Genomic DNA, 219,111 nt, shown 5'->3' on the forward strand with positions numbered 1-219,111 from the left:
AATCCCTGATTGGGGAATTAAGATCCTATATGCTACAGGGTGTGGCCAAAAATAAATAAAAATTTTAAAGTGTTTTAAAAAAAGAAATCAATTAGCCATATTCTTGTGGGTCTATTTCTAGACTCTCTGTTCCACTGATCTGATTTATGTTTTGATTATTATAATTTTATAATAAGTCTTGAAATCAGGTAGGATAAGTCTTTCAATTTTGTTCTTTTTAAAAGTTGGTTTGAGTTACTCCAAGTCCTTTGCATTTCCACATGAGACTATCAGTTTGCCAATTTCTACCAAAAAAGCACTCTGGGAATTTAATTGGCATTACACTGAATCTATTGATCAATTTGGGGAGAACTGACATTTTAACAATATGGAGTCCAATCCACGAGGATTGTACTGACGTCTTCCACTCTAATCCAGTACCACAGAGCTCATTTTAGCCTTCCTCCCTACTTCTCTGTAACTTCTCTCTCAGACAAAGAGAAATCCAATATCCATTACTTATTTGCTGAACCCCAGTGTACATTAAGCAGTTTCAAAATTTTTAATCCATAAACCCATGAGAAACAAATGTATCAACTAGAGTACAGTTTTTATGTAGCGTATAGAGCATGCCATTCCGTTTATCATTAGCCTTACAGTTTCCAGTCAAAACACTGTTTCCCAAAGTTACTTAGGCAGCACCTTTTTTCCCCTCACCAGCTTAGTGTGTCACCTTATGTCATACATGTCTAATATAGTTAGATTTACCTGTTACAGTCTGCATCCTATCCTGGAATACCCGACCAGCCTGTTTGATTTTTTTAGGTGTTAAGCATGTGTTGGATGGACAGATATTAATTCTAAGCTCCCTGTTAATACAGTTCCTCCTTAAGTATGTCCATATCATACAGTTACATCCACATAAATAAATGCTCTATCAATCTGTTGATTTTTATTCATGTAATTATCAAAAAGAGCAAACTTCAGATCTGCAGTTATTATTCCTTCTTCAGTAATGATTCCCAGTTCCCAACCATCTGGCTAACTCCAGCCCCGTCTAGAAACTTCTCTGCTCCCTTTCTGGTTTACCTCTCTCTGGCATAACTGGGACACTGGGAATCTAGGCAGAACAAGTCATGCACACACCCGCTACATGACCCTATACTCTCATACCTCTTACACAAAGATGTGCTTTTCTGAGACGGCCTCCACCCTTCCCTCTCTTCAACCTATCTTAACCTATCTTTTCTCCTAAATTCTATTTTAAAGGCCTATTCTCCAGGAAACCCTCTTTGATTTATCCTGGGGCCAGGTTTCCCTCTCTTATTTAACCCTGACCACACTGGGCTTCTCAGTCTCTTTGGCCTTTACTCTGAGAACAACAGGAGGGACAGGGAAAGTGAGAAGGGGGACTGGAGGACTGAGAAAGCCAAGAGCTGCCCTGGGTGGCCTGGGCTAGCTCAGAAGTATAGAGGCACCAGTGGAGCCTCCAGGGAGTTACAGTGTACCCCCCTCACCTTGAGAGGGCCTTGAGAAGCCCTCCCCCAGGACTGCCTTTGTTCACACCCAAAACAACAACCTTTACTTGTATCAGTTCCAAACATGAGCTAGGAGCTGGGGGTCCAGAGATGAAGAAGGTATGGGGCTCTTGTTCTCAAAACACTCATAATCTAATTGGAAAAATAAGACACGAGAAAAGATAAGCAGACATTTAAGACAGCAACACAATAATATGGATGAATTCAGAGAAAGGCAGACCGCTGGCCAAGCAGGTGGGGAAGAGGTGGCAGAATCTGGTCTGTGGTAAGAGGGATGGCAGGGGGGAGTTTCATCCTTATGAGCTGAAGATTTGTAGCCCAGATTACCTCTGAGCATCACACCTTCACTTCCCCTAATCTCAGTTCAGACTCAGAGATGAGAAACTGCCAAGGGGGTCTGGGGAGGGTGATCCCACCAACTGGTTGAACCAGAGTGTGCTTCCAGAGCCAACTGTCCACCAGGCCATGACTGCCATATGGGAGCACAGGTCCTTGGGCAGGGAAGAGGGGCACAGAGTACCACCAAAGACGCTTGAGGAGGAGAGAGCCACAGGAACAAGACCAACTGGGAGGCTGCATGTGGGACAGATGGCAGAAATCAGAGCTGGAGACCAGCTGAGGTTACCACAACAGTTCCCATCAGACCCATACCAGACTCAGGCAACGTCATGATGTGATCATTCAGCCATCTCTTTGGGGCTTTCCATCTGTAGACTGTGCTACCACTTGTCTTTCTGCAGACTCAACGCTCAAAAGGATCCAGGCAGGCCCCCTCCTTTACCTCTGGTTCTCAAAAGGAAGTCAGCACCCGATGGTGCTGTGGGTTTGGAGGGACCGATTTGGGTGAGAGGAGTAAAAGGACAGAGTGTAACCTGCAAGAGGAGGACGTCCTGTCAAGGTTTATTTATAAAAAGCCTAAGTAACAGCCCAAGCTGTCTAGCCTTTTCACAGCCCCAACCAAAGCTTTCTCTCCACAGAGGCCAGACAGGGTCCCAGGGGTCTGTTTTGACCCACGCTCCATCCTGAGCACTTACTGTGACCTTCAGACCTCTGCTCTGGGTGCTGAGGTGAAAGGCATCCCAAAGGGAGGAAAGCGGAGTTTGAGAGTCTCAGTCTGCAAGAAAGAGCCTAGTTAGATCTCAGCCCTGGAATCACACAGCTCTGCACACCTAGGCTGAAGGTATGGGGAAGAGGGAAGAGCAGTGCTGGGGAGGCAGGTGGGACTGGGCTGTTCAGGGCTGTGCTGAGACTACGTGGCAGCACCAAGCTGGCAGTGGAGTATAACCAGGGGAAATCTGTAGAAGTGATGTAGGAGGGTGCATGGGGGAATTTGGGAAGGGAGCAGTGGATGTGAGAGGCTAGCAGAGTATTGGGCTTCTGTGCAATATAACCTGCAAAATCACTTTACCCAAACTTTATTTAAAAGCCACACTGAGATCCTGCAGGGAGCGCGGCCATCTCTTTCCCATCCCAACTTTCCATAGAACTTTCCGTCTTATTCAAGAACAACAAGTGGAGTCAGGAGAAAAGCCCTAGCCAGAGACGTGTGCTGGGCAAAATAAATAGTGATAAGGACAGAGGGACAGGATGGAGCACACTACCCCGGGGTCAGAGCTGGAAGCAGGAGGCCCCAGAGCCTCCTAGAGTAGAGGAGAGCTGCCCCTCCCCACTGCCCCAGCACCCTCCTCCCTGCCTGCCCAATCTGCGTCACTGTCTCTGGGCTACTGGAAGACACTGCTTCCTAAATGTCCTAGGGTCCTGGGGTAGCCCTGCGGGGAGGGGGCTGGGAGTAACTTTTTTTTTTTTCCCTTTTACCGAAAAGTTCAGGAAGCTCTTGCTGACATTCTTGCTTGGGGGCCCAGAATTTAAACTTAGTCACTGCCCAGAGCTCTTGTTTTAGGAAAGAATGAGATGGCCAGTGTTGCATAACCCAGAGCTGTGTGGGTGGGGGTTGCAGAAGGAAACGGTCCTTCTTCCTCCCTCTAGGAAGGAAGGCTCAGCTAGGAGTTCTGGGGATGGGCAGGGCACTGCCTGGGGAAGGGAGGCCACGGGTGGGGGAGGTGGAGTGGACAGACCAATGGAGTGAAAGCCCCAGAGAGCAGGCTGACCCGAAACACTCAGCCCCATCACTGTCCAACCCTCCTTGGCATAGAACAGCTTGAATAATCCAGAAAACCCAGTGGATGATACTGGGTGGGGATGGAGTGGGGGCCAGATTCTGGGAAAGGAGAGGAATGGAGGGGTGGGCTGACTTGGATGAAGGACAGAGGTTGGTTGAGGTCTGCTCTTTGGCCACCGTCCCTTAGAGCAGCCAGAGTGTGAGTTCCTCTACCTCCCCACCCCAACCCCCCATAATTTCAGCTGGTCAGTCACCCATCCCTACCTCCCAGGTGTTCAGCCAGCTCTCCTATTGCCACACAGCCGCCTCGCTGCCTCCCCCACCACGCCCCACAATCCTTCCAGGCTCTTATGGCCCCAATATAGTCCTAGGATTTCTGACAGTTCATTCAAGGCGTGCTCCCCCGCTTTTCCAGCATTCCAACATCCTACCCAAGTCTGGCCCCATCACCTGCCTTCCCCTCAGTCGCGTTTCAGGGAAACTTTCTCTTGCTCCTCCCTCAGCTTTGCTCTTCCTCTCCTCGCCCTCGGTTTACTCTCCCCCATCAGCAGTCGGTTCTCCCAAGACCCGACTTCTCCGTCGTCTCCGCCTTTTCTCTCTTTTCTTCGCCCGCATCCCCCTCCCGACCCCCACACCACCCCTTCTCCATCCACTTAAGTCCGCCATCTTCTCCCTCCCCACCGGAATCCCTGGGTCTCCTTCACCCGCCACACACACCCCCGAACTGGCTTTCAGGTTTCCCCCTCATCCCAACTCCGGTCCTCTCCAGCTTCCACCACTTCCCACCCTCCAGGGCCTCCAGCCAGCTGTCCAGCTCCCAAATTCCGGGCGAGATTCCCGGGAACAAAGCAAGAAAAATCAGAGTAATTTGGGAAGAAAACAGAAACTGGGAAGGGAGGAGGTAGAGAAGAGTGGGGAGGACCCAGGTGGAGGGGGGGCCTCTCCAGTCCCACCCAGTTTAGGGAATGCCCCTGCCTTCTCCACACGCCCCCCCTTCACCTGGCTCTTAAAGGGCCCGGCCCCTGCCGGCGGCTACTTAAGGCAGAGGGGCGGCGGCGGGCAGCAGCTTCGCTACGACTGCTCTGGGAGGAGTGGACGGGGCGAAAATCCTGACCATGACCCCCCACAGGCTGCTGCCGCCACTGCTGCTAACTTTGCTGCTCGCTGCCCGCCCAGGAGGCGCCTTGGCAAGGTGCCCAGGCTGCGGGCAGGGGGTGTCGGCGGGTTGTCCAGGGGGCTGCGCGGAGGAGGAGGATGGGGGGCCGGCGGCAGAAGGCTGTGCGGAAGCTGGGGGCTGTCTCAGGAGGGAGGGGCAGCAGTGCGGGGTCTACACTCCCAACTGCGCCCCAGGACTGCAGTGCCAGCCGCCGGAGAAAGAGGATTTGCCTTTGCGGGCGCTGCTGCAGGGCCGGGGCCGCTGCGGCCGGGCGCGCACGCCCTCGGGTGAGTCCGCCGCGCCCCGCCCCTGCCCCGCCCACGGGAGCCCCGCAATTCTGCAGACTGGGTCCCGAGGGATGAGCTCGGGCAGATGGACGCTTCCTTCTCCCTATCTCTGGCAGATTCCAAGCAGTGCCTGCTCCGCTCCTTGTCTTTTCTTCGCCCTGACACCCTGACTTTCCCTTCCCATCCTGAGCTCCGGGAGGGGGGTGGGAGGGAGGTATATGTTGGGGGGTGAAAGAGCAAGTGCGGGGAGCTCCTACAAGGCTGGAGTGAGGCTGCCGGCCCTAGGGGTGAAGCAGGGAGATGTCTGACCCGGCAACCTTTTTTGCCCCCTCAGCCTATTTTCTCTTGAGGGGAAAGGGAGGGTTGGAAGGGTTTAGGGAGTTGCTGTATGCCACAAAAGCCCAGCTCCTTCAGCCCTAGACGCCCAAGCTGGAGAAAGCACCCAGACATTGTTCCCAGCTCCCACTTAGAAAAAGAGGGAAGAGAACTCCAGACTCCCAAACCCTGAACACACTGAGAAATATCTCCTTTTAATATCAGGGTGACCAAAGCACCTGAACGTAGAGTGAAAAATAGAAGATGGCTCAAATCCAGAGCTGTTTTAGACTAGACTAGGGTCAGGGGGTTGGCGCTGGCCCTCTCCCCCGCCCCCAGGGGGAGGGTTAGAGGTGGGAAAAGAAGGAATCTGCCAAATCAGGGTTATGATTTAAAGCTTTTCAGAACCCTCCACCCACCTCACCGCACCCTAAGCCAGAGAGGAGAATAGAAGGCTGAGTCATTGAGTGGGTGGGACAGAAGTGAGTCAGAACCTGAAAGATGGGGGGCAGCAGGGAGATGCGGAGAGCAGGAAATGTAAACGGTTCCCACCCCAAGGGCATCTGAGCACTTCCATGGGAAGGGATGGGAAATCAACTTTCAGTTTCTTTCAGTCCCAAATGCCTGGGTCCAAGCTGCTTGGGGTTCTCCTGGAAAGTGGTGGTCTGGGTGGGTCAGAGGAGGCAGCTGGGAGCATGGTCATGGTAGGATACTGAATAGAGAGAATGAGAGGCAAGATCTGAGAAGTGTGAAGGAAGAAGGATCAGACTTGGGATTGCAGAAGAAATGGTTCTTGGGTTTTTAGATGGGAGCAACTGTCTAGGCTTGAGGTCTGGGGCTGAGCAGAGCTTGTCTTTGTGCGTGGAGAGGGAGAGACATCACACTTCAGGGCTCATAATATTTCATTTCTAGCTGGGGCAAATTCCAAGCAGCGCCAACTCTCCTCCGTGTCTTTTTTTCACCCCGACACTCTGACTTTCCCTTCTCATCCTGAGCTCTCCCCAAGCCCCCCCAGTACCGTGCGTGAAACTTTTTTCAGAGCAGGGAGCAGCCCGCAGGTTGGAACCTTTCATTTCTGCACCTTTACAGCCTGCCCTCCTTCCACCTCCTGGTTAAGGGCTGAATCGCACAGGTTCATGGGACCGCGGGAGTTGAGCTTGGCAGAGCCTCAGGGGACCAAAAGGCCCCCATTGCAGTGCCCCTAAATTAACTGTGTCTCCGGCCTGGGAGGGCTAGGCTGAGTCACATTAGGGTCACAGGGAGGACACACATTCCACTTGGGTCCCTGCTGACCCCCTCGCATCGCCGTTTCTCTTCGGCCCCATCTCCCTGGTTTGGTGCGCCCCCTGCTGGCCTCCTGTGGAACAACCAGGCCTTTTTACCCGAAGTCCCAAGGCTCTCTATCAATGCATGTACGGTATTGATTTTCGCTTTCCAAAGTACTTGTCTTTTATAAGCCTTAAAACTAGCCTGGGGATATTATCATGAAAGGTAATATCACCATTGTTCAGAGAAGGAAACCTAGGCCTTGAGAAGGTAACAGTGGAGCCAGACTCTAAGCCCCATCACTGCTCTGAAAACCCCGCTCCTTTCCACTTGACTCTGTTTGACATTTGGTTGATTACCGGGCTCTTCTTCCACCATTCCTCTTGCGGCTGTAGGAGAGAATCCCAAGGAGAGTAAGCCTCAAGCAGGGACCGCTCGCTCGCAGGACGTGAACCGCAGAGACCAACAGAGGAACTCGGGGACCTCTACCACTCCTTCCCGGTCCAGTTCTGGGGGCGTACAAGACACTGAGATGGTGAGTTTGGGGCTGGCAGGATGCAGAAGGGGTGGGGAGCCCTGGAGATTCTCCTCTGAGACCACTCCCTTGGGCTTGCCAAAGTCTCCCATCCCAGTCCTGGGAGCCTGGCTGGTGGGCCCAGCAGGCTCTGCAGCGGAGCTGTCCCTCCCCCCAAGGGTCCCTGCCGCAAACATCTGGACTCCGTGCTGCAGCAACTCCAGACCGAGGTTTTCCGCGGGCCTCACACCCTCTACGTGCCTAATTGTGACCATAGGGGCTTCTACCGGAAGCGGCAGGTGAGGCCATTCCTCCCCTCCCTTGGCCCATAGTACAAGATGATTGGGTTTTACAGAGTTGGGGATTTACAGAGTTGTATAAATGAGACGCTGCCCTTCCTTTAGGGCTCTCCCAGCTTTAGGGCCACACATAGAGAATAGCCGACTGCAGCTGTGGGAGGGGTTAGATTATCTAAGTGAAACTGAAAGTCGCTCAGTCCTGTCTGACCCTTTGTGACCCCCATGGACTGTATAGCCTGCCAGGCTCCTCTGTCCATGGGATTCTCCATGCCAGAATACTGGAGTGGGTAGCCGTTCCCTTCTCCTAGGGATCTTCCCAACCCAGGGATCGAACCCAGGTCTTCTGCGCTGCAGGCGGATTCTTTACCATCTGAGCCACCAGGGAAGCTCTTAGATTATCTAAGGAACATCTAACTCTGAGAGAGGTTCACATAAGCATCAAAATCACCCTGCCATGAACATCAGTGGCAGAGCCCCACCCACAGAGCCTGAGAATTTGCATTCTAACGTGGCCCCTAGTGATTCTGTTGGTTCAGAAACCACACTTTGAGAACCATGGCTCTAGCCTAGAAGAACAGGCACGCTCTGGTGGGTGGAGAAGAGAAGCCATGGAAGGGAAGCCAGTGGGGCTCACTGTCCTGAGAACACTCAGATGTTTCCACAGACTCAGACTCAAGAGTCCACAGCCCGTTCCCCACCCCGGGGCCCCTCCCATCTCTCCCGCTGGAGCCTCGAGGCACCTCTGATCCGTGTGCCTCTCTCCCCAGTGCCGCTCCTCCCAGGGGCAGCGCCGAGGTCCCTGCTGGTGTGTGGATCGCATGGGCCAGCCCCTGCCTGGGTCTTCAGAAGGTGGCGATGGAAGCTCCCTCTGCCCCACCGGCAGCAGCGGCTAAGCCTGGGCTGGGGGCTGCAGGGCCACTGGCAGGAGCATGGGGCCGTCCTCTTGGGTTATTTGTTGAGTGATGGGTAACTACATGTTCAGGCCCTGCCCCACTGTCCCCCTCACCCCTGGGACCTCACATGTGGAAAGATTGTTGGTGTCGGCTTGGGGTGTTAATAAAGCTGTGTTGGGGGGATCTCTGGTTTATGTCTCTCTGTTCACCTCTCACATTTATGGAGTCACTGGCCCTTCTTTCTACCTCCGTCCAGCCCCCACATAGAAGCTCTCTTCTCTTGTGGACTGCCCTCAGTCCTTCCTGCCACACGCGGAATGACAGAGACAGCCACTGGTAGAGGTTTCACAGCCTCAAGCCTCACCCAACTGCCCACCAGGGAGTGGGAAGCAGAAGATGGGGCTGGGGAGACGTTGAGGCCTTGGCAGGCCTTGGTCTGAAGTTTTGACCTTGTTTCTACCATTGATCTTTGGACATAAAAGGAGAGGAAGCGTTAATAGTTAATCCCCACCAGGAGCTCAACAAAGAAAAACTCGGGGCACTTACCCTTCTGTTACTTCATATTAAAAAGGGAAGGGAATTAGTATTTATTGTGTTCTTGCCATGGGCCATGCCCTGGACCATGTGCTTTTACCTGGACTACTTCATTTTGTGCTCACCTTGTGAGATAGGGACTTTTGAACCTGTTTTTCAGAGGAGGAAACTTCAGCTTAAACTATTTGGGTCCTTTGCCTGAAATTCCACAGCCAGCAAATGATCGCGGAAGGATTGAAATCTGGTTCTTCCATACGTGATAGTGCTGGGCATCCCCAGGTGCTGAATAAGTCTTTGTTTTGTCTCCTGTCTGCTTACCTGCTAACCCAAGCAGGTGTAGGAAGAGCTGGTGTCCAGAGCCCCAGCCCCCAGCTCCCCGGAGGGGCCACAGCCCCGCAGTTGTCACCGGTGCCCACCTCACAGAATAGTCATCACGTGCACACAAAGCTGTGTTGACAAGGTTCTCTCACACACCTTATGGTCTCAGGGAGCTGAGTGCCCTGATACCTGAAGATGTTGCTGACTCCTCCCCAACCTTCAGCCTACTGAGCAGGTGAAGCAGCCATACCAGGTGATAAGCCTCAGAGGAGCAAAGTCCCCCTCCCCATGACGTGTATGGGTGCAGAACCCCCATTTTTGTGGGAGAGAGCTGGGCATGTGGATGGTGGCTGGGGGTGTTTGTTGGTGGGGTGGGGCAGGGGAATCTCGTGACAGCCAACAAAGCAGAGCCTACAGCTGAGATGGTTCTGCCTTCTGGATGGGGACAGGGGATCAAATAACCTATAACCCCTCCTCCTGAAAGGACTTTAGTCTTTGGTGCTGTCAGAGGTACCGAGATAAGCGCTCAGCCAGGCAAGCTTGCAGGAAGGGAGAAAACACTGATCAGTTGCCACTGCCCGGGCAAGACTCACATCATGGAGCCAAGGGCGGCCCAAGTGCGGAGAAGAGAAAGGCTAGGAAGACAGCAGGAGGACCGGCCCTCCAGAGAAGGGGAACCCCACTCTGGGGGTGCAGAACGCCCAGGTGGCGTTGGAGGTGGGGATGCGCTGGCGAGAGGGTGCTCCTGCTATCTACCTTCTATCCTTCCTGCAGACCCCAGCCTCTGCGTCCTAACTCCCCAGCTGGGGAAATAAGGAGAAACGAGCTATTCAGTGCCTTCCCTTGTCTTTCTGACTCTTTTTCACCCCAGTCGGTGATTAAAGTAGCTTCTTGTTCCCTGGGTACCCTGTTTCCAGTAATGTCCTCAGGCTCCCCGGTTGCCAATGGCCTGCTCAGCCCCTGCAAAAATACCCTCCTTCTGATTACCCCCACCCCTCTCACCCTCCCTACCCCGGCCATGATACTAGATATTGACTGGTTGTGAGGAGGGGAGGCTGCTGAGCACACAGAAAGCAAACTTGCTGGACAGAGAAAGCCTCTGGGTCTGCACTAGACAGCAAAACCCTAACTCCTTTTCCTAGGAAACGCGGAAGTGCACAGAGGCCCAGATTTGGGGCAATGGACCCAGCATATGCAGGTGAGGGATGTCAGAGGTCAAATGGATGGTCCGGGAGTAGAGGGAGGAAGGGGTGAGGACTGGTTTGGTGATAAAGACAATTTGTTCTTGGGTTCAAACCTCTCAGATCAGGGTAGCTATGCTATGTTAAGTCACTTCAGTCATGTCCGACTCTGTGCGACCCCATAGACGGCAGCCCACCAGGCTCCCCCGTCCCTGGGATTCTCCAGGCAAGAACACTGGAGTGGGTTGCCATTTCCTTCTCCAATGCATGAAAGTGAAAAGTGAAAGTGAAGTCGCTCAGTCGTGTCCGACTCTTGGCGACCCCATGGATTGCAGCCTAACAGGCTCCTCCGCCCATGAGATTTTCCAAGCAAGAGTACTGGAGTGGGGTGCCATTGCCTTCTCTGAGATCAGGGTAGAGCTAAGAGTTAAGACGGAGGAGTTTGAAACACAGGTCCTCAGGGGAGGAGCCCAAAGTCTGCCGGTAAACAGTCTTCTGTTAGCAGGACTGGAGGTCAGGAGAGGAAAGGCTGGGGTCAGGGAGGAAAGAGTAGGAGCAGAGATGACGAGGCGGTTGGGGGTCAGATCCAGAGACTGAAATCCTCTTTCCTGCATCCTCACAGCTGCCCTTGGAAACCAGAAGGAGTTAAATTGCGGGAAAGGGGGACCTCTGGGCAGGAGCCATGCTTGTTCTTCTGTCCATCTTGGGCCCTTAGCAGTGTGCCTGGCATGGAGGGAGGCTTGGGAAGTGTTTGGTGAATGGGAGGAAGGCTGACTGGATGAAGGGACTGTGCACCCTGCCCTGCTTTGTCCTGCAGGCTGTAAAGACACAGTTGCTGGAGCAAGCGCAGGGCCAGCTGATGGAGCTGCTGGATCAGGCCATGTGGGAGGCCGTTCAAGCTTACCCACTGCAAGACAGACCAGTACCCTCCGTCCCTTCAGACTCCTTGCACAAGTAAGAGTCTCAGGAGCCGGGGGCTGGGGAGCAGCTGTGTAGCCTCCTCCATCATAAGAACTATGAGCCACAGATGGTATCTCCCGTGCCCTTTTCCAGCATGGATGTAACTTTGACTTCAGTCTTCCCTCATTGCCTCTGTCTTCCTGACAATGACTACTGGGCTTTGCTCTCCATTGGCCATGAGCTTTTCACCTCGTCCTGCCTGCTGGCCCTAACCCTGACCTTCCCCTACTACTGCCCTTGGCTCCCAAGTAGTGACCTCCTGCAAAGCCCTACGCTCTGCTTATAGCCTTCTGCCTTTGGTTCCTAACCCAGAACAACTGTCTCAATTCAGGACCCAGGAGCCGTCCCTGGGGAAACGAAAAGTTTTCATCATCCGCAAGTCCCTGCTTGAGTAAGTCAGGAGTGAGCACAGGGGATGGGGAAAAAACAAAGAGCTTTGTCTGGGGATCCAGGACACCTCATTTGTCATCCTCAGGCTCTAGGTGGTTTGGGAGAGGATGTGGAGATGGTTTCTAAGGTTCTGTTTCTCCTTTTGCCCTGGGCGTAATCATGGAAGAAAGGCCACCAGGATGAGAGTTGTCTGGGCTGGAAAGGGCTTTGGACAGAAGTCCCAGCCGTACCACAGCCTGTCACTTCAAGTTCCCAGTCGCTAGGCCCCATCCCCACTGTGTGCAGTGCCTGCGCAGGTCTGCACCACCTCAAGGACTCTCCCACTGACATTCAGGGCCCTGTCCTTCCAGCGAGCTGATGGAGGTGCCGCACTTCCGCACCATCTACCATATGTTTGTCGCCGGCCTGTGTGTCTTCATCATCAGCACCCTGGCCATCGACCTCATTGATGAGGGCAGGTAGGCACCCCTCCCTCTCATAGGCCCGCAGACCAGATCAGAGCACCCGGACTCCTAGAACTCCACCTGCCACTGGGGCCCCATAGAGCAGATCCATTTGATTATTAGACACACATCAACATTGCTTCCAACCACCTTCCTACCCCCAAAGCCCTCTTAGATTTCCCTGCACAGCCTTGGATGGCCTTTGGTCTGTTTACCCAGGATCAGTCCCCTGGAGACACTAGGCCCCCACTCACGTCCTCTGGAACCCTTGTCCTGAGGCAGACATGCGTGTACATGCACTCGTGAGTGTGGTTCCCACCTCACTGCTCTCACGCACTCTGTTCCAAGACAGTGCTTTCAGTTCAAGCAACCTCCAGTGAGTCTACGAAGTACCAGCCCTGGGGCCAGAGGATGGGCCGTGCCTCTGTCTGTGAGGCATTCCCAGTCTTGTGGGGAAGATGGATGTATGCACACAAGAGCCCAGGTTTCCCTACAAAACCCCTTCCCTCTCTGGGATGAGCCTTAGGGGACTGCGGACCCTTGGGGGTTTGGATTTGCATGATCCTGCCTCACCCTCCAGATAACTTGCTGCTGCTAAGTCGCTTCAGTCGTGTCCGACTCTGTGCAACCCCATAGACGGCAGCCCACCAGGCTCCCCCGTCCCTGGGATTCTCCAGGCAAGAACACTGGAGTGGGTTGCCATTTCCTTCTCCAATGCATGAAAGTGAAAAGTGAAAGTGAAGTCGCTCAGTCTTGTCCGACTCTTCGCTAGATAGCTTAGGAAGCAGTAAAAGGAAAAGGACCAAAGATTTGCAGGTTCAGCAACAGCACTTCCTTTTGATAAAATTGTTGTCAATCCTTATAATTAAGGATCAACTCTCAGTAAATTTTCAAATATATGCAGAGTGACTCCTCCACCATCCCCTCTATCCCAGATCACTCCCCAGAGGTAACATATTTAACAGTTGTTAAGAGTTCCCGTCCAGGGCATTTTCCATGCCTCCACTTCCAGATGTAAGAACCAAGGGGATGTATTGGAGGGGGGAGGGGAGGGGCGTACATTACTAAGATACTTACTGTACCTTTTGCTTCCTTTTCACTCCCTAAAGACCCACCTTAGAGATCTTTCCATGTTGCTCCATTGATTTTAATGGCTGCAAAGTCTGAAAGTGCCAGCTTTTGACCATTTAGTTCTTTACTAATGGGTTTATAAATCGCTTCTAATTTACCATTACAAGCCATGCACCCCTTTTCGGCCATGCTGTGTGGCTTACTGGATCTTAGTTCCCCAACCAGGGATTGAAGCTGAGCCACCGCAGTGAAAGCGCGGAGTTCTAACCACTGGATCTCCAGGGATTTCCCGAACTATATACGATATATATTTTATATATATATATATATAATTTTACACCGATACATAATGTTGATGATTTTATTTATTGGTTTGTGGCCGTGCTGGGTCTTCTTCGCAGCATCCAGTTGCGGGGAGCAGGGGCCACTCTAGCTGTGCTGCAAGGGCTTCTCATTGCGGCGGCTTCTCCCGCTGCAGAGCAGGGGCTCAAGGCCCGAGAGCGTCAGTACTTGCAGCAGGTGGGCTCAGTAGTTTGTCTTCCAAGAGCTCTGGCTGCAGAGGAAGGGGACAAGGATGGGCCTCACGCTTGTCTACTTTGTCGCCTTCCCCACTCCCAGGCTGATGATGGAGTTCGATCTACTGACCTTCAGCTTCGGACAGCTGCCCTTGGCTCTGGTGACGTGGGTCCCCATGTTCCTGTCCACTCTGCTGGTGCCCTACCAGGCCCTGCGGCTGTGGGAGAGGCCCCAGTCTGGAGGGGCCTGGACCCTGCGGGTGGGCCTGGGCTGCTTGCTGCTGGCTGCCCACACCGTGGTGCTTGGCATCCTCCCAGTCCACGTGGCAGTGGAGTATCAGCTCCCGCCAGCCTCCCGCTGTGTCCTAGTCTTTGAGCAGGTAGGTGGTGGGCAGGACCAATGGTGGGGTGGGGCCCCTGGGAGAGAGGGCAGTGGATACTGTATTGGTGGGGGCGGAGCTAATTATCAGGGGCAGAGTCCTTTGGAGAGATTTGAGCCAACCAGCAGTCTCCAAACAAATGTAAACAAATGGACACTGCTATGCAAATATAATCATATAATCGAAGGGAGTTGGCCGGCTAGAGGCTCTGCCCTTTCTGGTACTCCTTTACCCTAGATTCATCCCAGCAGCCGTCTGTGTTAGGCTATAAGACTGTCCAACAAAAAGATAAAAGTATGGGCTTTGACTATACAAAGTTTACAGTCTGCCCCTCTCCCTGTGTAAACATGAACACAGAGAGGTTAAGTGATTTGTGCAAAGTCCCACAGCACCTTAACCTCTTTTCTATTCCACCTCAGGTCAGGCTCCTGATGAAAAGCTACTCCTTCCTGAGAGAGACGGTACCTGGGACACTTTGGGCCAGAGGAGGTGAGGCCTTCAGCGGGCGCTGCTGTGAACTCAGTCCTCTTGGTTGGTTGAATGAAGCCAGCAAGTGCAAGAGCCTCATAAAAGCTCCAACTTTCTAAGCCCATCTTGCCCACAGGGCACACCTCCAGCCGCCAACTGGGCTCTCTGGGCCTTAGTCAATCGGCGTTCTCTTAGGTCCCACTTCTGAGAGGCTGCTCTACTGCCCAGGACTTCTGGCTCATCCTTATTTAGACCCAGGGTATGAGAGCCTTATATGAGAAAGTCAAACCAGAAGGAGAAAGAATCGGGTGGTGGGACTTGTGGGTGCCAAATGAAGCTCTGGCCACAGTAGGTCTTGTGCCAGAAAAGGGGGGAGGATACCTGGAACGGAAGCAAAAGGAGGCTGTTGAAAGGCAGGTTCAACTCCTGCCCAGCTTCACCTCCTCCCCCCACCTTCAGATCCCCTATCCAGGTGCTGACCCACCCTACACCTCTATCCTCTCCAGCTCTATTCACCAGTCGCACTGCCCTTCCCTGGCACCCCGCCCACCTGTGTCCTCTCTCCCTTCCCTCTTCACTGACAGCCCCCTCTTACTCCTCCTCAGGTGAGGGGATCCGGGGCCCCAGTTTCTCCAGCTACCTCTATTTCCTCTTCTGCCCCACACTCATCTATAGGGAAACTTACCCCAGGTAAGAGTCTGCACCCCCTTCCCCACATGCCCAGGCCCACCAGGGACCCAGGCCTTCTACTCTCCTCTCCCTGAGGTGTTTAGTCTCAACCCAGACACTGGCCACTTCCTCAGGAAGCACCTCACAGTAAAGATGGGAATAAGGGACAGATATGTTACCCCTTCTTCTTGCCCCAGCCCATGGTGGTGCAAGGGTGACTGACTGTCCTGGTTTGCCCAGGACTGCCCCAGTTTGCCCAGGATTGCTCCAGTTTTAGCACTGAAATTCCTATGTCCTGGGAAACCCCTCAGTCTGGAGCAAACTTAGGGGGCACTTAAGCTAAAATTCCACTTGTCATCTTTGTTAAGGAAGATCCAAAGTGTTCTAGATCCCCACCTCCCCAGGTAATCCTCGCAGGCCTCAGCAATTGAGGGAGCTGTGGGTAGAGGGCCCTGGACGCTATGCCTGCAGGGCAGGAACAAGACAAAATGATGAGAAACATACTGTCTCCATTCCATTGCTGCAACAGGACACCCAACGTCAGGTGGAATTATGTGGCCAAGAACTTTGCCCAGGTCAGCAGACAGAGCCGAAGCGTGGAGTACCTGTGACTCATGGTGGCTGAGGGGGCATTTTTGGGAGCAAAGTAGGGGAGGCCCGGGAAGAGGTCAAAGGGTTGTGCAAAGAGAAGGGAAGGCAGACGCTGGGCCAGAGTCCAGTTCCAGAGGAAGGGGGCAGTTGCCAGTGACTCCTCTCAAAGTTATGTGTCCTCCGCCCCTCTCCAGGCCCTAGGCTGCGTGCTCTATGCCTGTTTCATCCTGGGCCGCCTCTGTGTTCCTGTCTTTGCCAACATGAGCCAGGAGCCCTTCAGCACCCGTGCCCTGGTGCTCTCCATCATGCATGCCACCTTGCCAGGTATCCCCACTGGAGGCAGAGCTGCAGAAAGCTGCACCCTGGAGAAGGCTTAGCAGGGGGCTCCTCTCTCCTCTCACTCTTAGTTTCAACACCTTCTCCCTCTGATATCTGCCCGCTCCTATGGGTGCTCATTGTCAGAGTCTCACTTCAGACTGGGGCTTCCCTGGTGGCTCAGCGGTAAAGAATCTGCCTGCCAGTGCAGCAGACACAGGTTCGATCCCTGGGTCGAAAAGATCCCCTGGAGAAGGACATAGCAACCTACTCCGGTATTCTTGCCTGGAGAATTCCATGGATAGAGGAGCCTGGCGGGCTACAGTCCATGTGGTCGCAAAGAGTTGAACACAACTTAGCGACTAAACAGCGGCAGCACTTCAGATTGCCGTCCTCTCCCCAGCCTCTCCCAACAGGCAGAGGTTTTAACATTCATCTCTATGTTCCAACATCAGGCATGGGCTTCATAAGCAAATGGACTGAATGAATGAATGCATAAATTAGTGAATGATTAATAAGTGATCGGTAGGTTCCTGGGTGAGGGCTTCCTGGGAGGACCCGGGAGGTTCATGGGGGACCAGGGAGACCAGTCTGACGTGCAGCCCCTTGTCTTCACTCCCCAGGCATTTTTATGCTGCTGCTCATCTTCTTTGCCTTCCTTCACTGTTGGCTCAACGCCTTCGCGGAGATGCTACGATTTGGAGACAGAATGTTCTATCGGGTGGGGCCTGGACCTGGGCCACCTGGGAGCTGGATGCAGGGAGAGCTAGGGAAGGACGTAGGGGAGGATGGTGGCTATGTTGGTTCTCACCTTGATACCAAACCAGGTGCACTGGCCCAATTCTAAGTCAAACACTGAGACACCGAGATTTACAGCAGAGAAACGGTTTCTTCAACAAGTAAGGAGAAGTGAGAACAATCTCAGATTTGCTTCCCCAAAGGCCAAGGGCTTGAGATATTTATAGGATAAAGAAGCAAGGAGACCTTAGGCTTTGGAAAAGTGATTGGAGGTAGAGAAAGGGTGAGGTAATCAGTGTTCTGCACAGGCGTATCTGAGTTACATGCTTCTTCATGGGATGCATGTTAAGAATGGAGGCACTTGGCATGATCTGAGGGTGGAGTTTTTGGCTCTCTGATGTCAAAAGGTCATTCATCCAACAGCTTTACAGGCCCAGTTTTAGGGTCAGTGGTCCTAGCCAGTCTTAGCCCACTTGAACTAGACAGGAGCCAACTTCAAGTTCCTGGAAAATGTATGCCTCCTGTTGCTATAGTGACCCATGCATCAGAGGTGTTCTCTGTATGGGGATGGGTAAGGAGTCAAAAAAAAGAAAAAAATAAGGCTTTGTCAGTGAAGGCAGGTTACAGCAGAAGAATTTTTAACAAACTGTTCCCTTACCTGCTATTCTGTAAGACAAGCTCAAGAATTTCTGTTAGTCACCAGTTTCTGTTAACCCCAAGGGGCACGATTTCAACCTCAGCTGTGCTGTCCATCTCCCACAGTGAGAAATGTGCTCCTCTGGGTATGCTTATAATGTCACCCGTCCACCTCCTGACCAGCCAGGGCTCACTGCTTTTGTGGGGATGGTACTTTGGAATCTTCTTCTCCTGAGAGTAGACAGGGAGGGCAAGGGCCCCAGGGCCTGAGGAAGGAGTTAGGCGGATGCTTGCTGTCTCTCTCCTGCCGGGAGCCAGCCCTTGCAGAGAACACAGCCAGGGAGTGGGAAGCAGGGAGGGGCAGCTGGGAGCTGGGCAGAGACGGGGCCCTGATGATCACCTCCTCCCCCGCCCTGACCCCATCCCACCCCACCCCCAGGACTGGTGGAACTCAACATCCTTCTCCAACTACTACCGCACATGGAACGTGGTGGTCCATGACTGGCTGTACAGCTACGTGTATCAAGATGGGCTTTGGGTACGGGCTCAGCTCCCACAGTTAACAGAACCTCTCTGGGACAGCCGCTCTTTCCCTTTCTCTGCACATTCCATTTTTTCTAGACCTAAGGGCCCCTTTGACTTTCACCTCCCTCATTCTACCCAACCCAGTGGGCAGAAAGAAAGTCCTTCTTATAATCTGACTTCCTTCCTTCCTTGTCCTCAACTACACCTCCTCCACAGGGCATGTCTCCCCTCGTTAGCCTTCTAAGGAACATGCATATAGCAATTTTCAGTTACTAAGAATTTTCCCATACTGTATAATCTGAACTGTAAGCCTGAGAAGTAAGTATTATTATATCCCCCTTTTGAAAGTGGCCTCTAAGGCCCAATAGACTAAATATAATGCTTTTAAGAAAGATATGTCAGCCTTTCTGATCCCAAAGCCCATATTCTTTCCACCATACTACATACCCTCTGGCTTCCTTAAGGAGGGGTTCTTTGCAGAGGGGGCTTAGGGAGACTCACTCTACCCTCCTCCCCCGACCCCTGCCAGCTCCTTGGTGGCCGGGCCCGAGGCGCGGCCATGCTGGGCGTGTTTCTGGTCTCAGCAGTGGTCCACGAGTATATCTTCTGCTTCGTCCTGGGATTCTTCTACCCCGTCATGCTGTTGCTCTTCCTTGTCTTTGGAGGTGAGCTTGGCCTCTGTATGCCCTTGTAGAGACATCCCGAGGGAAGAGTCTTGGAGATTCCAGACTGATGGGAGAGGCCATGTACCCAAGACAGAAGGTGGTGTGCATGCCTCTTGGGGAAAGGCATAGTGCTGTCTGTGAGAGGTGGCGGGGCAGGGGACTTGGAAGCTGGGAAGGAGGTAGCATGCAGAGGCAGCACAGGGGTATCCTGGAGGAGGGTACAGTGGGAAAACACTTCTGGCTGGAGAGGAGCATCTGCGCAGGGCACACATAGAGGGAGACAAAGGGGAGAAAACTGGTGTGGGCTGGGAGGTTCAGTAAGGGAGCCAGGACAGTGAAGTGTAACTGAGGAATCCTGAGGCCTCCGTGGGTGCCTGGAGTTGGGCTCAAGATCTTCCTCAGTCTTTCTGTTCCAACTCTTCCCTGTGCCCTGAGATAAGAAGGCAGCCAGGAAGATAAATTACAGGTGTCTGGAGCTGAGCTGACCACCCTTCCTCCTGCATCAGGGCCACTGAACTTCACAATGCACGACCGGCGCACGGGCCCAGCGTGGAACGTGCTCATGTGGACCTTGCTCTTCCTGGGCCAGGGCATCCAAGTCAGCCTGTACTGCCAGGAGTGGTATGCACGGCGCCACTGCCCCCTGCCCCAGGTAAGCGGCCATGACCGCCCCTACCCTGCCCGCTCAGCTCCTCACCCAGGAGGACACGCCTCCTCTCCCCAACAGCCAGCCCCCTATTGCTGCCCCATTCAACAGCCATGGTCAGGGGCCAGGGCCCGGTTTGGGGACTATGGGTTCCCATGTCTTAGATGCATAGGGTAATCCCTGGGAGGGATCTTATTCAGAACTCACTTTTCTCTGGCACAGACAACCTTCTGGGGGCTGGTGACACCTCGATCTTGGTCCTGCCATACCTAAATGCCAGGGTACTGTCACTGCGCAGATGACACCACCAAGTTCTTCTCTGCCTGCAAAGTCTGAGACCAGGGCTCCTCTCTGCATTCTCAGACCGAGCTCTGAGTCAAGGGGGCCTGCCATGCCTGACCCCACCAGGGAACTCCAGGGACTGAGATCTGTGGACCTGTGAGCATAGACTCAGAATGGTGATGACTCTTGAGCCCCCATCCCTGTGGACTGGGCAGAGGGCCCCCTCTCACTCCATGGCTGTTTAGACTGGCAGAGACATGAAGGATCTTACAGATTTGGTGAATGTGGCTTGACTTAAAGCAAGCTGAGGTATCAAGGTCTGAGAAGGATTTGTTTCTGTGTACTCTTTCCAATACAATAATAAACTGTATGTATCACTTTTTATTCATTCATTCATTTGTTGAAGACCCATTTTTTTGGCCATGCCACACAGCATGTGGGTTCTTAGTTCCCCGACCAGGGATCCAACCCACACTCCTTGCATTGGAAGCACAGAGTCTTAACCACTGGACCACCGAGGAAGTCCCTTGAAGATCCACTTTTAAAAACTTTTTACAATTGAAGTATAAGTTGATTTACAAGGTTAATTTTTGCTGTACAACAAAGTGATTTCTTCTTATATGTGTGTGTGTGTGTATGTGTGTGTGTGTGTGTGTGTGTGTGTGTGTGTGCCCAAAACTCAAATTATATTCTTTTCCATTGGGGTTTATCCCAGGACATTGAGTATAGTTCCCTGTTGTTTATTCATTCTATATATAATATAGCAGTACCTGTTGTTTAATCATTCTATATATAATAGTTCATATCTCCAACTCCCAGTCCATCCCTCCCCAACCCATCCACCTTCTGGGCAATCACAAGTCTGTTCTCTATGTGAAGACCCATTTTTAAAAAAACTTTTATTTTATACTGGAGTATAGCCTATTGTGATAGTTTCAGGTGGACAACAAAGCAGCTCAGCTATACATGTACATGTCTCCAACTTCCCTCCCATCTAAGGTTGCTGTATAGCATTGAGCAGAGTTCTCTGTAATAGGTCCTTGTTGATTATCCATCTTAAATATAGCATTGTGTACATGGTGCCCAAACCAGTCAGTTCTAAAGGAAATCGACCCTGAATATTCATTGGATGGACTGATGCTAAAGCTGAAGCTCCAATACTTTGGTCACCTGATGTGAAGAGTCAACTCACTGGAAAAGACCCTGATGCTGGGAAAGATTGAGGGCAGAAGACGGAGGTAACAGAGGATGAGATGGTTGGATGGCATCACCAACTCAATGGACATGAGTTTGAGCAAACTCCAGGAGATAATGAAGGACAGGGAAGCCTGGAGCGCTGCAGTCCGTGGGGTCAGAGAGTCACACATGACTTAGCAACTGAGCAACATGTGGACGACCCACTTTCGACAGGCATGATTAAAGAGTGTGCCTGCAAGGCAGGACTTTGTGATGGGAGGGGCTGAGGGGCTGAGTGACATCCTCCCTTATCTTTTCTCTGCCACCCCAATCCGCCCCAAACTCAAGTCACTCCTTCTTCTACCTCTACTCCTTCAGATCACATTTCCACAACCCTTTAATCCTTCTAATCCTGGCAACCTCCAGCACGTTTTCAGAGAGCACATAGCTGGCCTCCTTTCCTTCAGAGGACCCAGGAGAAGAACCTCCTATACAGACCTTAGCCAAATCTTTTAACTTAACGAGCTTCAGCTTCCACAACTATAAAATGGACATTTAGGGAGTTCCTTGGTAGTCTAATGGTTAGGGTTTGATGCTTTCACTGCTGTGATTTTCATTGCATTTGACTTTGCAATTGTAGTTCAATTTCTGAACTTTCTGTTGTGTTCCATTTATTTATTTGGTCTTTCTTTACACCAGCACCACACTTTCGTGATTACTGTAGCTTTATAATGTCTTGAAAACAGGTGGTGTAAGTCATTCAACCTTCTTCTTTTTCAGTCATTTTGCCTATTTGAAGTCCTTTGAATTTTCATTATAAACTTTAGAATCGGCTTGTAAGTTTCTTTTAAAAAAAGAAAGAAAAGTCTGCTGGGATTTTGATTAGAATTACACATTATAGCTGTAGACCAATTTGGATAAAATTGACATCTTAACAAAATTAAGTTTTCCCATCCATTGATATACTATATCTCTCCATTTATTGAGGTCTTCTCTAGTTTATGGCAATAACATTTTGTAGTTTATAGTGCACAGGATTTGCACATTTTGTAAGAATCTCCCCTAAGTATTTCATATGTTTTAATGATATTTTTAATTACAATTTCTGATTGTTAATTGCTAGTACAGTGAAGTCAGCTCTTTTTTTGGCTGCCCTGGGTCTTCATTGCCGAGCATGGGCTTTCTCTAGCTGCAGTGAGCAGGGGTGCTCTCTCGTGGTGCACGGGCTTCCCTTGCTGTGGAGCACAGGCTCTGGGGCACGCAGGCTCAGTAGTCATGGCACAGGGCCTTAGTTGCCCCCCACCCAGCTGTGGGAATCTAAACTCCCTGACTAGAGATCAAATCTGTGTCCCCTGCCTTGGCAGGTGGATTCTTAACCAGTGGACCACCAGGGAAGTCCCAATCAACTGATTTTTGTGTATTATCCTTGTATCTTTAAACCTTGTTAAATGTACTAATTATTTTTAGGAGTTGCTTACTTTTGAAGACTCCAAAGGATTTTCTACAGAGATGGTCATGTCATCAGCAAATAAAGATAATTTTATTCCTTCCTTTCCAATGTTATTTCTTTTTCTTGCCTTACTGCACTACCTGGACCCTCCAGTGTTGGAAAGAAGTAGTGATAGTAGATATCTTTGCCTTGATCTCAGGGAGAAGCATTCAGACTCTCACATTAATGTTAGCTGTAGGTTTTTCATGGATGCCCTTTATGAAGTTTAGAAAGTTTCTTTCTGTTTCTAGTTTGCTAAGAATTTTTCTTTTTTTTTTTCTTACCAGAGATGATGTTTAGGAAATTCCCTGGCAGTCCAGTAGTCAGGACTCAGTGCTTTCACTGCTGTGGCCTCGGGTTCAATCCCTCCTGGTCAAGGAACCAGGATTCTGCAAGCCATGTGTCATGGCCAAAATATAAAATAAAAATAAATGGATGTTTAATTTTGTCAAATGCTTTTTTCTGCATCTACTGAGATGATTATATATTTTTTCTTTTTTTAAACTTTCAGTATGTAAATTACATTGAGTTAACATTCTGGAATAAATCCTACTTAGTGATGTTACATTTTTAAATGTGTCATTTGTTTCTATTTACTAAATTTTTAAAAATAATTTTGCATCTCTGTTCTCAGGGACTCAGTTCAGTTCAGTTGCTCAGTTGTGTCCGACTCTTTGCGACCCCATAAACCGCAGCACACCAGGCCTCCCTGTCCATCACCAACTCCTGGGGTCCACCCAAACCCATGTCCATCGAGTAGGTGGTGATGCCATCCAACCATCTCATCCTCTGTCGTCCCCTTCTCCACCTGCCCTCATCAGGCTCTTTTCCAATGAGTCAGCTCTTCGCATTAGGTGGCCAAAGTATTGGAGTTTCAGCTTCAATATCAGTCCTTCCAGTGAACACCCAGGACTAATCTCCTTTAGGATGGACTGGTTGGATCTCCTTGCAGTCCAAGGGACTCTCAAGAGTCTTCTCCAACACCACAGTCCAAAAGCATCAATTCTTCAGCGCTCAGTTTTCTTTATAGTCCAACTTTCATATCCATATATGACCACTGAAAAAACCATAGCCTTGACTAGACGAACCTATGTTGGCAAAGTAATGTCTCTGCTTTTTAATATGCTGTCTAGGTTGGTCATAACTTTCCTTCCAAGGATCAAGTGTCTTTTAACTTCATGGCTGCAAGAATTGATGCTTTTCAACTGTGGTGTTGGAGAAGACTCTTAAGAGTCCCTTGGACTACAAGGAGATACAACCAGTCCGTCCTAAAGGAGATCAGTCCTGGGTGTTCATTGGAAGGACTGATGCTAAAGCTGAAACTCCAATACTTTGGCCAATACTCCAATACTCATGGGAACAGCTGACTCATTGGAAATGACCCTGATGCTGGGAGGGATTGGGGGCAAGAGGAGAAGGGAAAGACAGAGGATGAGATGGCTGGATGGCATCACCGACTTGATGGACATGATTTTGAGTGAACTCCGGGAGTTGGTGATGGACAGGGAGGCCTGGCATGCTGTGATTCATGGGGTCTCAAAGAGTCAGACGCAACTGAGCAACTGAACTGAACTGAACTGAATCGCCATCTGCAGTGATTTTGGAGCCCAGAAAAATAAAGTCTGACACTGTTTCCACTGTTTCCCCATCTATTTGCCATGAAGTGATGGGACCAGATGCCAAGATCTTTGTTTTCAGAATGTTGAGCTTTAAGCCAACTTTTTCACTCTCCACTTTCACCTTCAACAAGTGGCTCTTTAGTTCTTCTTCACTTTCTGCCATAAGGGTGGTGTCATCTGCATATCTGAGGTTATTGACATTTCTCCCGGCAATCTTGATTCCAGCTTGTAGCTTCCTCCAGGCCAGCGTTTCTCATGATGTACTCTGCATAGAAGTTAAATAAGCAGGGTGACAATATACAGCCTTGACGAACTCCTTTTCCTATTTGGAACCAGTCTGTTGTTCCATGTCCAGTTCCAACTGTTGCTTCCTGACCTGCATACAGGTTTCTCAAGAGGCAGGTCAGGTGGTCTGGTATTCCCATCTCTTTCAGAATTTTCCACAGTTTATTGTGATCCACACAGTCAAGGTTTTGGCATAGTCAATAAAGCAGAAATAGATGTTTTTCTGGAACTCTCTTGCTTTTTCCATGATCCAGTGGATGTTGGCAATTTGACCTCTGGTTCCTCTGCCTTTTCTAAAACCAGCTTGAACATCTGGAAGTTCACGGTTCATGTATTGCTGAAGCCTGGCTTGGAGAATTTTGAGCATTACTTTACTAGCGTGTGAGATGAGTGCAATTGTGCGGTATTTTGAGCATTCTTTGGTATTGCCTTTCTTTGGGATTGGAATGAAAACTGACCTTTTCCAGTCCTGTGACCACTGCTGAGTTTTCCAAATTTGCTGGCATATTGAGTGCAGCACTTTCACAGTGTCATCTTTCAGGATTTGAAATAGCTCAACTGTAATCCCATCACCTCCACTAGCTTTTTTCATAGCTATTGATTTGTAATTTTCTCGTAACTCCTTCATTTTGCTGCTGCTGCTGCTGCTAAGTCGCTTCAGTCGTGTCCGACTCTGTGCGACCCCATAGACAGCAGCCCACCAGGCTCCCCCGTCCCTGGGATTCTCCAGGCAAGAACACTGGAGTGGGTTGCCATTTCCTTCTCCAAAGCATGAAAGTGAAACGTGAAGGTGAAGTCGCTCAGTCGTGTCCGACTCTTAGCAACCCCATGGACTGCAGCCTACCAGGCTCTGCCGTCCATGGGACTTTTATGAGCGCAATTCTGGCCTCAGAATTAGTTGGGAAATACTGCCTTCATTGATTTTCTGAGTTTGTGTAGAAGTGCCATTTTAAAAAATTAAATGTATGGTAGAGTTCAGCAGTAAAGCCACCTGAGACCAGAGTTTTCTTTGGAAAAAGGTTTTCAAAATTCAAGTTCTTAAATATACTTAGGGTTTTTCAGGCTACCCATTTCCTCTTACCTGAGCTCTAGAAGTTTGTGACTTCCAAGGAAATTGTCCATTTCATCTGTATTGTCAAATTTATGGGCAAGATTCAGGACTTTCCTGGTGGTCCAGTGGTTAAGAATCTGCCACGCAATTTAGAGGACACCGGTTCGATCCTTGGTCAGGAAACAAGGATCCCAGGTGCTGCAGGGCAACTAAGCCAGTATGCAGAAACTACTGGGCCTGGGTGCTGCCAGCCTGCACGCCACAGCTAGAGAGCCCATGGGCCACAAGGGAGGCCCCCAGTGCTGCAGCCAAGACCTGACACAGCCAAATACATAAGAATCTTTTTTTAATTTATGAGCAAAATTTTATTCATAATATTCCTTCATCCTTTTCCATGTCTGTAACATTTGTGGTTACCTCCATTCTTGCATTTATTGTCTTTTTTTTTTTTTGGCCATGCCAAGGGGCATGCAGGCATGTGGGATCTCTTCACCAGGGATCCAACCCATGCCCCCTGCATTGGGAGTGTGGAGCCTTAACCACTGGACCACCAGGGAAGTTCTTTCATTTCTGATATTGGTAATGGGGTGTTCTCTCTTTTTTTTTTCCTTGATAATGCATGACTTCGGTTTATCAATTTTATTCATCTTCACACAAAAAAAACACTTTTTGGGTGCATTGCGTTTCTCGATTGTTTTTCTATTTCCAACTTCACTGATTTCTGCTATGATCTTTTTAACTCCCTTGTTTCTTACTTTGGGTTTAATTTTCTCTCCTTTCCAATATCTTAAGGCAAAAGCTGAGGTCTTCGAAATCTTTTTTTCTTTATAATATAGGTGTTTGGTGTGTAAATTTCTCTCCAAGCGGTGCTTTAAGTGCCTCCCAAAAATCTGGATATGTTTCATTCAGTTCAAAATATTAATACTTCATATTTTCACTTTTCATCTTTGGTCCGTGGGTGGTTTTGAAGTATGTGCCTTCATTTCCTAATATTTAGGGGACTTTCCCGATATCTGTTTTATTTTTTAAAAATATATCTTAATGTTTATTTATTTTGGCTGTGCTGGTCTTTGTTGCTGCATGCAGGCTGTCTAGCTGTGGCGCAAGGGCTTCTCTTTGCACTGGCTTCTCTTGTTGCGGGGCACAGGCTCTAGGGTGTGCAGGCTTCAGTAGTCGTGCCACATGGGCTCAGTAGCTCTGGTGTACAGGCTTAGTCATTCCGTGGCATGTGGGATCTTCCCGGACCAGGGATCAAACCCATTTCCCCCACATTGCAAGGCAGATTCTTAACCACTGTACCACCAGGGGAGTCCCTCTGTTTTATATTTCTAATTTAAATCATTTTGATCAGAGAACATGCTTTGTTTGATCGGCATTGTTTTAAACTTACTGATGCTAGTAAACTAATGCTCAAAATTCTCCAAGCCAGGCTTCAGCAATACATGAACCGTGAACTTCCAGATGTTCAAGCTGGTTTTAGAAAAGGCAGAGGAACCAGAGATCAAATTGCCAACATCCACTGGATCATGGAAAAAGCAAGAGAGTTCCAGAAAAACATCTATTTCTGCTTTATTGACTATGCCAAAGCCTTTGACTGTGTGGATCACAATAAACTGTGGAAAATTCTGAAAGAGATGGGAATACCAGACCACCTGACCTGCCTCTTGAGAAATCTGTATGCAGGTCAGGAAGCAACAGTTAGAACTGGACATGGAACAACAGACTGGTTCCAAATAGGAAAAGGAGTTCGTCAAGGCTGTATATTGTCACTCTGCTTGTATGCAGAGTACATCATGAGAAACGCTGGACTGGAAGAAACACAAGCTGGAATCAAGATTGCCGGGAGAAATGTCAATAACCTCAGATATGCAGATGACACCACCCTTATGGCAGAAAGTGAAGAGGAACTCAAAAGCCTCTTGATGAAAGTGAAAGTGAAGAGTGAAAAAGTTGGCTTAAAGCTCAACATTCAGAAAACGAAGATCATGGCATCTGGTCCCATCACTTCATGGGAAATAGATGGGGAAACAGTGGAAACAGTTTCAGACTTTATTTTTCTGGGCTCCAAAATCACTGCAGATGGTGACTGCAGCCATGAAATTAAAAGACGCTTACTCCTTGGAAGGAAAGTTATGACCAACCTAGATAGCATATTCAAAAGCAGAGACATTACTTTGCCAACAAAGTTCCGTCTAGTCAAGGCTATGGTTTTTCCTGTGGTCATGTATGGATGTGAGAGTTGGACTGTGAAGAAGGCTGAGCGCCAAAAAACTGATGCTTTTGAACTGTGGTGTTGGAGAAGACTCTTGAGTCCCTTGGACTGCAAGGAGATCCAACCAGTCCATTCTGAAGGAGATCAACCCTGGGATTTCTTTGGAAGGAATGATGCTGAAGCTGAAACTCCAGTACTTTGGCCACCTCCTGCGAAGAGTTGACTCATTGGAAAAGACTCTGATGCTGGGAGGGATTGGGGGCAGGAGGAGAAGGGGACGACAGAGGATGAGATGGCTGGATGGCATCACTGACTTGATAGACGTGAGTCTGAGTGAACTCCGGGAGTTGGTGATGGACAGGGAGGCCTGGCGTGCTGCAATTCATGGGGTCACAAAGAGTCGGACATGACTGAGCGACTGAACTGAACTGAACTGAGACTTGTTTTACTGTCCAGAATGTGGTCTATCTTGTAAATGTCTAGTGGGCACTTGGAAACAATATGTTGTTGGGTGGAGTATCTATAAATATCAATTAGATCAAATTATTTATTGGTATGGTTCAATTTTCTATGTCCTTACTGACTTTTCAAATATTCTATCAATTACTGAAAGAGAGATGATATAATAATTGTGGATTTTTATATTTGGTTTTAGTTTCACATATTTTTGAAGCTCTTTTAAAAGTAATTTTTAAATTGTTACACAATTTTTAAAGGTTAGTTTCCATTTACAGTTATTACAAAACATTGGCTGTACAATCCATCCTCGAGCATACCTTACACCCGAGAGTCTGTGCCTCCCGCTCCCCCACCCCTAGCCTGACCTTCCACCTTCACTGGTAACTGCTATCAACTGTTGTATCTGTGAGTCTGAGAAGCTCTTTTTGAAAGTGCATAAACATTAGGTTATGCCCTTTTAATAAACTGACCTCTTTATCATTATAAAACAGCCGTTTTTATCCCTTGTAAAATACTTGGCTTTGAAATCTATCTCATCTAATATTATAATCACATTGCCTTTCTTCCAATTAGTGTTAGCATGCTATATCTTCTTCCATCATTCTATTTTTTTCATCATTCTATTTAATGTATTTGTTTCTTTAAAACGGGTTTCTTATAAGTAGAATATAGTTGGGCTTGCTTTTTTAATCACATGTAATAATATTTGCCTTTAAATTGCAATGCTTAAACCATTTACACTCATTTTATTATTATCTGCTTATTTATGGTTGCACTGGGTCTTTGCTGCTGCCTGTGGGCTTTCTGCGGTTGCGGCGCACAGGCCTCTCACTGCCGTGGTTTCTCTTGCTGCAGAGCACAGGCTCTGGTGAGCATGAGCTTAGGCGTCGTGGCATACAGGCTTTACTTGCTTCATAGAGTGTGGGATCTTCCCAGACCAGGCACTGAACCTATGGTCCCTGTACTGGCAGGCTAATTCCTACCTACTGTACCCTCAGGGAAGTCCTTAAACAATTTACACTTAATATGATTATTGATGTGGTTTAAATCTACCATCTTTCTATTGTTTTCTATCTGTCCCATCTGTTCTTTGTTCCCTTTTGCCTCTTCTCTGTGTTCTTCTGAATTAAATATGATTCCACAAGTGGAATGAATGGCACATTTGATTTCATCTCTTTTTTCTTTTTTTGGCTACACCTGGCCTCATTCAGGGTCTTCATTCTCCTACCAGTAATCGAACCTGCGCCCCCTGCAGTGCAAGCGCGAAGTTCTGGCCACCGGACCACCAGGGAAGTCCCAGATTTTATTCTATTTTATTGTTCTTCAATCTTTCTATGTTTTTGCTCTTTTGAGCAAGTCTTCATTCCATTTCCCCTCCTTCCTTGCTATTGTGAAAGTTCTATTAATACTATACTTCTCCATTCCTTTGATAGTAATCTTCCTTTCCAGCACTGATAATCAAATATGTATTTCTTTACCATTATTTGAAAATATACCAATTATTTCTTTCATTAATGTGTTTTATTTCCTGTCAGTTTCACCTCAATAAAAGAGACTTTTAGAATTCTTTTACTTACCTCTTTCACTCTGCTTCTGATTCCTAGGTTTTGCTGAAATAGTATATTTATGGTTCTAGATATAATTAGATGCCTATCAATCTCTATAAACATTTAACAGTATAATATTTTACCAGATTTGTTCTTTCTCCTTTTCATCTTCCCCTGTCTTTACTTCTCTGTTCTCTAACCAAAATTTTCTTGAGTATTTTCCTCAGGTGAGAAATGGAATTGATATACCCTCTGAATCCTTTATATCTCCATGTATCTTTCTTTTGCACTAACAGCTGAACGCTTCCTCAGCTGGGTATGAGATTCCGGGGTAGCCATCCTTTTCTCTCAGTATATGCGCACTGTTAAGATTTCAGCGCTGCAGATGAAGAGTTCTGTGTCAATCTGATTCTTTTTGCTTTGTAGATAACTTGTTCTTTCTGTCTAGATACTTGAAAATGTCTTTCTTTAATCTTGGAATTCAGGAGTTCCAAGCATAGATGTCTCCCTTCTCTTTTTGTATCTTCCTGTGTGCCCTTTCAGTCGCAAGGCAGAACTTTCTTCGGGTCAGCAAAATATCCTATTTTTAAATTATTGCCTCTCCTTCTTTTATGCCTTTTTTTTTTTGGAACTAATATATTTGAATGTTAGGATTACTGAGTCTATTCTCCAAGTCTCATATTTTCCTCATTATTTCCATTTCTTTGTATTATTGCTCTGTGCTTTGAAATATTTTTCCACTTGTTCTGCCAAGCCACTAATCGGAGTCCCGGCAGTGAACAGACTTCTTTCTTTCAATAAATATGCTGATTCTTGTTGTTGAAAATAATAGTTTTAGTTTCAGAAAGTAAATTTTTAGTACACTCCTTGAATCTTTTTAGCTGCTCCTAAAGTTTCCTTGAGTTGTCACATACCTCTTCAGTGGTTCCTGTGCTGTCTGGTGGGCAAGACCGGCTGTAATGATCTCATTCCTGTAGGGCCAAGGCCTTCTGAGTCATGCTCTTACAATACGCCCACCGTCCTGACCTCTGCCCCAGGGCTCTCCAGAGCTGCTCTCCAGGCTCCTGCGTGGTGAAAATGAGGAAACTCCTCACCTGTCTCCACACCAGGCCTTCCCCAGACTAATGCCAAGTCCAAGCCTACATTTGCATACTCTGCCCACTGGCCCCAGCAGCAATTTGGCTAAAGAGAGAAAAGTGTTCAGAGATGGGAGTAAAAAATTCCCTTAGAACAGTGGTTCTCAATTTCGAGCATGCATTAGAATCATCTCCAGGGCTTGTAAATATGGATGGTTGAATCTTATCCCAGGAATTTCTGATTCATGTGGTCTGGGGTGGTGCTTAAGAATTTGCATTACTAACCGGTTCCCAGAGAACGCTATTGCTGCTGATCCAGGAACCACAATGTGACAAGCACTGTGTTAGAATATACCAATCCAAGTCCTCCTCCTTCATCTTCTTCAAGATGATACTGTTTTGGGGGGCACGGAAAGTAATCCAGTTCCAGGGAGGTATCATCGCCTCATCTTATGTTGGGTTCTCCCATTTGTTCTTAATACTGACACTTGTACACAGCTGGGCTCTATCCAGGCCACCTCCTCCACCAAGGTTACAAGTACATTTAGTTAATTTCTGCTAACAGTTCCTTCCATCATACTTATGCACCGTATTTTATATGTCTCTTGGACATTTGAAGTGAAATGAAGTGAAGTCGCTCAGTCGTGTCCTACTCTTTGCGACCCCATGGACTGTAGCCTACCAGGCTCCTCCATCCATAGGATTTTCCAGGCAAGAGTACTGGAGTGGGCTGCCATTTCCTTCTCCAGGGGATCTTCCCAATCCAGGGATCGAAACCGGGTCTCCCGCACTGCAGACAGATGCTTTAGCGTCTGAGCCATCAGGGAAGCCCTCCTTGGACACTTAGTAGTGGACATTTATTTTGGAATGTGGACCATTTTAAAGTCTTTATTAAATTTGTTACAATATTGCTTCTGCTCTATGATTTGGTTTTCCAGATGCAAGGCACATGGGATCTTAGCTCCCCAAGCAGGGATCAAACCTACAACCCTTGCAGTGGAAGGCAAAGTCAACCACTGGACCACCAGGGAAGTCCCTGCAGTGATATTTAGTATGGGCCTGAGGAGACTGGGGTTCTCTTTCGGATTTCCTAGGAACTGGTTCTTAAGACATATTTAATTTTACTAAATTTACTAAGACCAGCCAGAAGTTCTCCAGGATAGCTAGACTTGGAGTCATTTACATGTTCACCATCAGTACATGAGATTTTCTCACATATTAAGAGCAGGAGATATTTAACTTAACTTTGTATATAAATAGCCAGTTGTTCCATTTGTTGAAGAAGACTAATTTCTCCACTGTATTGCCTTTGTAACTTTGTCAAAAACCAACTTATCCTATATGTATGGGTCTATTTCTGGACTCTGGTTTGTGTCCCATCGATCTATTATTATGCTAATACCATACCGTCTTTCTGGCTTTCTCTAGTTGCAGCCAGCAGGGGTTACTCTCTAGTTGCAGCGACTCCTCTTGTTGCAGAACACAAGCTCTAGGCATTCAGGCTTCAGTAGGTGCGGCGCGTGGGCTCACTAGTTGCGGTGCACAGGCTTAGCTGCTCCGAAGCATGTGGGATCTTCCTGGATCAAACCCATGTCCTCTGCATTGGCAGGCAGATTCTTAACCACTGGGCCACCAGGCAAGTCCCTCCACATGAATTTTTGAATCAACTGTTAATTTCTACAAAAATTATGCTAGGATTTTGATTGAGATTACACTGACTTCCTAGATCAGTTTAAGGAGAACTGATACCTCAGCAATACTGTCTTTCAATCCATAAACATGGTATGCCTCTCCATTTAATCTTGCTTCATTTCTCTTAGCAATGTTTCTAGTTTTCGGTGTACAGAATTTCCACATCTTTTGTCAGAGTTGTCCCTAAGTATTTCATTTTTGGTGATATTGTAAATGATAGTCTTTTCATTTCAACTTCCAATAGTCTGTTGCTAGTATATAGAAAATTAATTTCTGAATTTTGTATCTTGTGCCTTGTAATCTTGCTAAACTAGGTCTGCTAATAGTAGCATTTTGCAGCTTCATCAGAATATTCTACATAGATGATTCTATCACCTGAAAATAAATACAATTTTTCTTTTTCCTTTCCAATTGCTATGTCCTCTATTTTTCTCACCTAATTGCCTGGGTAGAACCTCTAGCACAACTTTAAATAGAATGAGTGAATGTGGACATCTTTGCCTTGCCCCTGATTTAGAGAGAAGGATATGTGTAGATGAGTTTTTCATCAGCTTTATTCAAATATAATTCACATACCATTTAGTTTATCTACTTTAAAAGGGTAAAAATTAATAATTTTAGTACATTCACAGATTTGTGCACCATCACCAGAATTCATTCATTTTAGTACATTTTCATCACTGTCTCAAAAAATCTTGTACCCATTCCCTTTCTGGGCAGTTGTTTTCTAAAGTGGCTGCACCAGGTTATAATCCCACCAGAAGTGTAGGAGGCTCCAATTTCTCCACATCCTCACCAACACTTGCTATTTCTCTTTTTAATTACAGCCGTCTTACTGGCTATGAAGTGTTATCTTGCTCCCTAATAACTGATGATGTTGAGTGTTTCGTCACGAGCTTATTAGCCATTTATGTATCTTCTTTGGAGAAATGTCTGTTCAGATCCCGCCCCCCCACCCTTTTTTTTTTTGGCTGCACCATGTCTTAGGTGCAGCAAGCAGAATCTTCAGTCTTGGTTGCGGCACGCAGGATCTTCAGTTGCAGCATGTGGGATCTAGTTCCCTGACCAGGGATCTAACCCAGGCTCTTTGCATTGGGAACACAAAGTCTCAGCCACTGGACCACTAGGGAAGTCCCAATTCTTGCCCATTTTTAAAGTGAGTTATTTGTCTTTTATTACTGAGTTGTAAGATTTTTTCGTCTACTCTAGACATAAGTCCCTCTCAGATATATGACTGCAAATGTCTTCTTCCATTCTTTAGGCTGTCTTTTCACCTCCTTGATGCACAAACGCTGAAGTACAAAATTTTTAAATTTTGCTAAGAAAAAGAAAAATTATCTATTTTTTCTTTGGTTGCTTGTGCTTTGGTGTCATACGTAAGAAGTCTTTTCCTACCCCAAGCTCACAAAGATTTACTCCTCTATTTTCTTCCCAGAGTTTCATAGTTTTAGCTCTTACATTTCGTAGCTCAGGTGGTAAAGAATCTGCCCTAAATGCAGGAAATCTCGGTTTGATTTCTAGGTGGGGAAGATCCCCCAGAGAAGGGATAGGCTACCCACTCCAGTATTCTTTGGCTTCTGTGGTGGCTCAGACAGTAAAAGAATCCGCCTGCAATGTGGGAGACGTGGGTTCGATCCCAGGACTGGGAAGATCTCCTGGAGGAGGGCATGGCTCCAGTATTCTTGCCTGGAGAATCCCCAGGGACAGAGGAGCCTGGCGGGCTACAGTCTATGGGGTCACAAAAAGTCAAACACAACTAAGCACAGCACAGCTCTTACATTTAGTTCTATGATCTGAGTTAACTTTTGTGTATAATGTGACAAAGGGATTAAACTCTGCACGTGGATATCCAGTTGTCCCAGCATCATTTATTGAAAAAGACTATTCTTTCCCCTAATGAATTGTCTAGGCATCGTTGTTGAAAATCAATTAAGTGCAAATGCGAGGGTTTATTTCTAGAGTCTCAGTCTATTCCTTTGACCTGCATGTCTATCCTGTAGCCCGCACTGTCTTGATTACTGGAGCTTTGTAGTAATCAAAGCTTCCATTGTAATTGAAGTTCCGTTCACGACATGGCCCTGTCTCAGCACTAATGTGTGACAGTATGTAGCAGAAGGGAGCAGCACCACACACCTCCAGTTGACAGTAAAACACTTAAACCTCTGAGCCGACTCTAAAATGTATGTGGTAATAAGAAGGAGCTAAAAATAACATGCTACAAACTAAGGAAATGTGCAAGCTCATTATGTTGGCACCAGAGAACTTGCTAAAAATGAACTTCAGGAAATTTTCAAAACTAGGCCATCAGACTACCAGATTTTTCTAACAGGCGGAAACTGGATCTCAAGAACTAAAAGAGTATCCAGTGTAGAAAAGAAATCACAGAACTATTGCATTGGGGGGATAAAATTAAAGAGATGGTGGCTTATACAAACAAATTATATTCCTCTTTAGAACTAAATACATCCTCTGCTTAAGAGACACTTTCATGACCTTGTTAAGAATCTGAACTTTGCCCAGCCACAGCTGCCTTATTTGTAAAATAAAGGTTTTAAAAATCTACCTACAGACCGAAGTTGTACCAGACAAGTTCCTGTGCTGGCCTCTCAACTCTAAGATGGAAAATTATATGACACTTGGAATGCTAATGCTAAACCAGGGTCTGTAAGAGAAATGCCACTTTATACAAAACCCAATCGGCAAGGTTCTTCACTTAACATTAAAAAAAAAAAAAAAAACCTCTCTAAAAAAAGAGATGAATCATGGTGAGATGCGGGGAATGGGAGGGAGGCTCAAGAGAGAGGGGATGTATGTATACATATAGCTCATTCACATTGTTGTACAGCAAAACTAACACAACATTGTAAAGCAATTATACTCTAATTTTTGAAAAATGTTTTTAAAGATTTAAAAAATGCAAGGGTCTTCCCTGGTGGTCTGGTGGCTAAGACGCCATGCTCCCAATGCAGGGGGCCTAGGTTCAATCCTTGGTTGGGGAACTAGATCCCATATGCCACAACTAAAGATCCTGAATGCTGCAAATAAGACCTGGTGTAGCCAAATAAATAGATAAATGTATTTTTAAAAATGCAAAAAGAAAAAAAGAGATGAATAAACTAAGCACCCCAACTCTGTACCACCTCCCCCACTACCATCCTCGGTTATCAGTCCATTCTATCTGCTATTCCCGTGCCAGCTCCCAGGGGTACATCATTTCCCCCTTTAAAGCTCTGGTCCTTTGTTTCCCTCAGCACGGTTAAGATGGGTTAGGAGCTCCCAAGGATGTTAGTATACATTTTAAGAGTACATGAATACATCCAGTGTCAATGAACACACCTGTGCCTAGGTTGTAGTTTCTAAATGCCGCTCTTCACTAAAAGGAATCAGGGCTCCTTGCAGATTGCAAGACTGGGCAGAGAAGGGACAAGGTTTTTGCTGTGCCAGAAACAAAAGCTGTGTGTTTTTGTTTTAAGACATGTCTAAAGGACATGGGCGGAGAAGGCAATGGCACCCCACTCCAGTACTCTTGCCTGGAAAATCCCATGGACGGAGGAGCCTGGTGAGTTGCAGTCCATAGGGTAGTATAGAGTTGGACACGACTGAAGCGAGTGAGCATGTGTGCATGCATTGGAGAAGGAAATGGCAACCCACTCCAGTGTTCTTGCCTGGAGAATCCCAGGGACGGGGGAGCCTGGTGAGCTGCTGCCTATGGGGTTGCACAGAGTCGGACACGACTGAAGCGACTTAGCAGCAGCAGTAGCAGCAAAGGACATGGGAGCCAGATAAAAGGAGCTCTCTGTGGTCAAACTGGGACAATTTGAGCATTAAAAAATAAGTAAAGATATAAATGGATTAGAAATTACTGAATAAAACAAGGGTCCATGTTGAAAAAATATAGACGACTAAATGAGTAAGGAGAAGGGAGGGCTCTTCGTTATAGTCCCATACAAATCCCAAACTGTAAAAGTGGAGGGAGTGTTGGAGTTACAAAACTACCATTTGGCAACCATTATACTAAAAGGTGGCTTGGCAAGATATATGAGAGGATGCTAAGTCTAGGTGGGGAAAATATGAAGAGGAACAGGATATTTGCAAAATCTCAGAATGTCTCCTCAGATTATTAGATGCAAAGGGAATAATTGTAACTATGCCATGGAGAAACCAGATACCACCTTGACCACTTTTGACCTTGATGAAAGTTACATCACCAGGAAGGAGCAGATGGACATTATAGACTTGGGATGTGCTTCTCTGAAAGGACACACATGGCAAATCATATTACAGCTTAGAATGCATAACCTGAATCCAGCTGAGGAAGCAGCAGGAAAAAACAAGCTGATGAACGTTCTATAATACAACTGGCCTGTACTTTTTTTTAATGTCAAAGCTAATGACAAAGAAAGGCTGAGGAACTATTTTAATTAATTAATTAATTTAGTCTTTGGCCATGCCACACGGCATGTGGGATCTTAGTTCTCCAGCCAGGAATCAAACTTCTGCGTTAGAAGCTCAGAGTCTTAACTACTGGACCAGCAGGGAAGTCTTGGAGTTATCTTAGAACAAAGGAGACAAAAAGACATGACAACAAAATGTAATACATGATCTTGGACTAGACTCTCATACTGGAAGGGGAAAAAATGCATTGTTGGGACAATCCACAACTTCAGAATATAGACTTCAGACGAAAGTATAGGGTCATGTTAAATTTCCTGAATTTGATCATTATATCATGGTTAAAACAATGTTCTTGGGAAATATACACTATAATATTAAGAGATAAAGAGTTGTATTGTCTATGACTCTCCAATGGTTCTGAAAAAAATAGGTTATAGTACATATATAGTGATAAAGAAAATTTGTGAAAATTATACATTCAGGTAAAGAGTACACTGAAGTACTTGCAGTTTCAAATTATTTCAAAATACAAAGATTTTTTTAAAGTATATAAACAGAAGAGAAATAGCCAACTGAGGACCTAGGATGCATTAGAACAGTTCCAAGTATCCAAATACTAATTTACTGTAGTCTGCTCCCTTTCATCCACTCTCCTAAAAAGCCTCTCACCCCAGTCTCAAGAGCTGCCACATCCCATGTGCCCACCCAGCTTTTAGTTCCCCAGATCTTGGCCTGCCACCCTGTAAAGTCACCATCTTCCTTCTCGAGCCATGGGGAGGCTAGCCTCTTTAATACTTGACCCCTTTAAACAAAAACAAAAAAATACCCATTCCAATATTGTAATTCACCCAGGTGTTCCGAAAAAGTTTATTTCCTGTTTGATAGAAATATTTCTTGAGGCCAAGGGCAAGGTGAGGGACCAAACCTGCACATGCCTTCATCCTTCCCCACAAGCAGTAGATCCATGGCACAGGGTTAAAAAAACAGCCCCGACATGCACACACCTATGAATTACATAAACCTGTCATCGGAAGCAGACTAGACCCATGGTTCAGACCCAGAGGAAGATGGTCTGAATTTAGCTTTGACCCAGCACTTAAAAGTTACGTGACTGGGGACTTCTCTGGTGGTCCAGTAGGTAAGGTCCGAGCTCCCAATGTAGGGGGCCTGGGTTCAATCCCTGGTCAGGGAACTAGATCCCACATGCCACAACTAATACCCCACACAGTCAAATAAATTAAAAAAAAAAAAAGTTATGTAACTGAGAGCAAGTCAACTAGTACCTGGAGTTCATTAAACACTCACTCAACATTACCCACCCAGGAAGTACCAGACTCCAGGTTGGGAGGCAGTGATACAAAATCTCTGCTCCCAGAGCTGACATTCCAGTTGGGTGAGACCCACAGGGACGGAGGTGTTGCTGGGTCAGGGGAGTAAGTAAATAAGTTAATTAATTAGTTAGTGTATGCCAGATGCTTATACATGCTATAGAGAAAAACAGGGGAGATAAAAGAATAGAGGGTGAAAATGTAATTTCAAATAAAGAATTCAAGGAAGGCTTCACTAAGGATATAACATCTGAACAAAAATCTAAAAGCAATGAGGGAGCGAGAACCATGTCGACGGGTGAACACTGAGGCCAAAGGGGACAGCAGCACAAAGGCCCTGGAGTGGGGACAGGCCTCAGTTGAGGAATGACTGCTTCAATCTCAGTAGGGAGCTCTTGGAAGGCAGGGAAAGGAATTACCACACAGCGGGAGCTCAGTAACTGTGGATGGGAGAAGAAGAAAGAAAGAGGTCACCATATTGTATCCAGATTTTGAGGTTGAATTTTGGGAATGGAGGAAATAAGAATCAGTTTCATAAAGCTGGAGAAAAATATGTGATTGATTTTATGTCCTATCTTTCTAGCCTTAAAAGATACTTTGCTGATGGAGGTGAGTCAAGAAATTGGAAGATTTTTTTTTTTTTGCTTTCTGGTTTTGAGTTGAAAAACAGGGATTTTTTTTTTTTTTAGTTTGCTTTTACAGTGTTTAAGACATTTTTCAGATAAATAACTCTTTAAGATTAGGGCTTGGAGCTCAGATTACTAGTACTCTTAAAACAAATTTATTATTTGGAAGAAATTAGATATCGTTTATAACAAAAATAACAAGTTTATAGGGAAATTATTAGTAATTTATGAATAGAAAGTCTTTTTTCCCCCAAATGGTCAAAAGAATTGGGTTTGAGATTTGGATGTTCTTTTACTATGGTTTGTACAGTCTGTATTTGCCTCTTCAAATAATTTTGGATGACTTTTACATGACCACGTTATTGTTTTCATAAATGGTATTTTTAGGAATTGGAAATAACAGAAAGTTCTGGAAGACTTGTCACTTGTCCTGAATAACTTGTGTAGCTAAATGCCGCTTTCCAAAAAAGTGGCTGAGAAGCAACACCAGCCTAGGATTTTAAGTGTTAAATGGATGTCTTTATGTAAGAAAATAGCAATAATAGAAGACATAACAGTGGCTGGTTTCATCGCTGGGCTTTTTTTTTTTCCCAGCTTGGTTTCTGTTGTTTAAATTAGAAAGGGAAGATTCTTACCTTTTTGGTGTATGTGAAGATTTTTTTAAGAGTGATTAGTGGACAAGGTTCTGGTCTCAAGAGACAATCAGTGCCCATTTTATTTTCAGTGTCATTAAAGTGCAATTAACTTCAGAGCAACTCCACTTTGGAGCTTTCTCCTCCCACTCAAGATTTCTGGGAAACTTTTCCCCTATTTTTAGCCTCTAGTATACCTTTTTAATGAATTTGCATTCCCCACTATTTTGTTGAAAGGTAACAAACTTTACAATATATCTAAATAATATGGCTGAAAATTTAACTTTTATTATTTTCCTATTATAAACATAATAGATATTCATTATATCATAAAAGCTGGGAGCACAAAAAGCATAAAGAAGTTTATTTTTAAACTGCTTATAATCCCACCCCAGGTAAAACTATTAATATTTTGGCATATTCCATCTTATCAGTCTTTTCCTATGTATTTTTGAATACAGGTCAGATATTACCATATATACAGTCATATCCAGCTTTCTCAACATAACATTGTATTAAAATTATTTTTCTCCTATCTATAAAAGTCCTCTTTGTAAATACAATTTAAATGGCAGAGTAATATTCTACCATATACATATCATACCATTTATTTAAACATCCTCTTAATATCAAATATTGGGTTGGCCAAAAAGTTCATTTGGGTGTTTCCATTAGAGGTTATGAGGAAAAACCAGAACCAACTTTTTGGCCAGCCCAAAATTTACAGGAGAGCTAGTGGGTCAAAGCACATAAAAATGAAGGCAGCTTTGTTTCCTAGTGAGTTTCTTCTTGAGAAGGTAGGGAGGAGATTCAGGGAGATGGCGAGGCTGGGGGGAGGGGCCCAGGCCAGCAGCGAGATGGATCGACTCAGAGATCCTGGCCCAGCCGTTCCAGCTCGTTCAGTAGGAAGTCCATATCAGCCCGTGTCAGTGCAGGGTTGGCCACGACCATGCGAAAGAAGTTGCTCCGGGTACCATGGGGCTGGTAGCCAATCATCATGGAACCCTTCCTCACCATGCGCTCCTTGAGGATTGGGGCTACCTGCGGGAGGAGAGGAGGGACCCTTTAGCTGCAGCCTGGGGTCAGGGGAAGGGATGGGTTCCCCGACTTGCATCTCTCTCCACCTAGCTGCCTTCCAGAGACAGCAACTCACGGCCTGGATTCTGACCGTGGCCCGTTTATTTACCTTTGCCACCACACCTGGCCCACTGGACCTTCTCTACCTCCTGCATTCTCCTTCATCTCACCATTTTCCAAGTTGTCACATGGGCCATTTTCTGCTAAATCCTGACTTTTCGCTGAATCTCAACCACCGCTTTTTCAGTCTAACTTCAAGCCTTCATCATCCTTGACACCTTCTTCTCCCCTCTCTGAATTCCTATAACATTTTTTATCTGCACCCTGTGATCCAATATATAATTTCCAAGATTGCCTTGAACCCTTCAGTTTCAAATAGGTAATGCTTGTTTTCTAAATGAGTGACTCCTTAAGGGTGAGATTCCCTGGTGGCTCAGATGGTAAAGAGTCTGCCCTCAATGCGGGAGGCCTGAGTTCAATCCCTGGGTCAGGAAGATCCCCTGGAGAGGAAAACAGCAACCCACTCCAGTATTCTGGCCTGGAAAATCCCATGGACGGAGGAGCCTGCAGGGCTACAGTCCATAGGGTCGTAGAGAGTCAGACACGACTGAGCTACTTTACTTTAAGGGTGAGAATATTCTTGTCCTTTTGGATCATCTGCCGCCCCTAGTACCGATCTAACCTTAGGGGCCAGGATATATCTCCTGGCCTGACAAGGTTGTTCTGTACCCAGCATCAGTGAGTAAAACTGAGACCTTTCTGCCTCACTCAGCTCCCAGAACGCCCCAAACAGCCAGTCTATGTACTGCACACTGGTGACTTCTGTGATGTCCCTCTCTGTCTTCTCCTTCCTTTATAGAAGCATACCTTATCCTCCATTCCCAAGGCTCACACAAGTGGGGGCAAGCGGGTGTCATCTTCTGGTTCACTGTCCCCACATCAGAGCAAGAGACTAGCAAAGGTGGCCGCCATGCCGCTTACAGCCAGCAGGGGGCGGAAACGCACCAGCTGCACTGGTTAACCAGAGCAGGCAGAAAGCCTACCTTAGACAGCCTTTCACTGTAATCTGGACTCTCCTTCTTCCCCCGCAGACTGGGGGGCACGAACCAGAAACACACATTGACAAATTCAGGCTGGGAGGAATAAACAGGGGGAAGGTGTAAGCAGAGGAAGAGGGGCCGTTCCCCTCTTACCGCCCCTCTTCTCCCATCAGGGTTTGGCGGGAGACACAGGCTGGGGGCAGGGGGCCGGAGGATGCAGAAGAGCACAGGGTGGGTCATACCTCCATGACCAACTCAAATCCCTCCCGCTTCTTCAGCTCCTCCACCAGGTACCTGTGATCAGAGAGTGAGAAATCATGGGTGGAGGAGAAAAGGCAGAGATACACAAACAGAAGCGACAGAGAGGGTGAACCAAGAGGACACTGAGAGCAGGCAAAGGGTGCAGGGCTGTAGCGCCCACTCCTACCGGGCAAGGGCAAAGGCCTGGTCCACACGGCGCTGCAGCCCCTGCTCGCCCTGTGCCTTCCACATGAGCCACAGCTTCAGACAGTCCACACGCCGGCCACACTGCACCACCTTGTCTCCCGTGTCCAGAGCCACATCGTAGAACTTGTCCTGCTGGAAGAGGTAGCTGGCCTGGGACCCGTGACAGCGCTTGAGCAGGTTCTGCGGAGGGTGGGGGGACAGTCAGACTACCCCCCTACCCCACGAGCTTCCCTCCAGGGCTGCTCTGGGTGACTTCTTAGCTCAGTCCACATGTTTCTTTCCCTGGAACCAGGCAGCACTGATGGGATGGCTGCCGGCTTACTGAAACCCTTTCTCTGGGTTTTCTTCCAACACTTAAAAGAGTTCTTCCCAAATGACCCAGGATCCCTCTGATTATACAACTTCTATTGGAAAGTTTTTCCTTTGCCTGAAGACAGGGGGAGTGAGAGAGCCCACTACCGGGGATTAGGGTGGTCACAGATAATCAGCTTCAAATGGGATGGTAAGGAGACTGTGGTAAGGCCTGACGCTCCCCCCAGGTGAGACAGAAGAGAAAACAGAGGTTCAGGGCGGGAGGGGGGGGCCAGAGCAGGGCGGGAGCAGACCCACCGAGGTGTCCCGGAGAAGAAGAGCTGAGCACTGCAGGCCTGTGGAGAGGAGCTTGTGGGGATTCCAGGCCACGGAGTCAGCCCTGGGGTGGGCAGAGCAAAGCAGGGTCAGCCAGCTCCCAGTCAAGCTGCCCAACTAGAGCCTCCCCACCCTTTCCAGATCTCCAGTAAAAGGGGCTTTGGTCTCACCTCCGCCCACAGGAGAATTCCCAAATCTGATGTCTAATTTCCCAGCCCCAATCAATCATCTCTCCCACTTCCCTCCCATCAGCCTCCTTCCCCTATTTCCATCTGAGCTCCCTGGCCCAAGAATATTCTCTGGATCAAGGATTTGAAGGGTGCAGGTCAGGGTGTGGGGGCCATCCGCACCTCTGGATCCCAGCCAGGAGATGTCTATGTGTCTGTGACAGCAGGACGCTCCCACCCCAGGCAGCCTGTGGAGCGGAAGGAGCAATATGGGCCTTGGCCTTGGCCCAGCCCACCCCATTCTCAGGCCCGTCCCAACTCACGTCCACATGCAGCCACAGCCCGTGACGCTGGCACACGTCCGCGATTGCCTCCAGGGGGTCAAAGGCCCCCAGCACTGTAGTGCCAGAGGTGGCGCTGACCAGGAATGGCACGGCACCCTGTGGCAAGAGTGAAGAGGGAGCCCAAGGCTGAGAACTCATCTGGAGAGCTATCCAGAGCCTGGCGCTGAGCTCTAGAAACTCTTCACAGGCCTGACCTGGGCCCTGGCAACCTTACTATGTGTTACTGCCCCTTTTAATTTGCAAGTGAGGACACTAGGGTTCAGAGATGTTAAGAAACTTGGCCCCGAGCTGCAACTCCAGAGATGGAATTCAAACCTAGGTCTGTCTAATAGTCTATCTCCAAAGCTTATACTCTTTCAAAAAAGTTGAATGTCTTACTGGAAGATCAAAATACTATTTTAAATATTCTAATAGTATAAAATTTATGCAGAAATTGAATTAGTATTAAAAAAACTACTACAAAGAAAAGTGCAGGCCCAGATGGCTTCATTGATGAGTTCTACAAAACATTTAAGAAAGAACTGATACCAGCTCTTCATTAACTTACAAAACAAACAGAAGAGGAGGGGAACACTTCTGAATTCATCCTATGAAATGAGTTTTACCCTGATACCAAAACTGACAAAATATCACAAGAAAAATATAGAATATATCTCTTCTAAATAAAGACATAAAAATCTACAAAACACTGTTGCTGCTGCTGCTGCTGCTGCTAAGTCGCTTCAGTTGTGTCCGACTCTGTGCGACCCCAGAGACGGCAGCCCACCAGGCTCCGCCGTCCCTGGGATTCTCCAGGCAAGAACACTGGAGTGGGTTGCCATTTCCTTCTCCAATGCATGAAAGTGAAAAGTGAAAGGGAAGTCGCTCAGTCGTGTCCGACTCTTAGCGACCCCATGGACTGCAGCCTACCAGGCTCCTCCGTCCATGGGATTTTCCAGGAAAGAGTACAAAACACTAGCAAGCCCAAATCAGCAACACAGAAAAAGAATCATATACCATGACAAAGTGAGATTTGTCCCAAGAGTGCAAGTTTGGTTTAACATCCAAAAATCAATTAATATAATATATCCTATCAATAAAATAAAGGGAAAAAACCCCCACATCTCAATGTGGTATAGTGATCATCTCAGTGGACATTCAAAAACATCTGACAAAATCCTCACGATAAAAACATTCAGGGAAAAAAAAAAAAAAAGGATTTGAAGGGAATGTTCTTAACCTGATAAAGGGCAACTACCAAAAAACCCACAGCTAACATCACACTCAATGGTGAAAGACTGAAAGCCTTCCCCCTAAGACCAGGAACAAGATAAGCATGTTCACTCTCCTCTCCTCATTTCTATTCAACTCGGTGCTGAGGTTCTAGCAGGGCAATTAGGTTAAAAAAAATTAAAATAAAAAATAAGAGGCATCCAGGGACTTTCCTCGTATTCCAGTGGTTAAGAATCCACTTTCCAATGCAGGGGACATGGGTTCAATCCCTGACCCAGGAACAAAGATCCCAGATGCCACAGGCAACGAAGTCAGCGCACTGTGACTACTGAGCCCGCTGAGCCCACATGCTCTACAGCTCCTGTGCCACAGCTAGAGAGGAACCTTGAGCCGCAACAGAGATCTGACACAGCCAAATAAATGAAACAGTGTTAATGCCAATCTTGTCTAGTTTGTGATTAAAGAGAAAATTAAGTTTTCTTTTTAATAAGAGGCATCCATATTAAAAAGGAAAAAAGCAAATTATCTGTATTTACAGATAACATATTATATCTAGAAAATCCTAAGGAACCCATTAAAAAGACTGAGAATTAATAAATGAGTTTAACAAATCTGCAGAGTACAAGATCAATATTCAAAAATCAGTTGTATTTTTACACATTAGAAACGAACAATCAAAAATGGGAACAAGAAAATTTCATTTATAAGAACACTGAAAATAACAAAATACTTAGGAATTAATTCAACAAAAGAAATGCAAAACAGATACTGTGAAAACTACAAAGCATTGTTGAAAAGAAATAAAAGAAGACCTAAATAAACAGAGGCATTCCATGTTCATGGATCCACAAATTGAACACATCCCTATCAAAATCCCAACTGGTTTCTTTGCAGAAATTGACAAGCTGAGCCTAAAATTCAAGTGGAAATTTAAGGGACCTAGAAAGCCAAAACCATTCTGACAAAGAACAAAGTTGGAGGACTCACAAATGCTGATTTCAAAATTTACTACGAAGCCACATTAAGACAGTGTGGTCAATAGGATAGCCATGCAGATCAATGGAATAGACTGAGAGTCTAGAAATAAATCCTCACACTTAAACACTCTTTGGGTTTTAACAAGGATGCCAAGACAATTCTCTGGGGAAAAACAGACATTTTCAAAAACTGGTGCTGCACACTGTTTACAATAGCCAAGACATGGAAGCAACCTAAATGTCCATCGACAGAGGAGTGGATAAAGAAGATGTGGTACGTGTATACAATGGAATATTACTCAGCCATTAAAAGAATGAAATGATGCCACTTGCAACAACATGGGTGGACCCAGAGATCGTCATACTGAATGAAGTAAGTCAGACAGAGAAGAAGAAATACCCTATGACATCCCTTATACGAGGAATCTAAAAAGAGATGATGCAAATAAACTTACAAAACAGAAAGAGACGCACAGACTTAGAGAACAAACTTATGGTTGCTGGGGATGGGGGAAGGAGGATGACAGAGTTTGGGATGGACATGTGCACACAGCTATATTTACAATGGATAACCAACAAGGACCGACTGAACTCTGCTCAATGCTAAGTGGCAGCATGGACAGGAGAGGAGTTTGGGGGAGAATGGATACATGTATCTGTATGGCTAAATCCCTTTGCTATTTACCTGAAACTATCACAGCATTCCAAAGGTTCGTCTAGTCAAGGCTATGGTTTTTCCTGTGGTCATGTATGGATGTGAGAGTTGGACTGTGAAGAAGGCTGAGCGCCGAAGAATTGATGCTTTGGAACTGTGGTGTTGGAGAAGATTCTTGAGAGTCCCTTGGACTGCAAGGAGATCAAACCAGTCCATTCTTAAGATCAGCCCTGGGATTTCTTTGGAAGGAATGATGCTGAAGCTGAAACTCCAGTACTTTGGCCACCTCATGTGAAGAGTTGACTCATTGGAACAGACTCTGATGCTGGAGGGATTGGGGGCAGGAGGAGAAGGGGACGCCAGAGGATGAGATGGCTGGATGGCATCACCGACTCAATGGACGTGAGTCTGAGTGAACTCCAGGAGTTGGTGATGGACAGGGAGGCCTGGCGTGCTTCAATTCATGGGGTCGCAAAGAGTCGGACACGACTGAGCAACTGATCTGATCTGATCTGATCACAGCATTGTTAACTGGCTATATGCTAATATAAAATAAAGTTAAAAAAAAATGGTGCTGCAACTATTTGCATGTGGCGATATAAACATATTTTTAAAATTTATACTTAAAGTACATAGTTGAGGCATTTTCATGTGCTTTACATACCATTAATTTCAGCCTTGTAACAACTCTGTTATCAGTTCTATATCATGCTCATTTTGCAAAGGAAGAAACTGACACAGATACACCGTAATTTATCTACTGATGAATACTGTTTTTTTTTAATTTTATACTTTGCCCCAGTGCACACAATTCTAAGCACTTTGTAATGAACATTTATAGGCTAATCCTAGTAGTAGGACTCTGAGTCAGTGGATCAGATCAGATCAGTCGCTGAGTCGGTCCGACTCTTTGCGACCCCATGAATCGCAGCACGCCAGGCCTCCCTGTCCATCACCAACTCCCGGAGTTCACTCAGACTCACGTCCATCGAGTCAGTGATGCCATCCAGCCATCTCATCTTCTGTCATCCCCTTCTCCTCCTGCCCCCAATCCCTCCCAGCATCAGAGTCTTTTCCAATGAGTCAACTCTTCGCAGGAGGTGACCAAAGTACTGGAGTTTCAGCTTCAGCATCATTCCTTCCAAAGAAATCCCAGGGCTGATGTCCTTCAGAATGGACTGGTTGGATCTCCTTGCAGTCCAAGGGACTCTCACGAGTCTTCTCCAACACCACAGTTCCAAAGCATCAATTCTTCAGCGCTCAGCCTTCTTCACAGTCCAACTCTCACATCCATACATGACCACAGGAAAAACCATAGCCTTGACTAGACGGAACTTTGTTGGCAAAGTAATGTCTCTGCTTTTGAATATGCTATCTAGGTCGGTCATAACTTTCCTTCCAAGGAGTAAGCGTCTTTTAATTTCATGGCTGCAGTCACCATCTGTAGTGATTTTGGAGCCCAGAAAAATAAAGTCTGACACTGTTTCCACTGTTTCCCCATCTATTTCCCATGATAGATACATTTTAAAATGGTACAGACAGTGCTGGAATGCCCTCTAAGATGGCTGCAGTATCTCTGTGTCCCCCAGGTGAAGGGGCCCCACACCTCCCATCACTCCAAGTCCACGCTGCTCGCCCTGCACAGACCCTCCCAGCTCACAGAAACCTTCTGTGCTACCCTCCAGGTCTCCAACATCCTCCCTGCAGTGCTCCTTGGGACTCTACTCAGAGACTCAGTTCTGCCCTTGTCCCAGGGTCTGATCCTGCTTGTGGGTCTCAGCAGGACTGGGATCACTCGGGAGGGAGGGATCACTTCAGCCCACCAGGGAAGACAGGCACAGAGTGCAGGGGGAGGGAGGAGAGGAGCCTTGAGTAGGGCCAGTCAAAGACCCTCCAAGAAAGGAGCAGAGGGGCCCTGCTCCACTGCCCCAACGCCTTTCACTCACTCACCTCGGCCTTGGCCAAGCTAATCTGCCTCTCCAGATCCTCAGGGATCATTTTCCCTCTGGAAGAGAAAACTGAGTATGTAGAGAAGTAATAGACTCTCTAGGCTAGGCCGGCAGAACTTTCAAGAGCAGGGTAACACGTGGTTAGCAATGGGGAGGCCACAATGTTGATTTTTCCCTAAGAGGGGTAAACAGATCTCAGGGGACAGGGTGGAGACTCTAGCAGGCACTGGCAGACAGAAGAGGCAACTCGGAGGGAAGAGAGCGGGGAGAGAAGTCCGCCGGGGTGTGGGCCCAAGGCCAGAGCTTCTGGCAAGGGGAAGACATGTTGTGCCAGGCTGGGTCTGAGCCACACAGACAGAAGGACCTTCACCTCTCATCTGCCTTGACCACTCGGACACTGTCGGTGCCAAGTCCCAGAAAAGCGGCTCCTTTCTTGATGGAGTAATGACACTGTGGGGGAAGGAAGAGGGCAGGGAGGGTGGGGAGGAAAGAGACTGGTTAAATGGTTGAGACCCTGTAGACCAGGGCTTCTCAAACATTCACATGCCTACAAATCACCAGTGTGTCTGGTAAAGATGCAGATTCATATTCAGTAGGTCTGCACAGGGGCCAAAGATTCTGCATTTCTAACAAGCTCCCAAGTGATACTGATCTTCCCTGGTGGCTCAGTGGTAAAGAATATGCCTGCATTGCAGGAGGCACGGGTTTGATCCCTGCGTGGGAAAGATCCCCTGGAGAAGGAAATGGCAACCCACTCCAGTATTCTTGCCTAAAAAATCCCACGGCCAGAGGAGCCTGGCGGGCTACAGTCCACAGGGTTGCAAAGAGTCGGACACGACTTAGTGACTAAACAACAAGAAGTGATAGTGATGCCACTGGCCCATGGACCACACTCTTGGGAGAAAGGGTGTGGACTGTGCACACTGCGCTGGATGCCCCTCCGCTACCCCAGACAGCAGGCAAGGTGACAAGGGCCCTTACACAGCCCCTCTGGTGGAAGGAAGCACATCCACCTATGGGGCAGGCCAGCCTCAGAGGAGAAGGGTCTGGGCAGGCTGAGTCGCAGGTCCCGGACTCAGCTGGCTGGACATTAGAATCGGGAGCCCAGGGTAGGCCTGTGCCTCTTCCCACCTCTTTCGATGTGAAGAGGGCCAGGGGCGGCAGTGCCCGGAGGCCCCTCTGTTTGCAGTCTGGGTATCGCTGATAGCGGGCCAGGTTCACTGCATACATGTTGGAGATGGAGCCACCTGTCACAGGGAAGGAAGGGGTGGTGGCAGTGGGAGCTTGGCAAACTGGAGCTTGGCTCTCCTGATCTCTCCACCCAGAAGCACAAGTGACTGGCTACCTGGCCATGGGTTCCGAGGACTTGACAAATGGCATGCTAGTGACTCAGAAAGGCAGGATCTGCAGATCTCCTGATCACCCCTGCTCCTCACCCTGGACCGATCCAGGAGCCACTCCCACCCCCCGCCAGGACAGCAGGCACCAATCCCATGGACTGTTTGGCAAACACGAGGATACAGGGGACTGGGCAGTTTCTCTCTGCTTTGGCCCAAGCCCAGTTGGAGAAGAAACAAAGGAGAATCACCCCTCCCGGCCAACCCAGAGAAAGAGGATGGCGGGGGAGGAGGAACTGTCGAAAAGGCCCCCTCCTCTTCACATACCAGGGCAGAAGACCCCATCCCCAGAGCTCCAGCCCACCAGGGCCCGGAGTTTCTTCAGCACCTCCTCCTCCATGAGGACAAACACAGGGGCGATTTCGTACGTGTACCTGCCAGGAGAGGGAATGATGAGAGTGGGAGAGACTGGGAGGGACTCTCAGAGGAGGTGGAGAGTGTGAGTGAAAGGAAGGGCTGAAGAGACAGCTGGGCTGGTGACAAAGAGCCAGGAAAGAAAGAATGAGAAAACACTGGAGCCGGGATACAAGAGAAAGTTTGGGAAAGGAAACCCGAATGGGTAGGAGGGGAGAGACTCTGCCAGCAGAGATTCCTCGAAAAGAGAGGGGGGCAGACACCATTCTCCTATCCTGCTCCCGGGGTCTGTCTCCCGCAAACCCAAATCCTTTGTGGGGTGGAGGGCGGGGGTCCTGGGATGGCTCACTGGCTGGTGTTGAGGCTCTCTGTGACAATCCGCCCGGCCAGGGCATGGGGATCCAACCCTGAGAAGAGCTGGTTGAAGAAACGAGGGTGACCTGGAGAAGGGGGACGCAGGCTCAGAGTGGAGCTGGGCACAAATTCCAGACACGCCTCCCCCAAGCCCCACACGCACAGGTCTTCACGCTGTAGCGGATCACGGCCCGGCAGTGCTCCAGGATCTGCTCCTGTGACTCGCCCTCGTGCCGCAGCTCCAAGTCCAGCAGTTGCTTCAGCTCCTCGGGCTCCTTCCACTCACAGACCTAGGAGAGCAGCAGGAGAGTCCGGGGGCACCAAGGCACGCAACCGACTGGCTGCCCAAACCACATCTCAACAGACAATAGACACCACAAACTGGCACTCAACACCAGTTTAGAATGTTTTCCAAGCAGCACGTGAACAGGGTAAATACAGTCTGATCCAGCATGCAATCCCTGAGGCACACAGTGAGGCAGTGATGGGTTCTGGGGAGAAGCCTGGACAGAGGGGGAAAGGTCTGAGTCAGGTTTGATGGACAGGAGGAGGAGGAGGGAGAAAAGACCCACCTTCTCAGAGGCACTGGTCCCTTTTCGAATGACCTCATCCACCACAATCCCAAACACGTCCTGGAGCAAGGCTTCTGCAGCCACAGGGTCCCCATCAAGGGAGAGGAGAGGTTGAGAGTCAGCCATCAGGAGAAAATCTGTGAGCAGAGCAGGAGTTATTCCCTACTCAGCCTGTGGACCCCACCCAGACCTAACCAGTGAGACCTAACCTAACCCATTCCTCAACTCCAGAATGGGCCTAAGGCCCAGCCTTCACTGTACAGATAAGGGCGAGTGAGAGTGTCCAGGGAGAGAGTCGGCAGAGATGGGCAGGAAAGAAAAAGGAGGTTAGTGCTAAGCAGGTAGAATCCAGTGGCCCCTGTTCACCGAAGGCAAAGGTGAGAAGCTTACTTTTCTGCTCCGGTCTCTGTCCAGATAAACTGGAGGCAGGGGACACAGTTGGCTTTTTAGAGTGTTAGGACCAGGGCAGCAGAGGGGGCAAGGTATAGGCAGCAGTCACATGACCGTGACATCACTCTCATGACCCTTGCCCTAAAGATTTGGGACAGGGCCAGCAGGTTGAGATAAGTTTCCTGAATAATCGTTAGCTGACACGATGAAGGGAGGAGAGAAGATATAAGGCCGAAACACGTGCCACCTCCACTTCAGGCTGGAGGGGAGCAGAGAGGAGAACCAGCAGGACATCGGACTTCCCACCGGAACCAAAGGGCCTGGAGAGGGGATGAGAGAGGGCTGCTCGGCTAAGAGATAAGAGCGGGGAGTGGGGCAGAGGCAGGAAACTGCAGCAGCTGACCCTAGAGGCTGAGGCAGGGAGCGACCTGAACAAGACTAGGGAGGTAAAATGGTTTAGGCAGGCCTCAGAGGTGGCTCAACTGGTAAAGAATCCGCCTGCAGTGCTGAAGACCTGGGTTCAATCCCTGGGTTGGGAAGATCCCTTGGAGAAGGGAATGCCTAACCACTCCAATATTTTGGCCTGAAGAATTCCATGGACTCTACAGTCCATGGGGTCGCAAAGAGTTGGACACAACTGAGCAACTTTCACTTTCAGAGACCAATCTCTTTGCATCCCAACCCCTGGAGTCTTCTCAGAACTGTCCTGATTTCTAAAGCCCTTTCCTTTGAAGAGGAGGAAGAAAGACGGTCACACTGAGGGTAGCAGTTCGATAAACAAGTAGAGTCCTGTGCCTTGCAGGCTGAGCCGCTCAAGAAACAGGGAGTGGCTGTCTAAAGTAAGCACCAACTGTGCTCACACCAGGGTGCGGGGGGAGGTGGCACCGTCTAGATGCTGACCCCCAGCGCCACTCAGGAGAAGAGGAGAGGGATGAAGGCTGAAGACAGGGGAAGATCTGCAGGGGAACTGGGGCTGTGTCTTGAAGGAATAGGAGGCATGAAGGGCCAGGGGAGGAAGGCCACGAGCTGACACTGGGGGTGAGCGTGGCTGATTCTCGGGTTCGTGAAGGCACCTGGCTACTGGAAAGATCTGCAAGGACATGATGGGGAGAAAGGCAAGGGGGGCAGGGCCGTACGAGTTATGGACAGCCTTGAGTACCAGCCAGGCCAGGAATCTAGATTTTATCTGCAGAAAATGGAAAGCCATTGAAAGATTTTGTGGCGAGTTAACATGATGAAAATGACGCGCTCAGAAGACCAGCGTATGGCAGCCGGATGCGGAAGAATGAACAGGCCATTGGTGTGAGCCAGGAAAGAGGTGACCCACGTGTGAACAAGGGAGGTGTGGGTAGGAAAGGACAGGCAGAGGAGCATGCAGGCTTAACCACTTGCCGGTTTACGCTCAATTCAACACTTGCGGAATCTACATTGGAGGGGAGGGAAGGGTCAAAGATGACCCGGGGCTTCAAGCCCCAGGAAAAAGAACAGTGCCCCTAAAAAAAACAGGGATGCGCAAAGCGGAAGCTAGATGGAAAGCAAAATTGTTATTTCTTAGAAATACTCATCCAAGTGGAGGAGACTGGGGCTACAAACACTCATATGGGAGGAAGTCAGGTCCAGCGCTCTGATGAGATGTGAGAGAAAAGCACCCTTGGGAGCTGGGGTATAACCAAAGCCTGGTGATGGGCTCCATTCTCCCAGGGGAGAGAATGCTCAGAGTCATGGCCAGGGAGAGAGGGGCAAAACCAAGGCCTAGGGAATCCCCAAATGAGGAGGCAAGAGGATCCAGAAAACATGGAAAGGAGGAATCAACCTCAAAGTGGACTGATCTGACATAATCCATTGTCAGAAGCCACTGGACTCCAAGGAACCAGTGGTCCTACACTTAGACTTCTCCCCAGTAGATTGGGTTTGGGGAAACCAGAGGAGCAGGCCAGCCTTGAGAACGAGACTCGATCCTTCATCAGCACTCACTCTGGCTCCCCTGACGGGGCGTTTCAGGTGCAGAGGCTAGTAAAAATAGGCACCATAGAGGGATTCACCACATGCCTCACTCTGAACTTAACATGCATCAGTCTAACCTTCACAGTCATCGAGGGTAAGTTTATGACCCACATTTAAAGATGAGGAAATGGGGCAGGGGAGGGATAAATTGTGAGGTTGGGACTGACACATACATACTACTATATACAAAATAGATAACCAACAATGACCTTCTGCATAGCACAGAGAACTCTATTCATACTCTCTAACGGCCTACATGGGAAAAAGAATCCTATTTTTTAAAAAAAGAGTGAATACATGTGTATGTATAAGATTCACGTCACGATGCACCTGACACTAGGGCTTCCCTGGTGGCTCAGATGGTAAAGAATCTGCCTGCGATGCAGAAGACCCGGGTTCGATTCCTGGGTGGGGAATATCCCTTGGAGAAGGGAATGGCAACCCACTCCAGTATTCTTGCCTGGAGAACTGGAAGAAAAGCTATGACAAACCTAGAGAGCATATTAAAAAGCAAAGACATTACTTTATCAGCAAAGGTCCATCTAGTTAAAGCTATGATTTTTCCAGGAGTCAAGTATGGATGTGAGAACTGGACCATAAAGAAAGCAGAGTGCTGAAAAATTGGTGCTTTTTAACTGTGGTGTTGGAAAAGACTCTTGAGAGTCCCTTGGATAGCCAGGAGATCCAACCAGTCCATCCTAAAGGAGATCAGTCCTGAATATTCATTGGAAGGACTGATGCTGAAGCTGAAGCTCCAGTACTTTGGCCACCTGATGGGAAGAACTGACTTATTGGAAAAGACCCTGATTCTGGGAAAGATTGAAGGCAGGAGGAGAAGGGGACAACAGAGGATGAGATGACTGGATGGCATCACCAATGGACATGAGCTTGAGCAAGCTCCGGGAGCTGGTGACAGACAGGGAAGCCTGGAATGCTGCAGTCGCAAAGAGTCGGACACGACTGAGAGAGTGAACCGAACACCCGAAACTAACACAACACTATAAACAAACTACACTCCAATACAAAAATTTTATTACAAAATGAGGTAACAGATTTCAGAGACAGTATGGATATAACCTGTCCAGGTCACACAACCAGCATGTGTCTTGAGTTGGCTCTGGACTTTGAAGCCCCCATCCTAATTTGCCATGCTCCACAGCCTCACACAGGGCTCCCTCAGCCAGAGCTTGCTGTGGTGCAAACACCTCTGGGCCAGGAGTGAGGATACCTCAGGGCCTGTTGCTATTAAATAAGGGCTTCAAAGAGAGAACCACCAAGACATCTGCTGGTATTAATCAGCTCAAGCCATTGGATACGGCAAGCAGGCCAGTAGGGCGAAAAACAGGCTGCAAGGAGGGAACGACTGGTGAAGAAAGGGAGACCCCAGCCTGGACGGGGGCTCTTTCCAAAGCTCTGAAGAGAGGTCTGCATGGAAGACGTGGCTGTCCACCCAGCCCCTTCTGTATCCATCTGACCAAAGTTACTGCTCAGAAATGAAAGGTGGGGGCTTCCCTGGTGATTCAGTGGTAAAGAATCTGCCTGCCAAGGCAGGAGACACTGGTTTGATCCCTGATCCAGGAAGATCCCACATGCCTCAGAGCAACGAAGCCCATGTGCCACAGCCACTGAGCCTGGGCTTCAGAGCCCAGGAACCGCAACTGAGGAAGCCGCGCGCGCTACAGCCTGTGCTCTGCAGCAAGCGGAGCCACTGCAGTGAGAAGCCCAAGCGCTGCAACCAGAGAGCAGCCCTCGCTTGCTGCAGCTAGACAAAAGCCTGCACCACAATGAAGACCCAGCACGCTCAAAAATAAAAAATAAATTTAAAAAATAGCTTGTAAAAAAGAAACGAAAGGTAAGGGCCCTCAACGCCCAGTTTCCTCCAGGGGTAATGGGAAGATGAGGCATCCATGCCCTCACACTCCGTACAGAATCCTGTCTTGGGGACGTGAGGAAGGGAACAGCCCTTGCCCACACACAGTCTTCTTTTTAAAAAGCAATGGTGGGGAGAAGTGGTGAAGCAAGAGGGACATTAACCCCTAAAATAGAATAACAAAGCCAAGAAACAAGAATACACTTAGGGAGGGTGCTTTCACCCCTGGCTGAGAAGATGCTGCAAGGGCCAACTAGGGTTCATTTGGAAACTGACAAGTTTTTCTGACTTCACAGGATCTCCAGTTCATAAATTCCTCCAACCATCGACTCGTTTGTATCTTTCTTCCCTTTATTTACACAGCCCGGGCTGCACAGTCTGCTGCTTCAACCACCCTTTGTCCAAAATCCTCAACTCCCTAGCCCTAATGTCCTTCCACCGAACTCACCTGGCAGGATCCCACTCCAGCTGGCCAATCCTTCTCTTACCAAATCCACCGGACTGTGGATTCTGCTAGTGAAAAACCACCTAAACATTCAAATTGGTTTTGCTATAAATTCATGGTCTCTGTGCTCATTCCAATTAAACATGGCAGATTAAACACATATGTTTACCACTACTCCTTCCTGAAACCCCACTAAAATTACATCAGTGGAATTTTAAATCCTGAAGAATAAAACAAATGAGAGACAGGAGGTGAGAGATGTCAATAACTGTAGAGGAGAGAAAGCAGATGAGAAGTGGTAACAGGTTCAGCAAATAGCAGAAAGTCAAAGTCAGTCTATCTGTAGGGGGCTATGCCAGAGGGATATAAACTGATTATTAGGGCAAAGGCCCAGAAAGGCTTAGGAATTTACAACGCTAGGTATCCTGGAAGACAGGACAGAGAAGCACAACTAAAAACATGAAAATTAGATGAAAATTTCTAAAAGGAACATTTAGACCCTCACTCTCCTCCCCTGCCCATTCAGCCAAGTGACTCCCCTCTCCTCCACCTGATTCCAAAGAAGCTGGAAGTAGAGAAACTGAAAGTCTGGGACTTAAGGATGTCAAGCACAGCAGGAGGTGAGGATGAAGCACTGTAAGGAAAAGATTAGGAGGAAGTAACCTATGGAGTCAACTCCTTTCTCCCAACCAATCTTCAGAGTCAGCGGCCAGAGGTAAAGCTTCCAGGAGACTTCAGCGTTCCCTCTCTGGAGACACTGACCTCAATGAGACTCTTCTTTCAGTCCTTGACCAATCACCTAGTCCATGATGCTCACAAACCAATAAATACATCCTACATGCACTTGGGCCTTCAGAATGCCTTAGTGCCTCACTCTTAAATGAAAGCAGACAGTCCGGGACCACAGGACATTTGAGGAAAGCCCCTAATGTGAACCACAGAGGCAAAAACAGATAAACTGGCATTTGGTAGAAGAGGAGAAACACAGGAAGCAGAAGAAAACGGAAGATATTGAATCCACTAAGAAAAAATAGATTGCTGTCATATGTACACAGAGAAGCAGAAGCTCTAGAGTTTTAAAACTATGACAACTGAAATGACAAGGTCAAGAAAATCACACAGAAGATAAAATATAAAAAGATGGGCAGTAAAAGAGAAAAGAACTTTAGAAAAGATCAATCCAAAAGTCTCAAGAGTCAACTAACAGAAGTTACAGAAAGAGAAGGGGCGGGGGGAAAAAGGAAGAAAATAATAAAAATTTTAAAAAAGAAAAACTTTATAGAACCGAAGGATAGACCAAAAAGATCCACTGAATGACCAACAGAAAGACAGATTATAATACTGTTTCAGAACAATGGAGGATCCGAAGACTTCCAGAGACAAGACTAAACAAACACACCAAAGCAGGTCATGGACAAAGGACAGAGAATCAGACCACGTCAAATTTTGCCCAACGCAGGAGAGAGGTGAAGGGAATTCCCAGGACTGTAATGAGGGTAGTGACCATCTTCAGAGGCAAAAAGCAGCAGCAACTCTACTTGACTGAACACACAACACTGCCTGGAACATGACTATTCTGCTATTGACGGCTCTACCTCCAGTCTCTGGAGCTATTATTTCAAAATTTTCCACACCTCTCAAATGACTGACCCATCAATCTTCTCCATTTCCCTCTCACTCCAAATTTCTCATAGCAAATAAAAAGCCATTCAAACTCACTCTTTCTGTCACCTGCACTCTGGAGCCCTTCCTTTCTTTAGCATTTATTCAGTGTCTGGTATATACATTCCAGGCTTCCCTGGTGGCTCAGCAGTAAAGAATCCCCCTGCTAATGCAGGAGCCGCAGGAGATGTGGGTTTGATCCCTGGGTCGGGAAGATCCCCTGGAGAAGGAAACAGCAACTCCCTCCAGTATGCTTCCTTGGGAAAATCCCATGGACAGAGGACCCTGGCAGGCTGAGGTCCATAGGGTCACACAGAGTCAGACGTGACTGAGCGACTGAACATACACACACACACACACACACACACACACTTTACATTTAACTTTTTGAGGAACTGCTGACGTGTCTTCTAAAGTAGCTACAGTATTTTATATTGCCACGAGGGTTTGCATTTCTCCGCAAACTTGCCAGACTTGTTATTGTCTGTCTTTTTGACTACTGCTAAGTCACTTCAGTCGTGTCCGACTCTGTGCGACCCCACAGACAGCAGCCCACCAGTCTCCCCCGTCCCTGGGATTCTCCAGGCAAGAACACTGGAGTGGGTTGCCATTTCCTTCTCCAATGCATGAAAGTGAAAAGTGAAAGTGAAGTCGCTCAGTCATGTCCGACTCTTAGTGACCCCATGGACTGCAGCCTACCAAGCTCCCCCATCCATGGGATTTTCCAGGCAAGAGTACTGGAGTGGGGTGCCATTGCCTTCTCCGCTTTTTGACTACAGCCACCTGCATTTGTAACCTCAGTAAGCATTGCCAACATCCATAGAAGTGATGCCAAATGTATGAAAGAGCCTGTGTTCTCAGCCTCAGTTACGAGTGTGCTGTCAAACTTCTGAATTTTTTAAACTGTAGAAGTAAAAATTACCTTAATATAGTTTTAGTGGAACTCCTGTATTAGTTTCACTGTGATCAATAATGGATTCAGAACTCCACGGCCTTGAGACCTCCTTGGCAGTCCAGGGGTTAAGACTTGGTGCTCCCACTGCAGGGGTGCCCTGGTTGGGGAACTAAAATCCCCCAGGCCTCATGGCACAGCAAAAAGAACAAACAAACACTGCTTTACAACAGAGATTTATTTCTCTTTCATGGCTTACACTGGATTAGCTATAGCTCTGATTCATGTACCTTTATTCCAACACCCAGGCTGAAGGAACAGTCCCTACTGGGGACACAACATTCTCACTGCAGAGAGGAAAAAAGCAAAAGGCAGAGAACACCATGCACCAACTCCCAAAACTTCAGCTCAGACCTAGCACGTGGCACATCTGGTCAAATCCAGTTGACCAAAACAAGCCCCGGGGTGAGTGGGATAAGGATGTGTAATCCTCCCAGTGGTTGACAACTGGATGACAGTCCTCACCACTAGCCATAGGCCCTTAGGATTTTGCATTGTTTCCCCTTAGCCCAGACAGCCCACCTCACTCATCTGCTTTACCAACCTGGCCCTGTAGACGTCTGAGTTGGAACCACTGTAAAGACTTTCTCTCCTCTTCCTTCATGGATACCCTCTTGATTACCCCCTCCCATTTCTTCAACTCTCCTTCCCGCTACCTCTTTATCACAGCATTTTAAATTGTCTAAACCTCTCACGTGTTCCCAACTCCAGCTACCTCCTCTTCTCAACCAACCTTCTTAAAATAGTTAGCTCCACTCCATTCCTTTCCTCTCATACTTTCCTGAGCCCACTACCATGCAGCTTCCACCTTCAAGGCCACCGAGAATGTCCCTGCATCCAAATCTAACGGATACATATCATCTTTATCCTACTTGACCCCTCTGGGGCGATTAGATACCGTTTGCATTCCATCTTGAAATATTTTCTTTCACTGGCTGGCATGTGACTACTCCTGAGCATTCCCTTAGTTCTCTTTGCCCCTTCACCTTCCTCTGGCCCTCCCTTGAGAGCCGCTCAGGGTTCTATTCCAGGGCCTCTTTCATTTGTGTTCTGCACCTCTCCCTGGACACTCATCCACTCCCAGGGCTACAGGCTGGTGACTCCTCCATCCAAGAGCTCTCTCACCAGCCCAGATCCATGATGCCACCTGCCTAATTTGGAAGTCTCACAGGACTTCACACTCAAATGGTCCAAAAGTGGACTCATTATTGGCCTTCTCAAATCTTCTCTTATCCTCGAGTTCCCTGGTTACATGAATGGTATCATCTTCTGAAACCTAAACTCTAACTGAGCGCCTCCCTCCTCCTCCTCGTTGATTTTTTTTCCTTTTTATTTAAAAATCTTCAAAGGTTACCTTGTCTTTCTCTCTTATTCAAAACATCAGCACAACACTAAAACCTGGATAAAGCTTTTTCTTCTGGGTAATGTTGTAAAATTCTTTTCCTTAAAAGCACTTTAAAAAGAAGTGGTAACTTTACAGCAGAGAAACCTGATGAATACCACCTTACCCAAGTAATTGAGGGTAACATCACCAATTGTGGGGCAGACAGTCGTTGTGGGTCTCCTGACATGAGGGATGGAAAAGCTCTCAGCATCACTGCTGCCAAAAATGCACCGTCTGAATTTAACTATGAGGAAACATATCTAAATTGAGGATCATTCTACAAAACAACATAGCCTGTTATCTTCAAAAATGTCAGTATCATGAAAATTAAAGAAAAACTAAGGAGCTGTTCCAGATTGAAGGAAACTAGAGACATTACATGGAGAAGGCAATGGCACCCCACTCCAGTACTCTTGCCTAGAAAAATCCCATGGATGGAGGAGCCTGGTGGGCTGCAGTCCATGGGGTCGCTACGAGTCGGACACCACTGAGCGACTTCACTTTCACTTTTCACTTTCATGCACTGGAGAAGGAAATGGCAACCCACTCCAGTGTTCTTGCCTGGAGAACCCCAGGGACGGGGGAGCCTGGTGGGCTGCCGTCTATGGGGTCGCACAGAGTCGGACACGACTGAAGCGACTTAGCAGCAGCAGCAGCAGAGACATTACAACCAAAAGGAACACATGATCTTAAATGGGTTCCTGGATAAGGAAGAAAAAGAAACTGCTGTAAAGAAAGTCACTGGAAGAACTGGTGGAATCTGTGAATGGCTTGATCTCTGCATTGCAGTTATGGAAGAGAATGTTCTTATTCTTTGGAAACATATGCTGAAACATGTAGCAGCAAAGGAGCATAGTATGTGCACTTTCTCTCAGTTTAAAAACAATACTATGTGTACACACCTACAAGTTTTCTTTTAAACATAAGAGCTTTATTGAGATATGATTCACATACCACAAAGTTCACCCTTTTCAAATGTACAATTCAGTACTTTTTAGTATAGTCACAAAGTTGTGCATGGATCACACTATCAAGAACATTGTCATCATCCCCAAAAGAAACCCCCTATCTATTAGCAGTCACTCCCCATGCATTTTTTTTTTAAAACTGGAGAAGTCTTCAAAATATTAACTGTGGTTATTTCTAGGTATTGGGATTATAGACAATTTTCATTTTCTTATTTATGTACTTCCATATTTTTATAATTTTCTGTGATCATTCCATTGACTTACATAATTAAAATAAAGATTATTTTTAAGCAACATAAAAAAAGGAATGAAGGGGCAACAAAAATTCCAAACTGTATACCAGGCTCAAGCAATGACCCCATTACATCGTGTGGTTTCCTAACTCCTAAAATTCACTCCCATCTAAAAGGTCTACCAGGTGACCAAGGTAGCCAATACCACTCATTTCTACTATGCAGCCCAACTGGCTCTGAGAGAGGAACGGGTTCAGCTAGTTCAACAGCGACTGAATATCTGCTGCCTGGCACTACCCCAGGTGCTGTGTGTCTGCTTTGCTCACTTCAGCTAACAAGTCACGAGAGAGGCCAGTGCGTAAAATTAAGGCACGCTCGCTCCCTAGAGAAAGGGAAGGCTGGTTAACTCCACTCAATTGGCCCAGGGCAGCCTTCAAAGAGAAAACACTCCGACCCTCCTTAAGGTGATAGAGAGCTGGCACAGGAAAAGACTAATCTGAAAAGACCAATCTAATCGGTAATCATTAAAACACAACTTGAAAAAGTGATGGGGTGGGCCTGAAGGGAGGGTGTACCAAGGAAGCTGAGGAAGGCTGCCCAGGAGGAAGCCTGCATGAGGGCAAAGGGATTAGGGCACGTGCTTCTTGAAGCACTTTCAGTCAGGTTTATTTATTGTTAGAAGGTGAAAACACTGACCTCTGTCTACCCATTACTCCACTGACTCCGCCCCCACGTTAATAGTGGTTCCAGTTCCTGTGTGTACCGTGTCTTCTGCCCTTCTGAAAGACTGTCAATTCCTGGGCGGGGACAGGTCTAAGTCTTATGCTTCCTTACGCAAACCATGCGTGCATGCACGCTTAGTCGTGTCCAACTCTGCAACCCCAAGGACTGTAGCCCACCAGGCTCCTCTGTCCATGGTAGTTCTCCAGGCAAGAATATTGGAGGGGGTTGCCATTTCCTTCTCCAGGGGATCTTCCCAACTCAGGGATCAAACCTGTATCTCTTGCATCTCTTGCATTGGCAGGCAAATTCTTTACCACTGCGCCACCTGGGAAGCCCTTTAAATAAAGCACCAAATACAAAATAAGCATTCAGGAAAATATTTGTCTTCATCTTTCCCACTCTTCTCTTCCTTCCGCCAAGTAGGAGTAGTGGGAAAGATGAAAATTAATACTTTTCCTGAATGCCTACTTTCTATTTGGTGCTTTAGTTAAGGATAAGACTTAGACCTCTCTCCCTCAACCAGGAATTTACAATCTAGAAGGGGAGAAAACACTACACACAAGACCTGGAGCCATCACTAACGTGGGTGTTGAGTCGGTGAGGTAATAGGTAGACAGCAGCACAGATGTCTCTTGCACAAACTTGAATAAACTGTTTGCAGGTTCTGAAAAATGATGTTTCACTTCACTTACATATGATGTGTATAAACCAAAAATCACTATTAATGATACTTTAGAAGATATGCAAAGGGTTTTTTCTTTCTTCTTAAAGACTTTTCACCTATGGGCTTCACAGGAGCGCTAGAAATTAGCCTGACTCTAATCTTCAAGTCAAGGACTCTTGCATCAGAGTGAAATTAATTTGTCCAAGATGACAAAGGTGACATCTAGGCTAGGACCTTTCCCGCTACATCACCGGTCCCTTTAAAGTCTGGCATTTCTCACTACTTCTCACCACACACAAAAATAAACTGCAGCTGAGGTAAAGGCGTAAAACAGAAAATATACAACTCTAAGAATACCAGAAGGAAATACGGGGAAATATTTTTATAATATTGAGGTAGCATTTCACAAAAACCCCAAAACCACAGGCAGATTTAACTATATAAAACTTTAAAAATTCTGTTTAAAGAAAGACACATTAAAGTGGTTAAAGATGATTCATGGCTTTACTTCCCCTGCCCCATCATCGTTTTACCTACTCACTGTTTTCCAAAATGGTCTTTGCTCTCTTCCAATTATTCCTTTCCAAGCAAATTTAAAAGTCACTTTAAGTTCCCTGCAAAGTCCTGTTTTAATAAGAATTTAACTTCATCTAAAGCAAAAACTTTGTCTCTATAATATTAAGTCTTCCTATTCACAGACATGATAAAACTCCACCTAATCAAGCATTTGGGGAAGTTCCTGGTGGACTAGTGAGTGCTTAGGATATAGTGCTTTCACTGCCCTGGTCCAGGTTCAATCCCGGGTCAGGTAACTAAGATCCCACAAGCCATGAGGCACAGTCAAAAATCATAATAATCAAGCCCTTTTTGTCTTCCACTAAAATAATCTGATTTTAACACATAACTTGCCAATTTCCTGTTAAATTTATGTCTATAAATGTAAACTTTTTTATTGTGAATGATATCTTTCTACGATATTTTTATGGTTGATTATTGTTCTCATATTTTATTTATATAAGTTGTTTGTTAATTGTACATCTGGCGATGCAGCTGAACTCACTGGCTTTAGTATTTTGTCAATTTGATTCTCTTTGTGAATGGATAGATCATGTGAAAATACTGAATATAAAAATATGAAAATTGGAATTTCCTGGTGGTCCAGCGGTTAAGAATCGCCTGCCAATGCAGGGGGCAGGAGTCCTATCCCTGCTCCAGGAAGACTCCACGTGCTGTGGGGCAACGAAGCCCGTACTGAAGCCCACACGCCCTCGAGTCCACACTCTGAAATGAGAAGCCGTCGCAATGAGAAACCCAGGCACTGCAACTAAAGAAAGCCCACCTGCAGAAACGAAGACCCAGCGCAGCCAAAAATAAATAAATACTAATAATGACTTTTGGGTGGCCAGGAGCTCTAATAGAATATTAGTTTTGATTGTAAACATTCTTTTCTTGTAACTATTTTCATAGAAATGTTTCAAATATTTTCCCACAAAACACAACTTCCACTCTAAAAAAAAGTTCAAAGATAAATGAAAAATAAGAGAAAAAATTTTTAAAAGCATATGACAAATGAAAAATTAGTGTAACATGGAGATTTCTACCAATCAATACAAAGTAGACAAACAATCTACTTTTTCCTTAACAGGCAAGAGATGTGAATAGGCAGTTTACAAAAACAATTAAAATGGTTAAAAAGCAACAAGAGATGCTCAACTTCACTATTAATGATATGCAAATTAATAAAATCACTATTTTTTACCTATCAAGTTGGCAACTGTATAAGAAATTCATAGCATCCAGTATTGCCAAGATTGCAGGAACTGGGGACTTTTACACATGGCTCTGAATGTGTAAACTGTTACAAACCCCTGAAATTCAATTTCACAGGACCTATTAAAATTTTAAATGCCCATTTCCTACCTATAAATCTATCTATAAAAACAGAAGGATCACTATAAGGATGTTCATACAGCATGGTTTATAAAACAAAAAAACTGAAACTAACCTGAATGTTCATTGAGGATGGGCCTAGACAAACTAAAATACAAATTGCTGGAATACTGAAACAATTTTTAAAATGCGAAACTACTTAGAAGATGTGTAAAACACTTTCGTCTGGTCCACTGTGGTGCTCAAAAACAAAGTCTGGATGAAAAAAAAAAAGTTTTTATGAACATAGGAAAAAGCCTGGTGGTATATACAACAAACTGATAAAAAGTGACTATCTTCAGGTGCATGGAGATGGCAAAATTTTTTTTTGCCCTTTAATTTTTTTGTGCTGTGTGGATTTATTAAAATAAGCATGAGCTATTTTTTTAAAGTATTTATTGGCTGCATCAGGTGTTAGTTGCAGCAGCCCGCTAGGGAGTTTCAGCACACGGGCTTAACTGCCCAACGGCATGTGGGGTCTTAGTTCCTGCACCAAGCATGGAACGCCCATCCTACCCCTCCCCATTACAAGGGGGATTCTTAATCAGTGGACCACCAGCGAAGTCCCTGAGCTATTTTTTTTCTTAATTAAAGATTTATTTCTGATAATCTCACTCAATTTTATCTGTTCTATGAGGATCTTAAGACCAAAAAGATTTGCTGTCAATTGGTAAAAAAAAAAAAAAAAAATGGAGTGCTCACAGAAACGAAATCTATGTACATAAAGTGGCTGGAAATTGTCTTCAGTCATAAACAAAGATTTTTTTTTTTATTTAGGCATCTCCGTTAATTCCCCTACACTCACAACCTGACAGCACCTAAATAAAACGGGCATTTCCTTCCATCAAGTGCATTAATGCATAGTCCATCTCCAGCAGAAAGTCAAAGTGTTAGTCCCGCAGTCGCATCCAACTCTCTGCAATCCCATGGACTGTGGCCCGCCAGGCTCCTCCATCCGTGGAACTATCCAGGTAAGAATAATGGAGTGGGTTCCCATTTCCTTCTTCAGGCGATCTTCCCAACCCAGGGACCGAACCCAGGTCTTCTGCATTGCAGGCAGAATTTTTTTACCCTCTGAGTCACTGGGGAAGCCCATCTTTAGCAGGAAAAGTTGGGAACAAAATTTAAAGAAAGGCTGGAGTTTTCCTAATGTAGCTGGGCCAACAGGCCACCCTGCATTGCCAAATCTCCAACGAGACCGCAGTTTCCTACTGAGGAGAGCGCTATGCCTTTTCGGGGAGAAAGCCAAAGTTAGATGCTGGATGGTCTAGAAATAAAGGCGGAAGCACTATGAGGAAATCAAAATCTCAACATTCAAAAAACTAAGATCATGGCATCCGGTCCCATTACTTCATGGCCAACAGATGGGGAAACAATGGAAATAGTGACAGACTTTATTTTCTTGGGCTCCAAAATCACTGCAGATGGTGACTGCAGCCATGAAATTAAAAGACGTTTGCTTCCTGGAAGAAAAGCTATAACCAATCTGGTATTAAAAAGCAGAGACATTACTTTGCCGACAAAGATCCGTCTAGTCAAAGCTATGGTTTTTCCAGTAGTCATGTACGGATGTAAGAGCTGAACCATAAAGGCTGGGCGCTGAAGAATTGATGCTTCTGAACTGTAGTGTTGGAAAAGACTCTTGAGAGTCCCTTGGACTGCAAGGGGATCCAACCAGTCAACTCTAAAGGATATCAAGCCTGAATATTCATTGCAGGGACTGATGCTGAAGCTCCAGTACATGTGAGGCGAAGAGCCGACTCTAGAAAAGACCCTGATGCTGGGAAAAACTGAAGGCAGAAAGGGACGACAGAAGATGAGATGGTTGGACGGTATCACGGACTCAACAGACATGAGTCTGAGCAAGCTCTGCGAGACAGTGAAGGACAGGAAGCCTGGCGTGCTTTAAGTCCATGGGGTCCCAAAGAGTCGGACACGACTGAGCTACTGAACAACAACCGGAGAGTCCTATGCGTTTTCGGAGGTGAGGAAGCCAATATTACATACTGGACGGTCTAGAAATAAAGGCGGAAGTGGTATGAGGAAATCAAAGACTTCGGAGTGCGCTTAATATGCCAGGGAATCCTTTCTCAGACTAGAGTTGAGTGTACTCAGCAAGATAGTGCAAAAAACTTCCCTCCCATGTGTACTCAGCAAGATAGTGCAAAAAACTTCCCTCCCATGTGTACTCAGCAAGATAGTGCAAAAAACTTCCCTCCCAGCTGACGGGCGACCCTCGGAATCTGCAGATCTGCGCCTGATGGAAAGCTCGGGTAAAGATGATCTCGACAGAGCTACGTGAAAGGCCTGGTACGAACTATTCTGGCACTATTTGGGGCTCCAGACTCATAAGCGACAGGGAGAACATCTGCGAGAAAGGGAAAGTGATGACGCTTCTTCAAGGAATCCTAACCAACTCACCTAGCAAAACCCTCAACAAACACTCGGCACACCAACATTTCAGGGCCTTCTTTCCTGCCCTGAATCAAGATGGCCGCGGGGGCGCGTCCGCAACACGGCGCACGCGCCGTAGCGCCGGTCTGCCCTCTTCCCGTCCTTCTGCGCGCCGTCGGCACTGCCCACTCACCAGCTGCACTCCCTCGGTGCGCCCTCAGCCTCACCCCCTTTCTGTCTGCCCCCGCCCGGAAGTGGATAGTGCTGCACAGAGGAGAGGACGGAGGGGGAGGGGAAGTGCTTCCGGGGAAAGGGGCCCCGGGTTGGTGTTTGTAAACTTGCCTCGGTCCCGGCGGGGGCAGCGGCGGCCACGGGGTTGGCACGGAGTGCTGCGGCCTGGAGGAGGCGCCGCGCAGCGGGGGAGACAGCGGGAGGCCGCGCCTGGCAGGTAAGAGCACGCCCCAGGGAGCGCAGCGTTGTGGAGGCAGGCGGCAGCGCTCCAGCAGCTCGCAGGCCGTGGGGCACCGCGCGGGAAGGGGGAGGGGAGGGAAGGAGGGGCCCGGGGCGAAGGGGGGCGCTCCCGAGGAGAGGTAGGGGCTGCGCGCACACCACCGTGCGGTCGCGTCACCGGCCGGACTGAGGGGGCTTGCTCGGAAGGGACGCGGGCGCGAGCACGCACCTTGCGCGCTCCTGGGCTCTCCGGGTGCGTGCGGCGGGCTCAGCGGCTGGCTGGCTGGCTGGCGGGCGGGAGGGAGGGAAGATGGGAGGGAACGCGCAGCGTCGGGCTTCGCCTCCTTGTCTTCCACCTCTGCAGCGAGTTTACGTACCTTGGGGCGGTCTCGGAGAATGCACACGTGTGGGCCGGCCTGGGCTCGTACTGCTGGTCTGGTTTCTGCCTGCTGCTCAAGCGCCCAGCGTTAACCCCTGAGCTTTTCTCTACCCCACTTTGGGTCGCCTTGACAGAGTGCGAGCTTCGTGGGCCAGCCCACTGGACACAAAAGCCCTAGAGAGCCTCCGCCTCCTCCTTCCAGTCCTAAGTTGGCAAATCCTAGCAGTTGGCCTGCTGCAGTGCCTCCACTAGAGGCCGAAGTTACTTTTACTCCTGTCGAGGGCCTGGAGACCAGTTTCTTCTTATGACCTAGAAAGAGAACTCTGATGTTTTCGTTTAGAGTTGCACAGAGAGCACCTGGCAAAATAGTTCAGCCCACTGAAGGTTGTATGGCCTGAGAATGTTGCACCTAACAGCTCCATTTCCCTTTCTGGTTTCAGGTTTCTGAAACAAATCGTGAATTTCATTCAGAGAATTCAGCTGGAAAACTGAGACTGGCAGACTTTCTTCAGACAATAGGCAGGAGCCGAGCAGAGACCAGGGATTCTTGGAACATCTATCTTTACTTTGGAGGACGCTACATTCTGTTTGAAGACAAAGGCATTTCAGTATGGCAGCAGGACTGAAGGGACACGAAAGAGTTGTTACAGTGATTTGGTGACAGTTCTTCAAACAACAGTGTCTTAAGGAAAGGTGGAGCAAGAAACTCGAACTTTTGAGTTGCATTAAGTGAGAAATCAGCATGGCTCAGGTAAAAAGCTCTAGAGTCCTCCTCCTCCTTCAAGATCACTGGGAAGCGTGTTTGCAGTTTCACTCTTGAATGCTGCCTTAGTCAACATATTGACCAACCCAGTGAGCCAAGCTCTGTTTTAAACACCAGGGGGAGATCTAGAGGAAGGAAAGGAGACAGGCCACAGCCCCTGCCTTCAGGGAGCTTCCAGTCAAATGAAGGAGGTAGGCTATACTGCATCACAGGCCTTGATGGGACATTTACAAAGCGACATGTACTCAGTTTACACTTGGTACAGTAACTTTTGAGGGGCATGAGGGAGTAAACAGTCTGGTGAATGCTTCGTTTGTTTTTTTTTTTCAACAGGAATTTATTGAGCTCCTGTTACATGCAAGGCATTGTGCTGGGGATACAAAGATGAATAAAATTGACCCTGGCCCCAGCAGGCTTCCAGGCTAGTTGGGTTGGGGTTGGGGGAGATGAAGAGACAATCTGTTATTTATCTTTATATACACAACACTGCGTGGTGGCTGGCTAGTAGTACAGACTCAATGAGTCTGTTAATTGAAGGAATATGCAGTAATAGAGGTATGTACACCGTAGAGGAGGGAATGAGCCTTTTGCCTGGATGAAAAAAGAAGTTGAAGCTGGAAGGATGCATAGGATTTTGCTAGATAAACAAGTAGAACAGGGCGTTCAGACAAGGACAACTGCCTGGGCAGAGACTTAGAGTCCTGGGAGGATGTGGTGAGCTAGGGAGTACTGTGGGCAGTTTGCTAGTTACGGAGGAAAGGATTGGGGTGCGGGGTGGATGGCTAAAGACAAGAGATAGTGATAGACGGCCACGTTAGGGTGAGGGAGTTGTTTCCTGGAGAAGTAAGCTGAGTGTGACTGAAGGGCTTTTTATCCCTTGCTGAGGAATTAAACTGTATTCCATAAGGAATGGGGACTCTCTGAAGAGTGTTAAGCAGGAGAGTGACGTCAGATCAGTGTATTTGGAAGGCACTTGTCCTTCCAAATCCCCCTTGTGGGGATACAAGATGGCTCAACAGGTTATTGTAGTTATCTGGGGAGAAAAGCTGTCTGTAGCATCCCTGGAGCTTTTGCCAGCTTCCTTCCAGGGACCCTCCCCTACCAGCCTCACCAGGAAGAAATCACTGGCTTTCTTCCAGCTGCATGCATAGCTTCCTTCTTTTCCATGCAGAGGAGGAGCCGTGCAGTTTCTTCTTCCTTTGTTTGCAACCCACTTCACAGCATCCTGTTCACTCTAGCTCTGAGAAGACTGCTTTTCCCTAACTGCTAACTTTGTACTGGGGTGCTGCTTTTGTATGTTAACTCATCAACCCTGTGAGGGTAGATACCATGGTAAACATTTTGCATTTAAGGAAACTGAGGCTTAAAGAGGTGGAGTAATCTGCCTGAGATTGTACAATGCCAACAGCAGAGTTAAGTCTTGCCTCCAGACCTTTCCCTCCGAAGTCCTTGAAGATGAGGGGGGGGTTCCTGGGATGTACTGATCACCTGAAAGGAATTTCTTTTTAAATTACTCATGGAAGTTTGCTGACCAACTGTTTCTTAAAAGTGTTTCTTCAGTAAGAAAAGGATATTGTCTAGTGCTGGCTAAATAAAGTCAGTTGAAGAATGTAGCAATTTTCCTAAATATCCCTTACTTAAGTAATTTTTAAACTATGTAGAGCAAGGACCGTGAGAAATGTGAATATGCACACACGAATGGTGAGGATGGGGAGGAGGAAGAGAAATTGTATATTCAACTCCAAAATCTTCCCAAGTGGTTTAATTGTCATCTTTGTTATAAAATATAACATTTTTATATTTGACAGCACTTAGAGAATTTTAAATTTAAAGGGAGAAATGACCTAATTTTACTGATACACGTTTGTAGAGCTTGATAGACTATACATTTGGCACCAGTGAGATCTGCCAGTCAGAAGCGGGTTCTGTGTAGCTAAGTGTCATCAAGAGAAAGAAGGAAGTTCCCCTAGAAATCTCCCATGTCAGTGGGTCAACAGGACGGACTCTTGGTATTTCTAAGGCTCGTGTAGCTTCAAAGTAATGTATAGACAGACACTTTACCCAGCACAGTGCTAATGACAAAAGCGTCAGTAGCATCTGATTATTCACTTAGTCTGTGTCTGAATGCTGACAGCTGACAAAGTGAATAACTAGTCCTGGTGAGATGAGTTAGGGAGGACTCTCGAAGGAAGCAGGGTTTTGTGGTGAGGAGGGATGCTCCTTGGAGAGAAGCCGCACGTTAGTAGCTGGGTGTTTAAGGTAGTTCTTTGGAAATTGGCAGTCTGTTTTTGCCCTGCCCTGCCAGGTGACCTGACACCTCATCTCCTTTCAACTTAGGCAAGTCTCCTGGCTTGTGAAGGCCTAGCAGGTGTGAGTTTGGTCCCCACTGCAGCCAGCAAGAAGATGATGCTGAGCCAGATTGCCAGCAAGCAGGCCGAGAATGGAGAGCGGGCAGGTAGCCCTGATGTGCTGAGGTGCTCGAGTCAGGTACAGCACTTGAGTCCATTGCGGCACCTGGGGGTCGGGTGGCCCAAGCTCTCTGCCAGGAGATGCCCAGCTTTGAGTCCTCAGTGCTTCTGTTTAGGGAAGTGGGAAAGGGGATACAGCTGGGCCGTGAGTATGGGTGTTTTAGAGGGTACAGGAAAGGAAGGTCTTTCCTGTACAACAGCTTGTTAAAACCAAGGTACTTGGAGAGGAGATGGATGCGTACTTTCTCTAAACCTCTGGGGCAGGTGATTCACAAGTTGTCTCAAAGCACCTTTTTGGCTTCCTGTCTTGTGTTCTGAGATTGACTGTGCATTTAGATTTGATTTGTATTTAAAGGGCCACCGAAAAGACAGTGATAAATCCCGGAGCCGCAAAGACGATGACAGCTTGGCTGAGGCCTCTCATTCAAAAAAGACTGTTAAAAAGGCAGGTAATGGGGAATTCCTTGGCAGTCCAATGATTAGGACTCCACACTTTCATTGTTGAGTGCTTGGGTTCATCCCCTGGTCAGGGAACTGAGATCCCACAAGCCACGCAGAGTGGCCAAAAAAAGAAGAAAAAGGCAGGTAATGGGGAAACGCCTACACTAATTCAGTTTGGGAATAAGGCAGCCCTCTTCTTTCTTCCCTCGCTGGCTCAGCCCTGAGCTCTCCTCACAGCTGGTGAGTGAGTCACCCTGGCTCCATCCAGAGACCACTTTGACAGTTGATCTCTGCCCTCTGTGAAACATCCTTGGTAAGGGGAGGGTCGGGGGAGCATGAGGTCCTGTGGCAGAGGGGCAGGCAGTCTCCCTCTAAGGTCAGTTCAGAGTGTGAGGTTTGACCAAGCAGACAGCTTGCTCGCCCTACCTCCTTCCTCCAAGGGTCTCTCAACTCTGAGGGATGTGGGAGATGACAGCATCAGAGAAGTTACTTTGTCCAGCAGTTGAAAATAAGACCAGGGCAGAATGGAGGCAAGAAGGGGCAGAGGGATAGGGTAGCCTCATGACGCGCCTGACTCTTGCCCCCAGGTGGTGGTAGTGGAACAAAATGGTTCTTTTCAAGTAAAGATTCCCAAAAATTTTGTTTGTGAACACTGCTTTGGAGCCTTTAGGAGCAGTTATCACCTCAAGAGGCACATCCTTATTCATACCGGTAAGTCTCTTGCTCACATTCAGAGGGGGAGCATAGTCCATAGTTTGTGTTACATTTGTGTGTAGCTCCTGTTGGGTTTATTTTAAGGAGTAAGTATTAGAAGTAGGGGAAGAAGGTAAGTGAATAAGGTAGAAGAGATTGATGTATCTGGTGTTGCTGAGACCAGCCGCTTTGGGGACCTTTCCCCATTAGCTGTTTACACATTACTAAAAGATAAAGATTTCTGGGAAAATACCTGGAGTGAGGTCCCTGCCATGTATACCTCCTGATGCTCCCTTCTCTCTGATTGGGCCAGGTGAGAAGCCATTTGAGTGTGACATATGTGATATGCGTTTCATCCAGAAGTACCACCTGGAGCGTCACAAGCGTGTACACAGTGGGGAAAAGCCCTACCAGTGTGAACGGTGTCACCAGGTAAGCTCACGTGTCATGCATTCACACCCACACACAAACTTTCTTCCCCAGTAGCCAGGGCTTGCCCCCACTCCCTGCTTGGCAAGGGCCCACCTCGCATTCCTGGCCATGATGGTGTTAGTACATCGGGGCGAGGTAAATCTTTCTGGCCTTATATAGGTATATCTTTCTGTATATCTTTCTGTGCCTGTATCAGGCACAGTGAGACCATGTATGACGTTACCTTCACATCAACTCTGTGAGGTAGCTGTGTGGCCTTCATTTTGCCCATGGGGAAATTGAGGTTTAGAGAGGTTGAGTTTCCCAAGGACACAGCAGATCAGGGATTAGAGACACATTGAATGGAACTTCAGGACAGGTGCACTTAGGAGGAAGAGAGAGAAATTCCTGCCCTGAGGGAGTGGTCAATATCTGATGTATTGTGACTGTAAAATCCAGGACCAAAACGAGACACAAACAAGAGATGAGAAATGATAACAGGGAGCACTTTCTGGATGCCTTGCTGGGTCTCAAGCTTTGCTCCACGCTCTCAGGTTGTATCTGCAGAACACTAGAATGAAAGCTCTGTGGGGCAGAGACTTTGTCCCGCTGGTTCTCCACTCTGTCCTCAGCCCCAGGAACTGTACCTGCCTTGAGATACTGAATAAATATATGATAAATGAAGCAGCCGCTCTGTGAGTAGGTACCTTTAGCCCCATTTTACAGATGAGTGTACACATTCAGGGCTGAGATAGCTTGCCCAAGGTTGCGTGGCTACTGCATGCTAGGTCAGGATTGAGACTTCAGCAGTGTGTTCCTAACCACTGTGCACTCATGCTGTCTGTGTACATGCCAAGGGAATGTAGAATGGGACGTGCGCCTCTCCAATTTGGAAAGGACAGCTCTAGCCAATAGATAACCAAGTTTCTTCTCTCAGGCACTTAACCCTCCGTTTCTTCTCAGTGTTTTTCTCGGACAGATCGATTACTCAGACACAAACGGATGTGCCAAGGGTGCCAGTCCAAGACTTCCGACGGGCAGTTTTCTCTCTAGGCGCAGGGGCCCCGGGTGGTGGGAGTAATCAGAAGAATCCACCGAAGAGTGCACCCCCTCTGGTCTGATGGTCCCACCGCCACCCCGTCTGTACCTGTCTCCCTCCTGGAGGAGTGGACCCAGGAGACCAGAAGAGTGCATCAGGGGACGGCAGGCCCCAGAGCTTCAGCTCTGTAAATAATCTGAGACTCTGAGTATCTCGGGGAAGTTCCTTCAGCATTCCTGGGTAGGGAAGCTAGTCCCTAGACCCTCGGCTGAGGTCACAGGTGGGGACTCAAGGTGCAGGACCAAGACTGAAGCGTGGCTCCCACAACCCTGGACTCCCGCTGGCAGCTGAAATGGAGGAGACTGGGAAGAGGGGTTTGTTTGTTCTGTTCTTATTTTTGTTTATCCAAAAGCAGTTTCAACAGGCACACTGTGGAAATAGGTAATATGGAGGTATAGAGTCCTGGTCAAAGCAGGGACTATGGCAGGTCCAGCCCTCCCCCAAATTGAGTTTTTAGTTGCAGTTGATCCTTGATGTTCCACAGCCCTGTACCTCACCTCCTCTTTGAAGGAGAGTAGGATCAGGGTGGCGGCTGTGCTTACTGTGGCCTCCTTATACACTGTAGGGACAAGAGGAAGAGCAGTGGGGGGAGCAGACAAGGGCTGGATGAGGAAGAGTGGGCAGGTACCTCTCATTTCCTTCAGGGAAGAGCAGGAGCTGTGGCCCGGGCTGTTGCAGTGGCCGGTGCCACACTGGTACCTAATGGGGTCAGCTCAAGTGCCTTTTGGAGGAAACTTGGGTGAGAGTGGCCCTTGAAGCCCCTTCCCTTTCTCTCCTTGGGTAGTTGATCTTGGAGATCATTTTTGGCTACCTCGCTGATACTGACTGACTCCTAAGCCAGACAGAGGTGTCGAGCAAGGAGTCGCAGATGATACAGTGGGTTCTTTCTCCTTGTGCCCTCTTAGGAACCACCCAAGACTAGCCCCAAGTTCGGTGACAGCTGTTGAAGAAACAGAAATTTGGTGTCCCCTGACGTGACTGTTGAGCAGTGTTGTGCTCTTCTCCTCGCTCACGTCCTATCACTGTATTCAGGTAGAGGAGATAGGGGTCTAGCTTTTGGTCCCAAAGGAAAAGATCTTGGCTTCCTTCTTGATGGCCGTCCCTACACAAAAAGAACTGTGGGGGGTGGGGAGGGTGCTGCGGAGAAAACACCGAAGGAGAAACCTGATGTAGGTTTTACTCTTAACTATATTTTTTGCTCTTCTCTGCCCCGACACCACCACCTTATCTACACCCTCCCCAGAAGCGATCAGGGGTGTGTGAGTGAGTGTGTGTGTGGTATGTGAGTGTTCGTGTTTGTATGCTTGGAGATGGCATATTATTGAGCCAAACCCTTCTCTAGCCCCAGCTTGGGAGGATGAGCATGAAACGCTTCTCCTGACTGCCCCTCCCCCAAAACCTGAAGGCCTGAACCTTTAGGTTCAAGAGGAGCTGAAGAACTCAGCTTGAGGGGACTGGAGGGCTTTGTTTTGGAGGGTTTTTATAAGATTGATTGAACAGACTGCTGGTTAGGATGTTGCTAACCCAAGCCAGGGCTTGTGAATATGAATTTTCTAAAGTGAAATAAAAACCCTCTTTCTTCCTGCTAAGGAAAGGATCCTTATGGGAGGTTCTGGGGGTTTGGTTGACTCCCAGGTTGTGGGCTATCCTGACCTATGGGGGTGTGCTGAGTAATTACAGAAGAATCATGGAGATTTGGTGAACCTGACCAGGCTGTCAGTGGGGGGTCTGAGATGGCAGTCTGCAGGAAGTGATTTCCTTTCTCAGAAAAGGTAGGCAGCAGCACACTCCTGTTACCTGTTCTGAAGGAGATGGGAGGGGGGGCAAGGCGGGGCGGGGGGGTCTCCATACCTCTGAGGTGTGAAGATTTGGGGAAAAGAAAGGAAGCGTGGCACCCTTGAGCTCTTCCCTGACAGCATCTGAGATCCTATGGGGAAACGCTGGGGAACGTGCCTGCAGCCTGTTCTCGCCTAGTTTTGTGTTGGCACGTTTGACATGGTCCAGAAACTAGACGGCGAGTCCTGAAACCAGCCCTTATTGGTCCCTGCAAGTAGGGCCTCTTTCTGCATGTGAACCAGCCCCTCTCAGAGAGCTCCGCTGGGGGCTGGGGTTTGTCTCAAACACATTTAGAAAACTGTCCTTCCAGACGGTGCTTTTGCAAGTGGAAGACTTCGCTCCCTGCCACCTGTAGCTAGTCAGCTTAGGATTGGGGTTGTGTGTGGAGAGAATCACATTAGTGAGGTGTGCCCCTGCATGTGCGAATGTGTTTTTAGGTCTGAATGTGTCCTGGCCCCCTGCAGGCCTCGGCTTCCTGCTTGGGTGTGTGGGGGAGAGGGAACTTCTAAGCATATGTGCAGAGAGCCATACCAGAACCACCCCTGCCGAGGACTGGGTGAGTGGAAACTCAGGAGCAGGTGGTTAGCTCAGTTGCCCAGGTGCTGATGTTCATGAGGCCATGGATTTGTGAGGAGAGGGGAACTGAGAGGCAGAAGGAGTGACTTAGCGCCCAAGAGTCCCACTTACACCCCAGGGAGATCACCAACCGCTGCAAAGGCTCCTGGGCCCAACATTCCACCCCTCTGCTGGGTGGGGTCTAGCACTGGAAAGATGCCTCAGGTGTGTCTGGAGTGATGGGAACGGCGGTGGGGCCAGCTCTTGAGACCAGGACATGGGATTCAGGGACCTGGGGAAGAGTAGCGCCAGTTCCTGGGTGGGCTGCTGGACCAGGCCCCACCAGCCCTGCCCTTCCCAGCACCTCAAGTCTTTTCCGTCCACCCCGCCTCCAACAACCTCTTGTCATCACTTAGCTACTGATTGTGCCCCATGGCTTGATATTGGAGGGTTAAATGAGGTGTGGGGTCCCACCACAACTTTTAACCCTCTCCCCAGATGGTCTCTGCCTCTGTGTGGCCCTGGGGCTTTTATCTTAACCCCTCCCACCCCACCCTTCCTCTCCACCTTTTTTTTTTTTTTTTTTAATATACTTATTTTGCTATTAGGGGAGGGGAATATCAAATGAACAAGATCACTTTTAAATGGTAGTTTTTATAAGATGTTATAAACTTGTATCTTTTTACCATTAAAGTGCAGTGTATGTTCCTTCGTGATATATTTAGGATATTTAAATAAAAAAAAATGGGGCTTTTGTACATACTATCTCCTCTTTGGGAAGAACATCCTTGGGAGACGTTTTTTCACTGGGGCCAAAGTAGTTTTATTTTTTCCCACCAAATGTAACCAACCACCCCACAACTTGCAGCACCTATGAGCTCCCCTTCACAGAGGCACAACAAGCAGAAGTAGAAACAGGCTATCAGTTCTGAATAAGGAAAGAAATGTAGCAGGATAGAATGAGGCTAGACACCAGCCAAGGCAGCGTTTCTCCAAGTGTGGTCTGTCGCGCTCCTTCGTCAGCTTAGCTGAGGGTTCACTCGCCCACCCAGCCCGGTGCTGCCGCTGCTCCCCATGCAGCCTAGGTCATCCTTGCGCACTGTTACCTTGAGAAACTCGCCCTCAGGTGGTAGGGGGAGGACTGCATGTGAGCCTCCTGAGGCCCAGGCTCCACATGTGCTGGCCTGGGGCAAAACAAACTGACTGGTGTGCTCTCAGGTAAGACTTTATTGTAGACCTGGCTGGGAGAGCCCCCACTCCTCATGAGGTAGGGAAGCAAGGTCGCAGCAGCAGGCAGCCCTTTCAGTGCCCCCTGCCCAGCTGTAGCCTGATCCACCCCACGCCTCAACTCCTTTGGTCCCAGAGAAGAGCCCTGCAGTGATTTTCTCTCCCCACTTCAGAGAACGGGGCTGTCTGCCTCTTGAAAGCGGGGGTTGACAGTGGTCGTGATGGCGCTTTGGTAGAGAGGATTGTGGTCCTGCGGAGAGAAGTTGCCAGTGATGAGGAAAAGTCCCAGGACTCCTCTTTTATCTAGTTCTAAGAGGCCAGCCTAGAACTTGAGCAAGAACCCCAGGAACTGATGGGAATGAGCAGAGGAACCAGGGTAAGCCTGCAGAGGAGGCACAGGCCCGGGGTGTGGGGTGTGGAGAAGGAATGGGGTGGAGTTGGGGATGGTGAAGCAGAAAGCAAAACCCCTGTAGCCAGGGGAAGCATGGAAAACCCCACACAGTGGGGGAGGAGGCAGGCTCGTCACCTGCTTCCAGTTGAGATGCTGCCGCTCCTTTTCAAAACGATGGAATTCTCGGCGGTCATAGATCTCCACTGAGAGCCGATAAGCGAGGACCAATCCCAGTCCCACCGCCACGATGCCCCCCACACAGCCCAGCACAATGATTCGGGTGTGGTCTGCTCCGTCTATGGGGAAGAAAAAGTGGACTTCTGGGGGCCAGGGCCTAGGAATTGATCACCCATCACCCACAACGTGTCCAGCCCCATCAGCCTCCCTAGTCCTGCCTGTCATTGAAAACAAAGGGAACTTCCACAGGATCAGGGTTATCCCAGCACTCAGGGCCTCAGCCAGGTCCACTTGATCCAGCATCTGCACTCTGCTTGCTTCACAGCTCTGCTTCAGTCCCCAGCCTGATTGCCTGGCGTTTTCACCTCCAGAGTTCTGGCCCCCTACCCATTAAACTCGCAGGGTTTCATGTGGCATGTCCACAGTATCCCTGCCCGCTTACCCTCTGGAGGTCTCACTGTGAGCACAACTCTGCCTCCAGCTTCATCCTCTGCCAGAAAGAAGAAGAGCTGGTTGTCCTGGGTCCTCTCTTTACACCAGCTGTCCTCCAGGGTAGGGGTCAAAACCAGAGTCACGTTGGCGTGGGCACACGCTGTGCTGCAGTTCTTGGCCAGGGGACCAGTCCCAAAGGCTTTGCACTCTGCGCAGTCCCTGTCCAGTGGGTACCAGTAAGTGACCAGCTGGGCAGTTGTCACCCAGATGACCCACAGAAAGAGCAGGTGGGCAGGAGGGGCTCAGGGAGCCCTGTTCCCGAGGTGCAAGGCCTGAGGGCTCACCTGTGTGTCTCGCATGGTGTCTTGCAGCCTGAGCATTGATCACAAAGGGCACCGTAGTAGCCGTCGTCGCACTGGCAGCGGTTGCAATTGCAGTGTCCGTGCCCATTGCAGAGCCCTCCGTCAGGACTGACACAGTTGTCCGTGTCGCCACTGCATTCACATGCTCTGCCCGTGCGGTTGGCGTGACAGTGACACACTCCACATTGGCAACGGCCAAAGCCTGAGGTAGGGCCACACGGAGGGTGACAACCATCCTCCACAGCCACTGGGCACCACATGCCATCACAGGCTGCCTAGAGCTGATCTGCTCCTGTGCATCCATTGCCCTCTCGAGTGTGTCAGACAACCTCCAACCCCTACATCACAGCCTGATTCCTGCCCTTGGTATCAAGAAGTTCCCAGAGCCTCAACGCCCTTGGGGGGCCACTCTGACCCCACCCTTCTCCCCAAGTCTGCAGGTACCTCCACAGAGGATGCCTTCATGTCGCTCACAGCTGGCATCGTCACACTCGCACAGGCGTCCAGAGCTCTGTCCGCTGCAGGTGCAGCGTCCACACTGGCACTGTCCCCTCCCGCTGCACAGGGGCCCTGTGCCATTGGGGGCCCGGCACCCAGACTCCAGATCTGGGGAGGATAGCTCAGCCTCCGAACACTCACAGAGTCGACCCAGGCGGCCAGGGACACAGCTGGGAGGGGAAGGGAAGAGAGGGAAAGGGGGGATCAGAGAATTTGCCCATGTCTTGACCTGCCTTTCCCCAAACCCTCTAAACCTAAGATCTCAAGATAGCTGGAGAGAGAGCAGAGGCTGAGAGGAGCATGGACTATAATGGAGTTCCGAGGAGTAGAAGAGCAGGGAGAGTTGCAGCGGAGGGAAGAAGCTTCAGGAGGTGCAAGTCAGGGTCGAGTCTTGGAAGGTCTACGAAGAAGATACCTCGAGACAGAGGCGCGGGTGGAGGGATGGCGGACGAGGTGGGAGTACGGGGGAGCCATACGGGTGAAGGGAAGTGGGCGCTCACCTGCACACCCCGCACTGGAGGTGCCCCTGGCCACCGCTGCAGTGAGGAGCCTGGAGCTGGGCATCGCTGCAGTCACAGCCACACACTGTGTGCAGCTCCACAGTCAGCTCCTCGGAGAAGCCACGGGCTCGGAACCTCAGCAGATGAGGCTCTGGGAGGCAGTGGGTAGCTTCGAAAGTAACCCAAAAATTCACCTGAGGACAGGGCAGGGGGGAATCATACTAAGAGCCCGCGCGCACACACACTCCTGTGCACATACACACACCGCAAAGCCATTGGTCATCCAGAACCCTACTTAGCGAATGAAGGGGCAGGGTCATGCTGACACCCATCTCCTAGAAACATTGGAGGAAGCTGCTCATTAGAGTGTCTCAGAAAGGACAGGTGGAGGACACCCCAGGCTTTTCACATTGTTTCCCAGGCCTGTACCCCCCTTCCCCTCCTGCCCGTTCAATTTCCCGCTCCCATCCCCACACCCTTCCTTCTCACCGTCTGATTGATTCGGACTTGGTTGCACTGTACCCAGTCGCCAGCTTCACTCAGTCTCTTCTCAGAATCCCCACACTGAGATTCATAAGAGATGCGGACCCCCGGAGGGAGAAGAGAGTGTTCATGTTCGAGAGTCACAGTGGATGACAGTCTCTGGGGAAAGAGTGAGAGAGAGTGACCATGTGAAGGCCAGTTACAGCTCACACCCTCTCCAGCTGTTCCACATTCTGCCGGAACCCCACCCTCAGCCCACCTGGGGGCTCCTTCTGCTCTGCCCAGTCAGGAGGAGTTTCTGCAGGAAGGACCTGGGATGGCCTTGAGCAAGAACACAGGGTCCAGAGGTTTCCAACACGGCATCTCAGTGCCGCTGTGGCAAAGACCTGGTGGGGCTCAGGGGCTAGCCAGCGCTGTACACATGCAGTAGCTAGGTTTTTCAAACCTCATGTCTGGACATGTCATCTGTGAGCATACAAGGTCTAAAGAACAGATTCTTTCCATTGAGTTTGTCCTGGGAAATTTGATATTGTCTCACATTTTCTCACCATGGGTTTAGAACACAGCCTCTGTTATCAAGAAGCCTACAGTCAAGTTGCAGAGATAAGACCTAACCCCAAGAAACATGAATTTTTATTGTTCTGTCTACCTGTAAAATTCTATGGTTCCTGGAAGAATATCTCTGAATTATTGATAAGCTTATAGTGAAGGCAATCTCCAGATATGACATTCTTTGTGTATAGACAAGTGCCAGCCCTTGCATCTGTTATCTGTGTGATCTTGGGCAAGTCACTTAGCCTCCTCTGTGCGTCTGTATCCCCACGGATAAAACTAGAATAATAGTTTCCAAGCAGGGAGGGGGTTTAGTGGAGTAAATGAGACAGAAAACAGTGTGTACTTGGGATGGTGCTTGGCATGAAATAAAAACTCAATCAATATTAATTCCCTTTCTTGCCCAGAGCAGTGCTTCATGCTCTGTAGAAATCAGGCACTTAAGATTTATGAATGAGTGCAAGACTGAGTGAGCTGTTAATGACAACCACACACACAGACTGTGGGCAGGAGCTGTGGGGTGTGATACCAACAGGTGATTGTCCTCTTGGTTCTGCCTTCCTACCTGGGGGTCCCTTTCCACTTTCCCCAGTGCCCCCCCTCCCCGAGCCCCTCACGTTATAAGCATCCATGATGAGCTGCACCACATTGCTGGAGTCCTCACTCAGCTCCCCCACTGCAGACTTGGGAATCAGCTTACTCAGCTCCTGCGATGGGGGGAGTTGAGGGAAATGGTGGGTCACAACTCTCAGGAAATAAGCTTGCCGTGGGCAGGGGGCGGGGTGGGACTCTGGAAGGAGGGCATCTCGGGAGAGGAAAATGGGCCTTTGAGGGAGCTGAGAAAGGCTGGGCATGGGAGGGTTTGGCATTCACACAGCTCTTACCCGATAGACAGGTAGTGTGGCACTGGTGACGGCAAAGATGGGCTGAATGTTTGCCGCAGACAGGGCCTGGGCTACTTGACCCACGGAAGGGTAGTCCTGGAGCAAGGAGTGGGGACAAGGTGAGTACCCCAGGCCCCCCTCACAGAATGCAAGGTGCCCTGAAAATCCAGGGTTCCACCAGCTAGAGGGAGGGGAGGGGCTGGGGAGTGGAGGGACATGGAGAGGAGGAGCTGCTGGGGAGGATGGCAGGGTGGCCACCATAAGGACAGTGAGGCTACAGGGAGAGGTCCTAGAAGAGGTATGGCTCCCACGGGGAGGGCGGGGAAGGGTGGCAACTCACAAACTCTGGGCTGCGACTGTAGAGGCCATTGCTGTCCAGGTGGCAGTGCCCGTCACTGGGCATGAAGATGCCGCCCAGCTTGCCGTCCCCAGCTGTGTGGAATGTGTCATCTGATGTGAACACCAGCAGGCGGGACACATTTCTCCAGCCAATCTGCTTCTGGAGTGGGGTGGGTGGGAGGCTGTGCACCTGAGCACGGAGGGCCCTTGAGCTACCCCCACCAGCTCTACTAGCCAAGGATGTGGCCAGCCTCATTCTGACTCAGTTTGTCCATCCCCCTGTCTCCAGCTCCTTGCTTCTCCCCGAATAGGGTTGCTGCTAGTGGAGGCCTTGTAAATTAGAAAAGTATGCCTCTTCCTCTAGACATTTCACTCCAATCCACCAGGAAATTGTCGAATGTGCAAACTACAGGGACTATAATACAAAGGGCACCCCCTAGAACTGTGCACTGACTAACCACAGGTGCCCATCTTGGCTCCAACCAGCTCATCCAACTCAAAGACCCTCCCCGCCCCCTCACCTGGCAGAGGGCAGCCTGCAGAATGGCATCAAAGCCACCTTCGGGCAAGTCCAGGTTGCCGGACACGTTCTGGCGTCCCACCTCCCGCTCGAAGGCCTCTGCATCCCCAGTGAGGGACAGCACATGGTGAAAACTGAAGGGTGGCTGGCAGCTCTCCAGCCGGGAGGGGCAGGGGTGACGAAGCTTGGAGGGCACTGTGCTCACAAAGGGCAGCACCGTTTTGTCCACGAAGGAGCCAAAGCCTGGGAGGAGTCATGAAGGTAGTGCCAGACGTCACTTGCGGGGGGGGGGGGGCACTGCTGAGGACTCAGGAAGAGAGTCCCCAAGAACTGGGGTGGGGGACAGTCACAGAGGAGCTAATGGGAGAGGGTGCTCCTAAAGGGCCACCGACCCAGGACCAGCAGGGGCAAAGGGGTGAGTGCACAGGCTCAGGGAAGTGGGGAATGGATATGAGGAGGAGGACATGATGGTGGCAGGCAGCGGTTTGGTGGAAGCTAAAGAAGGCTCAAGTGTGCAGTGTAGTAATGGCAGCAGCAGCAGAAGACGAAGCAGGGATGGTGGACGGAGGGATGCGAGCAGGTGTGGCAGGGATGGTGCATTTAGACCTTGGCCGGGAGAAGAGGCATCAGGGGAGCGTCCAGGTGGCACGTCTAGGGCACGTCTGATGCTGGGAGCTGTCTGAACAGTCTCTCCAGATTCGGGGCCTCAGTTACCCTTCCAGTAAAATTAGGGGTCCTACAGGACCCCTAGCTTTGACCTAGACGATGTCTCTGGGGATAGATATCAGGAACCCGTGGCCTGGCCAGGTCTGTTAGAAACCAGGAGAGGGCACGAGTGTTCTGCCCCTTCATTTCTGCGCCCCAGGTAACCGGCTTGCAGGAAAAAAACCTCAGGGCAGCCTCTCACCTGAGTCTGCCTGCTCTCTCTCCCCTTGAGAGCACACTTTCACTTAAATAAACCCTCGCTTTACTTTCTTGTCCTGTGTTTAGTCACTCAGTGGTGTCCGACTCTTTGGGACCCTATAGACGAGCCCGCCAGGCTCCTCTGTCCATGGGATTCTCCAGGCAAGAATAATAAGTGGGTCGCCATGCCCACCTCCAGGAACCCAGGTCTTCCTCATTGCAGGTGGATTCTTTTTGTATGAGCCACCATGGAAGCCCAGGACTACTGGAGTGGGTAGCCTATCCCTTCTCCAGGGAATCTTCTCGATTATTTTCTTGGAGTGTGGAGAGTGGGCAGGAGAGGGCAGGTGAGGCCCTTGTGAGTCCTAGGCATTGGCAGAGGCTGGGGTGCGGCTGGTTAGAGGCAGAGGGCAGGCAGGAGCGGGCAGGGCTCCACGGGGCTTACCGATGCGCACGGAGTCAGTGACCTCCTGCAACCGCACCAGCAGCGCGTGCCCGAGCTGTCGCACGCGCTCCAGGTCGTCCTTCATGGAGTAGCTCAGGTCCATAAGGTAGTACAGGTCCACGGGGTATCCCTCCGCTCGAAGGAAGCGGACCCGGAGCTGCTGGGGCTCCCCTGCAGGTAGAGGTGGTGGGGAGGTCAGCGGGGCGCGGTGGAATCCCAACCCCCGGCCTCACTGCCCATCACCCCTTAACTCACCCGGCCGCAGCGTGACCCGGACCCGCTGCGGCGCCAGCTGGGTGGCCCCCTCGCCGCGGGTGCCCTGGCTGAGCGGGTCATCCTGCAGCACCTCCTGCCGGCCGCGGGGCTCCTCCAGCTCCCCCGGGAGGCAGCCCCGGGCCAGCAGCTCTTCTCGCCGAGCACAGCGCCGCGCCTCCGCCTCCCCAGATGCTGTGAAGTTCTGCGCGGCAAGGGGAGGCGCGTGGGGAACCCTGATCCCCCGAAACCCTCAGCCCGGCTCCCAGAACCACCCTGCCGTCCTGGCCACTTCCAAGCCCTCCCCTGTCAGGCAACTCCCTGAGCCCCGCACCCACCCCCAATTCCCTCCCCTCCCTTCCTTCCACAGCTACCCTCGAACCTCGTACTTACTTCCTTGTCCAGAGCCTACTTCCTACAGCATCTCCCTTCTCCTACCCTTATCTCGACACCCCCTTTCCGCCAGATACCTACCTCTCACCTCCCCCAGCAGGACAGAGTTCCTGCTGAGATCTTAGGGACCTCACTACCATTAAAAAAGGAAGAACCTGTCCTCCTAGTCCACCCCCGCCCCGCCCCGCCCTTCCCTGCTGCAAACTCAGGCCAAAATGGGAAGGGGGTCAGATTAAGACAGTTTCTGGGAAGGGAAACGATAGGGACAGAAGAGAATACCCCCTTCTCCTCAGTGTGTCTGGTACCCCGGGACTGGCTGGGGAGCCACAGGGGAAGGAAATGGTTAGAGCAGCTTCTCAGCTGCCCCAGGTGCCAGCCAGGCTCTGGTCTGGGGACTGGAGGAGACTGACACGCATCCAGCTGGTCCAAGAGTCCCTGCCTGGCTCCTCTGGCCTGGCACCTCTGCTCTCTGCCTCCCACTGACTCTGTCTTCCCCTTCCAGGCCTCCCAGATTCACTACGTGCCTTTCTCCTGGACCCACTCAGCTCTGGAGCTCTGTCTTCCCATGAGTGTGCCCGCCTTTCTTATCTCATCTAACTCCCCATTTCCTGTGAGACGGTTCTGCCCCATCCCCCCAGCTCAGGCACCCCTTTTGCTCTGCTACACCAGAGCCCTGTCTCTTTAAGGCATGAACAAAGAACAGCTTTGTTTGACCAGCCAGGAAGACACCCTCTCCCCCACCCCCCACATCCTTCTTGCCACTTAGGTAGTTCAAGCCTTTGCCCCAAAGCCCATAGACTTCCAGCTCCTTCCAGCCTACCCTCCCAGTCATAGGCTGCTGCATACCCAGGAACACACCTCCACCCCCAACCCAGATCCAGAAACCCAATCACACACTTTTGCAGTGGACTGACCCCCAACATGATAGTATGTGGAGTTGGGGCCTTAGAGAATAAATTAAGGTTAGATGAGGTCATGTGAGTAGAGCCCTCATGATCTGTTGATTAGATCCCTATAAGAAGAAACACCAGAGAGCTTGTCTGCAGCCCATCAGCAAGCCAGGAAGAGAGGTCTCACTAGGAACTGAATCAGCTACCACCTTGATCTGGGATTTCACACCCTCAATCAATTTGTTTGTAAAATAAATTCCTGTCACTTAAGCACACACACTCCCCCACCCAGTCTATGGTATTTTGACAGCCCCAAGCTGACAAATACACTTTCTCATGGATATACCCACAAAAGATCCCTCTCGCTATACACAAACAAGAGTTCAGTAAGAACATGCATCCTCCAAGTTTAAGGTCACAAGTCTTCTCCATATATACACAGATACACAGATGCAGACAAACATGTATGCAGAGGACTCTTGCATGCATGTGTGTGCCCACACACATGCAATCATAGACAGAAGTCATATGTGCACAAACTCAGTCATATACAGGACTACAGAGCGTACCCAGAAAGTCACACATGTACCCACACAATCATACTTGTATATCCAGGTTGCACACACATTCACACACACACATGGTTCAGAGGTCACAGGCCCATCTTTACCAGTTGCTTGCACCATGCACAGCTCGGGTGTGAGAGGATGCACTTTTGGCAGGAGGGAGCTGGCTGGCAGGACCCTGGCAGGGACAGATTGGGATCCCTCCACTCTGTGGCCTCCTGTGGGGATGAGCTCTTGGCGTCCAACTCACTTTCACCTCTCCTCAGGGCCAGCAGGAAAACAAGGACCATTGACAAAGCCACCATGGTCTGTAATAGGATATAAAGGGGGTCACGTGGGTCGTCAGGAAGGGCCCCCAAACTCTTGGTCCTCTAAACTTAGCCTGTGGTTGTCCCTCTGAAAACTCTACCCCAACTCTTTATCTCCCCCCATAGTTTCACTTCCCCCTGTGGATTCAGCAGTTTCTTCAAAATGGCAGGAAAAGGCACGTCCCAGGCTGGGGTAGGAGCCTTGGAAAAGACCTGTCCCTCCTGTGTGCAGACTTTATGATGCCAGAGTGGGCAAAATGGCCTAAGCAAGAGTCTGGAGAGGGGACATGGATGCAGGAAGGTCTGCACACAGGGCTCTTCACCAATTCCAAGCTATAGTGGAAAGAGAACAAAACAGAGAGGAAATGGACCAGGTCTGGTCCAGTCTCAGTCACTCACTGGCTGGTGTCAAGTCAGACTTTCTCTCTGAGCCCTAGTTTCCATAACTTAAAGTAAGTGAGCTGAAAAAAATAATCTGACAGTCCTTTTAGCTTTCATAACCATGGATTCTAAAGGAAGAGGGCCAGGGGCTCTAAATAAGGGGGGGTGGGAAGTCAGGGATTAGGAATGAGAGGAAAGAATGCTGGAGCAGATGAGGGAGTATGTGAAAAAGGCAGGGAAATCAGCTGTAATTGACCAAAATGACAGCAAGAGGAATAACAATTAGACCTTAAGAAGAGCTGTCTAAAAGTCTGAGATAATGAAGAAAGGAAGGCCAGAGTTGGTAAATTTTTCTCTTTACTGTACATTGCACAAAGGGGATCTAGAGTTTTGGAGAAAGAGCTTGAAGTCAGGGTAATTCCTGGAATGACCTGTATGGAAGACCAGGCAAATTTGAGAATTTTAAAAACTTATTAATTGGGACTTCCCAGGTAGTCCAGTGGTTAAGAATCCGCCTTCCAATGCAGGGGATGCAAGTTTGATCCCTGATTGGAAAACTAAGATCCCACACGCCACAGGGCCACTAAGCCCACACGCTGCAACTAGAGACCCCTAAGATCCCACATGCCACAAGGTCACTAAACCCACATGCTGCAACTAGAGGCCCCTGTGCATCTCAAGTAGAGAAACACCTACTTGCCGCAACAACGAAGAGCCTGCGCACCTCAATGAAAACCTAGCACTGCCACGAAACAAAACAGAAACTTACTAATTAAAATTTGAATAGGCAATTCAATATCACATTTCAAAAATCAAAAAGTTAATCCCAATGGCCATTTTTATAGAAATGCAAAAGGTGATCCTAACATTCATATAGCATTGCACGAATAGCCAAAACAATCTTGAAAAAGAACAAAATTGGAAGACTCACACTTCTTACTTTCAAAACTTACTACAAAGCTGCTGTATTCAAGATAGTGTGGTATTGGCATGCGTGCTCAGTAGCTTCAGTCATGTCCAACTCTTTGTGACCCTATGGACTATAGCCCGCCAGGCTCCTCTGTCCATGGGATTCTCTAGGCAAGAATACTGGAGTATGTTGTCATGCCCTTCTCCAGGGGATCTTCCAACACAGGATCAAACCCACATCTCCTGTATCTCCTGCACTGCAGGCATATTCTTTACCCACTGAACCACCTGAGAAGCCCATAGTATCAGCATCAGTTCAGTTCAGTTGCTCAGTCGTGTCCGACTCTGCAACCCCATGAATCGCAGCACGCCAGGCCTCCCTGTCCATCACCATCTCCCGAAGTTCACGCAAACTCACGTCCATCGAGTCTGTGATGCCATCCAGCCATCTCATCCTCTGTCGTCCCCTTCTCCTCCTGCCCCCAATCCCTCCCAGCATCAGAGTTTTTTCTGATGAGTCAACTCTTTACATGAGGTGGCCAAAGTACTGCAGTTTCAGCTTTAGCATCAGTCCTTCCAAAGAACACCCAGGGCTGATCTCCTTCAGAATGGACTGGTTGGATCTCCTTGCAGTCCAAGGGACTCTCAAGAGTCTTCTCCAACACCAGGGACAAGCAAAGAGATCAATGGAATAGAATTGAGAGTTCAGAAATATACAAATCTAGACTTGCCTGGTGATCCACTGGTTAAGAATCTGGCTGGGGACACAAGTTCGATCCCTGATCCAGGAAGATTCCACATGCCACGGGACAACTAAGCCTGTGTGCCACAACTATGGTGCTTGAGCTCTAGAGCCCACAAGCTGCAACCACCAAGCCACTGCGCTGCAACTCCTGCAGCCCATGTACCTAAAGCCTGTGCCTGCAACGAGAAGCCACCCCAATAAGAAGGCCACGCACTGCAACAGAGTAGCCCCTGCTCGAAGCAACTAGAGAGAGCCCTTGCAAAGCAAGGAAGACCCAGCACAGCCAAAAGCATTAAATAAATAAAAGAAAGAAATATACAAGTCCATCCCTGTATGGCCAATTGATTTTCAACAAAGCTGCCAAACCATTCAAAACAGAAAGAAGTCTTCAGCAAAAGGTGCTAGAATGACTGGATATCCACATTTAAAAGAATAAAGTTGGACTTCTACCTCACAACATACACAAAAATTAACTGAAAATGGACCAAAGACCTAAGTATAAGTTCATAAACTATAAAATCCTAGAAAAAAATATAGGGGTAAATCTTCATAATTTTGGACTTGACAATGGATTCTTAGCTACGACATCAAAAGCACAAGCCACAAAAGGAGCTAGATAAACTGAACTTCAACATTTTAAACTTTTGTGCTTTAAAGGACATTATCAAGAAAGTGAAGAGACAGACCAAAGGATGGGAGAAAATGTTTGCAAATCACGTATCTGTCAAGTATCCAGAATATATAAAGAACTTTTACACCTCAACAAGAAAGAGAAAAACAGCGTACTTTTAAAATAAGCAAGGGACTTAGATGTTTCTTTAAAGAGGATCGATAAGTGAGGAACGACAGAGTAAAAAATGCTAAACATGATTAGCCTTCAGGGAAATGCAAATCAAAACCACAGCTGAGATACCACTTCACACCCACTAAGATGGCTAGACTTAAAAAAAAAACAAACATAGAAAATAAGTGTAGATGAGGATGCAGAGAAGATGGAACCTTCATACATTGCTGGTGGGAATGTAAAATGGTACAGCAACTGTGGAAAACAGTTTGGTGATTCTTTATGAAATTAAAGCACAGAATCACCCTGGTACTTGACAATTCTACCCCTAAGGATATCCCTAAAAGAACTGAAAACGGATGTTTAAGCAAACACAGACTTGTGCAGGACTCTTCATCGCAGTACCATGTACAATAGCTGAAAGGCAGAAACAACCCACCTGATGAGTGCCCACCAGAAATGCCTACCTGATGAATGGATAAAATATGGCATAGCCATACAACAAAATATTATTTGGCCATAAAAAAGAATGAAGTATTGATACATGCTACAACATGGATGAACCTTGAAAACACGATGTTCAATGAAAAAAACTAGTCACGGACAAGCACACATTATACACCTCCATTTATATGAACTAGCCCAACTAGGGAGAAGGCAATGGCACCCCACTCCAGTACTCTTGCCTGGAAAATCCCGTGGACGGAGGAGCCTGGTAGGCTGCAGTCCATGGGGTCACTAAGAGTCAAACACGACTGATCGACTTCCCTTTCACTTTTCACTTTCATGCATTGGAGAAGGAAATGGCAACCCACTCCAGTGCTCTTGCCTGGAGAATCTCAGGGACGGGGGAGCCTGGTGGGCTGCCATCTATGGGGTCTCACAGGGTCGGACATGACTAAAGCGACTTAGCAGCAGCAGCAGCCCAACTAGACAACTCCATAGAGACAGAAAGTAGCTTAGTGATTGCTAACAGTTGGGGAGAAGAGGAGGATGAGAAGTGACTGCTTAATGGGCAGTTTCCTTGTGAAGTGAAGAGAAAGTTCTGGAACTAGATAACAGTGATGGTTACATAGCATTGTGAATGTACCTAATGCCACTGAATTATACACTTAAAATGGTTTAAATGATCAATTTGATGTGTATTTTAGCACAATGTTAAAAATCAAAAAGTTAAGATCATGAGAAATGCCCTCTCCTATTCCCAATCCACCCCAGTTTCCACACTTACACCAAGCAAATAACCATCATTTATTAGTATTTTTTGTTGCTTGTCATCTTTCAAGAGATTTTTAGTGTATATACAAACTAACATGAACATACGTATAGTCTTCAAGTGATAGAATCCAATGATGGAATTCCACAGATGCTAGAATACTTTGCACCCAGTTTTGCATCTTCCTCAGTTTCACTACTTTTCTTGGAGTTCCTACTGCCCAAGAAATAAAGAATTCCCTTGTTCTGTATAGATTTCCATTGCACGGATATGTCATGTTGTATTTAGTCTTTGTGATGAGAATTTATGTTGTTTCTAATTGTTCACTATTATAAACAATACTGCAGTAAAAATTCCTGGATTTATCATTTCACAGGTGTGCATGTTGTATTAATAGGATACACCCTGGAAGAGGATTTGTAGGGTTAATAAATAGGAATCATTTGTAATACTGGTGAGCAGTGCGGGAATAACCGACATGACCTCCTGAAGGGCTGCAACAGTTCCCACAACCATCAGCGGTGCATTTGAAATGCCAGCTCACTCTTTCAGGAAGCATCAACATCCTTCTCAGCCTGGGCTGAGACTCAGTACCAGACACTCGACATGGGGTGTGGGGAAGGGGTGGGGTGTCAAGCTGCTGACCGCCCCCGTCCTGCTCCCCACCACCTGTGACCTCAGGCGTAGTAGATATATATTTAACAGAGCCTCCACCCTCTGCGAGAGAGACCAGCTCAGGGCTCATCCTCCACTTAACCTCAGGCTTGCTGGCTCGGCTCGCCTGTGGTTGCCCAGGCTGGGGATGCTACAGCACGAACAGAGTTTTGACTCATCTCTCACAGGTGGGGCTCTGGGCCACACTGGTTCCCCAGGAGTTGCTCATCTCCCCTAAATGGGGCCCCAGACATGTCCCCCCAGCCCCCTTCTCCCCTCCTTGGGATGCAGGACTTGCCATCAATTGTATCTTAATCTGTCTTTCCCTTTCTCTCCCCTTCCTATTCAGAAATCTGATTACACCTCTAGTCTGCTTTTCTCTTCTCCATTTCTTTACAGTTCTTCATTTTACTTCCGTTCCCCCTCTGATCCTAAACATAGAATGGAGAAATCTATTTCAACCCCGTTTTTTTGCAGATGGAAACCTGAATCCCAGAAGTGGTGAGTGACTTGCCCAGGGTCCCCAGCGAACTTGAGCAGAGGCAGGGACTGACACCGACCAGGTCTCTCACTTTGTGCTGCTTTCCTCCCCTCCAACCCAGGCCCCATCTTCATGGAAAGTTTCACCTTCTCTGCACCAGTCCCCATGGGCTCTACCTAATCCCCTTTCTCTTTCCTTGGGGTCTTCTTTGATCTTCCCCCTTCGCTCCCTCTGGGTTGTCCATTTTCCCGGACTTAATTCTGACTCCAATACCCTATTGCCCCCTCAGCAGCTAAGAAAGAGAGCATCCTCCTCACCCATCCAGAACTCCCAAGTCAGGAGGAACCTCTGCTGCCCACTCAGCATCACGAGGAGGAGACAGAACTGAGCCACTGAGCCACTGTCTCCAAGGAGTGTGGGATCTGCCCAAGGGGAGGAGGCCTGAGGGGAGCACAAGGCATTAGCAGGCATAGCGGCTGGGGAGTAATATAGGGAGAACCTTACCTTGTATTAGTCCTTGACACATAGCTGTAAAGCAAATGATGGGCTCATACATCCCCGCCCTCCTTTTCCTGTCTCCAGTCCCACTCTTGGGAAACCAACCCAGGAGAGATGGGTGGGGGGAGGGAGGGTTTGTGAAACTCGATGAGGGGAAAGGAACAGGAGATCTTGGGAATGCAGAGAAGATTTCAGAGCCCTTCTCAAGACTCAGCTGAACCCTGGGTGTCTTCAGGCCACAGCCCTCTTCCCAGAAGGCTGGGACCAAGTGGGGCCTGGGTGGGTAGCGAGAGAAGGCAGAAGGGCTGGTGCCCTGGTACTCACAGGTGCGTGCTTGCGTGCGGAGCAGCCCTTCCTCCAGCAGTAGCAGCAGCCTTTGTGTACTGATCTGGGAGGCTGCAGAGGAGGAAGTGACACACCCCGGGGTGGGGGAGACTTGGGGATGGTGGGGGTAACTGATCTAGGAGACGACGGAGCAGATAAGGGTGAAAACGGGTCAAGGGAGTTGGTGACACAGGGGTCTGGAAGAAGGAAGCTCATCTGCTGAGTACCTATTGTGCGCTGGATGTACCATCATAATGTTATAATTCATTCTCACAAGAACCTCATGACATAGGTGTGAAACTTCCCCCAGCCCCCTGATTTTACAGATAGAGAGGCTTAGAAGTACAAGGTAAAGAATTTTGCCCGAGATCACATAGTTAGCAAACTAGCTGATCTGGATTTAAATCCAGGTCTGCCTGCCTCCCAAATTGATGATCTCTCTACTTCCTCATATAGGAATATGACGGGAAGGAAGAAATATGGACGCAGTAAGTACTGTAGGAGGGGGAAGTTAATGACTATTGTTCTTTCTGAAAACCTGGCGCCCACTGACTTAGAGTGGGTGCTTAACTACATTGACTCTGGAGCCAAACTGCCCAAGTTCAAATCCCTGGCTCTGTCACTTACCAGTAATGGGGCCCCAAGTTATTTACTTACCACTCCTGTGGCTGCTTCATCTGTCAAGTGAAACTCATATGATTGTTCTGAGAATGAAATGAGATTATTTGTATCAATTGTTTAGTGGAGAATGTGGCACTTACCACTGGCTGGATAAGAGTGAGAATTGATGGGTGAGAAGTAATAGAAATGGAAGAATGAAAAATTCAAGATCCAGATGCTGGAAAGTTGGGCGACATTGGCACAGGGCCAGGCTCAAAGGATGAGGTTGGGAGTCGAAGGAGTCAAACAGTGGTGGAGCCTGGGATGGGGGTGGCAGAGGTGAACTGGGCAAAAATGAGCACCCACATGGCAGCTGGAGTCGGGCAAGGATGAGGCTGCCGGGAAAAGAGGTTGAGGCCCACAGTTGACCACAGGGAGTTTTAAGAAGGAACTAGACGTGATGTCCGTTCACAGGTCTGTCTCCTCTACTGTGCAGGGACCACAGAGCCCATCTCCTGGCAGGGTGTTCAATGAACACAAAGTGGGGGGAGGGGTATAGCTGCCAGAGGAGCAACTGGGGAGAAGGGGGTCCTCCTCTGGGTGAGCTTCAGCCAGCCTCTGGCTCTCAGACCTCTTGCCCTTCCCCCACAACTGGGGTTGCCACAGCAATGACCCCTCCTTCCCTACAGGCCCTGTGGTTTCCTCTAGAGCTTCTTTCACTTTCTTCTTCTGCTTTTCCCCCCTCTTCTCCCCTGCTCCCACATCCTCAACCTCTCTCCCTATGTGCACAGGTCTTCAGGCGACAGCCAATCACAGGTAGGCAAGGCGCTATCCCAGGGAAGAAGGGAGGGGTGGGTGTTGATGGGGAGACACGGGTCCAGGGAGAGTCCAGGGGCGCAGTGGCAGAGGTCAAAGGCAGTGGGGCTGAGATAGGGGTGCTGCAGGGGCTACAGCATGCAGGGGCAAGGAGAGGAATTCGGACAGAAGCTAAGAGTGGGGTCGTGGAGGGCAAGAAGGGTCATGGAGAGAAGGGTGGGCTCAGAAAGGGCAGATGGATTGACTCAGGTGATCCTGGGATCACGGGGGTGGGCGGGTGGCACGGCTCATGGGGTGAGGGGCTGGCGTAAAACAGACACACCGTAACTGAGATGTACACCCTGCTTCTTTTCTTCTGGGGCCAGGGACCCTCCTGAGAACCAAATGAAACGGCAACGGCCCCCTCCACAGAGAAGGGCAGATGTGCACATCTACAGAACTGTGGGTGGGGACAGCTTAAAGACCCCTGAGGCCCAGCACCTTCCTGGAGGTTCACAAAGTCCAATCTAAGCACCCACGCCTGATGAACATGGGTGGCCCAGATGCTCAGGATGGGCCCTTGTGGACCCCCTTTGGGTCCCCCTCCCACCACGCCCACCCAGCGCATCTCATCCTATTTCCCAGTTGCCCTAAGGAGCCTGCATAATCCACCCTCCTCATCCAGTCCCTGTCCAGGTCACCTAGTTGCTTCCCCCCCACCCCAGGGAGCCACATTACATGAGTTTCCATCACTTTATTTTGCAAAAATAGAAAACTCAGCAATATGCGATACAGCGGGGCGGGGGTGGGCGGTGGAGGAGAAATGTAAACAGAGGGGAGGGGACAGCACCCGGACCCCCCAGAGAAAAAGGGGAGCCAGTGGGAATCTTATTTGGCAGCTAAATACAAACTGGGGATTGGAGGAAGGGAGGGGTCACAGGGGCCCTGGGCTCCCCCTCCCAAGTCCCCTGGAGGAAGGGGTCAATTCCAGGGTGTAAACAAAAGCTAATAAATAAATAGAGGCTTCCTCTGGGTCAGGGCGGGATCAGCTAAGCAGTGCCCACCCCACCTCTCCCTGGGCCAAGCTGCTCTGGGGGGTCAAGGGGGAAGGCACTAGGGGGAGAGGGATCCCCTGGCCCCTCTGTAGTGTAGGAGGGTCCCTGCCCCGTGGCTGAGATGAGGGGCAGGGGGGCCCAAGGCACGTGACAGGGCTGGGGGAGGGGCTTATAACGGAGGCCCCAGTGAAGAGGTGCGGAGTGATCCACATCTGTCCCTTTCACCCTCTGCCCGCCCCCCAGCAGAAATGCAGGGCCCGGGCTGCCCCACTCTGACCTGGCATGAGGATGGGGCACAGCGGGCAGGATGCACCCGGCAGGTGCCTCACGCAGCATTAGGCACCAAGGACAGGGGCAAGAGGGTGGGCTCGGCCCTCCCCCTATGGCCCCCTTTTTGGTCTCTAGTGTTCCTGTTTGCTCCCAGAGGCCTAAGCACCCAGCAGAAGAAGGGGCTGTGGAATGAAGGGTCTTCTTCCTGCCCTGGGGAGCCTGGACCCTGGTGTCTGAGGGGCAGTGCTAAGATTTCAGAGTCCAAACCCAGGCTCACCCCTCTGCCCTCTCTCCTGGAGGGAACAGGGCAGGCCCCCAGGACTGGAGAGGGAGCTGGTTAGAGCAAGATGGGGATGAACACAGAGGCACCCCTGGAAACTTTGGCAAAAATAAGGAGCTCATTGGAAGGGGTGGGGAGAGGGCAGAGCAGGTCCTCCCCCAGTCACTGGCGGTGTCTGGGAGATGGTCAGTCTGCTGCCTAGAGCCCCAACCCCCAAGGCAGGGGAAGTCAGAGACCCTGGTCAGGATGGGGGCTGCGGCCCCCTCTGCCCTGGCCCCCGGGAACCTCATCCTCGCTGGAGGCCTTGGGGTGAGGGCCAGGCTGCGAGGAGTCGTCCTCAAACATTTCGGGGTTCTCCAGCATTTCTCGGATCAGGGGAGGCATCGGGCCTGGAATCTCCATCTTCAGGGTAATGGCCCTTTCTGCTCCTGCAGTGGAGGAACAAGGAGGTTCAGGGGGGCTGAGGTACAGCCCCGACGGCGGCCTCCTTAACTCTGCTTGACTGCCCTCTGGGGCTCCCAGCACAGGCCTGTTACCTCTGTCTGCCTCTTTCTCTCCCTCTTTCTACTGTAGAGCTCCTGGGGACCACTCCTCTGCCTGGAGACTCTGCCTGTCTTCTCTGCCAAGCCCACTGCCCACCTTTCCTTTCAGGCTGTCTCCTCCAAGATCACACAGTGCCCACCTTCCAGCCACACACCCTGGACCCCCTCCGTAAGCCCATGGCTTGCCAGCTGCTCTTAGGGCTGTTCTTAATAACATTTATCACTAGGACTAACATTCATCAAACACTGCGTGCCAGGTGTCCAATCAACCTTCCTGTGATGCTGGAAACATCTGCTCCATCCAGGGCAGGAGGCACTGAACTTTATAACTCAGCACAGCTGTAAGCCTGTTGTGTGTTAACTTGTTTCATCCTCACAAACAGAAAAACAAGGTACAAAAAGGAAAGGTATTTTGCACCAAGTGTTCCCACTAGCATGCAGCGGAGCAAGGATGCAAGTGCAGGCTGTCTGATTCTAGCCCACTCTGCTCTTGTCTCTGCCTGACCTGGGAGACCGGCAGCTCCGAGAAGACAGAGGGGAGGCTTGCTCCCGACTAACCCTTGGTGCTGATGCCCCGGAGGTCAGTGATCTTCATGAGCATCCTGGGGAACATATAGGGCTGACTGGGCCGCCGGCGCCGGGCATAGAGCCTCAGGGCTTCAAGCAGCGGTTCCTGCAGCTTGTCCACTTTCTCAGGCTCCTCCAGGTCCATGCGGTCTTTGGGGATAAGCACAGGTGAGTGAGAGAGACGTGGAAGACAGTGATGAGGGGCTGATCCCAAGGAGCCCTGCTCTATGGCCCTCCAGGCCCCAAACCCTGACCATGAGCCCCACTCAGACCATCTCCCCTGCTCCAATCCCTATACCATGCCCTCTCTGGCAAGTGGTTTTCTCTGGTAAAGCCTGCCCAGGACTTCCCTGGTGGCTCAGTCAATAAAAGAATCTGCCCGCAATGCGGGAGACCTGGCGGGAGACTTGGATTTAATCCCTGGGTCGGGAAGATCCCTTGGAGGAGGGCATGGCAACCCACTCCAGTATTCTTGCCTGGAGAATCCCCATGGACAGAGGAGCCTGGCGGGCTACAGTCCACAGGGTCACAAAGAGTCGGACACGACTGAGTGACTAAGCACAGACCTCTATGTCAGCGCTAGTACCAGGGGTCTCCTCAGCTCCCTGCCCCCCGTTCCCGGCCCTCCCCCTCTTCTCGTTGCTTGTTCCAGGCTGCTGGGCAGTCTGTAACTGGAGCTGAGGAGTCCGGGGTGGGACCAAGGTCTCCAGCCAGGTTGTGGGGTGCGGTGGGAAAGTAATCTGAGTCAGCGCCAGGGGGCGCCCCCACACCTCCGCAGATGAGGCAGATGGCGCTGAGCAGGCCTGTCTCTGTGTCGTCCATCTCCAGCGGCAGGAGCTGCCCAGCGAAGGCAAAGACGAGGTCTGTGAGAGGCCCGAAGCCGGCGTTGTGCATCTGAGTCCGGTTCAGGGTCAGCCCATCGGAGAAGGTCATAGTGTCCTGCTCTGGGGTGTACCTTGTGCAGATCCGCAGCATCTGGAGGTGGGGGGAGGGTTAGTGCTGTCTCTGGGAAGGAGCGCATAGGGTGGGAGGGAAAAGAGCATGAGGTGCAGGTAAAAAGCGAGGCAGTTAGGTCCTAAAGGAGGGCCACCCAAAGCAGGCAGGAGAAGGAAGGCAGACAGATGGAGGGTCTGAAGTTGGGGGAAGAGAAGAGAAGTCAGAAGGTAGGGCATGCAGAAGTCTAGGATCAGATCTCAGGGGCAGAGATTAAGACAAAAAAAGAGCTTGGGTTTCGAGGATATCTGGGGGAGTCCCAGATTGGAGTGGGGAACAGAAATAATGAAATCTTTGTGTGGACCAACTCCATGGTCTCGTCTGAGGGTCAGGCTATGATGGAAGACAGGGCCAGGGTTTAACTCACCAGGATGTCCAGGCAGGCGGCCTTGAGCAGAGTGATCTGGTCAGCAATGCTGAGACCGGTGAAGCCAGGTAACCGCTTGGCAAACTCCACGATCTTGATGATGCACTTGGTGGCCAGCTCGCTGAACTTGTCCCACAGCCCCAGATCCAGCTGCACCCGGTGGTCTGCACTGGAGTTCTGCAGCAACAGCAGGTTAGAAAGCAAACTAAGGCTCGTCCTGTCTTCCTTTGGCCAAAACCCCTGGCTCTCCCTCTGCATGCAGATGCCCTGACCGTTGTCAGCGCCAGACCACGGCCTCCAACACCACCCCACCCATTCTCCAAAGTCAGTGGCCTCTGTCACTGTCTTTGGCCTCTGTCCAAAGTCACTGCCCTCACCGCGGCCCTGCCCACTCCTCACCGTGGTGTACTTGCCCAGCTGGCAGAGCGAGGGGAAGGTCTCCTGATGGGCCTTGCTGACCTTGGTGATGAGCTCTTCTAACTGGGGGCTCAGCTCATAGCTGTCAAGCGACCCTTCTTCCTTCACCTCTTTCTTCTTCTTGTTGCGATCATTCCGTACGGCTTGAGGGTAGAGGCAGATGAGGAAAGGGTCAGGACCCTCAGAATCTCCCTCCCTATCCCCTCTCACGATAACTCAGTACACTGGAGAGCATCCATTCCCTGGGACCCGGTCAGGTCTCTCTGTCTCCTACACTAGCTCCCATTCCCAGGCTGGCTCTCCCCAGCCCCACCCAGGGCCTGCAGCCCCTGCTCCCTCCCTGGGCCATTCGGCTCCATCCTGCCCTTCCTGTCACCCTGCAGGAGCTGGGGAGGGGGGGCAGGATATGCAGGCGGCAGGATATCCACTTATAGCCTTGGCAGCACAATGGCGCAGGGGAGGGGGGGGCACCCCAGATCCACCTCAGGCTCAGTGCTGGGAGCAGGGGAGGGGACTGGCAAGCCCCCCAACTTGCCCATGAAACAAGGAATGTGCAATGGTAACCCCCATTCCCTCATTCAGACGAAGGGTTAAGCTCTGAGAAGAGGGAATGGGAAGGGGTGGGGTCTCCTGGGTGAATGGAACTAATCAAATAGGACTGGCCGAGGAGGAGGCAGCACTCCAGGGCGGCTGGAGGCTGATCACAGAGGTCAGGGAAGTGGGGGCAGCCAGTGGGAAGAGGGTGGCAGCCACAGGCTAGGACAGGAGTGCTCCTGCCCAGGCAGGCCTAAGGGCCTACCTTCCTTGGACATGCCAACTTCAAAGCATTTCTGTAGCCGGCAGTACTGGCAACGATTCCGGGTCACCTTGTTGATGATACAGTTTTTGTCGCGATGACATGTGTACACCATGTTCTTCTGGATGCTGCGACGGAAGAAGCCCTGGGGTTGGGGGTAAGGCGGGGAGGGTCAGTGAAGCAGGATGCTGGGAGTATCAGCCTCTTGCAGGCCTTGCAGGTGGTCCCAGGCTCAGCCACGTCTGTGCAGAGCAGCATCCCTCCCACCCCAGAGGGATACCCACCCACACACAGTCTCTGATCTCACCCAGTCAACTCTGGATGCCCAACGTACCCACATCCACCCCGTACACACCTTGCAGCCTTCACAAGAGCTGACCCCATAGTGGTAGCCAGAGGACTTGTCATTGCACACGAAGCACGGCTTGTAGACCCGGGGAGGTGGAGGGGGCGAGGGCGAGCTTGGCACCATCTCCTCTGAGCTAGTGCTCTGCGTCTCCACCGCTGGGGAGAAGCAGTGATGTGAGGGTCAGGGGAGAAGCCCCCCTCAGATCTCTAGGCATCCTCATCAGATACACACCCCACATTCCCACTTCTTCCTCTGGCTCGGTGATGATACCATCGCCACCACATTGATTTAAAGTCCCAACAACCCATATACAGCCCCAGAGTAAATACTTCCAGAAACCCTCAAATGACTACTATTATCTCCCAACCTGGCCACCTTCCCCTGTAATAATGTCCTATACAACTGCTCAATTCTCCAAATTCTGGGTCCAAGCCATCCCGGAAGTTAAATTCTCTGGGCCTCAGTTTGCCCAGCTACAAAGTGGGTGTGTAAAGGGGTATCGGCCTGTGGTTCTGAACTCTCCAGCCACTCCTCACATTGGGTCCCTGTCAGCAGACTCCCTCCTACCCTTCTCCTGCTCAAGAGGCCACAGATCTGGGGGTGAAGAGGCAATTCCAGGTCACCTGTGGCTAGCACCTGGCTAAATCACCTGCCAGGAGACTCAGAAGGTAGAAGAGAACCGCATCCTCTCTCAAGCAGTACAGGGGAGACAGTCCTGGATCTTTTCCCCCTTCAATGTGTGTGTGCGTGTGCACTCTCAAGTCGTGTCCGACTCTGTGCCCCCATGGACTGTAGCACGCCAGGCTCCTCTGTCCATGGAATTTTCCAGGCAAGAATACTGAATGGGGTTGCCATTTCCTTCTCCAGTCCCGCCTCAAACCATCCCCCAAATAACCACCAATATCCTTTTCCCTAGAAACTGCTGAGACAGTGGAGCAAATGGGACGCAGGGACTGGGAAAGCAGGTTAGGGCACATGCAAAAGCCTTATGTTACACCTGAAGACATGGAGGCCTATGGAGGGATGGGGCAAGCCCAGTACCACATTGCCAGTTATGGGGGTGGGGAGGGCATGGGGGTAGTAGGGAGTAGCGGGGAGCAGAAGATCTCAGGTCTAGATCTAACTGGCCAGGCCAAGAATGAGAGAAGTTAGGAAAGGGAGGCAGGTATTTGCTCAGATTCTCAGGTCTAGAAGTTGTTGGGGGTGTAGCAAACCAGAAGTCAGGTGACAGTGGGTTGTATCCGGGGTTGATAGGGGAGGGGAGTACCTCTGGACCCTCTCTGAGCTATGTCTTCACTCCTAAACCTCCCCTGCAAAAGCTACACACTGCTCAAAAAAGATCTCAGCCCATGCCACGCAGAGAGTTTGTGGAGAGGACACCCTCTGTTTAGGAGGCTGCTGAGTAAACCTCTTTTGAGTGTGTGGTCGGGTCTTCAGAGGGTGGGAAAAAAAAAATCTATAAATTATTCAACCTGTAGGACCAGTTGCCCAAACCTGGAAGGCCTAAGTTAATGCAAGAAACCCTAAAGCCTAATGAGTGTCCCTTGCTTGCACCCACCTCGTGAGCACCTTCTTCCTTCTAAGCTGCTGTAGCCCATCTGGTCAGAAGTCCACCCAAGCTGCCAGAAGGACAGAAAGGCCTGGGATGCCAGGATGCTGGGGTTCCAGATTAGCTCCATCCTCCCCACAGGAGCGAAGCCCTCCCGCTCCCCAACACACACAGACACTCCATTAGCATAAGAATCTAGCTAGAGTGAGATTCCCCAATGAAAAAGGAGAGCAAGGAGTGGAGGATAGGAGGGTGCCTGGAGTCTATTCAGAACCAGGCGGGAGATGGGGGGGGGGGCTGGTGCTGGGAGATGGGGGGTGGGCTGGGATGCCTTTCTTTCAGGATGGCCCCGGTGTCTGAGGGCACATGTGCTGCCCACAGGCCAGTGCGTGGGGTGGTGCTTACCCGCACTGACGCCCTCCCTGCCCGCAGAGCGCTGCCTCATTTCCTCTCTTGCGAAAGGGCCTGGGTGCGGTCAGACTGGCATGGGCCTGTGCCAGCCAATCATGAGAGTGGGGGTGGCAGGGAGACAGGCCAGGGGCAGCTTTTCTCGTACTCAGGGTACTGTGGTCCCTTCTCGGTACCCCTCTGACACACCCTCACCCTTGAACCCTAAAGTGCAGCCCAGCGGCTCTGGTCAATCTGGAGTGAAGGGCACAGGAAGGCTAAGTGGGTCAGCTCTGCTCAGATTCCTTTCTCAGCCCTGGGCAAAGACCCCACCATGACGATGCCTGGCCGGCCTAAGCAGGGGCCCCTGCTGCGGAGGAGGGGGGTGGGCTCTGGGTTTTTCTCCTTTTAAAGCCCAAATTGCTGAAATTGAGGAAATTCCTGGCCAGGCTGAGCGGAGCTTCAAACAAACTCTTTATAACCGGCTGTAAACACTCCCAGCTGCGAGGCCCAGGGCTGAGAAGCCCGGACTCACAATCTGACGACACACACCTCCTTGGAGACACTCTCACACATCAACAACACACAGGGCACAAAAGCAGGCACATTACCAACCAGCTCCTATACCCCAACGGGGACTTGGCACAGAACATCCAGGTAGGCACAGAGGCTCATGCACTCCAGCCACACTGTGGAGGTGGATGCACAAGGCAGACACACAACATCCAGCATTTGCTTCACAGTTGCAAGCAAGAAGCTCTGCCACCAGACAGACACCCATGGCCTGCCAACGCAGCACCAGAATGCTGGAGCTGCCAAGCACTCACAGACACACCAAAGGACTTCTTTCCTTCCCTGGTCTAGACACATAGGTCTAAACTACTTTCTCTGAAAGTGTGTGGGGCAGATCCGAACCCCCCGCAAGGCCCTAGAAGCCCAAACTGTTGGTCCAAACTGACTTGCCAGCCAAGTCCCATGGGCTTCTCTGGGCCTGAAAAAAACCAGGTCCTTGCCGGGTCCCCACAAAAACCGTTCCTGGGAGATTCTTTCCATCTCAGTATATTTCCCAACATACTCCAAATCCCCATCCTATCCGACCATGAGCCGAAAGTTAAGAATTCACAAGGATTTGGTTTGGTGCAAGTCACTAGTTTATGTTTTCCCCGCCCTTTAAATGCTATACTTTTCTTCTTTCTTGCCCCACCCCACCCCACAGTTCGGTCTCCTATTTGCCACCTCCCTCTTCCAGTCTCCCAGTTGTTAAATCTGAGCAGCTCTGCCCTGCAACCAACAGACCCAAAAAAAAAAAAAAAAAGAGAGAGATCTCGTAAACAGCGCTGCCGTGTGCCAAGGAGCGAGGCGCGTTGGCGGGGGCTCAGTGACCCCGCGCGCACACTCCCCGAGCGCCCGCCGCCCGCCCCTTCCCAGAGTGCCCCCCAGTCCCGCATCCCCGGGCTGGAGCGCCGTCCCAGCCCCAGGGAAATTCGGGGGTGTTCCAGGCTCCCCTCCCAGCTCCTCCCCCCCACCCCACCCCCGCCAGGCACTTCGGCCCGGGCTTCAAAGCCGCCTCTCATCTGGACTTCATTTTTACTGCCTCTCAGTCCCCGGCTTTTTATTACCGCTCTGGAAAGGGGTTCCAGGGCCCCAGGCCTGGCATCTCCCATTTCACAGAGAGGGAAAGATGTGTATTTGCGGACCCAGGAGTCCTGCTTCCCCGGCCGCTGCTACCTCCATTCCCCTCCTCACCATACACAAACTTTGCTTGAAGCTTTTCCCTTCCTACTGAAGTTGTGGGCTGGAGCCATAGGAAAAAGTGCACACAACCCTATACACATTTACTAACATTTCTTTTCTCAGTGGGGGAGGGGGGCGCCAGAACCCAATCTGGCCGCCTTAGTGTGCACAACCCCTTCCACCCCGCACACAGCACACCCAGAGGATGCACGCTCCAACACAGCCCTTTCCAAAACCGCCCCCGCGGCCACGCAGGGCACACGCCCTCCCGGCCTCACGCCACAAACAATTCCACACGGGGCCATGCGGACCTGCCAACGCAAGCGGAGGGTGATGCTGCGTGGAGAGACCCCTGCACCCACACTCGCACCGCCTAAGCTAGGCGCTGCACACTCCAGGGATGCCCACGCTCCGCAAACGATATATATATTTTTACACTCGCAACTTCCCACATGGACTTTACAAACGCCACCCACGGTACTGGGTGCCATAGCCCTCCGGGGCCACGAACCTGCCTACACAAACTACCAACGCACCTCGGCCTCTCCCTATCTCCGGGAACCCTGGAGGGGCATCAACCACAGGTCCTAGCTATATACCCACCATCGAAACCACACACACACTCCAAACACTACTGCCCACACCCAAAGGAGTCGCTGAGGCCCCCACTTTTAAAGGGCCAGTACTTCTCTTTCCTACACACCCGACCCTCACATGGAAACGGTCAGAATGCCCGCTTGCACCCCAGGTCCACCTTTTACACATGTAGAGCGAGAGCCGCTGCCTGTCCTGCACCCCACACCCCACCCCCAAGCTCGGGTACCTACACTGCAGACTGGCGGGTTGCGGCCAGGCAAAAGACTCGAGTCCGGCGAAACAGGAGCTGCCGGCGGCTCTGCGCAGCAAGCCAGCCCCGGGTCCGCCTGCCCCGTACAGCCGTCGCGGACCCGGGGCAAATGTTTCCATGCAGTCGTACATCGCGACCCGGCTTGGAGGGAAGCTGGGTGCTGGGAACACCGAGAACCCGCAGCCGATTCCCCCTCCTCCCCCGGCGGCGCCCCGCTCCTGGAGGGGGGGAGGGGGAGGGCTAGCGTAGGGCGCCGGGCTGCATGGGGGGTAAGGGGTGGGCGGGGAAGAGGGGGATCCCCAGCAGGGGAAAGGGACTGGGCGGGGCGCAGAGCCGGGGCTGCCGCTCCTGCCGCGGTCTAGCTCACTCTGGGCGCCTCGGCAGCTAGCACTGGGGAGACCTTTTGTAAAAGCGAAGCCTAGAGGGGTGGGGGGTGGGGCTTAGAGAGCTAAGGGGGCCGGGCACCAAGATGAGCAGAGCTGGGAGTGGAGCGCACACACACATATATACACACACACATACACACACACACACACACACACACTCGCACCGCCGCGCGCTTGCTTGCTTAAGACACACATCCGTGCATGCATTTATTTTGGCAGGAACCACGCATTTGCAAATATGCAATAGTGCACATGCATGTCTGCACGCGCATAAAATCAGAGGTGTACACACACGTTTTTGCAGACACACCTGGCTCGGGAGAATGCTTGCAAGAATTCTCTCTCTACAGCCGGGAGGCTTTGCAAGCTTTTGCACTCAGGCGCGTGCCCCGACCGGGGATGGGGGAAGGAGTGGAGGAACCAAGCACACGCATTTCCTTCGGAGTTTCCCCCTCCCCCCAATAGTCCTTTTTTTTTTTACACAAGTCTGTACAGGCAGGGGTTTCGCGGAGGACTGGGGAGAGGGGAACATGGAGGTCCCCTGAGCGCGGCAGTTCTCCAGAGCCCAGGGACCTGCACTACCTCCACCCCCTCATTCCCAGGCCTGGCTCCTCCCTCTCCCTCCGCGCGCGCGCCGCAGGGCCGAACAGAACATTCCTGCGGCTGGGCGCGCGCGGCCTGCTCCTTCCTTCCCGTCCTCCCCCCACCCTGGTCCGAGGGCCGGAGCGCGCTCCCGCCGTGAACTCTCCGGGAACCCCCCTCGGGGCGGGTGGCCGGGCGCGCTCACCTCCCCCTGACCCGGCCCCGCCCCACCCCACCCCGCCCAGGCCTCAGCCAGCGCCGCCGCGGAGTCCCCCCGCCCTCCTGCGCAGCCGGAGTCCACCACTCCTAGCGCGAGCGGTGCTCCCTCCGCCGCGGCGCTCCCTCCGCCGCGGCCCGGGCCGCCTCCCTCCGAGGCCCCCAAGGCCCGTCCCGGGGCTAACGTTCCCGGAGCGCTTCCACTGCCTCTCCCAGCGCCCCATCCTCGAAACTGACATCACTTGTAGGGCGCAAAGCTGCTCCCACCGTGCCGACTGCGTCTCAGACCACACTGCCCTCCTGAGTGCCAACTCCCCTCCCCCAGAGTGCCAATGCCCCCAAGTGCCCAGTGCCCCTCTCGGCAATAACTGCGAGTCTGGTCGGTAGCTGTTCTCAAAGCCATTCGATACCCCTACCGATGGCAAACTGCCCCTTCTACCCTTTGGTGCCACATTTAGTGCCCTTCGGATCTCCGAGGGCCGCCCCACTCGTTCCTCGCGGGCCCCTTCCGGGCACTGAGCGCCCTCGCCCGGCGAAGAAGAGGGTGAGGGGGCGGGGGTTTGGCCACGTCAAGAGTTTGCCCTCGCCGGGCCGGGCCGACTCGGGGACCCTGGCCCCGGGACAGCGCCGGCGGCGGCGACTCCCGGAAACCGCCCCCTCCTCCGCGCCCCGCCCGCCGCCCGGCCGCCCGGCCGCCCGGCGGGCCGGCCCAGCCGGCTCTGTCAGCGCCGCTCAAACGGGGAGCGCCGGGGGAACAGGAGCGGCGCCCGGCCCGACCCATTCCCCCGCCCGGCGGCGGTGGCTGGGCCAGGGCGGGGCGCGCTTTTCTAAGAATCTGTTGTACGGGGTGGGGGGCGCACTGGGGTGCCGCTGGAGTGGGGCGCCAGTTTGGAAGAATAAAGAGCAGGAAGGGGTGCCAGAGTAGGCGAGGGAAGGGAAGGCAGGAGCGGAGGAGGGGCCGGGGTGGCTGCCGGGGACTGAAGGGGGTGGGCTGGGAAGGAGGGCCTGGTTGGCGGATGGGGGAGTCTGGGGTGGCAGGGCCGACTGGGGGGGCTGGAAGCAGGGATGAAGAGGGAATGTATTGGTCTTTTCCAGTTTAGCCTTCCTGAGCTCCCAGTTCTTGCCCTCAACCCCAAATACACCATCTCTGGATGCAGCCATTCCCCACGAAGAGAAAAAAGGGGCGACAGATTTCTGATTCAGAACCTGGCCAGTGGCAAAAACAGCAATTAAGTGCAAAATGAGGAGTACCCCCAAAACAAGGGGGGAAAAGCCCTGATTAGTCAACTCCAGGCTGCCAGTCTCTCCCACCCCACCCCACCCTTCCCCCTCAGAAATCTGAAAGGTCCCAATTAAGTCAGGCCTGCCTGGTGGGTAATTAGAACCAGAAGTGGCCAGGCCACAGGGAGGGGGGTTGGGAGTGGGGCACAGGAGGTGTGGGGGGAGGGCTCGGAGAAGTCATGAGTCCTCAATAGCCCCCCCTTTCTATTCACCAGATGCACCCCACTCCTCATCAGCCCATCTGTGTGTGTTTCCCAAGCACTGCAGGGAGAGGGGTCCTTAGAAGGGACTAGGCAATGTGATGTCAGGCCCACCCTAACCCCCAACCCCAACCCCCCATTCTAGACAGTCTTAGCCTTGAAGAGAAGGTAAAAAGATGGGGGAATCTAGTGCCCCCTCTTTTCCCCAAAGTCCCCCCAGCCCTTATTGCAGCAATTAGACCCATTAGCCTTCTAGCATTTCATGGGAACCAGATGTTCTCCACCAGCCTGGTGGGAGTATAAGGGGGGGCTGCTGCCTCACTCACCCCCTTGCCTATGATCCCTGCCACCAAAGTGCACCCCTCCCAGCTGGAACCCCACAAAGCATGGTCCCAGAGGCAAGGAAGAGTGTACCCCATCCCCCACTAATGAAGCCTTTCACACTGAGCCTGGCATGGTCACCCCTCAGAGCCTCGACCACCCTGGAAAGGATGCATTTGGCCATCAAGGGGCTGTGTGGAGGGGAGGGACAGCTAGCTCCTTCTGCATCTCTCCTTTGCTCCCCTCCTGCCACCTTCTGGAAGGGGCTTGAGGATAACTGGCTCTGAATTCCTCACACTAAATTCTCGTTTTCTTCCAAAACCTTCCCTCAAAAAACTGAAGAGGGGGCATTTCGAAGCAGAGAAGGCCCCACCCCAAGGGTAAGCCTAACTTAGGAGTCCCACCTGAAGGGCAATGAATGGGAGGGGTCTCCAGAGGTGGGGGCAGCAGTGGAGCCGAGGGATAGGGAGGTGTGAATGAGGAACCCGGGGCCCAAAGCAGGGCGGTGAGGAGCGCTGGGCAGGATGGGGGCTGGGACCGGGTAGGGGGCCAGGAGAGGGGGGTGCAGCCTGGGCCCCAGCGGCGGCGGCTTGCCCAGCTCCCCCCGCCAGAGAGGTTTCCTGTTGCAATCAAAGCCCCGTTTGTGTCGGCCTGGAGCTGGAGCTCGAGCCTGAGCAGGAGAGACCAGGAGGGGAGGGGAAGGAGGCAGCGGCTGGGGTTTTTTCCTGGAGGAGGCCTCGCTGCTGCCGCCTGCTCACCACCAGGCCCGCCCGCTTAACAAGGCCCTGGCCTCTCCCGGAGTCTGGGTTCTCTCTGTGTCTGTGCCTTCCAGCCTGTATATTTCCCTCTCTTGTTTAGGTCTCTGAGTCTCTCTTTTTCAGTTTCTTTTAAGTAGAACTCTTTTTCTTCCTGTGCCAGCCTGTCTTCAGTTTCTCCATGTGACTTGGTATGGTGCAGCCTGGGCTCTGTGACCCAGAGACACTGTCACCAATTTCAGAGGACAAGCAGGGCTAGGTCGTCAGGACACCAGCTATCTTCTAAAGAGGGGGAGGCGGGCAGGGCAGGCCTTCCCTTTCCTTCCATCACACTCTGTTCCCTGCAGTCTTGATAAAACAAACACAGATCACACCAGTGGCCATAACACTGAGATACACAGGGACACAGACACCAGGGTTTCATGTGTATGAGTGAGCAAGCACACCCAAACCTTCGCGCATGTGTACACACACACACCCCCCTCCAGTTTTCCACACATGCAGGCCTGTGCTTGCCTTGGCAGCACGTGTTCCCTTCCCCTCCCCTCCTCCAACAGGCGGTTCTGAGATGCCTTACCCACTCAGGCCCCCGCGGCACCCCAAGAGATGAAGCAAGACTGCCCTTCTCAACATTAGTGTCTCCAAGGTGCTGGGGACCCAGTGGTGGGATCCAGGAGCCAGCCCTGGGGCTAAGTTCCAGAATCCTTCACAGTCCACCCTCCCTCCCACAGACGAGCAACAGAGGCTGAGGAAAGAGAGCCAGCCACCAGGTGAGCATGGCTTTGACTTAGGCCTCCAGTCCCCTTCCATTAGATTGCCCAGTCACAAAGGGAAGGGAAGTGAGATTACACTTTCCCCCTTCAGCCACTGCTGCCCCGTGGGAGGTCTCTCAGACTCTCCCAGCTGCCTCCCTTTCCTCCACCACTAGATGCTGCGAGCCCCACTCCCAGGTAGCTGTCTGGACCCAGGCCTTTCCCTCCTCCCCTCCCCACCGCCACCTCTCTGCCCAGGCCTGTCCCCTGCTGCCAGCCGCACCCTCCCCAGCTACAAGCCCAGGTTCTGGCTCCTCCCTTGGATTTCTTCTTTCAGCCCCCCTCCTTCAGGGCAGCCTTTGGGGATAGAGCTTAGTCTGACCCCTTCCCCTGCCTTGACCTCACTTTGAACCCTGACCTTGCTCTCCACGTGTCCAGGGTACAGGGGCACATGGAGAACTTCGCTGGGGGCTGGCTCCTGGCTCTCCGCACTCTCCCTGACACCATTCTTTCTCCTCTGCCTTCTACCCCCACTCCCTTAGTTGCCTGAGGAAATGGGAGAATCAAGTCCCAAGGGACTGAGTTGTACTGCTCTTTGCAAGAAGGGCATTCATGTGGGAGGGTGGTTCCCTCCCACCTCCAAGACCCTGGGACAGATTCATGGGGTGCAAATGAGGTAGGGGAAGCCCAGCTGAGGTTTACAAAAAGGGGGGCTTTGTGCTCCCTCCTTCACCTGCATGCCACCCAAATAACCCCTGCTGGACTACAGACAGGCCACCAGCAGGCCTCACCAAACCCCAGACACACCGTCAGCAGCCCATGAAATACCACCTCACTCCTCACACTGACTCTTTGTTGCAACCCTGGAATTCTGTGTGTGAGCAGCGTCTCAGGGCCACACTGTGCATACAACTGCACATGGCCTTACACACACACACACACACACACACACACACGCCTTCTCTAGGTGAGCTTGCTCTTTCCAGCAGAGCTGCCAGCCCCAGTCCTGTCTAATCACCCCTTCACACACACACACACACACACAACCCTCCAAGCGCCAGCTCCTGAACACAGGCCCCTTCTCTCCACCTCTCTCTCTCTGAGCTTGTGGAGCTATAAGGGATGTTATCTTTATCTTTTGGTCTTCTCTTCTCCCTCTCTGTTTCTCTGGAGCTGCCCCTCTGTCTATCACCTCCCCTCCTTTCCAGGTGGGACCTTCTCTGCACCAGCTCCCACACTGACCCTCTATCCCACAGAGGCCAGCATCCTAGCCCTCCAGCTCCTGGGCACTCATGCCTGAAATGACCCCGCAAGGAGGATCCACTCCCAAGAGGAAGGAGAGGGGACCCAGAGGGAAGAAGAGAGGCCTCAGCTTGCTGCTGTCAGCTTCACCCAAAGAGGGCAGGACTGAGGGACAAGCAGGGATCTGCACAGCATGTGGGCACCGGGCCAGACCAGAGAGAGAGAGAGAGAGAGGAGTCTACAGCCCACATGGCTGGCAGAGAGGATGCTGCTGGGACCCCCCTCCACTTCCCCGGATTACTTATGAGACAAGAGCTACCTTCCCTGTAGCTATTTCCACCCATCCCAGAAGCAAGGGGCTTCCCTGGTGGCTCTGCTGCTAAAGAATCCGCCTGCAATGTGGGAGACCGGGGTTCAATCCCTGGGTTGGGAAGATCCCCGGGAGAAGGGAATGGCTACCCACTCCAGTATTCTGGCCTGGAGAACTCCATGGGGTCACAAAGAGTTGGACACGGACACTGAGCGACTTTCACTTAACCAGAAGCAAGAGGGAAGTTTCCTGACCACAGACATCTCTGGGTACCTGGCACTAGATTCCGTTCCTCTTTTTTGCAGCCTCCCGCTAATTCAGGACAATTTCACCTCTCGATCCACGAGTCAGCAGATTGTCCTCCCAGGCTCCTCCACTTCACAGCCTGGCTCCCCACACCCCTCCACTGCAGGCAGGCAGCAGCCTCAGACTTCCCCAGACCCACCCTTGGCTGCCCATACAAAGAGGTTCTCCCTGCTAGTTGACTCGCTCAGGAGGCAATTTCAGAGTCCCAAATTTTAGGCATGCCACTTTCCCATCCTAGCTGTACAGGAGGACTCGCATTCGTAAAGATGTTCATTTGCTCCATATCGAGACCCCCTCATGGCTACTCCTTTAGATCAAAGCCCTAAGCCTGCCTGCCTTCCTAACGAGGACACCAGTTCTCTCATCCACCCACCAATGCCCTCCTGTTTCCACTTGCCCTCATCCCCCACGATCCCTGAGACTCACACAGAGAGGCCATCTCCTTGGGGAGGTCAGGCTGCCCCAAGCCCCGGAAGCTAGGGCTCAGCATCTCGAAAGGTGGAGACCCCCTGAGTGCCCCTGGGAAGGCGAAGGGGAAGCCAGCCCCTGGGTAGCCAGAGCCAGGACCCAGGGCACCAGGCACAAAGAGTCGCTCCTTATTGGTGGCCATGGCCGCGGCAGTGTGGGAGGCTGAGTCCCCTGGGGTCTGCTGTGGGCGGGGGACTTCTTCAGCCACAGCCCCCGCCCATGCCCACTGCCCTGGCCTGGGAGGCTCCGTGCCCGCCCTGCCTGGCCTGCTCACTGGGTCTCCAAGAGTCCTAAGGAGAAAGAAAGGAAAAGGAGGGATGAGAGAATGATCACTTTGAGGTTTCAAGCCCCATGACCCTCACCCAGCTAGTCTTTTCTCTCCTTGCTGCCACAGTTTGTACTGCTCAGGGCCCTCTGTACACAGTGGGGGACACAGGGTGGGAGCTGATGCAGGCTCAGAGAAACTCGCCCAGAAAGGGTAAACTAAGTTTACAAGGTGAATGACAGCCTCTAGACACACAGCAGAAAGGACTCCTAAGCTAGGAGACCACTGAACACCATCATGGGCTGAACTCTTGATTTAACACTCACATCAATCCTGCGAAGTAGGAATTATGAGTCCCATTTCACAGATAAGAAAACCGAGGTTAAGGGACTAATTAAAGGTCACATGGCTGTAAATGGTAGAGACAAGATTCAAACTCTACCACTCTGGAGAAAGCGACCATATCTTTTTTAACACTTTTATCACAAAATGTTACACCTCTCTGGAACACAGATCCTGAAGCCAGACTATCTGAATTGATCCCTATCACTTCTGAGCTGCGGGACCTCTGATGTATTAACGTTACTTAATCTCTCTGGGCCTCAGTTCCCTTCTTTGCCAACTGTGAATAATAAGGCCCACTTCATAAGGTTATTACGAGGATTAAATAATTTACCATATGTAAAGTGTCTAGAATAATATAGGACACATACTAAAGGCTTTGTGTCTCTCATGTTCTTTTTCCTTGTCCCTTCTCTTCCGCCACCTCCTTTAATTTGCGTTCCTTTCTTTCCATCTTCCTCAGTGCTCCCTCCTAGTCTGTCTCTGTCTCCAATGATGCCTCGCTTCCTAACCTCTCTTCACACCCACGGAGGCTGATGGAAGCCCCGGTCTGTGCCAGGCATGATGCTAGGAAGCTCCTCTCTCTGTCCTCAGTTCACTTTGCTTCTCCATCTCTTCTCTCTCTTCTCCGAGCCCTCTGCACATAGCAAGCCCTCTCTACATCCCCCCTTCCTCTAATATAGCCTGACCCCTGAGCCCAGGGGAGGGTGGGGAGGGGGGAAGAGGAAGTGAGAATCCTAGGTTAGGCAGGTGGCTCCTCTCCTGATGCGCTGATAAGGGGAAGGTTGTTGGCTCTCCTAGGAGCACCAGAACCGCCCACCTGTCTCGGGAGTTAGGGACTGGGAAAGGAGAGTCATCTCAGCCTAGGTGCCTCCTCTACCAGCCAGAATGTAATGGACTAGATGAATAAGGTCAGAGAGCGAGGACAGAAGAGAGCGAAACACAGAGTCCTCGGGGTAGGCAGCCCCAGAGGTAGATAATGGGTATTTTACATCTCTTTCTAAGATCAATATCTTTCCATCTTTGTACCTCTGTTTTTTCATTTTTCCCCTCTCTTTTTTATCTCTCATCTGCCTTGGCTTTCAAGTTCCTGAAGGTAGATTGTCATGGCGGTTACAGGAACTCAGACCCCAAGCCCACTCAATCCCAATGCATAAAGCAGCCGCTGCCCCTCACTTGCCACCACTCAGATCCCCAGCACCCTGACTCTTCAACCCAGGGTGTCCCTAAGTCCTAAAAAAACCTGAACTCTGAGTCCCCAGGGTTCATCTCCTTCACCTTACCCTATTCCCTGCAGTCCTCTTCCCAGGTTAAGCCAAGGTAGAGCCAGGAGTCCAGGCCCCTGAGGCCCCTGGGCCACAGCTTAACAGGCTGGGCCACATTCCAGGTGGATTAACCCCTCCAATGCCAAGGGTGAGAAGCTACTAGAGGTCCCCCCATCTTCCCCAGACTGGCTTAGGCTGATAACTTGGCTTTGTGGTCCAGGACTCTCTGTCTTTGCTTCTCACCTGTGGGTGGGAAACAGAGACCTGAGGGCAGAGTAGGAGGACTTGGAGGGTCCCAGAGAAGGATGCTCAGGCTCCTAGTCCTTGTGGAGGAGTGAAGCTGTGAGTGAGTGAAGGACAGCCCAGCTCTCCCGGGAACTTCCTCTTATTTTGCCTCAGAGAAGGAACTTGAGAGTTGAGTGAAGAGAGGAAGGGGAAAGAGATTCATCCCAGTTCTGAACCTTGGTTTCTCTGCCTTGCTGAGAAGAGAAGGGGAGGGTCCTAAGTCTTCGGTAGAGGAAGGGACCAAGGAATTGAAGACAGTGGTACACAGTGTAAAAGGAAATCCTAAAGTAGGAACCCAGAGGCCATGGTACTTCAGGGGGACCTGAGGAAGGGAGAACGGACTTCTTTCCTCCCAAGATGCCACCTCAGGTGGAGAGAGCTGACCAGGGGAAAGCGGGCCCTTACAAAGCTGCTTCTCTTCAAGTTGAGGTGGAGTTGAGGGGAGGGCATGGATGAAGGGGGCTGCCGGATGGAGGTGGGGGTGTCTCTCTGCTGGCTTGCCCGCTCCAGAGCCTGGAACAAAGCTGCTCTTGTCGGCGGCTCTCCACCCGCTGCCCCCCTCCCCTCTGTATAAACACGACCACCTTTTTCCATGACCCCATCCCCAGCCTGGGCGGAGGACCCAGGCATCCTCTGCTCTGGCCTGGGCCCCCAGCCTGCTCCCCAGGAGGCAACGGCAGGCCGGGTTTCCCTGGCCTCCTGCCACCCTCGGGGGAGTCCAGACCCTTGAGTCTCCACCTCCCATCCCCGTGTGCCCTCCCTCTACCTCACTGGCCCCAGGGAGGGGCAGTACCCAGGAGGCAAGCAGGCAATGCCAGTGGAATGTGTGTGGGCATCGGAGGGCACGGGTAGGGTGGGGCAGAGGGGGGAACTGGAGGTGCCAGTTGGGTGGCTTTCTGAGCCAGGGGTGGGGGTGTGCCGGGATGGGGGTGTGTGCCCTGTGCTGCCTACTAGGCTCCAAGCCACAGCATGTGTGTGCATATGTTTGTGCGAGAGTGTTTGTCTATTTGGGATACCCAAGCTCCAGGACCCCTCCCACACTGCCTCCTGCCCCCTCCCCTGTCTTCTCTTTTCTCGCCTCAAGGAAATGAGACACCACCTGTGGTCCTCAACCCTAAGTCAGCATCTGAGCAGTGATGGTAAGGGTACAAACCTCAGACTTCGGCACTGGTACCATCACCTGCCCTAGATGTGGGCCCTGAAGGAGCACCACCATCTCAGCTTCTTGCCCCACAGACCCCTCCTCAGGCTACTTGCCCCCCTCCCCCGCCCCAGCATACTCTTACCCTCTGGCCACCTGCAGAGACTCCCTCCTACAGACTGGGTCAGGACGAGGGAACTGGGCTGTAAGAGCTGGAAACAGGGAGGTAGCGCCAGTAAGGCTCTGGGACTGGAACTCCTGGGTCCCTTCCCCAGTCTCCCTGCTTTGCCTTTGTTCCATTCAGGCTCCCCTCAAGAATACTCCGGAGGAGCCCCCCACCTCTGCTGGAGGGAGCCAGGACTCACATCCAAGGTTGTAGACTTGAGAGAGGGACTCCTGCACTGCAGTTCAAGGCAGTTCAAATTCACTGCGGTTCAGCTATACAGACCCCTATCCTATCCACTTGTCTCTCCAAACTTCCGGACTCAAAAGGACAGAATCATTTGCCTCTGGCCCTTCTGATGTCCAAGTGGTGCCATTCCACTAGGGAAGGAGGAACTTGGATCAGCGTGGACCAAAAATCCTCCCCTCAGATTCCCCAGGGGAAGCCTGAGGGGAGGCGGATGATGGACTTTCCCCGCAGGAGGGGACCCTATTCCCCTCACACTCCGGGCACAAAAATAAGGATAGAAGCCCGCTGGCTGATGTTCTCCCAAAGCTCTCCCAGAATACTCACCACAATGAAGGGTGAATACAGCCCAGCCCAGCCCAGCCTGTCTTCCCCAATCCCTTCCCACCTCAGGGCTGACCCCCAAGTCGGGGCCAGGAAGCCCCCTCCACCCCTGCGGACAGCCAGACCCGCGCGGGGAGGAACCGAGCCGGCGTGGCTCCCGGCGCCCCCGCCCCCAGCCCACCTCGCCCGAGGAGGACCCGGGCGTCCGCGGCGGCGGAGCCTGCGTCCCCGCCTGACTCACCTGGAGGGGGAGGGAGGGGGAAGGGAGGCCGCCGAGCCCCGAGGTCCCGGCGTCGGGCGGTCGCGGGGATGGAGAGTCGCAGTGGCAGGGGCTCGCGGTGATGGGGGGTTCTGGGGGGGCACGGACTCTAGGCTGGGACGGTCCCGGGGCCTCTCGGAGCCCGCCCGCCCACGTGACCGCCCCAAAATATCCGACACATTTTCTCCCAAACCGCACACTGACTCTGCAGGCGGGGACACGGAAAATATTTTCTTTCTTTTTCTCCCTCCCCACCCCCCCCACCTCCCTCCCAGCCCGGCTCCCTCCTCCCCCTCCCGCCCTCGCTCCTCCCTACCCTGCCGCCTGCCCCTGCCCGGCTCCCTCCTCGGTGCCCTGGGGCTGGGGGGCGGGGGACTGGGCGGGGCGGCCCGGGACGCCTGGGTCTTTGCCCCTCCCATTTGCTGGGCTTCCGTGGCTCCGTCCCCGGGAGGCCGGGCAAGGCTGGCAGAAGAGGTCAGTGTCCTGGGCCCATGATGCCACCCTTTCTCTCTGGCACTTTCCCCATTCCTGCCATTTGCGGGGTGGGGGGGTGGGGGGGCACTGGTTGAGTCCTCTGGCCGGACTGTGGTTCCCGGAGGCTAGTCTCTGTACCTCCTCAGGACGGGCAGTGAGGGCTGTCCTCCCAGGGGTGGCTTGACCGCGCAGGGATCTGCCAGAGCAGAAGCCACTATCTTCACCCTGCGCTTAGCCTTCACCTGCGTGTCAAAGTAGACTCTTCTTCCCCACGCCTACCCCAGCCGGTCCTTAAGTCCCGGGAGCAAACTGGTTTAACTAGTGGAGGTTGTAGGGGTTCTGAGGCTTGGGCTTAAAGACCTCCTCCTCTCTCTGCCTTGAGTAAGCTGTGGGAGCTAGGTCTCCTGGGTCCCCGGCTGGCTGCCAAGGCCATCCCCACCTTTAGGCTTGTATCTGGAGGGGAGAGGCTGGGAAGGAGGGCCAGGGAACTGTAGCTGGGGGTGGGAGGAGCCTTGCGCTGGGTGTGAGAGAGAAAGCCCAAGCCGAGGGTGTGTGTCTGCCTTAACTAGCGCCTGCCTGCCTGCCGGCCTGGTGGATGCGCCACGAATGTTGTTGACGCTGGGTGTGTGTGTGTGTGTGTGTGTGTGCGCGCGCGCGCGCGCGCGCACGCACCCAGTGTGAATGTCAGTGTCTGATGGGGACATTCCTCCAACTTCAACGTGACCACCACAGACTCTCAGTCCCTAGAGTTGGAACCCCCAGGGTGTCAGCATCCATCCTACTGAAGACAGAGCCAGAGAAGAGGAGGGAATGTGAAGTCCAACCTCTGTGCACAGAGCCCCAACACTCCTACAGGGACTAGGGTGGGAGTGAGAGAGTGGAGAAGGGCAGCAGCAGGAGGGAGGGCTGGGCCGGGCCGGAGAGATGCACCCAAAGGAAGTTCCCAGCAACAGTCCCAAGTAGCCGGCACTGGGGACACTGACTCGGTCGTGTCACATTTTCCGTACTGGAATTACCTTGTCCATACTGCTACCCTGAGGACCAGGCATCTTCCCTCCCAGGAGAGGGAAAGGCCACTTTTGGTAGCCAGAGTCAGATGAAGGGGAGGGGGATAAGGGGGCCTGCGGTGGCTCTCTCAAGAGAACAGGAGCTGCAGATGGGGTGCTGACAGTTTCTCCCTTTCACTCTGGGGGTGGGAAGAGCTGGGAATAGATACTCCAGGGTCCCGTCCCCAGGTGGCCTGGCTGCTGTTGACTTTGCTTGGTTACCCTGGGAGCAGCTCTCAGCAGTGTGGGAGGGGCGGGTGTTGGGGAGTTGGACCCAGGCGTCCAGGCCGGGGTGAGATGGCACTCAGCCTGTGTGGCAGGGATCCTGCCAGGAGGCTGCGAAGTTAATCCCTCCTGCCCTGGTGATGGTGGCGGCTGGCGAAGGAGGGCGGGCCCAACTGTGGTTTGTGAATGTGGTCCTGATTCCCCCTCCCCCTCCCAGCACATCTGTACTTGGTTTACAGTGAATGAGTCTCCTGTCCTCATGAACCGGGCGAGGGCACCGCTCCCTCCCTGGCTCCTGGCCGGGCATCCTGACACAGAATCAGGCGCCACCCACCCCCAGAACGCTCTCCCTGCTGGGTAGCCCTTTCCCAACTCTTCCCCTTACCCTTCTTAGAGGGGCTCAGGGGCTGGTCCCGTCCCCCAGAGCTAGAGCTCGGAGACTAGGCAGCCAGGACAGCGAATGGAGCCAGGGAAGCTAACGGGGCGGAGGGTGGGGGTGGGGGACAAAACTCTTGGATAGCCTGGAAAGAGGGAGTGGTCTGGAATTCCATCTGTCTCTGCCTTCCTCATTGTCTTGGTTTGTCTGTCTGTCTGTGTCTTTGTCTCTGGTGGATGTTTGTCCATCGATCCATCTTGGAAACTGTGGCTCCGCCCTTCTGGCCTCTATGGTCCCCAGCCAACTACAGCAGTCAGGGGGCGATGCCCAGGAAGACCCGCCCTGCGCCGGCCCCTCCCCTAGGGATTGCCTTGCCCCGCGCCCGCCCCCACCCCTCCCCAGCACCCAGTGACTGGGGCCTGTGGGCTGCAGCGGTTTGGAAGTCAAACCAAACTGGCAGATTGGGGAGCAGAGAAAAGGGGTATTGTGAGGGGGTCAGTTTCTTCTCTCCGTCTTGCACTGCAGTCTGTGCTCTGTCCAGTGATTCCAGGAGGAAGCTTGAGAAGAGGGCCTTCCACTCTGGAAACTGGTGGAGAGAGCTCCCCTCATTTCTCCTTCTCTTTGGTCATCCCTAGTTCTAGGCTTTGCTCTGTTTGTGGTTGCTCCACTTGATCACCCTGGCAACTTAAGAAATGATATCTTGGGGGCCCTAGAACCAGGCTTCCTTCGCTCCTTATATCACAAAAAGGAGAGAAAATGGATCCAAACTTCCAGCCTACCTGCCCTGATTTGCCATATAGCCCAGCCCTAATTTTCACCCTTGCCTCCTCCCCAGCAGCATCAGGACATTGAATAGGTAATCTGCCCAAGCCCAGTCTGCTACTGGGTGGACGTCCCACACCACGCTCAGAGGTGGCTGGCAGATGTCTGGGGGTGGGGGTGGGGGTGGGGAGGGGGTTTGAAAGGGAGGGGAAAGCTCTGTTACAACCCCCAAGGACATCATTAAAGCACGAAAGTGCCATCGGGGCTTGGAGACCAGGGCGCCCAGGGAGAGCATGATGAAAACATGTTTTGTACAACACGTGTCTTTCCCGTCCTCCCCTCCCCTCCCACCTCCTCCCCCAGGCCTGCTCTGTGCCGAGGCTGGTGCCAGCCTTGCCCTGAGTGCTTCTCAATTCTACCCCTTGTATCAGGCCTATTTTTCTGCTTGCCACTTTGTTGGTTCTCCCAGTGAATGACTTTGTGTGTGGAAGTTCTTACCAGCATCAGAAATACCCTGATCCCCACAGAATAAGGCCTTGACTTTGCAACACAGGATTTTAGGACTACCCTAAACAACTCTAGGAATTTCTTCCCTGAACACGCACCATTCATTAATTCAACAAATCTTTATTAAACACCCACTGTATGCCAAGCACTGTGCTGCTGCTAGCTAAGTCACTTCAGTCATGTCCAACTCTGTGTGACCCCATAGACGGCAGCCCACCAGGCTCCCCCGTCCCTGGGATTCTCCAGGCAAGAACAGTGGAGTGGGTTGTCATTTCCTTCTCCAATGCATGAAAGTGAAAAGTGAAAGTGAAGTCGCTCTGTCGTGTCTGACTCTTCGCTCATGTCTGATTCTTCGAGACCCCATGGACTGCCACCTACCAGGCTCCTCTGCCCATGGGATTTTCCAGGCAAGGGTACTGGAGTGGGTTGCCATTGCCTTCTCCGAAGCACTGCGCTAGGCCCTAGGAATCTGTAGGAATCTCCTTGGGCCCAAGTATCCAAGGAAATCAGGAAAGACTTTGGCGAGGGGAGGAAGTGAGGAGGAGAAGGGAGAGAAGGGAGGGCAGAAGAAGAGTATGTGCAAAGGCCCTAGAATCAAGGTCCTGGCTCCCAACCACCCTGCTCCCCCAGAAAGAACAGGGGCCCTCCATTCCTGCTCCTCTGATGGACTTTGAGTCACTACAAGGGGGGGATGGTGAGCACCTCCTAACGGCCAAAGCGCTCTAGGACCCTAGGACATCTGGTGCTCTTTCCCTGGAAAGATTCCATCCATCCCTTCATCTCTTCCTCCAGAAAGGGAAACAGAGGCACAGATAGAGAGGAGCAAGCCACAGGCTTAGGCCCCAGATTCCATACAGAAAACAAGGCCCCACGCTGAGGTGGAGGGACGCTTGAGTTTGCCCTGCTGTAGCCTCACCAGACAGAAAACCTGTCTACTCTGAACTGTTCGATGGTGCACCCTCCCCCTCTGGGATCCAGCCCTGACCTGTCCCGCTCCCTGGAACGAGGAGCAGGTCTGCCTCCAAGGTTGCCTGGAGCGTGTGAGCTAAGAGCTCCAGGTGTCTGCCAGTCTCCATGTGGGTGGGTGGAGCAGTCTGTTTGGTACAGAACCTCCATCTGGGATTACAGGGTTTTATCTCTCCTCTGTCCACTGGGGGGCTTCCAGCTCCTCCAGCTTAGACATCAAGGTTCCAAGCTTTTTCCTTTCTGAAGAAAAGGGATGGAGGGTCCTTTGAGGACAGAATAGGTTTCTTTGTGGCTGTTCCTCCTCCAGAACTGGCACAGAGGTCATGGGACCAAATGGGGTTAAGTTCTAGACCTGTTCCGATGACCCATTTTTCCTCCCTGTGTCCACACCCCCTGGGGCAAGGGTGTTGGGTGGGGCCGACCTGGCACCCCCACACCCACATCTGGGACTTCCCCTAGATGGAAACTCCCAGAACCCTGGTGTCCTGCCTCCTCTGCCAGCTCTCCTCCAGACTACATCTCTGCCTTAGCCCCAAGGGGCCCCGAGGATGTGGGACCACCTTCAGGGACCATCTGTGATGTCTGGCTGCCCTTTCTAGTGGATTCCTTTGAAGAAAAGATGTGAGGCTGGGGGGAGGGAGTTGGGAAGCTATCCTTTGTTGAGCACCTACTGTATGCCAGGCGTTATGCTTGGCTTGTATATTACTCACTTAATCCACGCAGCAGTCCAGAGAAGGAGCAGTTATCATCCCATTTCACAGAGGGAACTGAGAACCAGAGAGGTTAAGCAGCTTGCCCAATATCACACAGCTGTAGCAGAGCTAACATGGGAACCTAGGTCTTGGTGGTCCTGAGCTCTCCTCATCACCACAGGCTGCTTCTTCTTCTGCAGCTGCCCACCTCTCCATGAGATGAGACTTGGAAAATTCAGTTCAATTCAACCCAATTCAGAAAATAGTTATTGAACATCTGCCTTATGCCAGGCACTGATAGGTGCCAGACCAGCAGTCTGGAAGGTTGCTGACTCGAGGTCTGGTGGGAGAGATAGGTGTGTGAACTAGGCAGTGTCTAACTTCAGCAGAATGATATGAGCGAGGCGGCATGGAGTAGAGAATGAAGTAGTACACAGATGCAAAGAACAGACTTTCAGACTCAGGGGGAGAAGGAGAGGGAGGGATGATTTGAGAGAACAGCACTGAAACATACATTACCATATGTAAATCAGATGATCAGTGAGAGCTTGATATATGAAGGAGGGCACACAAAGCTGGTGCTCTGTGACAACCTGGAGGGACAGGGTGCGGAGGGAGGTGGCTGGGAGGGAGGTTCAGGGACACACACACATACCTATGGCTGATTCACACTGATGCATGGCAACGAGCATCACAGTATTGTACAGCAACTATCGTCCAATTAAAATAAACAAACTTAAAATAAGAAAAGATAGTATTTCTATTTTCTCTTTATAAAAGAGTATACAAATATATTATGAACAGTGTACAGAATAAATTGGAATAAAGTGAATACCTACTTGACTGCCATCCAGCTCAAGAAATAGAGTATTTCCTGCTCCAGAGGTTCCCGTGTGACTCTCCCATCATCCTCTTCCTCTCTGAAGAAGTAACCACCATCCTGACTTTTGGGATAATTATTTCCTTCTTTTTGTTTATAGTATTAGCACCTATGTATGCACCCCTTTATAATATTATTTAATTTTGCCTGTTTTTGAGGTTTATGTAAGCGGAATGACACTGTATTGCCCTTTCCTGTCTGACTTATTTTGTTCAGCTTGTTTGTGAGAGAGACAAATTGTTGCACATAACTGCCTTTTTTATTGTGGCAGAGTATTCAGTTGCATGCTGCTGCTGCAGAGTATTCAGTTGCATGAATATACCACAATTTTTTTTTATTCTACTGTTGGTGAAAGTTTGAGTTGTTTCCAGTTTGGGCTATCATAATTCTACTAAAAACATTATTGTATATATTTCCCAATATATACATGCAAGAGTTTTTCTAGGCTATAAAGCTAAGAGTCAAAGTGTATGTACAGGCAATCTCAATTTTTATCAGATAATTCCAAACTGTGTTCCAAAATGGTTGTACCAGTTACACAGGAAGTAGAACATTCTAATCAGGAGCAGGTGTAAAATTAAGACCCATACTCCTTTCTTGACTAAAACTCTCAGTGGTTTTCTCTTTTCCTTGGAATAAGATCCAAGTCACTGCCGTGGCTCCCAGGGCCTCTACCTGGCTCTCTACCTGTGCCATATGACTCTCCTCTCTGCTTTTTGTATTTGCTGTCCCCCCTCTCTGGAATGTTCTTCCATGAGCCATCTCCATGGCTGTCTCCCTCGCTTTCTTCTAAAATGCCTTTGCTAAAATGTCACTTCTCGGTGGCACTGTCCCTGACTACTGAATTTTCTTTAAATAGTTGTTTATTTATTTGGCTGTGCCAGGTCTTAGTTGTGGCCTGTGCATTCTTACTTGAGGCATGCAAACTCTTAGCTGAGATGTGGGATCTAGTTTCCTGACCAGAGATCGAACCCGGGCCCCTGCATTGGGAGCGGGGAGTCTTAACCACTGGACCACCAGGGAAGCCCTGGCCACTGAATTTGCTATTACAAATTTTTCCAGGCCTCCTTACCCTCCTCTCAGCTTTTGTTTTCCTCTCAGTCCAGCCATCTGGGTTCTAGTCAGCCTCAGGCTGCTCTCCTGTGATCTGCCAGGACTTTTATCTCCTCCCAAACCCTTAAGTGGCAACCCACTCCAGTATTCTTGCCTGGAAAATCCCATGGACAGAGGAACCTGGTCGGCTATAGTCCATGGGGTTGCTAAGAGTCGGACATGACTGAGCGACTTCACTTCACTTTAAACCCTTAAGGGCCCTTGGAGCTGACTGTGTGGTGGCAGTCTAGCTGCTCCTTCTGAAGGATCCACCTCTCTGAGTCACTTGGTATCACATCACTCTGGGTTTTTTTTCACAGCCATTCCATACTCCTAGACAAGCTAATGTATTTATTTGTTTACCTGTTTGCCCCAGCCCTCACTTTAAATGGCACTCCATAAGAGGAAACCTCACTGTCTTGCTCTGTAACATGACCACTACCTGCTGCATGACAAGCCCTCCAGTAATAATTGTCCAGGCTGGTTGTCAGGCTCCCAGAGACAGCCAGGCCCTTCTCCTCCCCTCAACACCTGGGACTTGCCCTGTCTGGAAACTCCTAGGACCTAGGTCTCCCCTGCTCCGCCAGCTCCCACCAATATCCCAGGCAGAGTCTCAGAGCATCTGCTGTGCTGCTGCTACTGCCCTGAGTCTCCTCTGGGGACTGTTTGGAAGTCTGAAGCACTCATTCTGGTCATCAGGGCTGGAGAGTGATGGGCAGGTGTCAGGTGCCCAGAGCTCAAGAAATACTTTTTGATTGAATAAAGGGGAAGTCTTCAGAGATGAAAAGGATCTTGCCAGGTGGAGAAGAGAGAAAGGGCACTGCGAGCAGAAGGAAGAGTGAACAAAGGACGGAGGCGTGAAGAGTGCACATCATAGTTAGAGGACTTGGTCTGATCTGGTGCCTGTGGAAGGTGCTCTGTGGAGGGGAGGGTAGCCGGCAAGCAGGGAAGGGGAGGGCTAGCTGGGGAGGTCTGAGCTCCTGCCGGCTCAGAGAGGCTCAGCAGTGTCTTAGGTTTAATCCTGCCCCCACCCCCGTTCCCCACAGTTCCCCCTCTGACCCCACCCGTAGGTACCCTCCCCTTCACCCAACCCCCAGCCTGGCCGCTCCCCGCCACTGAATGGACTTCTCTCTGGGCCTACGTCTGGGGCCTCGGAACAAGAAAGCCAGCCATCAACAGCCACCTGCGCCCTCTGGACACTGCCCACCAGCTGCCTCCCCTTGTCCGTCCTGCCCCCCCTCTGCCTGTGCCTGCCCCTACCCAGCCTGTCCCCCTCCCACCTGCTCCTGCACCGCCTATCCTTCCTACGCAGCTCCCTGCCCCTCCTGTCCTGGCCTCCCGGGCCCACCCTGTACCTGCTCCTGCCCTCCCTGCCCCGCCTGTCCTCCCTTGACTTATCCCCACAGTGCCTGCAGCCAGTGCTCTGGCCAGCACTTGACCTGCTGCCGCCCCTCTCCTTGCCCCATGTACCCTTGCTCCAGGGGTCGAGCCACCTGCTCCAGCTCCTGCTGGGGCTGCAGTGACAGCTGTGGCTGTGGTCGAGGGGCTGCCTGGGGACCTCCAGGCTCCACTGGCCACTGCAGCTGCTGCTTTAGGGGACAGCGCACCTCTCGGCACTGTCTGATTGTCTAGGAGGCGGTTGCCCCTTGGGAGAGTGCCCATCTCCTGGAGCACTTCTGCAGGCAGAAGATCAGCTGGACCCTCTCCCAGGCAGGGAGGGGGGCAGGCTGCTCAGAGCCCCCTGGCCTCCTCCTCAGTCCTGGGAGTGAGAGCCAGGCCTCTGTTTTGAAGCTAGTTTCTGGACACGCTCTCACTGGTTCCAGAACCTCCTCTTCTGCAACTTCTGCAATGGAAAATGTTCTTCTCAGGGCTTCTCCTGTGGTCCCTGAAGGTGAGCAAGTTGATCATTTCCCCCTCTAGTTGACCTCCCTGGGAGACCCTTCTTGGCTCATCTTTTCTGTAGTTTGCGTGGATAAGATGGCTTCTTCATCCAGGGACCACTTTTTCTGCCCCGTGGACCTTCACCCATATCTCTGAATAACCCAAGAGTCTCTGAACCCTTTACCTCTCATCGTGAGCCTGGAGGAAGGGCAGTGGCTCTTGGACGGGAGGAAGAGGCTGAACAGAGGATTCTTGGTTCCTCCTTCCCCTTGGATATCATACATCCTTTATGGTCCTTTACTTCTAGGAACCCGGTGCTCTCCACCTGGATGTCTTATCTTTCAAATCTCTGAGGGCTTGCCCAGCCTCATGACCCCAATCTTCCAGCAATAATCCTATCTATTACATTCACGCTCATCTGGCAAGGGGTGATGGAAGCTGGGAGCCCTTGACTCAGGTTTCCAATGATTCCATCCACACGCAGCTAGTCATAGTTCCCTGTCCCTGGGAGTGGGGCTGGGGAGCTGGAGAAGCCACAAAGAGGAAGATGGAGCTGATAGATGTTGGAATCTGCCTGGGATTGGATCTTAAGCTGGGAGCCCCTAAGCATCCCATCATATTCTCCGAGTTATCTGACACTGATCTGCTTCAGTCTTCTCTTTCTCTGCCTCCTTCTCTGGGACCCTTTGTTCTTTCCTTTCTATCTCTGAATATACTTCTGCTTATCCTTCCGCTTATCCTTCCTGCTAGCTTTCTACACCACTCTCTCCATTTCTGTTTCCTTTTTTCTGTCACCTGGACACTCTACCTCCACCTAACTTGTGTCTTTATATCTGTTTATCCCACTCTGTACCTTCTTTTCCCCATCTAATTTAAAATCTACTTAACATACATGTCTTTTTCTTTCCCCTTTCCCTGTCTCATTTTGTATTTTCATGTTTGTTTTCTTCCTTGGTCTTTTTTTTTTTTTTTAAACAGGACAAAGTTACATATAGCTCCACTATATGTTACAATTATTTTTTAAGTAGATAAATTAAGATCTTTTGCTTGGTCTTTTGACTCACCTCCTATTTCTCTCCTTCTCTGTCCTATTCTGCTTCTGGGAGAAAGTCACTGTAGATCTTTTTGATTTCTATTTCCCTTCTTTGTCTCTCTGTCTTTGTTCCCGTCTTTCTAGGTCCAATTCTGTTTCCCAATTCTGTTCTTCTGTTTTTCAATTCCTGTCTCTCTTTCTGCCTCCCCAGTATCCGGCTTTCTGTCTGTCTCTCCCCATCTCTCTGGGTCCTGCAGCTTCCTGCACACAGGCCTATGTCATACCCATCTCATTGCTGTCCAAGGGCCAGAACACCAAGTCTTCCATTGTCCCCCAAACAGCCCATGTCCTGGAGTGAGCAAGGGCTGGACATAGCTACCAAACAGTCCCTTTGTCCTCTACCCACTGTCCAGGCCATCTTATCCTTACTCAGCTCTAAGTCCAAACTTTTTTTTCTCCCAACTTCATATTCTGAAAACTGACAACTAAAAAGAATTATGCATTTATGCTACCTGTCCTGTGTAAACTATATTTCAGGGTGGTCAAATAGCTCTAAGTGGTGAAGAAAATTTCTTTTTTACAGAAGAACTCCAGCTGATGTAGAAGACATATGGAATTAGGAAAATCACCGTTTTTGCAACCCCTAATGAAATAACTGATCAAAGAAAGACTCTTCAATGGATGAAGCTAAGGATGGTGGTTGATGGAGAACGTTACAATGGAGGAATGAAGCTGTAACTACCTGACCCCACTGATGAATCTTAGCATCACTAAAAAGGGCACAACCACATAGCCTGTACCTCCTGATATGATGCAATCTGAAGCACTCAGCACCACCTGTGAAGGACTCTTGCCAAACAAAGAAACAAACAAAAAAAAACTGAGCATGATTCTACTCAAACCCTACCACTAACCTCCATTTAATAGGAAATATGGGAAGTGGAGAACAAATTAAATGGCACAACAAGAAAGTAAAACAAAAATAATAATAAAAAAAAAAAGTAAAACAAAATATCCAGAATGTGGGACATTCTAAAGGAAATCTGACCTGATTTCTTCAACTAGTCAATGGCTGAACAGGAGGGTCAATGAGAGGGTGGCGTACAAAGACAGCCACTACACAGGATAAGTGGACCTTGTTTGATTCCTGATGGGGACCTCCCAATTGTAAAAAGACATTTTTAGACTGTTGAAAACATTTAATTATTTATTTAACATTTAATTAAACATTTAATTTAATTATGAACGGGGTACTTACAATGCCAAGGAATCAGTGTTGATTTTGTTAAATGTGAAAATGGCCTTGAGGTTATGTAAGAAAAGGTCCTTATTTCCTAGAGATGCATACTGAAGCATGGAATGAAGTGATGTATTTAAGTATTTTGGCAAATAAAAGAAAGGAGGAAAAGGAACAAAAGGATAAAAATCAATATTGTTGAATTAAGTATATAGGGTTTCATAGAACCTCTTTACCTTTATTTGAACATTTTCATAATAAAAGTTTTAAATGATGCTCCTCTTGTAGGCATGGTTCCTAGTAATTCCCAGAGCATCCTCCCTGCCCACTCTAAAAGCCAGACTTCCCCTGTAACTCCCCACATACAGACCCTGGTCCTCCTTGCCCTCTACTAGAAGTGGGTCCTAGAGATGGGTTTGCCCTCCCAGGATATTCTCTATCCCTTCCAGTCCTCTGCAGCTCTGCTGGCACATATCCCATGTAAAGGACTTTCTCAGCTGTGCTTCACAGCTCTGAGGGGCCAGGGGAACCTTAAAGAGTAAACGTTTTTTGAATAGGTCCTATGATAAAAATAATCCAAAATAATGTAACCTTCCCTAAAGTCTTTCTTAGGTGCTTCTGAGAAAACCGCAACTCAGTAATGGAGAACACTGGCCTCCATCCTGGAAAACAGAAGACAAGGCATGTAAGGCCATCCTGTCCCACTCCCTGCTATCATTCAGGGTGACCTCCTCCCTCAAAGAAAAGATCACCAGGAACTGAGAGACTGGGTGTCAGGAGATAAAGGGTTTTCAGTCCAGGACCAGGATGGAGGGCATTTGGATTCCCCCATGCCTTCATTCACTGAGTGACCTTGGGAAATCATGATTTTTGAGCTTTGTGCTTCTAGACAAAGCATGGGAACCGATACCCTTTTCTATTCTCTAGAAGTTTGCCAGTTAGGGATAAAAGCACTTTGGAAGTTGTGGAATATAAATCTCAGCTGTTTATTATAAGACAGTATTTCTCAAGATATAATTCCAGACTCTCCCACCCTTCATCAGTATAAAGAAAACGAACACTTACTAATCACCTGTGCAAGAGGGTGAACACATTTAATCTTCTCAGAAATCACGAGTATGAAATTGGGAAGATCTGGGTCCCACTTCTGACTCTACCTCTTACCATGTGAGTCCTGTCATGTTACTAACCTTTCCAATTCTGAAGTACCTACCTAACAAGTTGTTGAGACAGTTAAACACTTCATCTATAGCAGTTGGCCCAGGACTTCCTAAAACAGAGCTTAGGTGTAATACATAATAACTGATGCACTTCCGTGGTGGTCCAGTGGTTAAAGAATCTGCTGGCCAATGCAGGGTACACAAGTTCAATCCCTGGTCCAGGAAGATTCCATATGCCACGGGGCAAACAAGCCCACATGCCACAACTACTGAACCCCACATGCCACAACTACTGAACCCCACATGCCCTAGAGCCCATGCTCTGCAAAAAGAGAAACCCTCACACGGCAACTAGAGTAGTTCCCTCTGGCGGCAACTAGAGAAAGCCCATGCAACAATAAAGATTCAGTCCAGCCAAAAATAAAGAAATAATATTTTTAAAAAGTTTGATAAGTGTTACCAGCTAATAAAGACCAGCACTTTTAGAATAATTTACATGTATCATCTTATTTATTTATTCATGTGATATTTATGGAATGCCTTTTATGTCCCATTAAATGTTTCAAGTACTGGAAATAAAAGTGAACAAAGCAGAAATTTGTAGGGAGAAGAAGCAGTAAGCAGTAAGTGTGCCAGATAATATTAAGTGCTATGAAGAAAAGGCAGCAAAGGAGAATAGAGTTGGAAGGGAAGCAGGTAGGTTACTGTGGCAGAGGTGGCGCTGCCTTTTCAACAGTATGAGCAAGGAAGGCCTCTCTGATAAGATGACACTTGAACAGAGAATTGTAGGAGCTGCAGGAGGGAACCATGTGGATATCTGGGAGAACCAGAGCTTCACAGGGCACAGTGTGCAAAGGCCCTAGTGAGAGCCAGTGTAGATGGAGTAGAAGGCGCAGGAGGGAAAATGGTAAGAGATGAGGTCAGAGAAGTGGCAGCGGAAAAGAGGACAAAGGATTTTGTAGGCTATTATGATTTTGGCTTTTTCGCTTAGTGAGATAAGAAGGCATTGGAGGGTGTTTTTTTTGTTTGTTTTTTTTTGTTTTAAAATATTTACTTATTTGGCTTCCTCGAGTCTTAATTATGGCAGGTGGGATCTTCCTTTCAGCACATGGGATCTAGTTCCCTGACCAGGGATGGAACCCAGGCCCCTTGCATTGGAAAAAGGAGTTTTAGCCGCTGGACCACCAGGGAAGTTCCCCATTGGAGGGTTTTGAGGAGATAATACTCAAGCTGGAAAGAGGTTAAATAACCTTTCCCAGGTACCACAGCTGTAGCAGAGGGTGGGCGTCCAACTCCAAGGCTGTTCTTAACTCTTGACTGCCACTGAACTTTAAGCCTTCTTCAGTTGGGCGCTGCTCTCCTATGATGCAGACCAAGAAACTGGGACACTGAGAAGTCATATGGCTTGTCAGAGGCGACACAGCTGGTAAGTGATAGGGGTGGGATTTGAGCCTTAGCGGTCTGCAAGCCAAGTCCAAGTCCTTTACACAACACCGCCTCCCTCAGGTGTCTGAGCCATACTGACTTCTGGCCAGAAGTCACTATTGTGGGAGAAGAGAAAATCGAGAAGCCCGTCTCGGCTTAGGGTGAGGATGTTCCTTAAGAAGATCAAACCCCGACTCTGCGGAACTGCTGGCATTGTCTTAGGCACAGCAGCGCTCCGTAACCCACGACACGGAGGAAGAGATTGAAAATGGGTCTTTATTTCCAGGGGGTTCGGTAGGTATCCGGGAGTTGAAAAAGCGAGTGTCATGGGAAGGCCACGGATGGGAGTGAACCAGGAGCAGAAACCGCGACCACCACCGCCTCCAGTCTTGGCCCCGCCGGCGTCCGGAGGTTGTCGTCGAGTCGCGGCTAGAGGGCGGAGCAGGGGCGGGGTTTGAACGCCGCGCCCCTGTCACGTGATGGGGCCATCATGGCGGCGGCCAGAGGCCTCCCCGGCTCCCGGAAGCAGGCTGTGAGGGGCGGGCGCGCTGGTGGAACCCGAGCCGGAGCCAGAGCAGGAGGTAGAGCGGGAAGGGCGGCCGGGCGGCCTGGAGCCGGACGTGTCCGGAGCGTCCCCGCAGACCGGGGCAGCAGGTGAGACCAGGGTCTGAGCAAGGCGCGAGCGTGTGTGGCGGCGGCAAGCGGGGCTAGGGGGCGCAGGTGGGGGTGCCCTGACCCAAAGGAGGGAGAAATCTGAGATGCACGCGTGTGACCTGAAGCAACTCTAGAGGCCCGCGCGGGTGGTAGGGATGCCTGGGACAGATGACGAGACCTCGAGGGCAAAACAGGCTCCCCAAAGAGGATGGGAGGTAACAGAAGGAAGTACAAGTGTGTAAACGCTGTTACGGGGAAGGGCAGCAGCCCCTTAACTTGCGGGGCTGGGATTAGGTACTCCCTCTTTGCTATGCCAGGAAAGGGTGGGGCGAATGCTCTATCTTCTCTCCTCTCACACCCCTCCCTGCCCCAGAGTGTCCCGCTCTGGCGGGCCACTCCTCCCACCCACCCAACTGGTCCCTCCGGTCTGAGCTCTGGGGGAGTGGAATTGAGGGGTGGGGGAGTTCTGTTGGCAGGGGGATTGGGTGGATCCGCTTTCTGCTTAGACAGGCAGCCCCTTGACAGCAATACCCGGGCAATGGATGTGACTCTGAAGCCCCCTTCTCTTCCCAGGTCGTCCGGGGGCCGGCCATGCTGGTGACTGCTTACCTTGCTTTTGTGGTCCTCCTGGCCTCCTGCCTGGGGTTGGAGCTGTCAAGATGCCGGGCTAAGCCCTCTGGAAGGGCCTGCAGCAATCCCTCTTTCCTTCGGTTTCAACTGGACTTCTATCAGGTCTACTTCCTGGCCCTGGCAGCTGACTGGCTGCAGGCCCCCTACCTCTACAAACTCTACCAGCATTACCACTTCCTGGAGGCACAAATTGCCATCCTCTACGTCTGCGGCCTTGCCTCCACCGTCCTCTTTGGACTGGTGGCTTCCTCCCTGGTGGATTGGCTGGGTCGCAAGAAATCTTGTGTCCTCTTCTCCCTCACTTACTCTCTCTGCTGCTTAACCAAACTCTCCCGGGACTACTTTGTGCTGCTGGTGGGCCGAGCACTAGGTGGGCTATCTACAGCCCTGCTCTTCTCAGCCTTTGAGGCCTGGTATATCCATGAGCACCTGGAACGGCATGACTTCCCCGCCGAATGGATCCCGGCTACCTTTGCCCGAGCTGCCTTCTGGAACCATGTGCTGGCTGTAGCGGCAGGTGTGGCCGCTGAGGCTGTGGCCTGCTGGATGGGCCTGGGGCCTGTAGCCCCCTTTGTGGCCGCCATCCCTCTCTTGGCTCTGGCTGGGGCCTTGGCCCTTCATAACTGGGGAGAGAACTATGATCGGCAGCGTGCCTTCTCTAGGACCTGTGCTGGGGGCCTGCGCTGCCTCCTGTCAGACCGTCGTGTGCTGCTGCTAGGCACCATCCAGGCCCTGTTTGAGAGTGTCGTTTTCATCTTTGTCTTCCTCTGGACACCTGTGCTGGACCCACATGGGGCTCCACTGGGCATCATCTTCTCCAGCTTCATGGCAGCCAGCCTACTCGGCTCTTCCCTGTACCGCATCGCTACCTCTAAGAGGTACCACCTTCAGCCCATGCATCTACTCTCCCTCGCCGTCCTCATCGTTGTCTTCTCCCTCTTCATGTTGACTTTCTCTACCAGCCCAGGCCAGGAGAGTCCAGTGGAATCTTTCATAGCCTTCCTCCTTATCGAGCTGGCCTGTGGACTGTACTTTCCCAGCATGAGCTTCCTGCGGAGAAAGGTGATCCCTGAGACCGAGCAAGCTGGTGTCCTCAACTGGTTCCGGGTGCCCCTGCACTTATTGGCCTGCCTGGGGCTCCTGGTCCTCCATGACAGCGATCGCAAAACGGGTACTCGGAATATGTTCAGCATCTGCTCCGCCGTCATGGTGGTGGCTCTGCTGGCAGTGGTGGGACTCTTCACCGTGGTCAGGCACGATGCTGAGCTGCGGGTGCCCTCGCCCACTGGGGAGCCCTGCACTCCTGAGCTCTGACCCTGTTCTAGGACCAGGGAGCTGGGATGGACCCTTGAACCCCACCTCTCCAGGGCTGAACAGATCTCTCTGTGACCTTGCGGCTCTTTGGCCCCTCAGCCTGTCCCGGGGCTCCTCCTGTCAGTGCTTTGGGTTGGGAAGCACATGGGGTGATGGCCTGGAAAGAAGATGCCAAAAGTTGCCTCTGTGTCACTCCCTTTCCACTTTAAAATAAACAATTTTAATTGATCATTGATCTCATTTACTCATCCTCACCTGTACCCACCTCAGTAGTTCTTATGAGGGGGCAGCTGGAGGTTGTGAGGTGAGCGGTGGGGTTACCAGTGGAACGTTTGTCTTTCTAGCTTCACTAAGACTTGTTTAGTCGCTAAGTTGTGTCTGACTCTTTGCGACCCCATGGACTGTAGCCTGCCAGGCTCCTTTGTCCATGGGATTTCCCAGGCAAGAATACTGAAGTGGGTTGCCACTGCCCTTTCCATGGGATCTTCCTGACCCAGCGATTGAACCCACATCTCCTGCATTGGCAAGCGGATTCTTTACCACTGAGCCACCAGGGAAGCCCTCTCTAAGACTGCCTCCACCTTAAACTGAGAACTGTGGAATTGCCTTTCAACAGAAATGGGTGGGAAAAGCCTGAGGCTCTGAGGTCCTCCATATCTTGTTACCCTGGGGAAAGGCACCCTCCCCATTTGCCAAGCAAAAACCTTACTCCACATCCAGAGTGAGACAATCTCTGGAGCCTATGGAGTGGATGTCCAAGCCACTGAGCAGAGATTCCAGGGGCTCGAGCTGCTTCTGTGACCACCCCTTGTGGCAAATCCAGAGGCTTGCTGCATGAATAGGCTTGCAGCTCAGCACATGCATGCCGCTTGCCTTCTGCCTCTCTGGCCACAAATGCACCCCTTGTCCACATCACCTGGGCCCATCAGGGCCTGTATGCTTGCATGAAACCCAAGTGAAGGGCTGCAGAGGAGACAGCAGTGAATGGCTGACAGACCGTGATCTTGTCTGTACCTGATTGTTCCCCACCCTGAGTGAGGGTGAGGGAGCCATCAGGGCAGGAAATAGTACCAGTACCAGGAACTCAAGTTCTGTGAGCCCCTCCCTGCCTCACCTCTGATTGTATCTGCCTTTCCTCCTCCCACCCAAGCCTGGGCTTCTCAGAGGAAGCAGAGCCAGCAGTTAAGCAGGGTGGGGAATGGAAGGAGGGTCGGCTCAGGGTGTGTCCTGGAATGTGCTTGAGGTGGGCATGAGGGACCTACCTGTCCTAGAAAAGAGGTTGATGACCTTTCCTTGGGTCCCAGACGAATTCCCAGACATGAAGAAGCAAAACTTTCCAGGACCTGCAGGTCCAAACCTGTGTGGGGAGATAGCATCACCCATTGGGGGAGGAATGCTGATGGATGGGTGCCTGCAGGGTGAGGCCAAGGGGAGGGAAGAGTAGTGGTCTCAGGTCTCTGCTCAGAGAAGGAAAAAAAAACACGTTCCCCCACCTAGCTGCAGGGAATAGATGCTGAGGTTAAGTATGAAAAAAGCAGGTATCTTTTCCTTCCCCCATCTTAGGGCTAAAACAGAGTCTGTTGCAATAACTCCACTTCCCCTTTCTGCCTGTATTTTATAGTTATTTGTAGACTCTCCGTCCTTGAGGACAGGAAGAAATTGTGTCTTATATGCCCTTGTCTCCCCCATATATACACACAAGTTGGGGCTTGGCTCATGGCTATGCTCAGTAAATGGAGAGGAGACAGGCTAACTCACTCCAGGCTTTTCAAGAGTAGCCCGTTTGGGAACTCTATTAGACTGGAATCCAGAGGCTAGTTAATGATTTGTTGTTTTGAATGAGATTATTTACTGATGGAAGCATGAAGGGGGCAGCATGTTCCTAAGTGAAAAGGAAATAGGGAGGTAGAGACAGACTAGTGAAGTTCCTTCAGCTTTGTCCCCACTGAGTTCTCTTCAAAGGAGCTGGTAGATGATAGAGTGGGGAGGGTTCTTCCTGGCAGACTCATTAGGTGTGACAAGCTGGCAGGTATCTTTGATTGTCCATTTACCTGTAAACATTTTATTGAGTACCTACTATATACCATGCGTTGTATTACTAGGTGCTGGTGAAAGTTTTTTTATCCGAGAGGAAAATCCACTTAAAGGGCATATAGCAAAGCCAAGGCTAAACCTTGCCTCCTGCTGCCCACCCAGTGCCCCTTCTATGGCATGTACTGACTCTCTCCCCTGGGCCTTCATCTACTTGACTTGCCCCCTCTATCCCTGCTCCTTTCTCCCAAGCCCTGTCCCTGGAGAAGGGGATGAGAGTGGGAGCGCTTAGCTATGGCTACCTGGCCCACCTCTGGATATTTGCCCATATAAGGCGAATGAGGGATTGATTCACCTGCAAAGCAGTGCTCATGATGCCTTGCTGAGAGGCAGTGCAGGAAACTGGTGAAGAGCATGGAGCCAGAGCCCAACTGCCTGGGTTCACATTTGCGCCTGTTTCCTCATCTATAAAATGGGGGTGATGGTATAGTAGGTACCCTGAGGGTGCTTGTGAGGGTTAAATTAAGCGCTTGGAACAGCAGTTGGCCTCCAGTGTAAGTACTACTAAGTGTTTGCTTTCATATTTTATTTTTTAACTTTTTCAGTCCAGCTGAGCCTACCCAGATCTGGGTGTGAGAATGAGTGGACTGGGCTGTAATGGGGTGAACAACTTTCCAACACATCCGTGTGGTTGGGTGATTCCCAGCAGTGTTTATCCTTGGTCCTGGCCCAGAGAGCAGGATCAGGCTATCTGAGAGGCCTTCTGCTTTGGGGTGTGCGAGTAGCTGAGGGTCTCAGTGTGTTCCACTTGAACTCATTTCCTCTTCCTCAAGTGGGAAGGTCAGCTTGGTGTCAGATTTGATATACACCACCATTTTTCCCTAAGAGAGTTTCCTGATTTTCTGCCTTTCCATCCAGCTGGATATATAATTATTTTATTTGGAGCTTTTAAGTGATCCTGAGGAGAACAGAAACAGCCCAAGGAACCAGGAGCCAATGAACAAGAAGGCAGGAGGACTGGGGCATGAAGACAGTACTGAGTTCTGAGGCTGGAGAGTGACCTCTTCCTGGAAATACAGCCCCTGCTCAGGGAGGGGAGAGGGCTGCTCCCAGCTGATGGCCATGATCCTTCCACTGGGTCTGGGTTCCACTTCCCAATACACTCTTCCCCTAACCCAGTCCTGTGGTTCTCCCTGTCCATTTATTATTTTTTGCCACCACTTCCCCACAGAACCACAGAATAGAATTATAAGACAAGTGAAAGTTTGTCATGCTTGGGATCAGACCTAATGTTATCAAAATATGTCACATTCACTTTAAATGATTTTTTTAACAATAAGTATGGGCTAATTGTAAAAGAGTCAAAGGCAAATACAGATATATTTAATGTAAATATGTGAATGTAAATGCATGTCCATGTGTTAAAATACATATATTGATATATAAATATATTACAAATATACATATAGACATATAAAAAATTATAGGCTCCCTTAAGCCCACCTTCATACCAGTGTCAAATGTTTGTAGTCTAGGGCATATATTTAATTTTTTTTTAATAAAAATGAATCATACCATTCATGCTGTTCTCCAACTTGTTTTTTATTTATTAAAGTATACCTTATTTTTCTCTTTTTAAAAACACTTGAGGGGGAAAAAAAAAACAATACTTGAGGGGATGGCACTGAGGAACCTATCTGCAGGGCAGACGCAGAGAACAGACTTGCCGACAGAGTGGGGTAAGGAGAGGGAGGGGCGAATTGAAAGTTAACATTAAAACATACATTACCATGTGAAATAGATAACCAGTGGGAACTTGCTATCTGAGACAGGGAGCTCAAACCAGGTGCTCTGTGATAACCTACAGGGGTGGGATGGGGTGGGAGGTGGGAGGGAGGTTCAAGAGGGAAGGGATACTGATTTATATTGATGTATGGCAGAAATTGACATTGTAAAGCAATTATCCTCCAATTAAAAATAAATTTATTAAAAACAAAAACAATTGAGGGACTTCCCTGGTGGCCCAGTGGTTAAGAATCCACCTTGCAATGCAGGGGACTCAAGTTCAATCATTGGTCTTGGTTGGGGAACTAAGATTCCACATGCTGAGGAGCAACTAAGCCCAAGCAATGAAAGGTCCCCTGTTCTGCAACTAAGACTCAGTTCAGTCACCCAGTTGTGTCCAACTCTTCGTGACCCCAGGGACTGCAGCACACCAGGCTTCCCTGTCTATCACCAGCTCCTGGAGCTTATTCAAACTCATGTCCATCAAGTTGGTGATGCCATCCAACCATCTCATTTTACTGCTGCTGCTGCTGCTGCTAAGTCGCTTCAGTCGTGTCCGACTCTGTGTGACCCCACAGACGGCAGCCCATTAGGCTCCCCTGTCCCTGGGATTCTCCAGGCAAGAACACTGGAGTGGGTTGCCATTTCCTTCTCCAATGCATGAAAGTGAAAAGTGAAAGTGAAGTCGCTCAGTCATGTCCGGCTCTTAGCAACTCCATGGACTGCAGCCTAACAGGCTCCTCCATCCATGGGATTTTCCAGGCAAGAGTACTGGAGTGGGGTGCCATTGCCTTCTCCGTCTCATCTTACTGGATGCAGTCAAATAAATAATAAAATATTTTAAAATAAATAAATAACTGAAATCCACAAGAAGACTGTAACAATCATTCATATATCTATGACATCTTTATATATCAATATATATATAAAACATGCTTTTAATGGCTGCTAAGCCTTGTTGGGCCTTTGGAAAGCATTTCAAGGCTTTTCTGTTTGAGGCTGGCAAAACCCCTGAGAGAGAGTGAGGCTTGATGTTACTACCCTATTTCACAGATTAATAATAAATTGAGCTGGGACTAGAACCTGGCTCCTCTGTCCAGGCTCAACTTGAAAGCTCCTTCCACCATCCCATTACTGTCTCTTTATAAACATCAGGGATTCTGTCGAGTGTTTGAATTATGTGACTCAAATTGACAATAGTCCTTCTTGTTAAAAGTAGAAGATGCATAAGAAAGGATGTTTTCTTCCCTTGAAGAGGGAAAAAATTCTAGAACATTGTCAGGGCACTGCCTGTTAAGGTGTAAGCAAGAGGAAATAAATATTGAGAGAACTGATGTATCATTAATCATTTATGGACTTCTCCTCTCTGCTGGTTCCCTCATTCTATGAGAGATAGGTAACTTCTGCAACACACATTGAACCCCTGCAGTAATATTACCATTTCAACGCTGAGATTCTCGAGTCATTCTTTTGTTGGTTTGTTTGTTTTAAATAGCCTTCCCGGCTAGACTCTCAACTCTTAAAAGCGGTTGACAGTGATGAAGAAAACCAGTAACAGAGAAGGATGAGTTATCCAATAGAGTAAACTGAACACAGAGTTCTGAACTGAATTATTTAGAGGAGGAAGGGAAGAGAAGCAGTCAAGTGAATGCACATGTTTGGGGACGTAGTTTGTACTCACCGAACACAAGCCATTAAAAACTGTGAAATATTCCACTGAATGAATTTTCGTAGTTCTTCACTCACAGCCCCTACCCTACCCATCTACCCTCCACCCCCATCAAGAAAATTCTGTCTTTCTCAAACAATCCCACTGATGGAGGGAGCAAGGCTGGAAGGCAGAGAGAGCTGGAACTCGCTACAGTACTTGCGTCAGTGCCCCTCAGAAAACTACAGTTTTAAAGAATTCCTTGAAAGGCTACGCCCTTTTTTTGCTAGTAACCCAAATCGATAGTTTCCAAGTAAGTTCTTCCTGTTGTCTAGTCTACTTCTCTTCTCTGGAAATTTAAACTCTTTCCGAGCTCTGACGATAAAGGGGAGGTGACAAAGGCAGGGGGCTGGCCTTCACGACTGCAGATAAGCCGCAGGAAACTGAGGAGGTCAGCCCCAACTGGAAAAGGTGGGGAAATCCGCGCCCCCAAGAGGTCGTAACGTCCAGAGCAGCGGGATCCCGGCCGTAGGCATCACGTGAGGACGCAGAGCGGCGGGTAAACTACAACTCCCAGAAAGCCTCGCGACCCGCCGGCGTTACGCAACTCTCGCTGATTGGTCGCTGGGGATATTTGAAAGGAGGGGCTGGCGCGGAAAAGGAAGGTTACATTTTGGATCCTTGCGGAATACTCAGTCTGGTGGGTAAGTCCTGGCCCTGGAAAGAAGAATGATCTCTAGGACGGTAAGGCCTGGAGGTACTCGTGAACGGTGTATGCGCCGAGGTGAATGGAGCCCCAGCGCTGACTTGAGGGGTAGGCCAGGCGGCTCCACTAAAAAAGTCGGGAGTCCTCGGAGCATCCTGGTAGGCTCCGGAGAGCTCGATGGAGGCCTCTGTTGTGGGGCGTTGGTTGGTAGGATGGGTCGTGAGGCCGGGGATAGGCTGGGAGGAAGGCATAGCAGAAGCGTCGGTTTATAATGGGAGCCCGGCGTCCTGGCATGGGCTTTTTTTCCGATAGGATTTCTGATGGCTTTCTTTGCCCTCTATCTTCCGCACCTTCAAGCCCTTCTCCCGCCCTTCATTTAGCTCCTTTACAGATCTTCTCTGCCTTCCCTAATCCGTCTCCTTTCCCCCAGCCCTCCGGCACCATGAGGAGCTTCAGAGGAGTCAACTTTGGGACCCTGCTAAGCAGTCCAAAGGAGACTGAAGAGCTGCTGCCTGACTTGAAGGTGGGCGCGCTGTTCGACTGTGGACACACCTGGCTTACCAAGCTGAGCTGTTTTGTTTTTTAACTTATTTGAAGAGACAGATGAGTAGGAGATCCTCTCGTGGGCAGTCCTGTTTCTATTTCCTTTCCACATCTCTTTCTTCTTCATTAGCCTCATTCATATCTTCCTCTCCTCCTAGGAGTTCCTGACCAAGCTTCCCAGCTGCTGGTCTGATTCCGAGAGGAGACAAACTTGTGATGCCATTCTGAGGGCTTGCAACCAGCAGCTGACTGTCAAGCTGGCTTGCCCTAGGCACCTGGGAAGCCTGCTGGAGCTGGCGGAGCTGGCTTGCGATGGCTACTTGATGTCTACACCCCAGCGCCCACCCCTCTACCTGGAACGAATTCTCTTCATCTTTCTACGGAATGTTGCTGCACAGGGAGACCCAGAAGCCACTCTCCGACTCGCTCAGCCCCTCCATGCCTGCTTGGTGCAATGTCCTCGCCAAGCTGCTCCTCAGGACTACGAGGCTGTGGCTCGGGGCAGCTTTTCTCTGCTTTGGAAGGGGGCAGAAGGCCTGATGGAGCGGCGAGCTGCATTCTCAGCTCGGTTAAAGGCCTTGAGCTTTCTAGTACTCTTGGAGGATGAAAGTATCCCTTGTGAGATTCCCCACTTTGCTTCTCCAACAGCCTGTCGAGTGGTAGCTGCCCATCAGCTATTTGAAGCCAGTGGGCATGGTCTAAATGAAGCAGATGCTGATTTCCTAGATGACCTGCTCTCCAGGCATGTGATCACAGCTTTGGTGGGTGAAGGAGCCTCTCCTGGTCCTCTTTCCCCTCAGAGGGCCCTCTGTCTCTTGGAGCTCACCCTGGAACACTGTCGTCGCCTCTGCTGGAACCACCACCACACCAGGGCCACAAGTACAGTGGAGAAGGCCCATGATTACCTAAGGAACACCAGTCTGGCCCCCAGCCTCCAGCTGTGCCAGCTGGCAGTTGAACAGTTGCTGGCTGGGGAAGGAGGACCCCAGGCAGTGGCCAAGCTTCTGATCAAGGCAACAGCTGTCCTGAAGAACAGCTTGGAGGCACCATCACCCCCACTGCGGGCATTGTGTGACAGCTGCCAGTTCTTTCTCTCAGTCCTGGAGCGAGGCACCAAGAGGTGCTATGGCCTTGATGCCATTCTGAGCCTCTTTGCTTTTCTTGGCAGCTACTGTTCCCTCATCCAGCAGCTGCAGGATGGTGTGAGTTCAGGACCCAGAGGTCGGGTGGGAATATGGTTCTGTGGCCTCTCTATTGGGCTAGGGTCTTTGGTAAGATCTGAAGACCCTGGATTCTGCCTTGGTAAGCTGCTCTCTGGACTGTGCCCGGCCAGCCAGCAAGCAGCCTAGTATATGCTGGCGGGGGTCCATTCTGATGTCCTTCTTCCTTCTCCCCAGGCAATGTCAGTTCTCCAGGGCTCTGGGCTAGGCTTCAGCTTGGAGCTCCCTGCCCCTCCAACCAGCCTTTCCCTTCCTTCCTCAGGTCTGTGGGGACTCCTCCAAGCAGCTGCAGGCTTTGGTTCAGATACACTTTCAGGGACTTCACCTCTACACTGCGGTGGTTTATGACTTTGCCCAAGGCTGTCAGGTACCATCTGGAATCAAAAAACCTGGACAGGTCCTAGGATCTGGGGTTGCTTGACTGTCCTTGGTAGAGCTTTGAAGTTGCTTTGGGCGTGGAGTTGGGTGGACATCATCTTGGACCTCTTATGTCTCCTGTCTCTTCTCACCTTTCTTGTCCCTTCAGGAAGCTAATTTGGCTGACCTGGCCCGGCTAGTGGACAGTTGCAGATCTACTGTTATCTGGATGCTGGAGGCCTTACAGGGCCTGTCTGGCCGAGAGCTGACTGACTACCTGGGGATGACTGGTTAGTACCATGGGTGTCAGATGCAAAGTTCTTGGGAGAGTCATCACTTGTTAGGCAGGCAAATAGCACTTGCTGGATAGTTCTGACCTCTTTGGGAATCCCTGTGGCTTTTGGAGGCAGTGAAAAGATATTTATAAGTACCCATTACTCTGTATTTAATATCAGTAGAGAAGTGATGAGACTAATTTACCAGAGCAGATATAATTTTTTCTCATTGACGTTGAAATCTGACTTGGCATGTGTTTCATGAATATGTGAAAGTGAAAGTTAGTCACACAGTCATATCTGACTCTTTGCCATTCCATGGACTGCAGCCTGTCTTGCTCCTCTGTCCATGGAATTCTCCAGGCAAGAATACTGGAGTGGGTTGCCATTTCCTTCTCCAGGGGATCTTCCCGACCTGGGGATTAAACCCAGGTTTCCTGCAATGCAGGCAGATTCTTTACCCACCGAGCCACTAGGAAAGCCCATGTAGAATGGTCATAACTTAAATTTTTTAAAACCAGGCAAAACATTCACATCATTCAAAATTCAAATTGCACAAAAGGGCAGACAGTGAAAAGTCCCTTTGCTCCTCGTAATCCTAGTAACCCAATTCCACTTTGCAGATGGAGCTAATAATGGTCAATTTCTTATGCATCCTGCTAGAAATACACTATGTATATATACTATATGTGTATATACTATGTAATATGTATATATTAGCCAACAGGCATATATACTTACCCACTTTTTTTTTTTCTCCCCACCCCTTTTAATTGAAATAAACATAGGGAAAAATACTAAAGTCATAAGCAAACAGTCTGATGAACTTCTGCAAAGGAAGCATACTTTGTAATTAGCATCTAGGTCAACTCAAAGAGTATGACTTAAACCCCCAGAAGACCCCTTTGTTCCTCCTTCTGGTCCACGCACTCCAATAGTAACCACTATCCTAACAGCATCGGTTAGTTTTGCCTGTTTTTTGTATTTCATAATAAATTTCCCCCTTAGTTTACAAAAAGCATGGCCCTTTAGTTTAAATTATATAAACCTAAAGAGTTCAGTCACTAGAAGGTTTTGGAAATTTTTCATATTTTCAGGTTGAATTTAGCCACAGAAGCAAAAAAATATAAGGAGTCACAAAAATTAACAGTATGAAAATTCTTCCCACAGAATATTGAAGACCTACTTTATTTTCTTCCAGCCATCTATGTCGATAGCCAGGAAGCTGCCTAAACTAAAATTTAGGAAGAGTGTATTAATTCATTCAGTGAATATTTATTGAGTACCTACTATGTGCTGCTAAGCACTGTTTCGAGTTCTTAGGTATGTCAGTAAACAAAACAAAGAGCTCTGCTGTCATGGAGCCACATTCTGGTTGGGGGAGAAAGATCATAAACAGTAGGATAACTGAAGTACAACTTGTTAGAAAATGATCAGAAATATGGAGAGAAAGGAAAAGTGGAAAAGGAGAAGAAAGGGAATTAGGAGCTCAGGGTAGATGAGGGGGCAAGTTACCATTTAAATAGGTGGTCAGGGTTGGCCTCATGAAGAGGGTGACATGAGAACAACTTGGAGTATGGGAGGGAGTTGGCCAGGTAGGCACCTGGGAAAGTACATCCCTGGCAGTGGAAGCAGCCAGTGCCAGGGCCCTATGGCAGGATAGAGGTGGTGTGTGTTCAAGGACTAGCAGGGAGGATAGTGAGGCTTCAGTGGACTGAGGGAAGTTAGGGACAGGCCAGAGTGTTTCCCCCAAAATGCTGACATTTGGAGCGAGGTGAAGACAGATCAGTGTGTGAGGACGGATAGGCCCTGTATGGGAATGAGGACTTGGCTCGTAAAACAAGGGCAGAGGTTGGACTTCCCCGCTCGTCCAGTGGTAAAGAATTCGCCTCACAATGCTGGTGATCTGGGTTCAATCCCTGGTCAGAGAACTAGGATCCCAGAGCAACTAGATCTGTGCACCACAGATCAACGAGATGTGTGCACCGCAACTAGCGGGCCCTCACACCACAACTAGAGAGTCTGAACTGCAACTAAAGATCCCACATGGTGCAGTGAAGTTCCCACAGCTGGCATCTAAAACCTGACACAGCCAAATAAACCAATATTTCTTTTAAAAAAAGGTACAGAGGGGCTGGGTGATGTGAGGTTGCCTTCCGGAATGGAGGGCTCAGGCTGACTTGAAACCCGGAAGGGGAGAATGGCCCCGTTCTCACTCCCTAGCAATGAGCGTTGCTGTCTAATCTGGGGGCTGCTGAGCTGACCACACAGGTTGAGCATCTCTCCACTGCCCCTCCAATAGCAGAGGGCATGGAGCCATTCCTGCGGTCCTCTGTCCTCTTTTCCCGTGCAGTCTCTTACACCAGTAACCTGGCCTACAGCTTCTACAGTCACAAGCTCTATGCCGAAGCCTGTGCCATCTCCGAGCCCCTCTGTCAGCACCTGGGCTCAGTGAAGCCAGGCACCTATCCTGAGGTGCCACCTGAGAAGGTACGCGGGTAGGAGGGAGGTGATGTTGAGAGGGAGGAGGGGACTCGAGTGGCATGCAAGGGCCTGGCCAGGACCTTGGAGTAGAGAGTCAGGAGCTGCGTGTTGGCACCAGTACCTGGGGCGGTGTTTCCCAGACCTCACCTGTACTGTTATTTACTTTTTTGATTGACTCACTTTTTATATTTAGCCTGATCCCCAGCCAGTGCTTTTCATCCTGGCTAGATGTTAGAATCGGGTGAACTGAAAAAAAAATTCTGAAGCCTGTCCCAAGCTAATTGCCTCAGACTCTCTGGCGCTGGAGCCCAGGCATCTGGATTTTTTAAGGAGTTCCTTTGGCCAACCAGAGTGAGAACCACTATCATAAAGCAAGAATATACCCATGAAATGATGGGCTGGCTGGATTAACAGGCGAGATGGGTCACAGAGGGCCTTGGGTTTCATCTGATGAGCCTCTCAAGGACTGATGTGGAGGCCTTGGGTTTCTCAAGGCCACAACCCAAGATGTGGCGCCTTGGGTTTCTCAAGGCCACAACCCAAGATGTGGCATCTTGGGTTTCTCAGCATCGCTGTAGTGAATGATTGGAGGGCAGGAACAACACTGGGCACCCAGGTGGCTCCAGCAGATCAGGCAGAAAAGGGCAAGCGTCTGAACTGAGGCCGCTTCCTGGGGGATGGACAGAAGTGGGTGGGCGCAAGAAGTCAAGGACTAACTGGAGAGTGACTGGCTGTGTGAGAAGGGGAAGGAGGAGGCCAGGATAGTCTTGCTTTCCAATTCAGGAGAAGGTGGCGATTTGCGGAGAGGAGGGGGAGGGTCAGGAGGAGGAGCAGGTTTTCAGGGGTGTGGGCTATGGATATGTGGGTGGGATGGGTTGAAGCGTCAAATTGAGAGCACCCAGGATATTTAGTTCTTAGGTGTCTCCTGCCGCGGGGCGAGTCTGGGGGCAGGAGGACCGTGGGCATGCACGCACATACTCTCCCATGGTACGTACTCCTTGCACCCCTCTTCAGTCTGGTCTGTTTTCTTCCTCTGGTCAGTTGCACAGGTGCTTCCGGCTACACATAGAGAGTTTAAAGAAACTGGGTAAACAGGCCCAGGGCTGCAAGATGGTGACTTTGTGGCTGGCAGCCCTGCAGCCCTGTGGCCCCAAATACATGACTGAGCCAGTCACCTTCTGGGTTCGGGTCAAGACGGATGCTGCCAGAGCCGGAGACAAGGAGCTACAGCTGAAGTGAGTTGGTGGGGAAGGGGATGACCCAGTCTCCTGGCCACGACTGCTTTTGGCACTCAAGGTCACGTTAATTCTCGTGACTGAGAAAGGCACTGTTCCCTCCGTTCACTGTGATTGATTGAGTGCCAAGTATGAGCAGGCACAGGGCTGGGTTCTGGGAGGGACAGCAGTGACAGGCAGTGTTCTTGCTTTCACCCCTGGAAACTGAGCTCAGCAAACCAAGGTGGGGACTCCTTGGCGTGGGGCCAAGTCTCCCGAGTGCTGAACCTGCCCTCTCTCAGGACGCTGCGAGACAGCCTGAGTGGCTGGGACCCGGAGAGCCTGGCCCGCTTGCTCAGGGAGGAGCTGCAGGCCTACAAGGCAGTGCGGGCCAACACAGGGCAGGAACGGTTCAATGTCATCTGTGACCTGCTGGAGCTGAGCCCCGAGGAGACGCCAGCCGGGGCCTGGGCCCGAGCCACCCACCTGGTGGAACTGGCTCAGGTGCTCTGCTATCACAACTTTGCCCAGCAGACTGACTGGTGAGGAGGAAGGGCAGGGGAGGCCACTCCTGGGTCCTCTTGCCCTTTTCCGAGTCTGTTTCCCTCTCCACGTCCCTGAGCGCCCCTTGTAGTTTGTGGTCATGGGGACTCTTGAAGGGTGAGGCCAACATGCTGCAGAAGGCCCTTCCCGGGACACCGCGGCCAGATCTCATGGTTAAGCCGGGCTTAAGTGCATCTTCTCCTGACAGCACTGCCCTCGATGCCATCCGGGAAGCTCTGCAGCTTCTGGAATCTGTGAAGCCCGAGGCCCAGGACAAAGATCGGCTTTTGGATGATAAAGCCCAGGCCCTGCTGTGGCTCTACATCTGTACCCTGGAGGCCAAAATGCAGGAGGTGAGCGCGGTTGCTCTGCGCTGAGCAGGACTGGGTTCAGGGATTATTTTCCCTAGACCCCAGCAAGCTAGCTGTTGTTCAGTCACTAAGTCATATCCGACTCTTTGTGACCCAATGGACTGTAGCACACCAGGCTCCTCTGTCCATGAGATTTCCCGGGCAAGAATACTGGGAATTGCCAATTCCTTCTCAGGGGGATGTTACCAACCCAGGGATTAACCCCCCTCTCCTGAATCACAGGTGGATTCTTTACCACTGAGCTACCTGGGAAGCCCAGTAAGCTAGTACCAACCCTGCTTTTCACCCTGATCGCCCCATCCAGGGTATTGAGCGGGATCGGAGAGCCCAGGCCCCTTGTAACCTGGAGGAGTTTGAAGTCAATGACCTGAATTATGAAGATAAACTCCAGGAAGATCGCTTCCTATACAGTAACATTGCCTTCAACCTGGCTGCGGACGCTGGTGAGGGCTGTGAACTTAGCGAGGTCGGATGCGGCCTCCTCGATGGCCTCCTAACAGGATGGGTCCCCAGCTGTGGGAGAGGCTCCCCATGAGTGGGAGGTGGGCACAAGGCAGAGGCTATTATGGGAAAGATGACACATTTCCCCAGACAGCCCACAGTGAGAGAATGACTGGTCCCTTTCTTCTGATTTATAGCACAGTCCAAATGCCTGGACCAAGCCCTGGCCCTGTGGAAGGAGGTGCTTACTAAGGGGCAGGTCCCCGCTGTACGGTGTCTCCAGCAAACAGCAGCCTCCCTGCAGATCCTAGCGGCCCTCTATCAGCTGGTGGCAAAGGTAACAGGACAGTGTGTTGACACAGACCAGAGACTCAGCTCCTCACCTTCTTTGGCCTGTGTCCCAGCTGGGAACTCATGTCACCCAGTGTACACTCTGTCACCAGCTTCCCCAAGTCTAAACCCAAGGCCTTAGGCAAGTTGCTTAAGCTTCCAAGCCCTCATTTCCTTATTTCTAAAAGGAGAGTAACAGGACTTCCCTGGTGGTCCAGTGGCTGATTCCACTCTTCCATTGCAGGGGAATGTGGGTTGGATCTCTGGTCATGGAATTAATTAACATCCTACATGTAACACGGTGCAGCCAAAAAAATAAAATAAAAATAAGATAAAATGAGGGTAATAATAATATTAACTCAGCCTTGTTAGCATTCAATAACATAATGCATGGAAGGTGGTGTGTATAAATGGAATACTCAAATGATAGCCATAATTATTAGTAATTATCAGATAATTTTTTTTAATATTTATTTTTATTTGGCTGCCCAAGTCTTTAGCTGCAGCATGTGAGCTCTTAGCTGTGGCACGTGGATATAGTTCCCTGGCCAGGGATCGAACATGGGCTCCCTGCATTGGGAGCACAGAATCTTAGCCACTGGACCATCGGGGAAGTCCTAATTATCAGAGAATTTGAGATGTGTATACTCAGGAAAAAATACACAAACACCTGTAGACACAATTTTACATTTTTACATGCAGTGCTGGGAGGTGCCAAGGACCTCCTGAAGTTCTTCTCTGGACCCCACATTAGGAACCTATGAAAAAATGAAAAGGATCTTTGTACTATGGGTGTTAGGCCACTTTCCTAGCAGGAGGAGCCTGGGGAGGCTGCCTGAGCCCTAGATTTGAATCTTACCTCTATCACATACCTGTTATGTGGGCTTAGACAAGCAGCTTAATCCTACCTAAGTTTCAGTTTCCTCATCTGTAAAATTAGGATTAGAATTGTTATGAAGATAAAGTGAGCTAGTATAGTGGCTGGCACATAGTAAGTGCTCAGTAAATCCTGGCTATTGATGATGGCTGGCATGCAGGCTTTAGAATAGAAGGGAGGGGGCAGGATGGCTTGCACACTCCCCGGCTGCCCTCCTCTCCGGCTCCTTAGGGATGGCCAATGGTTACTCTGTCTGGGTGGCCGCATTCCAGCCAGGCCCTCAGATTAGACCACAGGGCTGGAGAGGAGGGGGTGGAAATGAAGGCTTGAGTACAAGCTGGGTAAACGCGTTGCTCCCGGCCTACCAGCCCCTGCAGGCTCTGGAGGTCCTCCTGCTCGTCCAGATCGTCTCACAGAGACTGAAGGACCATGCGAAGGCAGCTGGCTCTTCCTGCCAAGTCACCCAGCTCCTCCTGACCCTCGGCTGTCCCAGCTACGCCCAGGTACAAGTGCCAGCCACCCCAGCTTGCGGACCTGGCTTCGGGGACTGGCTTCTCTTCTCTGAGAAGATGGGACACTAAAGGGGCAGCTTCTCTGCCTTCTGCACATTTGGCTGAAGGATCGTAAAGGGTGGTTGGGAGGCGGCTGTGGGAAGAGGAGGCATCTCCCTCCACCTCCCAGTTGTTCACTGTTACATAGCCCAGTAAGACAGAAGGGCAGAAGGCCGTTTACTAATCCTGTATTTCCCAATGGTTTCTGGTGCCCTAGCTTGTTCACTGAGGGCTGTTACAATGTGTCCTAACCAGTCTCCTGGCCTCCAGTTCCTTCCTTTTCCACTCCATGTTCTAGCATGATGGTTTCAGGCACAGATCTGATCTTATTACCTCTTTCCTGCTTAAAGGATTTTGTGGACTTTTCCATTACCTGAGGGATATGGTCCAGATCCTTTATTCTGAATCGCACGCCTTCTGCACACTGGTTCATCTTTTTCTGGCCGCTCCCTACCATGAACCCCATCTGTACCACTATATTTCTTGTATGGGCCTTGCTGCCTTTGCCTGTGTTAATCCCTCCACCCTAAATACACCCTCACCCCCATTTTTTTTTTTTTTAAATTGGGGTATAGTTGCTTTTCTACCATTTTTTTCTTTGTTCAGCAAACACATACTTTGTTTTCAAGGCCTAGCTAAATGGTCTCCTCCTTCGTAAAGCATTTTAAATGTCCTCTTCCTCACACTTTTCCTGTGTCCCCACAGCACTGACGGCATTGTATCATGATGAGATAGGTATGCCCTGCCCCTCCCCCAGCCCCGCCTCACTGCACTGCAAGCTGTTGGGTAGAAGGGCCTGCTTACTGCTTATCCAGCTTTCTCTTTCTAGCTTAGTGGTTAACTGAAAGCTACTAAATAAGCACTTTAGTAAGAGAATAATTCCTACGTATGTTTGTGTTAGTTGCTCAGTTGTGTCCAACTCTTTGCAACCCCAGAGACTGTAGCTCACCAGGCTTCTCTGTCCATGGATTATAACATTTGAGATAATTTAATATTTAACTGGATGTATTCAACATTTTGCTTGCGAATACTTTAATCCACTTTAATTGGAACAGTCTGGCTGCCTGGTCACCAGCATGCTCACAGAAACCCTGATTGCCTCCTCAGGTGCACCTGGAAGAAGCAGAGTCGAGTCTGAAGCTTCTGGATCGCACCACAGACACATACCTGCTCCTCTCCCTGACCTGTGACCTCCTGCGAAGTCGACTCTGCTGTGCTCGCCAGAAGGTGTTTCTCACTTTCTTGATCTCCGAAGGTCCTGGGGTTTGGAAGGATTTTAGGATTCTCCAGATATCTGTCTGGCTCCTGAGGTTTCTCTGGAGCTGGGGAGAACGTTCCTGGCCCTGAGAAGCAGAGCTACCTCCTCACCTCACCTTCTCCCAAGGATCATTCACCAGTACTTCTCTAGGAGCCATTCCACCGTTTTCATCCTTTTCTAGCTCTCTCGGGGACAAGGGGCAAAGTCTGTCCGGTGGCTAGAAATTGGGATGACGCTGAGACCCTCAACTGGGATCCAGTTGAGGGATCTAAAAGGCTGGGATTTCTCACACACGAGCTGTGTGACTGGGTATCTTGTGCCCTTTGTGACTCTAGTTTTCTGTCCAGCTTTTAACATCTGAAAAGCAGGGGCTTGGGCCACGTGATCTCTAGGGGTATCCCAAGCTCTGAATTGCTGATCCGACCTCACTCACTGCTCTCCTCTGCAACCCTACCCTCTATCCCCAGGTGGCTGAGGGTGCTGCTCTGCTGCTGTCTGTGCTTCAGGACCCTGCCCTCCAGAGGGCATCCAAGGCCTGGTACTTGCTGCGCGTCCAGGCCCTGCAGCTGGTGGCGGCCTACCTGAGCCTCTCGCCAGATAGCCTGCTGGCCCCGCTGTGGGAGCAACTGTGTGCCCAAGGTGAGAGAGGCGGGCAGCTGGGTCTCCTTGCTGGGTGTGTGTGGTTTGTCCGCTGTCCCGTCTGCTGTCCAGCTGCATAGACAAGCCTGCCTAGAAGCTGCCCAGAGTGGGCTTGGGATAGCAAATGAGTTTTAGTTCACTTGCTGACTCTAATCGATTGCTCAGTGACTACCCTGACTGACAAGGATTCTGAGACTGGTCTTAGGGGGAAGGAGTTCTGTGACTGATTATCTCTGTCTGCCTTAAGCACGGATGGAGAGGGTGAGAGCCTGCTTTGCATTTGCTATCTTAGTATTTGAAGGTGATGGAAGCTCTGGCCACATCATCTCCCTTCTTGTCCCTCCCACCTTCCCCCCACACTTGCCCAGGCTGGCAGACACCTGAGATAGCACTCATCGACTCCCATAAGCTTCTCCGAAGCATCATCCTCCTGCTCATGGGCAGCGATGTGCTCTCAATTCAGAAAACAGCTATGGAGACGCCATTTCTGGACTACGGTAAGCCCGAGGAGGAGAGCCAGTGTGGGAATGAGCAGACTAGTTGGTAGGGCTGGTGGTTTTGTCTCCAGAGGATTCAGGCTGTGGATCCTGGTTCCACTTGATGATGGTCTCGTCTCCTTTGCTGCAGGTGAAAATCTGGTACAAAAATGGCAGGTTCTTTCTGAGGTGCTGAGCTGCTCGGAGAAGCTGGTCTCCCGCCTGGGCCGCCTTGGTAGTGTGAGCGAAGCCAAAGCCTTTTGCTTGGAGGCCCTGAAACTTACGACAAAGCTGCAGATACCACGCCAGTGAGTACAGGGCCCAAGAGCCTGGTGATTCCCAAACCTCAGTGCCTACGACCTTGACCGTGGGTTCCCAAACTGGTCCACAGATTAACATGTTATGTTTGGAGGGGTTGATGGAAGAATGCATTCCATGGCAAATAAGTGGGAAATGCTGAGTTAACCAAGATTAGATGTTTTTATTTCCTATTGTGATTGTTGTTGAGTTGCTAAGTTGTGTCTGGCTCTTTTGCAACCCCGTGGACTGTAGCCCCCAGGGTCCTCTGTCCATGGGGTTTCCTATAGAACTTATCATATCCTCCAGTATGCTAATACACATTGTAAATCTCCAGAAGGGAGGGCCAGTGTACAGTGATTCCCTAAATCTCTTTGCCTGAAGCGGATCTTTTCAGTGAAGAATTTGATTTGGGAAATCCTGTCCTTAGGCACCAGGATGGGCCGGTTTGAGAGATGAGCACAGAGGGTTTCCCCAGGGAGTGCCTAAAGGCAGCTTTAGGAAGTAAAGGCTTTCTGGAGGCTGGAAAAGACTATGATGGCTCTGCCCGGGAAAGGGCAGAAAGAGACCCCCCAGGGAAACAAGGAATTCCACTGATGGGTCTGGCATCACCTCTCCCAACCAGATGTGCCCTCTTCCTGGTGCTGAAGGGGGAGCTGGAGCTGGCACGCAATGACATGGACCTCTGTCAGTCGGACCTGCATCAAGTTATGTTCTTGCTCGAGTCTTGCACAGGTGAGCAGCCAGGCCCGCATGCCCGTGGGTGGTGGTGAGGGTGACGCACACACCGTAACACAGCTTTATATGTCAAGGTTTGGTTCCCTTCTAAATCATGGACTGACTTCTGGTCCAGGGCAAAGCTCCCTTCACTTGTCAGACCACTGGTGTCCTCCTTCAGATGGCCTGTCCAGGACTAACCCTACCTGCTTCTTAGTTTGCAGCGCTAAGATATTTTAATTTAAATAAAATTGACTATTCAGTACCTTGGGTACTCACCACACTTCAGGTGTTCGACAGCCACGTGTGGTTACTATGTTGGGCAGCACGAGTGTAGCACCCTCAGAAGGGATTAGGGCTAATAATAAAGTATGGTACTTACGGTGCTTTTCTTTCTTATCAGCTACTTTTACCTGTAGTATTTCACTGGACCCATAGAAAACCCTGGGAAGTCAAATGGGAATGTCAAGTTTTTCCATTTATAAATTCAGAAAAGTTGAGAAATTCAGTGTTTTGGGCTAGGATCATGGGGCTAGTCAGGGGCAGGAGCCAGGATTAAGACTTGGGCTTCTGGGTGCTGGCCTGCCAGCCTGAACCATGCAGCCTTCTGAGCTGCAGAGATGGGGACTCTGTGGGTTGTGCTGATCCATTGTTAGAACGGAAAAAACTTAGGATTTCATCAAAAACCATTAAGCTATGGGACTTCCCTGGTGGTCCAGTGGCTAAGACTCCACTCTCCCAATGCAAGGAGCCCAGATTCCATCCCTGGTCAGGGGAACTAGAGCCTGCCTGCCACAGCTAAGAGTTTACATGCCACAACTAAGATGCCACATGCCGCAAATAAGATCCCCCCATGACTAAGACCTGGCACAGATGAACAAATAAGTAAATATTTTAAAAAACAGTAAGCTATGCCAATATCTAGTGTGCTAGTACAGTAATATATATGAGCCATTAGTAAGTATTAAAATAATGCAGATGAGGGCATCAGCCGCTGGGTAGACACACTGGCGTCATTTCTCCTAGTTTCGTAATGCTTGTTCCACTCTCTGCCCAGAGTTTCTCGGACTAGCACAGCACCCGGACTCTGTGAAGAAGGTCCACCTGCAGAAGAGGAAGCAGCAGGCTCGGGTGCCCCATCCTCCAGAGCTCCCGGAGGAAGAGCTCATTCTAAAAGGCCCTGCCCTGGAGCTGGTGGCCACCATGGCCAAGGAACCTGGCCCTGTAGCACCTTCTGCTAACTCCTCCCCGATCCTGAAAACCAAGCCCCAGCCCAGCCCCAGCTTCCTGACCCACTTGCCCACCTGTGACTGCTCGCTCTGTGCCAGCCCTGTCCTCTCGGTGGTCTGTCTGCGCTGGGCGTTGGTCACGGCGGGGCTGAAACTGGCCATGGGCCATGAGGCCCAGGGGCTGGATCTGCTGCAGGTGGTGCTGAAGGGTTGCCCTGCAGCCGGTGGTCGCCTCGCCCAAGCTCTGCAGGCTTCCCTGAATCACACAGCGCCCCCCTCCCCTGTCCCAAGCTTCTTTGATGAGATCTTGGCTCAGGCATATACACAGCTGGCACTGGAGGGGCTGATCCAGCCATCAAACAAGAGCTTGGGAAAGGTCCTGGAGTCAGGGTTAAAGTTTGTGGTGGCGCGGATACCCCACCTGGAGCCCTGGCGAGCCAGCCTGCTCTTGGTCCGGGCCCTTGCAAAGCTGACCGGCCTCAGCTGCTGCACTGCCCAACTTTTTGCAAGCTCCTGGGGCTGGCAGCCGCCATCAATAAAGAACCCCACAGGCTCAGAACCCTCTAAGCCTCGGAACCAAAAACAGTCAGGACAGTCCAGACAAGGACGCCAGCAAGTGGGCTCTGCTACCCTGTCCCTCTCACATACCTCTCTGAAAGGTCTGGAAGGTGGAGGACCACCCTGTACACCTAAGCCCCCAGGCCGGGTCAGGCAGGCCAGCCCTGGGGTACCCTTCACTGTATTTGAGGAAGTCTTCCTTACAAAGACCAAGCCTGAGGTTCCCAAGGCCCCCAGGGTACAACGGAGGATCCAGACACGCCTCAAGGTGAGGTGGGACTATAGCTAGGTGGGACTATAGCTAGGTGGTACTGGTGTTGGGTGAGGGTGGTCCTGGAGAAGAGTTCTGCAGGGCAGGTGTTTCTACAGAATAGCTTCCCAGGGCCGGATGGGAACTGTCTGTAGCTCTCCTGTTACGTATCACAGGACCCCTCATATCTTCCATAACGAGACCTAGTTCAAGACCTCATTTGTTTCAGACAGAAGGGACTTTTCTTAGTTCTAGTCTGTTCCTTTCCCTTTTCATCCTTCCTCTGGATCTTCTGGTCCTTCTCCCTCTGCCTCCTTCCACATCGGAGTTACTGCCCCTGATTGAGTATGGCCGATTATGCAGGTTAATTCTTACATCTTTTTCAAGGGCCTCGGTGATGGCGCCTCCACAGCGCCACCTCCTGGCAGACCATGTCTTGTCACTGAAGGCCCCCTGGCCCTTTTCCTTTTCCCACCATTCTAGGTGAACTTCAGTGACGACAGTGACTTGGAAGACCTTGTCTCAGTTGAAGCACAGCTTGCAGAGGGGTCCAAGAGACAGGGCACTGCTTCCCGGGGCCGGGGCCGGGCCAGGAAGGGCTCGAGTGTGAAGACTAACTCAGTGGCCACGTCAGGCAGTGCCCCTGGCCTCAGTGGCAGAAGCCGGAGGGTCAAGAAGGTGGCATCAGGACATTGTGAGGAGCCAGGCCCTGAGATGATGAGGACCATCCCTGAGGAGGAACTGACTGACAACCAGATGGAAATGAGCTTTGAGATCCTCAGGGGCTCTGATGGGGAAGACTCAGCCTCAGGTGTGAGGGCAAGGGTGGAAGGCAGAAGTCCATTTTTTTCGAGGTTGCCCTGGGGTCAAAACACAAGAAATAACTGGAGCCAAAGATGGAACAGAAAGAAAGTGCTTTTGCTGGCTCTGGGACAGGACCCTAGAAGGGAGAGCAAGGGGATGGCAGGAAGAGGGAATTCTATAGAAAAGTTGTGTCATCTGCCTAGGTGGGAAGACACCAGCTCCAGGGCCTGATTCAGCCGTAGGAGAATGTGAGGTGTTGAGACGGGATGCCAGCAAAGAGGAGCTGCCCGGCCCCGGCCCAGACAAGGAGAGAGACATGGATCTGGGTCCCCGGCGCAGACTCCCCTCGGCCCCTGTAGCCATCGGTAAGTATGTTGACCACCGAGATCTGATCACTTGACCCCAGTACCTTTCCATTCTGTCCTTGGTTCTGGTTTTGGATCCCCATCTGGATCCAGTAGCCTTGAACGTGGGTCTGAATCCCAGCACACTCTCTACTAGCTGAATGCTAGTCACTCTGCCTCTCTGAGCTTCAATTTACTTAACTGTCAAATGGAATTGGTCAAATGGAATTGGGGCAGGGTGGAGAGAGTGGCTGCGTGTAAATTGCACAGCACCGTGCTTGGCATACTGCCCTTCAGAAGTGGTAGCTGCTGTTTTCCACGTGGGAGGGGAGATGGGCACTGGTTCTTGGAAAGATTTTGTCAGGAAGTCAGGGATTCATCTATGTCTTGTCCTTCCTTTAGATCTGTCTACCCTGGATTCCATCTGTGACTCACTAAGTGGTGCTTTCCGTGGCATCAGTCACTGCCCTCCTAGTGGGCTCTATGCCCACCTCTGCCGCCTCCTGGCCTTGTGCCTGGGCCACCGGGATCCCTATGCCACTGCCTGCCTTGTCACCGAGTCTGTCTCCATCACCTGTCGCCACCAGCTGCTTACCCACCTCCACAGGCAGCTCAGGTGAGTGCCCCCCATCCCTCAGGCTTGTGCTGGGACAGACTAGAGGGGAGGCTCCAGACTTTGAAGGAGGGAGACCTCACCTCCACTCGTGTCGCCTACAGCAAGGCCCAGAAGCGCCGAGGGTCGACGGACATAGCAGACCAGTTGCAGGGGCTGCACCTCCAGGAGAAGCCTGGAGACATCCCTCTGGCACGAATCCAGCGCCTCTTTGCCTTCAGGCCTTTGGGATCTGGCCACTTCCCCCAGCCTGAGAAGGACAGCTTCCGGGAGCATCTTGCTCTGATTCCCAGTGGTATGGTGGCAGGCATCGTTGGCTCTGCTGTTCTTTGATGCATCTTCTTAGGAAAGAGTTGGGTGAAGGATCTTCAGGCATTCGTTAGTTCACACACAGATGTATGATCCTTATAGTAGAAGGGCATGTCATACTTTGCCACTGATTAGTCATTTTGTTACTCTCACCAAATAGATATAACCTTAAATCTAGAAGTCTTTTTTTTTTTTTTTTTTTTTATCTCAAGCTTGAGTTACCTGCAAATTCAATGTCTTTCTTTAGAGCTAAGTTCAGGTGTCTGGAGTTTTCCTATGCTAACATGAAACATGTTCACTGATGATTTGAGTGCCTCACTGTGAGTGGGAAGTGGGGAAGGGAGCAGGTCAGAGGAGGCAATTTTGTTAGTTTCTGTAGGGACACAAAGAAACACAAAACATGGTCTATTTACATGGACTTGTTAGAGCAAGGGAGAGCACTTTGAACTCCAGTGATCAGGGAAGACTTCTAGGAGTTGTCTTGAGTGACAGACAGGGACTGAGTGCAGAAGATGGTGAAAGGAATTCCATGTAACAGCTGAAATAACTCGGGACATGTCCTGTGTGCCAGGGGTGACCGTGTGTGTGTTGGCCCTGGCCACCCTCCAGCCTGGAACTGTGGGCAACACCCTCCTGCTGACCCGGCTGGAAAAAGACAAACCCCCGATCACTGTACAGATCCCCACTTCCCAGAGCAAGGTAGGTTTCCTGGGGTCAGGGAGCAGAGTTGGGCTGGGGCAGGCTTCTGGTCTACCTGTGGCTGGGGGATGGAGAGATGTTGGTCACATGGACAAGCAGAACTTAGACAACCCCATCTCCAAAGCTTTCTGTGAGTTCGGCCTTGAAAGAGTTTGACGCCATCCAGAAGGAACAGAAAGAGAACAGCAGCTGTACGGACAAGCGAGAATGGTGGACGGGCCGGCTACAGCTGGATCGCAGGATGGAGGTGTGTGTTCCCAGTGTGGGATGGGGTTGGGCCTGCCCTAGAATATCTCCTCTCTCGGGGTCCGTCCCAGGTCTGTGCTGAACTACCTCAAGTCTTTTCTGGAGGTGTTGCTGTTTTTCAGTTGTGTCAGACTCTTTGCCACCCCATGGACTATGGCATGCCAGGCTCTTCTGTCCTCTACTGTCTCCTGGCGTTTGCTCAAATTCACGTTCATTGAGTCAGTGATGCTATCTAACCATCTCATCCTGTGCCACCTGCTTCTCCTTCTGTCTTCAGTCTTTTCCAGCATCAGGGTCTTTTCCAGTGAATTGGCTCTTCACATCAGGTGGCCAAAGTATTGGAGCTTCAACTTCAGTATCAGTCCTTTCAATGAATATTCAGGGTTGATTTCCTTTAGGATTGACTGGTTTGATCTCCTTGCAGTCCAAAGGACTCTCAAGAGTCTTCTCCAGAACCACAATTCGAAAGCATCAATTCTTCTCACTCAGCCTTCTTTATGGTCCAACTCTCACATCCATATATGACTACTGGAAAAAGCCTAGCATTGACTGTATGCACCTTTGTCAGCAAAGTGATAGCGCTGCTTTTTAATACGCAGTCTAGGTTTGTCATAGCTTTCCTTCCAAGGAGCAAGCGTCTTTTAATTTCATAACTGCGGTCACCATCTGCAGTGATTTTGGAGCCCAAGAAGAGAATCTGTCACTGGTTCCACTTTTTCCCCTTCTGTTTGCCATGAAACAATGAGACCGGATGCTATGATCTTAATTTTTTTCATGCTGAGTTTGAGGCCAGCTTTTTTACTTTCTTCTTTCACCCTCAATCAAGAGGTCCTTTAGTTCCTCTTCCATTTCTGCCATTAGAGTGGTATCATCTGCATTTCTCAGGTTGTTCATATTTCTCCCAGCAATCTTGATCCCAGCTTGTGATTCATCCAGCCTGGCATTTCGCATGATGTACTCTGCATATAAGTTAAATAAGCAGGGTGACAGTAACAGCCTTGTCGTACTCCTTTCCCAATTTTGAATCAGTCCATTGTTCCTTGTCCAGTTCTAACTGTTGTTTCTGGAAGTGTAGGCCTAAATAAAAATTGTGTTACTTGGGAAGCACTTTAAACAAGAGCACAAGGGGACTTCCCTGGCTGTCTAGCAGTTAAAGTTCCATACGTCCCCTGCAAGGGGTACCGGTTCAATCCCTGGTCTGGGAACTAAGATCCCACATACATGTGGTGCGGCAGGAAAAAAAAAAAAAACCACAATAAAAACCAAATAAACCAGAGCCCAAGACTTGAAGGGGTTATGGCAATGAAATGTTTAAAGATAAGTACAAAATAAGAACTTAAGGCCAAATACCAGCCTCCCAGGGCTTCCCAGGTAGCTCAGCTGATAAAGAATCTGCCTGCAATGCAGGAGACTCCAGTTCTATTCCCAGGTCAGGAAGACCCCCTGGAGAAGGGACAGGTTACCCACTGCACTATTCTTGGGCTTCCCTGGTGGTGGCTAAGACGGTAAAGAATCCACCTGCAATGCAGGAGACCTGGATTCGATCCCTGGTTTGGGAAGATTCCCCAGAGGAGGACATGGCAACCCACTCCAGTATTCTTGCCTGGAGAATCCCCATGGACAGAGGAGCCTGGCAAGCTGCAGTCCATGGGGTCTCAAGGAGTTGGACACATCTGAGCAACTAAGCACAGCAGCATATCAGACTCCCAGCCATAATTTTCATTTCCTGACTTAGCTTTTGGCCACCTGTTTGTATTTATCCAAATGTAGTGATTTATTACAAATCTTATCAATACTCTCTTAGAGTCTCAGCAAATGAAAAATGTTTCTCTCTTGCCTTTTATGTTGGTCGTAAGATAAATAAGACACATCCACTCATTGGAAGACACATTTCCTTGCCTCCAAGATGGTGCCTGTGGGGAAAGAAACTTGGCTTCTTCTCTCACTGATGGTTCTGTTGTGCATTCAGGTTCTCGCCACTTCCCTAGAGAAGTACGTGCTGGGCTGCTGGCGGGGGCTGTTGCTGCCATCCAGTGAGGACCCCGGCCTTGTCCAGGAGGCCTCCCATCTACAAGACTCACTACAGGAATGTGGCTGGAAATATCCCGACCCCACTCTGCTGAGAGTGAGTTGAGAAATCAGGGAAGAGGATGAAGCGCGCCTTACCTCTTTCCCACCTGCCACTGCGGGTGGAAAGGGGAGCTCTTGTACTCACTGACCACTGGTCCCCTGCAGATCATGCTCAGCGGTGCCAGTACCCTCACCCCGCAGGACGTGCAGGCCCTGGCTTATGGGCTGTGCCCAGGCCGACCAGCCCGAGCCCAAGAGCTCCTGGGTGAGGCAGTAGGGCGTCTCCAAGGTCAGACAGCAACAAGCAGTAGGCATCTCGTGTTAGTGCTGGACAAGGTAAAAAGCCAGGGGCCACATGGGTAGCATCTGGTGGGCAGTGGGCACCTCCTCTCAACCATACCCCTTCTGCCTCCTGCATACCCCTGCCTCAGGATGGTAACGTCTGCGTGCTTTTTGCCCAGGACCTACAGAAGCTGCCGTGGGAGAGCATACCCAGCCTCCGGGCCCTGCCTGTCACTCGGCTGCCCTCCTTCCGATTCCTACTCAGCTACTCTATCATCAAAGAGGTGTGGGGTTCAGGGAATGGAAGGTGGGGGTGATGGGTAATTGAACAAGAAAAGGCAGAGAGACGTGGCAAGAGAGGAAGGCGGTCTTAAGAATGGAAGGGGACTTGGGTTGGTTGGAGCTTGGGTGCTCCGACCAAACTGGGATGCTGATCACTGGTGTCTCTCCATCAGTCGGGGGCCTCATCAGTGCTGAGCCAAGGAGTGGATCCTGAAAGTACCTTCTACGTCCTGAACCCTCACAATAACCTGTCAAGCACAGAGGAGCAATTCCGAGCCCATTTTAGCAGGTCAGGGGGAGAAGAGTAAGAAGAGTGGTAGGGAAGGGTAGACGCAACACAGGGGTAAATGTCCTTTTCTCTGGAATCAAATGTTGCAGCCCACCTCCTTCCTAGTGTCCCTTCTGCCCTTTTTGCCACATGACCCATCTTACTCTGGCTGCACCACACAGCATGTGGGATCTGAGCTCCCTGACAAAGGATCAATGCCCCGCCCCCTGCACTGGGAGTGCAGTCTTAACCACTGCACCTCCAGCTAAGTCCCTTCTCACTGCTTTTTCCCTGCAGTGAAGCTGGCTGGAAAGGGGTGGTTGGGGAGGTGCCGAGCCCGGAACAGGTGCAAACGGCCCTGACGGAGCGTGACTTGTACATGTGAGTGCTCAGGGCAGGGAGGTGGGGAGAGGGACAGTCCCAGAGGGTGGGTATCATCATGGTCTGCTCTGGGGCTTTGGAGCCCCTGGCTGACTCTGGACAACTCTGGAAGCAGCGCGGAGGCCTGGCCCTGCGAGGTCAGTTTCATCTCACCTCCTTCTGCCTCAGCTATGCAGGGCATGGCGCCGGCGCCCGCTTCCTGGACGGGCAGGCTGTCCTGCGGCTGAACTGCCGGGCAGTGGCCCTGCTGTTCGGCTGCAGCAGCGCAGCCCTGGCTGTGCATGGAAACCTGGAGGGGGCTGGCATTGTGCTCAAGTATATCATGGCTGGCTGGTAAGTCTCGAGGGGCAGTCTATGCAAGGTCCCGACCCCAAGTGCTTTCCCAGGTCTGAACCCTAAATCCTTGCTCTTTTGTGCCCTATTTTCCTCCCATCCTAGTTCCCTGGCATGCTTGGGCCTTTACCCCTTTGTCATCATCTATCCTCCTCCTGGAACAATGGGCCAAGGGGCTTTCTCATTGGTTTAATCCCTCTCAACTCATTCACCACCACGAATCAGAAGTTTTTGAGCCCTTACTTTGTATTTCTTCCTTCTCTTTTCCCAGCCCCCTGTTCCTAGGTAACCTCTGGGACGTGACTGACCGTGACATTGACCGCTACACAGAGGCTCTGTTGCAGGGCTGGCTTAAAGCAGGTTCAGGAGCCCCACTTCTGTACTATGTCAGCCAGGCCCGCCAGGCTCCCCGACTCAAATACCTTATTGGGGCTGCACCTGTAGCCTATGGCTTGCCTGTCTCCCTGCGGTGACCCCTTGGAGCTCTCCTGTTGCCGGTAGAAGCTATGTGACTATTCTACCTCCAAACTTAGGTTTGGCCCTGAAGATAAATATTTTAAGTGATTTTCCCCAGTGTTTTACATGAAAGATTTCCTTTTGATTTAATTTTAATATAATAAAGATATATTACTTAAAATCCTGTTTTGTGTAGTTTCTCTGAGAACATTTGAAGATAAGACTGTTGCCCACTTCCCACTATGTGGTACTATAGATAAGAATAACTTGCAACAGTCCAACTCTGAGAGCATTGGGAAGAAAGGCAAACCACAGGAAAAAGATGGACCTGGCTTGGCCTCAGCAGACAAAGCTAAAGGAGAGCAGGGCAGCAAAATGATCTACGTGGGGACAAAGCCCCGAGGAAACAGATATAGATCTATTGAGAATGTCTTGGCCAGGTACACTCATAGCTATCTTGACTTCCTGCCTCTGGTGTCCTCGGAATGACATGAGCTTTACTGCCTCGGTTTCCCTGCCCCCTCCAAAGTGGATATTGTCCTTCCCCCACATTCAGCTATTACACTTGTCAGTACCATGCACTTGAGCAGCAGGTTCTGGAGAGTTTTTGTAGCTCAGATGGTAAAGAATCTGCCTGCAATGCAGGAGACCTGGATTCAATCCCTGGGTCTGTAAGATTCCCCCAGAGAAGGAAATGGCAACCCACTCCAGTATTCTTGCCCGGAGGAGTCTAGCGGGCTACAGTCCATGGGATCGCAAAGAGTTGGACTTGACTGAACAACACACACACACACACACTCTCACATACACATTGGGAAGTTTTGCAACTTACGTATGGTTTTCCTCTCCCCAACTAGATTGTTAAGCTCAGAACTATATATCTTACACTCATGTATCCTTCACTTCTAGCACATGGTAAAACACTGTGTTAATTAATAAAGCTACTGCTGTACTCCGGGTGATAACGTGCCTCCTTCCTGTTCTCTCAACCGCCAGACTCTGCTTCATCTGCGCGAAACATCCCTTTCATAACGCTACTGTCCCCCCTGTCCCTTGCTCCTTGAACTTCCCAGGCTTCTTCCTTGCCTGTTGTCACCAGGCTTATACCACCGGCTGTGGTTATAGTGTATCTGTGCGTCTGTGCTGGGTCTTCGTTGCTGCGCGGGTTTTCTCTAGTGGCAGGGAGTGGGGGCTTATTTCGGTGGCTTCTCTGTTGCCGAGCAGAGGCTGTAGGCGCCCAAGCTTCAGTAGCTGCCCCTTGCGGGGGCGGTGCTCAGCAACTGCTGCACAAGGGGCTTTGTTGATCCTTGGCATGTAGGATCTTTCCGCACCAGGGATGGAACCCGTTTCCCTTGCATTGGCAGGCGGATTCTTAACCACTGGACCACAGGGAAGTCCCAAGGCCTGAGTAAGATTAAGTTTCTTGAGCATAAGGATCCTGTTTGTTAGAACTTGATTATGCGAGGCTTGGGATATTTTGTGAAAAGAAAACGCCGCAGCCCTTTCTATTCCAAGGGGAGTCATGCCGAAGATTCCGCACCCCACGCCCCGCCGCGAGTTTCCCTCTCTTCCGGGTTGAAGGACCATAGAGATGTCTAGCGCTGCGAGGCCTCCAGGCGTAGCCATCGAGATACGCAGAAGACGGCTAGAGCGTTGCTCTCACGGAGGGTTTCCGCTTCATAAGCCCTCCTTCCCAACATGGCGCAGTCAGTTAACATCACCGAGCTGAATTTGCCGCAGCTAGAAATGCTCAAGAACCAACTGGACCAGGTGGGAATAGGCTCCGAAAGTACCCCTTCCCCGCCTCACTTCCCTTCCCCCCCAGCCCGTACTTCCTTGCTCCCCATTCCTCCCCTCTTGGGGAGAATTCCCTTCCCAGGCGAAATCCCCACCCCGTCCCAGGACCCGCCCCTTCTCTGGCGGTGCCCGCTTCTCCCGCGAGCCCCAACCCTGACCCTCATTCCTGTTCTCTGTAGGAAGTGGAGTTCTTGTCCACGTCCATTGCCCAGCTCAAGGTGGTTCAGACCAAGTATGTGGAAGCCAAGGACTGTCTGAACGTGCTGAAGAAAAACAACGAGGGTACGGAGTAGGCGTGCGAAGGGAACCTGGGAGATGCGGCGAGCCGGCTTCTCTCTTCCCGCCTCCTAATCCAGTTTTCTTACTGAGACGAGAGAGCAGTCCATTATTACGTATTGTCGCTGCAGGAGCCCTTTGCATGTTGCTTATCTAGAGTTGAAATGTCCAGGATATTTTTCTGCTCCTGTTGCCCCTATGTTCGTCCTTTTCGTATAGTTTTCGGGCGCCGTGCCATTTTGAAACTCCCTTTAAAAGTTGGAGCTGCCAACCTTCCCCACATGTTTGTCTTAATTGCTTTCACAGGGAAAGAATTACTTGTCCCACTGACGAGTTCTGTATCCTTTCCGCAGGAGCCTCTTCCCTGCCCTCTCGTTTTCTCCCTCACACCTAACAACCTTCAAAAAAGGGCGGGAGATATTGATTATTCCAGAGTGCCTAGATGGTTTTGAGACCGCTATTAACACAAGCTTAGCTCTGCTGTCTAACCTAAGGCCAGAAACTAATTAATGCTTGGTGAGCACCCCGATATATGTATTTAGAATTGAGGTGTGATTATTTCCCTTTGCTCTTTGAGGATATAACCTAGTAGGAAGGTAGAACTGGTGGTTTACATTTTTACTGTAACTTAGAAAACATAAGCAATAGAAGAATAGAGGATTTGGAAACAAAGGGGTTCTGTTTATTAATCCTCAATTTCAGTTTAATTATGGCTCTTATTCCTAACTATTGTTACTAAGAAACCTGGATTATGTCTTAGCTGTTGAATGTTTTACTTGAGTGAGCAAGTTACGGCAATAGGGCACCCATAAACTACCTGAGAAGGTAATGGCACCCCACTCCAGTACTCTTGCCTGGAAAATCCCATGGACAGAGGAGCCTGGTGGGCTGCAGTCCATGGGGTCGCTAAGAGTCGGACACGACTGAGTGACTTCACTTTCACTTTTCACTTTCATGCATTGGAGAAGGAAATGGCAACCCACTCCAGTGTTCTTGCCTGGAGAATCCCAGAGACGGGGGAGCCTGGTGGGCTGCCGTCTATGGGGTCGCACAGAGTCAGACACGACTGACGCGAGTTAGCAGCAGCAGCAGCAAACTACCTGAGAATGGACAGGCTGAAAAGGAAACACAGGAATAGCAGTGTAGCAGGGATTACTTAAATAATCAACATTAAATCCATCGGGAATTAGCTAATTCATGTCTGGGAGTGTTAAAGAGAATGTGAGGCTGGCTTTTCACTCTGTTACTCAACAGCAGCAGGAAAAAATCATCCTGTTCTGTCATTCTAATGATCTATCATTCTAATTGCTCTAATATCTAGTCTTTCTGGAAGGAATAATGGTAAGAATTGTAAGAACTGCTTGCAGGATGGCAGATGGGATCAGAACAAGAGCAGCACATGTGATTTTTCTCCATAAGGAACCAGCTTCCCTGTCTCTCCTCATGTGGAGTTTGTAGGCCTTCAGATGTGCCTTGTAGCTTATTCCTTTTAAATTTTTGTTTGTTTATTAATTTTTTTTGACTCCCTCCCATGGCTTGTGGGATCTTAGTTCCCCTACCAGGGATTGAACCCAAGCCCCAGCAATGAAAGCAGTGACTCCTAGTGACTGGACCTCCAGGGAATTCCTGCCTCCTTTTTAGAAAAGGAGGGTGTTGGTAGGTCAAGCTGAACTGGCTGACAGGGAATCATGACTCATACTGGGCTAGTTTTCCCTTAATCCTTGCTTCTCAGATGTATGTCCCCGGGAAGCTACATGATGTGGAACATGTGCTTATCGATGTGGGAACTGGCTACTACGTAGAGAAGGTGAGTGGAAGGGAACATAAGAATGCATCTCTGAGGGGGAGAGTTAGCGTACAGAATGGGTTACCTCTCATTCACTTTGACCTTGCAGACAGCTGAGGATGCCAAGGACTTCTTCAAGAGGAAGATAGACTTCCTTACCAAGCAAATGGAAAAAATCCAGCCAGCTCTGCAGGAGAAGCACGCCATGAAACAGGGTAAGCTTGCCTTGGACACCTCTTCAGACCCTTTCTGCCTCCATGATAACAGACATGGATTGCAGTGTGAACCATGGGAGGGAGTATCCCCTTTGCTGGATTAAAACCGTGGTTTTTTGATTGGTATCTTGATGCATTACTCCTTAGATTCTGTGTCTAACATACCCACTGCCTTTGGTGCTTGAGAAATTTAGAGAAAGGAAATCATGTATTTTTGTGTTTGAGTTCCTATTTAATGGGGATGGAATGAGGGAGCAGGTGCATGTAAATGAACACAGCAAAGAAATATAGCCATAACTAGCCAACTACTCGGAGAAGGCAATGGCACCCCACTCCAGTACTCTTGCCTGGAAAATCCATGGACGGAGCCTGGTAGGCTGCAGTCCATGGGGTCGCTAAGAGTCAGACATGACTGAGCGACTTCACTTTCACTATTTACTTTGATGCATTTGAGAAGGAAATGGCAACCCACTCCAGTATTCTTGCCTGGAGAATCCCAGGGACAGAGGAGCCTAATAGGCTGCTGTCTATGGGGTCGCACAGAGTCAGACACGACTGAAGCGACTTAGCAGCAGCAGTAGCAGCCAACTACTAGCAGTTGTAGCCCTGGCTGCGTATTAGAATCACGCAGATAGTTTTTTGAAAACCTGGGCTACTCCAAACCAACTACAGTTGACCCTTGAACAATGTGGGAGTTAGGGGTGCCAAACCTTGGTGAAGTGGAAGAAAATCTGAATATAATTTATAGTCTACCGCTCTGTATCCTTGGTTTCAAGTTTGCAGATTCAACCAATTGTAGATCATGTCGTACTATAGTATTTAGTACTGGGGGGAAAAACATGTAAGTGGACCCACACAGTTCAAACAGGTATTGTTCAAGGATCAACTGTGAATCAGTAGGGTGAGATTCCAGAGAACAGTGTTTTGGTTTTTTTTGGTTTTTTTTTTTAAAGCTCCCTGTGTGATATACAGTCAGGATTAAGAACCACTGTTCTAAAAGCAAACATCTTTTCCACATTATTATATTCTGGGTATATGTGACTCATTTGAAACTGTATTTTTTTCCTTTTTATATCCCAGTGGTTCTCATAGTATTCTCATACGAGCTTCCCTGGTCTCTCAGACAGTAAAGAATCCACCTGCAATACGGGAGACCTGGGTTCAATCCCTGGGTTGGGAAGAGCCCTTGGGGAAGGAAATGGCAACCTACCCCAATATTCTTGCCTGGAGAATCCCCATGGACAGAGGAGCCGATCCTCCGTCCATGGGGTCACCAAGAGTCAGACACGACTGAGCGACTTTCACATCTCATATTATTGACAATTTAGATTCTAAATTGGTGTTGTGTTTGCCGTCTACAGTGAATCTCTGTGTTGAAAGTTAATTAACTGTAGTAGTCTGCCTGTCAGTTTTCCTTAACTCTGGGCTCTCCCCTTCAGCTCCTGCCCAGGGTCTGACTCTTCTTTTATTCCACAGCTGTCATGGAGATGATGAGCCAGAAGATTCAGCAGCTCACAACCCTGGGAGCAGCTCAGGCTACCGCCAAGGCCTGAGAGCTTGTTTCACAAATGGGGCAGAGGGTGCCTGCTTCTGGGGCCTGGGACTTTGTGGACGTGGTTTCCTGGAATGGGGAAAGAAGAGGGTCTGTGTTTAATGCTAATAAATGAGCCAGCTGGGCAGAGTGGTGGTCTTTTCTTGCATTAGGTGAGGAGGTGGGAGGGTGGTGGTGAGAGGGTGTGCCCCTGCCTGGAGCCTGATAAGCAGGAGTGATGCAGTGCTCATCTTGGAGGCTTCACTTGGGAATCTGTGAGGAACTGGAGTCAAAATTCAATGCTGGTGATACAGTATGCTTCGGGCTGGTGCACTGGGATGACCCAGAGGGATGGTATGGGGAGGGGGGAGGGGGATTCAGGATGGGGAACACGTGTACACCCGTGGCGGATTCATGTTGATGTATGGCAAAACCAATACAATATTGTAAAGTAATTAGCCTCCAATTAAATTTATATTTAAAAAAATTAAAAGAATTGTGGTATAGAAATTTGAGAAGATGGAAAATGCCATCAAAAAGCTTCAAGGTATGACCTCTCAGCATTGTGTTTAATGCAACTTTGGGTACCAGGTGGCAAAGCAGTGGTCCAGCCCTGGGTAAAATAAAAGCAAAAAAAAAAAAAAAATTCAATGCTGGGCGGCAGGCCCTCTCTGCGCGGGCCGTTGCCATAGGAACAACTGGCAACCGGAAGTGGGGCTGCGCAGGCGCTTCCCCTTCCGGGTCGGCTCCCTTACTGACTCCTCGTGTAGAAAGCTGCATGGGCCACCGCTTTCTGCGCGGTTTCCTGCCTGTGCTGTTGCCGCCGCCACCTCTCCGGAGCCCGCATCTCAAGCTCAGCCTGGAGCCCGCCCCACCTTCCAAACGACCCCGCAGCCACCTCATGGCCCCGCCCCGAATCGGGACGCACAATGGCACCTTCCACTGCGATGAGGCGCTGGCGTGCGCTTTGCTGCGCCTCCTGCCGGAGTACCGGGTGGGTACAGGCCGTGCAAACTGACCCGGAGGCTGCCGCCAAATCTCCGGGGTGAACCGCGTCCTCCTAAGGGTGTCCCGCCCGAGCACCCCTCTCCCCTCCTCTGCTCCTTGAAAGCCCAACATTAATCCCCTACCCGTGCGACCCTGGCAACCCCCTCACCTCCTGTGTCCCCTGCAGGAGGCAGAGATTGTACGAACCCGAGACCCCGAGAAACTGGCTGCTTGTGACATCGTGGTAGACGTGGGTGGCGAATACGACCCTCAGAGACACCGATATGACCATCACCAGAGGTGAGTACTCACTACCATTTCTTTAATTTTCTCAGTGCCCCAGGCCACTGCCGTGGCTCCTGTCAGCGAAGGGAACCGCCTCATCCTTGAGTCCCATGGGACTACTGTCTCCCATGCTTCCAGTGCGCCACCTACTCTGCACCCATCTAGTTGGCTTTGTGCTTCCCTGAGCCCTCGCATCTGCCGTGGCCTCCCTTGGTCTCCCCGGGGCCCTTCCCGACTCACTTCTTTCTTTGGCTCAGTCAGGCTTTTCTCCCACCAGCCTTATCCTTACCTCACTGAATGCCCCAGCAGGGATTAATCCATTCTTGTGCCCTTGCTACCCTACCTCAGACTGCTGGCCCACGTGATTGTGGTGGGTGGTGATAGTTCAGCTGTGTGTTGTCTTCTTTGTCATTGACACTCTACCCCTGGTAAATCGTTCTTGTCCACGGATAGGCCAGAATCCCAAGTACCTCTCCAATCCTTTTCCCTCTCCTCAAGCCGCTACCTCATCAAACTTTGTCAGTGAGCGATCCTGTCTCTTTTCTTTCAAAAGAAATTGAGCTTTTCCTGCGTGTACTTCCTCAGTTTCTCACTCCTGAATCAACTCCCTCTTTCCAGTTCAGGAAACCTTTCTGTTTGCCCCTTTTCCATGTATCACTTCCTGCTCTGGGACTCTGTATATCGGCGTTTCTACTTCTTACCTGAAGAAAGAAACTCTGTTTACACATCTCCCATCTTGAAAACAAGGGACATGGATAAGTGTGTGTGAATTCATATGTCAATAAAATATGTTCTCATAAAAAAAAAAAGAAAAGAAAACAAGGGACTGAAAAAAACCCATGACCCCCTCCCTCACATACACCACACTGTTTAAAGTGGTTATTCTCGGGTATCATGAGGAGGTTTTAAGTCTGTTTTTCTCTTTCTCTCTCTCCTTCCCTCCCTATCTTTCTCTTTTTTATGTAAGTATACATATTACTTTTCATTAGTGATGTGGAGAGGGAATGCTCCCCGTGTGTACGACCTAATCTCACCCTCACTTCTCAGGCATTCTTCAAAAGAAGAGCTGACCCTGGCTCCACATTTCTTTGAGTTCATTCCTTTTATCCATCCTATCATTCATTCATCCGGGTCTTTTCCAGTCTCTCTGCCTGAAATGCTGGTGAAAAGGGCACCAGTGACCGCAATGCCAGGCTCAGGTTGCTGGTTGAGGGTTAACTGACTGACTTGTCACCTTAACCCTCTCACCTTAACTGACTTCTTTGTGGCACTTGACGTAATTGAGTGCTTCCTTTTTTCTGATGATTTTATATAATTTTTAAAAAGTGTGCCATATTTGACATGTAAAACAATATATTTAATATTTCTGGTATATAAAACATAAAATGAACACCCATGAACCGATCTCCCAGCGGAAGGAATAGACCATTACCATTATCTTAGCACCTGTACCTGTGTGCCTCTTTCACATGCCATCCCCCACATCCCCCAAGAGTAAGCAGCATCCTGAATTTTGTGTTCATCATGGCCTTGCATGCTCTTGTGTACAGTTTAGCACATATGTCTTATCTGTTTGCATCAACTATTTATTTAGTTTTGCTTCTTCCTGAATCTTTTCTGGGACATTATTGTTATTAGTCTTTATACCTTATGAGTATTTTATAGGTATTTTTTGTTTACTTAATATTTAATAATTAAAATCATTAGAACAAAAAAATGAGCTTCCTTGGTGATTCTAATGGACTGGTATTTACTGTGGTTTCTACTGTTCTAACAACTATCATACCATTTCCGTACCCTCTGTCCCAAGGCTGTTCAAGCCCCTGCCTTCCTCACTCACCTGGAACATTGCAGGTGATCTTGGATCTCTTCCCCATGCTGGCTGGCACAGTGCTCTTTCTGACATGCTCTGGCTTAAAGTCTCTCAGTGGCTCCTCCTTACCTACAGATAAACTTCAAACTCTGAAGTGTAGCATTCAAGGCCTGCCCTGGTCCAGCTCCTGCTTTATCTTCTGCCTCTCATTCCCCATCCCAAGCTGCTTTCTTGCGGTTCCATGGATACCTTTCTCTTAGGCATTATACACGTTCCCTCTACTTGGAATGCCTTTTCTCCTTCCCCCTTTATGTGTCTGCCACACACCCACTAATTCATCTTCCAGGAATGACCTGAAGGTTCTTCCCCTGAGCCCTTTCCTTGTTTACAACCGGCTGGAGCATTCCTTTGGTTGCTCATGTGAGTGTGCGTGGGGGGCGGTGTGTGGCCATGTGTGCCCGTGTATCCCTGTCCATCTGCCTTAGGAAGATAAACTTGAAGGCAGGGACAGAGTCTTAGTTTTTTTCATCTCTGATGTTTACAACAAAGTCTGGGCATGTTGTAAGCACCGAGTTAATCCTTGTCAGATGACATCTGAGCCACCAGGGAAGCCCAATGGATGCATGTGGACTCCAAACTCAAGTCTGTGTTAACCCCTGAGGACAAGCCAAAGCCTCCCCAGCCAGGCTTTCTCCCAGTTCCCTCGGTGTTCCCCAGCCTCCCCACCGCGCTGTGCCTGCACGTGCGCACGCGGTGGCTGAGCCGGGGCGGTTGGCGTTAGCCCCACCTCCCTGTGCTCCTCAGGTCTTTCACAGAGACCATGAGCTCCCTGTCCCCTGGGAAGCCGTGGCAGACCAAGCTGAGCAGTGCGGGACTCATCTATCTGCACTTCGGGCACAAGCTGCTGGCCCAGTTGCTGGGCACTAGCGAAGAGGACGGCATGGTGGGCACCCTGTATGACAAGGTGGGGACCTAAGGACAGAGATGCCCCCCACGTGCATCTCCACCCCGTGGGCTAGAGCAACACGACCACGCTCAGGTCAGGGTTCCTGACCCGTGCTGGCCCACCGTCCTCTGGCTCAGTCAAGCCCGTCTCCTCACGGGGGATGGGTAATCTCTCCTGCCTCCATTCTCTGGTGGTTGTGAGACATGGATGAGGTAATGTATGGGGAAGGGCTTTGAAAACTGTAAAGCATGCTCTGACACACATAAAAAACAATTGTTCAACAACTTGGAAGTAGACCAGGCTGCTTACGTTTGGCAGCATGTGACTGAGGTGCTGGCTGCCCTGAAGGTGGAGGGCAGCATATCTCAGGCACCGCTGTTTTCAAAGGCACAGAGAGTTGGGAAACTGGGAAGGGTTTGATTATGAAAACCTCTTCAGGTTCCACCAGCGCCCCCTGCAGGCAGTTCAGGTGCCTGTGGTTGGGGAAGCAACAAGGGCTAGTGGCCCTGGCATGCACTTGGATCCATGATTCTGAGGTCAGCTACTTGACCCTGCTCCTGTGAAGTTCACAAGACAAACTTCAGATTCAGTCAACTCTATTTTTTGCAGATGGGCTGTCGAGTTCAGTTCTCTGTCTCAGCTTGTCTGTTTCCTCTATGACACAGCATTAGTGTGATCCAAAAGAGTTGAATAAATGTGAGTGTTTAAATTGGAGCTTCTGGAATAGGTTTTAGACTGCCTAGGTCAATTTTCCCTTCTACTGCTGAGGGGTTTCTAAGCAACTGAACTAAATTATACCCAAGGTTTTATTATGTTTCTGGTGTACTACATAGTGATTCACAATTTTTGAAGATTACACTCTGCTTACAGTTATTATAGAATATTGGCTATATTCCATGTGCTATAAAGTATTTTCTTGTAGCTTATTTTAAGCATATTCTCTTTTTTAATGTTTATTTAATTTTTTTGGCTATGCTGGGTCTTAACTGTGGCATGTGGGATCTAGTTCCCCAACCAGGGATCAAACCCAGACCCCCTGCATTGGGAGCATGGAGTCTTAGCCACTGGATCACCAGGGATATGCTTATTTTACATATAGTAGTTTGTACCTCCACCCCACTCCAGTACTCTTGCCTGGAGAATCCCATGGACAGAGGAGCCTGGTGGGCTGACGTCCATGGGGTCGCTAAGAGTCGGTTACGACTGAGCGACTTCACTTTCACTTTTCACTTTCATGCATCGGAGAAGGAAATGGCAACCCACTCCAGTGTTCTTGCCTGGAGAATCCCAGGGACGGGGGGGCCTGGTGGGCTGCCGTCTATGGGGTCGCAGAGTCGGACACGACTGAATCGACTTAGCAGCAGCAGCAGCAGCAGTTTGTACCTCTTAACCCAACCCCATCTTGCTCCTCCTCTCTTCCCTCTTCCCTTTGGTAGCCACTAATTTGTTAGGTCTGTGAGTTTGTTTTTGTTATATTCACTAGTTTTTTAGATTCCACATATAACTGATATCATATAGTATTTGTCTTTCTGTGACTTATTTTACTAAACATAATACCCTAAAATTCCACCCATGTTGTTGCAAATGGCAAATTTTCATTATTTTTTTCATTTTATGGCTAAGTCATATTCTGTTGTATCTACATCTTCTTTATCCACTCATCTGTTGATGGACACTTAGGTTGCTTTCACACCTTGACTATTGCAAATGATGCTGCTGTGAACATTGAGGTGCATATATCTTTTTGAATTAGTATTTGTTTGTTTGTTTCAGATAAATACCCAGGAGAATTGCTGGGTCATATGATAGTTCTATTTTTAACTTCTTGAGGAACTTCCATATTGTTTTCCACAGTGACTGCACTAATCTACATTCCCACCAACAGTGTACAAGGGTTCCCTTTTCTCCACATCCTTAGCAACATGCGTTCCTTGTGGTATTTTTGATGATAGCCATTCTGACAAGTGTGATGTAATATCTCAATTGTGGTTTAATTTGCATTTCTCTGATAATCAGTAATGTTGATGGCCTTTTGGCCATCTGTAGATCTTCTCTGGGAAAATATCCAGTTCTGCCTATTTTTCAGTTGGGTTGTTTGGTTTTGATGTTAAGTTATATGAGCTGTTTTTTTAAAAAATATTCATTATTTATTTATTTGGCTGTGGCACATGGGATCTTAGTTCCCTGACCAGGGATTGAACCTGGGCCCTTTGTATTGTAAGTACAGAATCTTAGTCATTGGACCACCAGGGAAGTCCTGGTGGACTGTTTGTATGTTTTGGATATTAAAATTGCACCCAAGTTTTAACGGAGCCTCGGGTTGGGGGTTCAGACCAGTTGGTGCTGGGCAGAGAGGAGTTTCTTTTCCAGCTCTCCTGAGTAGCACTTTTTCTACATACCACAGATGTGTCTAAATGTAGGCCTATTTTGTAAGGCAGTTTTGCATTAAATACTGATATCCCATGTCCTTTTCTTCCCCCAGATTCTTGAGGCATCCTACCATTTCTTTAGGTTTAGGAGATGCCATGTGGTATACATCATGGGCTGCCCCGGGACCACATTCCAGCCCTTCATGTCTAGTACTTATCTTCTCCCACTTGATGGGTGTGCTTGATCAGACCCTCCTGTAGCTCATTAAGTGGATCAGTGAATAGCCTGCTCAGCCCAGCTGGAGATTCACCTGCCCTCAGCCATGAGGCTCCACCCCACAGAGCCCATCATGGAACTCAAGACCTTCCTTGTTCAGAACACAGCAGCCCCCTCCCCACACATGCTGGCCTTGGCTCCGGCTTTGAGCTGTAGTAGAGCGAGCACTGGAGAAGGCAATGGCACCCCACTCCAGTACTCTTGCCTGGAAAATCCCATGGACGGAGGAGCCTGGTAGGCTGCAGTCCATGGGGTCGCTATGAGTCGGACACGACTGAGCGACTTCACTTTCACTTTTCACTGTCATGCATCGGAGAAGGAAATGGCAACCCACTCCAGTGTTCTTGCCTGGAGAATCCCAAGGACGGGGGAGCCTGGTGGGCTGCCGTCTATGGGGTCGCACAGAATCGGACACGACTGAATTGACTTAGCAGCAGCAGCAGCAGCAGAGTAAGCACTGGACCAGAAATCAGGTGATCTGAATTCAGCCCTAGCGCTGTATACTTTCTGCCTTTCAGGAAGTTGCTGAGCTCTGCAATTACCCCTCTCGTCGTCCAAGTGATGTTGGGAGATCCTTGCAGGATCTTTGTGAAGATGAAAGACTGTATATGCATACATTTTGAGATCTATAAAGCTTTATGCAAATAGTGCCCTCCAGAGCCTTTCTCCTACTGCTGCCTTAGATGTATGAAAACTTCGTGGAGGAAGTGGATGCGGTGGATAATGGGATTTCCCAGTGGGAGGAGGGAGAGCCTCGGTACCTGCTGACCACCACGCTGAGCGCCAGGGTTGCTCGGCTTAATCCCACCTGGAACCAGCCCAACCAAGACACGGAGGTAAGGAGGGCCTGGGGAAAAGAGACTGAGGTGTGTGAAAACCAGGGGAGGAAGTGAGCGGGCTTGGCCTCTTGAGCCCTAGCAGAATTAGAAGTTCGGGCCAGCACCATGGTTCTCATTCCCAGGCTGGGTTCAAGCGTGCAATGGACCTGGTTCGAGAAGAGTTCCTACAGAGACTAGATTTCTACCAGAACAGCTGGCTGCCAGCGCGGGCCCTGGTGGAAGAGGCCCTGGCCAAGAGGTTCCAGGTATGGACCTGGGAAGAGGCACTGTGGCCCTGGAGAGTGCATGCTGGCAGGCTGCTGGCCTCTTGGGGCTCATGCTCCTACCCTGAGCCGTCTGTGCCAGCTCCACTTCCTTTGCAGGTGGACCCAAGCGGGGAGATAATAGAACTGGAAAAGGGTGGCTGCCCCTGGAAGGAGCACCTCTATCAGCTGGAATCGGGGCTGTCCCCTGCAGGGACCATCGCCTTTGTTATCTACACAGACCAGGCTGGACAGTGGCGGGTGCAGTGTGTGCCTAAGGAGCCCCATTCGTTCCAGAGCAGGTGAGGGCCTAGGGGTCCACCCTGCAGCCCTTCAGGCATGTTTCAGCCCCATCAGAGGAGGCAGCCACTAACCTAGGCCTCTGCTCCCCCTCTCCCAGTTCCTCACGACCTCCATTTGCCCCCACCAACTCCCTCTTTCTGCTCACTCGTAGGCTGCCCCTGCTAGAGCCATGGCGGGGTCTTCGGGATGAGGCCCTGGACCAGATCAGTGGAATTCCTGGCTGCATCTTTGTCCATGCCAGCGGCTTCATTGGTGGGCACCGTACCCGAGAGGGTGCCCTGAGCATGGCCCGTGCCACCTTGGCCCAGCGCCCAGCACCTATGCCTGCCCCAAATCCCATAATCCAATAAAACTCCCATCTCATGCTGACCAAATAATGTTCTATTACTGCCCTGCACTATTCTGGGAGCTTGCTTAAATTTGGGGAAAGTGCAACATCTGTTATGTGCCAGAGCTGGTGCTACGTATTTTCTCAGTTTTGCTTTCAAATCATTTGAAAACTATCCAGTTCTTAAGGGTAAATAATGACCAGATTCACAAGGAGTGACTAAAAAGTGAAAGCCAAGATTTAAACCCAAAGTCCATGTCTTTTTTTTCCTTCAGTGTACCCCAGTGCAACTCACTGGAAAAGACCAAGTCTCATCATTTATAAGTGGAAAACAAGAAAGGACACTTTTATTACTGAAAGTGGGAGTGAGGGGAGTGGGGCCGAGCAGGGGGTGGCCCTGGGAGAGGGTCCCAAGGGGCAGAGGTTGGGGATGTCTCAGTAAACAGAGGTAGATCGTGAATAGAGCCTCCACCCCCAGCAGGGGGCTCCTGGGCTCGGCCAAGCACTGGGCTAAAGCGTGGAAACCGGGCATTGACAAAGTACAGAGGGATGTGGGTGATCCGGCCTGTGGACCAGCACTGCAGAGAGAGGGGAGCAAAGTCAGCCTGGGCCCAGAGAAGGGCTATTCCCGGCAGAGCCACCCAGCAGCCATGGCCCTCAGCTCCTCCCCACTCCTGCAGCCCAGAAGCTGGCCTACTCACCACACTGAGCAGAGCTCCTTTGTTGAAGGAAGGATGGAAAGTGATGAGCTGGGCCTGGGCTCCTAGCTCCCCCTGGATAATGCCACTAGACAAAGAAGAGAAGGTAAGCAGGCAGCTGGAGGCAGAAGGCAGGTATAGTGGGATGTGGGTTTGGTATGGGAGGGCCAGTGAGGAACCCAGCACTTACCAAGGAAGTAGCTCAAACACAGGGCTGTTTCGAGTGCGAAAAAGGAGGATGACTGGTTTCCCATTCTGGACCCGAGAATTGCCTATAAGAGATGGACGAGGGATAGGAAGGAACTCTGGAGGCTGAATCCCAGGGCAGGGGCACAGCAGAACTGCTGCCAGGACATGGATACACTTGATTGCTGGGAAGATGGTGCAGCCTCAGCAGAGGCCTTCCTCTCCACCTCTTACCTTTCATGAGCACAGCTAGCCGCTCCCCACTTGGGTCCCAGACCATGGAGTGAGCCTCTCCCCCAAGTCTACAAGTGAGAACAGCAGGTTGCCAGGCTCTGCGTGGTCCCTCCCAGCCTTGTCTCACCGTCCTTTCCTCACCCACCCAGCTTACCTCTCCTCACCATCTGGCGTCTGTATGGTGGTCTCAGACAGATCTGCTACTATTGTAGCGGACTTGGCGCCTCCAACATACCCCTTTCCCTCACCTGTGGATCAGAGCAGGTGCTCTTAAGTGTAGGAAAAGGGCCCCTCGCCCCCGGTTCCCCGTCTCCTCCCCATCACAGGCATCAATGCCTCTCAAGTCTTCCGAGCTTCTTTACTTCCTTTTTTCCTTCAAAGCAGCATATTCCAGATGGCTCTTTCCTCCCTCTGACTACCCCAGCTATTGTGCATCCGGAAGTGTTGCCCCTGACTCACCACAACGTTCTGGGAATGACAAGGAGTAAATAAGCGGTTCCCCCAACACGGTGAACAGCAGGCGGTTTCCACTGGGGCTCCAGCAGCCAGTCTGGGGTCAGGGAGCAAAGGGCAGGAAAAGGGTGGTCTATGAGAATACAGGAAGGACGCACAGGAGCAAGAGAAGTAGAGGAGGTGGGGGGCAAGTACAGCCAACCTCCTCCCCAGCTCCTGCACTGCACACTCCCTCCTACCTGGCATCGCCCTGAGAGGGTAGGCCACCGCTCGCAAGTCCACATCTGGGCCTCCCAGACTCTGCCAGAGAAGCAGGCCACAGCTTAGAGTTGCAGGTCTCACAGCTCAGACCTCCCTGCCTGTCAGTCCCAGGTTGAGGGGAATGGGAATGGGGACAGAAGGCTGTGCAGCTGGAAGTTCCAGAAGCCTAGGGCCTTTCTCCACATCCTTCCTGCCCACTCCCGCTCTCCCCACACTCACCGAAAGACAGCTGAAGGAGTGGTAGCCAAGACTTTGCTGCCATCTGGGGACCAGAGCAGGTTCGTAACCCCACCTCCCCGAAACCAGGGAAGGGGAACACAGGTCTCTGTTGAGACATCCCATACCTAGGAGAGGGGGGGACAGTGAGACAGTATCCCCAAAACCCCACAGACCCCCTTCCCTGAGGTACAAAGAACCAGAGAGGGGAGGAAGTGGAGAGGGTTGAAACAGGAGAAAACAGCAAGCAGAATTTTACATGTGAGGAGCAGGGTGCTCCTGCACCTTGGATAAGTTTAAGAGTGAATGGATAACTGTTCCTCGCCTCCCCCAGTGTACTTCCCACCACCAGGCAAAGACAGCTGTTCCCTCAAGTCTGAGAGGTGTAGCTGAAGTGACCCCAAGAGGTGTGGGGATCAACTCACCAGGATGGCAGCGTCCACAGGGGAAGCTGAGAGCAGCCGCCCCCCACTAGGGGCCCAAGCCAAGCTGGTAACGGGTGTGTGCCCAGGGTGAGAGAGCACCTGGGCACAGCCAGAAGAGGGTCTGCAGAAGGGAGACGGCGTGGGGTCAGAAGACAAGAAGAAAGCCCTGTGACTCTGTTCCCTTACCTCCGCCTGCTAACACTGCCCCATCTCTGTGGGCCCTCTGAGTGCAGGAGTAAGAATAATGGAAGTTAAAGGAAAACAAGAAGGAAGCAAGGGCAGTCGCTACCAGGAGGCCCAGAAAGGGTGAAAGCGGGTAAACCTGAGAGAGATAAGAACTTTATTACTCCTGTTACTCGTTTATTTATTGGCTGTGCTGGATCCTTGTGGCCATGTGGGTTTTTTCTCTAGTTGCATTAGAGGAGCTTCTTGTTGCAACGGCTTCTCTGGTTGCGGAGCATGGGCTTTAGGGCACGTGAGCTCAGTAGTTGTGGTTTCTGGGCTCTAGAGCACAGGCTCAATAGAGCACAGGCTCCCAAGCTTAGTTGCTCTGAAGAATGTGGGAATCTTCCTGGATCAGGTATTGAACCTGTGTCTGTTGCATCAACAGGCACATTCTTTACCACTGAGCCACCAGGGAAGTCCGAAAGAGACAAGAACTTGTGACAAGTAAAGTTCTATGGTGCTGGGCCGGGGAGATGCATGCTCTGCTCTGGATGAGAACCCTCTCTCCACAGGCCCATCCTGCCTGGAGGCCAGGATACCCCATGACATCACCTCACAGTTCCAATCTCTTATCTTTCTAGTTATCTGCCACTCCTCAGAATTCAACCTGTGCTCCCAAACCTCTCTGTGTTTCCTTGCACAGTTAGCTTCCCTCCTCGGTGCTCTGCCTCATTTTCTGTTCATCAAAGATGGCACGTGTGGCAACCTCCCCGACTGGGCTGGGAACTAACTGAGGCTGCCAGCTGTGTCAGCTCTGAATCTCCAGAGCGACATACTTGGCCCAAAAAGTGCAGGCTACTATCAATGCCACTCTGTCCTTTTTCCTCCCAACTATACACCCACCTTTAGCTCTAATGAGGTCACCAGTCTACAAGTTACTCTTAATTTTACAATACATCAGTTTACAGAGATCCATCTCATTCTTTTCAGTGGCCTCACTGTATTCCACTGAATAGATGAACTATTATTTATTCAGTCGTGCTTCCACAGACACCAGTTGTTGGTGATTTTTTTTATTACATATAGTACTGCAAAAGTATTCTTTATATCTTTATGTACTTATGTCATTATTTGTGTAGAATACAGTATTAAAATGGAATTGTGGGTAAAAAAGACTTGCACCTTTCAAAAGATAAATATGCCAACAAATTATTTTCTGAAAAGTTTGTGGGGCTTCCCTGGTGGCCCAGTGGTTAAGAATCTGCCTCACAATGCAGGGGACACCAGTTCGATCCCTGGTGCAGGAAGATTCCACAGGCCAGTGCACCATAACTGCTGAGCCAGAGCTCTGGACCCCGGGAGCCGCAACTACTGAGCCCCTGTGCCGCAACCACTGAAGCCTGTGTTCCCTAGAGCCTGTGGTCTCAACAAGAGAAGCCACTGCAATGAGAAGCTGCTCGCACACTGCAACCAGAGAGAGCCCACACGCAGCAACAAAGACCAGGTGCAGCCAAAATAAAGAAAATAATTTTTAAAAAAAAGTTTGTACCACACTATGCCATGTTTCCTACTCTTGCTAATAATAGATGTTATCAAACATTTCAATTTTAATAATACTGTCATTCTGAATGGGCAAAAAAAAATCCTATATATTTTTCTAGTCCTTTTAATTATGTATTTTTACACTTAGTTTTTTTATCAGCTTGGAATTTATTTGTATATAAAATGTGAAGCAAGGCCGAACTTTATCATTTTCTAAATGGATAGCCAATTATGTCAAAACCACTAAAAAAAAAAAGAAATCTGAACTTGTCTATTGCAATGCAAGCCAAATTCATCATATATTAAATTTCCATAAATTCCTAGATCTGTTCCTGAATGTTGTTCTGATACACTGATCTGTTTGTCTGATCTTATGACAATATCTTTGTATTACTGTGACTTCATGAAACATTTCAATACCTAGAGGCAAGTCTCCTCTCAATACGCTTCCTTTGCAAATATTCATGGCTATCCTTCCACATTTATTCTTTCATAAAAACTCTAAATAGCAATTTTTCCAGTTCACAAAAACAATTCAGTAGAATGCTAATCGGAAATATACTTAACTTGACATCTTTATGATTAAATTTTCCTATCCAGGAATACAGCATGTCCCGCCATTAATTAAGCTTTTGTTTAATATTCTTGTTTTAACATTGACTTCCCTGGTGGCTCAGACGGTAAAGCGTCCGCCGACAATGTGGGAGACCCGGGTTCAATTCCTGGGTCAGGAAGATCTCCTGGAGAAGGAAACGGCAATCCACTCCAGTATTCTTGCCTGGAAGGAGGCCTGGAGGAGCCTGGTAGGCTATATAGTCCATGGGGTTGCAAAGAGTTGGACATGACTGAGCGACTTCACTTTTTTCTTCCTTTAATATTCTTCAACCACTTTCTTCAGATGTCTAACATTAAATAAATTTAACAATTTATTCCTAGTAACCTATAGTAATTACTGGACCTGTTGTAATAGAACATATTTTTCATCACAATTTCTCAGCTGATTCTTACTGGTACAAAGGAAAGCTATGACCTTTTCAGTTTCCTGGATCCAATTATGGTACTACTTACATTTCTTACCAGATTAAAGTTTCTTTTAGTTGAATCTCTTGTTTTATCTAGGTGTAAAATCATATCTCCAAATAAAAATTAATTTTATCTTCTTTCTCAAGACTTTACCACATTCCTTTTTCTTGTTTTACTGCACTCACAAGAACATCCAAAACTACTGTTGATTAATATGGTGGCAACGATACCTCTGTTTTTATCCTGACATTACTGGAAAAACTTTTACTATTTCCTATTTCACAGTTTAATATGGCAGCCACTGATTTTGAGTATATACTCTTTATGTTTAGGTCATCTCTGTGTATTCCTATTTACTTTATGCATTCAGCAGGATGTCTGCTTATTCAAGGGCATTTATTAATACAAACATTTTTCTCCCTTAATTTGCCAGTGTAATAAATCATTTTAATATATGTCCTAATGGTAAATAGTTTCTAATTTCTGGAAAATTCCACTAGGTTAAAAAAAATTTTTTTTTAATATGCTTTTGGATTCTATTTGGTAGTCTTTTATTTAGGATTTTAAAATCAGTATTCAAATAGTTTCTTTCTTATACTACCTATTGTCAGGTTTCAGTTTTAGGGTCACATTAACTTTATAAAAACAAATCAGGATGGGACAGATAGAGGACATTAATGGGAAAACTGGTGAAATGTAAACAAAGTCTACAGTTTAGTTATTAACAACATTCAAATGTCAGTTTCTTAGTTTTGATAGATGTAACATGGTAATATCAGATATTAACAATGGGGGAAATGGTGTGACGGTATAGCCAAACCCTCTGTACTATCTTTGCAGCTTTTCCAAAAATCTAAAATTACGTCCATATAAAGTTTATTAAAAGGAAGAAACAAATCAAGAGGCTTTCCCAATTTTTCTATGATCTGGATTAGTTCCAATAACATGGAGATTATCTTTTCTCTGACAATTAGGCAAACATCATAAAATCATCTCAGTCTGTCATCTTTTTTAGTGGTACAACTCATCCACTTTGGTAACACGTATTTGGTAGAAAATCAAACATTTCCTTAGATTTTCAAATGTGCTGGTCTAAATGTATAAAATATTCTCTAATAATTCTATTTTCTTCCATATCTGTGGTTCTCTCTCTTTTCCCATTCTGAAAATAGTGTACTTTGATTTTCTCTTTTGCCTTAATAAAGCGAGCCAAAATCTTTATTCAAAGTTTAAAGAACCAGTTTCTGGTTTTATATTTAGTTAGTTCTTGTGGGGATTCTTTTTCCATTTTCACTGGTTTCAGCTCAAATCCATATTAATTCCATATCTACATTAATTGCCTTTCTCCCTCCTGTTAAACTTGCATCTGGCAGTCCTCCCAAAGAGACTTTCTTTCCACTTCATGATCCACAGGTGCACACTCCCCACAATTCCAGAAGCCCCTAGTTCTGTCCCTTTCTCTAGATTACCGCTTCGCAGAACCTCCACCTTGGCCTTAGGTCTGCTTCTGTAGCCATGGGAAGTGCTGTGAGGATAAAGAACTTTTCCTCCCAGACCTCCTCACCAACCCATGGCCTCGAGTCAGGGTAAGAGACTGCTGGGACTCACCGGGTAGACAAGGACGTGGGATCCAGAGTCCAGATGAGAATGCAGCTCTGGCAGGCCACAGCCAAGACAGAGGCACTGAGGGGCTTCCAGGCCAGGGCCGCCACATTGCGCTGCAGCCGGTGCTTCAGGGAGGGGACGATAGTGCTGGGGTGAAATGGGAGGGGACAGAGTCAAAGCAGGGACACTAAGGGGAGGGGACCTGAGTGTAATTGAGGACAGACACCCAGAGAAGAAAGCAGACCATCCAGCGCCTGGGGGTAGGGTGGGACAGAGGACAGGATAAAGGCTGGGTTTGGAAAGAGGATGCATCCAGCTGTGGGGCCTCCCTGACCCCAGTTCTGAAAAGAGCCATCGGACTCGGCTCAGGAACTGCAGGACTCTCGGGGCACCAGAGCTGGAGAAGGAAGTGGGGACTGAGAGATGGAGACTTAAAAGAGTCAGAGCCCACCCAGTGTGCCACACATACCTGTTGGCATTATACACCCGGACTGAGTCATCCAGCAGAGCCACAGCAAACTTGTTGGTGTGGGGGTGCCATGCAAAGACCCGCAAGCAGCAGCTAGACCTGGGGCAGGAGTGAGAGTGAAGAGTACGAACTGCACCTCACCACACCTGGGCCCAGAGCTCAGGCTGCCTTCCACATGAGACCGTTTACCATTTTTTGCTGTTTCTTTCTTTATTGGGAGGTAGAAGGAGCGAGAACATGGGGAACCGTCAGGGAAGGGGTGAGAGGAGTCTCTGCCTTGTTTTTCCATCTCCCCAGAAGAAGTTTCAAGATTCAGGACTTCCTTCTAACAAAAGCCCCAGAGCTGGTACACTCACCAATTTGTGACTTGAGCAAATTCAGCAATCAGATCTTCGCTCCTAAGCTGTAATAACAAAGCAGACAGAGGATGCACTGGGACAAAGGGAGCTTATCCCCTCAAAGCTCCCACGGGGAGCTGGACCATTCCCACCCTCTGCCGTCTTCCCATCACAGCCTGACCCTAAGGCACAGAAAATGGTAGGAGCAGAGAGTAGCAGCAGGGAGGGCCAGTGGCAGAAGCCAAACTTACAGAGAGATGGGGAAACAGGGACCCGTGGAGGGAGGAGGCCCATCGACAGAGTGCCAGGGCCCAACTGGATGCCGTCTTCACCCACTCAAACACTGTGGGGTTAAGGAAGCAGCCGTGATTAAACCGTTCACAGGGCTCTCACTGGGCACCCTCCTAGGTAAGGGCTGAGCAAGGGCAAGCACTCTCCAGGCCCTTCCACCCAACAAGTGATCTGGACACCCACTCTGCGGCATGAGGGGTAGGTAGAGGTGAGAGAAGATAGCACCAGGGGAGACAACTGGGCCAGGAATACAGGGATGAAGGGAAAGGCGCTGGGCCAACAGGTATTGGGATGAATTATGGAGAATATGGAGGGGAGATGGCAACCACAAAACCAGAGAAGGCTGCAGGTAAACACACTTACCCTCCTCCTCTGAATTTGCAATTTCATTCAGCACCCCAAAAAGGCCTACATCACGCCTGAAGAGGAGAGGGAACTGAGTTAGATAGCTTTGATCCCTTCAGTCTCCCCTCTAAGTTCCTCCATTCATTCATTCATTCAATAAACATGTACTCAGAATAAGATCAGGGACTTCCCTGGTGGCTCAGTGGCTAAGACTCCACATTCCCAATGCAGGGAGCCCAGGTTCCATCCCTGGTCAGGGAACTAGATCCCACATGTTGCAGCTATAAGATCCTGCATGCTGCAATGAAGACCTGGTGCAGCCAAGTGAGTAATATATAAATAAATATTTAAAAAATAAGAGCATTTCCATTTAATGAGTAGCAACTATACGTCAAACACTTTATACTGTCCTTTCATTCTACCCATTTCCTCAATGAGACAATTAAGGCTCAGAGGTCTGTCAGGGCTTTGTGTGAAGATCAAAGAGTCAGGACTTGCCTGAAGACAATGAATGGAAAGCCACTGAAGGGAGTTTCAGTTAAGGAATAAACTGATCACCCAGGCATTTTAGAAAGATCAATCTGGCTGCAGATTAGAGGGAGACAAGAATGGAGAGAAAGAAACAGGTTAAGAAGCTATTTCAGGAATCTAGAGAAAGGCCAAAGTGGCTTGAACCACTGGTGGTTGAGAAAAGAAGACTAGTCTAAGAGCTTGAGGAAATAGAACGGACAGGATTGGAGGATTAATTCAACATTAGTAAGGTAAAGGATAATATCAAGGGAAACACCTAGATGATAATTATAGCATCCAACACTGATTACACTGTGCTGGGGCTGGGCTGCAGCTTCACACGCAACATCTAACTTAGCTATTATCACAACCCTACACAACAGGGATTGTTATCATCTGCATTTTTAGATGAGAGAACAGGGAGTGTGAAAGGTTGATTATCAAAGGTAAACTAGGTAGGAAAAAGCAGACTCAGGATTCAATCTGTCTGTCTGTCCCAAAGCCTACATTCAAACCACTTATTCTTATATGACTAGGAAGGGCATTCCTGGAGACGAAAAACACAAGGAAGACGCTGGCATAGAGAAGAAAACAAAGAGATTGATTCTGAACGTGCTGAGTGTGTGGAGCCTGTAGAGTATCTGACTGAGGGTGTTGAACAGACACGTGAACACCAAGATGCGGTGCAAGTCCAGTTCAGGACATCAACATGTGAAAGACAGCAGAGGGCCTCCTTGCTGTCAAAAGCGAAAACGCCACCAAGTTGTGGATGTGACTGGTGGTGGAAGTAAAGTCCAATGCTGTAAAGAACAATATTGCATAGGAACCTGGATGGTCGATGAATCAGGGTAAATTGGAAGTGGTCAAACAGGAGATGGCAAAAGTGAACACTGACATTTTAGCAATCAGTGAACTAAAATGGACTGGAATGGGCGAATTTAATTCAGATGACCATTATATCCGCTACTGTGGGCAAGAATCCCTTAGAAAAAATGGAGTAGCCCTCATAGTCAACAAAAGAGTCCGAAATGCAGTACTTGGATGCAATCTCAAAAACGACAGAATGATCTCTGTTCGTTTCCAAGGCAAACCATTCAGTATCACAGTAATCCAAGTCTATGCCCCAACCAGTAACACTGAAGAAGCTGAAGTTGAACGGTTCTATGAAGACCTACAAGACCTTTAAGAACTAGCACCCAAAAAAGATGTCTTTTTCATTATAGGGGACTGGAATGCAAAAGTAGGAAGTCAAATGATACCTGGAGTAACAGGCAAATTTGGTCTTGGAATACGGAATGAAGCAGGGCAAAGACTAATCGAGTTTTGCCAAGAGAACGCACTGGTCATAGCAAACACCCTCTTCCAACAACACAAGAGAAGACTCTACACATGTACATCACAAGATGGTCAACACCGAAATCAGACTGATTATATTCTTTGCTACCAAAAATGGAGAAGCTCTATACAGTCAGCAAAAACAAGACCGGGAGCTGACTGTGGCTCAGATCGTGAACCCCTTATTGCCAAATTCAGATTTAAATTGAAGAAAGTAGGGAAAACCACTAGACCATTCAAGAATGACCTAAATCAAATCCCTTACGATTATACAGTGGAAGTGAGAAACAGATTCAAGGCATTAGATCTGACAGACAGAGTGCCTGAAGAACTGTGGATGGAGCTTGTGACACTGTACAGGAGGCAGTGGTCAAGACCATCCCCCAAAAATAGAAACACAAAAAGGCAAAATGGCTGTCTGGGGAGGCCTTACAAATAGCTGAGAAAAGAAGAGAAGCTCAAGGCAAAGGAGAAAAGGAAAGATATACCATCTGAATGCAGAGTTCCAAAGAACAGCAAGGATAGATAAGAAAGCCTTCCTCAGTGATCAAGGCAAAGAAATAAAGGAAAACATAGAATGGGAAAGACTAGAGATCTCTTCTTCAAGAAAATTAGAGATACCAAGGGAACATTTCATGCAAAGATGGGCTCAATAAAGGACAGAAATGGTATGGACCTAACAGAAGCAGAAGATATTAAGAAGAGGTGGCAAGAATACACAGAAGAACTGTACAAAAAAGATCTTCATGACCCAAATAACCACGATGGTGTAATTACTCACCTAGAGCCAGACATCCTAGAATGTGAACTCAAGTGGGCCTTAGGAAGCATCACTACAAATAAAGCTAGTGGAGGTGATAAAATTCCAGCTAAGCTATTTCAAATCCTAAAAGATGATGCTGTGAAAGTGCTGCACTCAAAATGTCAGCAAATTTGGAAAACTCAGCAGTGGCCACAGGACTGGAAAAGGTCAGTTTTCATTCCAATCCCAAAGAAAGGCAATGCCAAAGAATGCTCAAACTACCACACAATCGCATTCATCTCACACGCTAGCAAAGTGATACTCAAACTTCTCCAAGTCAGGCTTCAGCAATACATGAACCGTGAACTTCCTGATATTCAAGCTGGTTTTAGAAAAGGCAGAAGAACCAGAGATCAAATTCCCAACATCCGGTGGATCATGGAAAAAGCAAGAGAGTTCCAGAAAAACATCTATTTCTGCTTTATTGACTATGCCAAAGCCTTTGACTGTGTGGATCACAAGAAACTGTGGAAAATTCTGAAAGAGATGGGAATACCAGACTACCTGACCTGCCTCTTGAGAAATTTGTACGCAGGTCAGAAAGCAACAGTTAGAACTGGACATGGAACAACAGACTGGTTCCAAATAGGAAAAGGAGTACGTCAAGGCTGTATATTGTCACCCTGCTTATTTAACTTATATGCAGAGTACATCATGAGAAACGCTGGACTGGAAAAAAACACAAACTGGAATCAAGATTGCCGGGAGAAATATCAATCACCTCAGATATGCAGATGACACCACCCTTATGGCAGAAAGTGAAGAGGAACTCAAAAGCCTCTTGATGAAAGTGAAAGTGGAGAGTGAAAAAGTTGGCTTAAAGCTCAACATTCAGAAAACGAAGATCATGGCATCCGGTCCCACGACTTCATGGGAAATAGATGGGGAAACAGTGGAAACAGTGTCAGACTTTATTTTTCTGGGCTCCAAAATCACTGCAGATGGTGACTGCAGCCATGAAATTAAAAGACACTTACTCCTTGGAAGGAAAGTTATGACCAACCTAGATAGCATACTCAAAAGCAGAGACATTACTTTGCCAACAAAGGTTCATCTAGTCAAGCCCATGGTTTTTCCAGTGGTCTTGTATGGATGTGAGAGTTGGACTGTGAAGAAAGCTGAGTGCCAACCAATTGATGCTTTTGAACTGTGGTGTTGGAGAAGACTCTTGAGAGTCCCTAGGACTGCAAGGAGATCCAAGAAGTCCATTCTGAAGGAGATCAGCCCTGGGATTTCTTTGGAAGGAATGATGCTAAAGCTAAAACTCCAGTACTTTGGCCACCTCACGCAGAGTTGACTCAATGGAAAAGACTCTGATGCTGGGAGGGATTGGGGGTAGGAGGAGAAGGGGACGCCAGAGGATGAGATGGCTGGATGGCATCACTGACTTGATGGATATGAGTCTGGGTGAACTCCAGGAGTTGGTGATGGACAGGGAGGCCTGGCGTGCTGCAATTCATGGGGTCGCAAAGAGTCGGACATGACTGAGCGACTGAACTGAACTCACTCATTTAATCATCACTGCTGCTAAGTTGCTTCAGTTGTGTCCAACTCTGTGTGACCACATAGACAGCAGCCCACCAGGCTCCCCCGTCCCTGGGATTCTCCAGGCAAGAACACTGGAGTGGGTTGCCATTTCCTTCTCCAATGCATGAAAGTGAAAAGTGAAAGTGAAGTCGCTCAGTCGTGTCCGACTCTAAGCAACCCCATGGACTGCAGCCCACCAGGCTCCTCGGTCCATGGGATTTTCCAGGCAAGAGTACTGGAGTGGGGTGCCATTGCCTTCTCTGATTTAATCATCACTAGAACCCTGTACATAATTAAACCAGAAAGGAAACCAAGTCATTGGAGATGAAACTGAACTACCATTGCACAGCCTTGAGTTCCACAGAAAGGACTGATAATTTGATGTGTTGAATGACAGACAGCTCTGAGCTAGAGAGAGCCAGGAAGCCCAGGGTAGAGAGATGGTGACCCCACTGCATCCAGGATCTGTAGACCAATGGCCCAGGAGACCCTTTGCCACATCTCACCAAATGTTGATGCATCTCTTCCACACTTGCTCCCGGTGGTGAATGAAGGCAGTTCTTGTGCCATGGTCCAGCCTTCCCGGGGTCTTCAAGGGATCCTTAGTCAGGTTTAGGACAGGAAGATTGATCCACTATAGCCAGAAATGAGAGGTATGACAGTGAGTGAGTTCTTTCCAGATCCCTACTGAACCCCCCTGTTTCCCATTTCCACAAAAGAAACACTTGTGGAACTGGGGAAACAAGTCTTATCTCCCTTATCGGTAAAACCAGAATAATATTTCATAGGAATGCTGTGATTATTAAATCACATTATTAAAACATTTGTGGAGAACACCTGACTCAGAGCCTCTTTCTTCCACACAAACGTTCAATAAACGTCCATTTCTCTTCCTTTTCCTTGCCAGGAAAACCTCGGGGGAAAAAACTCCCCAGGTTGGGCCTTCCCAGTTGTCCCAGATACTGTCTCCAACTTTTCAGAAGTCCTCCTGCATAGTCACATCCCCTAGATTCGCCCCCACTCTCTCCATCCCCGCTAGGCCCGCCCCACAGCTCCTCAGCATCACTCATCCTCCAATCCCAGCTCTAAAACACATTCCATCTCTTCTATTCTTCTCCACCCTGGGAGAGATTGTTTCCAATCCTCCAGTCTGGGGACCGCGACGCGCCCCACCCCCCTGACCCCCGCCACGCTGCCTCTGCTTCCACATACCCTCCAACACCGCCCCCCATGTCTAAAGGTCCCTCCCTCCTCGCCCTGACCACCTGGCCCCGGAAGTCGGGAGGCGGACTCTCACAGCTACTGCCTGTCACCAGTTCGTTATTGTGCTCGTATAGGGTGATTTGTCCTCTAGGCGGCGGAGGAGGGAACAACCCCAGGGAGCACATCTTGCCGGTCCCGAGGACGTCCCGGAATCAGCAGACTCCCAGAGCCCCGCTCCTCTGACTCTTAGTTCCCGGGCTAGATTCGGATGCGTACGGGTTGCCGCATGGGACAAACGGCAATACAAAGCTCAAAGAAAGTAAACGGAAGAGCAATGCAGAAGAAGGACGCATGCGCAGTTCTGGGATCGACTTCCGGCGTCCTGGCGCGCCGCCTAGCGGCGGGAGAAAGAGCGGCGCCGACACGTCCGCAGCGCTGACCACTAGTTAAGAGTCACAGCGGGTTTTTTTGTTTTGTTTTGTTTCCTGTGAGACTGCTGTTTTCCCAGTTCCGAATTCCCCAGCATAGTCTCCCACTCACTCTCAGCACTCGAAAAGCTCAAAATAAGCCATGTTCAGGGAAGTACCTAATTAAACCCTTCCAGAACTGTGAATCGCCCAGAGGAAAATACCGACTCATCACGGGCAGCTGGCTGGAAAGTTGAGGGACGCTCACCTGGAGGAGGAAAGTCAGGCGGGAGACCTTGGGAGGGAGAGTACTGCGCCCGCCAGAACCTAAAGGCCACAGGGTTAGGCTTCCTGGAAGGAAAAGTGGGAACAGTTGGGAAGCTAATATTTCCTGAGCACTTACTATGATAAGTGCTTGACTAATCTTTAGAACTCCATGAGATGGGTTCTGTTATACTACCAAAAGGAAAGTGAGGCACGAGGGAGATCGGACCTTAAAAATACCAAAACCGGGAATTCTGCCTTCAGAATAAAAGTGAGATGGAGAGGAGAGGGGCAAAAATAGGTGAAGGGGATTAAGAGGTACAAGCTACAAAGTAAAAAATAAATTACAAGGATGTAATGTCAACACGGGGCTTCCCCAGGTGAAGAATCCGACTGCCAAGCAGGAGAAGCAAGAACCTGTGGTTCAGTCCTTGGTCAGGGAAGATCCCCTTGAGAGGGAAATGGCAACCCATTCCAGTATTCTTGCCTGGGAAATCCCATGGACAGAGGAGCCTGGAGGGCTACAGTACGTGGGGTCGCAAAGAGTCAGGACACGACTTAGCAACTAAACAACAACAGCAATACTCAAGGAATATAGCCAATATTTTATAATAATTTTGTGTGGAGTATAATCTAAAGAAATAACAAATCACTGTGTTGTACACTTGAAACACTGTAGCCAATATAGCACAGGGAAAGTAGTCAATACTTTATAATAACTCTGTATGGAGTATAATCTATAAAAGTATCAAATCACTAAATTGTACACTTAAAACTAATACAATGTTGTATATCAACTGTGCTGCAATTTTTAAGCAATATTTATCTTACTCTAATTCATAACAATGGAGTTATTAATAGAATTGGAGTCTAATGCAGATTGCAGGCTCCTCTTCTTACAGCTGTGTAACTTTGGAAAATCACTGAACTCTTTGAGCCTCAGTTCCCAAAGGAAAGATATAAACATCTGAATGCAGAGTTCCAAAGAATAGCGAGAAGAGATAAGAAAGCCTTCTTCAGCGATCAGTGTAAAGAAATAGAGGAAAACAACAGAATGGGAAAGACTAGGGATCTCTTCAAGAAAATCAGAGATACCAAAGGAACATTTCATGCAAAGATGAGCTCGATAAAGGACAGAAATGGTATGGACCTAACAGAAGCAGAAGATATTAAGAAGAGATGGCAAGAATACACAGAAGAACTGTACAAAAAAGATCTTCACAACCCAGATAATCACGATGGTGTGATCACTGACCTAGAGCCAGACATCCTGGAATGTGAAGTCAAGTGGGCCTTAGAAAGCATCACTACGAACAAAGCTAGTGGAGGTGATGGAATTCCAGTGGAGCTATTCCAAATCCTGAAAGATGATGCTGTGAAAGTGTTGCACTCAATATGCCAGCAACTTTGGAAAACTCAGCAGTGGCCACAGGACTGGAAAAGGTCAGTTTTCATTCCAATCCCAAAGAAAGGCAATGCCAAAGAATGCTCAAACTACCGCACAATTGCACTCATCTCACACGCTAGTAAAGTAATGCTCAAAATTCTCCAAGCCAGGCTTCAGCAATATGTGAACCGTGAACTTCCTGATGTTCAAGCTGGGTTTAGAAAAGGCAGAGGAACCAGAGATCAAATTGCCAACATCCGCTGGTCATGGAAAAAGCAAGAGAGTTCCAGAAAAACATCTATTTCTGCTTTATTGACTATGCCAAAGCCTTTGACTGTGTGGATCACAATAAACTGTGGAAAATTCTGAAAGAGATGGGAATACCAGACTACCTGATCTGCCTCTTGAGAAATTTGTATGCAGGTCAGGAAGCAACAGTTAGAACTGGACATGGAACAACAGACTGGTTCCAAATAGGAAAAGGAGTTTGTCAAGGCTGTATATTGTCACCCTGTTTATTTAACTTATATGCAGAGTACATCATGAGAAACACTGGACTGGAAGAAACACAGCTGGAATCAAGATTGCTGGGAGAAATATCAATAACCTCAGATATGCAGATGACACCACCCTTATGGCAGAAAGTGAAGAGGAACTAAAAAGCCTCTTGATGAAAGTGAAAGTGGAGAGTGAAAAAGTTGGCTTAAAGCTCAACATTCAGAAAACGAAGATCATGGCATCCGGTCCCATCACTTCATGGGAAATAGATGGGGAAACAGTGGAAACAGTGTCAGACTTTATTTTTCTGGGCTCCAAAATCACTACAGATGGTGACTGCAGCCATGAAATTAAAAGACACTTACTCCTTGGAAGGAAAGTTATGACCAACCTAGATAGCATATTCAAAAGCAGAGACATTACTTTGCCAACAAAGGTTCGTCTAGTCAAGGCTATGGTTTTTCCTGTGGTCATGTATGGGTGTGAGAGTTGGACTGTGAAGAAGGCTGAGCGCTGAAGAATTGATGCTTTTGAACTGTGGTGTTGGAGAAGACTCTTGAGAGTCCCTTGGACTGCAAGGAGATCCCACCAGTCCATTCTGAAGGAAATCAGCCCTGGGATTTCTTTGGAAGGAATGATGCTAAAGCTGAAACTCCAGTACTTTGGCCACCTCATGCGAAGAGTTGACTCATTGGAAAAGACTCTGATGCTGGGAGGGATTGGGGGCAGGAGGAGAAGGGGCCAACAGAGGATGAGATGGCTGGATGGCATCACTGACTCGATGGACGATGGACGTGAGTCTGAGTGAACTCCGGGAGTTGGTGATGGACAGGGAGGCCTGGCGTGCTGCGATTCATGGGGTCGCAAAGAGTGGGACACTATTGAGCAACTGATCTGATCTGATCTCCCTCATTTGCAGAGGGTGCTAACGCATGGTTGTTTCCCATACATAAAAATGGAAACAAAGCCATTTAATAAATTGTAAAGCACTAAGCAGATACGGGAGATAAACAGCTCTAACTCAGCCACAAACTAGGTGACCCTGGACATTGGTTCACTCATTTAACAAATATTAATAAGCAATTCCAGGGCTTCCCAGGTGGCACAGTGATAAACAACCCCCTGCAGGAGATGCAGGAAACAAGAGTTTTATCCCTGGGTGGCGAAGATCACCTGAAAAAGAAAATGGCACCCTACTCCAGTATTCTTGCCTAGAAAATTCCATGGACAGGGGAGCCTGGCGGGCTACAGCCAATGGTGTTGAGAAGAGTTGAACACGACCGAACATGCATGCGTGCACGCGTACGTACACACACACACACACACACACACACACACACACACACGCTCAGCAATTCCAAGGATCAGGCTCTGGGCACACAGAACTGTATAAAGCATAGTCCCCACTCCCAAGAGCAACCAGCCTCAATGGAGAGACATTCTGCTTTAATATTTTTGTCTGTGTCTGCCCCTTCTTTCTACATGAAAAGTTCCCCTCGAGCGTTATACCCCGAGTTAGAAAACCAGGGGTTCCAGAAGGTTAATAAACATAGGACTCACCTGAAAATCTTGTTAAAATACAAATTCTGGGATGGAGCTCTGAAGCTGTAGCTCCAAAAAGTCCCCAGGTGATACAGCATGGACAACACTGTGAGTACCCTCTCTGGCCCTTAGCTTACTGTTCTCTGGGAAGTCACAGAAGGCGTAAAAGAGCAGAATATACAAACGGGGTAGTTTGGAGAAATTGGCTGAGAAAGCACTTCCTGAGACAGGAAAGCAATATAGGATTGAAGGAAAAGTGGGATTCTGTGACTGACAGACCTGTGGAGAGCAGTGAGATGCCACTCACAAACTTTTTTTTTAATTAATGTATTTATTTTTGCCTGCACCAGGTCTTCCTTGCTGTGTGAGGGCTTTATCAAGTTGCTGGCGGTCGCAGTTACTCTTTCCTTGTGTTTGGGACTCTCATTGCCATTGCTTCTACTGGTGGGGAACACAGGCTCTAGAGCACTGGCCTAGAGTTGTGGCAACATGGGGCTTAGTTGCTCTACCTCATGTGGAATCTTCCTGCACCAGGGATGGAACCCGTGTCCCCTGCACTGGCAGGCGATTCTTAGCCACTGGACCACCAGGGAAGTCCCACCCCCAAACAGTTTCATTGTATCTTAACCTTGGCACCATCCAACCCCCAAAACTCACTACAGCCTGGGCCTGCAACTTCCACCCTACCTTCAATGAAGCCTGATTTTCCCCAACAGATTGCATTATAATTATCAGTTAGGTACCTGCGTCTTACCAGTAATGTGACCTGGAGAGAAGGAAACGGTGCTCTGTGTATTCACACACAGTCACCATCTCCCATGTGTGTGCTTAGTTGCTCAGTCGTGTCCGACTCTTTGTGACCCCATAGACTGTAGCCCGCCAGGCTCCTCTGTTCACGGGGATTCTCCTGGCAAGAATACTGGAGGGGACCTTCCCAATCCAGGGGTCGAACCCAGGTCTCTCGCATTACAGGCGGATTCTTTACCGGAAGCCCATACAGCTTATTTAATGTTTGTTGAATGATTTTTCACAATTTGCAGAGTCTTGGGAGACTAGTCCGGGCCTAGCGCACTCTCCACTAACTTCACCAGGGGGCGCGGTGGCCCCGGCGTCACAGTGACTGAGACCCACAGTCCCGGGGGCGCAGAGCTCTCAGCAGGCGGTCTCTCCACCCCTGCCCCTCCCTACGACCTGGGCGGGAAACCGAGGCAGCGCCCCTGCCGCTGCCCAAACTTCTAAAATGGGCCCCCTACTTTGAGAGGCGGGAGGCATCACGGGAGCCTGGGTGCCTGGACCTCGTCCCGCCGCCCCTTCCCCTGGCCCGCCGAAGCCCGGCGCCCCGGCCCGGGGCCGGTAACCAGGCGCACATGGCCCGCCCGGCCCTGTTTGTCCTGGCAGCGCGCCGCCACTATTTGAGGCGGTTTTTATCTCCCAGAAACCAGCAAAACCCCAAGCGGAGTCTAGGGAAGATGAAAGGGGCCGAGGGGCCGGGGAGGGGACGACCGCGAGGCTGCGGCGGGCGGGAGCTGGCACCGGACAGGCGGAGACCGGCAGGCGAGAAGGCCAGGCCCTGGGGGGTCCCGAGGAACCGGCCCAGCGGGGTAGCGCCGAGCCTGGGGGTCCACTTCGGGCCGCCGCCGCGAGCCTGGGCGTCCCCCGCCCCTTTTCAGTCTCTCTTCCGCCGCGGCCCCCGGCCCGCGGGAGAGTCCTCGGAACTCCGATCCTCTTCAAAGCGCCTTTGAAGCTTCGCTCCCCGCCCGAGGGCAGGAGATTTCGCACCTGGACGGGGGCGGGGTGGGGAGGGGGCAGGCAGCTCGAGTTCGGCCGGATCGCCGCCTGGGACCCGCCGACCCCTCCCCGCTGCAGCGCTGCGGGCCTCTCCCGAGGCCCCGAGCGGTACCGGCGGACTGGGGCGCCGCCCGCAGTCGGGCCCAGGCCGGGGGAGCTGCGGGTGAGCCCCTCTGCCTGGCGGGGGAGCCCTAGGGGGCCGGGGCCGCACAAAGCCCTATTGTGGCTGGGGGCTGGCCGCCACAGAGTGCCTTTTGTTCCGCCTCTAACTCCGTGGCGGGCACGACTGATTGCAGGCCCCGGGCCGGGGGCGGGTTACGTGCTAGGCGGGTCCGCCCGCAGGAGCCGCACCGCGCCGGCCTCTGGCCCCGCGGTACTCCGCACGGGGCCGGCGCGCGTCCCGGCTAATGCCGGGCCAGGTCCGCGGGTGCGGAGCCCGAGGAAGAGCCGGGGAAGAAACCTCTTTGCCTTCCCAACTCCGCAGAGAGCTCTGGGCCGTTAAAAGCACCTCCACCGCAAGGCGGGACAGCCGAAGTATTCTACCCTGGGCGTAACGTGCAAACAGGCAGGACACAATGCCCCTGGTGACTACCCGGGTTGCCAAGGAGAAATCCTGTGGCTCGCCTTTTTTCCCTCTTCTTCCTCTTTTCTCAGCATGACAAAATTTAAAATCAAACTTTTATTTATTAAATTAAAAAAAAAAAAAAGACTCCATGAGGGCTTGATCCCTTCCCTTCCACAATATTACCCTCTCCCCAAGCTCCGGCGGCTTTAACCCTTTAACTTGGGGCCTTGAGGGAGCAAGAAATAGAAAAGGAGGATCCAAAGTCACAGGAAAGGCATTCAAAGGCACGAAGCGGCTTTAAAAGTCACTGGAGGTGGAGTTGGGAGCATCGGAAGTCCCAGGTTGCCGGCCTGTGGATGCAACCCCAAGGCAGCTTGGGGACCTCTGTCCTCCTAGGTCTATAAATTCTTCTTTCTCATGACTTCTGGGCACCAGCCTATCACAGTGCCTTGCACAGAGTAGGCACTCAATAAATATTCGATTTTATTGATCTGATCCCAGAGGAAGCCTTCCCCGCCTTTTCTCCAGGAGAGACACCTCCAAACTAATGTCCTCCTTGGGTTAGATGGGCTTCCCCAAAGAGCATGTCTAAGATGGCAGCTGCAAGCTCTGTTAAAGGTGGCAACAAGGGATTAGCCTAATGGGGTCATGGTGTCAGGAGGGGCAGTGGAAGAACCTGCTCTGGGGTCAAGGAATCTGGAGTACATTCCAGTTCTCCCCTCCATAGGGCTTGAGTTTTCACAGCTTCTGGCTAGGGCTGGAAATATTAGGGATCCCCTAGTTGTGAGATACCCCATCAACTCATTAACAGAGATCTAGCTAATTCACTCTATTAGCAGAGATTCCGTTAAGAGAAACACCATTAACTGAGACCCTGATGATAGAAGTTCTATTAACAAGATCTCCACTATCACTTTTTCTAGACAGAGATGCATTTGGCTAAAATTTCCATAGCAGAAATGGACCCCCTTCCCTCCCCAGCTCACTCTACCTGACCTGTCATCATAACTTAGATAAATAGAATTATTATTATTACTATTCATTTCTCTTGGAACATAGGGGTTAAATATACATGCCTGGGGGCAGCCTCCCTGACCCTGGGGTCACCCCATCTTTGGGATCAGATCCCCACCAGTCTGCCCCCTCTTGGCACCCTGCTCCCTGCCAGGTCACTTACCCCAATCCCCTGAACTCTGGTCCCTAATGAAGAGGCCACCAGGGGGCAATAAATTATCATTATCATCATCATGACTGTGTTTGTAAAAAAAAAAAACGCTCTGGAGCATAGAAGGCAGTGGACTATAAAGTTGAGAAGATTGGAGCCTGAAAGCTAAGGAATAGTGGTAAATAAGCTTGGGAGGCAGAAAAGATGCACATAAAGGAGTTGGTGAGATGGAGAAATGAAGTGTTGGGGAAGTGAGTAGGTTTGGTAAAAGCAGAGAGAGAAACTGAGCAGTAGCGAGGAAAGAGCTTCTGAAGCCCTGAGTGCAGAGATCAGGCACCAGGTGATGGCCTGAGACGAGAGTTTGCAGACAGGTCTCATGGCAAGGGGAGGAAGTAAGCTGAGGAGGCATGCAGGGTGATACCCAGGCCCAGAATGGGTGGGAAGAGGGGAAGATGGATAGAGTTGCAAAGGGCAACATGCATGGGGCAAAGGGGGTGAGGGGCAAGCAGTGGTCCACAGAGCCAGGAGAGGCTGGAAAGGCAGACTCGGGGCCAGAGACCTCCACCCGGCTCAGATCTCCAGCAGGTTGCTCTGCTCCGGGCTGCCTTCAGGGGCTTTTTCTGGGGGTGCCGGTGAGGCGGAAGGTCTGGGCGTCTGACTGGCCTCCTCTTCGCCAGTGCTGCGGCCCTCCCCCAGCTCCTTGGGGCCGCTGGGTGGGGGTCCCGGACCTGGCTCGCCGTGGGTGCGTTGATGTTTGCTCAGGTGGTCGCTTCGGGTAAAGCGCTTGGAGCAGAGTAGGCAGGTGAACTTCTTCTCCCTGGTGTGAGTGCGCACGTGGCGCTCCAGCTCGTCCGAACGGGTGAACCTCTTGCCGCAGAAGAGCCAGTTGCAGACAAAAGGCCTCTCGCCCGTGTGCCAGCGCAAGTGGGCCTTCAGATGGGAGGCCTTGCCGTACACCTTGCCACAGCCCGGGATGTGGCAACTGTGGATCGGCTTCTTTCGCAGCCCGGCTGCGGCAGCACCCAGGCGCTCCAGCTCCTGGCAGTTGGGGCAGTCGCAGGAGGAGCGCCCTGCTCCACTGCTCCCATAGCCAGCACTGCCCCCTGTGCCTGCACCCCGGGGCGGTTTGGCTCCACCGCTCCCCTCCAGCTGCCCACTGTTGCCCACCGCCTTGGGTTTATAGACATCCTGGGGCAAGACATGCTGGGGCCCTGGCTGCAGGAGATGGGGAGCTGGATAGGGGGCTGGATTAAGGGGGGCAAAGTCGGACGGGTAGGTGGGCAGCTGAGGGTTCAGTGGAGGCTGAGCAGGGCCTGCAGGCAGTGTCCCTTGCAGCCCATCTCCCTGGCCCTGCCCGCCACCGAGCCAGTTGCCCCCAGGATGCATGTCCCACCAAGGGGTAGGAGCATTGCCTGGGCCCGGTGAGATGCCTGCATGGATGCCTGCCTTGTACCAGGAGCCATAGGGGTGTGCCATGTCCAGAGAGGTGTAGACGCTGGGCAGGCAGTCAGAAGAGCTGTGCCCCTTGGGCACTAGGAGCCCAGGGTCCTGGGTGCCCGTGGGCCCTGGGAACGAGTGGGAAAAGGGAGGGTAGTCATTGGCATAGCCCGAGGTGGGCGCTGGAGGGCTGCCTGGGGGGGAGAGGAGCCCATTGGTGCTGGAGAAGGGGGCTGGGTAAGCATCCCCCATGGTTTTGGAGGCCGAAAGGTCACTGGTCACAGAGTATGGCTTCTTTGTGCCTGCTTTGCCCAGTGTCGTGGAGTCCCGCAGAGGGCTGGAGCTTCCAAATTTACTGCACGCCGCTGTCAGCATGGCCAGGGGGCTGGAGCCATAGTGAGCTTCCTCCTGTGGGGAGAGAGAAGCATTGGTTAGGTGGAGAAAAGGAGATGTGCAGAAGGACTGCACAGCCTGGAGACCTGGAGAACAGAAGAACAAAGGTGGTGAAGAGGATGGGGATTCAGAGGTAAGGTCGGGGAGAGGGATGGGCAGTGAGGACTGGGACCCAGGGAAGAGCTCAGATAGAGTCTGGAAAAAGAGCAGAGGACCAAGACAGGGATGGTAACACCCAACCTAGCAGGCAGGAAGCAGAGCTCCCTGTGATGCTGGGGATGTGCAAGGGCCTCCGAGGAACAGGAGATGCTTCTTAAAAAGCCATGAGAAAGAAGAGCCAGGGATCAAGGCAGCACCCGGATGCAGTGAGTATTAGGGATCCTGAACCCTGGAAGTGGGTTGGGAGCAGAGGCCATGGTGGGAGACTTGGAGAGGAAAGACGAGGCTGAAAGAGCAGCGTGGGGAAAAGCCAAAGTCTTAGGGGACCGTAGTTGCCCCCGTTCCAGGTTTTCCCAGCTTGACCCCTTATTCACTTCCTGTCTCTACTTCATCTCCTGACTAAGGCAGTGGCCTAGTCACCCTAAAGCAGTGTCCTCATGTCCCTGGTAAGGAATCTCTTTCTCTTGGCAGGGACCCTGGGCCAGGGAGCAAGAGGAAGCGACGGCGGAGACACTGGGACATTGAGAGGGAACAGGGTTGCCGCCAAGCCAGGGCTGTGGCTGAGGCAAGAATGTCTTTCAAGCAGGCATTAGGCACCTCCTGCTTTGTGGAGCCAGCTGGTACCCCTTTGGGAGGGCTTGGAGAGCTGAAATCCTCACACCCCTCCAGGGCAGGGAATTGGATTGGCTATGATAGTGGCTCACAGCCACACCCCTCCCTCCATGCCTCAGTGTCCCCTAACACATAGAGACCCCTCCAGCACAGTGAATGAGGGAAATGTGTGTAGATGCAAGGCACAGGGATCTTTTAGGAATACCAAATGCCCATTGTGCTGTTGCTACCAGGCCAAGGCCCCCTGAGATCACCATCCCTCAGGAGCTCACGGTACCCCTCCCTGAGTCAGCTCTGGGACATCCCAGAAGGAAATGGTGCCCTCCTGGATCTCTGGCTGGCATGCATAGGCATCCATTACTGAGAATCCCACCAAAAACAAGTCAGAAGCTGACCCTGTATAGTCCCTTGACAGGGGCCCTCAACGACAACAGCAAAAATGTACCTGGTACCTTCCCAGTAAAACTGAAAAAGAACCCAAAATCCAGGGTTCCCAGGCCAGCCTGCTAGCTCCGAGCACATAGTCTGTGCCTGTGACACCAATCCTAGGAGTAAATCTGAGGTTTAAAGGCTTGCAGTGAGGGCTGTGTGTGCAATCGCCTGCCTTGCCCTGCTCCCAAAGGGAAACCTGCTGTTCCCCCTGCCCAGTGACCTCTTTCTGAGGTCCTGATGACACCATGGACTCCCAAATTTGAACCATCAAAAGCATCCTCAAATCTGGCCATGGCAGAAGCCCTGCATCCTTCCCAGCCAGGGTGTCCCTGGAGCCTCTCACCTCCCAAGCGGAGGTGCGTAAGGCAGGGCAGCTGCTGGGGCAGGAGGCAAATCCTAGTAGAAAGGAAAGGTCGAAATATATTGTGCAAAGGAGAGGGGCAGAGACCCATAGAACCATAGAGCAGAACCCACAGACCCACAGAGCAGAGGAGCCTGCAGGGTGAGAACCTGACCTTAAAGCCCCTGGTGGTGGGGGGTGGGGGGGGGAGTGAAAACAGTGGGAGCTGGCCCACAGGGGCAGAAATGGGCAGGGACGCAAAAGAGAAGAGAAGGAAAAAGCGACAAAAGGAGGGAGAGAGAGGAACGCAGAATAAACAAAGAGAGGTGATGGAAAGAGACTGGGCAAGGAAGGCTCAGGAAAGCAGAGCAAAGAAAGGAGGGGGAAGGAAGAAAGCGGGGAGGTGGGGGGCAGATTTCCTACCTAAGAGAAAATCCCCCTGGTGCTGGGCTCCAGAAAACCCCCAGACCAGGCCACTCCTCCCTCCCTCTCCCCCTGACCACCCCCTCCCCCTCTGCCTGCCTGGCCCGGCTCCGTTGGTTTCCCTGCGGTCGGTTTATTTTTAAAAACGCCGACGCCGTCCCCCCCGCCCGGCCCTCACACTGTGGCCACAGGGGCCTCAGCCAAGCCCAAGGACCCCACCCAGCCATGGGGCGGGAAGGAGGGGTGAAAGAAGACAAGCAGCCCCAGGCCAACAGAAGACCCCCGCCCTGGGGAACAGAGGGCCCCAGGGTCCGGGGGACAGAGAAGGGGGAGCCGGGCACCGGACAGCTCAGAAGGTTCTGGAGGCCAAGAGCTGGGTACTTGGCTAAGGTTCATCTCAGCCTCAGTTTCCTTGTCCTGCTGCTTGGGCTCTCCTGAGAACTAGAGAGAGGGTCCTGGTTAAGGATTCTAAATATGTGTGTCTGTGTCCCCATATGGGGGACCCGGGGGCTGGAGCCCACCTTCGAGTTGTTTTTCCTCCTGCTTCCACCCACATCCATTGAAAACAATGCCAACCACACCAAAACAGGCTTTTAAGTACTGAAGGGGGAATCTCTGGAGAAGGAACAAGATAAGGAGCTGTCCCGCCCTCTTTCCCCTGACCTCTCACTGGAAGGCTCACTTGGACATCTGAGTGCTGACTGGCCACCTGAGGTCCCAGTTTCCAGTTCTCCACTTTCACCCTCCTCCCAAATTGTTTAGTTCTTCCAGCTCCCAAGTCTCCATCCCCATTAGCCCCCATCCCCATTTCTCCCTCCTCCCTGATCCTCTGCATCTCACTCAGCCCAGGTGAGCCTCCTGTCAAGCTTCCCTCTCTGAACCCCCAAGTTCTTCCCACTGTTCAAGAGGACTTCCTGATGGGGGTATAAGAAGAAGCTTGAGGGCCCAGGTGCCCCTCAAAATAGATGAAAGAGACAGAGGCTGGAAGCCTTGGTATTAGGGGCATCTCCAGCTTACAGGGAATGAGGGATAAGAAAGTCCAGTTTCCAGGACACGCTCCTCTTGCCAAATGCTACCCCAATCCCATGTCTTTCCAGCAGACCTCTGGCCCAGCCACTCCCGCCAGCACCAGTGCCACGCTGGCAACTCTGGCATGAAGCCCACGCCCATTGACACGGCCCCTGCCTTGGGTGGACCCAGGATTTCCATGCACCTTAGTCCTCCAGCTTCCTCAAGACCAAGCACAGCATTTCAATGATGGCTCAATCAAGAGTCTCTTGGGGAGATGGTGGGGTGAGCAATCTGCCTCCTTGCAGCAAAGGGTAGACAAAGCCCCTGAGGACCCCCAACTAGGTCATGGTGTCCACCCCACTGCCTCACATGCCATTCCCTCAAACTCAGTCACAGGTTCCCTATCCACCAGCCTTACACACACCATTCCCCACTTGGACTAACAGATACTTGGGTGACCCAGCCTGCACACACATCTGTGCTCCCACAAAGCCAGCCACACGTGCAGGTGTGCTGCTCTACATTCTGACACTCACATGCAGGCCAGTGAACACAGGTGTTAAGAGACACCTGGTCCATCTCACACACACCTCTCCTGTAGGGCTGAATGAGTCAGCCTGGACATGAGCTAGTGTACTGGGAGCAGACATGGGGACTTCAGAGGGGCCCAAGAATACAGAAGGTCAAGGCCACTGATGGGAGTTGATCTTTGGGAAGGGCTCTCTGGTCCCAAATTCCTATGGAGGGAGCCAGAAAGCAGAAGTGGTAACAGAGACACAGAGTCAGAGATCCAGAAGCAAGGAGAACTCGGGACATTCAGACAGCCTCTGAGTGACTGTGAGTCCGCCTTTCCAACTGTGATGTGCCATGAGTCCCTCAGAAGCCCTGGCAGAGTCAGCAGTTTCTCAAGCCCCCAAGCCCTGACCCCCGTGGTACCCTGGTTCCCTCCATTCTCAGTGCCAGAGGCAAGGGATGCTGGGGTCCCAGCCTGGAGGGGAAGTGGCCCGGTCCGCCCTGGAGCCTCCCACTCCCAAAATAGAGCTGAGTTTGTCTTTGGCTGAAAGCTAAATATTTGTGAGCCGGGCAGGCGGCCTCAGACCCTGGCCCTCCTCCTTGGTTGCCTCTCAGACCTGGGCCCAGTTCCTCTGGTCAGCCCCCCCACATACATGGACTGCCCTCTCCCTTCTCTCATTGCCCACCTCCTCTGCTACCAGCCCAGAAGCCCAGCCCCCTCCCCACCTACAAACCAGACAAGACACTGCTTAGGGTGAGTCCGGAGAGCCAGGACCCCCAAAGAACCATGTACTCACTGTTGCCCAGTGCCCACTCAGCCAGCCCTCTGGCCTATTTCTCTCCCCCTGTCCCCTACCAGTTTATCTGTCTCCCACTCCTCTCTCTTCACTCCCCTCCCCTTCCTTTCTCGATCCCTCAATCCCTCTTCCACTGCTCAGAGTTGGTGTGCTTGGCAGACCTCAGGGGTCCATGCCTTCTTCTAACCTAATCCCCTCAGTCCTGATCTGACTGCTCTGTGACCCCTTGCCCTGCTCTCTCTCCTCCCCTTTCTCCTGCCCCCCACCCCTCCTCTGACCCCTGGAAGTGACAAGCACCAGAGTAACTGTCTGTGTGAGTTAGAAGGTGGGAGTGGACAGGGATTAGGACCATTAAGATCGAGGCTGGTGTCCTGGGGGAAGGAGGGGGCAGTTACCTCAAGCAGGGAGGACGCCATCCTGAGGCTGGGGAACGGGTCCCAGGGAGCCAGGCAGATGGAGAGAGCTGAGCCGGAGAGAGGGAGAGGGAGAGGGAGGGAGAATGGGAGAATGGGAGAGAAGAGATCTAAAGTTAGAAGGGACTAGGGGGTGGGGGTGGGGGGGGCTGCTCTCTGTCTGTAGGGATCCACCCTCTAATTACAGCTTTCCCAGCGGAGAAGGCTCCGGATCCAATGAGCAGGGCGAGAGAGGGAGGCAGAGGGTCCAAATTTCCTGCTCCATTTGCTGAGCTCCCCCAAAGAAGGGATCTGGGCGGGAGAGGAGAAACGGGGCTCCCAGGGAAGCAGGAGGGGGTAGGGACAGGGCAAGTTGTCAGGGCATGCCGGGGGGCGCTGAGGGTCTGGGCGGATGCAGGGTGGGCCCAGGTGCCCCACACCCTGCCCCCAGCCATCCCATAGGCGGCTGTGGGAACCCCTCCCAGACAGAGCCCCCGAGTGTCCTGTACCTGGGGGATAAGGGGCTGGGTGTCTTGAGTCTCTGCTCTCTGGAGGTCTGGCACTGGGAGTGCTGGCAAGGGGTCGCCTGAGGGTCCGAGGAGGGCTCCGCTCCTCTCCTAGGCCAGCTGCACTCCTGTTCCCACTCAGGCTCTGATCCTAGAATCCTACTCTGACTCCGGAGTCCTGGCTGCGGGTCCGCGGGTGGCGGCGGCGGCTGCTGCTCCTGCTGCTGCTGTTGCTGCTGCTCCTGCCGCCGCCGCTGCTGCCGCTGAGGGAAGGAACAGGAGGGAAAAGGAACAAACCCCAAACCACTAATTAGAGATCCAGGGGGGGGATGGGGGATTGGGGACGACACTCACACAGAGAGACTGGAACACACTGACATACACACTCATGGACAAACACAGGACGATACATGTGCACGTCCACGCGCGCAGCCTCCCACCGGGGCACGGCCACTGTCATGAGTGAACAGAGACAAACTCACACACAGATGATCGCAGTGACACGGCTGGAGGCACACACGCCCCACACACACATCCGAGCTGACCACAGAGATGCCTGCTTCCCCAGTCACCCACCTCGAGAGCAGGAGAGCCGTGTGGACTGTGTGTTGTGAAAGTCAGGAGGGAGCGTGTGCTCTGGGGTTGAGGCTTTCTGCTGCCCAAGCATTTGAGGGTCACGGAGGTAGGTTCCAGAGCAAGGCCTGGAGGGAGGGACAGGGTGGGGAGGGCTTGGCACAGGCTTGGGGCTCCCCAGTCTTCCTCCCAGTACCTCAGTTTCAGTCTTGAGAAGTGACACCTAGGCCTACCTCCCTTTGTGGGGCAAAAGCTAGATCTTGCATATCTGAGGAAATTTAAGGCAGGCAGGAGTGAGGGTAGGGGGTAGGAATCACTGGGTCACATCCATGCCCGAGCCTGGCCTCTTTGGATCAACTTCCTTTCCCCCTAATACAGACCCCAGATGCCATCATTTCTTGCCAGTTACCAGCCCTAGGCCCTTCTTGGCCACACACACATCCAGTCTCAAACCTCTGATGGATCATTCTCATGAGCGCTCATGCTCTCCTGGGAGTGGGTCTGGTTCCCTTTCTCACTGTCGTGCATCCATTCCCCCTGCAGCAGGAAGAATTGAAGTTAGAGCTTAGGCAGGACTTCCAAACTTTGACTTCTCATCAAAATGGGGAAGAAAAGAAAGTCACCCAGTTGGAAGAGGGGAATGCAAAAAAGTCTATGAATTGAAACCTGGACCCTGAGGTAAGTTTATAGGCGAGAGAGGACTGGGGAGCCAAGTGGAAGAACCAGCATTCTCCCACTGAGGGGCCCAGCCAGCCGAGGTTGTTTTGCAAGTTATTCCCCAACACACCCCTCTCCCCGGGCCAGCCCTGCCCATCAGAGGAATGGAGCCTGGTCCTTCCCCGCTCTCCTTATTCCCCAGTCAGTCCCCTCACTTGCTCTTTCTGGGTGCCCACCTCGAGGCTCCTCATACTCTCCCAGCTCAGCTTCTCAAGGCAAAGTTGAGGAGGGGGCAGGAGCAGCTGGAAGTCCTGGGAGAGTTACCTGCAGTTTAACCAGCAGGCAGGGTCAATGTTCAGGGACGGATGGTGGGGGAGTTAGGGTTTCCAGCCCCAGGATTTGACTTCTCTTACAGAACCCTGTAGACTCAACTTTTGAGGAGAGGGTTAGGGAAGCAAGGTGACTGGCAGACAAAGGAAAAGAAGCAAAAGAAGAAACACAGAAAGACTGAGAGGCATACAGAGCAAATGAAACAATCCAATAAGATCAGAAGAGAAACTAGCGAAATAATAGGGAGAGAAGAGAGGAAAACACAAGACTAGCATGTGGCTTAAAACACACACACACACACACAGCAGAAAAAAGGAAAAGAAATAGGCCCAGAGAAACAAAGATGAGGAGACAATGGCTTCAGAAGAACCGGACAGGGAGAACTGCAGGAGGCCTGGCCAGGTCCAGCGGAGGCAGAGGGTTAAAGCGGCCAGGCAGGTGGGGGGCGGGGATGAAGTATAAATAGTCCATAATTGTGTCCGATGATTACACGGGCCACCCCACCCGTCTGCCCAAGAGGAAGTGCCCGTGGTGGGGTGTCCCATGACCTCGAAGTCTCCCCCTGGTGGGGGGGTGTTTCTGAGCCCGAGGTGCCAGATGGATTTCTGGGCCCCCCTCCCCAAACCCAGCTCAGAAGTTGGTGAGGAAAAGGGGAAGCTTTGGGCAAGTTACTGCATCACCAGCAGAAAGCCATCCCACTTTTAGACCAGGCAGGCAACTGAGGCAGAGGAGCAAAGTCTAGACTCCAGAGAAGAGATGGTAGGTGAGTAAGGGGTTGAGGCTCCAACTAGACTGGGGAGGAAAGGAGGCAACGGAAAAGGAAACGGAAGCAGGAGGAGAGGAGGTGTGGGGTTGAGGAGGGTAAGGGGAGACAGGTATGGCCAGCAGTCTCCACTTCCTTTAGGGATCTGGATCCCTAATCCTACAGGGGAGGGGGGGAGCAGGAGTGCTAGGGAAGGGCAAGGAGCAGGATCCCCGGAAGATGTGAGCCAGGGCCCCTGACATGTCAACCCCAGTAGGACAGTGCCTGGACACAGAGCCCCCTTCCAAACGTCTGTGCTGAAACCAGGGCAGAGGGGCTGCCTGAAGCTCCCAGCTCCCTCCCTCAGGACCCTGGGCTCTGACTTCTTCCACACCCTGTTTAAGATAGTCCTGCAGTCCAGACCCTGCTATTCCTGGGCCCAGACACACACGCCCTTCCCAGCTCCCCCAGGGGCTGGGGTCAGCAACTGGGAGCCCTGACCAAGGACCTGCCTCCACTCTCTCAGGCCTCCCTCAGCCCGGCCTCCCAGGGGGTGGGGCAGCCCAGGCAGAGGCGCCATGTGGCAGGGGCGGGTAGAGGCTGCGGCTCTGGTCCTTCCAGTATAAACCCCCTAGGCATCTGGTTTCTATCCACCACCCCCCACCACCCTGGGGGCCCCTCAGCCTCCGCCCATGGCCACCCAGACACTGAGCTCCAGAGATGGACGCCCCTGAAGGAAGGGGTGGGATGGTGCCTTTCTGATCTTTCAACCCCAGGATCGAGCTGAACCACAGGGACGCTCCCTTCCCTCCCTGCCTCCCTTCCCTAGAAGAAGCAGGGTGGGATTTCTAGGTTAGAGGGGGGTTGACATGAATCTGGAACCTGCCTCAGTTTTCTTTAGCTCTTTTTTGGAAAGGTCGGTGGGGGTGGGGAGAGTGAACCCTTGGGACAGTGGGAGACTTATATCTCCCTTCTCAGGGAAGTGCTGCCTCCCACCCCACTACTTTCTGCCCACCCTGGGCTTCCTCTGAGAGCCCCAATCCAAAGGGACTCCTAACTCTTCCTTTGTTGTTGTCATGGGTTTGGCTACTCTAGAGAGAGTCACCAGCAAATAGGGAACAAAGTCCTGAGATACAGATGAACACGTTTTCTGATACAGACTTAATGAGTCTGTATCACTTTCAGATATGCTGTTGCACACGTGATGAATTATGAACATACATACAGTCTACAGGCATCCTCACTGACACACACTGATATATATACATACATTGTACAGATGATGCTCACACCACGACACTGACCCTAACTTCCAATCACAAAAATGCACACACTAGCACCTATACATGCCTATAGACCCACAGTCACCTACAGAGACTCACACAGACTCTCAATACACGTTTTTACATATGTGGCAAATATCACATATATGTACACACACAGATCTATCATCACAACCTTGCAGCTCTAGAAATCTAGGGGACTTAGGAACTCTTCTTCGTGTAAGAATCTGGACATAAGGGTGATGTGGCAGGCTCTGCCAGTCCTACAAATTATTGCCTGCAATTCCTACTAGTGTAGGAAACTCGCGGGTAACTTTGGTGACTTGCTGATCCTTTATCCTCCATATCCACCAGAAGTCAGAGACCCACATGGTCCCGGTAAACTCCCTGGCCCTGGGGAACCCCAGCATCCCCACCCCCACCCAGACCCCCCCCTCCCTGCTCTGCGGCCCGCTGACTCATCTCTCCCTCTCTGGAGCTCCCCAACCACAGGGGCCTGGAAGACAAGCTTGGAAAGTTGCGCTCACGTCCCGGGCCCCTAGTCTGGCCACTACCCACCCCCGTGCACCCAGGCCCAACCCTTGTCTCCAGTGGATACACTAGTGACAGAGAACACAGAAGGGACAGGAAAGAAGGCACCCAGAGTCAGGAAAACAGAAAGACCAAGGCAAAGAGGAAGAACAGAGATGGTACGGATACAGATCAGAGAACTTGAAGGACGACAGCTGCTAATCTGAGAGGGTCCTCCAAAAGTAACAGGGCTGATGACCCAGGAAATGTGCTCCTTGGGTGGGGGGAATGTCCACTCATGACTTTGGGATGTGGACACTGCCCAGTGCCTTGACATTCTGAGCTTAGGCTTAGGAAGCTTGGACAAGAGAATGCCATTGTGGTAGGCAAAGCTGAGGATACAGGGAAGAAGGGAAACTCTTAGGAAGCCAGCAATCTTGTATGTGTGTGCGTGAGTGCTCAGCTGCTCAGTTGTGTCTGGCTCTTTGTGACCCCATGGACCGCAGCCTGCCAGGCTCCTCTGTCCGTGGGATTTTCCAGGCAAGAATACTAGTGGGTTGCCATGCCCTCCTCCAGGGCATCTTCCCAACCCAGGGATTGAACCCACATCTTCTGGGGCTCCTCCATTGGCAGGTGGATTCTTTGCCACTGAACCACCTGGGAATCCCCACCCTCTCTATAGAAGGTTGCTTGAAAAAGGAGCTCCCCACCCTAAGGTTCACATAAGCATATTTACACATCTGTGTTATCTCAGTTTCCTCCCTCTCCACTGGATCCCTCTTCCAGTGCCTGGGTTACAAGGCAGGACTCCCCTTGCTGGCTCTGGTTCCTCTCTGCTCTGAGCCTCAATCTCTTTAGTTGACATTTGAGCCCCAGGATAGGAGATAATACAGCAGTTCCAGGGGAGGCAGATCTAGAATCAGAAGAAATGCACTGGTAAGGCTAGGAAGGAGCAAGGATGAGAGGAGACAAAGAGGGAAGGGTAACACCAAGAGGCCTGATCCGGGAATAGAAGAACCTGCACTGGGTAGGCATTTTGAAAGGCTCAGGGTGAAATTAAGAGGCTAGCCAGGGACGTCCTTGGTGGTCCAGTGGTTAAGAATCTGCTTTCCAATGCAGGGTACATGAGTTCGATCCTTGGTTAGGAAATTAAGATCCTGCATGCTGCAATGAAAGACTCCGCAGGCCGCAACAAAGATCTGATGCAGTCAAATAAATATTTTTAAAAATTTAAGAAGACTCTGGTATTCACCAGCAAGTGCTTCTGTGTAAGAATGATACCCTGGAATCTGATACACAAAATATATTACTGTCTTTTAAAAAAATATTTATTTGGCTGTGCCAGGCCTCAGTTGGTGCACATGGAATCTTTGATCTCCATTGTGGCATGCAAGATATCTTTAGTTGTGGCGTGCAAAATCATAGTTGAGGCATGTGGGATCTAGTTCCCTGACCAGGGATCGAACCCAGACCCCCTGAATTGGGAGCACCAAGTCTTAGCCACTGGACCACCAGGGAAGTCCCATATATTACTGTCTTTAAACAAAGAGAACTTGAGGTTATAGAGTCCTAATCACATTTTCTATCCTTAGTGATGAAGCTGAACAACTCAAGGCAACGGTTCTTCAAAATCTTAGACATACTCCACCCCACTCCCCCTGATTTCTCTGACCTGCTTAAATTCTTCTTGGGAGAACAGTTTTTTTTAATGCAGACTAGATCCAGAAACATTCGTTCATTCAACAAATGCTCGGCAAGCACCTACTTTGTGCCAGGCATAGCAGGACTAGACTTAGGCTTGCAATCACAAATCAGACAGACCCGGTCTTTTGCCACACAAACCTACAACCAAGCTAAAGAGTGGGAAGTATCTTAAGAGAGTAAGGACTGGATGTTATTGGAGAACAAAAAAAAAAGAGAATCTAAGCCAGTATTGGGAGAATCAAGGAAGGTTTCCTGGAAGCAGGGATGCACAGGTAAAGAAACTAAAGGAAAAAAGAAGAAACTGAAGGGTGAAAAAGAGTCAATCATGTAAAAAGAGGAAAAGTGTTATATGCAAGGGGAAGAGTGTATGCAAAGGCCCAGAAGGGATTAATGACATTTTGAGGAGCTGAAAGTTGAGTGCAACTAGAGTATGAAGAGTAGGGGCTGATGGAAAAGGTCTCATCAACTGTGCAAGGGATCTGAACCAGATGCTCAGGGCAACATATGGGAATATTTGTATTTTCAAAAGATGACCCTGGCTGCAGAGGAGAGAATGGAATAGGGACTTAGAGCCAGGCAGTTCTGGGCAGATCAACCGCTTACTATGGTGTAAGGTTGGGCACACTGTTTAACCTTTGATGCCTTGGATTCTTCTTCTTTAGAATGGGGAAACTTAATACAGCAACCTCCCAGGGTTGTTATAAGGATTAGGAATAATACGTGTGGAACTCTTACCACAGGGCTTGGCACTTAGTAGCTGTTCCATAAATGGGGCCTAATAGTATTGTCAGAGTTTGGAGAAGAGCAAAATCAGGGGCAAGACCAGTTGACCACAGCAGTCCAGGCAAGAGGGGAGAAGGTGTGGCCCCCACTGGCGGTGGGAATGAGGAAAAGTCAATGGAAAGGTGATATTTAAGGAGCTGGTATAGACAGAACAAGGTGAATGATCAGCTATGAGAACGAGACCAAGCAATCGAGGATGACTTCTCTTGCTAAGTGTGTTGGTGTGGGCACGTGCACACAAGACATGTGAGCATGTGACAGATACCTATTCAATTCTGAGGGTGGCCCTTGATAGCCAGCCGCTGTGCCTGGTCCACAGAGTGAAGGGCCATGCTGCATCAGAGGACCTGCTTCCAGCCTCCCAGGAGGGTCCCCAACACACACTCAGCCCTAGCCTCTCTTTATTTTCCTTTTCACCCATCCCTGTCCCCGGCGGCCCCCCAACCCGCACCCACCGCCCTTCTCCTCTCCTACGAAGGAACTCTCTGTAAGTTTAGAGTCTGCACAGGCCACCCTTCTCCATCCTTCGTTTCTCCACTGCCCGGGTTAATGAGAGTCCTTGAGGCTCAGGCATTCCTCCCCATGCACCCTCAGTCGGACGCCCCCCGCTGGATCCCCAAGCAAGCACCGCTTGACTTTCTCGGCGGGGAGGTTTGAAGACCGGCGAGCGGTATAGCCGAGGCAAGTCTGGTGGTCTCAGCCCCATCTCCCAGCTGTTGCGCGGATGGGTGCCTCTGGACCGGCAGATCGCGAGGCCTGGGGCCTCCGGGCCGTGCCTCAGTGTCCACGCGCGCGGCTGGGAGACGGAGGGGCGGGCCCGCCGGGGGCGAGGGGCGGGGCGCGGGCGGGGCCGGCCGGGCCGGGCGCCCGGGCAGGAGGCAGCTGCATATCTGCGGTCCCGACCACAATTGCTGGGAGTCGCGTCCCGGAGACTGGCGGCGCTGACTCTGCCCGCTGCGGCCGCCGCGCCGATTAGAGCCCGAGAGGGAGCGCCAACCCGGGGGAATGGGGGAGGAGGCGGCGGCGGGGAGCTCTGTGTGCCCCTTTCCCCTCCGCCCCAGCCAGCGCCCCCAGCTGCCCCGCCCAGACCTCTCTCCGTGGCCTGAACCTGGGACCGGAGTCCTGCCTTCCCAACCCAGGCGTCCTCCTGTGGACCCTGCAGGGCCGAGATCCTGAAGGCGCTAACATCCCGTTGACCCCAGGCTGCCAGCCTCTCGTGCCCTTTCTCTTCCCCATCCACCCACACAAAGAGGAGTCTGAATCTCAAGACTTCTACAACCTCGTCCCCCACCCCCACCCTTCCCCGCTTCCCACAACCACTCTCTAGGCAAAAGTAGTTCCAAGCGAAGAATGGGTCAGAGACTCGAAAGGACCCACATTCAGGGGCCAGAGCACCCCCTGCTGGCTGGCCCGAAGCCCCTGCCCCTCCCCCTCCAGCTGTGACCTCCAGCTGTGGTGCTTGGGAAGAGCTGGCCTCTTTGATCTAGGAGCGTGGCCACCCCCTCCAGGCGCCCCATTAACCTCCATTATCCCAATTAGGCAGCCCTCCCAGTCCTGGATCCAAGCTTCAAAGCCCCTTCAGTGAGGAGAAGGGACTAAAGCTTACGCCCATCCCCGACCCCCATCAAGCTACACCACTTTCAGACAAGACCCAGGTGTTCTGGTCCCCAGCTTTGGGTACAGGCTAGCAGGGCCCGAAAAGGGGTCTCCGTCTTCCAGGCACCAACCAGATCTCAATCCTTAAACTTCACTATAAAGAGATAAAGGAACCTTCTCGCGGACTCTCAGTTTTCTTACACATTTAGGTGGCAGCATCCAGGTTCCTGGCTGACCCGAGTTTCCCATCAATTTATCCTGCTTTATCCAATGGAGAGGGAAGCCAAGAGCCACCCCCTCCTCCCTTAATCCTATCTCAACACTCTCCCCCTCCCTCCTGGAACAATTTCCGCTGGGGGAGCCGGAGCAGGGCCCAGCACAGTGGCCGCTTCCTGGAACATTTTCCTGTATCCGAAACCGCGGCTCCCTCCCCAGGGACCCACTGATCAAGGCCAGATGGGAGCAAGGATGGGGGAGGAGGAGAGGGAGCCAGGCTCTCACCATCACCCCCTCCCAACATACATGCACACCACAGGGAGCCCTTGCCCCGACACACAAAGGCACACAACGCATGCCACCATCACACACCCATGGCCATTCATGGCAACACTGACAACCACAAGGGCCAGGTCTTAGAAGGAGACGTACATAGAAGTCAAATAAGTACATTCAACACACACATGGATGATCACACACACTCCCTCTCTCCTTCCACTCCCTTACTCCTCTGAAGTCTCCTTGGCCCTGGGCCTTCCCTGCCATCTAAGAGAACTTAGGAATCCAAGAATACTGGATAGGAGAGCAGGCAGGCCTTACTTAACAGAGGTTAGGGCACAGACTGAGACATCCAACCCTGCTAGACAGCACCCACCACCTCATTCCATTTCTGGATGGTTCTCAGGCTTGACCCCTCTTCCCAGGGTCTCGAGAACTGGGGTAGAGGAAGAGTGCAATGCTCCCCCTCAGTGCTACCCTCCAAGCATCTTCTATGCTATGCTATGCTAAGTCACTTCAGTCTTGTCCGACTCTGTGCGACCCCATAGACGGCAGCCCACCAGGCTCCCCCGTCCCTGGGATTCTTCAGGCAAGAACACTGGAGTGGGTTGCCATTTCCTTCTCCAATGCATGAAAGTGAAAAGGGAAAGTGAAGTCACTAAGTCGTGTCCGACTCTAGTGACCCCATGGACTGCAGCCCACCAGGCTCCTCTGTCCATGGGATTTTCCAGGCAAGAGTACTGGAGTGGGGTGCCATTGCCTTCTCCGCCAAGCATCTTCTAGGTACTTCCAAATCCTTGCAGAAGAAGCATATGATATCCATTGAACTCAGTCATGGCAGCCAAGAAATAAAGAGAGGGCAAGAAGGTGCAGCTCCAGGAGCTTCAGGAGCCTGGGGACCTGGGCACCTGTGGCTGGAGAAGGGGAGCCATTCCCTTCTCCAGGGGACCTTCCCCACCCAGGGATCAAACCCAGGTCTCTTGCATTGCAGGCAGATTCTTTACCATCTGAGCCACCAGGGAAGCCCCAGGTTGAGATGCATCCCTGCATGGGCACAAACCGCCAGTCTTTCAGTTAATAGCCAAATGTGCTAACTGATTGTGCGTACAGTATAGTGATTCACAGTTTTTAACGGTTATACTACTCTCATTATAACATATTGGCTATATTCCCAATATATCCTTGTAGCTTACTTTGTAAGTAAGTAAACTACCTAATGGACTTCCCAGGTGGTGCTAGTGGTAAAGAACCCGCCTGCCAATGCAGATTAGACATAAGAGACATGGGTTCGATCCCTGGGTTGGGAAGATCCCCTGGAGGAAGGCATGGCAACCCACTTCATTATTCTTGCCTGGAGAATCCCATGGACAAAGGAGCCTGGCGGGCTGCAGTCCATAGGATTGCACAGAGTCGACACGTCTGAAGCAACTTAGCACACAGGCACAAACTACATACTAGTTTGTACTTCTTAATCCCCTACCCCTATATCACCACTCCCTGCTTCCGCCTCCCCACTGGTATCCACTAGTTTGTTCTCTATATCTGTAAGTCTGTTTCTTTTTTGTTATATTCAACTCAGCCCATTCTTTAGCCTTTCCCTCTTCTAATGACTGCCTTTCCCTTTCAAGAGCCTAATTGTTACATCCTCTGTGTTTGTCATTTGCTAAGAAGGATACAGATTTGGGCATGGATACTATATGGGAGAGAGCATTGGAAAAGTTGAGGATGGAGATACATTGTCTGCTGTTTCTGGAACATCTCATTGGTTTAAGGAAAATATCTGAAGCTACAAAATTCCAGAAACTCTAGAGTACCGTGGAAGAAGATGAGGGAATGTGATAATTGTAGGAAGAATCAAAGCTCATCAGCCTGGCCAAAACTCATTAAGTTCTTTCCTCAGTCTTGTGGCCTAGTTAGAAGGCATATCCGCAGGCTCACTTGAGGAGGGTATGCTTCAAGCCATCTTTATTCACTTGTTTAATGGTTTACCTCTAGACTATCTAAAGGCCTCTATTTGTATAGCTACTATCTTCCATCTACCTATTTAACCTGCAACTTCTTGGTTCAGGTTCAGTGGCTAAGTTGTGTCCAATTCTTTGTGACCCCATGGACCGCAGCACACCAGGCCCCTCTGTCTTTCACTGTCTCCCAGAGTTTGATCGAATTCATGTTCATTGAGTCAGTGACGCTATCGAACGATTCCATCCTCTTGCTCTAGCTCCAGCAATAAAAGCCTACTAATCAATTTAGTAGTCAGTAGGATTTATTGAGTGGACCCTTGGGTGAAATATTATAGAGAAAGTGCTACATAGAACCCTTAGTGCTTGCACTTTAGGATCTTAACAACCTAGGTAGGACAAAAGAAGAAAAAAATGAAAAAAAGGTGAAAAAACCATGGGACCATGTTTGAAAGCATAGATGACCCACTTTCCTCATTTTCCTCATTTGAAAACAAACAAATTTGACTTCAGTGAGCACTAAGTTTCCTTTCGGATTCATCTCGGGACTGCTAGAAAAGGCCTTTAATAACACAAGGCATTAGTAGAGAGGGGAATTCAGGATGGGGGGACACAGGTATACCTATGGCCAATTTATGTTGATGTATGGCAAAAAGCCATCACAATATTGTAAAGTAATTATCCTCCAATTCAAATAAATAAATAAAAATTTTAAAAGTCATTAATATTTAAAAAAAAGCTCAAAAAAAAGTCATTAATAAAGAGCATGTTAATATGTTGAGTAAGAAAAGTCATATCATCAATTTAATAGATGCTAAGAAGACATCAATATTTCTCCCGGCAATCTTGATTCCAGCTTGTGTTTCTTCCAGCCCAGCATTTCTCATGATGTACTCTGCAGGTAAGTTAAATAAGCAGGGTGACAATATACAGCCTTGACGTACTCCTTTTCCTATTTGGAACCAGTCTGTTGTTCCATGTCCAGTTCTAACTGTTGCTTCCTGACCTGCATACAAATTTCTCAAGAGGTAGGTCAGGTGGTCTGGTATTCCCATCTCTTTCAGAATTTTCCACAGTTTATTGTGATCCACACAGTCAAAGGCTTTGGCATGGTCAAGAAAGCAGAAATAGATGTTTTTCTGGAACTCTCTTGCTTTTTCCATGATCCAGCGGATGTTGGCAGTTTGATCTCTGGTTCCTCTGCCTTTTCTAAAACCAGCTTGAACATCTGGAAGTTCACAGTTCATGTATTGCTGAAGCCTGGCTTGGGGAATCTTGAGCATTACTTTACTCAAAGTAAAGTAATGTAAAGTAAAGTGTGGGATGAGTGCAATTGTGCGGTAGTTTGAGCATTCTTTGGCATTGCCTTTCTTTGGGATTGGAATGAAAACTGACCTTTTCCAGTCCTGTGGCCACTGCTGAGTTTTCCAAATTTGCTGGCATATTGAGTGCAGCACTTTCACAGCATCATCTTTCAGGATTTGGAATAGCTCCACTGGAATTCCATCACGTCCACTAGCTTTATTCGTAGTGATGCTTTCTAAGGTCCACTTGACTTCACATTTCAGGATGTCTAGCTCTAGGTGAGTGATCATACCATCGTGATTATCTGGGTCATGAAGATCTTTTTTGTACAGTTCTTCTGTGTATTCTTGCCATCTCTTCTTAATATCTTCTGCTTCTGTTAGGTCCATACCATTTTCTGTCCTTTATTGAGCCCATCTCTGCATGAAATGTTCCCTTGGTATCTCTAATTTTCTTGAAGAGATCTCTAGTTTTTCCCATTCTGTTGTCTTCCTCTATTTCTTTGCATTGATCGCTGAGGAAGGCTTTCTTATCTCTCCTTGCTATTCTTTGGAAATCTGCATTCAAATTGGAATATCTTTCCTTTTCTCCTTTGCTTTTTGCTTCTCTTCTTTTCACAGCTATTTGTAAGGCCTCCTCAGACAGCCATTTTGCTTCTTGCATTTCTTTTCTATGGGGATGGTCTTGATCCCTGTCTCCTGTACAATGTCACGAACCTCCGTCCATAGTTCATTAGGTACTCTATCAGATCTACTCCCTTAAATCTATTTCTCACACCCACTGTATAATCATAAGGGATTTGATTTAAGTCATACCTGAATGGTCTAGTGGTTTTCCCTACTTTCTTCAATTTAAGTCTGAATTTGGCAATAAGGAGTTCATGATCTGAGCCACAGTCAGCTCCCGGTCTTGTTTTTGCTGACTGTACAGAGCTTCTCCATCTTTGGCTGCAAAAAATATAATCAATCTGATTTCAGTGTTGACCATCTGGTGATGTCCATGTGTAGAGTCTTCTCTTGTGTTGTTGGAAGAGGGTGTTTGCTATGACCAGTGTGTTCTCTTCGCAAAACTCTATTAGCCTTTGCCCTGCTTCATTCCATATTCCAGGGCCAAATGTGCCTGTTACTCCAGGTGTTTCTTGACTTCCCACTTTTGCATTCCAGTCCCCTATAATGAAAAGGACATCTTTTTTGGGTGCTAGTTCTAAAAGGTCTTGGAGGTCTTCATAGAACCATTCAACTTCAGCTTCTTCAGCCTTACTGGTTGGGGCATAGGCTTGGATCACCGTGATATTGAATGGTTTGCCTTGGAAATGAACAGAGAACATTCTGTTGTATTTGAGATTGCATCCAAGTACTGCATTTCAGACTCTTCTGTTGACCATGATGGCTACTCCATTTCTTCTAAGGGATTCCTGCCCACAGTAGTAGATATAATGGTCATCTGAGTTAAATTCACCCATTCCAGTCCGTTTTAGTTTGCTGATTCCTAGAATGTCAACGTTCACTCTTGCCATCTCCTGTTTGACCACTTCCAATTTGCCTTGATTCAATGAACCTAACATTCCAGGTTCCTATGCAATATTGCTCTTTACAGCATTGGACCTTGCTTCTATCACTAGTCGCATCCACAACTGGGTATTGTTTTTGCTTTGGCTCCGTCCCTTCATTCTTTCTGGAGTTATTTCTCCACTGATCTCCTGTAGCATATTGGGCACCTACCGACCTGGGGAGTTCCTCTTTCAGTATCCTATCATTTTGCCTTTTCATACTGTTCATGGGGTTCTCAAGGAAAGAATACTGAAGTGGTTTGCCATTCCCTTCTCCACAAGCTGGAATCAAGATTGCCGGGAGAAATATCAATCACCTCAGATATGCAGATGACACCACCCTTACGGCAGAAAGTGAAGAGGAACTCAAAAGCCTCTTGATGAAAGTGAAAGTGGAGAGTGAAAAAGTTGGCTTAAAGCTCAACATTCAGAAAACTAAGATCATGGCATCGGGTCCCATCACTTCATGGGAAATAGATGGGGAAACAGTGGAAACAGTGTCAGACTTTATTTTGGGGGGCTCCAAAATCACTGCAGATGGTGATTGCAGCCATGAAATTAAAAGACGCTTACTCCTTGGAAGGAAAGTTATGACCAACCTAGATAGCATATTCAAAAGCAGAGACATTATTTTGCTAACAAAGGTTCGTCTAGTCAAGGCTATGATTTTTCCAGTGGTCATGTATGGATGTGAGAGGTGGACTATAAAGAAAGCTGAGTGCCGGAGAACTGATGCTTTTGAACTGTGGTGCTGGAGAAGACTCTTGGGAGTCCCTTGGACTGCAAGGAGATCCAACGAGTCCATCCTAAAGGAGACCAGTCCTGGGTGTTCATTGGAAGGACTGATGCTGAGACTGAAACTCCAATACTTTGGCCACCTCATGCGAAGAGTTGACTCATTGGAAAAGACTCTGATGCTGGGAGGGATTGGGGGCAGGAGGAGAAGCGGATAAGATGACAGAGGATAAGATGGCTGGATGGCATCACCGACTCGAAGCACATGAGTTTGGGTGAACTCCGGGAGTTGGTGATGGACAGGGAGGCCTGGCGTGCTGCGATTCATGGGGTCGCAAAGAGTCAGACACGACTGAGTGACGGAACTGAACTGAACTGAACTAAAGAAGACATTTGACAAAATTAAAAATGGCTATTGTTAAAAACATTTTTTTAAGAAAAAATAAAATTTCTCTCCCCAATTTTTTTTTAAAAAGCAAAATGACAGTTAAAAAATAACTTTTTGGCCGCACTGTGCAGAATGTGGGATCTTAGGTCCCTGACCAGGGATCAAACCTGCACCCGTTGCACTGGAAAATTCGGAGCCTGAACCACTGAACCACCAGGAAAAGTCCCCCCAAATGACTATTCTTTCTTTTTTTTTCTGTCCCCACCCCATGCCTATTCTTTTTCTAAAAAAACTTTATCTGACTGCACTGGGTGTGAGCTGCAGCCCTTCTACTCTCCGGTTGTGGCACACTGCCTCCGGAATGCTCAGGGTCAGGAGTTGAGGTACCCAGGCTTAGTTGTGCATTGGCACATGGAGTCTTCCCAGGCCAGGGATCGAACCAGTGTCCTCTGCATTGCAAGGTGGATTCTTAACCACTGGACCACCAGGGAAGTCCCTGAAAAATGACTGTTCTTAATTAAATCCACTTGGAAAAAAACGTATTCAACAAATGGTGGGGATTATTAATATCTTGGGTCCTTCTAGCTCTAAAGTTCTAGGGTTTTGAAATCCTTTCTTGGAACTGAGATTAGGTTTCTTGGAAGTGGGGAGGAAGGGTTCTGACTTGCAAAGAGAAAAACTAAAGATGCAGAGAGATAGGCAGGTAGGTATTAAACACCCAGACAGACTGTGACCAAGTAGAGATGGTCGCCCAAGTGTCCCGACAACAGGCCAGCCAAGGTTGCATTTCAGTTAAAGATAACAAAAAAAAATCATTAGTTAGTATCTTTTATTATATCCTGGGGCTTCCCGGGTGGCGTGGTAGAGAATCTGCCTGCCAGTGTAGGAGACACAAGAGATTCGGGTTCGATCCCTGGGTCCAGAAGACTCCTCAGAGTAGGAAATTGGAACCTGTTCCAATATTCTTGCCAGGAAAATTCCATGGACAGAGGATCCTGGTGGGCTACAGTTCATGGGGTCACAAAGAGTCAGACATGACTGAGCAACTGAGCACACAGACTTATCACCTCCCAGGGACTGTGGGGTCCCAGGAAAGACAAATATGTATAAAATACAAAACCCCTCACCCTCGAGTAGCTCACAGGCTTAAATTAGGAAGATTCTCTTTTCCAAAGAGGAGTCCATGGTGTGCTACCTTTTAGGAAGATTCTCTTTTCTGAAGCAGGGTCTGTGGTGTGCTACCTTAGTACCTAGCAGTACCCAGTAGTGCTTAGTACACAGGGCAGCAAAGCAGGGACATTAACATAAATGGAAAATTTGAGATAATTTGTCATTTTTAAAATAAAAGCATTAAAGTAGTCATCAAAAGAGAAGTCAGAATTTTGTGTCACATCCTTACTTGTACTTAGTATTTTCTTGTATCTTGAAGCCATTTTGCTACAGATGTACACCGTACCGTAATCTTCTTGGATCTTAGGATCTTTAAAGTCTTAACTCCGTCCAACTCAGCTCAGTGTGTTCTGCAAATGGGAAGGGATTCCAGAGAAAGAAAGACCTTTGGTGATAAGGGCAGTGTGGAAATAGCTTCTAGACTTTTTCAGACAAGACTTCTAGATCCTAAGGTCTAAAAGAAGAGGGATCAAGTTTGCTCAGTACCACCAGGTGGCAGGAGTGAGCTGCCCAATGACTCGATCTAGCCCCACTCTCCAGGGCTTGTTCACACCGCCAGAGCATTGGCACTTTTTGCAGGTGACAACAGCAGAGTCGCCAGTGCCAAGGTAAGGGCTGGGGTGAGAAGAGTCCTCAGAGGGTTATGGTACTGGTTCTGCACCTTCTCCCCCAGTCTTGACTCAGAGAAGGCAAGACTCTTGTCAAAGGTTTAAATGTGTCCAGATTCCTAGGCCAGAATTCAGCAAGCAGGGGTCTGTTTTTTGCCCTACCCACCAGCCTACCAGCCTTTCACAGACATTCCCTGAGCATCTACTATGTGCCAGACATGTGCTAGAAGTGTCCACAATAGCATTTTACAGGAAATGTGCAATCTAGTAGAAGGAAACCTGGTAAACATCCATGCTCCTACGATACGGCGGCAGTCCAGGGTAGTAAAAGTGGCTGTCTTAAAAGTCAGACAGACTTAGGTGTGAATTCAAGTTCCACCACTTGGTAGCTGTGCAAATTCTGTGAGCCTCAGTCTGCCTGTCTGTAAAATGGGAGTAAATGACTCTCATAGAAGACCCAAAAGATGTTATATGAAAATTCACCGCCTAAATTTTTTTAAATAAAAGAAATAAAATTCACTGTCTGCCACATAGCTGATGGGCTTTCCAGGTGGGGCTAGTGGTAAAGAATCTGGCTGTCAAGACAGGAGACACAAGAGACATGGGTTCGATCCCTGGGTCGGGCAGATCCCCTTGAGAAGGAAATGGCAACCCACTCCAGCATTCTTGCCTGGGAAATCCCATGGACCAGAGGACCCTGGTGGGCTACAGTCCACGGGGTCACAAAGAAACGGACATGACTAAGCACTCACTACTCACATAACTGTTATTATCAGTACTAAACACTAGGGAAACAGTACCCAGCTTACTCTTGAGGAGACTTTCTACCCAGAGGTCACCACCCAGAGAAGGTGACCTCTGGGTAGAAAGTTGAATGATCAGATCAGATCAGATCAGTCGCTCAGTCGTGTCCGACTCTTTGCAACCCCATGAATCGCAGCACGCCAGGCTTCCCTGTCCATCACCAACTCCCGGAGTTCACTCAGACTCATGGCCATTGAGTCAGTGATGCCATCCAGCCATCTCATCCTCTGGCGGCCCCTTCTCCTCCTGCCCCCAATCCCTCCCAGCATCAGAGTCTTTTCCAATGAGTCAAGTCTTCGCATGAGGTGGCCAAAGTACTGGAGTTTCAGCTTTAGCATCATTCCTTCCAAAGAAATCCCAGGGCTGATCTCCTTCAGAATGGACTGCTTGGATCTCCTTGCAGTCCAAGGGACTCTCAAGAGTCTTATCCAGCACCACAGTTCAAAAGCATCAATTCTTCAGCGCTCAGCCTTCTTCACAGTCCAACTCTCACATCCATACATGACCACAGGAAAAACCATAGCCTTGACTAGACGAACCTTTGTTGGCAAAGTAATGTCTCTGCTTTTGAATATGCTATCTAGGTTGGTCATAACTTTTCTTCCAAGGAGTAAGCATCTTTTAATTTCATGGCTGCAGTCACCATCTGCAGTGATTTTGGAGCCCAGAAAAATAAAGTCTGACACTGTTTCCACTGTTTCCCCATCTATTTCCCATGAAGTGATGGGACCGGATGCCATGATCTTCGTTTTCTGAATGTTGAGCTTTAAGCCAACTTTTTCACTCTCCACTTTCACTTTCATCAAGAGGCTTTTGAGTTCCTCTTCACTTTCTGCCATAAGGGTGGTGTCATCTGCATATCTGAGGTTATTGATATTTCTCCGGGCAATCTTGATTCCAGCTTGTGTTTCTTCCAGTCCAGCATTTCTCATGATGTACTCTGCATATAAGTGAAATAAACAGGGTGACAATATACAGCCTTGACGAACTCCTTTTCCTATTTGGAACCGGTCTGTTGTTCCATGTCCAGTTCTAACTGTTGCTTTCTGACCTGCATACAAATTTCTCAAGAGGCAGATCAGGTGGTCTCTTCCCATCTCTTTCAGAATTTTCCACAGTTTATTGTGATCCACACAGTCAAAGGCTTTGGCATAGTCAATAAAGCAGAAATAGATGTTTTTCTGGAACTCTGTTGCTTTTTCTATGATCCAGCGGATAAGTGGAAGATTTAGAGAGTAAGGGGGGAGAAGAGGTATCAGTGGGTGGCGCTAGAGGGAGATTCCCAGAGAAGGAGTAGATGGACAAACTGGGAGGATGAATGCACACTCTAGTTTACCAGCAACTGGGACATGGAAAAGGGTTACTGTCTGGAGTTCAGGCTGATGTAATCTGGATTATCTCCAGGAATCAACATGCATTTAGTGAGTACCTACTCTGGAGAGTCCCTTGGACTGCAAGGAGATCCAACCAGTCCGTTCTGAAGGGGATCAG

The 219,111-nt window shown here is 50.2% G+C and overlaps 13 protein-coding genes and 1 non-coding gene across 30 annotated transcripts; 9 read left to right on the forward strand and 5 right to left on the reverse strand.

The window, feature by feature from the left end:
- The first annotated feature begins 4,556 nt into the window (after positions 1–4,556).
- Positions 4,557–8,549, forward strand: IGFBP6 (insulin like growth factor binding protein 6). Its single transcript, XM_055583912.1, has 4 exons — positions 4,557–5,079; positions 7,056–7,195; positions 7,354–7,473; positions 8,241–8,549. The coding sequence occupies exons 1-4, from the start codon at positions 4,752–4,754 to the stop codon at positions 8,364–8,366; spliced, it is 714 nt and encodes a 237-aa protein (XP_055439887.1). The 5' UTR covers positions 4,557–4,751; the 3' UTR covers positions 8,367–8,549.
- Positions 8,550–9,814: 1,265 nt separating this feature from the next.
- On the forward strand, positions 9,815–20,053 carry SOAT2 (sterol O-acyltransferase 2). Its single transcript, XM_055566378.1, has 15 exons — positions 9,815–9,923; positions 10,361–10,416; positions 11,217–11,353; positions 11,691–11,750; positions 12,100–12,207; positions 13,882–14,158; positions 14,578–14,647; positions 15,232–15,316; positions 15,825–15,870; positions 16,081–16,210; positions 16,825–16,922; positions 18,015–18,113; positions 18,630–18,765; positions 19,272–19,417; positions 19,634–20,053. The coding sequence occupies exons 1-15, from the start codon at positions 9,815–9,817 to the stop codon at positions 19,682–19,684; spliced, it is 1,608 nt and encodes a 535-aa protein (XP_055422353.1). The 3' UTR covers positions 19,685–20,053.
- A 19,493-nt stretch (positions 20,054–39,546) lies between these two features.
- CSAD (cysteine sulfinic acid decarboxylase) lies at positions 39,547–66,824 on the reverse strand. 6 transcript variants are annotated; one of them, XM_055583979.1, is made up of 16 exons: positions 66,750–66,824; positions 66,413–66,511; positions 50,453–50,589; positions 50,044–50,170; positions 49,876–49,966; positions 49,440–49,546; positions 48,907–49,022; positions 48,146–48,225; positions 47,777–47,831; positions 42,962–43,078; positions 42,822–42,886; positions 42,454–42,535; positions 41,825–42,024; positions 41,640–41,691; positions 41,401–41,490; positions 39,547–40,321 (listed from the first exon to the last, which is right to left on the reverse strand). In XM_055583979.1, the coding sequence occupies exons 3-16, from the start codon at positions 50,576–50,578 to the stop codon at positions 40,148–40,150; spliced, it is 1,482 nt and encodes a 493-aa protein (XP_055439954.1). In that variant the 5' UTR covers positions 50,579–50,589; positions 66,413–66,511; positions 66,750–66,824; the 3' UTR covers positions 39,547–40,147. The 6 variants fall into 6 exon arrangements, with proteins under 6 accessions (XP_055439954.1, XP_055439932.1, XP_055439926.1 ...); XM_055583957.1 differs by lacking the exon at positions 66,413–66,511 and having other exon boundaries at positions 66,750–66,809; XM_055583951.1 differs by lacking the exons at positions 66,413–66,511; positions 66,750–66,824 and adding an exon at positions 66,098–66,233.
- TRNAR-GCG (transfer RNA arginine (anticodon GCG)) lies at positions 53,191–53,262 on the forward strand. The gene has a single exon. It is a non-coding gene; the product is annotated as a tRNA-Arg (tRNA).
- ZNF740 (zinc finger protein 740) lies at positions 66,273–125,332 on the forward strand. Of its 6 annotated transcripts, XM_055584015.1 has the most exons (8): positions 66,273–66,518; positions 67,340–67,650; positions 67,780–67,853; positions 70,000–70,149; positions 70,486–70,575; positions 71,159–71,282; positions 71,578–71,696; positions 72,639–74,579. In XM_055584015.1, exons 3-8 carry the CDS (start codon positions 67,845–67,847, stop codon positions 72,726–72,728), a joined length of 582 nt encoding a protein of 193 aa, XP_055439990.1. In that variant the 5' UTR covers positions 66,273–66,518; positions 67,340–67,650; positions 67,780–67,844; the 3' UTR covers positions 72,729–74,579. The 6 variants fall into 6 exon arrangements, with proteins under 6 accessions (XP_055439990.1, XP_055440016.1, XP_055439981.1 ...); XM_055584041.1 differs by lacking the exon at positions 72,639–74,579 and adding an exon at positions 124,454–125,332 and having other exon boundaries at positions 67,340–67,853; XM_055584006.1 differs by having other exon boundaries at positions 67,340–67,853.
- ITGB7 (integrin subunit beta 7) lies at positions 75,978–91,331 on the reverse strand. The gene is made up of 15 exons (XM_055583915.1): positions 91,280–91,331; positions 85,084–85,287; positions 83,134–83,335; positions 82,879–83,049; positions 81,532–81,773; positions 81,012–81,170; positions 80,672–80,767; positions 80,405–80,494; positions 79,242–79,394; positions 78,753–78,946; positions 78,199–78,422; positions 77,737–77,956; positions 77,403–77,611; positions 76,919–77,079; positions 75,978–76,642 (listed from the first exon to the last, which is right to left on the reverse strand). Exons 2-15 carry the CDS (start codon positions 85,282–85,284, stop codon positions 76,562–76,564), a joined length of 2,403 nt encoding a protein of 800 aa, XP_055439890.1. The 5' UTR covers positions 85,285–85,287; positions 91,280–91,331; the 3' UTR covers positions 75,978–76,561.
- RARG (retinoic acid receptor gamma) lies at positions 93,437–114,107 on the reverse strand. 2 transcript variants are annotated; one of them, XM_055583930.1, is made up of 9 exons: positions 113,919–114,107; positions 109,605–109,936; positions 98,317–98,465; positions 97,965–98,106; positions 97,148–97,308; positions 96,749–96,925; positions 96,159–96,363; positions 95,380–95,538; positions 93,437–94,707 (listed from the first exon to the last, which is right to left on the reverse strand). In XM_055583930.1, the coding sequence occupies exons 2-9, from the start codon at positions 109,786–109,788 to the stop codon at positions 94,508–94,510; spliced, it is 1,377 nt and encodes a 458-aa protein (XP_055439905.1). In that variant the 5' UTR covers positions 109,789–109,936; positions 113,919–114,107; the 3' UTR covers positions 93,437–94,507. The 2 variants fall into 2 exon arrangements, with proteins under 2 accessions (XP_055439905.1, XP_055439914.1); XM_055583939.1 differs by lacking the exons at positions 109,605–109,936; positions 113,919–114,107 and adding an exon at positions 102,808–103,120.
- LOC129654644 (sperm mitochondrial-associated cysteine-rich protein) lies at positions 122,076–122,588 on the forward strand. The gene has a single exon (XM_055584052.1). The coding sequence runs from the start codon at positions 122,076–122,078 to the stop codon at positions 122,586–122,588; it is 513 nt and encodes a 170-aa protein (XP_055440027.1).
- Positions 125,333–127,301: 1,969 nt separating the features above from the next.
- Positions 127,302–130,519, forward strand: MFSD5 (major facilitator superfamily domain containing 5). 4 transcript variants are annotated; one of them, XM_055584074.1, is made up of 3 exons: positions 127,302–127,693; positions 127,774–127,986; positions 128,920–130,519. In XM_055584074.1, exon 3 carries the CDS (start codon positions 128,938–128,940, stop codon positions 130,288–130,290), a length of 1,353 nt encoding a protein of 450 aa, XP_055440049.1. In that variant the 5' UTR covers positions 127,302–127,693; positions 127,774–127,986; positions 128,920–128,937; the 3' UTR covers positions 130,291–130,519. The 4 variants fall into 4 exon arrangements, with proteins under 4 accessions (XP_055440049.1, XP_055440041.1, XP_055440056.1 ...); XM_055584066.1 differs by having other exon boundaries at positions 127,302–127,986; XM_055584081.1 differs by lacking the exon at positions 127,774–127,986.
- A 5,421-nt stretch (positions 130,520–135,940) lies between these two features.
- Positions 135,941–158,358, forward strand: ESPL1 (extra spindle pole bodies like 1, separase). Of its 2 annotated transcripts, none has more exons than XM_055584096.1 (31): positions 135,941–136,498; positions 136,891–136,983; positions 137,162–138,205; positions 138,486–138,590; positions 138,750–138,870; positions 141,209–141,345; positions 142,381–142,574; positions 142,856–143,095; positions 143,305–143,449; positions 143,772–143,910; positions 144,106–144,245; positions 145,484–145,618; positions 146,774–146,893; positions 147,392–147,563; positions 147,932–148,060; positions 148,191–148,347; positions 148,962–149,071; positions 150,111–151,108; positions 151,574–151,901; positions 152,098–152,259; positions 152,641–152,854; positions 152,956–153,146; positions 153,732–153,859; positions 153,984–154,106; positions 156,075–156,230; positions 156,341–156,511; positions 156,637–156,741; positions 156,913–157,028; positions 157,305–157,388; positions 157,557–157,721; positions 157,993–158,358. In XM_055584096.1, exons 1-31 carry the CDS (start codon positions 136,484–136,486, stop codon positions 158,192–158,194), a joined length of 6,339 nt encoding a protein of 2,112 aa, XP_055440071.1. In that variant the 5' UTR covers positions 135,941–136,483; the 3' UTR covers positions 158,195–158,358. The 2 variants fall into 2 exon arrangements, with proteins under 2 accessions (XP_055440071.1, XP_055440081.1); XM_055584106.1 differs by having other exon boundaries at positions 135,942–136,458.
- A 1,411-nt stretch (positions 158,359–159,769) lies between these two features.
- PFDN5 (prefoldin subunit 5) lies at positions 159,770–163,932 on the forward strand. Its single transcript, XM_055584158.1, has 6 exons — positions 159,770–159,947; positions 160,154–160,256; positions 160,557–160,588; positions 161,983–162,057; positions 162,146–162,251; positions 163,728–163,932. The coding sequence occupies exons 1-6, from the start codon at positions 159,876–159,878 to the stop codon at positions 163,802–163,804; spliced, it is 465 nt and encodes a 154-aa protein (XP_055440133.1). The 5' UTR covers positions 159,770–159,875; the 3' UTR covers positions 163,805–163,932.
- Positions 163,933–164,517: 585 nt separating this feature from the next.
- MYG1 (MYG1 exonuclease) lies at positions 164,518–172,220 on the forward strand. Its single transcript, XM_055584144.1, has 7 exons — positions 164,518–164,776; positions 164,957–165,069; positions 167,672–167,831; positions 171,143–171,295; positions 171,421–171,543; positions 171,661–171,842; positions 171,995–172,220. Exons 1-7 carry the CDS (start codon positions 164,561–164,563, stop codon positions 172,191–172,193), a joined length of 1,146 nt encoding a protein of 381 aa, XP_055440119.1. The 5' UTR covers positions 164,518–164,560; the 3' UTR covers positions 172,194–172,220.
- Positions 172,221–172,488: 268 nt separating this feature from the next.
- Positions 172,489–186,146, reverse strand: AAAS (aladin WD repeat nucleoporin). 2 transcript variants are annotated; one of them, XM_055584121.1, is made up of 16 exons: positions 185,862–186,144; positions 185,103–185,230; positions 180,441–180,496; positions 180,038–180,129; positions 179,805–179,851; positions 179,449–179,547; positions 178,983–179,126; positions 174,645–174,765; positions 174,223–174,347; positions 173,982–174,042; positions 173,749–173,839; positions 173,444–173,537; positions 173,290–173,357; positions 173,060–173,141; positions 172,873–172,957; positions 172,489–172,749 (listed from the first exon to the last, which is right to left on the reverse strand). In XM_055584121.1, exons 1-16 carry the CDS (start codon positions 185,982–185,984, stop codon positions 172,522–172,524), a joined length of 1,644 nt encoding a protein of 547 aa, XP_055440096.1. In that variant the 5' UTR covers positions 185,985–186,144; the 3' UTR covers positions 172,489–172,521. The 2 variants fall into 2 exon arrangements, with proteins under 2 accessions (XP_055440096.1, XP_055440106.1); XM_055584131.1 differs by lacking the exon at positions 179,449–179,547 and having other exon boundaries at positions 185,862–186,146.
- A 7,700-nt stretch (positions 186,147–193,846) lies between these two features.
- Positions 193,847–199,948, reverse strand: SP7 (Sp7 transcription factor). Its single transcript, XM_055566379.1, has 2 exons — positions 199,928–199,948; positions 193,847–195,260 (listed from the first exon to the last, which is right to left on the reverse strand). Exons 1-2 carry the CDS (start codon positions 199,946–199,948, stop codon positions 193,986–193,988), a joined length of 1,296 nt encoding a protein of 431 aa, XP_055422354.1. The 3' UTR covers positions 193,847–193,985.
- Positions 199,949–219,111: the final 19,163 nt, after the last annotated feature.

This window comes from Bubalus kerabau, chromosome 1, assembly GCF_029407905.1.
Source record: "Bubalus kerabau isolate K-KA32 ecotype Philippines breed swamp buffalo chromosome 1, PCC_UOA_SB_1v2, whole genome shotgun sequence".
Lineage (NCBI taxonomy): Eukaryota > Metazoa > Chordata > Mammalia > Artiodactyla > Bovidae > Bubalus > Bubalus kerabau.

Coding starts and splice junctions, on each gene's coding strand:
- PFDN5 (XM_055584158.1), top strand. CDS start 159,876: ATGGCGCAGTCAGTTAACATCACCGAGCTGAATTTGCCGCAGCTAGAA. Junction 160,589..161,982: donor TTGTCCCACTGACGAGTTCT/GTATCCTTTCCG, acceptor CTTGCTTCTCAG/ATGTATGTCCCCGGGAAGCT. Junction 162,058..162,145: donor CTGGCTACTACGTAGAGAAG/GTGAGTGGAAGG, acceptor TTGACCTTGCAG/ACAGCTGAGGATGCCAAGGA.
- AAAS (XM_055584121.1), bottom strand. CDS start 185,984: ATGTGCTCCCTGGGGTTGTTCCCTCCTCCGCCGCCTAGAGGACAAATC. Junction 179,127..179,448: donor CGGGTGTATAATGCCAACAG/GTATGTGTGGCA, acceptor ATTTCACCCCAG/CACTATCGTCCCCTCCCTGA. Junction 172,750..172,872: donor AAGGAGCTCTGCTCAGTGTG/GTGAGTAGGCCA, acceptor CTCTCTCTGCAG/TGCTGGTCCACAGGCCGGAT.
- MFSD5 (XM_055584066.1), top strand. CDS start 128,938: ATGCTGGTGACTGCTTACCTTGCTTTTGTGGTCCTCCTGGCCTCCTGC.
- ESPL1 (XM_055584096.1), top strand. Junction 142,575..142,855: donor GACAAGGAGCTACAGCTGAA/GTGAGTTGGTGG, acceptor GCCCTCTCTCAG/GACGCTGCGAGACAGCCTGA. Junction 145,619..146,773: donor GCTGTCCCAGCTACGCCCAG/GTACAAGTGCCA, acceptor TTGCCTCCTCAG/GTGCACCTGGAAGAAGCAGA.
- SOAT2 (XM_055566378.1), top strand. CDS start 9,815: ATGGAGCCAAGGGCGGCCCAAGTGCGGAGAAGAGAAAGGCTAGGAAGA. Junction 10,417..11,216: donor AATGGACCCAGCATATGCAG/GTGAGGGATGTC, acceptor TTTGTCCTGCAG/GCTGTAAAGACACAGTTGCT. Junction 19,418..19,633: donor GCCACTGCCCCCTGCCCCAG/GTAAGCGGCCAT, acceptor TCTCTGGCACAG/ACAACCTTCTGGGGGCTGGT.
- ITGB7 (XM_055583915.1), bottom strand. CDS start 85,284: ATGGTGGCTTTGTCAATGGTCCTTGTTTTCCTGCTGGCCCTGAGGAGA. Junction 80,495..80,671: donor CCACACTACCTGTCTATCGG/GTAAGAGCTGTG, acceptor CCCCCATCGCAG/GAGCTGAGTAAGCTGATTCC. Junction 79,395..80,404: donor TCATCATGGATGCTTATAAC/GTGAGGGGCTCG, acceptor CTCTTTCCCCAG/AGACTGTCATCCACTGTGAC.
- CSAD (XM_055583979.1), bottom strand. CDS start 50,578: ATGGCTGACTCTCAACCTCTCCTCTCCCTTGATGGGGACCCTGTGGCT. Junction 48,226..48,906: donor CCCTCTTCACATCGAAAGAG/GTGGGAAGAGGC, acceptor CTTCCCCCACAG/TGTCATTACTCCATCAAGAA. Junction 42,536..42,821: donor CTCCTGGCTGGGATCCAGAG/GTGCGGATGGCC, acceptor TGCCCACCCCAG/GGCTGACTCCGTGGCCTGGA.
- MYG1 (XM_055584144.1), top strand. CDS start 164,561: ATGGGCCACCGCTTTCTGCGCGGTTTCCTGCCTGTGCTGTTGCCGCCG. Junction 171,296..171,420: donor AGCCCAACCAAGACACGGAG/GTAAGGAGGGCC, acceptor TCTCATTCCCAG/GCTGGGTTCAAGCGTGCAAT. Junction 171,544..171,660: donor CCCTGGCCAAGAGGTTCCAG/GTATGGACCTGG, acceptor CTTCCTTTGCAG/GTGGACCCAAGCGGGGAGAT.
- IGFBP6 (XM_055583912.1), top strand. CDS start 4,752: ATGACCCCCCACAGGCTGCTGCCGCCACTGCTGCTAACTTTGCTGCTC. Junction 5,080..7,055: donor CCGGGCGCGCACGCCCTCGG/GTGAGTCCGCCG, acceptor TTGCGGCTGTAG/GAGAGAATCCCAAGGAGAGT. Junction 7,474..8,240: donor GCTTCTACCGGAAGCGGCAG/GTGAGGCCATTC, acceptor CTCTCTCCCCAG/TGCCGCTCCTCCCAGGGGCA.
- RARG (XM_055583930.1), bottom strand. CDS start 109,788: ATGGCCACCAATAAGGAGCGACTCTTTGTGCCTGGTGCCCTGGGTCCT. Junction 95,539..96,158: donor CATCTGCCTCATCTGCGGAG/GTGTGGGGGCGC, acceptor TTATCCCCAAAG/ACCGCATGGACCTGGAGGAG. Junction 94,708..95,379: donor CCGGGGCATCAGCACCAAGG/GTTAGTCGGGAG, acceptor CCTCCACTGCAG/GAGCAGAAAGGGCCATTACC.
- ZNF740 (XM_055584006.1), top strand. Junction 70,576..71,158: donor CAAAAAAGACTGTTAAAAAG/GCAGGTAATGGG, acceptor TCTTGCCCCCAG/GTGGTGGTAGTGGAACAAAA. Junction 71,283..71,577: donor GCACATCCTTATTCATACCG/GTAAGTCTCTTG, acceptor TGATTGGGCCAG/GTGAGAAGCCATTTGAGTGT.
- LOC129654644 (XM_055584052.1), top strand. CDS start 122,076: ATGGACTTCTCTCTGGGCCTACGTCTGGGGCCTCGGAACAAGAAAGCC.
- SP7 (XM_055566379.1), bottom strand. CDS start 199,948: ATGGCGTCCTCCCTGCTTGAG. Junction 195,261..199,927: donor TGGCGTCCTCCCTGCTTGAG/GTAACTGCCCCC, acceptor CTCTCCCCACAG/GAGGAAGCTCACTATGGCTC.